Source organism: Cryptomeria japonica, chromosome 1, assembly GCF_030272615.1.
Source record: "Cryptomeria japonica chromosome 1, Sugi_1.0, whole genome shotgun sequence".
Classification (NCBI taxonomy): Eukaryota; Viridiplantae; Streptophyta; class Pinopsida; order Cupressales; family Cupressaceae; genus Cryptomeria; species Cryptomeria japonica.
Genome location: NC_081405.1, coordinates 16,635,731 through 16,879,523, shown reverse-complemented (window position 1 = coordinate 16,879,523; position 243,793 = coordinate 16,635,731). Strand labels below are relative to the sequence as shown.

Below are 243,793 nucleotides of genomic sequence, written 5' to 3'. Positions count from 1 at the left end.
AAGCTTAGCCTCTCTGCATCTATTTTGAAGTGCATAGAGTGCCTTCCAGCCGCCTAGAGTTCTCTTCTTCCTGCAACCTTCCCAACTAAGACTCTTGTTGAAATCAATTCCAAGGTATTTGTAATCTGCAACTTCTTCAAGAATGCTACCTTCAAAGTAAAACTTATGTTGCTCTTGTTTCCTTCTACTTGAGAAAACCATGATTTTCGTCTTGCTAATATTAACTTGCATTCCCACAATATTGCAAAAGCGCTCAAGGGCAAATAAGTGCTCTTGCAAACCAAGGGCGGAATTAGCAAGCAAAATGAGGTCATCAACATAAAGGAGCAGCCTTATCACAAATTCACCCAATTGAATACCATCACCATTCTGCATGTTTAACCATTCTTCAAGTTTGTCAATGTATAAGCCAAACAAGGTAGGGGAAAGAGGACACCCTTGTTTGACACCAATATCACTCCTAAAACTAGTTGAAATGCCATCAGGAGTTCTGATTTTCACTTTAACCTCCTCATAAAGCCTATGAACAACAACCCTAAGATAAGCCGGGATACCAAGCACTTCCATTCTGTGCCACAGTTTGTCACGTGGGACTGTGTCAAAAGCTTTTTTGAAATCAACAAAACAATATCTACACCACCTATCTTCCCATTTCTCTTTGAGTATCATCCATTTCCTAATTTCGCATCTAATTGATATGAGCTCCTGATTTGAGCAATTAGCATTTTTGCCAACCACTTTGAAGAAAGATTAGAGAAACCGAAGTATTCATCGGAAACATCGAAAACCTCATATGAAACCTGAGACGGTAAGAACGATGTAAAGAAAATCAAGAACTTGTAAACCCCGACTTTTCCTTGCTTTTAAATTTATCGTAATGGCGCCAAATTGCGAGACCAGACTTGGACAGGCACAGTGCCATACCCTTCCTGATTTCTGCTAAACCAGAAATGTCTACAGATTTGAAAGACTTTCAGCCTTTATTTGGCGAGGCCAAGGCAGAATTAGAGGCTGCGACGCCCCATGCCCTGTTGCCTTTCCTATATATTATTCAGGCTTTGGACGGCAGCAAGTTGCGTGTTCAAATTACCGACTTCCATTCCAACACATGGGAAACTGTCAAAACAGCAGACCAGCTCGAACAACTTGTCAGTTACTCGTCGCCCTATCATTAAAATTTTAAATTCACGTTGTTAATGGTTTTCTTCAAACTGTATTTGGTCATTGCTCATCAATGGAATGAAATTTATATAAAATTGCTGAGAATTAGATGCGTTTTTGACAAATTAGAATTTTTACATCATATGTGGTAAGAAGTTTACATCGGGATAAATTGTGATTAAAAAGAGTTTGAGTGATCGAAAATGTGGAGAGCTTTTTAATCTGTGTTTTCGCAATTTAACCCGAAGCATCTCATAAATATCGATTGCAGAAGCTTGAAGCTTCCAATCATTTTTGTTATAAATACTTTAATATAATATATGATATGCTATTCGCTTGAAGATGCGAACTGGTATAAAGGCTGCGTTGTATTTTGTTGTCAAAGGAAAATATATAGTGTATGTTTACGGATATATACAGTCGACATGTTTGTATATGTGATGGTGATGGCAACTTTGAGTGTCCTCTAAATTAAACTGGTTTTAAGAGCTATCAAAGTGTATAGAGAAAGTAATGCAATTTCTTCGATTTTGATTGGTAAATTCCCCTTGTGGAGTATCCTTTGGCTTAGATGCCACAATGGTGGGTAACTTACGTCAAATTCACTTGTGCTCACACGATTCACAAAAATAATTCATCTTTAGCCTGGTTGCAAGGTATGTATTTGGAGTTCTCATTGTTTCCAACTTTCGCTATCTTCTTATTCTTCAACTCTTCACAAATATCTGGTAATAAAGTGCCCTCAACAGGACGCAACAAATCATAAACATTTTAATAAAATAATAGATAATTTAAACATGTTAATCTATATAGATGGAGTACGTGAAGAAGCTAGTACGATGCATATACACATGTATCTAAATATATATATATTTAATATCCTCATTACAGCCAAGCTTGCCTTGCTATTAGTAAGCCAGGGCAAAACAAGAAAAAGAAGAAGAGAGGAATTCAGTATTTACTTGAGATAATACAACCAAAGCCTGAAACCATGACAACCTACTTATAGACTCCCAAGCCTATATGAAGGAGTCTAGGATTGGGCCAAGAGCTGCCTCCTCCCCATCTTGAGGAGGAGTTCCACGATAGTCCGTCCTATTGGAGTCCAATCCAAAGCTTTTTTATTTCTAAATAAAGTAACTCAACTCTTGCTTTCTTACCCATCCGTTTCTTAGTTGGAGTGGAGAGAGTATCTAGGGACGGGAGCAGAGAGCCTACACCCTTCACAATCGCAGTGGGGTTCTTCTTAGGAGAAATTTATTTTTTTGGCATTATCCCCTTTCTTAAAACCCTTCATCTTTAGTCGAACCCTTGGAATCTCTATCATGAAGAACCTCCTCCCTTGTTTTGTCAAGATTAAATTTTCGTCCATGTTTTCTATTCGCCCCACAATTTGCTTTTTGGTTAAGGCCCTTTGTTAAATAGTGAGAGTTTCTTTGGAAGTTAAAAAATCAGTGAAGGTTATAAAATCTGATCTAGTAGGAAACTCGAGAAGAATCACTTCGTTTGGGCTAAAGAAAGGGTGCCAAGGGGACAAGAAGATCCACTCCTGCAAAAAAACTAGGGACCTTTTAGGCCAAACAAACTCTCTATCTGCTTGGGACTGAAATTTAACAACAAAGAAGCCTCTAAGGAGTAAAGAAATGGAAGGATCAATAATAGAGGGCTAAGATTCCTTTATCAATTTGTAGATCTCCATTAAAGACAGTATCTTGCCCAGGAAGAGACAAATAAAAGAGTAGCTTCCTAAACGATTCACAATGGATTCAATGTGATGGTTAGTTAGTGTTGTCACAAAAGTTTGCACCCTTGTTGAGCTATCAACTCAGCAACCTCATGAAACATGGAAACAATCCCAAAGTGTGGGACCTTGTGCAATGGGGTTGAATCTCCAGAGAAGGCTGACTTCCTTCTCAATCCAAGTGCAGGCGTTGAACCAAGTCAACACTCCAAATTCTACTTCTAAACCTATCCTAACAGCTTGCAAAGGAAAAGAGAAGAAATAAATGCTGAAATGAAAGGAGGTGATGCACCAACATAAGAGATGTTCCTCTCCCCAACCCGAAATGACACAAAGAATCAACCAAAATACCTTGAAGATGTACAAACTTCAGTTGCATGAATGACCCCAAACACATGTATGGAGGTTAGAATTTGTTAATGTCAAAGGGGGAGAAGGTTTCCCACAAGTCACACTTAGAAACAAGTTAACACAGCATATACGTGAGAGAAAGCCACAAAACATACACTTACAATGAAGGTAAGAAAACATACACAACATGCATAAGGTGAAGGGAGGCAAGAATGATAATTTCAATTCATTCTCAAGCCAATGGCCAAACTTAAAATTGCAGAAATGCAAGAAAATATACAAATCTTCAAGAGAAGTGAAAGAGCAAAGAGTGTTTACCTCACTGGGTAAACAGGAAGAATACAGAAATCGAACAGCAATGCACAATGCAAATACAAAAGAAGTACCAGGATGAGCTTGCCATTAATGTCAAAAGATGTTCATATTATAATCTGTCGTCAATATTACATGTCCTCCAACACCCAGAGGTGGTACAATATATGACAGCCGAAGGGGTGCGACACAACCGTCGCGACTCCAACTACCTACCCGTCGGCTAACTAACTGACTGCCGTAACTCATTATTACTGACGACAACATAAACATAATATACCAACATAACATAATGATTATTCCCGACAACATCATCCCCCCCAAGAAAAGAAGTCGACTCCGACGACTTAATACAAAATAGAGATGAACGGCAGGAACTACTGACGCCAGTCGGGCCCGGATCTTATACACTTGCTGCGTCCTCGCCTGAAAACCTTTTCTGCTACCAGCCGATGCTCAAGTGCGGATTTCACCAATATTGCTTCCTTTGCCATCACAGTCCTCCTGTGCCTAACCCAAACTTGTCTACAAAACACGTTTTTCAGTCTCAGCTTCCACCAACTGCTACTCAAATGATTCTGTCTCCCTAGCCAATTTGTCCTCAATAGCCACCCGTGCTGCTCTCTCGGCATCCAACTCCTGGGTACGCTAAACTAAGTCTCACGCGACTATTGCCTCCAACCTGGTGGTCAGCTCCTCCCGAGCCCTCTGTGCATCCACCACGGCAACCTCACATCCCGCCGAGACATAGTCCGAGTTCCTCAAAGCGTACCAGTCATGCCTGGAGGTGGCCACAATCCGCTGGCACAGATACTAGGAGACACCTGAAATCCTCCATCACACTCCCTAAAGGCTAAAAACTGAACTGAATAACTCCCTGGTGTCATACAACTGTGCGGACCTGCAATGCCTTCCCTCAAACTCTGTTTGTTCGCAACCTCCAAATCCATCTCCCTCTACGGCTTATTTCTTCCCCGCCAATGCTTAGCTGCAGGCTTCTTTCTCACAAGACGGACAACCACAACACTTCCCGTGGTCTTCTGTAGCTCAAAATAAACTGGGGGTCTGGGGGCAACGCCCCCAGTGGGGTCGAGGGGCAGCGCCCCCGCCGCCAACACCAATTTACAACCTTCAGAACCCCACGAAAGTCCATGGCGCGCATCATTTCTGTGATATTTTATGATGTCAAAACCCTTCTTTTACACTCCAATATTTTCAGTGTCCAGGCTCCAGATGTCAGCAAATCATTTTAAATCTGGTCGTCGTCGTTTTTTTTTTTTTTTTTTAAGGGCACTGTAATGTCCCCGATGGCTACCCGGCCATACAACCTCCCTATACGGTCAACAACAGCATTGGCACCTCCGATCGTGCGGCTGCTTGGTCTACCTGTGGCGGTCGGCCCGTGCTTTACCCTTCGCATCACGTGGTGGTGTGCTAGTGCGGTGTTCGGCGTCTTCTTCCCTTTACCCCTTGCTGTGCGGTGATGGCGGTGTGCGGGGTTGTTTTGTTCTTCGTCGCGGTGGTGTTGTGCGGCGTCTTTGATGTTTGGCGGCGTTTTATTCTTTCGCGGGCTGCTTGGTGACCGCCTTCGGTGGCTCCCACCGCACGATGGTGTCACCGTCGGTGGTTCCACCGCACGGTGGTGCCACAGCACGGTGGTGCCACCGTCGGTGCTTCCACCGCACGGTGGTTCCACCGTCGGTGATGCCACCGCACGGTGGTGTCACCTTGTCACCTTGGTCCCACTGTACGGTGGCCATTTTCCCCTTCTTTTTTTTTTTGACCGTACGGTCGCTGTCATACGATCGTGCGGTTTTTTTTTTTTTTTGAAGTTGTCTAGAGAGTCTTCGGCTCGGGTCCCCTGTCTCTGGGATCGCCCTTCATCCTTCTCAGTTTTTCTCGCCCAAAAGTCTCCTGCTTTTGTCCCATGCCTCTCGAGTTGCTTGCCCGGCCTCTTAGGTCCCCTTCCATCCTCTCGGGTCCCCCTTCGGGCTCTCGGGTGTCCGTCCGGCCTCTCGGGTCCCCTGCGCGCTTCGCGTGGTAGGGTTTCAATTTGGGCCCGTTGGTGGCAAGTCTATTTTCAATGGCCATCGGAAGACCTGGAACCACAAATTCTATAGGGACCACGACCTCCTTCCCGTACATAAGAAGAAGAAGGATAATAAAGATTTTGAAGACTGCGGTCTTCCATACAGGGTTCCAATCGTTGCCGATACTCTTCGGATTATTTATGCCGCTAGGGTTTGGGGCGTCTCCCTTCCAATATTCTCTCTTCCAATATTCTCTGTATTCCGGCAGGTACACCTCTGTTGGTTGCTCTGGTTCCTCTACTTCGAGCCTGTAGCTTTGGAACATTTCGTAATCCTCCATTTGCCAGTGGAAGAGCCCGTTAGTCGAGCATACCTCATCTTCAGAACATCCCTCCAATTCTAGCACCCCTTCATTGTTCGACTCCATCGCGTTCTTGCCCTTACTTTCATCGGGACCCCCTTCCCCTTTATTAGAGTCCTCCGAGTCGGAAGAGGCGAGCTCTTCGCCGACATTTTGGGTGTGTAGGTCAATGGTATATTTTCGCCCTCCCTTCTCCATGGAAAGTGTATTTTTCTTCCAGTTGTGGTTTACCCTTGCGTTGATCAACCACACTCTCCCCAGGATGGCGTCATAGCCTTTCTTCTTCGAGGGAATAACCACGAAATCTAACAAGAATGGTTGCGTACCAATTGTCACTTGCTGGGCCATCAACAGGCCGAGTGGCTTAATGCCGTGTTGGTCCGCTCCCACCAGGTTGAATGTGGGTGGCCACAGGGTGGGCTTCCCCAGCCGCTTCCATGTTTCTTCTGGTAGTACATTCACCCCAGATCCTCCGTCCACAATGGTGTCCTTCAAAATGGTCCCACGGATACGCATTTCTACCACAGCTGGGTGTCTACCACTGCTCACGACTAGTAACATCGGGTCAGTCGAAGGGCTGACGGAAACCTCCACCTATGGTGTACTCTTCGTAGCGGTGGCGGGAACCCCTACCTGTGGTGCACTCGACGATGCGGTGCTTTGCACATTGGTGAGGATGGCAGTCCTCAATTGTGGCATAGAGTCTAGAAGGTCTTTTACCTTTATCGGCACCTCTATCTGCAAGATTTGCTCAATGATGTTATTTTCCGCTTTCGTACGGAATGATGTACTCGCCACCTCGTTGTCCCGTCGTTCGGTCGTCATCTCACGTTCAATATTGGCCTTTGCCTCCCGTAATCGCTCCTTCTCCGTACGGGGGTCGGGATAAGTGGTTTTTTCGTCTGGGCGCGGGTGATCGCTAGTACTTCTTTCTCACCAGTCTTCTCAGCCTTCTCAATGTTGAGGAGATTAACCCCTGCCTGCGGGCAATTTGCGTCCTCATGGTCGCCTGGCCCACACCAACGGCAGAGGTGCTGAGGGGTGGCTTCCTTCGTGCAATCACGGGCGAAGTGCCCCCACTGATTACAGGCCCTACATTGGATAATCGGGCGTCCCTTCGCATCGTATTGGACCCTGTTTCTAGTGGAATTATTATTATTCCCCCGTCCGCCTTGTCGGTTTCCTCGGTAGCCTTCGGAAGATGCATTATTGTTTGAATCCGATGTGGAGGGCTGCTCCTGGGCAAAGAGCACTTGCTGGTTACGTGCCTTCAGATTGTATGGGCATTCCTTCGTAGAATGTCCCATGATCTGGCAGATGTCACAGAATGCCTTCTTGGGACAGACACCCTTTGTGTGGCCGCTCTCCTTACAATCCGTGCACCACAATTCATCATCCTTGCCTGTGGTCCCCTTCATTGTCTTAAACTCTTTTAACATTCGTTCCATATCCTTCTGAAGGGCCGTGACTTTCTTCTTCGGCTTCTCATCACTGCTACTCTCTTCTTCCCACGTATCATCTTCAGAGGATGACGAAGATCTATTCTTCTTCTTTTTGGCCGTCTTATTTTCACTTTCCAAGTCCATGGCCCGATTGTATGCATCATCGTAGGATGTCGGAGGCACAATTTTCATCTTTCGTCGTAGCTTAGGGTTCAGACCCTCGACAAACCACCACTTCTTCAAGCCATCAGCCGGTTGGCTTTCCATCTTTCCGACTAATTCCTTCAACCGGCGGCCATATGCCTGTACGGTCTCCTCCTTTCCTTGCTTTGTTCCATAGATTTCCGAGACTATCTCATTATCATCTCGGAGAAGCCGAATTTCCTTCTCGAATGCTTTCTTCAATTCATCCCACGTAGTTACCCCGGTTTTATCCAAGTCTGAATACCAGTCAATAGCCACTCCTCTCAGTGTGGCGGGGAACTGCTTCATCCATTCATCCTGGTCAGTCACCCCGTTGGCTGTCCAGATGGTTTCGCAGGTACGGCAATGCCGTGCGGGATCATCTTTGCTATCCCCGTTGAATTTGGGCAACTTCTGTTTGGTCGCCATTGATGGAAGTCGTCCACTTGGAGGTGGTTGTGGCCGTGTCTACCCTTCGGCGCTGCTCCCTCCGATGCCGCTGATGTCTTTAGTGGTGGTGACCAAAGGTACGGTGTTCTGCCTTGTACCTACCGTGCGGTTAGCTTCCCCTTCGCCGTCGTCACCCGTGCCCGGCTCCCTTCGGTGATCCTCCCTTTGTGGCGTGAGAGCGACTACCGTGCGGTTAGCTTCCCCTTCGCCGTCACCCGTGCCCGGCTCCCTTCGGTGATCCTCCCTTTGTGGCGTGAGAGATAAGTTTTTGAACCGATCTCGAGTCTCTTCAACTAGTTCTCTCCGTAACCTAGTTTCCTCCATAAACTCTTCGAGGCTTCTCGCTCTACAGTAGTCTGGCGACGCGTAGAAATTCCCCTCGGCTTCTGCACCTTCCGTGACACCTCCTTGGTTCCCTTCGGGCAACCCTTCGGCAGGTCGTCCTTCGGCAAGTTGCCTTAGCCTCCGTCTACGTTCTACACGTTGTTCCAGAATCAAAGCCTTCTGCGCAGCCTCCCACTCGTCGGTTTCTAATTTCTTATTTCTGTCTTTATTCAATAAATTGGGCATTAATTGTGGTACAATTTCATGTTTCACAACACATAAACCAAAACACAACACGTCTTTATTAATTCATTCTTTTGTATACAATCAACATAATTCTTCTGCTTCTAACAGTGTTCTTTATTTCTCTCCCTTCACAATTTAAGGATTATTTGTCCTTCGTCGGTCTTCCCTACGTCCGTCATCCTGGCGCTCATGAAATTCTCGTAAGATTTGCTGTCGTCGGTTCTCATGGTAGGTGTCTTCTCCTACGTAGAGTTCTGTTTGGGCATCGTCGACTTCTGGGTTTATTTCAGCAACGGGTAGGCCCATTGGGTCTGTGCGCCATCCATGTCTTCCGTTTCGAGTTCGTCTAGGCAGCGGTGCCAAATGTTTACCTCACTGGGTAAACAGGAAGAATACAGAAATCGAACAACAATGCACAATGCAAATACAAAAGAAGTACCAGGATGAGCTTGCCATTAATGTCAAAAGATGTTCATATCATAATCTGTCGTCAATATTACATGTCCTCCAACACCCAGAGGTGGTACAATATATGACAGCCGAAGGGGTGCGACACAACCGTCGCGACTCCAACTACCTACCTGTCGGCTAACTAACTGACCGCCGTAACTCATTATTACTGACGACAACATAAACATAATATACCAACATAACATAATGATTATTCCCGACAACAAAGAGTAGCTCAAGCTAGTTGGGAGAGAACCCTTTACAATGAGGCTTAACAACCTATATATAGCAAACTGGTTGCGGAGAAGAGACCAATGGTCAAAGAGGGGAAACTTTGACCTGGCGAACACAGGAGAATGTCCGTCCAGGAAGATAGGGAAGTGCACAGGTCTGACATTGCTGTGCGTGCAAGACAGCCATCCATACCCTAACAAGGCAATCCCAAGAGAGAAATCACTTCTAGAAGGTAGATTGCCTGACATTCCAAAGTTAGAGCATGCAAACCTGACATGAAGGCCATCAAGTAACTATAAATAAGCATGGCATTGGATTCCACTTGATGGCGATCCTGCAAAAAACATTAAATGCGCTTCTATAGCTCCATGAATGAAAGTAGACAAGTCACAGGGGTTGGTGGAGTATTAAGAGCCTTGATTGTTGATTACATCATTCAGAAGTGTCGCAAGTCGTCGGAAGTCAAATGTTGGGCCCTCAAGAAAACACTGCAAGGGGAGAGGTTTTGGGATTCTGGGGGCTAGAAGGAAAGGAGGAAAGGGAGGAAAGGAGATATGGAAACCCAAGGTTTGAGGATTCTAGAGTCTAGAAATATGGGGGTTTTGGGATTTCAGGGTTCGGAAGTGAAAGAGGAAAGGGAGGAAAGGAGTTCTGGAAAGAAAGGAGGAAAGGGAGGAAAGGAGGTTCGGAAATCTGGGTTTGGAAGGAAAGGTCTGAAGCCGCCTCTTGACAAGATAACACTTAACATTTCATGATTCCATTGGTTTTGTCCTTGATCAATTGGGGCAGTGCTGGTCCATGGAACATATCTCTGATTGGTTCTCGATGATGGACCAAGGGTGTCATAAAATGACAACAGTTAGCAAGGCAAAGATCTGGGATGGGCTGAGAGAAAGCACTAGGTGTATCCCTAAAGAGGAAAGAGTCATCTAGCCTTTCAAGTATCAAACCTCAAACAAAAGAATGATTTTGTTCGGCATTACAAGAGGGCAAATCTTAGGCAGGGTGGCAACCTCTTTGACTAGTCCCTCACAATCAATTGCCATGGAAGCAAAGGGCCCCTACTTCAATGGTAATTTGACAAGATGGGAAACAAATGAGTGTTTGTCTTCAACAATTGAGATTTGTAGACACCACAAGTGTGGAAATTGTTTGTGGCATTCTTACAACCCTGGAAAATCTCCCTTACAACCAACCTAGGCTCTTTTTGTAATGTTCCCTTATGTCATTGCTTAGAAATTTAGGGAATAACTGTTTTGCAAATCAATTGCAAGTGACTTCTTTCCACAAAGTCTCTAATAACACTTTAACTGAAAATGATTGAAGTAAGAATAACAGTCTATGATACCACTTCTATAAGATTTGTCCTTATTTTATTCAATTGATATCATTTATAATCTGACGATATATGATATGTGAGAACAATACCACTGCTTTCTCTGATTCAACACTTAGGTATATGCAAGATGATTTTGATCACTATATCTGCACTTAGTGCAATGCAACAATATTAAGATTATCTCTGCTGTCTCTGATATGACTGATAACAACTATGCAAGGATGATCTTTAATCTGAATTGTCTTCCCAGTCCCTTATACGATGGTTGAGATGCTAATCCTGATTTATCGATATAAGCTTACAAATGTCTTCAATATTGGTATTGCAGTATCTGATCTTGGTCCTTAAATATGTGCAATTATCTGTCAACTATCGCTTACAGTGATAGGATGATCTGCTGCTCCGGATATATCGTTATGGATATGCACGTATGGTCCCACTTTTAGCGGTATAGTGCTGTTCCTGATTTGTCTTGATATTTGTGCAACAATGGTGCTCTTCCTTATATTGGTCCTGATAATTTATGCAACCGGTTTGACACAAGGCCAATTGCTCAACTGAGCTATCCAAATAGGATATATAAACGATTTGATGATGATTGGTAGAATGAATTCTATCTTCCTTATGCATCTTGCACGATGGAACGGTTGCATTAAGAGACATGTTTCTTCCTAATCATGTCCCTCCGTGAGCAGATCACATCTCCTCATAACAATCGGTTTATGACAAACATCATGCTTAATGATTATTTGTTTAAGCCTTGACTAACTAATGTTTGTATTTATCTTACTGTCTCAATCGCAGCACTTCATAGTTTATACAAATTGCACCTTATCAATTGTTATTGGTTATTTCTATCTAACTGATATTCATTGATCTCTTCATAAACAATAATAAGTGATGATTGCTGCCATTATGGGTAATCACTGATTGACTTTGCTTGGGTAGTGATTACCGGTTTCCCTTATGTTTGATGACATTCTCCTTTGGTCGACATGATCAACCTTCGATGATTGATATGCTTGATATTACTTGATTGATATCTATTGGATAACTGATTAGTAGATCCTTGATTGACCCTTACTCGATACTCCTTATGCAACGCTAATATGAACGGTACAAAGTGATATTGATTAATGGCTATGATAACTTCCTTTATCTGATAGAAATGTCTTCATATATGATCAGTTTATATAGGAGTTCTCCATGGATAGATGCTACTATGTGCATGCTCTTACCGTCTTCATTCCTTGATGAGAATGGGGAAGAGCATATCAAATCTCGTCTTCATTACATCTTATCTTCTATGCTTTGCTTGGAGGCTAGATAGGAAAATCGTGAAGTCTTATGTAATAAGATGATTTTCGACAATGTCTCTATGCTACGATTGTTATAAAATACAACTAACTATATGTACAAATTGTTATCTTCTAACTTCTAGCTAATTGAGGATGCTTTCAAGGCTGCCACCTTTGATCACATAATTGCTTATCATTACTAGGTCATAGATGGGGACATCACATTTTTGTCATAACATCTCCAACAATGATGTTTGTCTTGTGAGTCTCATTCTTCTAACTCTAGGTTGATTCGACAATTCATCTAGTAGGAAGAAGAAAAATTTTCTGGAGAGGGGTGGCAGTGGGAGAAGCAGTTGAATGGACAAAAGCAGCTGCTTGTGCCTTTTTACCATCTGCCACTGAGTTGCCATCTCCATTTGCTTTTGAATCTGCTGTATCCTGCTATAGCTCACCATCTGATTAGCTTTATTTATTCAATATATAGAATATAGGTTTACAAGAGGAAGTGTTAAATCCTCTTGTTAAATTTCACACATCAAATAGGCATGTTGGATAGGATAGGGCCATATTCACATACATAAATATGTGCATTAAATATACAAGCGCATGGCACTACATGCTTCTTTGTTCATGGGCAAAAAATTGGCCAAATTCTATTTTTGAACGTTGGACACTTGTAAGCGATTTATTTGTAGCTCTTTATTTGCCTTTTTTGTGGTTGATAAATTGTGGCCTTGGGGGGCCACTCCCTTCAAGTAAAGCTTGAATTTTTTTTTTGTTTGTGCATCAACCCTGTAAATAGGGGTGCAAAAGAGTAACAACAAATCTCAACCCACAAAAAGTGGGAAGACCTATATCTAAAACAACCATACTCAGGAAGCCATAAAATACATCTAGTAACACTAAAAAAGGTTTTGCCTAAGGGCCTCACTTTCCCATCTTAACATGGGATGGCAGAGTTAGCATACACTTGCTACTTCTAGTTTTGCTTAGCGCTTTCTTTTTCCACTTGATGGTAGTCCATTGATTTGTGTTTTCCCCTAGAAGACTGTCAGTTTCAAGCATGTTGCATAGCATAGGAATTGTCTCCAAAGAAGGTATCTTATTATATTATAATCAATCCCAGTTGCTGTTTTAAGGGGGGATTCTTCATTATGACGAATTATGCTGCTTTGAGGAGAGACCTGAGACTGAGTTCTTTTGGAATTATAAGAAGCAACATCTTTAGCACAATCCCTTACAAAAGGAAAAATATGCTAACAGCTCAGATCTGCCCCTTTCCCCTAGGTTGCTTGCTTGAGGGGTTTTTCCTTTATAGCTGAACAAGACAGTTCTGGACAATTATCTGCCTTTTTTCCAATTGCATATCATCATCTACACCTGAATGCTATTCCTTCATAGTCTACTGGTTTTTCTGATATTTTGGTACCAACCTTTATTCTGTTTTTTTTTTTGTAAAGGTTTGGAAAGGTTCATTTCCACTAGGATGTGAGCAAATATGAAAGAAGAATGAAGAGTGAAAGAGAATTGGGATTTTGAAGAAGTTGACCCTGAAATGAATCTCCCAATGGAGTTGCGAATTGAAGATAGCTAAGTGGAGCCCTAGAAATCATAGTTGAACTACTCACCAAAAGCAAAAACTCGCCAATGCCTGAAAATAAAACTCGGCAACTTAAAAATTTGCTTAAATTTAATTAGAAATGCATTTTTTTTCCAAAATTCAATGAGGAGATGCATCCAATGAGTCAATAAATGAGTACATAAAAGAAACAAGTTGAGTCTAGATATATTTGATTGATTTAAATGCAAATTGGGTACAAAATGGCATCCTCATGTGGAATCTTGATGGCTGATAGTCTGAAACAAAATGAAATAGCAAATTATTTTTGTAAAACTAAAAGTAAATACTATATCAAAACATTTTACATCTTCCTCTTTTTAGCTCTAGTGAAAACTAAGGGAGAGGTAGAACTAGAGGGTCTAGTCCTAGGTGCCTCCTCCACCTCGCCAAAACGAGGTTGAGGGTAGCATCCCTCGTGGGGGTTCTAGGGTGAGAGAGAGAGGGGTAGAGAGATAGGTCTAGATCTTGGGGGAGAGAGGAGAGAGTGAGATAGAGAGTGGTAGAGAGAGGGGAAATAGAGGAAGAGTGATAGGGAGATAGATCGGTCTAGAATTCGGGGCAAATAAAGTGAGTGAGATAGAGAGAGTGAGAGAATGCTGATAGGAGCCTACCGATTACTGAAATTTGAGTAAGTCTGAAATTTAAAAGATCTTCTAAAACCTAAAATTTGCATTATAACTCCTAGAGATCTGAAACCACTCTCAAACATCCTGCCAATATATACATGAAATATAATAGAACAAGATTTTTTGACTAGTTTGGGCCTCTTTTTTTTATTCATCCGAGTTTTTTGCCAGAGACTTGCCTAGTTTTTGTGAAAAACTCGGCAATTTTCTCCCAAAAATTTGCGAGTTTTTGCATAAATACTCGCAGAGCAGAGCCGAGTCTTCTGTGAGTCTTCCATCTATGCTAGAAATTCAATGACACATTGGGTAATCTTACCCAAATTGGAATAGCAGTAAATATCTTTGTGAAGGGGTTGAATTTAGGGAACCATGGTTTCATGCATAGGTAGTATTTGTCCTAGGCTCAAGCACCAAGGGGACATATTTAGAGGGAATTCATCCTCAAAAATAAGAAAACTCTTTGGAAACTTCTTGTGTGTTGATAACATTCTTTAAGAAAAGAGACACCAAGGGACATATGTAATGTTCCCTACTAGGAGTCTGCCTCTCTAATTAACATACATCATTATGCCTTAAATTAGGACACTAAACTAGAGGACAATTAGCATTCATAATATAGTTAATAGTTACTATACTGAAGCCCCAATCCTTACTTCTTTCCTAATCATCAACCCTAACGGAGGATGGGGAATTACTTGTTAGGGCGTCAGGAAAACATTCTCCACAAATAGGCCCAAGGGTTTTAGGAACACCCGTCCATACCACCTCTTGGACTCCCTAAGGGTTTCAGGAACACCTGTCCATACCACCTATTGGACTCCCTAAGGGTTTTAGGAACACCCATCCATACCACCTCCTGGACTTTCTAAGGGTTTCAGGAACACTTGTCCATACCATCTCTTGGGACTCACCTATTTTGGGAGGTATTACAACTGCCTTTCCCTAACAAATCCAACCTATCCTCATGAGGGGCAATAGAGAGTGATTAAGGATTAGGCTATGAGTATACTATTCTCTCATGTATTATGATTATATATGTAAACAAATGAAATCAAGCATAATTGTTATATAAATCTGATTAACAAATATAAACCAAAAGAAAATCTTCTTTAAAACCCTCATAGAACAGGAGAAGGATGTCTACTTTTGTACCCCCCAAATCCAATAGAGAAGCCAAAAAATGGGAGGGGTTTTCGGAATTCACCCTGTAATGGTTGGACAAAATAAGGAACTCACGCCCAAGCACCATTGGAATTGCTTCATTGGTAAGTAGGCTAGTCAAATTGATATATTCCCATCCTTTGAAACTAATTGTATAAGAATTTTGCTTCCTAGAAAGCAGCTGTCTTTCTTTCTAGAATATTGTCCTTCGCAGCATAAAGAGGCCGGAAGTCGGGACCAGACATCAGAAATTTCTTCCAATACAAACTAGAAAGACGGGTTGGTCTTTCTTGAAACCTTCCAAACAGATGAAGATAATCCAATAAAGGATTGTCTATTGTTATATCTTTGATATGCTTGAATCGATTGCTGTGAATAAAACTAAAACGCTAGGTCCTAGAATCACAAACTATAGGAGTTTCCTCTTCTTCTCCGTAGGAATTTCTTAATTCTTTAGATAAAACGATTTTATCTAGTATAGGGAGCTTACTAACGAAATGAAGATGCAAGTTTGAGACAAACCCCAAGAAAGCCATCTGCCATTTATTGCAGTGAAGATGAATAGGGGTGTCCATCGCCATAGGTAGAGAAAGGTTGGTAGTGTAAGATACTAGAGCTTGCCTATATAATGGAAGCCACCACCCCTCCCATGCAGGAGTAATTATCTTTGCATTTATCACCATTAAAACCACTATCCCAAACAACTCCAATGAGCTGCCATGCATACTTGGAAATCCAAAAGTACCACTAAAAGGACATTTGAAATGTGTTTTAAATGCCCATTCCCTTAATGGCAATGATTGAGGAGAGAATACCTTCAAGCAATTAATCTTGGCTTTAGGAGGTCACGATTGCCAAAACCAAAGATTCAGTTGGAAGCTAAAAATCCGTGGAGCAAAAATTGAGGGGAAAGTGTTGTGACATTTTCACACATCGGCCCATTGCAAATGGGGACCCCTACTTTTTGCTTTCTAGGATTAGCCCTCTTAGCTTAGTTGTTAGTTGTGTTAGAGTCTTTGCTAGTAATCTTTGCATTGAAGGGATAGAGTTTCTTAAATAGCCAGAGGGTTCATCAAGTCAGGTTGGTCTCTTGAGGATAGAGTGAAGACAATTAGTTGTCGAGGCTTTCGGAACGAATGACTTGTCTCTTGTTTGCTGAGCGAAATTTATCATAGGGCCTGTTGCTCCCAATTTGGAGCGAAATTATTCTTAAGACCTTTAAAGGTTTATTTGACATGTTTCACATTGGAGTGGTTGAAGGACTTGAGGTTTGAACAAATAAAGCAAAGTCAAGTGAAAGGGTTGAGTGAAGAGTCTTCCCTAAGGTCATGTACTTGGCTCCTTAATTGGAGCGAAATTTGCCTTAGACCTTGTACCTTACCCCATATTTGGAGTGAATTTGCTAAGACCCTATCCCTTGCTCAAGAATCCAAGCGAATTTCTTCCATAGGTACTCTTAAGGGTCAAATTGGTGATGCTTTCATGTGGAAAAATTTGAAAACTTAAGGCTAAAATCAATAAGGTAAGAGAAGGATAACAAATTGAACTAAGGGGCAACATCAAGGTCATGTACCTCACCCCAAAGTCTAAGCGAAATTTGCTCAAGGTCATGTACCTTGCTCACAAATTAGAGCGAATTCTCAGCAAGGACATGTACCTTGCTCCCGAATGGGAGCGAATTTCTTCCTTGAGCCTTCTTTAAGGATAAATCTGATAAGACTCATATTTAGATGGTTGGAATACCTAGATATGATTCAACAAAGAGAAAGAAAGTTTGGGAATTAAGTTTAAAATTTGCAATGGTACCGTACCTTACCCCAAATTTTGAGCGAAATCCTCATTGAGACCATGTACCTTACCCCAAACTTGGAGCGAAATTCCCTAAAGGCATGTAGTTTGCTCGCCAAATTGAGCGAATTCACCTTAAGGACATGTACCTTATTAATTGGAGCAAAGTTGCTATGAAACCCCGTACCTTGCTAAGGACATAGACCCCATACCTTGCTAAGGACATGTACCTTATTGATTGGAGCGAATTTTCATTAAAGGGCATGTACCTCACTCACAAGTTAAGGCGAAACTTATCCTTGAAGCCATGTACCTTGCCTCATATTTGGAGTGAAGTTTGTCAAAGTCGTGTACCCTGTCCAAGGTAAAGAGCGAAATTGGTGAAATCATGTACCTTGCTCCCGATTTTGAGCGAATTCCTCAAATTCAAGTATTTTGGCACCAAAATTAATTCAAAATTCGAATTGCAAGGGAGATGAAGAATTTGTATTAAGTTGGCCTTATTGGGAAAAGCAACTTAAAATTTTATTTAATCCACGTCAAGTCGGCCTTATGGAAAGCACCTATGAAGGAAAGGTCAAAATGAATCATTTGATCATCAATTCAAACCGAATTTCCCTCTCCTAGTGCGAATTTGAGCAGGTCAGTAGCAAGGCAGCGAATTTTATCAGCATATTGAGTGAATTTTATCAATGCAAGAGCAAAATGAGTCAGCATTTAAGCGAATTTAGATATTGAAGATGCAGATCTAGTCATCAAGGGGAGCGAATTTCACCACTAAGTAGCCCAGATTCGTCATATAAGCAGCGAATTCATCTTCTATACAGCAAACTCCCTTCAACTGCAACAAGCTCATTGAATGATATTAGCCTCCTCTTGATCAGATTTAGTGAAAAATCACATAAAATCAGAGTGAGAGATCAAGTCAAAATCGGAGTATGAAAAGGTTATAAATCATGCGTGTTTGATGCTCAATTGTTTATTTTGCAGGAGGTTAGGAAAGAGATCAAAAGGACCAGGTTGGAGGAAGATTGTAACAGGTATCTCAAGGAGAAAATTTCAACAACAAGATCAAGACACAAGGAAGATGTCTTCAAGAATCTTTATTAGCATCAAGAACACCTCAAGTGCATTAAGAAGACTCAAAATGCTACTAGGTTGAAAGACTTCAAATGTTCAATAGCTGCAAGCAATAGAGCGGGATATCTTCAAGGTTCTCATTCTATCACATTGACATGGAGAGATCACAGGATTGCAAAGGAGAGATCATACAATCACCATAAGGCAAGATATACAAGCAAGGATGGAGGGATGACTCGACCATGACAAATACTTCCTATCACCACTATGCAAGTTCAAGAAGAAGCTTCATCAAACACAAGGGTATTTAGAAAGGACGAATCTCATTAGAAAGGACGAATCTCAAGACTCCCATCACATCCTGACGACATGAGGAGATCAAAAGTTGCAAAGAAGAGATCATCCAACTACCTCAAGGCACTAGAGCATAAAGGAAGGATAACCTACATGATGGAAGAATGTTTTACAATCTTGAATTCTCTTCAGGAATCCAAGAATCGAAGTCAGTATAATGAAGAGCTACATTCAACCAATTGCATCATTCATCAAGTATGTCAAAAACGGAGGATCAACCAAAGTCATCACAAGACCTACATCGAACATGATTGAAGAAGCAAATAGTTTCAGAAGAGTTAATCAAAGTCCGCTTCTCGTCATCACTACATTGAGCAAATTGGATAATGTTGAGTATCAAGAGATATTGCTCAACACTCTTTCAAGATGAATAATCTGATCAAGTTTATAAGTGCAGGATTGAGGTGGCATCCCAGTCGCTACTCCACCATTCAGAGAGGTCCACATCAGTGCGTTTAGATTTAATGAACCAGACCTATCCATGAATGCACAAACTCCGATGTACTTACCCTCAATATCTATTGGTCGAATATTCTAAGGATAACATGTGTTCAAATATTGTAATTTTCTCATTGGATAAAGTGAGTTTGTTGTAACAAACCCTACTTAGGGTTTCATTGTAAAATCTTGGCCGTTGATGGAGATTCAATCTTGGTCGTTCATTGTAAATGGGCTCTCTATATAAAGCTCATAATCTTCATTTGTAAAGGTTAATAGTTAATAGAGAAAATAGATAGTGAATAGAGAGAGAATAGAAGAATAGAATAGCAATTAGAGTAGAGTAGGAGGAGAAGGCAAAAATTGTTGCCTAAGTTGTAAATGAACTCCATTTTCATTGAAGTTACGGTGAAGTGTGTTGTTTCTTTACAATGTGCATGGTTTCTTGTTGGATCTTCATGTTAGATGACAAATAATTAGATTGAATGGAAGAATTTGTTGAATGCATTTGCGTGGAATCTGTTAGTCCATACCACTAGCCTCTTGCTAATTGTAAGTGTGCCTTGTGTGGTCAACTGGCATTGAATGAGCTTGACTTCAATCATTATACGTACATTGCTTATGCATTAATTTGAATGGTGATCAATGTTTGATGATAATGATTTGAACATCTTTGAATCACTCCTTAGAAGATTGCATTGAGCTTGTGTCAAATTGTCCAGGCTGACGGTGAGACCTTGCCCAGTAAGATTCCATCTAGTCATTCACTCATCTTCTTACATTCTAGGCTTTAGGAGTAGCGTAGACTTCTCAAACCCCATCTCTTTTGTTCTTTTTTATCTTCCAACTGAGTAGATATGACCTAAGTTCCAGCAAATCAAGCATTCAAACGTAAGTCCCCTTGTGATTCCAGCATAATCACATCAACCAACAAAGCATATCCATAAGTCAAGACCTGACATACAAGAACCTTGGAGTTGTCTCAAGTGATCCTTAAGCCAATCTTCAACATTTCAGAAGCTTTGTTCAAGAGAGGATAAGATACTTTTGGGTATTTTATTTTGTGTTCGCATGTGCGTAAAAAACACATCAACAAAAAGTCCCATCAATACAGAAGATGCACCATCAGACAGTTCAAATTGTCCGGATGGATGCCACCTCATTGCCAAAGATACTGCACTCCACACCATCAACCTTGTCATTTGCTAGTTTGTCTGTCTCCAAATTAGCTCCTCTGTATATATGATTGAATACCACTGAATCAAAATAACTCAACAATTCTTGGGCTTTCTTCAATAAGGCATAGAGCTTCTAGTTAGCCATTGTTCCCATACACATGGTAGTGATAGTGAGAGCCCTTCTACTTCTAGCAGCTTTTCCTTGATGTCCCTGTAAAGCGTGAGGCCATGAATAAGAGCAAGAAATTTGGCTTCATTGTTGGAGCCATCTAGAAGAGGCATAGACGAGTTGAACAGGGTAGAGCCATCCCACTTTCTTAGAGTACATCCCGTACTCAACCTTCCTGGGTTCCCCATCGAAGCCCTGCCAAAATTTAATTTGAGCCAACCATTATTTGGGGGAGCCAACACTACATGTTCCCTCATTGAAGTAGAGCTTGATCCACCTTGACCAATCCACGAAGGAACCTTCAACCTAGCCCAATTGAATCTGATTTTTGCATCCCATTTGAAAAGGATAGGGTTTTTGGAGTGAGCGAAGACAGTCTATTGTTAACTAGTTCCACAATGATTGCTTCCATCTTGCTTTGTAGGGAGGAGAGGCACATTTCTTTATCCTGAAACAATCTCTTGTTCCGTTCTTTCCATAATTCGCACACTAGAATGGATGGACAAACCACCCATAAACAATCAAACTTCACTTTCCTTTTGAGCACGGGCCAAGATTGGAAAAGACTTTTGATATCATTTGGCAATGCCTCAGACCATCCTAATTTCACGCATAGCCATTGCTAGAAAGCTTGGGAATATGGGCACCCAAGAAAGAGGATGTCAACAAATTCTTCATTTGATTTGTATAGCCCACACTTGGAGGGCCTAGACACCCCATCCTCTGAAACTAATCGACAATTAACATTTTCTTTTGTAGGGCGGCTTATGTAAATGTCCTTGCCTTAGGAAGACAAATTTGTCCCAGCATAATTGTAAAGGAAGATCCAAGGAATTCAATTCTTGATCCACGATAAACGAAGATATCCCTCCTTTGTATTGTATGCCCCTGTTTTTGAGCTTCCCAATATTAATTTGTCTTCACCTTGTCTAAAAACAACCTTCCTCTTAGCAAGCACCTTGGTTAGTAGGTTGATTTCCTCGCCCGGGAGATTCAAAATAGAGGGATCTTTCCATTTCCAACCAAGAATTCGATCCCTCTCTAAAAAAGAAACATAATCCCTTATAGAGAAACCCATAGACGTGTTGATGTGGCTAAAATCGCGGAACTACAACTTCATCCGGCCAACACATAATAGAATGCTAAGTATCCTATCCTCTCTTGAGATAAGGAAATCCCTAATGCTGTTTTAAATTGATCAATGGGGGATGACCTCAAGGTTTCGGTTGTCAGCTCTTGATTGTAGGATAGCTCAGCAGTTGATGTGTTTTGCTGGAAACACAAAGGGGACTTACGGTTAGACGGAAATGGTTTCGCACAGGTTCCCTAAAATCTTACAGGCCTATTTCATCTGATTTGCTTTTAATTTGAGGCTACTTCAGCTTGACTTGTGGGTTTCTTTTTAATAAAAAAGGGAAAAAGGGGGAATAAGGATAAAGAGTAATAAGAACAACTAGCTTAACTAAACTAAGACAACATATTTGAACACATAGACGGAAATCTTAAAATAACCAGAAATTTCTTTGCTAGCTAATTAGCACAACTAGGTAAAAACCAGTGCAATCATCTAGGAACTTTGAATTTTCAAGCTGCTAAATACAAATGCTGGATTGTTACACCCATTCATTCAAATCTAACAACCGAACTTAGCACAAAATTGGGCTCAGACTAACCATGCAGAGGGAATAATAATCAATTATTTCCTAATGGTATGAACCAAGATTTCCATCAAATACATGCATAAACAAACTGTTTGAAAAGTAAATACAGTTGCAGAAATATAAAATAGATGGAGAAGAGGACCATGCACTCACAGTAAAAAAGAGACAGCTTTAACATCCATTAAAATCTGTATATATTTTGCCAGAGTTTTTGTAACAATCTTTAACTTTCTACCTAAAATAAAGGTGAAACTAACTCCTTTATATAGAGTTCTCAAAATGGATGAATGGCCAAGATTAAACTTAGACAAGTGGGCCAGATTCATCCTCTAATCAAAACTGCCCATACCCATAAATGGGAAGCAAAATATCAACAACAATCAAAAGGGGAATCAATAACTACCAAAAAGGTAATCAATAACTACCAAATATAAAGCTGCTCCAAAAAGTGCACATGCACGGAGCTCGAAATTTACAATAACTTTGGTAGTTAAGAAAGAAACTTTATGTCTGAAAAGTGCACTTTAAGATTTAAAAGGAACATAAACTTTTAGGAAAGCACTTTTCCCTTCCCCAAGGTAGACTCTTTTTCCACAAATTCGACCTCGTTGTGCAAGTATTCTCCCCAGATATCCCGATCCACTCCACGTTCTACCCGAACGTAGTCCTGGAATCTTAGGCACAACTCGAACAGTTCGGTTGCTGGAGGCACAGGAGGATTAAACATTTTATACTGAATACCCTCTAGGAGGCTATCTACATTCTCCAACTCTTCTCTCTAGTATAATTTATGATCCTCAAAACACAATATATCTGCTTGTAGCCCACTAGCAAATTCCAGGTCCTCCATGGAGTAGGTGACTTTGGTTTTCAGCCTGTCCTCCCACTGTGGTTGTACCTCATTATCTATCATACTACTCTTCCAGCCAGGGACCATTGATCTGAGGATCTTTTCACCAAGATCCTTCACGTTTGACAAAGTGTCATCGAACTTATCTTGCATTTTGTTGATATTATCCTTCATGTCGTTCTTCATGCTGAGAATCCAATACCATTCTTTGAAGGTATTGACATCATAGGGATCTAGGATAATATCAAGTGTGGGGATTTGAGTGCAGGTCCAAAATAGAGCCCTTATGAGGGGTAATGCCTTGGCAATCGCCTCATGAGCGTTATAACATTTTTTCCTCGGCTTACACATTTTGATAAGAGTGGATTCCCTATGGAGAGCCATTTCTTGCACATCTTTGAAGATTTGCTCTCTCTTTTCCTTAATGCCTTGAATCCATTCCCTGACGGCCTTGGTGGTATCACGCACTCCGTCAAATTCAGCTGTGGTCTTTTGTGCTAACGCTAATGGGGGAACATGGGATTCAGTGGCATGTTGCAATGGCCTCAACAGGTGATCTATGATCTATGTACCCTTCAGCTTGCTCAGCAGGAGCCTAGTACATATCTCTCTCAGTCGTCATTTCGTCGAGCTGTTTGAGCATATTCTGCACGGAATCTCTGAATTCTTCCTTCTCCTGCTCCTTGGTGGCTCGCCCTATTGGGATGGTCGCAACATTGTAATCAGCCAATGCAATCTGATTTGCTGGCTTGTCTGCAAGTGGGGTGGCAATATGAATCGTGTGGTTCCTTTGCTCATCTTTAGTGATCTTGGAGTAAGTCTTTGGCTTTTTCTTGCCTTTAGATTTTATTTCTCCTATTCGAGAGAAGATATCCTCTAGGTTAATTGGTGGCTTGATGGCTGCCTTTTGCTGCGCACGAGCAATTAGCCAGTCTTGAGGGATGGTCTGTCCAAATGTAATTGCCAGATTCCCACTCTGTCCTTTGGAGGCTTCAGCTCACTCACTGCCTACCTGCAATTGATCGGTCATAGAAGGAACAGATGCAGTATCCAATCCCTTACTCATGGCACAGTTCTCTCCTACCTCGCTGAACAATTGTCGGGTATCCTCCTGTAATGGTTGCTCTTCAGTTCTGCTGGGCTTTTGAGTCTCATCCCCTTTTGTTCCCCTTCAACAGTGGTGTCATCCTTGCCGCCGCTATTTAATTGCAATTCATGCCTACTTCCCTGTGTGAGCTCATGCTTACCAGTTTCTTGATCAGGTGCAATCTCTCTCTCTTCAACCTGATTTCCATGTTCATCAGGGCCAACGACCCTTACCTCTGCATTTTGCTCACTTTGTGTTTGAGGATTATTTGCCTCGAATGCATCAAGATCACTCTGTGAAGGCGGAGCGGGTATGTAGTTAAGTTCAACCACATCATCCCTTGAACTGGGGTCCCTGGATGATGAACTAACCTCCGGCCTCTTGATGGGGATCTTTTCTCTCCTTTTTCTTTTTGATGTTCGAGTCCCTCTATTGGCCCTTGCTTTCTTTCTCTTCTTTTTAGGTTTCTCAACCTCTTCCTTTGGCGCACTTGAGGTTCCTTCATCTTCCGAAGACTGGGAATCGAGACTACCCATCAGATTGTATGCGAATTGGGTCCCTTTATGCGTCGGTCTCTCAATTTGTTAGGATAGCCAGTAATCGGTATACCTCCTTGGAGCTTCCATAACTGCCTCAAAATCTGTGATTGGGTCCTGAGTCCAATCAATGCCTGGCAAGAGGTTCTTGACTGCCTCAAATTCTTGGACTTGCAAGCAATTTCCATAGTCCGTCACTTGATATGGGACCTGGCGGTACTCATAAAGCCGCATTTGCTGAACACTTAGCCTAGAATATTCACGTCGATGGACCTCAAAGTCATTGGAACAATTGCTCCAATAGTCCTCAATTGACGCCTTGGCCCTGTAGTGCTTGCCATAGGCTCTCTTTGCCAAATTATCATGATCGAAGCATTTCCTAGGGAAATGTTCCTGGAAGCCATATGATGCCAATTCAGCAAATGACTCCTCAGCTTGCACCGAATTTTTGAAATGCGCATCAAGGGTACCCAAAATCATGGGGAAGGTAAACCTGAATTGCTTCTTATCTCTGAGTAGACTACCTGCCGGGTGTGCCTGTCTTGCAACTTCCACGAGGACTATTTTATCTAACAGATAGCGTGGAAGCCAGAATGGTGTTCCCTCAAAGCTTGCTATTCTGATGTAAGTGAACCTAGGAAACTGGATAAACCATGCACCATATTTCCGGATCAAAGTGATAGCCTGTTCTGAGAGCCTTATATGCAATCCTCCTTGCATTAATCTGACCAGGCGCATTGTCAAGGCATCATTGACACACTCATATTGACCAATTGCGTAGGCGATGTTATTCTTTTCTCTTTGAGCAATGTCATAATAATGCAGCTGAGGGTAGCATTCGTACACCTTCACCTGATTTGGCCCATTCCCGATGTCACCTTTCTTGATTAACCCCGTCAGCGGCTGGTGTCGGGCAAATATGTAGACCAAGTAGGAAGTCATGGTAAAGTACTTCTTTTCTTCAAGCTCAATCAGTTGTGTATGGATATTGTCACTGATGATCTGAGCCCAGTCAAACTTAGACTTCCTAGCGAAGACCTGCTTAGTAAAGTAGAACATCCATTCCTCAAAAGGATTAGATTGAGGGAGTCCCATGACCCGGCTGAGTAAGGTAACCATATCACCATACTCGTTATGAAAATCACTTCTGGGGTTCTTTTTCCAAATTCTAATGCTTGGGGGTCTTCTTTCTTTGTACCATTTTTTGTTTATCAATGTTTTGCATTTAGCAGGATTCATGTCATAAGCGACCTGCGCCTCATCAATAGTTGTAGCAATAGGATTATCTAGAAATGGGATATCAAATGCCTCCCCAAGGGCTTCAGGTGTGAAATCAGCTAGCACCATCCCCTCTAGCACCACTAATTTGGTTTTTGGCTGATAATGTCTAGCAGCCTCAACCACTAATTCATAATTCTGCACGGCTAAAGGGAAACTAGCTGCCTGAGCAATACCACTCTCCATCATCCGTCTAGGCCTGCCATAGGCGTTTGGAGAGTACACCCTGTTCTTGAAATCTTGGATATCTATGTGGTCCAAGTCCATGTCTCTTATGTTCTCCCATACACTCTGGACCTTCGACTCCCTAACTCCTCCCCTTTAGTATTGGTACTTCATTCTCTCGACTTGGTGGGGAATGTCAGACTTGGAAACCCGAGACGTTCCAGTTGTGCCATGTGTCTTTGAGGATTCAACCGCCGATCTAGGCATCTATCTTGCACAATCGGACATGGATTATGAGACGAGATAAAACAACAAAACGGGCTAGCCAAAACAAAGGATGACGTTAGCGCTTAAAATTAACGATCAACGGGAAAATCGAAATTTGAAAAAGCATGACATTTCAATAAACAGAGCCTGATTATCTGGAAACTAAATGCTATTTGAAGCAGAAAATTAAGTTGGTTTCGTTTAAATTTCGTTGGTTAGAGTGGGTTTCAAAAATGCTACTTCCGATCGATTACGGCGAAAAGAGCAAATGTTCTAGCTTGCGACTCAGGGTTCGAATGTTTTGATGATGGCCAATCTTTAATGCACTTGGACAAGAGTTTTGTTCAAGTTCAGGCTTAAATTTCCAAAATTCCTCTAAGTCTGAAATTATATTCTAACGGTTGATTTCCCTAGTTGGTTATTGTTGCATGCTATGCTTGATGTTTTCTAAAATTATAACCCACAAAGCTTCACTTTCTCACCCTTGTTTAACTATCATGACCAATTTTGCACAAATTAATGACTTAAAGAAGAGAATCAAACTTACTTGGCGGATTGCCCAATGTAGAATGATCTTCGGCCAAATGCCAATGTTTGCAATTTTGAAACTCCGGGCGCCCTGGCGAATAAATGTTTGACGCCGCGACTATGGAGATTTAGGCCAAGAACGGCCCTTTGCAAATTGCGTAGCAAAAATGCCCCCCTCTTTGTATGATTTCTTGAAACTTTGGAGACTTAGGCGATTTTGCAAAGACTTGAAGTTTCCTGGGAAATGATGATTCGCAGCCTTTGAGGACTCGAAATGTTCACTGCGCAATTCGATGACTTGAATATTTTCAGGTTATACTTCTATATTGCACGATATTACCTAATGTTCTGCAATTTCGGCCCGGTTCATACTTTTGCAAGATTTCACTTTCGGGTTCCTTTCCTTTCTATGTGATTTTCGGGCTGAAAGGCCCTTTTGCCAAGTTACGAAGTTAAAACACCCTCCCTTATACTTCCACGAATTGTTTGTTTTTGGCCTTAAAAGGCTTTTTTGCAAAGGCTTTAAGTTTAATACCTCTCTGCTGCGCGATATCGAACTGAGGAGGACTTTCGCAAAACTCGAAAGTTTAACGCTTTACTTCATCCCTCACGCGATTTCCATTTTCGGAGGGCGTTCGTAAATTTCGAAAGTTTAATGCCTTCTTCAAATCTCAAGCGACTTCGGCCTGAGAAGGGTTTTTTGCAAACTCGAATTTAAAACTGCCTTACTTCACGTGATTTCGAGGTAGAAGAAACTTTTGCAAAGTTTATAAAACGCCTTACTTCACGCGATTTCGGGTTGTGAAAGGCTTTTGAAAATGTTTAAAGTTAAAAGCTTTACCTTTATCTTCGAAATTTCGGCCTAAAGAGGCCTTTTGCAAACTTTATGAAGATTACCTTTCACTTACTCTCAATTTTCGGGTTGAAAGGCCCTTTTGAAAAGTTTTTAAATTTAAAACGCCTTACTTTCTTATTTTTGGGCTAAGGGGAACTTTTGCAAAGTTCAAAAGAACAACGCCCTTTTTAAAAAAAAAAATCACGCGACTTCCTATTTTCGGGTCAAGAGGCCATTTTGAATAGTTTTTAAGTTTAACGCTTTACCTCATTACTTTCGCGACTTCCATTTTCGGGCTTAGGGAGGATTTTGAAAAGTTTATAATACGCCTTACTTCATTTTTGGGTTGAGAGGCCATTTTACAAAGTTATAAAGTTAAACGTTTTACTTTATTTCGCATTTTCGGCTCAAGGAAGGTTTTTTGAAAATTTGACGCCTTTCTTTATCATTTTGTAGTATCTCAAACTTAGGCTCTAGGCGTTTATTTTGCAATTTTTAAAAAAGTTAAATTCGGCTGAAAAGGCCTTTTTGCAAAACTCATGAATAGTTGACATTTTTGCCTATTTAGCCGATTTTTCAAACTCATGCGAAAATTAGTCTCCTTTTCTACATTCGCCCTTCGCCCTGCAACCCTAATTAACAAATGCCCCATCTCTTTGTATGATTCACGATTCAACCCTCTCATCACGGACGGGATCATGCCTGACATTTGATATGAACTCCTCAGGACTTAAGGAAGCGGGCGGGCTCACTCTCTTGCAGGATCATTTCCTCATACTACTACTTGTTGCATCTCCATGGCGAATAAAAAATCAAAATGCCACACCGGGGGCGAGACGAAAACTAAAAAAGAAAGGGTGGGACCTTGTCGGCGACGAGGAGTGTGTGCAAGGCACGACAAGACACTTCAAAGTATCCCTTTTTCGAGCAATATTTAGTTGGCTATCCAGACTAGTAAGCCCAACCCAATAATCTTCCCAGAGAGGTGATGCAGGAGCATCAGTCAACATTTTGCTTTTATTAAACTTTTTTGTTCAGTTTTATGTTTTGTTCACAATTTTGGTTTACTGAGTAAGAAGCTTGGAGTTCCTGTTGCCACATGGGCAAAAAGTTGGGTAAATCGATATAGTTGCCTTCGGCAGGAGGACCTGAACGATTAAATATTAATGAGCAATTTTTGAGGAAAATAGAATGGGTTAAAAGAATTAGTTATGATTTGTTGTGAAACTGTCAGGAAAGGAAGGGTGAAAACGAAAGGCCAAGGGGAGAATAAAAGGAGGACGTCATGGGCAGGTGCTGGACAGAGGTGGTGGCCGGTGAGAGTAACGGGAAGAGGCCAGATAGGCCGAATAGAAGAAAGGCCGAAGCATCGAAAGAGGCATAACAGTGAGGATTGGCTAAAGGAAGAGATTATTGTTGTGAAGGCTTGGGTATCTCATAGTTGTAGCATGGAAGTTCTTTATTTGTAAATGGAGGGCTTCGTGGCTGTGGAAAGTAGCTTTCAAAGTCCAATGTTTAGGATGTGTGATAGATAAATAAGGGAATGAACCGTGTAGAGAACCTTCAATTGGAAGAAATGGAGGAACATACCGACCTGTTGAAGAACAATTGGGTCTGTCATGGGGAAGTTTGAATTCCCAAAAGGTTGATTAAGTATTATAACTCGTGTTGCATAAATAAGGGAAAGATCAAATTCTTATCTTGAAATTTGTAATTGGTTCCTTGTTATTAACTGTGAGTTTAGCTTATTGTTCAAATGCTCTGTTATTTACTGTGTTTCTTTGAGTTCCTATTGCCAATATGTTTTGTTACAGAATTCAATTATTTACTGTTTAGGTTTTTGACACTATCGTGATAGGAAGCATGTAGAAACTTGTTATCACTTGAAATCATAGCATAAGTGTGAGGGTGTGAGCCATCCTATGATGTTCATGTGTAGATGTGTGAGGGTTTGCCATCAAGTGGTATCAGAGCTTAAAAGGTCTTCGAAGAAGTTGAGAGTCCCAAAGGTTTGGGTAAAGAAGTTAGTTATTTTCACAGTTTTTTTGTAAAGATATGTGTGCTGCAGATTGACAGGTCTATAAAAAGAAACTGGGTACCAAAAGACTGGGCAGAGGTAAAGGAGAGAAGCCCTATGTGAGGTATCAAGAAGTCAAGAAAAGAAAATTGAAAGATACAACAACATTTTGAAAGAGAGTTTCAAGAAGAGAGACAAGATAAAAGAAAATATGAAAAAGAAAGATGCAGATTTTGACAGAGAAATGGCAGAGTTAAGCAAAGATGTAGAGAGGTGTAAGATCGTGGTTAAGCAGTGGCTTGAAGAAAGAAGCCAAGAATATGTTTGGTGTTGGCCAATGAGTAAGAAGGTCAAGTGGCCTATAAAGTTGATTGTGAAGAAGCAAAGAAGGCAAGATAAGAATGCCTTGAAGAGAGAAGATGAAAGAGATTGGAACAGCAGGTTGTTGCCAAGTGAGCAACGTGCATCAGAAGAGGTGAAAGAAGTTCTTATCGTGGAGAACATGAGAAAAGATAAGAAGACATGTAGAAAAGAAGTGTAGAAAGTAGCACTAGAAGAGAAGAGTAAAGAAGAGAGGAAAGTGTCCACAAAAGAGGCACTCATGGAGGAATTTTGGTCTCTTTTTTTATTATCTAATGTTTTGGGTGAGCATGTTGGTGCAGGAGCACCTAGCTTTTAATTAGTTTGTTGATGCATTTTTAAATTTTGGAGTGATTGTCCTTATTTTGGATCAATGTTTGAATAATGGATTGCTTAGAGGTCCACATGTGTGTTTGATAGTCATTTGAAGGGTGATTGTTACCAAGGTTGTTTGTTTTCTCAGATTTGGCCAATGAGTCCTTGTAAGCCTCAAATGACATTATTTTGCATTATGATGTAAAGCGTCTTGTAAAGCCTCATTAGGCATTTGGTCATGTCATTTTGATGTTAGGGAATCATCCTAGTAGGTTATGAATAGAAATGCATAAAAGGCAAAAATGCAAAATTGAGCAAAAGTTGTCATTGTTGCTTGACAACTTTTTGCAACTTTTTAAGCAACTGTGCATTTTTGAGCAAATCGGTGGTTAGGCAACTGATGCGGAGTTGGTTATGACCAAGAAGGCAAATAAAATGCTCTTTGAATGATTGTACACAGGTTGGAATATCCAAAAGCAAGTTGAATAGAATTTGTAGACAATTTCCAGATTTTTGCCTTATATTTTGTCATTTTGGTAGTAGCAGTCCATGCAAAATGGATTGATCTTGTTACTGTTATTTCATGGTATTTTAGCGGATGATATTGTGTTGCTCAGGAAATGGTTGTATCTTCTCTTAGTGCAGATTTGAAGTGTATTTATAATTTGTCTCTTATTGCACTGCTCTCGGTCTGAGCAAGGGTTCAAGAAGCCCAATCATGGTTCCAACTTGAAATCCCTTTGAGTTTGCTCAATGACCCTTGGGATTCAAGTAATGGAACCCTTGTACAGTGTACATACTTGTTGGAATGGCCTGGAAGTTGTCGGGAAGCAACTTGCTATCATTTCCTAGGCGAGCTCTGCCATAGCCCGGCTAGGAATATGATTGACAATTTTGTCTTTACTTGTAGGATTAAATAAATGTGAATGTGCCAATTGTTTGGCATGGAAGTATGATGCATAGTAGAGTCTCAAAGAAGAGATGGAGGACTGACAGGGTGTAGAAACCTATAAACCCCTTTGGTGAAGACTGCTAACTCTTAAACCCTCATAAGTGCCATTTTTGGGATCCGTACCAGTACAGACAAACTAGACAACCTACCCTAGTGGATCCAAAAGTTTGTCCAAAAGGGTACTCGGATCACCAAAGGTGTTGGGGGGTTCTTTGAGTGTTTTTTGAGTAATTGCCCAAAAACCGGCAAGGTAGGGCTAATTGGGGCTCTAGGGCTACTAGGCCTAGAAAATAGGAAGAAGAGGGAGCGATGGGAAAATGGTGAGAAACCAAATGAAGAACTACTTGAATGGAGTTGTGTTGTGACCATTTCACACATCGCTCCATCAGGATGGGGACCCCCTCTTTTTTCTTGGGTTTTGCTTTCCCTTAGCTAGGTTTTTTTTTTCTGCTTGCTAGGTGTTTTGAGCGAGTTAGTGGTTGCCTGAGTTGGGTAGTTCAGGGTTTCTTTCAAAGCTAAATGTAACTTGGACTTGGGGAAGTTGTTTGTTGTCTGCTTTGAACCCTTGGGTTATCTTAGAGGGATCTTACCTTTCAGGAGATTGAAGATGGATAAATTGTGCAAAAGAGATAAAAGTCTCAAGTCAGGGTAGGTCAGGATTGTTTGTTTTCATGTCAAAGTCTTGTCTTCCGTCAAGTCGGAGTCGAGTAGGCAGAGCTAGTGGCAAAGGGAAGATTTAGGAGGTGATTATAGGAATTGTTGAGCGAATTGGCAAGGATATGGAAGGAAATGCATCAAAAGGTTGAGTCTAAGGCGAAGTCAAGACATTTTCAAGGTGAATTAAGCGTAGATTAGGAAAATCGCTCCTGACCCTTCCAAAGGGTCCAGAGCGAATTCCTCCATAAGACATTCTACCTTGACCCAAGCTAGGAGCTAACCCATGTCTTCGGAATTATTGAAGGCAATTCACTTGTTCGGATGAAGAAATGTGGGAGATGAATTCAAAATTTGAGCCTAAGGGTGAATTTTGCTCCTGACCCTTCCAAAGGGTCTAGAGCGAAATTCTTGTAAAACCCTATTTTCTTCACAAAGTTTCCAAATGAATTCCAAGTTGAGCTTGATCAAGATCAAAGGAGGCCTCAGAAGTTATGTCCAAAGCAACGAAGGGAGGAAAAAGGTGAAAATGAGCCTAGAAGGAAAATTTCGCTCCTGACCCTTCCAAAGGGTCCAGAGCGAAATTCATTTTATCTCCATTTTGCTCTTTAACTTGACCAAGTTTGGAACTTCTAGGGAATGCTTTGAAGGACTTGGATGCATATTTGCCTTGGAGAGAAGGTTTGAAGCAATAAAATGATGGAAATCAACCTGGAAGGAGAATTTCGCTCCTGACCCTTCCAAAGGGTCCATAGCGAAATCCTCCATTTGACCTTCTTTTTTGCCTTAAGCCCTAGGTTGGCCTTGTTTGGAGCTAGTTTGATGGTGGATTGCCTTGATTGGGATGGAAGGAAGTTGAATTGTTTGAGGAAGAATTGGATGAAGGAAGTGGAAAATCAAGCCAAGAATGAGGATTTCGCTCTTGACCCTTCCAAAGGGTCCAGAGCGAAAATCCCCATAACTCTCATTTTCTTACTTGTTATGGCCAAGTTTTTGACTTCTAAGGCATGGTTGGAGAGGATTGATGTGTTCTTGCCTTTGAAAATTGGATTGAGGCGCTGGAGTAGTCAAAATCAACCCAAAATAAGAATTTCGCTCTTGACCCTTCCAAAGGGTCCAGAGCGAAATCCTCAACTTAACCCTCTATTTTGCCTAAGACATTGAAAGGACATTGTTTTGAGCTAAGTGGATGGCAAATTCACTTGATTATGGTGAGGAGAGATGGGTTTGATCAAGTTTGAGGAAGGATTGGATGAATGAAGTGCAAAATCAACTTGGAAAGAGGATTTCGCTCCTGACCCTTCCAAAGGGTCCAGAGCGAAAATCCTTATAACTCTCATTTCATTCCTTGTTTTGGATAGGCGTTGGTTTCTAAGGCATGTTAGAAGGTGGATTGGTATGTTCTTGCCTTGAAAGGTGGTTGGACGCATTGAAAGATCAAGATTTTGCTTAAAAGATGAATTTCGCTCCTGACCCTTCCAAAGGGTCCAGAGCGAAATTCTTTATTAATCTCATTTGCTTCCAGGCTTAAGCCACAAACCTTGTTCCTTGGGCGAAGAGTGATGTATTCTTGCCTTGCAAAGAAGATTGGAATTGAAAAGATGAAGAGATAGGCTTAGAATGGGAATTTCGCTCCTGACCCTTCTAAAGGGTCCAGAGCGAAATTCCCCAAAACCTCTCTTTTCTCTCAATTTTATGCCAAGACAAGTACGGGACAGGATGAATTGAGAGTGGGGATATCCTTAGGCATGTCTTTGAGTTGCTAGGAATCAACAAATTTGGAGGAATTGAGCAAAATCTAGAATTTCGCTCTTGACCCTTCCAAAGGGTCCAGAGCGAAATTCCTAAGATCACCTATTTCCCCTTCAAAACAAGTCAAACTTTTGGTTTTTATGGCCTAGGAAGGAATGGAGTAGCATTTCTTTGACCTTTGAGGTAAATTGAAGTGGAGGAATTAAGGAATGAGCCCAAGAACAAGGATTTCGCTCCTGACCCTTTCAAAGGGTCCAGAGCGAAAATCCTAAAACCTATTCTATCCTCCAAAATTTGTGTCAAGTCAAGCCTAGACCAAGGTGAGAGCAGTTGGGAGATGCCCCTAGGATTGTCCTGGAATGGGTTTTGGCCATAAAAAATGAAGATTTTAGGCTAGGACAAGAATTTCGCTCCTGACCCTTTCAAAGGGTCTAGGGCGAAATCCTAAATAGGTCCTGTCCCTGGCCATAATTTTTAGCGAAATTCTCCTTTCTAGCCATTTTGAGGGTCAAGCAAGTGTTGCATGTATGGGAGAGGGCTCCAAACAAGAGAGTCCAAGTATAGAGAGTGAAAAGGATAGACCTTGGTGAAGGAAAACAAGCAAGTCAAGAATTTCGCTCCTGACCCTTACAAAGGGTCCAGAGCGAAATTCCCCAAATCACCTAGTTTACCCATGATTTAGATTAAGAGATGGATTCCTAGGCCTTGGTGGAGAGAAGGCTAGCATGTGCTTGTCTTAGGATGTATTTTGGAGTAGAAAAATGATAGAATTTGAGCCTAATCAAGAATTTCACTGCTGACCCTTCCAAAGGGTCCAGAGCGGAATCCTTAAAAAACTCTATTTTGCTCCAATTTTTGCATCAAACCTAGTTTTGATTGAGATTAGAAACATCTCTAGGCATGCATTTGAACAAGTTGTGGTCACAAAATGTGAAGATTTTGTCCTAGAATGCAAATTTCGCTCCTGACCCTTCCAAAGGATCCAAAGCGAAATTCCCTATAGGTCTTGTCCTTGGCCATGGTCCAAAGCGAAATCCTCTTTTTTGGTCTTTTTGGGGGTCAAATCAACGATGTCTTCAGGAGAAAGCGATTCAAAGGTCAAGAGAAGTTCAAGGCAAGGAGATGATGAAATTTGAGCTAAAATGCAAATTTTGCTCGACCCTTCCAAAGGGTCTAGAGCGAAATTCTTATAGGGCCTGTCCCTGGGGTGGATCTTGAGCGAATTTCATTCTAATGCCTTTTTGTTGATGAATTAAGGTAGAAAATGCTATGTGAGATAAATATATCAGGTGTACTTAATCATCTTTTGGTTTGTTTTGCAAGTGGAAGAAAATCAGGCCATGACAAGGACGACCTATTTTAAGCTCATCACCATCAAGGACATCCTAGATGCATAAAGGATGACTCAAGGTGTTTTGAAGCGTTGGAAGACTTCAAGTGTTTGAGGAGTTGCAAGCTAGCCTCAAGATCTCATTCTACCACATGATGACAAAGAAAGGCTTTGCCAACACTTCAGGGTGGGATATGCTACTGGAGAAGGAAGACTTGACAATAAGGAAGCCTCATCAAGCAAAGGAAGTACATCATTCATCACGTCAGAGACAGAAAAGGATCAACCAAGTCACAAGCGTTAGATAAGGTGGCATCCTAGTCATCATTCCTCCAGTCGGATTTGTCCACCTCAGCATAACCAGATTCAATGTACCTAATTTATCGGAGGCGGCACAAACTTCGGTGTACCTACCCCTGCTTCCTATTGGTCCTCGCTTCGAGAATGTAATTTTCTAATTGGCTAAGGAAGTTTGTTGTAACAAACCCTAATTAGGGTTTCTATCTTGTAATCCTAGCCATTGGTTCTAAGTCAATCAGAGCCGTCTGTTTGTAAAGGGTTCTCTATATAAAGCCTTGGCTCCTCATTTGTAAAGGTTAATAGTGAATGGTCAGAGAGTAGGAAATAGTTAGAGTAGAGTAGAAAGAGAAGGCTGAAAGATCCCAAATGGATCCTTTTGCTGTTGCTGCTGTAAATTCTTAATTAAACATACTTTATTTTTGTAATTTTCTGGTGATCTTATAGAATAGACAGAAGTTGCAGAAAGGGATTGTTTCTTTTTGGGTTTTGATGTTATTAGTAAAGTAATTGATAAATAGCAACAACTGTGAAATAAAACAGTAAACAATGTTCATATGTAAGAACACTTAAGGAATCTGAAAATACTGCAAATCATACCAGACAAATAACCTAGTTTTGTATTCAACAAGAATCCATACATTTATTTGGAGCTGTTCTCAATCTGGATTGATGCCAAATGGAGGAATATTACTGGCAACGAACAAGGAAGACCAAATAAGCTGAATACAAGCCTTCAAGCCAACATACAAACAAGGCGTGGTTGCAAAGGAGGCGTGGAAGCTGCTGCAAATCACGTGCCAGCTGAAATAGACTAGCCACCCTTTTGAAAACCCCAATATGCACACTGAATCTTCAGGACAAGAAGATGTGTCTTCTACCTCTGACAATCTCTGTGCAATCCTGGATAAATCCATTGTCAACTCCTGCTGAGGGCTACGTCCCAGCAAGCTCAGACCTGGGTTTGCGTCCCAGACCAAAATCACTCTTCCAAAGCAATTCCCAAATTCGCAAGTTTCAAAATGATCAAAGATGCTATCAATTAGGTTTTCATCTCCTTATAACTCCTTTCCCTTTGCAAGTCGAACCCTAAAGAATAATAAAGCTTGCGCTTTATAATTAAAGTGACACTTTCCCAATTATGGCATCAAACTATAGAAAAATATCACTTTATTGCGAATAAAAGCTTCAAGCATCCAAAAAGACTCCGGGAGGTGAGAATCATGTAGCAAAGTTTAAGACCTTTCCAACGAGCTATAACACATAGGCATATCAAACCAGATGAAGCCAAAAACCCCTTATTACTCCGAAATGGCTATATACATAGCCTTATAGCCTTATTTTAATTTATTTAATCGCTAACTTGGAAATATTTAAATATATTAAAATATTTCCATAGATCCAATAATAGCCCAAAATAACCAACCAAACATGAATCTGACTTTGTCACCTGTCTGTGACTGATGCCGGACAAGATGGGCCAACTGGCAGTCCCATCCCTAAAATCTAGGGATACTCCTAGAAACTAGGAAACACACCCAATCTTCCTGAAACTGAAACCATGGTATGGTCCCGTGGAACCTCAAATATGGAAACTGCCACAACCTCCTAAAAAGTAGGGAATCGCCCTAAAAAGTAGGAACCTCTCTCCAAACACCTGTAATTGCTCAAAAGGATCCTGCTCTACTCCTTGGTCCCCCAGGTGGTCATTCAGTCAACTGCCAGTTCTCCCTAAAAAATAGGAACTGTCGTTTGAAGGTCCAAAATGACTCACAGAGCCCCTGCAAAGCTCCATGACCCTCAGAATGAGTCCCCAACCATGTCATTGACCTACGGGAACTCGAATAGTAGGTCAACCCCTGCTCATCTCATGTCACCTAGAAAAAGGGACATTACAAAGGCAAAGATTGTTTCCAAGATATTGTTGCAAAAGACTTGTAAACTTCATTGAAGAAATGGTGAATTCTATGGGTCGATTCAACAATTTTCATGGTCTCTATACTTCTCATATTTGATTTCATGTTATTAGATGAATGGAAGAAATTTGTATGATCAACGATGAAATTCGTATATCCATACTACTAGCGGTTTGTTGATTGCAGACTTGCCTTGCGTAGTCAATTGGAATCATTCAGCTTAAGCTTAACTTCAATTATCGCTTCTTCATTGATATGCATCAACCTGATGGTGTCCATGTTTGTAGCGGTGATCTAAACATCATAAAGCTTTCCTCAAAAGATCGCACTAATCTTGTGGAGATGATCCTAGGATGTCAAAGCAAGACTTAGTTAGAATTTCATCAAAGGTCATTCATTGCTCTTACGTTCTTAGTGTTAGAAATAGATCCCGTTCCAACCCTTATCCTTTTTCCTTTTTTCAAAATCAAGGGCCGGTGAAATTCCATGTTCCAGTATCCAAAGCAAATCAGACGTTTGGGTCGTCGAAAGGAAGTCCCCTTGTGATTCCAGCAAAATCACATCGTACCGCAAAGAGCTTATCCACACGTAGAGAGCCTACATATCAGAACCTTGGAGTTACTCCGACTGATCCTTCGGCGAGATTTTCAGCTGTCAGGAAACTTTGTTCAAGAGAGGATAAGGTACCTTTAGGTATTTTATTCTGTGTTTGGTCGTGTACAAAAGACACATCAACAAAATTGGCGCTAGAAGGAGGGTCCGCCTACTTTTCTATACAAAAATTTGATCATCAAGAGGAACAGTACTATCTTGAAAATCTTACCAAAAGAAAGACTTTCAGCAAAATTTGAGATGAACATGTATCACTATGGTGTTGCCACACAGAGGATTGAACGAGGTAGTACAACCCAATTTGGAGATAGGCAACATTCAAGAAGACATTATTTCAGGATTGAATGACCTGGCGTGGAACCTGAGGAGAAGTGAAGCTGAGTATACTAGAGTTAGAATTATTTTGGAGGAAGAAGCAGACAAAGCTGCCGCCAGGGAACTTCGTAATCAAAGGAACCTGCAGTAATCCTCAGAAGCAAGATCTTCACGCTGGATCGTATTGGTTCTTTGTCATCCGAAAAGCACGAAAGGATATTGAGGTCTACACCAGGCACAAAAATCTGACTGAACTTCAGTTCACTTCAAGATCGAAGTGGGCTAAGAGAGAAAATACTTCAAGAGAACCTGAATCAAGATTAGAAGGTACTTTTGATTTATTACAAGCTCCATCTCTTCAAGAACAAGTACAAGTTGTAATTCAGGCAAGTATTCAGGCGGTTTCTCAACCAATAAGCCAGGTCAGTTCATCAAGTTCTCAACCAAGTTTCAAACCTTCGGGAAGCACGATGGCTCACAATGCTCCTCCTCCTCCTCCTCCTGTTCCTCCTGCTGCTTATGCACTTAACGACGCTACATGGATGATTGATAATCCATCACCTTTAGAATTTGCAGTATATAATGATATGCCTAAGAATCCGGAGAATTTCTGTCCTAAGTTCAACGCCAATGATTTCAATCGTACAACAGAAGATCATATCAAAATGTTCGAAGACCTTCTTTGCAACAGGCGAGTTGAATACGGAGACGTAGCTTGTAGACTTTTTCCCTATTCATTAGGAGAAGAAGCATACTTCTGGTTCATTCATCTACCAACAGGGTCAATCAGAACATGGGATGCAATGAAAGACACATTTATTGCAAAGTTTGGTATTCCAACCATGCCTGCTGAGTTATATAGGCAATTTGTTGAAATCAGAAGGAGAGAGCATGACCCTATCACTTCTTTCAATAATAGGTTCCATAGAGCTTACACGATGTTGCGACATCCATATGTCATTGCTGACCCAAGGGAGATTTATTATGGAGCCTTAGATCATCTCACTGCCAGGTTTGTGAGGGCCTATCCTATCCCGAATGATTCAAACACAGCGTATGCAAAAGCTATTGAAGTCAGTAAGCACATGGGGCAAAATATCACTGGGCCACTACTTCGTATGGGACCTACTGCAACACCGAACCAAATTCAAGCAGTTTGTCTAGCTTTGGCACATCAAACCCCAGTCATGAATCCAATTCCGCAAGCAACATATACTAGCATACAACCGTCAAACCAGTTGGTGCTTCATCCTGGAGTTGCACTTTCACAAGCCCCACCAACACAACTTGTGTACCTGCAAAATGCAACAAACTCTTCAAGAACACAGGAAGAAAAGGATGAAATGAAATAATTGATTGAACAAGTCAAGAAGTTATCAACTGAGGTGACCCACTTGAGGAATCAAAATAACCAACTGCAAAACATGCAAAGAATTAATCAGGGACAACAAGTGAACAATTAGAACTTTCAAGGAAACAATAATCAAGGTTTCAGAAACAACAATCAAGGCTTCCAAAGGAGAACATGGAATACGGCTCCTAATAACGGAAATGTGGTGATGCCACTAGACAACCCATCAAGTTCACAAAATCAAGAAAATCATCCTACTAGTAAAGTGTTTCTAGCAGAGGCAACCTTATCCAGTTGGTGTAGACTTCACAGTACAAACCAACATTCTGAATTGCAGTGTCCTAATTTCAAGACTGTAGCTGACATATTTTAGCAGGAGATGTGTAGCAACGATGCACCCGAAAACCCTCCTACAACAGTATATGAAATGGTCCCGACCACTCGGTATGACCAAGCCATGGTTGTGGAAAGTTACAACCATTCACCGAAAGGAGAGAACGACCAGGCTCAAAATGGAAGATTTCCGCCGGAATCAGCCAATGGACCGATGGTACCTCTGGTTCCCAGTTCCCACCTGCTTCAGCAAATGAACCTATTGAAGACTCAGAATATTATTTCCCGCCCTTGAATAATAGCGTCTTGGTTGAAGGGATAAAAGAAGTATTCCACCAGTCCTCAGGAGGCATAGGTCCGAGGGTATACCAAAGAAATCAGAGAAATCAGGAACCTTTGACAACATCCATTCCTCCAAACAATTTCTCTACTCTCCGAATTATCCGCAAGATACACGAGTATAGACAAAGGAATGCTCCTCCTCCTCCTCCAAGGGATGAAATAAAAAGACTTGCTATGTTTTTGCTGGAAGAACTCAAAAGGTTTAAGATTAGCTTGCCGCTCTATGAGTTGCTAAAAGTGTCAGAAATTAAAGACACCGTGATCAATAGCCTGAATGACACAAGCACAGTGAGGCCAAATAGTCAGAATACTTCCAAAGAAGCGGTCAACAATACTCAAGCCACCGTCAATGTGATTTAAGATGAAGTTGATAACAAGTAGCAGTCAGAGGAGAACGAATGTATGGTCCAGACCGTATCCTTTCCAGCCAAAAAGGAGGATATGTTAGAAGGAAAAGTATTACTTAAAAGAGGCGATGTTAAGAAAATCCAACCCACCGTCAAAGAAAGCCTCACTTCAAGCCAGACCCTTCCCGAAAAATGGGTTGCTACTAAGAAGGATGCCATAAAGAAAGGGAAGTCTTCAAAGAAAGCGGAAAATTCAAACGAAGACACTTCAGAAAGGAATGGCAATCCAAAGGTCAATGAAATAAAGACTCAAGAACATGATGAGGACTCCTCAATTCTTTGTCAAGGAAAAGATGAGCCAACCCCATTCCTGCTATCAGTTAGAATCTTTGGAAAATTATTGCACAATTGTCTATATGATTCAGGAGCTTCTAGTAATGTAATGCCCCTGGCCGTCTGTTAGAAATTAGGTATAACTCCTACACCCACTAGAAGGAAGGTCACTCAGTTGGACAAGACAGAGGTTCCATTCATGGGAGAATTGAACAATATCCACATGTAGTTAGCAGCTGACCAAAGGGTCCAAAATTTCATAGACATATCAGTCGTGGATATACCTGACACATATGGTATGCTTCTGAGTAGAGATTGGTCGCGAAATTTGAATGGATATGTATCAACGGACTTTGCACATATGTGGCTACCCTAGAGAGGAGTTCCAAACCAGATCAAAATCAACAATACTCCAAGATTGAGACTCATGATAACCGAGTATGGAGAAGATAATGAGGTCCTATTCTTAGAAACTGATCTGGGGACATACAAACCTAAGGTAGAAAAGGTCTTGATGATACAGGATCTCCAAGAGAGAGGTAGTAAACAAGAGGTGATTGAATCTACAGAAGTTATCGTGGAAAGTGATCAAGGATCTGACCAAGATGACGATGGAATGTTTGAAAATTTTAGAAAATTTGTCCACAAGAACGTGCAACAAAGTATGCAACTTGGCAACTTAGCATTTGTTCGAGATCTGCTCCTCCCCAACTGGTGCAGGATACATAATGCCGTCCATTTAAAATTATCTTGTGCTATGTGCAAGACTGCATTAGAACAAGTATACAAGAGGGTCCCACAGACATTGATTATAGAAGAAATTGAAGCCCCGGAAGTTGACAATTCCTCAGAAGAAGAAACTCTATCAAACGTGTCAGAAGAAAGCCAAGAGGTCCAAGAGTCAGAAGACCAGGGGAATCTAATGTGGACGCTAAGGTTTGATGGGTCTAAGTCCAAACAAGGATCGGGAGCTGGCTTTGAATTGATCAGTCCGTCAGGAGAAACCTACCTCGCCGCCCATAGACTACAATTCCCATGCACTAACAATGTTGCCGAATATGAATCCTTGATTCATGGGTTATTGCTAGCCATTAGAAATAAGGCTAAAATATTGCAGGATATGGAGACTCAGAAATAGTAATAAGGCAAATCAGGAGGCAGTATGTGTGCCATGACAAAAGGATGACTAGGTATTTGGGATCTCATTGAAAGTTTTGATGCCTTCAATATTAAGTCCATATACAGACATCAAAATCAAGTGGCTAATTCTCTCGCTCAGGCCGCCAGCTCTTTGGTTCCACTGGCTATGGAAGGACTGAAGAAGTTCACAGTAGAGTTGACCCCAGTACCTTCAGTCCCTGATAACATGACCAACTTTCAGGTCTTTGAAGACGACAAGCACATATTGGATTTCTTGACTAACACAGATGTCTTCTTAGCCCAAATCATCGATGAAGAGGAAGTGGAAGGAGCAGAACTGGATGCAGAAGGAGTCTTGAATTTAAAAACAAACACTATCCCAAAGGGAATGGTGGAATTAGAGAGAATCTTTGATCTCGACAAAATCAAGGGCCGGTGAAATTCCACGTTCCAGTAATATCCAAAGCAAATCAGATGTTCAGGTCGTCGAAAGTAAGTCCCCTTGTGATTCTAGCAAAATCACATCGTATCGCAAAGAGCTTATCCACACATAGAGAACCTACATATCAGAACCTTGGAGTTACTCCGATTGATCCTTCGGCGAGATCTTCAACAATCGGGAAACTTTGTTCAAGAGAGGATAAGTTACCTTTAGGTATTTTATTCTTTGTTTGGTCGTGTACAAAAGACACATCAACAAGTTGAAACACCTACAAAAGACCCCCTAAGACCCCTTCAAGTATATGTTGGAGGTTTGGACAATCTAAAGGTTGGATTTACTCCTGTGAATCTCAGCCATGTTTGAGAGCAACTACAGAAAACAAATTGATAGGGAGCACTGCAAGAGAGTTTGATTGTTTGGCTTGTTAATGGACAAGTGTAGAGTGATGAAAGCCCACTAAAACATCCTTACCCTACCTATTGAGCAAGGTGTAACTCTCTTGTGAGAACCTCTCCCCATCACATGTGTATGCAAGTATGAAGAGCTTTATAAGGAAGGTTAAGAATAAGACCTTGGAATTGATAAGAGAAAGGCCAAGTGAAGCTAAATCGACAATGATGAAGATGAGAGGAGACTAGTTGCAGCAGTGCGTCAAGAATAGTTTCTAGCAGAGAAACATAGCAAATAATTTAAGAATAAAAATGAGGATGGTTCTGAAGATTTCTGGTATGATAATGAAGATAAAGAAGAAACTCCAGAGTTTCAGGATGCCTTGGAAGATGTTGCAGATGCAGGACAAGATGTCTACGAAGAGGAAAAGTTGGAAAACAAAGAAGCAAATGGTGAGAGCAAATTGGGACAGAAGGTAAAAGGATGTCACAATGCTGATTTTGGTTATGTAAGTGAAAATGAAAATGTTAGTTTTGATTGTATAAGTAGAAGTAAGAATGTGGATAAGCAAGTTGATAAGGAGAGAAGGAAATTGTGGAATCATGGGTATATAGTTGGAAGTTGGCAGAATAAATCAGTCGTTAAGTGACAGCAGAGAAAGTGTAAAGAAGAGGGTGTTGATAATGGAGTTTCAAGTAGCAATCAAGTACAAAATATGAGAGATATGAAAGGGTTAAAGTGGAAACAAGAATACAAGGTAAGTAATAAAGAGTGGAAGCCTAGAGAAGGTGTTTATAGGCAGGAAAAATATCATGAATTGAGGAGAATAAGTGCAGCAATAAATAGACACCAACTCAAAATTATGGGAAACAAAGTGTGGATAGCTAAGTATGGGACAATAGAAAATGTGTGGTGTTGCAAGGCATGGTGAAAGGAAACAATTCACTAGAATAGAAGATGTGAAGAAATGGCAAAGATCATTGAGCAAAGGGTCAAGTTGAAGTCAGTAAAGGATGAAGAGATGATGTTGCAGGAGGGTAGACAACAAGCTGAAACTTATGAAGAATAATCCAAGAAAGGAGAAGAGGCATTGTCACACCATGAAGATGATATGGCAGCAGAAAATGGAAAGAGAGATGGTGGTCAAGAGCATGCAGGAGATTCTGGGGCAGTTGAAGAGAAGATTATGGAAGACAACTACAAAGAAAAAGGTGAGCAAGTTGATCTAGTTGGTATAAATGATGATACTTTGCATGAAATTGTGGATGAGAGAAATTTCAAAGAAGAAAATGGAGAGAATGCATAAATGAATAGTGTAGATGATATGTATGCATGTGAGGTGGAGCTTTGGAAGCTTGTAGATGAAAAAGAGGTGAGAAGGAGCAGATACAAGAAAAAGAAGGAAAATAAACATAGGCAGGTCGAAAAGAATAGAAGGCACAAATACAAGTTTGCAATGGATATGAAGAAGGGGTTAGATAAGAGCAACAAAACACAAGAATATACAGCAGACACAAGGGATGATAAGGGATTAAAAAGCGAAAGACAAAAAGAAGATGCACAAGCAGAACTAGAAGCAGACTAAAGGACAGTAGTAGAAGACAAAGAAATTCGTGACGAAGAGATCGCAAAAAGGGAATTGAAAGCAAAAAGTAAAGAAGCAGATGATGGAGCAGCAGAAGTTAAGAAGAACAAGGGCAAGCAAAGATATGATGAAGCTTTTGCAGAGATGACATTAAAAAGTGGAGAGCAGACAATTGCAGTGAAGATGATCCATGGACACAATTTGCAGCAATAGATCGAGAGTGGAAGACAAAGCTTGAAGATATGAAGAGAATGAAAGAGGCAGAAAGAAAGATTGCAGCCTATGATGAAGAGGTTATTGCAGAGCTACAGGAAGAGGTAAATCACTTGGTCCTACATAAGGCCATTGTTTGGGATTCATTTGTTGTGTTGAAAGGGAAAAAGGTATGAAGTAATATGTGAGGATTTCAGTGGATAGGTTGTGAGTTATGATGTGAATAGTAAAGATGCAAACGATTTTGTTTGCCCTCTCGGGTGAATAACTTAAAACATAAAGCACGTAATGCAGAATAATAATGCCATAGATATCAGACAAGTATAAGAGATGTTATTCCATACATAATTGTGTGTTACAAGTTACATTCCGAAGTATATAAATATACCGAGGGGGTGCGAGCGCCAACTGTCGCACCGCAACGACCACCCCTCGGTTGCCAACTGACCCAAAACAATTACACATAATTAACTAGTCTTATTGTTTGTGTACGATAATGCCGCTAACATCATCCCCCCCAAAAAAGAAAAGTCGTCTCCAGGCGACTAACAAAAAAAACGGAGACAATGCAACCTATACAATATATACATTAGAAAAAACTAAGGAGGGGGCTGGGTAAGCGTCCCTGAAGTAGAAGGCTGAGACGCCGATGTCTAGGCCACCAAGCGGGCGCGGAGCTCATACACCTGTTGAGTACGAGCAGTCACATCCCGCTTCGCTACCAAGACCTTCTCCAAAGTCGTCTTCACCATATGCGTGGCTTCCAGCAGCTCCTTCTCTTTGGTATCCACTGTCGCTGTCATATCGACCAACCGAGTCTGCAATAGGCTCCTCTCGGTAATGACTGCCTCTAACTCCCACTGCATGAGGCTCCTCGCACTCTGCTCTGCCGTCAGGCAAGTCTCTACCTCCGCCTTCTCTGCGCGGGTCATCTCTAGCTGAGTCAACAACTGGACCTTCTCTGCTGCCCAGGAGGCCTGCTAAGTGGCCACATCCCTCTCCAACGCGACTCTAGCAGCCTCGCAGACCTCCGACTCGTGCTGGGCACGCCTTAGGGCATAGTAGGTGTCACGGTAGACCTGCTCCATCTCGCGGACAACTGTTGTCACCCGACTCTCCACACTGGGCTGACGCACACTCCAAGCCTGGAGCATCTCCGTCTTAGTAGTCGGCCAACCCTGAGACTCAAAGCATGTAGTAAAGGCTGCGGGACAACCCACCTGCATAAACCGTAGGGCCCTCTCCAACTCCACCACCACCTGTTGCAATGCTTGCGTTTGAGCAGTGGCCACTACCTGCCTACCCCTCATCACCATGTCTGCTAGATAGGCCTCAATATCCTCCCCCTCCTGCTCTGAAGGCTGCGAAGTCTCCGGCGGAGCTGACACAACCGCATCCTGCTGTGAAGGCACCTCCTCTGCCACCAATGGTGTAACCTCCCCTGGCGTCTGGATGGCAGAGACGACCTCTCTTGCCACGTGCCCAACTGCTGGCACATGTGTCTCGCTAGAGGAATCGTCCAAGTTGACTACCTCTGCTCTAGTCTCTCGACACGGTGAGAATACAACGGCTCCCTCCGGCTGTGCCAATGTCATTTGAAACCACTGTGTGGGCCAGCTCTCCATAGCCACGACCGACGGATCGACACGCATCTCTACGACCGGGGGATGGGCGCTGTCATCGGCTCCTCCAACAAAGACGCCGAAATAGTCACCACGACCTCAGTCCCTACAACGTCCAATTATACTTGAGGCTCCGTATCCACTACCTCCCTCAGCCCCTGCTCCTCGGCGACTACTACCCGATGCGGTGACTCCTCTGTCCTTGACTCTGCCATGTCCTTCGTAAGTGCTGCCGTGGTTGGGCCCGGTGATGCTACCCGTTGCTGTAGGGGGCCAACTGTAACTGGCGTGCGGCTCTGCTCGAAGGCCGAAATAAAGGTGCCGCCCACTCCAGATGATGGCAACGGCGTGCCCATCGGTAGCAGGGGTGGGGCAAACAGGACCCGCTCCTCCGTTGCCCTGCTGCTATCATCCTCCTCTTCCGCTTCTGATTCCTCTGTGCTACTGGAATCCCTCCCGCTGTCAGGCTCCCCTAAAGTCGAGGCTATATCTACCGCCCGTTTCCGCTTCGCGGAAGAGTGCCCAATGTCCAAGTGCCTCCAATACATTATTGGAGGCTCACCTGCTGCCAACGGTCCCTGTGGCCGTACCTCCAACTCTACCTCTTGCACTGCTTCCTGCGTGGCCTCCAAGAACAACCCTATAGCATAGTGCGGCATATAGAATGTGCGATGCTGCATTGTGAAAAACTCATACATGCGCTCTGTGAGTAACGTGGCCCAATCATACACGATGCCATTCATCAACCCGTTCATAAGCATAATTTGAGGGAAGGCGATGTTCGACGCCCTACCCAACCCTGTCAATCTGCTCTTGATGACATCCATAATGCATCGCCAGTGGCCCTCTGCAACAAAGGTCTTACGGATTCCTCGACCCTTCGTGGCATTAGGCACGCTGTCCAGCTCCGCTGTCGTCAAGTTCCTGGAAATTAGTTTAATCCACATCTTTTTAGCCTTCAATTCTATTTTCTTGCCTTGTCTGCCTGGGATGCCGAATACCCTCGTGAAGTCCCCTGCTTTGAAGGATATGGTAACATCCCTCCCGAGGTATTCAAAAGTGTCGGTGCATGTGTGCCTGTCGAAGGTGTCCACCATGAACCATAGGGCACCCTCATACTCGCAGATAGGAAACACGGGCATCCGAATAGCCCACTCCACTTCCGCCTTACGGAGGTTTTGCTTCACTAGATCATTGTTGGGAGTGTCCTGCCACCATTTCCGGCATTCCGACCCATTCAAGTTTTCAAAGGTGATGTTCTGGTGTGTTAATGTATTTTCGCACGTATGGCAGCCTGTGGTGCTGTCTGCTTTTGCTTCTGTCGGGCGCTAGCATCCATGGTGCTGCCTGCAACACGTACGCCTGATGATAAAACCCTGGTATTGCTATCCCTCTGGCTGCTATTGGAGGAAACCTGTAGCTGTTTTTTCCAATTTCGTTTCCCTGCTGAATCCATTAATCTTTGGTATAACTGAATTCCGGTTAAAAATCGTACGGTCGTTGGACACCTTCGTAACGACCTTCTCCTTCTTTTTCCTTGTGTGGGCTGCGTGGTCTACTTGTGTGCGTGGTGGTCCCCCCCTTTTTTTTTTCCTTGCGTGGCTGTGTGGTTTACTTCTGGCGTGTCTTTCTTTTTATTTATTTCTTGTTTTAATGTTGCGCGGGGGTTTATATGTGCGGCGTGCGGGTGTCCACCGCACGGTGGCATCCACTGCCGGTGGCCCCACCGTCGGTGTGACCACCTTCCGTGGTTCCACCGCCGGTGTGGTCACCGTACGATGGCCCCACGTCTCTTTCTTTTTCTTTTTTTTTGTACGGTACGGTAGTCGTACGTACCGTACTTTCTTCTTCCTTTTGACCGTACGATCGCCTGTCGTACGACCGTACGAGTTTTTTTTAAAAATTATTTCTTCTAGAGGGTCCGGGATTGGGCGCTTGTTCATGGTACTGTTTTAATTTCGATCCATTGACGGCGTCTGTCACCTCCTTCCCGTCCAGCGTCCACAACTTAATCGCCCCATTGGTATGACCTCGCGTACCTTGAAAGGCCCCAGCCATCGCACTTTAAACTTTCCTGGTTTGATTTCGTTCCTCCCATTGAATTTCAACACTAGCTGTCCAGGAGTAAACTTCATTCGTCGAAGGTGCTTGTCGTGCCAGACCTTTCGTCTTTGCTAGGCTGCCTCTGTGGCCCATTGTGCCAGCATTCTTTTTTCGTCCAACTTACCTAAGGCATACAGTCTCTCCCTCAAGCTCTCCATATCCCCGAGTCTGTTCTCTATTGCAATGCGAAGGCTTGGCACCATGAATTCTGCTGGCACCACCGCTTCCTGCCCGTACATGAGTTGGAACGGAGTTTGACCCGTGGTCACTTTGTAAGTCGTTCTGTAGGCCCATAGTACAGAGGGTAACCTCTCCTCCCAATCTTCCTTTTCTACCCCGCAGGACTTGTAAATTACCAATACCAATATTTTGTTTGTGGCCTCCGCCTGGGCATTGGCACGTGGGTAGTACGGGCTCGATAATGAGTGAAAAATCTTGAACTCTGAGGTCAACAACCGTATGACATGGTTCACAAAGTGGCCCCCCCGATCACTGGTCAACTGGATAGGTATGCCATATCGCGTAATGATTTGCTCATAGATAAATTTCGCTGTGCTTACTACAGAGTTATTTGGGAGAGCCCTCGCCTCCACCCACTTAGTCAAGTATTCCGTTGCAACCACAATGTATCGACACTGTCGTGTGCAACTAGCCTTGAGAGGCCCTACAAAGTCGAGTCCACATTGTTCGAAGAGTTCTTGTGCGTGTGACGGGTTGAGGGGCATGAAGTCCCGCTTTAGAGGTTTGCCCGCCCATTGGCAAGTGTTGCACCCCACGACCCACTCCCTGGCGTCGTGATGTACGGTTGGCCACCACAGTCCTGCCAGAAGCACCTTGCGGGTTGTAGTGTCTGGGCCCATATGTCCACCTGCGGGTCCTTCGTGTGCCTCCCTTAATACACTCGGGACTTCTTCTTCCATGACACAACGCCTTAATACCTAGCCTGGCCCCATTTTGTAGAGTAACCCATTGATGAGCGAAAAAGTCCTGCTCCTTAATACGAGCTTTCTTCGTTCTCCTGGAGGCATCCCCTCCGGAAATCGGGACTTCGACAAGACTCTCCAATCTTCCTGTACCACGAAGGGGGTACGGCTATTTGGAACAAGTGCGCATCCGGAAAATCATCATTTACTCCCTCTGGAGGTTCCCCCGACTTAATCCGGGACAGCTGGTCGGCTATGACATGGCTTCTCACCGGTCTTACCACAATTAAAAATGTGAACTCCTGTAGTAACAATAGCCAACGGCTTATCCTCCCTTGGATAATAGGCTTGTTTACCAAGTACATGAGTGCCTGGTGGTCTACGTAAAATGTGAATGGTGTGGCCAGGAGGTAATGACGGAATTTCTGTACGGCATAGACCATACCGAGGGCTTCACATTCTGTGGTACTGTAGTTCTTTTCCGCCTTCGAGAGCAACCTGCTGGCGAAATAAACGGGGTGGTCCAACCCGTGTCCTACCTGGGCTAATGTAGCCCCGATGGCATAGTTTGAGGCATCCACGTGAACATGGAATTCCTTATCCCAATTTGGGTATGCCAATATGGGTGCTCCCATCAACCTTGTCTTCAGCTCTTCAAAGGCCTTGCTCTGTGGCTCTATCCAGATGTATGGTTCCCCTTTCCGTGTCAACTTATCCAATGGGTGGGACACCTTAGCGAAGTGCTTGATGAACCTCCTGTAGTACCCCACATGACCAAGGAAGGACTTTATCCCCGTGACGTCCGTAGGAGGTTCCATTTCTACTATTACCCGAATCTTGTCCGGGTCTGTTTTCAATCCTTCTTTACACACAATGTGTCCTAGTAATCTTCCCTGTGGTACCATGAATCTACATTTCTTCGGGTTGAGGGCCAACCATGCCCTCCGACATCTCTCTAGGCACTCCCCGAGGGTTTTTAAGTGGATGTCCTGTCCGCTGTAAATAGACCAATCATCCAGGAAGGCTTTGAAGTTTCCCACCGACATCTTGTCGAAGATGTGCAAGATGATGTGCTGAAAGGTGGCAGGTGCATTGCATAGACCGAAGGGCATTCGGTTGTATGCATACACACCGTCCTCCACCACGAAGGTTGTTTTCAATTTATCTTCCTCCGCGATGGATATCTGGTTGTACCCAGAGAACCGTCCATGAAGGAATAGATTTCATGTCCAGCTACTTCCTCCAAGATGCTGTCGGTGAAGGGTATGGGAAACAGGTCTTTAATAGTGACAGCGTTCAAGCACCGGAAGTCTACATAGATCCGGATCTGATTGGCCTCTTTCTTGAGGGAAATCACAATGGGAGACACTCATTCACTTGTCTGCACTTTGAAGATTTTGCTTGCTTCCAACATCCGCTCAATTTCGTCGTTCACCCGTGTAGCATAATTTTTGTTCATTCGGTAAGGCCGCTTCCTCACCGGCTGGGCTCCTGGTACCAATGTTATTCGGTGTACACATAACTCTGGGGGCACGCCGTTCAAGTCCTTGTATGTCCATGCAAAGACATCCTTGTATTCAATGAAAATTTTGAAGGCTGCGGCCTTCAACACTGGATTCTAGTTATCTCCGACAAGGATTATCTTGGGGTCACTCGTCCCCCCAAGATTTGTCTCCTTTAAATTGGCTTCCCGATATTTAATGGGCTCCCCCTTTGGGAATTGGTGTGCCGACATCTCATTCACCAAGGCCTCCCCTTCCTTGTACTCACCATATTCTTGGGGAAATATATCTGGTTCTTCCTCGATGCTCAATACATTGCATGAGGGTGTAAATAATTCATAATCTCCCATTTGCCAATGGAAGAGGCCATTCAAGGATTCCTTGTCGTCCCCTGAGCATGCCTCCAGTTCTAAAACCCCTTCGTCTCTAGGTTCCATGCAGCGTCCGTCTCCACCCTCCGCCAATTGATCTCCCTTAGATTCCGAGTCGGAGGAGGATGCCAACTCCTCACTCACCATCTGCGTACGGAGGTCGATCACATACTTCCTCCCCATGTTTTCCAAGGACAGAGTATTACGCTTCCAGTTATGGTTCGTTTTTGCTGCAATGAGCCACCGACGCCCGAGGATGGCGTCATACCCTTTCTGCTTCAGGGGAATTACTACAAAATCCAGCACGAAGGGCTGCGTGCCAATCATCACTTGCTGGCCCATGAGGGTACCAAGGGGTTTAATCCCATGTTGATCTGCCCCTAGTAGGTTGAGCGTGGGGGGCCACAATGTAGGCTTTCCTAGTTTTTTCCATGTCGCCTTTGGGAGCACATTTACTCCCGACCCTTCATCCACAATAGTGTCTGTCAAGGTAGTCCCCAGTATGCCCATTTCTACTATTGCCGGTTGGCGTCCGTTGTTGACTACCAACAACATGGGGTCGACCGTGGGGCTTAGGACCTCCCTTAACGTAGAGTTGGCTGTGGGGCTCACGACCTCCCTCATTTTCACCTGTGAAGGTACAGAGTTTAAGATAGCCGTTTTTAGCTGCGGCATGGTCTCCAGGAGGTCTTGAATTCTCACGGGTACCTCCATCTGCAATATTTGCCGTAAGATTTCCTCTTCTCCCCTCGTCCGTAGCGGACTTGCATTCTGGTGGCTGTTCTGCCTTTGTGCGGCCATTTCCTTTGTGATCTCGTCTCTTGCTTCCCGCACTCTTGCTGTCTCCGTGTGGGGATTTGGGTATGCGCCCTGTTTGGCCTGCGCCCTTGTGATTGCCAACACTTCTGCTTTCGTGGGTTCTATGTTTAGGAGGTTTACACCAGGTTTTGGGCAATTTGCGTCCTCATGGTCGCCTGGCCCGCACCATCAGCAAAGGTGCTGAGGGTTGGCTTCCTTTGTGCAATCGCGGGCGAAGTGTCCCCACTGATTGCAGGTCCTACACTGGATCATTGGCCGGCCCTTGGCGTCATATCCGGTTTCTGTTATTGTTATTGTTATTATTTCTTCCGCCACCGCATCTGTTGTCTCGGTATCCTCCAGATGATGTCGTTGTATTCATTTGTTGGCCCGTACCCGCTGGTGCGGACGTTGTGGTCTGCTCCGTGAACAACACCTGGTTCATCTGTGTATTCCAGGTTTTCATGTTGTATGGGCACTCCTTGGTGGAGTGTCCCATCACTTGGCAAATCTCGCAGAATGCCTTCTTTGGGCAAGTACCCTTTGTGTGCCCCTCCTCTTTGCACTCAGTGCACCATATCTCCCCTTCGGTCCGACCGGTGCTTCTCATTGTTTTGAATTCCCTCCTCATTCGCTCCATGTCTTTTTGGAGCGCTTGCACCCATTTGCTAGCCTCGCTGTCGCTGCTGCTTTCCTGTGACGAGTCATCCTCCTCGGACGAGCTATCCTTCTTCTTTTTCTTCGATGTCTTGGTCTCGCTCTCGAGATCCATCGCTCTATTGTATGCGTCTTCGTACGATGTAGGTGGAACGATTTTCATTTTCTTTCAAAGGGAATGCTTTAGTCCCTCCACGAACCATCACTTTTTCAACCCATCTGCTGGTTGACTCTCCATTTTTCCTAGTAGTTGCTTCAGCCGCCAACTATAAGCTCGCATTGTCTCGTTCTTATTCTGCTTCATTCCATAGATCTCGGCGACTATTTCGTTGTCATCTCTCAGGAGGTAGAACTCTATCCCAAACTCCTTCAGATCGGGCCATGTGCCGACTTTGGCCTTGTCCATATTTGAGTACCAGTCTATGGCCACTCCCCTCAAGGTTGCTGGGAATTATGTTACCCATTCATCTTGATCGGTAACACCGTTTGCTGACCATATGGTTTCGCACGTTCGACAATGGTGCACAGGATCTTCCTTCCCGTTGCTGTTGAACTTCGGTAGTTTCTGTTTGCTCGCCATTGATGGGGGTTGTCTCCCCTGAGGTGGCTGTTGCTATGTCTGAGCCCCTGCGCCGCTCCCTCCAGCGCTCATGGTGTGTCCTGCGTGGGTGACTGGGGGTACGGTGTTCTGCCTGCCGTGCGTCGCACCTACAGCCGTACGGTTGCCCTCCCCGTCGTTCTCACCCGCGCCCAGTCCTTGCTCTCCTTGGTGATCCTCACTCCGTGGTGTAAGGGATAAGTTTCTAAACTGATCTCGAGTCTCCTCGACTAGATTTTGCCGTAACCTTGTTTCCTCCAGAAACTCTTTGTGGCTCCGCACCCTACAGTGTTCTGGCGACGCGTAGAAATTTCCCTCGGCTTCTGCACCCTCTGTGACACCTCTGTGGTTCCCTTCGAGCCACCCTTCGGCAGGTCGTCCTTCTGCAAGTTGCCTCAGCCTTCGTCTTCGTTCTACTCGCTGCTCCAGAATCAAGGCCCTCTGCGCAGCCTCCCACTCGTCTGTTTCTGCTTTTTTATTTCTATCTTTATTCAATAGGTTGGGCATTAATTGCCGCACATTTCCATAACTCACAATACATAAATCAAAACACGTCTTTATTAATTCATTTCTTCAAATACAACTCGTGTCAATGACACTTTTATTTGAATATAGAAGATTCAAGGTTCAATTCCTTCTTGGTTTGGCACCATCTCGTTTTGCTTCCCGTCGGCTGCTATCTTTGTACTGCTGAAGGATCTGTTGGCGTCGCTCTTCCTAGGCACTCTCCTCCAGGCGTGCTTGTTGTGCCAGCGATGCCTGTGCAAGCAACTGGGGAAGATGGTTCATCAACCAGTTTACTGCCGGGCTCACCTCCAATGCTGTCCACACGACACTTGGTGGGATTTCTGCCTCTGTCGCCTCTCGTCGGACGTAGGTCTGGATGGCTACCTGGAGCAGAATTGAAAATTCTCTTGTTGCGGTGTCTTCCCCTGTGTAAAGTTCTGTTCGCGCGTCGTCGGCCTCTCAGTTTACCTCACCAACGGATAGGCCCATCGTGTCTGTGCGCCATCCGCGTCTTCCGTTCCCGAGTACGTCTAGGCAGCGGGGCCAAATGTTTGCCCTCTCGGGTGAATAACTTAACACATAAAGCATGTAATGCAGAATAATAACGCCATAGCTATCAGACAAGTATAAGAGATGTTATTCCATACATAATTGTGTGTTACAAGTTACATTCCGAAGTATATAAAGATACCGAGGGGGTGCGAGCGCCAACGGTCGCACCGCAACGACCACCCCTCGGTTGCCAACTGACCCAAAACAATTACACATAATTAACTAGTCTTATGTTTGTGTACAATAATGCCGCTAACAGATTTGTTGTTGAAGAAGATGGCTAGCGGAGAAGCATGGTTGCAACCAATAATAGGTGAAATTGTAGAATGGAAAAATGAAATGGTAAATGCAGATTTTTATTAGAATGTGAATGATTTTGTTGAAGTTGAGAGATAAATGGAAAATGTGAATGAGTTCGAAGACATGAAGCTCTTCAATATTGTTTATATTGAATTTTGTGCAGATGAAGGGGTAAGGAGAGTTTTGAGGGGAATACTACATAGTGAATATGACTTTTGTCAAGGAAACATGATAGCTGTTCTAGAAAAAATGTGGAAGAAGCGAAAGAAAAGAACATAGTGGAATAATCTGTGTAATGGCCACATGTGCAGGAGCACATGCTTTCTTTAGTCTCATGGGGAGCTTGATGAGGAGCATCGATCAACATTTTGTTTTTATTACCAATTTTGTTTAGTTTTATGTTTTGTTTACAATTTTGGTTTGCTGAGTAAGAAGCTTGGAGCGATTAAATATTAATTAGCAATTCTGGAGGAAAATAGAACGGGTTAAAAGAATTAGTTATGATTGGTTGGGAAACTATCAAGAAAGGAAGGGTGAAAACGAAAGGCAAACAGGAGAATAAAAGGAGGACGTCGTGGGTAGGCGTTGGACGGAAATGGTGGCGGGTGAGAGTAACGGGAAGAGGCCAGATAGGCCGAAGCATCTGAAGAGGTATAACAGTGAGGATTGGCTAAAGGAAGAGATTATTGTTGTGAAGGCTTGGGTATCGCATAGTTGTAGCATGGAAGTTCACTATTTGTAAATGGAAGGCTTTGTGGCTGTGGAAGGTAGAATTCAGAGTCCTGTGTTTAGGATGCATGACGAATAAATAATGTAATGAATTGTGTAAAGAACCTTCAATCGGAAGAAATGGAGGAACAGACCGAACTGTTGAAGAACAGTTGGGTTTGTCATGGGGAAGTTTGAATTCCCAAAAGTTCGATTAAGTATTATAACTCGTGTTGCATAAATAAGAGAAAGATTAAATTCTTATCTTCAAATTTGTAATTGGTTGCTTGTTATTAACTATGAGCTTAACTAATTGTTCAAATGCTCAGTTATTTACAGTTTCTTTGAGTTCCCCATCGCTAATATGTTCTGTTACAGAATTCAATTATTTATTGTTCAAGTTCCTGACACTATTGTGACAAGAAGCTTGTAGAAACTTGTTATCATTTGAAATCATAGCATATGTGTGAGGGTGTGAGCCATTTTGTGATGTTCGTGTGTAGGTGTGTGAGGGGTTTGCCATCAACAGGGCCTTTTTGCCATCGTGGATATCCCAAGTAAGGTAGCTTGTGATGACAGGTTTACAAATTTGCATAAAATTCCGAAGCCTTGAGACTTTTGCTAGGTTCATCACCATCTTGATATTTCTTTTGAAGCACTTTAGCCCATTTTCAGTGAGGTTCTTTGGCTATCCTCCAAATCAACTTAGCCCCAAGAGCCTAATTTTGCAAGGAAATGTTTTTAATGCCTAGTCCTCCTTCCTCCTTTGATTTGCAGATTCTATCCTAGGGTATGCAGGCAATTTTATCTTTGTCTTCCGTTCCTTTCTAAAAGAAGTTTCTCATGTATTGTCTAAGATTTTGGTTCACTTGAGCTGGTAATGCTAAGTAGGGCAGAAAGTAAGTTGGTATGGCCAAGACCACAACTTTCTCCATTAAAACTCTACCAACCCATGATAGCCATTTCCCTTTCTAAGGTGAGAGCTTGACGTCCATTTTCTGGCTCAAAGGTTACCATTCCTAAGTCCTTTAGCTAGTGGATGGCCCAAATAAGAGCAAGATAGAGAGCTTTGTTTGAATTTTAGAATTCTTAATATCTCTTGTTCTTTCGGAGCTGGGGTATGTACAAAGAAAATTTTAAACTTTTGTTTATTCACCTGTTGCCCAGATGCCCTTGAATACGTATTCAAAATAGTGTTGAAAATGAGGGCCTCCTTTCTCGTAGACCTTCCAAACAACATAGTGTCATTTGCGAATTGCTAATGTGATAATGCTTGGAAGCCATTCGTTATTTCCACTCCTTCCACCTTTCCAAAGACAAATTCCTTGTTTAGAGTTCACCCCTTCGCCTTTGCCATAATGATGAATAAAATGGGTGAGAGCTGGTCTCCTTGCCTGAGTCCCCTAGAAGTTTCAAAGAAACCTTCAAGGGAACCATTGATGAGCATTGAGATACGAGGCATGGATTTGTAGCCATAGATCCAATTGAGCCATTTCGTATTAAAGCCAAAGGCTTCCATTATTTTCAAAAGAAACCTCTAGTTAACCATGTCATAAGCCTTCTTGATATTTAATTTAATAATTTTCCCTTGCTTATTCACATGTTCTATTGTGTGCAACGCTTCTTTTGCTACTATCACCCCATTCAGAATGGATTTGCCTAGGACAAAGCCATTCTACTCATCTAAGGTGATGTTAGGCAAGGTTTCTAGAACCTTTTTGCCAAAGCTTTGGTCATCACTTTGTAGATAGTGTTGCATAGCGATACTAGACGTAAATTATCTAGCGAACTGTTACCCTCCTTCTTTGGGACCAATGCCACAAAGTTGTTTACTTCTCTTTGAAGGTTGCCTGAATTCCACAATGCATCAATAGCTTCTATAAGTTCCTTGCCCACCATGCACCAACACTTCTGAAAAAAAGTTGCAGGGAAACCGTCTGGCCGGGAGCCTTATTTGGGTGCAATTGGAATAGAGGAGGTTTGATCTCCTGTGTAGATAGTTTTTCCTTCAACATTCTACTTTGTGCTTCCAAGACCAAGCAAGGAATAGTCTCTAAGAGTTTCTTTTGTTCCACAAGGTTAGAACCCTCAACGTTGTGAAAGAATTGCATTGTTTCTCTACTAATGACTTTTGGATCTTTCATCATGGTCCCGTTTGGAAGCTTTAAAGAAGCAATTCTATTTATTGACTTTCTTTGTTTAATTGCATTGTGAAAATATTTTGTGTTCCTGTCACTAGCCTCAATCCAGGTTTCTTTGGATTTTTGACGCCAAAAAATCTCTTCTTTAGATAAGATATCCTCATATGCTTGCATTGGCTCCTTTTCCTTTGTAAAGGACGATTGGTCCATCCCATTTTTGAGCACCTCTTCTTCCAAGCAAAGCAAATCAGATTCAATCTGGTTTTTGGTTTCAAAAATGTTCTTAAAGTGATTATGGTTCTAGTACTTGATTGATTGCTTTAGCAGTTTCAACTTAGAGATGAAGCAGAACAACTTGGAGCAAAAAGGGCTAGCCTCATGCCACCATTCATCCACAAGCCTGAGGAACTCTTGATCCTTTAGCCACATATTCTCAAAGTTGAAGGGGTTTCTTATCGGACTCATCTCCCCAATAATATCTAACTGAATGGGGAAATGATCCAAATAAGAGCAAGGGACAATAGAGCTTGATAGGGTGAAAGGTAAGGAGCTGAGGTCACCAACAAACAAAAATCTATCCAATTTCTTTGCAATGTTGCACAAGCCGAATCTTCTATTTGTCCAATTGTAAAGCCCATTTGCCCTCTCTATGTCTGCCAATTGATTCCTTTCAACCCAATTCATAAAGTCTTTCCTGGATTGAATTGCCCCTATGACACCTCCTCGCTTATCACTATCCCTCAAGATAGCTTGAATTCACCAGCAAAGATATGCCACTGATCGGGATTAAGGCTTAGAAATGCATCCAATTCAGCCCACACTTCTCTCTTCCTAATGCATGAGATTGGGAAATATACGTTGACCATAATGGAATGCAAATTTGATATAATGCTCCTTACTCTGAGACCCAACCAATTAGAACGCTTCGCCAATTTCTCCAAACTAACCTATTGAGGTTTCCAAAATGTAGCCACTCACCCAGAAGCATCAGTAGCCAGCAACATACTAGTTTTTCACTTTCCTTCTAAACATGTCTAGGTCAACATTGGTTAGTTTTGTTTCTTGGATGAGAGTGATATTTGCCTTAGTATTCTCCATCCTGTGCTTGACCAAGTGCTTTTAGGGGCATTCAAGTCCCTAACATTCCATGATAAGAGCCTCATGGCTCCTTGTGAAGGGGGCTTCCCTTCCTTTCTCTCATCAACATCGCAGTAAGCTTGGCTTGACCTTTTGCATCTTCATCTAGAGCCCTCAACTCTTTTAGAGATCTCGTGCCCTATTTTCCTTTCCCACAATCTGGTTTCTTTTTCTTAGCTTGTTTCCGAGAAACCCCAAGTTTATCGAGTTTCTTGATTGAGTCTTTCAATGGTTCTGGGCTCTTGAGGTCTCCGGCAGCAACTCCCGCTCCTTATCCGAGAGCTCCTCTTCACTTTCTTTTGCCTTCTCCAGGAACTCCTCCTTTTCTCTTGCCTTCTTATTCCCTTGTTTGCCTTCAAGGCTATAGATTGTGGGGGGGATTTGGACCCTCACATGTTGTATTCATAAATTGGGAGTTGATATTTGTTGCCTCATTCAAAATCTCCTCAAGGTCTTTTGCTTTTTGCTCTGAGGGAACCTCTTTCTGAAGGCTTACTGAAGTGTCCTCGTTTTGTCCCATCTTGATCCACCTTCTGTGCCCTGTTCTCCTCAATTTCGCCGTTCAGATCCTTTTGACTCTCCCCTATTGTTAATAGGTTGATATGAGGGTATTCTGTTTGAATTTGGTGTCCTCTGTCCATTATTGGAGAGCATAAAAGGCTTATGATACCTTCATTTTGTTGTGGTAAACAAAGGGATAATTTCCCTTTTTTTGAGATTTCCTCCACACCAAAATCTGCCATAGGGGCTTTGCCCTTCGGATCCCCTTGCTTGCCTGAGGTCTCTATGCTCTCTTTTCTTATCTTTGGGCTCTTCATGGGCTTTGATGCAGAAATGATGGCCTGATGACGCGCCTTGAAAATGTTGGGGCTTCTTATCTCTTGTGCCGAGCTGCTAGTCTGAAAGCCTTTTCCTAAAATGCATTTGCCTCCCAAAGGGCTCGGATCAATTTCTACCTTCTAGATCCACCTGCCCTTCTTTGTGATTATTTCAAAATTGGCTAGGGTTTTCAAGTCCTCATCTAGATCCACATAGATTTTTTTTTCTGAGCTTTCTCTGTCGAAGAGGAAATCCTCCTCCACTCCTATGAATGCACCCAACTCTTCCCCAATTTTACCAAGGGCTTCCATACTCCAGTATTCAGATGGCAGATCCCTCAACCTAACCCACCTAGTGAATTTTCTCATGACATGTTTGGACGGGTTGAAGTTTGGCTTCCAATCTAGATAATAAAAACTAAAAGCTTCGAAAAAACTGCTTCCCAAAGAGGATTTCCCTTTTGAGAAATTCATCCACGCAATTGATGATAAAGAAGTCCTGAGAAATGGATCTGATACCTACCTAACTGTTGAAGCTGCCGATCCACCATTCCACAATTCAATCAGTAGGGAAACTCATACCACACCATTTTGCAAAGAAAGCACAGCTGCTGAGGTGAGCCCAGGCCGGATCTAAGATCTTTGATGAGATTACAAAGGTCTACTTCGAGAAGAGTTTGTCTCTTCCTGATTTGCCTTCTATTCCTGGAACCTCCCAGACCTAAAGCCCTTTTGTTGCTTTTTGAGTCCAAACTGTTTTCCAGTCCTATTATTCTGTATGCCACGATCTGCCTTCCAGCTCCTCTCCAACGGTTGACGGGGTCACCATGTGTTCTTCTGATTGCCATGTTCTGTATTCCGTCCAAGCGGAATCCTATTCGCCTTCATGGCGAAAAGTGGAATGTTCGAAAAAAAACTGCGATTAATCTTGCAGTATTCTCCGCCTGTTGCTAGCATGCGAGCCACAGTTGTAATCGATTTCTGCCACAATTATTATATATTGGTATATAACTTTTGATTCATGTGTTTCTGTTCAGTATATATTTATGCTGCATCATTAAAATAGATATGTGGGACTTAAGAGGACATAAAGAAAATATTATAGGAGATGTGTGAGAATGAAATAATGAATAATTTGGTAATGTATTGGAGAATCCAAAATATTCAGAGCTACTCTGCCTGATAGTGTTTTTTGGATAAACTGCTGAGTTGATATGATAGATATATGAGTCAGGAAAAATATATGTTATTCAGTTCTGTGTTTGACTTGAACAAGAGTATTCTGTTACGAGTACCCTCTTCAATTTAATAATGATTATTTTAGATTAGTGAGTGGCTTTCTTTGCTTGAGGATTTATTTTGACTGCTGGTAATATCCCAATAACAAATAAACGATATTGCCGTCTAAGTACCAATTAACAGCTGACGAGCCCCTGTGAATATAATATCTGGTACATAACATGGTTCTTGATTCACACCATGCTTTTTTCTCAAGCAATAGTTGTGATTTGGTAATACTTTTCCGTTTGATCAAGTTTGCAAAAGTCTCATCTCTATTAAGCATAACATGGTTCTTGATTCACACCATGCTTTTTTCTCAAGCAATAGTTGTGATTTGGTAATACTTTTCCGTTTGATCAAGTTTGCAAAAGTCTCATCTCTATTAAGGCTTATCAGGATAGTGCTGTATAAGCTTTTAATTTGAAATGTTTTTCTCATTTCTTACGTGTGTTACACTAATTCCTCCTTGAGGTTATAACTGCCTTGGTATGTGATCTTGATGATTTACATTATTTAAACTCTAAAGCTTTCCTCAAAGTTCCCTTATTATCAGCGTTGGTCACTATTAGTCAGTCCAAGAAAATAAGAATGCTCTGGTTCATCAGTGGGATGAGTAGAGATTTATTGTTCATGATAAAGGACTTACATTGAAGCAAATATTTCTTGCAAGGCTGCATAGCTTGGGAATCATAACGTGTACTTTGATATTTATTGTCTTCCAAAGTTTTTGTGCTGGATCAATATTTTCTACTTCATTTGTTCCATCTGCAAGAGTTTCATTTGATTCATGTTCGTTACACTCAGATTCAATGAATAGATGTGCTATATTTATGTTTATCTTTAAAGCTCATCCACATTTGTGTTCCTTGTATGATCCTCATACCATTTGGAACTTCCATTTTCAAATTGTGAGCAAGCTATTGTTCCTTTACTATACTTTTCTTCTATTAAATCATAGCTTCAGAGGAAGTCAAGTTCTTTGAAGATTGTATCACTGCGGTGGATAAATATTTCCTTGCTTTTTTTATGTGGTTCCATGTTTCAATTAGCTTTTGACTTTCTTTCAACAATTTGTAAGTATGTTTACTCTACTTATCTATGTTTTGGCTGCTAACTCTCATTTAGCTTTATTCTTCTTGCTCAATATTTAGCAGTCTATCTGAAAATGCTGTGTGGTAAAGCTATCGTTAATTTTTCATTGTTGCTGTTTCTTGTCTGGAATATTAAACCTATCTTTCTTATTCACTGTAGAGAGATGAAGTTGGCATTGGCGGATCATGGCATGACTTTCTAAGCTATCTTGGCGCTGCATTTTCATCAGACAATGTCAAGCTTATTCTTGGGGGGCCCACCAGCTCTGTTGGTGGTTATGGTACCTTCTTACCAATGCTTGATGTTAATCAATAAAAGCATATTTTTGCCTAGCTTGTTGAATAAGAGCAATGTTTATTACTTATTAGAACAAAAAATTCAAATAGTCCTGAAAGCTTAGTTAATTCCAGAAGATGAAGCTAATATTAATTTTAGCTGAGTTTATATCATTATATGGTAAAAATAAAAAATCTTTAACACCTGGTTATATGCTATCTTTCTACGCTAGATGATATAATTATATTGCAGATAAAATAATCACATTGTAACCTGATTCTGGTATAATTGCCATCTAAACTATTTGTTAAGAGTAAATTCATATCAAACACATGACAAACTTCAAGTACTTAACTACCTTAACCTTAAAATTTTATTTTCACAACTCTCAGTCTTGTTAGTTCTTGAAATGTTGGCTGTATAGAGACATCCAGACTGATCATGGACTAGCAGTGGTTATTCATACAGTACTATTGATTTAAATATGATGTTGCATTACCCTGATTTGACACATGATATATCATTAGTTCTTTTGCTATGCTCCCTCAGTAATAAAGTAAAACTTATTGTATGGTTAATATATAATTTTTATATTGCAAATCAAGGTGGCTAATCTTTTAGTTTTAGTGAATTATTGAGTTTCATGGTAAAAAATGAATATCAAAGGGGAGGATTAAATTTACTTATTAGATTAGAATCTAGTGACAATAAGAAGAGGTGTTTAAATATTCTAAATTTCAGGAGGAAATTATCATATGTCTAATCAATTGTTGATAATTGTAGGTGCCACTTTTGCAAAGTTTACGGCCCAAAAGTCAAAGGGCATGCCCAGGGTTTCAATATATCTGAAAAAACTTGCAGATCCATTAGCTAGCGATGCAATGGGAAATATTTCTGTAGAGATCTTCAGGGCTTTCAAACAAAAATCTGATGCTTTAGTAATGGGTTCGTTTCCTTTTCTCACTGATTCCAATTTGAATTTGACAGATAATTTTGCAAACTTATATTAATCATTTTAGACTTTTATTAATAATAGGGCTTAGTGGCAATATTGCATGGGTAGACTGTTAAAACTTAAGGTTAAATGCATTTACCGTTGTATAAATAATTTTGGTTCTATCAGATATTCTGCTCACCAGACTTACCAGTCTTCCATTGCTTTTAGGGATATGACTTATAATTGCAACTATATTGTTATTGTTTAATTCTTATATTTAATTGATTATAGGTGGTTCCAAAAATCATTGTATTCAGCACACTCAGTTCATAATGCTTTTCTTCTTAACTCAGCAAATGTATGTTCTACCCATTTTTTGCACATCAATTTTAGCTAGGCATACAGCAAATTGAATGCCAAGTACAGGAATGAAATCTTAGTAATCACTATCAGATAGTCCAACTAAAATGTTGATGATACAGGGTATTGATAAGTACTGAACTGTATCAGCATAGTTTTCTGTAAAGGATTCTCATGTTAAATGTAAAAGAAAAATAGAATCCTTTCCAAAAGCAGACGTTGTTGGCTCTGAATTTTTTGTTTCAAATTTGAGTGATAGTTTGGGGTTCTAAACTTCAAAGCCCTTCACTTTTTGATAAGCAAAAAATGGAAGTTTTTGATTAGCTTGATGACATCTACAAGTAACTGATGATTATTCCAAGAGGAAAAACTGGCATATGTTGTTAATTCATGCCAAAAGCTAGTACAAGTGAGTCCTTGACAAACCAAAAATTTATTCTGGATCTCTTAAATTCAAAAAATAAATGGGGAGCAGAGTCACAAGATCTGTCAGATCACAGTTTTTACGGACCTCTTTTACTGTCCTTTGAAACGTAAATAGAATACAAAATGATGTATCTGGTATAAATTCCAAATTTGTTTTTCCAACTTTTAATAAATACAAAAGAGAATTAAAAGTAGCTATGGTGATTTCCACTGCTTTTTCCTCATTCATAGAAGACTATTTCGTAGTGACTTGGCAGCTGATGTGCTCTTCAAGCCATGTCATGTCCACCTTTTAGAATTGAAGGAATTAGTTGAAGACTCGTAGCCTATTTTAATTTCCCATAGGCTAAGGGATAAAATGAGGGAAATGATAATAATATTTTAATTTGGGCCCAATTACTTTGTTTGAGAACAGCTTAAATATTATTATAGGGCTTTTGTAATTCAAAAATGCTATTTTAATTTAAAATATATTTTTAAATAATTGGAGGGAAAAAAGTAAATTCAATTAGAGGGCTTTAAAGACAACAATAAAAGAAAATCATTTGCTCAAAGAAAATTATTCGAATTTGTCATTTCATTATTCCTTCCATTGTGGAGATTAAAACATTCAAGGAGGAAAAGCTTCTTTGTGGGAGATCTGGTGGATGAAAACTCTTTTGGTTACCATATTTGGATTTGAGGATAGAAATCCTCTTATTCATTAGAGGTGATTCCACTTGGGGATCACAATTGTGCTGATTTGTGAAGATTGATTGAGGATTTGAAGTTATTTTCAGTTGCTACAATGCACTATAGTGGCCTTACTATGGTGCTACAATGGCATAATAGTGCTGCTACAATGGTGCTATAGTGCTGTTACAGTGTGAAAGGGTTATATTTGTTGATTTTGAAGGTCTGAAGTGTGTTTCCAATTTGCAGTTAGTGTGGTGTTATTTCAGCTTGTTTATAGTATTTTAGTTCTTCGTTTGATTGTGGGTATTAGGGTTTCAATGGTAGTGATCCTAGCAAATGTGTTTAATCTTCTAAGACATAACAACAACAGTTTGTGATAGTTTGGGTATTTATTATTATTGTTGTTTGTAGCAAAAAGACAATAATTTGTTTGTAATTAGTGAATCCATAGAGGTTATGTGCTTTATTCCTACATATTTGTGGTGCTACTGGTTCAACTGTAATTCCCGAAGCCACACACCTAGGACATTAACCAAGTGTGCATATTTTTTGTTGAAAGAATCTCACAAGAACAACTCTATCGTTCATGGTATGACAAAGACATGCATTCTGCATACTAATGTGCACGTGTCATGTCCATCACAATGACCTAGTGAAACAACAATATGAACGACCTCATTATTGCTATGAGCAAAGTGGCACAAGCAGAAGACTTACCTATCATGGAACAAAACCGCCATGGTGCACCTATGAGAGGGTGGAACGACACCATAATGATGATGGAGTATCAACTTGTGATTGCATTCTTTGACAAACACAACACAAGGGTAGGATGAGGGAATCATTTGCCTCAAATTCAACTCCCTACACTCTCAAGGAAACACATATAATCCCAAGGGAAAGTTACACAAGTAGTGTGACAACTAGGAAGTGCCATAATTCAACTAGTGGGAACAACCATTAGTTTCTTGAACAAAGTGGAGGATGAGGGTGACAACTACCTCCAATCCACTTCATGACAACCCAAACAACATGCAAACATAAGGGACAACCTTCACTAGTGTTTGCATTACTAGGAGGTACAAGCCCCAACGGGAGTGACCACAAATTGTTTTAATGCAAAGGCATGATTCTCAATGCAAATGATGGAATAAATCTCAATTAGGGATACCTATCAATCAAGTTTCAATATGAGAATACTCACAAGACCAAGGGTAATAACTGTCCCTTGAAAGTGGGCGAAGATAATTGATTGTTCAATGAAACAATTGACAATAGAACATCAAAGGACACTAGTGCCCAAGAAGGACATCAATACACTAGGATGACACTAGTGCAATTGCCCAAATTTAAATGTGCTCTAAGTTTGTTTTACCAACAACCATCTAGCCAAAATGGAGAATGCATTGCAAACCACAATGCCCATTCAAAACCAATGTCAAGATGGGCTAAATTCAATAGTAGGATCCTCGCCACCTATGTGGGCAAAATATGATCCAACACTAACATATCCATAAACACTATTGAAAACGTTTAATGTATTGAAGCTAAAATTGCCAATTAGCATTATAACAATATACTAAACATTTTAATTAAAAACAACATACTAAACATACCAACACCCTTCCAAAATGAGGTGTGGAGAAGTACAAGATGACATCAATAAATTATTACATTCAATGTGTCTCATCCTAAACATGGATGGATCATAACACACATCAATAGTTGATCAAATATATTATCATGATATTATATAATGATCTCAAAGACCCACTTTACAATATTTAAGCACAATGAAAGGGATATACAATTGCAAAAGTACCATGAGAATCCATCACACTCTCCGAGAAGAATCCTCCAAGTCCATTGATAACCAATAGTGGTTGAGCGCTACCCAACCATGTAGTACACGTAGGCCCACCCCATTGTGCTAGGAGATAGTCACTTAGGCACAAGTACACATACGCATGCAATTTAAGGGAGTATGGCTCACAAATGTGCCAATCAATATGAACAACTGCCATAACAAACATGCCAACAAGATACGGTAACTCATCATAGACTACACACCAACAAGTATTATCAATGTATCATAGAATAACATGCTCAAGGGGAATCTGTTGTGTCTTGCACACACCCCCCATCGTCGACAAGGTTCCCCCTTTCGTTGTCTTGCCTCGTTGAGGTCCCGAGTAGGAGTTTTGTGAGTTCTCAGAGAAGAGTTGCTGCAGTGAGGAAGTTGAGCTAGGGAAGATGATTAGACCTAAAAAATTGAGCTAGCTTGAGTCCCAAGTCCTAGAGAGTTTGCACCTTGAATGATTGCAATTCCTTTTGCAAGGGAAAACTAAGGCAAAATGCCTAAGGCAAAATGCCTAAGGCAAAATCGCGAATATTGTCAAGTCAAAATCGCTCAAAAACAGGGCTCTGCAAGTTTCAAAACTTGAAGCCAAAATGCCTAAGGTAAACCCAAAGTTGCTCTTTTTTGGGTGAATTGGCCAAAGTTTAAAGTTTGCTAGGTGGATACAAAATCACATCGAATGACCAAAAGACCCTTAATAAGAGGAACAACATAAAATCGCACATTTTAAGTAAAATGAGCGAATTTTTACCAAAGTGAAAAGGTATGAGGAGACCATGCCAAAATAGCACTTTTTAACCAAAAAGCTCGAAATTCCAAAACCCAAGCGATTAAAAAAAAAGTCGCACAAATGGGATAAAATGCGCGAAGTTTGCAAGAAAGGGTGCTTTAAGTGTTGTCAAAATCTCGCAAAATGGCCAAAATGAGCGAATTTTAAAATCAAAACATTCCTACCCCAAACAAAATCGCACCAAGTGACTAAAGTGCGCGAATTTGAGAGGAGGAACAAAGGAAATTTGTCACAACGCCTAAATCACCAGAAATTTAAAAAGAAGGATGTTATGACTTTGAAATAAAATCTCTCAAATCTTGCATTTCGCCCAAATGGCCCGAACTTCTAAACTCATGGTAAAAAGGAGCATTCATGAAAAGGAAATCGCATAAAGGAGTTGAAAATGTGAAATCGAACATAGCGTTTTAATTCATGAAAAGAAAGTTGCACAAAGGCACTAAATTGCTCGAATTGTTGAAAGGCAAAGTCATTTTAAGTTAAGGCTCGAGTTTTGAAACTAAAATGAGGGTGGCATTAGAAAGTAAATAGGAAAAGAAACTTCGCACAGAAAGGGCGAATTACTTGAAGTTTGATGCTGGAGATAGGGCATCTAAGAAGTTTCAACAATAGAGCCAAATTGTGCGAATAACCTTCAAGAGCCGAATTTCCTTAGCCAAACGAAATCGCACAGTTCATGAAAGTCGCCAAGTTTTGTGAAAAGAGAGTGAAATAGATTGAATAGAGTCATGCATTTTTTTTCAGACCAAGGTGAGTTTAAAGCAAAGAGACTCAAATCGCTCAATCATTTGAGAGTACCTGAGGGAAATAACGCCCAGTTTTGTTGCATGGAAGGAAGGCGTCAGGGGTTTAAACAAAGCAAATTCGCATAGTTCGAAGGAGGAAGGCGAATTTTGTTGCTATGGGCATAAAGCATTTAGGGTTAAGGCAAGAAATTGCACAGTTCAAAGAGAGTGATTTATATTTTGCAAAAGAGGGCGTTCTCTTATTCCAATACATCAGGCCGAAATTGCAAAGACTCTTCAAACGCGGGGTTTCATTCAATATTTGCAGTCAATAAACTTCTTCAATACGCTGCTAGGTAAGTTTAAAAACACCCTTAAATGGTTTTAAAATCTTACATTTGATGAGTATGATCATATTGGTCAACCTACGGTCAGTATGTAGAAAGAATTCAAGCAAATCTTAAATTTAAACCCCAAGCAACAACCATTGGCTGTCAAATTCAGCCTCCAGCCAAAAAACAAAAAACAAACAAAAAAAAAAAGGCAAATTTTAGGGATTTTGGCCTAAGCAGCAAAACGTAAAATCATCTTTTCCAAACGCACACTTAGAACGTTCAAAGCAAACAAGCTGAAAATGACGCACACTTAAAACAGAAAGTGTTTGCAACTTTTAGAACATCAACAACGTAGGGAGCAATAAAACTTTAAAACTTGCTCAAAATCAACAAACTAACTAACCATAGTTTTCAAATCCAAATTGCATTCAATCTCCATCCGCAGAATTCAAAGTGTTCAAATAGCGTGTTTTTACGTATTTTCAAATTTTGAATTATCTCGCTGTTTAACGATTTTAGTGCTAACTCCGTCTTCTGGCATAGCTAACTTGCATTTTTCACCTTAAACTTGTCTCGTAATTTGTGTTCGGGTGTGCAAGATAGATGCCTAATCAGGTGGCAGGATCTTCCAAGGCACCTGACGCACCAGGGACATCGTAGATGTCCAAAGCTGAGATTCCCCGCAAGCTTGAAAAGATGAAATATCAGTATCAGGGAGTGATAAAGGAGTCCAGAGTCCTGAGTAATTGAGAAAATGTAAGTGATACAAACGTCGGGCATGTAGACATTCAAAACTTCAGAGAGAGGGTATATGCTCGAAATGCATACGGAAAGCCCAAACGGATGCTAGAAAACGGCATTGCACAGGTTATAGGTTTCCCACCGAGAATTCAAAATTATGAGCTTGTGGTCAAGGCCGCAAAGCACTATCAGCCAGAGAGCAGGGTGGTAGTTGCAAATGGAATGGTGATGGCTGATTTCACTCCAGAGGCCATTGGAGAAGCATTTGACATCCCTCTTCCTAAGAGCGCTAGCGCGGTAACCGTAGATGAGGCCCAACTCGCTTTTGATATGAATCCCAATAAGTGCAAGGTGATAGTAAACAAAGAATGGTCCAAAGTAAGGAGAGCCCCGAGCACTAGGACATGGTCACACTCCTTAGCCGAGTCATGGGGCTCCCCCAGTCTAACCTATTTGAGGAGTGGATGTTTAATTTCACAGAACAGGTTTTCAATGGAAAGGCTAAGTTTGATTGGGCTCAGATCATAAGCGACAACATCCATACACAACTGGTCGAGCTCGCAGAGAAGAAATACTTCACCATGACTTCCTACTTGGTTTACATGTTTGTTAGACATTAGTAGCTGCCAGGGTTGATCCAAACAGGAGAAATTGGGAATGGACCAAATCAGGTGAAGCCTTGAAGGTATATGACTGTTACCCTCAGCTGCATTATTACAACATAGCTCAGAGGGAGAAAAACAACATTGCTTATGCAATCGGCCAATATGAGCGCATGAATGATGCATTCGTGATGCGCATGGTCCGAGTGATGTAAGGAGGATTGCATATAAGGTTGTCAAAGCAGGCTAATGCACTGATATGGAAGTATGGAACATGGTTCATTCAGTTCCCTCGTTTCTCCTATATCAGAATTTCAGGCTTCGAGGGATCTCCATTTTGATTTCCCCATTATCCGTCAGATAGAATGGTTCTCTTAGAAGTTGCTAGACAGGCGCACCCAGCTAAACACATACTCAGAGAAGAGGCAATCACGATTCACATTCCTAATGGTCATAGGGAAAAATGATGTGTACTTCAAAAACTCAGTGCATGCCAAGGAATCCTTCGACGAGCTAGCATCATATTGCCTACAACAACACCTCCCCAGGAAATGCTTCGACCCTGCTGGATTAGAGAAGAAGGTTTATGGTAGACATTACAAAGATAAAACATCCATAGAGGACTACTGGACTAACTGCCTAGATGATTTTGAGGTCCGCCAGCGAGAATACTCAAGGTTAAGTATTCAATATATGAGAATTTTCGAGTACCGCCGGGTCCTGAATCAGATAGTTGATTATGGGGATTGCTTGTAGACCCAAGACTATGAGGCAGTCAAAGACCTCCCACCATCCATTAACTGGGCCCTTCGATCACATATTTGGAAGCCATAATGGAAGGTCCTAAGAGATAAACAGATAGCTGGCTATACCAACAGATAGAGGCTAACCCATGAGGGGATCCAGTTCACATATAATCTGATGGGTGGCCTTGAGTCCCAGTCTTCAGAAGACGAGGAAACGTCAAGTGCGCCAAGGGAGGAAGAAGTTGAAAAGCCTGAGAAGAAAAGAAAGAAAGCAAAGGCTAGCAAGGGAATCCGAACATCAAAGAGGACAAAGAGGAACCCTAGTCAATCACCCGAAGCCCATGTGTGGGAAAAGATCCCAATAAGAAGGCCAAAGGTCGCCACTTCATCTAAGGAACCCAACTTAAACAATGAAGTAGTTAAGCTTGATCATCTACCTACCCCTCCTCCGCAGAATGATCCACTTGCCACAGAGGCAAATGAGCCACAAGAGACAGATGATCCGCAACAACCCAATGAGAAAGAAACAGAGACGCAGATCATTAATTTGGATAGGCCTGAAAATTAGGTTGAGGGAGAAATTATGCCAAATGAGAAAACTATTAGGCAAGAGCACACGCAAGAAAGCAGACATGAGGCGTAGCAAAAAGGTGATACAAGAGATAACACTACAGTTGAAGGAGAAAGAGAAGAGGATAAAACCGAAGAGCCCCACGGGAATGAGGAGCAACCGGCACTAGAAGCTACTCAATAGTTGCTCAGTGAGGTCGGTGAAAATTCAACTGAGTAAAGGATAGGACACAATGCCCAATCCCCCTTCTTCCACATCCGGTCAGCGACAGATAGGCAATTGTGATGTCCCCATCCTACTCGGTGTTTTAGAGTTGATAAGTTAGCTTATTTTCTGGACCCTCGTAGGATAACAGGGTATGGACAGAGGGTCATGGGGACAGTGGATGGAGGATGATGTTCTTCAGTTCAGGGTTGGGTTCAGTTCAGGCTTCGTCTAAGCAGTTTCTGACTCCATTTGAGGGATTTGCTATTTATTACATTTGGGCTATTTAGAGATGGGAAGTTGGTTATTTTTAGACAGGCCCCTAGTCACATGGGTTTTGGGAGCTTTATCTCCAACTTTTGACGGTTCATCTTTTGGAGTCATATTGAGAGAGATATTAATTTTTTAGTGAATTACAGGCAATATTTAATTAATGACGTTTATTATAAAGTCACATTGACTTTTTAATAAAATATTTCACTTAAATTTATTTAAGTGACTTATTATTTTTCTCCATAGTTGGGCACCCCTATTAAAAGTGTTTTAACACTTAATGATATTTTTCTTTAACCCTAAAAGCAACCCTAAATAAAAATCGTGGGTTTTTGCATAATAAAGCCGCCCCCTTGAGAAATCAAACTCATTAATTTGTTGATTATTTGATATCTTATTCCTCTCTGGGTTTAGGAGCTTGAGGGTTTCAGACCGGATTCTTTGTTGGAGAACATCTATTCTTCAGCGCATGGTAATGGTGAGACTGTGAAAGATCAGTTGAATTGTTGCAGCTGTGGTTGGCTTCATTCATAAGTCAAATTGGTGATGATTGCAGGCAGATTTGGCTTCTTACAGGGCAGATTTGTTGTAGGTTTTCTTATTTGCTGTTATTGTTGTTAATTTTCTGTGGTTTGGAAGCCTCTTTTCCCAAACACACAGCTTGTTCATTAATTGGCGCCATCTTTTTATTGTTTGGGCTTCTTATTATTAAATAAGAACAAATCTAGATTGTATCCCGAATAAAAATCAGAACTTTGTAAGTTGCTGATTTAATCTTTTCATTTTAATAGATTGGCTAAGGACCTACGCGTATGCTTCTAAATTCTCCAATTTATTGTTTCAGCTGATTATTTCATGTTTTATTTCAATGTGTTGAAGATTAAAGAAACCCCTTTTGCAACTTCTGTCTATTTCTTAAAGACCATCTTAATAATCAAAAAATACAAAAAGAATTACAAATTACAGCAGGTTGAAGAATTGAACCAGCAAGGGTTCATCGCAGTGGTATCAGAGCTCTGATCTTGCCATCCTAGAGGGTTTAGGGGATTTTATATGCATCATCAACAGTTTGGGCATCATAGGTTTTATTCCTGCAGGAGATTCGGTTCTCAGGGAAACCAATTTCATTTTGGTTAGAACCAAATTGAAAATATGGGTGACAGGAATGAAGAAGCCACTAGAAACACTACACAGAATGATGACAACGAGGCAACGAAGGTCATGAGAGGTATAGCATCTAGACAACAATAGGTAGCAACAGTGTTGCAACAACTGAATACCACCATACAACAACTTTCAATACCTAAAGGTAATGATCAGGATCAAGAAGAGACTGGTAGTATTGTTGGTCATTCTAGAGCTTGCGTGACTAACACACGCACTTATGATAGACCCACACACCCCACTTTTGTCAGAGCTGAACCTGAAGATGAGGTTGATTCCGAAGCTGGAGATGACATAGTTTTTGGTGACAATATCATGGCAATGCATGATGAGTGGGATAGATTACCACAGAGAGTTAAGGATCACCTTAACTTTGACTGGTATATTAGTCCGAAGAGTGATCATAACTAGAATTGGAATAATCAGAAACCTTGAAACAAAACTAATGATCTCAAAATGCAATCAACAAGGTCACACTTTCTACTTTTGATGGCAGCGGTAGAGTTACAGCCAGAGCTTGGATTAGCAAGTTGGATACCTTCTTGACCCTACGTCCTATGTCAGAAGAATATGCTATTAAGTTTGCAGCTTTGCATTTGGATGGGGTAGCCCATGATTGGTGGCACCATGGGATGGTGACTTTGCATCATGACCTTATTACTACATACCAAGAATTCACTGACAGATTGGTTGAGTGTTTTGATAAAAGAGATCTAGAGTTGTATTTTAGGGATCTAGCCCAGCTGAAACAAATGGGCAGCTTGGAATCTCACATTAGTGAATTTCAGAAGCTTTCAGTTATGGTAACTAACATCTCAGAGAGAAGGCTGGTCATTCTTTTTGTTGAAGGTCTTTATGAGCCTATGAAGGGTTGGATTAAGGCTTTTGATCCCCCTACCTTGCAAGAAGCCATGAGGAAGGCACGTAGCATGGAATTTACCGCTCCTCGTAGTAAGTTCACTCCAAACAACTCCAATCCATCCTCATCATTTAATGACAGCAAGTCTGATCCAAAAAAATCAGAGAATGTGGATCAAGGGAAGAAGTTTGCAGCACCTTTGGACAGGGAAACACTTAATGATTTGTGTAGAAGGAAGCTGCGTTTTCATTGTAAGGCCCATTATGATTAAAACCATGATTCTCCCCTCAAGCCTAAGGGTCAAAATAGGAATATGGAGTGGTTTTATGAGGGAGAAAACATGACTGATAACACCGGCCAGAAAGCTGATCAAGATGATTCAGAGACTGAAAATTCAAATAAGGGAGTTGAAAATGAAGTAGAATTTTATCTACGGGAAGCTCATATGTCTAGCGTGCAAGGAGAAGGTTCTTTTAAGTTGTGTGGACTCTTGGCTGGTCAAAGAGTCATCTCTATACTTGATACAGGTGCAACTCATAACTTCATAGATGCACGGTTGGTGGAGAAACGTGGGATTCAAACTCAAGAGTTTGAAGGCATAAGGGTGAAAGTTGTTGATGGTAATGTGTTGACTTGTGATAGAATGATTTTAGACTTACCCATGAAACTCAATAATTATGAATTCTAAGCTGAATTTCATGTGGTTAACATGGGAAACATGGATGTGGTCCTTGGCATGACGTGGCTTCATGCAATAGGTGAATTTACACTCAACCTTACAGATATGGAGATGAAATTCAAGGTTGATGGGACTAATCATGTTCTTAAAGCTATCAAGGCCAGCAACTTAAAATTAATCACTCTTAAAAGAATGGAGAGACTTATTAGACATGACATGGTGGATTGGGCAGCAAAGTGTAAACTAATGCCTACTTATGAAGAGCAGCATAAAACACCCTACCATTCCGATATTCAGGAGCTTAGAGTTAAGCATACAAAGGTGTTTAGTGACATGCCTCTTGGTAGGTCTCCTGATAGAGGCATAGAGCACATTATTGAGCTTGAAGAGGGCACCAAACCCATCATGATTACACCTTCCCGACACCCCAAGCGGTTGAAAGATGAAATTGAGAAAACCATCAAAGAACTTCTAGCAATGGGACACACAAGGCCGAGTAAGTCTCCTTTCGCTTCAGCAATTGTTTTGGTGAAGAAGAAAGATGGCACACTTAGAATGTGCATTGATTACCATATGCTGAATAGAAGGACTATAACGAACATGTATCCCATTCCTCGCATCGATGAGTTGTTAGATGAGCTTCATGGAGCTTGTTATTTCTCTAAGATTGACTTGAGGACAAGTTATTATCAGATTAGTGTCAGGGAGCAGGATATTGAGAAGATTGCATTCAGATGTCATTGTGGACACTAGAGTTTTTGGTTATGCCTTTTGGGTTAACCAATGCACCAGCCACCTTTCAGTCCACTATGGACAGGGTCTTCCAGTCTCAGTTGAGGAGATTTGTTCTGGTGTTCTTTGATGACATTTTGGTTTACGGTAGAACTTGGGAGGAGCACCTGGTTCACTTGGATACTGTTTTAGGCATACTTGATAGGGAGTCCTTTTACGCCAAGGAGTCCAAGTGTGCATTGGGAATGGCAAAACTTTTGTATCTGGGTCACATAATCAATAGAGAGGGAGTTCGCATGGATCCTGATAAGGTTCGTGCCATTGTTGATTCGCCTATGCCTGAGACCTTGACTCAACTCAGGGGATTTGTTGGTTTATGTGCCTTCTACCATTGGTTTGTTAGTGGTTTTTCACGGCATGCCGCACCACTTACTGATTTGACAAAGAAGGGTGCATTTGTTTGGACACCTCTAGCACAAGAGTGTTTTGAGAAGTTCAAGCAATTGATGACTACATGTCCAGTTCTTGCTTTACCTGATTTCACCAAACCTTTTGAGCTTCATTGTGATGCATGTGGAGAGGGTGTTGGTGCAGTGATTATGCATGATCGTCATCCATAGCTTATCAGAGCAGGAAGCTTAGTGATCTGGAGAGGAGCTATAGTATTTATGATAAGAAAATGTTGGCCATCATGCATGCAATGGCTAAGTTTAGGCAATATTTAGTTAGCAGCAAGTTTTGTGTCAAAACTGATCATAATAGCTTGAAGCATTTCCTTGGACAGCGGGATCTAAATGAGCGTCAACAGAAGTGGGTCAACAAGTTACAGTCTTATGATTTTGACATCTCATATGTCAAAGGGACTCAAAACATTGTTGCTGATGCCTTATCTCGTTGTCCCCATTTGAGCTCCTTGCCAGTTGTTTTCGAGGATTAGAAACACTCGATTATAGCAAAGTATGCCAAGAGTCCATGGGCCTCTGGTATTATTGATGGGACAGTACAAGACAACAGGTACTCTCTTGCGAATGATCTCATCATTTACAAAGAGAGGATATTTCTAGTCCCAGGTTTTGAGGTGAAGTGCATAGTATTGAGGACTTTCCATGATTCACCTATGGCTGGACATCCTGGTTACTTTAAGACCTATAGGCAGGTATGGGAGAGATTCTCTTGGAAGGGTCTCAAGTTTGATGTTCTTCGGTACGTCAGAGAGTGTTTCGTTTGCCAGCAGAACAAGCAAGAGCACAACTTTCCTGCAAGGTTACTTCAGCCGCTTCCTATTCCTGACAGGAAGTGGGAATGCTTGTCTATGGACTTCATCACGGGCTTGCCTAAAGCCCAGGGTAGTGACAACATTTATGTGGTGGTTGATCGGTTGACTATGTATGCACTTTTCTTCCTGATCACGACTACTTATTCAGCTGCTCAGGTGACCGATATTTTCTTTCGTGAGGTATTTAGATTGCATGGTTTACCTTGGAGTATTGTCAGTGATAGGGACAACAGGTTCATGGGTCACTTTTGGCAGGAGTTATTTAGACTTTGTAGGACAGAGCTCACTCCGAGTACCAGTTACCACCCCCAGACTGATGGACAGACAAAGATTGTCAACAAATGGGTGGAAGGATACGTGCGGAACTACATTTCAGGGCAACAAAAGGCTTGGGTGAAGTGGTTACACTTGTGCGAGTATTGTTATAATTCCACTCACCACATGTCTATTTAGATGACACCTTTTAGAGCTTTGTATGGTTATGATGCATCGAGTTTCCTGGATTTATTGTTGAGCGATTGCAAAGTGCCTAGTGCCGGGGATTTGTTACAAGAGAACCAAGACATTATGAGAGCTCTTGGCGAGAACATCCAGAAAGCTCAGAATCAACAGAAACAATATGCTGATCAAAAGAGGGTTGAACGAGCATTCGACATTGGTGATATGGTATATCTGATGCTTCAGCCCTACAGGTAGTCCACTTTGAGGCAGAAGGGTGCAGAGAAACTCAATCCATGCTACTATGGACCATTCATGATTGTCAAGTGTGTTGGTGAGGTGGCATTTGAGTTAGATTTACCGACAGATAGTAAGGTTCATAATGTGTTCCATGTGTCACGCCTTAAGAAGGCATTGGGACAACATATAGTTCCTTCAGCAGTTCTACCACCCCTAGATGATGAGGGGAAGTTAGTGCTAATACCTGAGGCTATTTAGGAGTTTAGAGAGCGTCATTTGCAGAGAAGTGTCATCAGGGAATTTTTGATTAAATGGAAGGATCTGCCGATAGAGGATGCTACTTGGGAGAATGATAGCATTTTACAACATCCAGCATTGAGTTTGCTTGAGGACAAGCAAATTCAGGGAGGGGGGATTATGATGTCCCCATCCTAGTCAGGGTTTTAGAGTTGATGAGTTAGCTTATTTTTTGGAACCTCGTAGGCTAACAGGGTATGGATAGAGGGTCATGGGGACAGTGGATGGAGGATGATGTTCTTCAGTTCAGGCTTCATTTGAGCAGTTTCTGACTCCATTTGAGGGATTTGCTATTTATAGATGGGAATTTGGTTATTTTTATACAGGCCCCTAGTCACATGGGTTTTGGGAGCTTTATCTCCAGCTTCTAACGGTTCATCTTTTGGAGTCATATTGAGAGAGATATTAATTTTTCAGTGAATTACAGGCAATATTTAATTAATGACATTTATTATAAAGTCACATTGACTTTTTAATAAAATATTTCACTTAAATTTATTTAAGTGACTTATTATTTTTCTCCATAGTTGGGCGCCCCTATTTAAAGTGTTTTAATACTTAATGATATTTTTCTTTAACCCTAAAAGCAACCCTAAATAAAAATTGTGGGTTTTTGCATAAAACCGCCCCCCTTGAGAAATCAAACTCGTTAATTTGTTGATTATTTGATATCTTATTCCTCTCTGGGCTTTGGAGCTTGAGGGTTTTAGACTGGATTCTTCGTTGGAGAACGTCTATTCTTCAGTGCATGGTAATGGTGAGTCGGTGAAAGATCAGTTGAATTGTTGCAGCTGTGGTTGGCTTCATTCAGAAGTCAAATTGGTGATGATTCCAAGCAGATTTGGCTTCTTACAAGGCAAATTTGTTGTAGGTTTTCTTATTTGCTGTTATTGCTGTTAATTTTTTGTGGTTTGGAAGCCTCTTTTCCCAAACACATAGCTTGCTCATTAATTGGCGACATCTTCTTACTGTTTGGGCTTCTTATTATTAAATAAGAGCAAATCTGGATTGTATCCAGAATAAAAATCAGAACTTTGTAAGTTGCTGATTTAATCTTTTCATTTCAATAAATTGGCTAAGGACCTACGTGTATGCTTCTAAATTCTCCAATTTATTGTTTCAGCTGATTATTTCATGTTTTATTTCAATATGTGTTGAAGATTAAAGAAACCCCTTCTGCAACTTCTGTCCATTTCTGAAAGACCATCTTAATAATAAAAAAAATAGAAAAAGAATTACAAATTATAGTAGGTTGAAGAATTGAACCAGCAAGGGTTCATCACAACAGTGAGTCCATTGAGGCGTCCAGAGAACAAGGTGGGGAGTTGGTAGTCACATCAGGACAAACCATCCCTCACGAATGGTTAATAGCCCGAGCCCAGCAGAAGGCAGCTATTAAGCTGTCAATCAGTCTGGAAGATATATTTTCTCGGATGGGAGAATCTCAGGCCAAAGGAAAGAAGTCGTCGAGAACCTATTCCAAGATCACCAAAGATGAGCAAACAAATCGATCGATCCATATTTCTGTTTCGCCTAAGGATAAAGCAGTAGAATCGGTCGCCTTGGCTGATTATAGCATCACATCTATCCCGTTGGGGAAGGTGACCAAGGAACATGAAAGAGAAGAGTTCAAGGACTCTGTACAAAACATTCTTAGGCAGCTGGATGAGATGACCGCTAAACATGATATGTATCGGGCTTGTGTCGAGTAGGTTAAGGGATACATAGACCACTTGCTAAGGCTGCTGCAACATACTGCTGAATCTCATGTTCCTCCATTGGCATTGGCGCAAAAAACTACAACTGAGTTTTAGGGAGTGCGCGACACAGCTAAGGTAGCTAGAGAATGGATCAAGAACGTCAAGGCAAGTTATCAAGGATGCAGTCAACATGGCAATGGACCTACAATGAACTCGAGTGAAGATGCTGGAGGTCAAGAAAGAATATGTCAAATCCCAGGAAACGATTGGTATGGCTCTACCCATCATGAGAGCCTTATTTTGGACTCACGCCCGGATTCCCATGTTGCAAGCAATCCTGGATCCCCATAGTATTAGCACTTTTAAAGAATGGTACTTGATTATTGGCACAAAGAATGACATGGTAAGCACCATCATCAAAATGCAGGAGGAAAGCGAGGAAGCCTTGTCTGATGTCAGGAGTTTTGGCGAGGGTGTCGTCAAGGCGTTGGTCACCGACTAGAATGATAACATGGAGTTGAGCGATATGATATCGCGTTGGAATGGCAGGGTAAAAATTGATAAAATCACATACTCCATAGCTGACATAGAATTCGTTAGCAGGCTGCAAGCGGAGGTGCTGTGTTTTGAAACTTATCAGGTAGAATGGTACGAGCAACTGAGAGTTGTGGACAGCCATCGAGAGGGCATCCAGTTCAAAATGCATAATCCTCCTATTCCTCCTAGTAAGGAATTGTTTCCTGTGTGCATAAAGTTTCAAGAATATGTTTAGGTGGAGTGCACAACAAACCGACATCTGGAAAGATCATTTGGATGGAGAAAATGACTTCATGGAGAAAGAATCAACCTTGGGATCATAAAAGGCACTTTTCCATAAATAGTTATTTCTTCCCACCACTAAAGTGTTTTTGTAAATTTTGAGCTCCGTGTAGGTGCATTTTTTGGGGGGGCAGCTTATGAAAGGTAGTTATTAGTTAGTTGGTAGTTGATAAGGAGATATTTTTCCTATTAAATAGGTATGGGTAGCCATTCCTTGGGGGATGAATCCGGGCCACTTGTTTCATTAAATCTGGGGCATTCATCCAATTTTGGAAACCTATATAAAGGGATTGGAGTTCCCTTGTTTTTATAAGAAGTTCTAGAATTGTTGTTGAAACTCTTCCCAAATTTATATAGAATTAATGGAAGTTAAAGCTATTATAATTTTATGTTAGTGCATGGTCTCCTTCTTCACCATTTGATTTTATGCTATGTATTTTGTTTTTAGATAGTGTATTCAGGTTAATATTTGATAGAAGTCTTTAAGTTCATACCATTAAGGACTGGTTGATTGCCATTCCCTCTGTATGGTATTAGATGTTGAATGGATGGATGTAAAAGTTCTGTATTCATTTTTAATAGCTTGAAAATCTAGTTTTCCTTGAAGATTGCATCAGATTTTACATAGTTGCGCTATATTAGCTGTCAAAGTTAAATCTGTTTTTTCAAAGGTTTTCGTCTATTCACATGAACATGTTGTTTTAGATAAATTAGTTAGTTTCTTTTTTCCTTTCTCTTCCCTTTTTTTTTCTTTTTTTTAATCATCTAAAGTTGAGGTCCAAAAAAGCATCAGATTAAAGAACAATTTGATGAAGTCAAGACCCTAGAGTCTTAGGGAACTTGTGCAACTAGAAGCTGATTTTATCTAACCACGTAAGTCCCCTTGTGTTTCCAGCGAAACACATTAAATCAGTGAGCTATCCCGCAGTCATGACCTGACGATTGGAACCTTTAGGTTGTCCCCATTGATCAATTAGAACAACATTAGGGATTCCTTATTCAAGAGGGGATAGAACATTCAACAAGAACATTCTATTCTATGTTGATCGGAAGGAGTTGGTTATCCGACTTTAGCCACGTCAACAGAATCCATCACCAACAATAAGCATAAGAAATATCCACGTCACGTAGCATACACATGCCAATCATAAGCATACAACAAAGTTATTAGCACAAATATAATCCAAGTCTCATCTGATCACACATATATGGCTAGAGACAAGTCTCACGTCGGATGTACAATGAAATAGCATCAAAGACAAGGATGTTAGAGGAAGGCAAGGAGTGTGATTGCAATAGCACGAAGCGAGTATGTATGCCCGTCACCATGCGAAGGGAGCATCTAGTGACATCCACCACCCTACCTTGGGGGTGGCATGATTGAATGGTCATATTGAGCCTATGCAAGTGCTCTAAGTATATCACCAACTTAATCTTGGTTCATTAATTGCCCAATGTTATTTTTTAACTTGCACTCAATTAATAACTCTATGCCCAATGTAGCTTTGAAGTCACTTCCAAACTTGGGACAATATTTAGAGCCACTTCTTATCCCTGCATCTCAAATCCTAGGTTCCTCATGCTCCAAATAGCCATCTGGGTGTGGCATGGAAAGAAATGCACAAAAGTGGAATAAAATGTTGAACATTGTAATGTCTCTTTTTGCATTATCTTTAATCTTGCCCTAAAATCACAAGTTCAATTAAAATAAGAAATGTAATATAGTTAGAATTATATCTTTACTAATAAAATGTCTTTGGCAGGATAAATCTTGGTTTAGGTCCTGCAATTATGCTAGACAATATTTGAAATATAAAGACCAATTGTTTCTATTAGGGTTAGGGATCCAACAACATATGTGTATATATATCAATAATTATCTTAATCTATTTAGATAAATTAATAATTATGCAATAGCTTTTTAGAAACCAAGCATCGATAGTTCCATTTCCCATAATCAACCATAATAGGGGTTGGAGAAGAAGCACGATAAGGCACTCGAAATTTGCAACAACTAAGCCCAAGGGCACAAAGCATCCAACTTAGATAACTCGACCCCTTGGCCCCAAGTGGCAGGAGCTCTTGTCCATTCAACATGAGGTGGGCTCCGTAGAAGGGGAACTCGTATTTGCTCTCCTGATTGTGGCTCCACAATAAGGCGTCTGGAGTGTTCACTACAACTAAACCCGAGAGCGCAAAGTATCCAACTAAGACAGTCGACCCCTTGGCCCCAAGTGGCAGGAACTTTAGTCCACCCAACATGTGGTGGGCTACTTAGAAGGGAACCTCGTATCCACTCTCCCTATTGAGGTTCCTCTCTAATCCTTACATGATGGCTTTTGAATTGAATAAATAAATTATTATATAGATTAACTACTTTCAAAATATTGAAAGATTATATAGCAAATATCATCATTATATTGCATACTATAAAGATGATTAGGACACAAGACTGTTGTAATATCAGATTATTGTATTATGAATACTGGTGCCTATCTCGGACTGATCTCTTTAGTGAGTGCACATAATGATTTCAGATCTGATTGATGTCCTTTTTAATATTGAATGCTTATTTTATTCCTATTTCAGTCAGGTCTGATTCTCTGATTGTAGATTTAATGTTTCCTCTTCTTATTTCCCATTTCATTTGATTTATTGATATGTCTGCCTTTCTACTTCATACATCTCTATGTGTATATATGTTTTGTCCCTTTTAATTCTCCCCTTGTCCTCCTTATATACCTTGTCTTCTTAGGAGACACAACCTTTCGTATGCTGGTTGTCCATTCTTAACAGCTTGATTTTAATTTAATTCCAGGTTTATGCAATATTAATTATCTTCCTTTGGGCACTTCCTTAGACTTGTTCTAAACCTCTCCAAAGCTAGTAGATTGAACAGTTTTCAAAGAATGACTTGATTTTTTCTTCGCAGCCCGCCCTACATAATATTGTCTTGCAATTTCTTTTGAAATATGGATGTGTTGTGACGTTTTCACACCTCACCCCATTGCAAATGGGACCCCCCCCCCTTGTTTTTGCTTTTTAGGGTAGTGTTTTGGCGTCTTGGGTTTTGTCTTCGGTCTCTCGCCTTTGCAAATGAGTCAAATTTTTCAGAAATTCGGAGGAGTCAATAAATCAATAAGGAGAAAGAATGATAGAAAGAACGTTCTGATGCTACGGATGTGCTTAGACAAGTCGAAGTAGTATAAACGCAATTTTCCAGGATCAATTCTGACAACTTAATATTTTTTAGGAAATTTACTTTTTTTTTTGCTTTTTCTAAATATTGTTTTTTTTAATTTTTGGCATTTTGGGGCCAATCCGGGAGCTTTCTTTTTCGTTCTTCTTTTTTTCTAAAAATAGAAAGTTTCTTTTTTTGCTTTTTTGGGACTGTAGGTAGTTTTTGAGTTAGAGGAAATGTCGGGCCAGTTCATTGTCAGGAATGCTAATGGAAGATCATAGGAAAAATGGCTAAGTATGAAGTTTAGGAATGAAAAAATTACTTGAAAAAATTCCTAAATTCCCTGGAAAAATTTCTTGTTTCCATGGAAGAATTCCAACTTTTCATGGAAAATTCCTTGTTGCACATGAAGTTTGCCTTGCAAGAATGATGAAAATTCCTTGTCCAATGGTGAAGTTCGCTTAGGAATGCTTGGGAAATTCCTTGTTTAACCATGAAGTTTGTCCCAAGCATGATGGAATTCCTTGATTTGTTGGAATGGTGAAGAATTTATAGAACTCACACAAAGTCCGCCCTAGGAAGGAAGATAATTCCTTTTTTCAATGTCAAGTCCACCTTCATAGAAGGAAATTTCTTGTTTCTATACCAAGTCCGCCCAATCCTTAGTGAAAATTCCTTGGTGGCATGTGAAGTCTGCCTTAGGAAGGAGGAAAAATCCTTGCTATCATGCAAATTCCGCACCCCCCCCTTGGTGAAGAATCCACAAACAAGTGTGAAGTTTGCTCAAGCACATGAAAATTCCTTGTTTGCACACCAAGTCCGCCAAGGAATGGTGAAGAATTTCTCATTTCAAGCATCAAGTTCGCCCTTCCAAAATAGACCAATTCCAAGATTGCAAGCCAAGTTCGCCCTCCAAGCACAAGAATCCTCAAGTTGACATGAAGTCCGCCCAGGGAAAGGAAGAAATCCCTTGCTTGTACACGAAGTTCGCCTCGGGAATTAAGGAAAAATCCTTAACCAAGTAGAATGTCCGCTTGTTGATGTGTCTTTTGTACATGACCAAACACAGAATAAAATACCTAAAGGTACCTTATCTTCTCTTGAATAAAGCTTCCCCGAATGCTGAAGATCTCGCAGAAGGATCAATTGGAGTAGCTCCAAGGTTTTGATTGTAGGTTCTCTACGTATGGATAAGCTCTTGCGGTATGATGTGATTTTGCTGGAATCACAAGGGGACTTACATTCGATGACCTAAGCGTCCGATTTGCTTTGGATATCACTGGAACGTGGGTCTTTACCGATCCTTGATTTTTAAAAAAGGGAAAAGGATAAGGGTTGGAGAAGGATCTAATTCTAACACTAAGAATGTAGGAACAATGGATGACCTTTGATGAAACTTTAACTAAGTCTTGCTTTGACATGCTAGGATCATCTCCACAAGGTTAGTGCGATCTTCTAAGGAAAGCTTTATGATGTTCAGATCACCGCTACAAGCATAGACACCATCAGGTTGATGCATATCAATGAAGAAGCGATAATTGAAGTTAAGCTTAAGCTGAATGATTCCAGTTGACTACGCAAGGCAAGTTTGCAATCAACAAACCGCTAGTAGTATGGATATACAAATTTCACCATTGATCATACAAATTCCTTCCATTCATCTAATAACATGAAATTAAATTTGAGAAGTATAGAGACCATGCAAATTGTCGAATCAACACATAGAATTCACCATTTCTTCAATGAAGTTTACATGTCTTTTGCAACAATGTCTTGACAACAATCTTTGCCTTCTCTTTCTACTCTACCCTAAAATGCTATCTACTATTGAGCTACTAATTATTGACTATCTCTCTTTTGCCAACTCCTAACTATTAACTAATCTCTGACTATTAACCCTTACAAATGAGGAGCCAAGGCTTTATATAGAGAGCCCTTTACAAATTGATGACTTTGATTGACTTAGAATCAATGGCTAGGATTAAAGGATAGAAACCCTAATTAGGGTTTGTTACAACAAACTTCCTTAGCCAATTAGAAAATTACATTCCAGGAGTGAGGACCAATAGGAAGCGGGTGTAGGTACACCGAAGTTTGTGCCGTCTTCGATGAGTCAGGTGGAGGAATGTTGACTGGGATGCCACCTTGTTTGACCTCTGTGTCTTGGTTGACCTCTTTTCTGTCTTTTGACGCGATGAATGATGTACCTCCTTGACTCCCATATGCTTGATGAGGCTTCCTCATTATCAAGTCTTTCCTTCTTCTCTTGTAGCTCATTACTTTGAATAGCCTGTAAGGTCCTACTTTGTCATCATATGATTCCTTTGTGTAGTAGAATGAGGTCTTGAGGCTAGCTTGCAACTCCTTGAACACTTGAAGTCTTCCAACGCTTTAGAAGCACCTTGAGTCCTCCTTTATGGATCTGGAACATCCTTGATGGTGATGGGCTTAGAATAGGTCGTCCTTGTCCTGGCCTAATTTTCTTCCACCTGCAAAACAAACCAAAAGATGATTAAGTACACATGATACATTTATCTCACATAGCATTTTCTACCTTAAATCATCAACAAAAAGGTATTAGAATGAAATTCGCTCAAGATCCTCCCCAGAGACAGGTCTTATAAGAATTTCGCTCTGGACCCTTTGGAAGGGTCAGGAGCGAAATTTGCATTTTAGCTCAAATTTCATCATCTCCTTGCCTTGAACTTCTCTTGACCTTTGAATCGCTTTCTCCTGAAGACATCATTGATTTGACCTCCAAAAAGACCATAAAAGAGGATTTCGCTTTGGACCTTGGCCAAGGACAAGACCCATAAGGAATTTCGCTCTGGACCCTTTGGAAGGGTCAGGAGCGAAATTTGCATTTTAGGACAAAATCTTCACATTTTGTGACCACAACTTGCTGAAATGCATATCTAAGGATGCCTTTAATCTCAATCAACACTAGGTTTGATGCAAAATTGGAGCAAAATAGAGGTTTTAAGAATTTCGCTTTGGACCCTTTGGAAGGGTCAGGAGCAAAATTCTTGATTAGGCTCAAATTCTATCATTTTTCTACTCCAAAATACCTCCTAAGACAAGCACATGCTAGTCTTCTCTCCACCAAGGCCTAGGAATCCATCTCTTAATCTAAATCATGGGTAAACTAGGTGATTTTGGGAATTTCGCTCTGGACCCTTTGGAAGGGTCAACAGCGAAATTCTTGATTTGCTTGATTTCTCTCACTTAGCTTCATTCTTCACATCTTGTTTTCCTTTGACTCTCCCTTTTGGATCCCCCTCTAACGAAGACAACACTTGCTTGACCCTCAAAATGGCCAGAAAGGAGAATTTCGCTAAAAATCATGGCCAAGGACAAGACCTATTTAGGATTTCGCTCTGGACCCTTTGGAAGGGTCAGGAGCGAAATCCTAGTTTAAGCTCAAAATCTTGATCATTGGTGGTCACAATCAATTCAAGGCATGCCTAGGGGTCCTTCCAAGATCAATCTACCTTGATCCACACTTAGCTTGACACAAAAATGGAAGGAAAAGAGGGATTTTGGGAATTTCGCTCTAGACCCTTTGGAAGGGTCAAGAGTGAAATTCTAGTTTTGAGAACATTTCTTCATTCTTTCAACTCCAAACCACCTCAAAAGGCAAGGACACGTTACGCCACACCTATCTATGCCATAAAAACCAAAGATTTGACCATCTCCAAGGGAAAATAGGTGTCCTTGAAGAATTTCGCTCTGGACCCTTTCGAAGGGTCAGGAACGAAATTCTAGTTTTAGCTCAATTCCTTCACGTTTGGTGATCATAAGCAACTCAAAACCATGTCTAAGGACATCTTCAATCTTGATCCATACTTGGCTTGACACAAAATTGAGAGAAAAGGGTAGATTTTGGGAATTTCGCTTTGGACCCTTTGGAAGGGTTAGGAGCGAAATTCTAGTTTTAGGCTAAAATCCTTCACTTCTTCACATTCCATCACTTCAAAAGGCAAAGACATGTCATTTCCCTTCCAAATACTCCCAAGGAACAAGGTTGGTAGTCTAAACAAGGAAGCAAATGAGGCTTATGAAGAATTTCGCTCTGGACCCTTTGGAAGGATCAGGAGCGAAATTATTATTCTAGGTTCAATTCACCTTTAAACTGACTTGACTTTGTCTTAGACTTGATCCTAGATCCATTTCCTTCCATATCCTTGCAAATTTGCTCAACCATTCAATGATTTAGGTGAAGAATTTAGGTCCTTTGTGAAATTTCGTTCTGGACCCTTTGGAAGGGTCAGGAGTGAAATTTGACATTTTAGCCTCTCCGCCAGGATTCATATATGGTTTAAGTATAAGTGACATTTCCTTATATCTTTCTTCTTTCTTATACTTTAAGTTATATTCCATATATATTGTCAGGATGTTTGAGAGTGGTTTCGGACCTCTAGGAGTTATAATGCAAAATCTAGTTTTTGGAGGATTCTTCAATTTTCCAAACTTAGTCAAATTTCAGGATTAGGATGACATTCCAGACTTAGCCAAATTTCAGGACATTTGAAGATCAGGATGACATTCTAGACTTCATCACTCACCAATTTGACCTAACTCAGACCTTCAAAGAGGATATTCACTCACCAAGCTTCATTGACCTCCTCAAACTCAAACAAGACACAATTAGCAACAAGAGCAAAACTTTGTTCTAAGGAAGACTTTCAAAGATGACCCTAACCCGGAGCATCCACTGACTCACCTTTAGCTAAAACAGAGTCTCCTATCTTAGTGATCCCTCTAGCAACACTCAACATGCAAAGGCTAATAGACAAAACCTTAAAAGACCTAGAAACAAACCCCAGAAAGCAAAAAAGTAGGGGTCCCCATTTGCAATGGGCCGATGTGTGAATACGTCACAACACCGCTCAAGGAAGATGAAGAAAATTTGACCAAGTGTTGAAAAAGCTAAGTGTTGAAAAAATTTAAATCTCGATAAACTTTGACATAAAGAGAAGGTCAAAGTTGGAGCGATTCCTTAAAGCAATTTAAGGAATTTCATCGAAATTCTCAAGGTTTACTAAATTTTGAAGACAAATTTTCATTTGAAATTCCAAGTTTCCTTCTGACTTTCAGTCTGAATTTCTAATTTTCCAGACCTGCAAGAGAATTTTCACTTCGGATTCTTCAAATTTTACTCAAAACCATCTTGCTTTTTACGCTTTTATGCAAATTTGGAGGCAAAAAATTTCACAATCAGACTTAATTTCAAATTTCCAAAATTTCAATGTCTAATTTTTTTTACAATTTCGAGAATTTCATGTTAAATCAGAATTATCCTTTGAAATTCCATCAAACTTTGCACTCTAGTTGGTAACAAACATCAAACCCCCTTTTTTTAACTTAGGAAGTTTTCATGTTTTTCAAGTGGTAGATGCCAGTTCAAAGAGGGATTTCCAGAAAGACACAGATGAAGTTCAACAACAAAGGACCACAATTGGAGTCCAAGATTGTGACAAAGTGGAAGAAGGTTGGAAATACCAACCTTGGCCATGTGGACCTCGAAGACTTCAAGAAAAGAAGAAGGCAAGGAAATGTTCCTAAAGATTATGAACCAATGACAGTGGACTCAAGTCTTGCTACAAAGGAACATGAAGTCCAGGACATCAAGGAAAGGCTAAGGAAAGAGGAAGAAAAGAAGAAACAATCAAAGTAGTCCGAGACAAGGACATGGATGTAGAGAATGTGAAAGGCCAAAGTTCAAAGCAACTTTTTTCACTTCCACAAATCCAATCCAGAAGCAACATTTTAGCAAGGCATCCTCATTTTTGTTCATTGAGGATGGTTTTCGAAAACTGGTCACTTTTGCCACATGTCAAGATGAGATGGACTTGATGGAATAAAAGAATGACATTTTGCCAAGTGTCCCAATGGAAGAGCTTTACCCCATAGTGACCAGGTTCATTGAATGCGCTGCCAAAGAAAAGGATAAGGGAAGCCCACTTCTTGAAGAAAGCTAGAGTTAGTAGTTGTTGATTTCTCATTGGTACGTTTGGATAACTATTGTAGCTTGCCCTAATTAGTATTTAACGTTTTAATCTGGGCCATTGATCTTAAATCAATTTGGGCCATTGCTTTGTAATGGGGTGCCTGTATAAACCCTCCTCTTTTCATTTGTTAGGGAGAGATTTCAAAGAAGTTTTTGTAGTGACACTTCTTAAGTAATAGACATAATTCATTGTTCAATATGTTGGTGAATCTCTGTCCACTTTTGCAAGTTAGCATGGTTTCTCGGTTCTCATTAGAATAGATTTGATTTCCAAGTTGATAGATTGAATGAAGGATTTGATAAAATTGCTTAATGTGGAGTTGATGTGTTCATACTTTTTATAATTGGACGATTTTCAATTATTTTGCAAAGTTAGCCTAAACCAGTAAATGAAAACTTAAATTCTATTGCAATATTCATTGTTCAAAATGTTGGTGAATATGAGTGATATGAGAATCTCTTGAATCCCTTAGAAGATAGCACCTTTCCTGTGTAGTTGTTAAATTTGGCTAAACAGGAATTGGTTTAAATTCCACTTTTGCAATTTCTATCTCCGGAGTTCATAAAGTTATATTAGGATTAGAATTATCTTCCTAAAACCCTCATCCTTTCGCCATTTGTTTTCCAAGTCTTAATAGAAGCAGGACTGAATAAAACTTATTGCAAAATCATTCCAAAAAAAAAGAAAGTTAGGAATCAGCGAAATCCTTAAATTGGTTTACTCCTAGAACAATTACATAATTCCCCCTTGAGATTACCAGCAAATCACAACGAACCAACTGAGACTATCCGTATGAATTTGCGAACCTTGGAGTCGTCTCTGTGATCACACAGTTCAGCTGTTTAGCACATAGAAAGATTTTAACCAAGAGAGAATAGGATATCTCTAGGTATTTTATTCTGAGTTGAGCATGCATAAAAACCACACCAACAGGACAACATACTAGTGCGGCTACCTTAGAGATAAGATATGCAAAAAACTCCAGGAAAAGTGGTGACTAATATCAATACATAAGATCACAAATAATTATGATAAATTCAAATCTTTGATTGAGTCCTCTAAGAGACCCAAACTCCTTTAAATATTCAAACAGCTCCAATGGTTGGCAGCAGATATAAGATCGATTAGCATGAGTTATTTCCTTATATTGAGAAATGGAAGACTTGGATGGATGCGACCAATTAAGACTAAGACTCCGCAATTCTTAGGATTCCACATAAGCTCCTTTATTATTCATATATATGTGGTAGAAAGAATATCATTGTAGCACTTCCTTCAGCTTAGGATAATAATTATATGCATGTAAAAACTGCCTTGCATATGATGAAGTGGTCCATCTATGATCATAAACTTGCCTATTGGTTACAAATGTTTCCCTCACATTGTTAGCAATGGAACGCCTTAATTTCTAGGTGGGGCATTATATTCCGCCCTTCCCAAGATTGCTTGCCCTCAAGCAATTTTAAAGTGGAATGATTATGGAGAGAGTGTTCAAAAATGGTCCTCAATAGGAAAGGGCTCATGCAAGAATTTCTTATAATATTCCTTACGGAATGCAAGACATGAAAGTACTTTTTTTCTGAAGTAACCAGGATCCAAATCGATCTTAGACTCTTTGTTGCTAGGTTTGGTTGATGTGGTTCCTTAACAACTATATCTTTGTTGTATTCAAATATGCTTGCTTGGTTATCCATATTGCCTTGCAAGACTCTTTGAGTCATATCTAACTCTGCTAATAGCTTGGTATTTGCAACTTCTTTCTTGGGAATTGTATTTTATGAAGATCTATTTTACAACTCAACTTCCGCGCGCTACTCTAATATTAATACAAGTCGCAAAACTTGAACAAAGATATGTTTTCACCTTTACTTCAAAAGTGAGTTATCTCAAGAGTTGGAAATTTGCAAGGTCCGTAATTTATGATAAGTTTTCTCTCATCCTTCAGAGGTACTAAGTAAAGGAAACTTAATTCAAAATTAATCCTCTCCCTCTTTGGCTTATTTCTTTGAGTCAATGTAGGAAATTTGGAACCTTCCATATATTAAGATGAGAATTAGAAGCATGACACACATCTATGACCTTAATTGGTGATGTTCTGAAATGTATTTATATTTTCTTTTGGTCTATTTTTGTTATTTTCACATTCTGTAACTATTCCAATCAGAGAGTTTCCAAAATTCTTCTCTTTCATATGGTATTAGCTTTTGGCCTAAAAAATATATGAAGATTGTCTTAATCATATTTGGCTAAAAAATTTTGATCAGCCTTTGTCTTCCTTGATTCAATGGTATATATCTTTGAGTTATGCCTAACAATTGTGTTAGTTAACACCTTTGTTTGATTCAGTCACAAGTTAGTTTGAAGGGTATTTGGTGATTCCCTGGGGTTTCATATGATTAATAATTTACTCAAACCTAACTCATGGATTGTGAAATACTAAAGACCACATGGCTGACTGTATAGGGTTTAAGTTTTAGTAGTTAATATGTTTCAGAACTTAGGCTCCTATTGATGGAAAGTAGTGCCTTGCTATTGTTTGTCACGAATTTATTGTGAATGTTTCAACATGTTTCCTTTTACATTATATAGACAAACTTACTATACTCATCAAGTTCTTACGTCATCACTTTATGGTGTTTGAGAATCTATTTTCTCACACCCTCTTCCTTCCCATCCTATGGCAACACCTTATAGATTTTCATGACATTGCTATGTTCAACAATCCCTATGTTGTTTTTAGTAGTGTCTTACCAATGTTATTTGCAGAAAGAAGTGTCTTGATAACATGTACCCTGTTTTAATTTGAATGCATGAATATAACTCTTGAAACATTTATAAGTACTCATAAAACACTTATGGAATAAACTTGTATGAAAACATATGAAGCATATTCAAGACATATGGCATACATTTGGAAGGTACATACACACATGAAGTAACCATGCTGAAAACACATTAGGCATGAATCAAACACATAAAGAATGAAGTATACACATGAATATACATAAGGCATGAATCATACACACAAATACATGTAAGGCGTAAAGCATGAAGTGTACACATGAATACACGTAAGGCATGAAGCATCCATGTAAAGCATGAAGTATACACATGAATATACGTAAGTCATGAATTATACAGATAAATACACATAAGGCATGAAGTATCCAAATAATTACACGTAAGGTATGAAGCAAAGATGAAAAACTCTTACTCGACAATAACTCTTTTGGCCCAAAATTTTTAAAAACTCAAGACTCGGGGAAAAATCAGCAAATTTATTGAACATTTGAAAATATATCTTAAAATATCTTAAAAAAACACACATATACACTAAATTTATAGAACATAATAACATATTAGTGGTTTCCATCATAAATAAATCAAAGTTTGAGTTAAATATATATCATATACCAAAAAACAAAGGCAACCTCTGAATTGTAAATTGTGAAATTGTATACTGGAATTGCATTGCTAAGTGAAATCTCTCCTTATGCATGAATTTTCTTGGTGAAATTTCAACTCGGGCTTGGATTTTTCAAGTATGAATTTCATAATGCATGTATTCTTAGTTGGGCATTTGACTTGTGCATGCATAAATTGATCCTAATGCAAAGCGGGGGTTTCAGTTGTGCATTCACAAAGTGTTGAGCGAATTTCATGTATTCATGATCAAAATTGCAAGGGATTCATGCATTGTTGAAATCGGGGTTATAGCTATTCATGTATCCAAGCCGGAGATCCATGTTGTTCATGTATTGCTGGACAAAAAATCAACCTATACATGGAATTTTGTTCAAACCCTCTCCTCACTTGAGCATTTTCAAAATTTCACCCTCTTGACAACTTGACTTGACAACATTTTTGACTTGTGAAATCTCTCGCAATTTCGTCCTCTACTCCTAATCTTGTAGTTCACTCATGGATTTTCTTGACTTGGAGTTACAACTTGATCACACCTTCAAGGACAAACCTCGCACTCAGAGACCAAAACTGCTGCCAAACCAAACTAAACCTAAGAAAAACAACTAAACTACCAAGCAAAAGAGGGGGTCTCCATTTGCAATGGGGGGATGTTTGAGAAGGTCACAACAGCACCTTTCTTAAATCGTGCCTTCACATTAAAACTGATTTGCTTTGTAAACTAATTAATATCTGTCATTTGTTTATGTGTCTATTATTTTATACAATTGCTTATTGAATCGATGCCTTCATTGTCCTTTGTCAACGCTGATAAATATAGGCGCTGCCTTCTTAGTCGCTGCTGTTTGCTTGATCTTTGTTTATAGACATTGTCATTAACCTACCTTAAAATAATCGTTGTGAGTTTAGTTTTATTTATACAACATTATCTCATCAATTCTTTGGCTATGCGTCTAGTTTCCAACACTGTCAAGTCTTAATAACAAAGTGCTTCTTTAATACATTGCTGATTATATTCCCTTGAATTGTTGCCATCAAAATACTCTGAAGTCACCATCTTAAACATAAAATTTGCTACTCTTTAGTCTGTAAATGTTATTGCAATTTCCAATTTAATGAACAAGTTATATGCAAGATGGTGTATTTAAGATTTTGGTATTACGACTATGACAATAATATTGTTGTCTTTCTTTTGCTGCAGGTATGGAGGATGAACATGTATCAATTTCAATGTCATCCCCTTTCTTTTGAATGATGCATATATAGTAAGGTAGTCACAATCAAGTGGCACCTTGATCGGACATGTCTTTTAGACATGTCCGACCAAGATGTCACTTGGTCGTGACTCTTACAAATGTCAACCGATCCACTCGGTTCTATGATAACTAATCAGTGCCATTGTAAATGATAACAGATCGATATAAACACACCCGATAATGAATCGGTATGAAAGCAAACAAGCCCGATAACTAATAGCATTACATATGCTATCGGGTTAATACCCCGATAGTATATTAATGCCGATTCATAAATGAATCGACATTAATATGCTATCGGGTTACTAGCTCGATAGCATTTAGATCAACGCTTAACTATGTTAAGTAAGTCGTCGATCTAATCCATCTTTATCCAATGTCAATATCATAATCATGATCAATGTTACAGTCTGATAAACATATTCAGTTCGGAAAGCATAAATCAGATAATCTAATAGCATAGATGAGTAAACCAAAACAGAATAGAGGAGATTAATGGTTTAGGAAAGTCTTATCTTGCAGAAGCTACTAATGCATTAACACTCCCTCTTAGCTTTGGAAGATAGATAAAGTAACCTGCATCACATTTCTTTTCCATAATGTCAGTCTCCAAGAATATATATCATCTATACATATGATATGAAGTACCATCAGGACATAAGATACAAATATAAAACATCACTCTAAGTATGTGACATAGAGTATCACCTAACCATGTGATATAAAAGATTCATCATTTCATTATGATAAGATATCACCCGAACACGTGATATCAGTATTGCCTAAACACGCAATACTAAGGATAAACATATGAGGATGGTTAGATTCTCATCTTATCCAGGTTGTGATATGTGCACAAACATTTTATACAAATGTTTTATCACAACACCATCATGGCACATCCATGACATACCAGAGATCCAACATGATAACTGGTTTAGAGAATCATAAGATCGTCACCTTATGATGTTTGCATACAAGTGTTCATAATTTGAGAGATCGTCACCTCTTAGATATGAACACAGGGGGTGAAACCCAGAATGTCTCAACATGACAAAAGAAGTTTACACATTAAACATCTTATTTACAAAGCAGATTACCTTTCTATCATACCTAAACCTTTTCTGAAGTGATCAAACCTTCACTCTGGAAAGTGGTTTGGTCAGAATATTTGCAGTCTGATCTTCTGTACTAACATATTCCAATTTGATCACATTTTTGTCTACCATGTCTCGTACATAATGGTATGGAATCTCAATATGCTTAGATCTGTCATGAAATACTGGATTTATAGAAAGCTTTATGCAGCTCTGGTTGTCACAGTGGATGACAATGGGTTTCATGGGTTCACCAAATAGTCCCACAAGCAACTTCCTAAGCCATATTGCCTCTCGAGCAGCCATGGAAGCTGCAATGTACTCGGCCTCGGTGGAACTTTGTGCTACAAAAGACTGTTTTCTGCTGATCCAAGAAATCATGGCTGATCCTAAACTAAAGCAACACCTTGAAGTGCTTTTCCTGTTAGTCACACTCCCAGCCCAATCTGAGTCTGTAAATCCGTGTAGGTCTAGATCGACTTTCTCATATTTGAGACCAAGGTTTAGAGTACCTTGTAAGTATCTCATAATGTGTTTCACTGCAATCAAGTGGATTTCCCTAGGCTCACACATAAATTGACTTAAGGCATTGACCGCATAACAGATATCTGGCCTTGTATTCACCGGATACATCAGGGACCCAATCATTTGTCTGTAGAGAGTAGGGTCAGTGGATTGTGACTCTGCTGATGCTTCCTTAAGTTTATGTAAATTTGTTTCCATGGGAGAGGTCATAGGTCTGCAGTTATGCATTCCGAATCTCTTCAAAATGTCCAAGGTATACTTTCCTTGGTTTAGTATAATATTTTCAGAATTTTGCCATATTTCCAAACCTAGGAAGTAATAAAGGAGTCCCAAGTCCTTCATATCAAATTCTTTAGATAAATCTTTCTTACATTGATCTATGAGGTGATTTTCTCCTGTGATTAGTAAGTCATCAACATATAGAATCAATATTAACATATCACCTTTATTTTGTTTGTAGTAGAGATTTGGATCTGCATCATTTTTAGAGAAGCCTAGTTTAGAGAGATAGGTGTCAATTCTTTCATACCAGGCCTTGGGGGCCTGTTTAAGCCCATAGAGAGCTTTCTTGAGTCTGCACACATGAGACTTAGCACCCCGAATTTCAAATCCTTCAGGTTGCTCTAGGTAGACTTCTTCTGAGATCTCACCATTAAGAAATGCTGTCTTAACATCCATCTGGTGCACCTTCCACCCTTTTGCTGCTGCAATGGCTAGTACTGTTCTTATTGAGGTATATTAGGCTATAGGTGCAAAGGTTTCTTCATAATCTATTCCTTCCCTTTGAGAGAACCCTCTAGCTACAAATCTGGCCTTGTGCTTTTCAATATTGCCATTTGCAACATGTTTGATTTTAAAAAGCCATTTAGATGAAACAACAGATTTCTTAGTAGGCCTAGGAATGATCTCCCAAACATCATTCTTCATAATGGACTGATACTCTTCAGACATGGCATCCTTCCATACTTGATGTTTAAGTGCATCTGATACATTGTTTGGTTTAGCTTTAGAGAGATCATTCATAAGAGCAACATAGCTAGTGAATTTATTAGGTCTTTTGCTTTCCTTGAAGGTTTTTGAAGGAGCAGCAAACTTCTGAGCTTCTGCTACAGTCTTGGTGGCCCATAGAGGTCTTTTCTTGAGGTTTTCTCTAGGTAGGATTGGAGTTTCACCTATAGTTTCCTCAAGATTCTCCCTCTGAAGCTCAGGAGTAGGATCTTCTTCTATGTTAGGAGTGGGGATATAGATTTCAGGCTCTATTGTACTTAGGGCTCTTTTGAATGCTAAATTTTCTTCAAAGATTACATCCCTACTAAGTTCAATATTTCTCTGACCATGTATATATATTCTATAGGCCTTGGATGTTTCACTATATCCTACAAGTATTCCCCTTTTTCCAGAAGGTTCTAGTTTTAGTCTTTTCTCTTTAGGTACATGTATATAGACAGGACACCCAAATATCCTAAGGTGGCTGATATCTGGCTTTAGTTTGGTAAATACTTCTTCAGGAGTTTTATCTTCAGGATGTGAGTGAGGACATCTGTTTTGTATATACACAACAGTGTTGGTTGCTTCTGCCCAAAGATTGATATTTAGATTTTGATCAAGAATCATGGCTTTGGCAGCTTCTACAATTGTCCTATTTTTCCTCTCAGCTACCCCATTTTGTTGAGGATTATAAGGTATTGTTAGCTCCCTCTTAATCCCTGAGTTTTTACAAATTTTTTAAAATTATTCTGATGTGTATTCCCCCCCATTATCAATCCTTAGGATTTTAATTTTATTTCCTGAGTAGTTCTTCATTAGTGATTTAAACTCATTAAACCTACTAAGGATCTCTTCTGATTCTTTACACTTCAGAAAGCAGATCCAAGTTTTCCTAGAGTAGTCATCAACAAATATTACATAATACAAACATCCTCCTAGAGAGGGAACGTACATTGGTTCACATACATCTGAATGAACTAACTCTAAAACTTTGCTTGTCTTCCTAGTACTATTATGGAAGGCACCCTTGATATTTTTACCTAGGGCATATCCCTTGCATGCCTCTGAATGATATTGCTGCAACTTAGGTAAACCTGTGACAAGGTTTCCCATAGATGATAAAGCTCTATAATTCAGGTGGCCTAGTTTTCTATGCCAGACCTCATTTGCATTTGTTGCTTCATGAATTAGGGCTAGGTTGGGCTCTGTGCACAGTTCATACAAATAGCCTTGTCTTTGACCAATGACTTTAGCTTTCTTGATGGAAGAATTTCTTGGCCAAGCCAACACCTTGTTCTCCATGAAGGTTACTCTGTATCCGTTATCTTCTAGGGCTGATATGGAGACTAGATTTCTCTTGATGTCGGGGACATATAGTACTCCTTCGAGTTGCAATGATATGCCTGTCTTTAGTTTGATGGTGCAGGAACCAATTCCTTTAACTGGATGTGAGGAATCATCTCCGATGGTTACTTCCTCATCATTATCCCCTGTCATGGAGTCTAGCACTTCTCTAAACCCTGTAATGTGTCTGGATGAGCCACTGTCGATCACCCAGGAGTTAGACTTATTTGATGCATGGCTTGTAAGTGCTGAGTAGAGGACATAGTTTTGGGATTCTTCTCTTTTAGATTTTCTTGCTCTGGCAAATGTGGCTTGTTTTGCTCTCTCTGGACATTTTGCAACAAAGTGCCCGAACTTATCGCACCTATAGCATTGAATATGTGATAGGTCTCTCTTTGAAGTGCTCTTGCCTTGATGACCCTTCCTCTTCCTAAATTGCTTCTTGGTTGTCTTATTTGTGTTAGTATTTAGAACTTGAAGGTCTTCGTCTATGTTCTTTTGTTTTATTCCCATATTGTTCAATCTTGATTCTTCTTGGAGACAATCGTCCCTTAATCTTTCAAACTTAGGATACTTGGACCTTGCATTGATGCCTTGGACGAATGTACTCCATCCACTAGGCAACCCATCTAGAGCAATGAGTGTTAACTCTTTGCTTTGGATCCCCTAATCCAAAGTTGCTAGTTCATCTCTTAGAATTGATATCCGCATAAAGTAGGCGTTGATTGTCTCCCCCTTGTTCATGGTGATATGATTTATTTCTCGTTTTAATGCCAGAGTTTGACTTGCATTTGATATCTCAAATGTGCTTTCAAGTGCTTTGAACATTTTATAGGCTGTCTGATGTTTTCTTATGAAGGGCATTATGTTGTTTCTCACCCCATCAACTATTATTTTTATGGCCTTTTCCTTTCCCTCAATCCATGCTGTTTTGTCAGGTTCATTTTCAGGTTGGTCATTTTTAGTTTGAACAAATGAATCCACTTTGTTCTCCTTTAAGATCATTTGGATTCTGAACTTCCAGGCTGAAAAATCATCGCCACCTCCGAGTCTGTCTTCGAATCTGATAACGCCATTGGAGAAATGTGATGTAATATATAACCTTGTTCTTAAATTATTCACAAAATTGAATAGCCTCAAGTTCGATCAACGTGGCTCTGATACCATGTAAATGTTATTGCAATTTCCAATTTAATGAACAAGTTATATGCAAGATGGTGTGTTTAAGATTTTGGTATTATAACTATGACAATAATATTGTTGTCTTTCTTTTGCAGCAGGTATGGAGGATGAACATGTATCGATTTCAATGTCATCCCCTTTCTTTTGAATGATGCATATATAGTAAGGTAGTCACAATCAAGTGGCACCTTGATTGGACATGTCTTTTAGACATGTTCGACCAAGATGTCACTTGGTCGTGTGTAATGTCCCCAACTCCGCAATCTGCGTCCTTTGCTGCTTTCCCTTGACGCTATCCCTTCGTATTCTCCCGTGTGTCTTCCTTCCTCTCGGCTTGCACTTTAAATACCGGCGGGGGGAAGTGTTTGAGTGGATGCCTCCAGGGGACGTGGCTGCTGCGGTGAGTGGTGGTGACTGTTGGAGTCACCGCTCCCTGCTCCAGCCGCACTAACTCTTGGCGCTTTAGTTAAAAGTCACCATCGTTTCATCTAATGCGTCTACTTAAGGTAATACGCCCCTTTTATGGTATGCGTTTAATAAAATTTGTTAGTAAATACTTTAGATTGCATGCGATAGAGTTCTAATAATATTGTATGGTGTTTAGGGTATTATTCCATAATAATTATAAAGTATTTCTTGGATGATTTATATTGTCTATTAATATCATATTTTTATGTTTATTTTATAATATATTATATGATAAATATAATGTTATATTATGTATCAATATAATAATTTATATTGTATATCAATATTGCATGGTATGATAAATATAATATTATATTATATTATGTATCAATATATTATGATAAAGCTCATTTAACAGTTAACATTAATAATTAAAAATATGATCAATATATATTAAAAATAAAACAAGGAGTCATCACCAATTAGGTTACAATAATAATGGAGGGTGGAAAAAGTTTTATTATAAAATGTGGGATTATGACAGTCCTCCCCACTCAAAATTGCTTGTCCTCAAGGAATCTGGGATTGAGATGATTAATGGTCTCATCCCCCTCCCATGTGGCATCTTCCCTAGGAAGGTTCTTCCATTTGACTAAGTACTCTGTTATGGTCCTCCTTCTTAATTCTCTTTCTCGCTTGTCAAGGATGAGCTCAGGTTCTAAAATCAACTTCCCCTCATTATCAATTGGTGGTAGCTCGGTACAAGGAGAAATGTGTAGACCCAAAACCCTTTTCAGTCAGGATACGTGAAATACGTTGTGTATTTTACTGTGATCTGGTAGCTCCAATTCATAGGCCACTTCACCTATCCTTCTCAAAATTTTATAAGGACCATAGAATCGTGGTTTCAATTTCTCATCTCCACTGATTTTAATGGATGACTGCTTATAAGGTTGGAGTCTTAAAAATACCAAGTCTCCTACTTCAAAAGATCTCTCAATTCTTTTTTTGTCCGCATACAGTTTCTGTTGGTTTTGTGCTTGGTGAAGATTATCTTTAAGGGCATTTGTGATATCTATGTTTTGCTGGAGGAAATCCTTTGCACCTGGTACATGACTTTCTGAGCGGATGAGATCCCCAAAGGATGTTGCTTCATACCCATAGAGAGCCTTAAAGGGACTCATTCTAATTGACATATGATGGATTGTGTTGTAACAATACTCTCCAAGATGAAGCCATTTTACCCAAGCATTCTGCTGACCTGAAACATAATTCCTTAGATAACCTTCTATCCATTTGTTTACGATTTCAGTTTGCCCATCGGTCTGTGGATGATAACTGGTACTTGGTGTTAACTCTGTCCCGGCTAGTTTGAATAGTTCTTGCCAAAATATGCTAAGAAATCGTCTATCTCTGTCACTCACAATATTCTTGGGTAAGCCGTGTAGCTTGAAGATTTCCTTAAAGAAGACGTCGGCCACTTGTGATGCTCCGAAACTTGAAGGAATGGCCATAAAATGTGCATATTTCGTTAATCTGTCCACTACTACAAAAATGCAATCTTTATTCTGTACCTTTGGGAGTCCTGTTATGAAGTCCATGGATATACTCTCCCATTTTTGATTTGGGATGGGTAGTGGTTGGAGTAATCCTGAGGGAAAAGTGTGTTCTTCTTTATTTCTTTGACACACCATGCATTCTTGGGTGTGCCTCAGTACATCTTCCTTTAGCCCCTTCCATGAAAATCTTTCTCTGATCTGCTTGTAGGTCTTATAATACCCTTGATGACCTGCTAAAGGAAGGTCATGATAAGTCCTTATAATGTCTACTTTCATATTTGATCCTGATGGAATATAGATTCTATTTTTGTAGAGGATGAGGTCATCAATTACCCAGTAATTTTCATCTGTTTCTTTCCCATCTAGAATGTTGCTAGAGAATGTCTTTGGCATTTTCGGTACTTAGAGCTGCCTTCCAATCTGTAGATAGGACTGATAAAGACCCCAAGTAGGGCTTCCTTGAGAGGGCATCTGCCACAACATTATACTTCCCTTTCATATATTCTATGTCGAAATTATATGCCTGAAGTTTACTCACCCATTTCTGTTGTCTATCATTTAAATCTTTTTGATTGAGAAAGAACTTCAAGCTATTATGATTAGTTTTAACTATAAACTTCCCACTGATCAGGTATTGTCTGAACTTCTCTAATGCATGCATAATAGCTAGCATTTCTTTATCGTAAACGGAATAGGTTCTTTCTGTGTCTCTAAGTTTCCTGCTTTCAAAGGCTATGGGATGTTTCTTTTGCATTAAGACAGCTCCGATGCCTTCACCTGAGGCATCACAATAAAGCTCAAAAGGTGCTGAGAAGTCTGGTATTGCTAAGACGGGGCAAGAACTCATCACCTCTTTAAGCTTTTCAAATGCGGATTGTGCTTCATCTGACCATAAAAATGCTCCCTTCTTAGTTAAATTGGTTAAGGGAGAAGTTAACTTCGAAAACCCTTTAACAAATCTTCTATAGTAACTGCATAAACCTAGGAAACCTCTGAGATGAGTGAGGGTTCGGGGCGTTGGCCAGTTTTTGATGGCTTCAATTTTTTCTTCGTCCACCTTAACTCCATGGGTATTGATCTTATGTCCAAGATACAAAATTTCTTCCATCCCAAACTCACATTTTGACATTTTGGCAAAAAGAGAATGTTGTTCAAGTAGGCCCAATATTTCATCTATATGTCTCAAGTGCGCTTCCCAAGTTTTGCTGTAAATCAATAAATCATCAAAAAATACTAACAGGAACTTCCTTAACTGTCCCCTGAAAATGTGGTTCATGCATGACTGGAAGGTGGCAGGGGCATTTGTAAGGCCAAATGGAAGGACCAAAAACTCAAAGTGGCCATAATGGCATCGGAAAGCTGTTTTGGGAACATCTTCCTTCCTTAATCTTATTTGATGGTATCCTGATCTCTAATCTATTTTTGAGAAGTATACTGCTCCATGTAATTCATCTATAAGTTCATCCACCCTAGGGATGGGGTATCGGTTTTTTATAGTCTTCTTATTGAGTGCTCTATAATCAATGCACATCCGCATGGTCCCATCCTTCTTTTTTACCAATACAACGGAGGAGGCGAAAGGACTGGAGCTAGGTTGAATGTGCCCCATTTCTTGAAGCTCTTTGATAGCTTTCTCAATTTCTTCCTTATAGCCCTTTGGGTGGCGGTAAGGGGTGGAGATTATTGGTTTTGCACCTTCTTCAAGTTCAATAGTGTGTTCAAACCCTCTCTTGGGTGGCAGTCCTTTTGGGATGTCTTCAAACACCCTTTTATGTTTTCTAATAATGGGTTTAATATCAATATGAGTGGCTTCCCCTTGGTTTGAATTTTGGTCTAGTACCATGCATTGGGCAGCCCACTCTCCTTGACTACGTCTAAAAATCCTTTCCATTCTTTTGGAGGTTACCATTCTGGTTGTGCCATCATGCAACCCTTTGATTAGTACTTCCTGTCCATTTTGAGTGAAACATAATTCCAATTTGGGGTGATTGAGGTAGAATCTTCCCAAGGAATGTATCCAAGGGATTCCCAGGATTACATCTGAATCCCCTAACTCGACCACATAGAAATCTTCTTTGGTAGGGTATTTCCCTAATGTTATGCTTAATTGAAGGATTTTTTTGCTACATGAGGGAGTGGATCCATCGGCAAGGGCTACTTGGAAACCCTTAAACTCTTGTGTTGTCAGTTTCAATCTCTTAACCAAGCTTTTATCAATAAAGTTGTGGGTAGCCCTGCTATCCAGTAGTGCAATTACTCTTTGCCCTTTGATCATACTTTTGATTCTAAAGGGATGGTGTTTTGAGGCTACGGAAATTGTTGCTAATGATACTTGCACATCTTTGGTAAGTTTTTTCCTTTTGCTTGGGGGTTCATTGAGTTCTTCTTCTTCATCGCTAGATAAACCTTCCAAGTTGTGTGCTTGGCTCTTCCTCCCACATATGTGACCCGGTTGCCACTTTTCTTTGCACTTAAAACACAGATTTTTTCTTCTAAGCATCTCTCTTTCATTTCCTTCTTTGCAAATGTGACCACGTTCCCATTTCTCATGACAATGGTAACATACGTTCTTTCTCTTAAGTTCTTCTTTTTCTTTAGAGGTGTTTCCCTTCTTAGGCCATTCTTTAGTATGTATATCTTTAGTGAATGTTTTGGATGGTTTCTCCCAAGTCGAAGTGTCTTCTAGGCCCAAAGCTTTATCTATGGCATCGTCTAGGGTAGGGGGTTTCAATGCTCTCATCAATCCTTTAATGGAGTCTTTGAGTCCCTCCACAAAAAGATAGGTGAGCTTGTCCTCATCCACTCCTAAGACCCTTACGGAAATTTTTTGAAATTCAGTGATGTATTCTTCCACTATTCCCCTTTGTCTTAAGAGAGTTAATTCTTTGAAATCTTTTTGTGCGTGTTTCCTCTCAAATCTCTTAATGAGTTTCTGAGTGAACTCATCATATGTTGTTATACCATCATGACCTTGTGTGAGGGTGCCATGATATCACCATTCATGGGCTAAACCTTCTAGGTGTAAAATGGCAAATTGGACTGCATCGTCTTCTGTCATGGGGCTGAGATTTAAATATGTATTAAGTTTTTGGATCCATGCTTGGGCTGATATTTTTCCGGAGCCATCAAAGTTAGGTATTGATAGTTTATTAACTTTGTGTTTTAGATCCCTGCTGAATGGTTTTCTCCTAGGGGTCTCATTTTTGTTTGCTTCACAAAATTCCCTAAAAGATACAACCTCTCTTACTTCTGGCCCTAATCCAGCGTAGGCCACGGCCATTTCTTCTGTGTTATTCATGGAGGAGTTATTTGTTTCTTCCCTATTATTTCCCTCTCTAGGTAGGAAATTGGGTTTTTGGATCCTGGAGCTAGAGGATGTATTATGAGTGTTTTCAGAATGATTAGAGTTTTCTTCTCTGCCATTGGAATGATTCCTAAGAGTATTCATGGTGGTATTCATATCTTGTAAGGCTTGAAGCAAAGCTTGACTTGTTTTTTCATTTTGCTCTATTAGAGCTTGAGTTTTTCTATCATTGTTTTCCATGAATGTTCTAAGTTCATTTTCCAATGGCTCACCCATTTGGTTACTACTTCCTCTAGTTCTCCTTTGATAAGTTTGCATTAACAACCCTTAACAGGATGGCAGAATCAGGCTCTGATACCAATTGTAATGTCCCCAACTCCGCAATCTGCGTCCTTTGCTGCTTTCCCTTGATGCTATCCCTTCGTATTCTCCCGTGTGTCTTCTTTCCTCTCGGCTTGCACTTTAAATACCGGCGGGGGGAAGTGTTTGAGCGGATGCCTCCAGGGGACGTGGCTGCTGCGGTGAGTGGTGGTGACTGTTGGAGTCACCGCTCCCTGCTCCAGCCGCACTAACTCTTGGCGCTTTAGTTAAAAGTCACCATCGTTTCATCTAATGCGTCTACTTAAGGTAATACGCCCCTTTTATGTTATGCGTTTAATAAAATTTGTTAGTAAATACTTTAGATTGTATGCGATAGAGTTCTAATAATATCGTATGGTGTTTAGGGTATTATTCCATAATAATTATAAAGTATTTCTTGGATGATTTATATTGTCTATTAATATCATATTTTTATGTTTATTTTATAATATGTTATATGATAAATATAATGTTATATTATGTATCAATATAATAATTTATATTGTATATCTATATTGCATGGTATGATAAATATAATATTATATTATATTATGTATCAATATATTATGATAAAGCTCATTTAACAGTTAACATTAATAATTAAAAAAGATGATCAATATATATTAAAAATAAAACAAGGAGTCATCACCAATTAGGTTACAATAATAATGGAGGGTGGAAAAAGTTTTATTACAAAATGTGGGATTATGACATCGTGACTCTTACAAATGTCAACCGATCCACTCGGTTCTATGATAACTAATCGGTGCCATCGTAAATGATAACAGATCAATATAAACACACCCGATAATGAATCGGTATGAAAGCAAACAAGCCCGATAACTAATAGCATTACATATGCTATCGGGTTAATACCCCAATAGTATATTAATGCCGATTCATAAATGAATCGACATTAATATGCTATCGGGTTACTAGCCCGATAGCATTTAGATCGACGCTTAACTATGTTAAGTAAGTCGTCGATCTAATCCATCTTTATCCAATGTCAATATCATAATCATGATCAATGTTACAGTCTGATAAACATATTCAGTTCGGAAAGCATAAATCAGATAATCTAATAGCATAGATGAGTAAACCAAAACAGAATAGAGGAGATTAACGGGTTAGGAAAGTCTTATCTTGCAGAAGCTACTAATGCATTGACATAGTCAACCAAATTGCTGCATACTAGAATGGTATACTACATCTTGTGGTATCAAACAAGGTCGCCATCTTGTGATAACCTTTAGACAAGGAAATTGTATTGTCCTGTTTTATCAACACTTGTATATTTCATTTTGTTTGTTCTAAACAACAAAACCTTTGTTAATATATTTGTTGCTCCTCTGACCATAATCGATGCATCATGAACTTGGTTGCTATTATATATCAGATATCATGTAATCATTGTCATATATCATAGGCTTATTCACTGCTCCTTATTCACATCATTCAATAAGATAATACAAGGATCTTTCTCACAACATAACTGTTTGCTTGTTTGGTTTTACGGATTGGATGGGGACATCACATGTTGCGGCCCCACCTCAACTACCACCGCATCAAATAAAGTTAATAGCTCTTGTGCTGATTTTTCTCTTAGAAATGTAGTGCCAAGCTTTGATGCAACAAGGAAACTGATGAGAGTATGGTTCCTCCCACTCGTCCACACATCTAACATTATCATGCAACTTTCTAGTCTACTCCTTGGGATAATCCGCAAGGATAGTGCTCAAATCCTTAACTACATATGTCAAACTGTTTATTTTCAAAATATTGCATGAGTGGGCTTTGAACCCATGATTTGCAACTGCTGTGACTTCCACCATAGACTGCTAGTGTGGATACCTTCCAATATGGAACAAAAAGCTAGAATAATACCAAAAATTAGCAATGGCCTTTTTGGCTTGCTAATGCAAAATCTTCTTCCACCTCATACTCTCTGAAGTTTTCTATGTTCAAGGTGCAGTACATGGTGCAAAGAAGGCCTTAATGTTCTCCCTTTCTGTTAGGTCTTTATGATCTGGAAGAACAGATTTTTTTTTCTATCTAATGCAATCTGTTGTGATTGCTGATCAACTTCGGCCTCAAAAGAAGTTGACCCAATTCTTCCACCCATCCTTGCCTTCTTTGCTCTATTGTCTGAAAGGGCTTCAAGAACTTGTTTTTCCTGGCGGGTGATATCATGAGGGAATTTAATGCAAGCATTCACATCATTGCTTTACTCCTTTGCTAGATGCCATTTGAAATGAGAAATCCCTCCATTGCACATAAGGATGTGTTGACGTGTCTGAAATCGCATTGCTGCAAACTCCATATGGCCAACGCAGAATAGAATAACCAGCTGAGTATCCTATCCTCTCTTGAGATAAGGAAGTCCCTAATGCTATTTTGTTTTTGTGTTTGATCAAAGGGGACGACCTCAAGGTTTCTTTTGTCAGGTCTTGACTGCAGGATTTTTCAGTGGCTTGATGTGTTTATGCTGGAAACACAAGGGGGATTTACGTTGAATGGGTAATTTATAGATAAGTTCCCTGGATAGAGAGAGAGAGAGACATGAAATGTAAATTCTAACTAAGATAGCAAATTCAGTCAAGCAGACAGACACCTCCAAGAAACTAGATTAAACATCACCAGCTACTTAAGCACAATGTTTGCATAAATCCAGTGCAATCTTCAAAGGAGAAACAAGATTTTCATGTTATCAAGTACAGTATTAGAACTTTTACATTCATAGTATGTGTTTGATAACCGAACTAAGCATGAAAGGTCCAGATTAACCATGCAGAAAGAAAGGCAACTAGCCGTTCCATAATGGTGTGGACTGCAAGGATTCTATCAGATGCTTGCTTGTAAATGCTATGCAAAAGAAATAAACATAACTAAAAGATTTCTAAATCAAGTGAAGAAGGAGACCATGCACTCACAAGGAAACTTGAAAATAGTCTTAATTCTTTGCATTAATTCCTGTAAATTTCGCCAGCTTTTGCAACAATCCAAGAACTTCTTACAAAAAAGAGGGAAAACCAGTCCCTTAAATAGACTCCAAAAAGAATGAATGGCCTAGATTTAATCTAAACAAGTGGCCCAGATTCATCCATAAAGCATGGCTGCCCATACCCATAAATGGGATGCAAATATCAACAACCACCCCAAAATGGGCAAAACTACCCAAAAAGGGATAATTACAACAATTTGAAATAATCCCAAAAGGTGCATCAATAAAGTTTTACATTTGTTGACCAAAAGTCAAATGTCACTTTTTGGGGCAAAAGTGCACTTTTAAGATTTAGAGGGGAAAAAGCACTTTTGAGAAATTACTTTCTCTATTTCAGTCTCACACTCCTTTTCTAGAAATTGATCTTCGCCATGCAAGTATTCCCACCATAAATCACGACCTGCTGCCTGTTCCTTGCAAACGTATTCCTGGAACCTAATACATAACTGGAAGAGCAGACTGAATGGAGGCATGGGAGGATGGCGAATTTTGTATTGCATGCCTTTGAGATACTGGTCCACGTGCTTTAAACCGTCCTTCCAGCTGGAGCGATTACGCTCAAAGCATAATATGTCTGAATGGAACTGACCAGCAAAACTCAAGTCTTTAGTGGAATAGGTAATCCTATCCGTTCCCAATCTTTCTTCCCAGTCCGGCTGGATTGCATTATCGGACAAGTCGTTTATCCATCCCGAAACCATTGATTGGAGGATGGTTTTACCTAGTTCTTGCATGTTTCCCAGAATCACTTCACATGCATCACTCTCCTTGTCAATAATTTCTTTGGTGTTGTTCTTCATGGTGATAGTCTAGTACCATTCCTTAAGAACACTGATGCTATGAGGATCTAGGATGGCGGACAATGTAGGAATTTGCGCGTGTCCAAAAAAAAGCTCTCATGAGGGGAAGGGTAGTGGCTGCCACCTCGTACATGTGAAGGGATTCCCTCTTTACCTCTAATAACTTGACTAGAGTGAGCTCTCGATGGAGGGCCATTTCTTTTACTTCCTTAAGGATTCGCTAGCCCCTTTTCTTGATGTCTTGTATCCATTCCCTGACGGCCTTTGCGGTGTCCCATACTCCTTCAAATTATGTTGTGGTCCTTTGCGCCAATGCCGTCGGGGGAATATGGGATTTGGAGGCATTGTGTAGTGGCCTTAGGAGTTGATCGATGTATCCCTCGGCTTGCTCAGCACGAGCCCGATACATGTCGTTTTCAGTTGTTATCTCTTCGAGCTGCCTGAGTATATTCTGCATTGAATCCTTAAATTCTTCTTTTTCTTGCTCTTTAGTGGTTCGTTCGATGGGGACAGTTGTGATGCTATAATTTGCCAGTGTAATCTGATCTGCTGGCTTGTCTACAGGCGGGGTGGCAATGGGGAGAGTGCGGTTCCTTTGCTCGTCTTTGATCACTCTGGAATATGCCTTGGGCTTTTTCTTCCCCTTAGCTTTTGCTTGGTCCATGCGCGAGAAGATATCCTCTAGATCAATAGGTGGTTTGGTGGCGGCTTTACGCTGGGCTCTGGCAATCAACCATTCTTGAGGCACTGTTTGGGCTGATAATAAGGTTAAGTCTACATTATGTTCTCTGATGTTCTCAGTCGACTCACCACAGATTCGCAGCTGCTCTGCTACCGGAGGAGTGAAAGAGGTGTGAAGCTCTTTGCTTGCAGCTGAATTCTCCCCTATTTTGCTGAACAACTGCCTGACATCTTCATGTGATGGTTGTTCTTCAGCTCTTTCGAGCTTATGAGTCTCATCTATCCTTTGCTCTCCTTCGACGGTGGAGTCATCTTTGGCTGTATTGTGGAGCAGCAACTCGTGACGGTTCTATTGAGTAGGTTCATGCACTTTGACCCCCTGGGTGGATGGAATCTCTCCTTCCTCTATTTGGTTGCCTAGTTCGGTCAATTCGAGGGCTCTTAGTTCAGTGTCTAGCACATCGGGCGCAGGAGGATCGTTGGCTTCAAATGCATCGATGTCGCTCTGGGAAGGCGGAGCAGGTATACAATCCAATTCTACTACATCATCGGACGAACTGGGGTCTTTTGAAGATGAAGTGACCTCTGGTCTCTTTATAGGAATCTTTTCCCTTCTTGTTCTTTTGGACGTCCGAGTCCCTCTGCAAGCTTTAGCCTTCTTTCTTTTCACTGGTTTCTGAGTTTCTTCCTGGGGTGCACTAGACGTTCCTTCATCTTCTGAAGACTGAGAATCGAGGCTGCCCATTAAGTGGTAAGTGAACTAGACTCCCTCATGGATTAGCCTTTCGATTTGCTGATGTAACCATTGATCTGTGTACCTTGTTGGGGCTGCCATGACTGCCTCAAAATCAGTGATTGGGTTCGAGGACCAATCGACGCCTGGCAAGAGATGCCTTACTGCTTCAAATTCCTGGACCTGGAGGCAATTCCCTGAATTTGTGAGCTGATGTGGGACCCGACGGTATTCAAAGAGTCGCATTTGGTGCACACTTAGTTTAGAATAATCCCGCCTCTTGACCTCGTAGTCATCAGAGCAATTCTTCCAATAGTCTTCAACTGATTCCTTTGCTCTATACCGCCTACCATAGGCTCTTTTCGCCAGATTATCATGATCGAAATATTTTCTTGGAAAATGGTCCTGTAGGCCATAAGAGGCCAACTCTGCAAGGGACTCCTCTGCTAGGGTAGGGGTCTTCAAGTGGACATCATGGTTGCCTATGATCATGGGGAATGTGAATCCAGCCTGCTTGCTTTCTCGGAGTAAGATGCCGGCCGGGTGTGACTGCCTTGCAACCTCCATAAGAATTACTTTGTCGGTTGGGTACCGTGGGAGTCGGAGAGGGGCACCATCAAAGCCAGCTATTCAGATGTAGGAGAACCTTGGGAATTGAATGAACCAGGCTCCATACCTCTGTACTAGAGTAGTAGCTTGCTCTGAGAGCCTTATGTATAATCCTCCCTGCATTAGCCTGACCAGGCGCATTGTGAAGGCGTCATTGAGGCGCTCATACTGGCCAACTACATAAGCTGGGTTGCTCTTTTCCCTTTGAGCTATATCTTGGTAGTGCAGTTGCGGGTAACAATCATAGACCTTCACCTGACCAGGCCCATTCCCGATTTCACCTTTCATTATCAATCCTGGCAGTGGCTGGTTCTTAGCGAACATATAGACCAAATAAGAGGTCATGGTGAAGTATTTCTTTGTTTCAAGCTTTATCAGCTAGGTGTGAATGTTGTCGCTTATGATCTGGGCCTAGTCGAATTTAGACTTCCCAGCGAAGACTTGCTCTGTGAAATAGAACATCCACTCTTCAAAGTAGTTGGATTTAGGGAGTCCCATAACTCGGTTGAGTAATGTGACCATATCCCCATGTTCATTATGAAAATCACTCCTGGGGGTCTTTTTCACAATTCTGGCGCTTGAAGGCCTTTTCTCCTTGTACCACTCTTCGTTGATCAGTGCTTTGCATCGGGTTGGATTCATATCATATGCCCCTTGTGCTTCATCTATGGTTGTAGCTGTGGGATTGTTTGGAAAGGGGATGTCAAATGCATCGCCAATGGCTTCGGGAGTGAAGTTGGCGATGGTCATGTTCTCGAGGAGCACCAATCTGGAATTTGGCTCATAATGCCGGGCAACCTCTACCACTAGCTCATAGTTCTGTACTACTGGAGGAAATCCTGCCGCTTGGGTGATGCCACTTTCCACCATTTGTCTAGGCTTGCCATATGCGTTAGGTGAGAAGACCCGATTCCTGAAGTCTTGAATGTCAATATGGCCAAGGTCGGTATCACTGACATTGTCCCAGACGCTCTGCACTTTTGACTCCCTCAATCCTCCCCTCTGATATTGATACTTCATCCTTTCTACCTTGCGTGGGATATCTGATTTGGATGCTTGCGATGTCTCGGCTGTAGCGGGCATTTTTGATGATTCTACCGCCGATTTAGGCATTTATCTTGCATAGTCGGACGCAGATTACGAGGTGATACAAAAGATGTAAGGCAGGTTAGATAGAAAATATTCCAGCATGCTAGGGTTAATTTAAAATTTAGATTGGACATGGAGCGACATTTCTAGCTAAAAGGGCGTAATCAATTTGAACCACAACATTCATGAAGATTTTTGATTGCAAATTTATACTTAATGCTTTCTGGACTTTGAATTAATTTTCAACAGAGACAAAGCATGAAAAGTTCTCCTAAGTTTGAAAATGCAATTTCTGGTTAAACCTTAGGAGTGAATTCTAAATTTTGATTACTTTGAACAACGTTTTACAAGCGAAAGAGATGCAGATTTCAAAAATTCAAGCATTTTGATCAAATTCCACGCATTTGTCTATTCGATTTATAAGTATTTCAGATGTTCATACGAGACAAAGTGTACTTACTCGATGAGAGTGGATGGCGAGAGATTGCCTGACTTTGCTGCGTGAAGACGAATGGACGATTCTGCAAAGTTTTGAATTCCAACGGTTATCTCTTTGATTTAAATTTTTTTTTTTTTTTGGTTATTGGACGAAGGAGAATTTATCATTTTAAATGGTTTTACCTTGGGTAATTGGCAATCTGAATTTGAATGCCTTGGAATAGATTATACAACGTTTTACCTTGAATTACCTTGGATTGCGCGAAATGAGCCTCCTTTGCCTTACAAAATCGGACGTGGTCTCCTTTATGTGAAAAGCGACATCGTGGAGGGGGGGGTTTATCAGATTTGAATGGCGTTTATCATCTTACTTTCGGACCTTGGAGAGTTTTGGAGGCCCCTTGAAATTTGAATTTTGCCTTTACCCAGCCCGCATGAACCTCAGAGCTTCAACGTCCCTTGCGAGCTTGGAGATTTCCAACCCTTTGGCGAATTTCGGAGGTCCTGGGGTTTTCGAACTGGAGACCTTTGGAGCACTTAGCATGCTTCGCGAATTTTCAAAACTTCGGACCTAAACGCCTATATTTGCATGCTATCGCCCCTTCGAACTTCGGAGCTTTAACACCTTCTATGATTTGGAGAGTTCGCGATTTTTTAACCTGCTGTAGCGTTGGGCATTTTGAAGTGTATTTCGTCATTTTGAGACAAACTTCGGAGTTCTCAGCGTCTTGCATTTATCGAAATTTCGGACCTAGGGAATGTTTTTGCAAATCTCGGGGCTATCGGATGTTTTCGCTAATTTCATCGCCTTTCACTTTCGGCTCCAGGGTTTGATTTTTAGGATTTAATGTGAATTTCGGACCAAAAGACGTATTATGCAAAATTGATGCTCTTTGAAATTTCGGAGCAAGGGTCCGAATTTGGGGTTATAAAGCGAACTTCGGACCTCAACGCGTTTTTTGCAACTTTCGACGCTTTTCATACTTTTCATATTTCGCCTTGTTGCTGGGAATAATCATTATGTTATGTTGTTATATTATGTTTATGTTGTCGTCGGTAATAATGAGTTACGGCGGTCAGTTAGTTAGCCAACGGGTAGGTAGTTGGAGTCGCGACGGTTGTGTCGCACCCCTTTGGGTATTATATATTGTGTACCTTTTCTTCGAAGTATGATCATGTTAGTCGTGTCAGATGTAATGTTATAAGCACTTATTGTACATGGACTGTGGAATTAATACAGAGGCTGGTTATTTAATATATTTCCATTATGTTCTGTGCATTTACTTTCTGCATTTAACCGTTTACCCGAGAGGGCAAACATTTGGTGCCGTTGCCTAGACGAACTCGGGAACGGAAGACACGGATGGCGCATGGACACAACGGGCCTACCTGTCGGTGAGATTTACCCAGAGGCCGATGACGCGCAAAGGGAACAATCGTTGTGGGACGGAGAGCGTGATGGAAAGAGGCGAAGGGGAAATTGAACCTTGTAATAATCTCGACACACTGGTGATATAAATATTGGCCGAAAGGCAAAATAAAAATAAAAATAATAAATTTTTTTTTGTGTACATGGCGTGTGTTTGCTGTGTATGGAAGTGACTTATGCCCAATAGACTAAATAAGGACAAAAATAAAAAGATACAGAGTGACGAATGGGAAGTGGCACAAACCGTGTTGAATCTCAGATAGCAGATAGAACGAAGGCGTAGGCTAAGGCAGCTTGCCGAGGGATGACCGGCCGAGGGGTTGCCTGAAGGGAACCCAGGAGGTGTCACGGAGGTTGCGGAGGTAGAGATAGATAGAGAGAATTACACTGTCGTAGGGTTGCCCAAAGGGAAAGGAGAAGGTGTCACGGAGGGTGCAGAGGCCGACAGAAATTTCTACGCGTCGCCAGATCATCGTAGGACACTCAGCCACGAAGAATTTTTAGAAGAAACAAGGTTACGGCGAAATCTAGTCGAGGAGACTCGGGATCAGTTTAGAAACTTATCCCTTACGCCACGGAGTGAAGATCACCAACGGGAAGCGAGAGTGGGCACGTGTGAGAGCGAAGGGGAGGGCAACCGTACGGGTGTAAGTGCCACACAGGACGGGCAAAACACCGTACCTCCAGTTGTCCACGCAGGACACACCACCAACGCCACCAGAGGAAGCAGCACAGGGCCATAGACACAGACACAACCGCCCCCAGGAAGATGACTAGGGATGGCGAGTAAACAAAAATTACCAAAGTTCACAGGGGACGACAAGGAAGACCCCTTACGGCACTGCCGTACATGTGAAACCATTTGGTCTGCCAACGGGGTGACAGACCAGAATGACTGGGTACAGTAGTTCCTAGCCACGTTACGTGGAGTTGCCATAGATTGGTACTCCGATATAGATAAGCAAAAAGTGGCAACGTGGGCCAACCTACAGAAGGAATTCACGGAGGAGTTTTGGTTGCTCCGTGATGACAATGAAATTGTAACGGAGATATACAGTACCAAACAAGGTACCAGGGAGACAGTACGGGCATACAGTCGGAGGCTAAAAGACCTCTTGGGTAAAATGGAAAGCCAACCCGCAGATGGATTGAAGAAACGATGGTTTGTTGAAGGGTTGAAATCCTCCCTACGGAGGAAGATGAAAATTGTACCCCCGACATCATATGACAACGCTTATAAAAGGGCGATGGACCTGGAGAGCGAACACAAAACATCAAAGAAGAAGAAAAGTAATAAATCTGCATCCGAGGACGATGACTCTTCACAGGAAAGTAGCAGCGACGATGAGGCTGGCAAATGGGTGCAAGCGCTATAGAAAGACATGGAGCGAATGAGAAAAGAATTCAAAATAATGAGAAGCACTGGTCAGAACGAAGGGGACATATGGTGCACTGAGTGCAAAGAGGAAGGGCACACAAAGGGTACTTGCCAAAAGAAGGCATTCTGCGAGATTTGCCAAGTGATGGGACACTCCACCAAGGAGTGCCCATACAACATGAAAACCTGAAGTATGCAAATGAACCAGGTGCTGTTCACGGAGCATGCCACAACATCCGCACCAGCAGGTACCGGCCAACATACTAACACAACGGCATCATCTGGAGGATATCGGGACAACAGACGTGGCAGCGGAAAGAATAGCAACAATAACAATAACGGAAGCCGTATCCAGTATGACGCCAAGGGTTGGCCAATTATCCAATGTAGGGCCTATAATCAGTGGGGGCACTTCGCCCGTGATTGCACGAAGGGAGCCGCCCCTCAGCACCTCTGCCGTTGGTGTGGGCCAGGCGACCATGAGGACGCAAATTGCCGGCAAGCAGGGGTTAATCTCTTCAACATTGAGAAGGCTGAGAAGACTGGTGAGAAAGAAGTACTGGCAATCACCCGCGCCCAGACGAAAAAAGCCACTTATCCCGACCCCTGTACGGAGGAGAGATTACGGGAGGCAAAGGCCAATATTGAACGTGAGATGACGACCGAACGACGGGACAACGAGGTGGCGAGTACATCATCCCGTACAGAAATGGAAAATAACATCATTGGGCAAATCTTGCAGATAGAGGTGCCGATAAAGGTAAAAGACCTTCTAGACTCTATGCCACAATTGAGGACTGCCATCCTTACCAATGTGCAAAGCACCGCATTGTCGAGTGCACGACAGGTAGGGGTTCCCGCCACCGCATTATCGAGTGCACCACAGTTAGGGGTTTCCGCCACCGCATCGTCGAGTGCACCACAGGTAGGGGTTCCCACCACCGCTTCGAAGAGTACACCATAGGTGGAGGTTTCCGTCAGCCCTTTGACTGACCCGATGTTACTAGCCTTGAGCAGTGGTAGACACCCAGCTGTGGTAGAAATGGGTATCCGTGGGACCATTCTGAAGGACACCATTGTAGACGGGGGATCTGGGGTGAATGTACTACCAGAAGAAACATGGAAGCGGTTGGGGAAGCCCAACCTGTGGCCACCCACATTCAACCTGGTGGGAGCGGACCAACACGACATTAAACCACTCGGCCTGTTGATGGCCTAGCAAGTGACAATTGGTACACAACCATTCTTGTTAGACTTCGTGGTTATTCCCTCGAAGAAGAAAGGCTATGACGCCATCCTGGGGAGAGTGTGGTTGATCAACGTGAGGGTAAACCACAACTGGAAGAAAAATACACTTTCCATGGAGAAGGGAGGGCGGAAATATACCATTGACCTACACACCCAAGATGTCGGCGAAGAGCTTGCCTCTTCCGACTCGGACTCAGAGGACTCTAATAAAGGGGAAGGGGGTCCCGATGAAAGCAAGGGTAAGAACACGATGGAGCCGAACAGTGAAGGGGTGCTCGAATTGGAGGGATGTTCTGAAGATGAGGTATGCTCACTTAACGGGCTCTTCCACTGGCAAATGGAGGATTACGAAATGTTCCAAAGCTACAGGCTCGAAGTAGAGGAACCAGAGCAACCAACAGAGGTGTACCTGCCGGAATACAAAGAATATTGGAAGGGAGACGCCCCAAACCCTGGCGACGTAGATAATCCGAAGAGTGTTGGCAACGATTGGAACCCTGTGTGGAAGACCGCAGTCTTCAAAATCTTTATTATTCTTCTTCTTCTTATGTACGGGAAGGAGACTGTGGTCCCTATAGAATTTGTGTTTCCAGGTCTTCGGATGGACATTGAAAATAGATTGGCCACCAACGGGTACAAATTGAAACCCTACCACGCAAAGCGCGCAGGGGACCCGAGAGGCCGGACGGACACCCGAGAGCCCGAAGGGGGACCCGAGAGGATCGAAGGGGGACCCGAGAGGATCGAAGGGGGACCCGAGAGGATGGAAGGGGACCCGAGAGGCCGGGCAGGCGACTCGAGAGGCACGGGACAAAAGCAGGAGACTTTTGGGCGAGGAAAACTGAGAAGGATGAAGGGCGATCCCAGAGACAGGGGACCCGAGCCGAAGACTCTCTAGACAACTTAAAAAAAACCAAAAAAAAAACCGTACGGTCGTACGAGACAGTTAGCTGTACGGCTGAAAAAAATTGTGAAAAAACCACCGTACGGGGCCGTACGATAGATGACCGTACGGCTGAAAAAAAGAAAAAAGAAAAAGAAAGACGTTAGGCCATCGGCTCCACCGAAGGTGGGACCACTGTGCGGTGGAACCATCGAAGGTGGTCACACCGGTGGGGACTACCGACGGTGGAACCATCGAAGGTGGTCACACCGGTGGGGACTACCGACGGTGGATGCCATCGTGCGGTGGTCAACCGCACACCCAGCATAAACCCTTGCACAGCAGCATACGCTGCACACAAAGCGGCACAAAGCCGCGCAGCCGCTCTGTCGTCATGGTTCGCTGTACGGTGGAGGGGTGTAGGCCGCACGATCGGAGGTGCCAGTGCTGTTGTTGACTGTACAGGGAGGTTGTATGGCCGGGGTGCCATCGGGGACATTATAGTGCCGAAAAGAAAAAGAAAAAAACAAAAAAAAAAAACGACGACGACCAGATTTAAAATGATTCGTTGGAGTTTGAAGCTAGGACACTGGAAATTCAAAGTGGAAAAGAAGGGTTTTTGGCATCTTAAAATATCATAGAAATGTTGTGCACCATGGACTTTCGTATGGTTCTGAGGGTTGCAAATTGGTGTTGGCGGCGGAGGCGCTGCCCCAGGACCCCGCGAGGGGCGCTGCCCCTCGACCGCATTGGGGCGCTGCCCTAGACCCCGCGAGGGGCAGCGCCCCTCGACCCTGCTGGGGGCGTTGCCCCCAGACCCCCAGTTTATTTTTGAGCTACAGAATAGCACGGGAAGTGTTGGGGTTGTCCGTACTGTGAGAAAGAAGCCTGCAGCTAAGCATTGGCGGGGAAGCCATAAGCCGTAGAGGGAGACGGATTTGGAGGTTGGGAACAAACAAAGTTTGAGGGAAGGCATTGCAGGTCCGCACAGTTGTATGACACCAGGGAGTTATTCAGTTCAGTTTTTAGCCTTTGGGTAGTGTGATGGAGGATTTGAGGTGTCTCCTAGCATTTGTGCCAGTGGATTGTGGCCACCTCCAGGCATGACTGGTACGCTTTGAGGAACTCAGAGTATGTCTCGGCTGGACGTGAGGTTGCCTTGGTGGATGCACAGAGGGCTCGGGAGGAGCTGACCACCAGGTTGGAGGCAATAGTCGCGTGAGACTTAGTTCAGCGTACCCAGGAGTTGGATGTCAGGAGAGCAGCACGGGTGGCTATCGAGGACAAATTGGCTAGGGAGATAGTATCATTTGAGTAGCAGTTGGTGGAAGCTGAGACTAAAAAACGTGTTTTGCAGACAAGTTTGGGTTAGGCACAGGAGGACTATGATGGCAAAGGAAGCAATATTGGTGAAATCCGCACTTGAGCATTGGATGGTAGCAGAAAAGGGTTTTCAGGCGAGGACGCAGCTAGTGTATAAGATCCGGGCCCGACTGGCATCAGTAGTTCCTGCCGTTCATCTCTATTTTGTAGTAAGTCGTCGGAGTCGACTTCTTTTCTTGGGGGGGATGATGTTGCCGGGAATAATCATTATGTTATGTTGTTATATTATGTTTATGTTGTCGTTGGTAATAATGAGTTACGGCGGTCAGTTAGTTAGCCGACGGGTAGGTAGTTGGAGTCGCGACGGTTGTGTCGCACCCCTTCGGGTATTATATATTGTGTACCTTTTCTTCGAAGTATGATCATGTTAGTCATGTCAGATGTAATGTTATAAGCACTTATTGTACATGGACTGTGGAATTAATACAGAGGCTGGTTATTTAATATATTTCCATTATGTTCTGTGCATTTACTTTCTGCATTTAATCGTTTACTCGAGAGGGCAAACACGCCCCAGGGTCCGAAAATGAGGACTTTAAGTGATTTCGGACCTTTTAACATTTTTGGCAAATTTTAAAAGGAACTTCGGACCTAAACGCGTTTTTTCAAACTCAATAGACTTTCCCATTTATCCCTCAGGGTCCGAAAATGGATGCTTAAGGCAAATTTCGGACCTTGACCATCCTTTTGCAAACTTCGGAGCTCTCGACATCTTTTGCGATTTGTCATTATTTTGAAATTTCGGAGCTAGGGTCCGAAAATGGGCGTCTAGAACAAATTTCGGACCTGGAGGAGCTTTTTGCAATTTTCGCCTTATTTCACATTCTCCAGTTTTCGTTCCAAGGTCCGAATTTGAGCATTTCAAGTGAATTTCGGACCAAGTAATAGATTTTGAATTTTGAAATTTTCGCCCTAGGGTCTGAAATTCGGCCCCCTGGGCGATTTTAGCAACCTTTTAAACCTTGTGAAATTTTAACTTTTGGCCTCTGGGTCTGAAATTCAGTCCATAAGGCGATTTTGGGAACTTAAGCAAAATTTCAGACTCCAGACCAATTTTCGCCAGGTCTACAAACTTGGATTTCGGAGGCTTCAGAATTTCAAGGCATTTGGGCAGGTTTCGCAGCCTTGGCATTTTAGTTAGGAAATTCGATCCTTCATCAGCAGGTGAAAATCATCCTTTACTCCAATCCCACAAACATCGCGGAGACAAACCTTACGCAATCTACTTCATAGCTCTTCGTGCGAAAAAAAACAGCGACTTTGGTCCTCGTGCGACCTTTAGACATACTGCTCTTGCTTGGCGGGCCTCGCCAATTTCCATCACCTTACGCCTATCCAAGGCGATTTTCAAAATTTCGAACAAACTCTCGGCATTCGTGCCCGAGGGCTAGACTAGCCGGATGGATTCATCGGCTCATTTCCTTGACATCATCACTTTACGAACCAGTCGCAGACTCGCTCGAAAAGACGCGAGACACTCTACGCGAAACTCAGCAGGGCAAAGACAAAAGGCTCAAAACAGGAAGGGGGACCCTGTCGGCGACAGGGAGCGTGTGCAACGCACAACAGGATGCAAAAAATTGCACTTAGTAATTTTTTTGCATATTTTATTTGAAAATGAATACAGCAATAAGAAAACAAATTAATAACATTTAAAATTTAAAAAATCCTTACTTAGATTTCAAATATTAGTGCGTTGATTTCGAAGGTGGTTTCAATCTACATCCAAATTATCAGAATATCTATTGATCTATACGGACTCAATCAAGGTGACTTCTTAGAATGGATTGTTTAAGTGATGAACTCCCTTGCATTACAGGAAGATTTCACAAAGAATTGCTTGCTTTGAGACTTTTTTTCTTTGTTGCTTTACTATTGGGCTTTCTACCATCTTATTACCAAACATTGGTTGGTTGAAATATGGTAGGTTAGTTTTGAAATGGAAACCAAAATGCAGGAACAGTATTTCATTTTCACAACTTGCAGTTCAGAACACTAGAAGATATAAAGTACTAGTAACATGTAGGTTTGCAACATACAATCATATGCTCACGTATGCATACAACATACATCTATGATCTATCTGTAAATACATGCTCATGGAGAAGCTACAGTGGAAATCTATTTATATCATTATTTTTGAAAGATGAGCACATAGTGGGTCATTTTCTCTCTCTGCATAGACCCAAGGATGGAGAGAATGTGGAGACAGTTGATAGTGAGTGAGTCTATAAATTCCTCCATGAGAACTATTGCAAACAACATAAAAACAGTGTCTTGTTTTTATTTTCTTAAAATGGTAAAAGAAAAAGACAATCAAAAGTACTTATTATGGGTTTACCGTTTATGTAATGTTGAATTTAGAAATCCATAGTTTGATACATTTGACAACAAATGTGAAGTTTCATCATTATCAAGAGAGGTGTGTAACATTGATCAATATGGTACTGTTTCTTCTCCTGCTGTCTTCGCTGCGGGTTATTACACTACTCTATATGCAATGAGCTCTGTCTCTATAGGTTATGGATATGGATTCACCTATCAGACTAGAGATGATCCAACTCAAAATTGGTGAACTGGATCTGGATCTGCTGGCATGCATGGTTCTTGATAGTTAAATATTGATTTAAATTGACATTACAAAAAGAGATAAATGTTTGCATCTGTTTTGATACGTTCAGACATGTGTAGACATGGATGTCTCTGTTTGTTTGTGCAGGCACAGGGGATTTAACAAATTGATACATTTCACTACTAGACATCCTTTTACTGAATTGAACCATCTCTCCATTTGTGATTGTTTAGACTTGAAATATGCTTCCCAAGAAATTTATTTACAAGATTATCTGCAGTATGACTTGTTCATATATTAATCAGTAGCTAATGCCATTTTAAACTATTTATAGCTCACTTCTTGTTTATGTTTGCTTAATGTAAACAGAAAACTTGAGCGTACAACATGTCTCAAATAGAAATGAGTATTTGTAAATCCGTTTAAATGAATTTGGTAAACATAGATCATTGTCAATATTTCTTACCTTCACCATGTTTTCTCTTTAAAATGGTAGATGTGGTGAGATTATAATTTGTTGTAACTAGTTTGGAATTGGTTTATTTTCTTATAACTATGCTATCTGTGATTTCTTTTTGCATTAGAAGTTTCCTAAAGATTTGTTATACTGGCTGGGATTCTCCTTTATTTTTATTTTCATTTTTGTGCACCTGGAACAGCGGAAGGACACCTATCCCAGATGTCGGTCATTATGGCTTCAGAAAAGGTACATTAAACTCCATATTGTACTGCTTATTGATAAATCCCAATCTGTGCTTTTGTTAAAAATATTGCAATTTGTGAGTTTTCTCCAAGTGGTAATGTGTGTGTTTTTTCTATCATTGGTAAAAATTGTATGTAAGTTTGCAATGAGAATGCTTGTAGTGATATATATATGCATCCAAGTTCTCATCTACTCATCTATTGATCCTCTGATCTAATTTTGTTAAGTGATAGAACACACCATGGTAAAATCCTTCTTATGCAGAAGTATAAAACTTTCAAAGTTGACATTAATATCTTGAAGTTAATTTCATGCCACAGAAGAACTTTGGTATGCCTATTACCACTTATGAGTTTGTATTTTTAAACTCATCAAACATAAATTTGAAATAAAAGTTTCCACTACAAATAAGCTATAAAAGTTGACATTAAGCTCTCCTCTCCATATATTCTGCTGCTGTATCAAGATAAAGGTTGAAAAAACTTGTAAGAGATCCCAAATCAAAATATGACCACTTCCAAAAAAATAAATTTCTTCTTACTTTAGGTTGGAATTTTGATTTTTATTATTATCGCCAAGGCCAAAAAGTAATATAATTCAATGGAGGTGGCCAAGGGCGGCAAGAAGGGTGCACTGATGGATTAGAGTGCTAATGTGAATGTTGGGTACAAGAATAGCAAGGCAGGATTTGAGAGTGTGGGAAGGTTTAGGTAGAATTTTTTTGGTTTGCTTTGTTTCTGCTGAATCAATTCTAGGGATAGATGGCTAAGGTATTTTCGTTGGCATTAGAGGTGGTGGTTTGGAAGGTTAGGCATTGAGTATGGTAAGGGGTTGTGAGGAACCAGATAATGATAGAGCAACAAAGCAAAGACAAGACAAGATTAAAGTTATGAGTGATCAGTGATTCTGACCAAGAAAAATGTAAAGCCAATTGAATGTTGTATACTTCTGGATTAAACCATGTGAGTTTTTTTTTTTAATAAAATAAAAAAATCTTGCAATTTAATCCAGAACATAAGGCCAAGTGAATGTTGTATGCTTCTGGATTAAACAGTGTCATTTGTTAAAAAAAAAACACAAAACAAAAAATCTCATAGTTTAATCCAGAAGCATACAACATTCACTAATAAGAACGGGGAAATATTATGTCTCTGATAAGGCCAGTTGAAGCATTGTGGAAAGATATGATGCAGATGTCCAAAGAGTTTATCTTGTTTAAATCTTTAAAGAAGAATGAAGAAGAAAAAGAAAGAAGTTTAGTGTTCAACTCACAAGACAGAAGGTCATAATGATTTAATCTAGGAATGCATTTCTTGTATATGTCAGTGGTGGACATTCACTGAAAGAATGCCCTTCGAATTGAGATGGAAATAATCACTTTGACCCGAGGTAAGACTGTACAGGGAGCTATCAATTAAGCCTATAAGAATTGAATGTATGAAGTTAACAAGCAGCACCAAAATCAACATGCTGTCTGAAACAGGATGTTGTATTATCTTAGTGGCAGGAGATTTAGGTATGGTCTCATTTAAGGGTTAAATTCTGTAAATTTGGGAGTTCTGAAAAATGTCCAGTTCCAAAAAGAAAATTAAAAAATAAATCTATACTCTTTCAAAGTGTTGTCCTGAATTTGCCCTGAACTTGCCTTTTTTAATTACACTTTTATATTTTTATGGAGTTTATTCTCTTACGTAATTATAATAAAGAAGTTCTGTTCTGGATCTGAATGATTCTGTTCATCTCAAAAACATTCTGACAGGACTGAATCCAGACCAGGGTTGTGTGGATTTGGTAAATATGGTAGAAAGTGCAATTAGTGGGCTTACTTTATTTGTAAATCCCATTCTCAAGGGTATCATTGGATTTTGTCTTTGTTTATTATTTGTATCCATATTTGGATCTGCTCAATTGAGCATTTGCCTTCGGTGTCAAATAGGTTGCATAGTTCAAACTCAAAGGATAAATCAGAGATAGCACCACACATTGCATATTTCCCAAGTCATAATCGGAAACAGCAATCATCCTTCATTGTTATAGGTGATTGGAGAAGAATATTAGTATATTGTTATTGCCATATCAGAGACAACATTTTATAGCATTATTGCTATCATCAAGAAGGAGTCTTGTAGCATATATCCCACATTGACACATCAGGAAGAGCAGAGATCTCTCTATACTTCTGCAGATTGGAACATCCAGACCTTGCACAATTCCTCAAGTCATATCAGACGCAGCAGCGATCTACCATCCAATCCACATTATTATTTGCAGATTATACATATTACTTATATTATCAGATACTTCAGAATTGATCCATTATCATTCTATAAGTATTTGTTATCAGCATTATCAATATTTCATAAGGATATAGAGTTTTTTTTATAAGAAGAAGTCTCTTGCAATTGATTTACAAGTCAATTGTTCCCTTCTTCCTGAGTTCTAATATAAGGGGACATTGCATCTCTGGTACTAGAGATGTGCCTCCATCTCCTAGACGCATCTCATGGGGTGGGAGATGGGTCTCCAGGGTACCATGTTCAGCACATATCAAATCTATATTAAGTTGGATTTGTGCTAATCTTGCCCCCACTTTTAGATGAGCATGTTGCATGGTCATGCTAATGATGTGTACATTTATGTTCTTATTCTTGTTATTTCTGTCTATTGAGTGTGTGCTGTTGGAATGATAAATTGATTGGGAGCAATCTATGAGTTAGAGGTTAAATAGCCATGAATCTTGTGTATCAATGGCTTGATATATCTGATTTCCAAGGATCCAGGCTACAACCAAAGTTTACTAGACTTGGTCTTTGATTTTCTTCCTTTTAAAAAATGCATCATTTTTTCGGTTGAATTCTTAATCTGTATTAGAATGTAAAGTTGTCTTTCTGTCTGTTTTTCTTAATCATAACTAATGAAAGTGGTACATGACAATGCAAAGAAGGAAATATTAGAAGCATGGGGAAGCCATGTCAAGTACTAACTAGATTTTGTTTTCACTCTTTACTGCAAATGAATTATGTAGGCTGATAGAGATTTATTTTTTCAAAAAAATCTGTATTTCTCATGTTATAATGGAATTGAAATTGATGAGTCGTGTGTGATTCTTCCTATCTTGAAAGGAGAAAACAGAACAACTTCAGAAACAGCTTGAAACATATGGTTTTTCAAACAAGAAAAGAGGACGGAAGGTGGCTTCATCTCAATCTATTTATCCCCCAATGAGGGATACATCACTTCAAAGTGAAATTGATGCAACACCATTGCAGACACAAACCCCCCCTGGTGAGTTTTTTTGGACAAATTAGAAGTACAATAATTTTTCATGGTCCTGAATACAATGGCAGTCTTCCTACTTGTGAATTTGAAGTGTGAATCAATTTCTGTTTTGGAAAATGGGTGTTCAGAAATTTGGAATTTTTTTTTTTGGGAAAAAATAAATTTACATCTCTAAAAGTGTCCAAATATTTCAGCTGGTCCTTGAAGGACATTTATATTTCATCTAAGCTGCTGGATCAGAATCGGGTTATGGTATGGATTTGTCTGTATGGTATGCTGGTATGGGACATTTTTATGAGGAGCTGGGTATATTCTAGGTGTGTGCGTACAAAAAAAGGAAAAAGAAATCATATATAAATTTGTAGCCTACAAAAGGAATTAGGTTCAGAATACCACATATCATGCATGTGCTAAATAATAAAATTACCATAAATATTACAAATTTCAAATACACTTTACAAAATTCGTAAACTCGAATGTTTTGATAAATATTCATTATTCTTAAATATTATGAATAAACAAACATTTATTTATTTATCAAAATAAAATAAAATTTTGGAATTCAAAACAAAAAACTTAAAAAAAAAAATCAAACAAAAGTAAAACTAAAAAAGACAAAGCAAAAAGAAGAATGAAATAAAATATTCAGTGCCTTTCTAATGGAATTTAAAACTGAAAGCCATAAAAAGAAAGGTTAGTGAAATAAATTATAACCCTAAGTTTGATTTCATAAGGTTAATTAAATAAATAATAAGTTAATAACCCTAAGTTTGATTTTACTGGATGTTAGAGGGTCCTGATTGGGGGTTTGAGCTTTGTTATTATTTGCTAACTGGTTATTGCTGTGATTTTGATTGCTAATTCTCTTTGCAGTAACTTGTTCCCTGTTTGTTGTTGTTGAGAACTTGAGAGTTGTTAGACGCACAAAATGCCTGTTTATTATCGCAGCACATGTTTGCTATTGTTGTCAATCATTAAACACACAAAATGCACAATGTACTGGTTCTTTAGTGTTTGGGAATGGTTGTTAAGGGTTTTGTCAGTTAAAAAGCAAAAAACATTGCCTTAGAAAATTTTTCTGATGTTGAAATTCATCTGGAATTGGTTTGGAACCACCATATCCACCATGGAATCATTGGGTATGCCTTGCATTGGTTTCACACAATTCCAACCACTCAAATTTGAACCTTCACGATTTTGTCATGTCCACTTTTCAAAATTAAAATACTTTGAAGACCTGTGGCCTATTTCTTTATTTCCTGTAGGTTAAGGGATAAAGTTAGGGAAACAATTTAATAATAATATTTAAGTTGGTTCAGTAACTTTATTTCAGAACATTGTAAAAGAAAAAAATATTATTATTGTTTTAATAAAGTGGTCATCTAAATGGGACACTATAGGCCTTATGTAATATTTTATTAAAAAGTGTTTATAAACACTTTTGGTGGGAATTTTTAGAGGGACAAAAATTCAAATGAAAGGGACTAAAATGAAGTTATAAAAGGAAGAGAAATGTTTAAAGGAAATCATCCATTGTTTAATGAAATCAAACCCTTTTTCAGAGATTGAAAACTTGTGTTCATCTTCTCATCCAAGGATGAAAACCCTTGGAGTGTAGGAATTTGGAGGATGAAGACCCTCTTGGTTTTCAATCTGGATTGGACAACAAAAATCCTTTTGTCTTTTGGAGGTAGTTTCATTTGGGAGTAGCATTTGTGCTGAAAGTTCCCAATTCATTTCTAGTTTCAGTTTGCTACAATGCCACCACTACAGTGCTGCTACAATACTGCTACAGTACCCTGTCATTCTGAGGAGTATTTAGAACAACAGTTTGCATTAGTGATCATTTGTACCAGCCAGTCTATTCTGCCCTGACCATTGCTATTATGGTCCTGTGAGTTGGAACTTGCTGTTACTTGTTTATCTATGTAATTTTGAATTACAAATGGATAATGGTTGGCTGTATGCAGCTATTTGCATCAGTATCTAGTTAATATCAGTTTTCTGTTTTGTACGTGAGTTGCCCATTGCAATATTAATATCAACTGTTATGCAATAAGTTTGATCATTGATATTAATATTAACATGTTAGTGGTTAGTATTGCAATATTTCCTTGGTATTGACTAGGAAGGAAATACAGTAAAAATTAGAGTTTATAAAAAATATCAGAAAGGGACATTACAGATTCTAGCTTTATTATTAGTTTTTCCATCTGAATAATTGTTGAGATTTTCTGCATGTCAAAGGAACCGTTTGAGAAAAGCAACTTGGTTTTTCTTTTGTATTTTCCTGAATTATGTTTCTATTTTAAGAATCATCATCATTTCTAAACAACTTGTTATTTTAAAGTTGCTAGCTTTCATTGTGGAAATAAAAGATGGTTTTATGGTCTCTTCCAGCTCCCTTGTAGACTCTCTATCTCTTCAATATCCTTTTGTTTGTGTATGTTTCTCTTGTTTATTCCCTGGCTTCATCTAACAGTCTAACTTGTGAATAAACAATTATGGAGCACTTCATCTTGGTTGTTACCAACCTCCTGCAGATGAAGCACTGACAGTTTGAAACTAATGAACCTCACATGGTACCTTCCCCAAAATTAGCTTCATCTACACCTATAATCATCAACCTGTATGAGCAATTAAAATGAAAAGAAGAACACTCAATTTTATTCTGTTATGAATATTTTTATAGAATGTGTAGATAGGCTCTATGCTGAGAGTTAGAGGTAAGTACACAACTTTCTAAGTAATGCAATTTATTAACTGTCTAGTGATTCTCAGTAGGAATGCGGCAGTTATGCTCAAACAAGGTTAACAACTGACTCTTCTCAGAATAAATTTCCTCCGCTCTCAAATTCTTTAATCCTCGTGTTATATCAATAGCCTTTCATAAATTTATTCGTGTTAGCCAAATTCAGTCATGTACTTGTTCTTTGGTTAATCTCTGCTATCTGGAAGTTTTGGATAAGCACACTTTTGATGTATAGACTGCAGATCTAAGAAAAGGTTCAGGGGGAATGACCAACTTCCTCATCACTTAAGAACATTTTAGGATATGCATTACTGACACGATCGTTGTATTCAGTTTTCTTAGTATAAACATGCCTGGGATGGGACTGCTAGATTTTGTATCTAAAGTCTGGTTTCATTTGCTTTTTGGATTTTTAAAGATTGTTATCTTGGAGTTTCTAGTATAAAATATAAGACAATTCATTAATTCATATTAATCCCAAATAAAAAGAACGAAATTTCTCACAGGTTTCTCCACTAACAAGTACAAAAGACATTTGATAAAAAGCCATTCTTTGATTTACGCAATGTCTTTAAATGAAACACCATTCTTCTCTTTTACTTGGAACAGTTGAAGCAAAAACTCATATTACAGATGGTTGCGCACATTTAGAGTTTAATTAATTTTGTTCATATTTGGCATAGTTCAAAAGCGGCATCTTAATTTTAGTCAGAGAAATGATTCTTCAATCTTTTTCGTGGCATTAAAAAAATATCTTAATTCATTTGAGTTGTATACATACCTCTATTTTATACTTTTCTGTTTAAGGATTTATATTGGAGAGGAAACTGATTAACGATATTGGAATATAGACATAATCTTAGGAGTTTTGATTGTGACTTGACTTTCGCATGTTTCATTGAAATAAGTAATCACATATTTGCATAGAACTCTTAGATTTTTTGGTCTTATAATTCTTCACTTCTGGTGAAAGACTTCGATTGTTTGCTCAGAGGTAACATCATATTTTTCTATCGTTTTGAACATCTAGATGTCTGACTTTGAACTCTAATGTTGAATATTTTATAAATTTGCTACTTCATAATTTTTGGTAAATAAGAGATTTATTTTTCACAGATTTGTATTTTTTAGAAATCTCCAGTCATGAAATTCAGCCTCAGAACATTGGAAATTTTGGAGTAGAACTTTTAGTTTACAAGTGAATTTTTTAAAGATGTAACTTCACTCATCTACTTCATTTCCTGGTATCACATTTAGATTTCTTTGTTTGAGTTACAGAAACTTCACAACCTCTTGTTTTGGGTAAGCCACCAACTGTTAAAAGTAAAGCTCGTGCAGCTCCAGCATCACGTAGGTAAGAGTTATTCTCATTTGAAATCTTGTGGGATTTGCTGAAACTGATTCTTTTTCACAATATTCACTTTTGTTGCACTTGTGTAGGGCAAAGCAAAGAGGTGTCCATTTAGCAGATAATGATGACTAGCTAAGCAAAGGAGATTTGGCTATAGCTTGTATTGAGCCAATGTTCAAGTGTAGGCATCAGTTAATTCTGTAATTGTTGCTTCCATAAATAAAATTAGATTCATAGAATAATTGAGAAAACTATTTCTGAATTTTAGAACAAAAGAAAGAAATTATTATATTAATCACAAATGACTAAAGCAGGTCAATAGGACTGTGAATTATCTTCAGTCTAAGATACCGGATTCTTCTGTTTTAGCCCGGATCCTGGTACTGGTACTGTTTGGGTATGGGTACTGTTCGGGTACGGCTTGGGTGCGTTTTGGGTTCTTCTTGGGTGCCTAGGTTCTCTGTGGGTCCTTTTGTGAAGAATCCACAGAGAACCCATGCACCGAGGAAGTACCAAGGGCTGTACCCAGGCATATTTTCATAAATTAAAATCTCAATTTCACTCGCAACTTTGTGACGGCCTTTTTTACCAAAATATGCGAGCAAGCAGGCAATTAAATATCATTTCAGTTGCATTTGTGAGCTATACCTATTAAAACAGGCTTAGTAAACTTTATATCAGCATTACTGAGACTAATTTCAGTTGATTTACATTATGCATATGTAGCGGCTGTTTGCTTATGTATTGTGAAATCACTTTCCTTGTGTTGTTAATGATTTGGCATTTTGTCAAATGTTTGAAAAATGAAATTGAACCAACTTCTGCACTTGACACAGCTAGAGGTAGTGGCATTCCAATTGATTGTGGTTCAAATGAAATTGAACCAACTTTTGATATTGACCTTGATGCTTTTGATAAAGAACGTCGATATTAAAATAGATTTATAATTTGAATTTTCATTGTGTAATGACATTTTGAGACTTGAGTAATTTCATTTTTGCAAATTATGAATGAGGTATCAAAATATTATTCTATTTTTCGATATTTATTGGCATATATATATATATATATATATATATATAGAGTTATCCGGGGACGCATCCCCGACCTGAAAACCCCCGTCCCCGTCTCGGGGACGTTTCGGGGACTTGGGGACGGCCAGGGGATGTTTCCCCCCGTCCCCAAATTGCCCTATATTTTTAGGGGACGTCCCCGAAACGGGGGGGACGTCCGTACGTCCCGGGGACCGCTGGGGACGGCTGGGACGTCCCCAATCCGTCCCGGGGACGGCTAGACGTCCCCCTTATCTAAGGCCATTAATAAATATTAAAAAACTAAAAAAAGTTGTATTTTCAATTTTTTTTTAAATTTTTCTAATATAGGCCCCTTATTAATTCAAATTGTTAGTAAAAATAAAAAAATTAAAAGATAACATTAATTTAATTCATAATTTTGACAATGAAACTATATGGCAGCAGTGTAGCCTTTGGGCATTTTGACACAAAGATTAGAAAATCGCCCAAAAATCGCCAAACTCGGCGAGTTAATAGAAAAATAACACTCAACACCTTTATGAAAGAATAAGTTTTTTTGGCCTCGCGGGGCGCTGCCCCTCGACCCCGCCCTGTATCGCGACAGGGAGCGCGCAAGGGGCGCTGCCCCTTGACCCCGCAAGGGGCGATGCCCCTTGACCCCACCTTGGGGGTGCTGCCCCCAAACCCCCGTTGAAAAATATGGGGGGAAACCGCGTCGATAGAAGTAGGGAAAATTTAACCTCTTTGTTTTGACATTTTGTATGTTATTTCTTTAATATCTATTATGATATGCATATTGACAATGTGAATGAATTGAAATTCTGATTTATGAATGCATAATTGCATATTGTCTATTGAGTATTAACAATGTTGTATGTTCAGAATTTACATTCTAAAATGTCTTCAACTTTTCATAGTATCATACACATGCCATTTCCATGTTTTATTGTTTTCATATGAATATAATGTATGTATGCATGCTTTATCCATGTTTTCATATGAACATTTAGAATTTTGAAAATTTCCTATATATTTTAAATATTTCCTATATTTTAATAGCCGTCCCCTTTGCCGTCCCCCGCCGTCCCCAAATTTGGCAAAAAAATTTGCCGTCCCGGAAACGCGTCCCGCCGTCCCCTGCCGTCCCCGTCCCGGAAACTCGGGGTAACTTTGTATATATATATATGGACGTACCTATACTCGTACCCAAAGGAAAAAAAATTGCTGTACTCACATCCGTATTCGTTCCTGTACCTGAATTGGTAACTTAGCTTTCAGTTACATTAGAAACTTGGTAGGGCTCTAGGTTTCTAGGATCTAAAGCTGTTTGGACTTGGAGAAACCATGCAGTCTCCTCAGAAATTTGGTATGTCCAGAAACATGTTCATGACTGAATTTATTGTTGTCTTGGTATTGTAGTGCAGAATGCGAAAACCAAGGTGTATCAGTAAGTTGTAGATCATAATTATAGAAAATGATTGGAAACTTCTCAAAGCAAGCTGTGAAATCATTATCTAGTATCCCAATTTTAGTAGCTTGTAAATATGTGGGGCAGTTTTCCAATCTTCCTTAGCACCATTTATGAATTTCATTTGATTTGTCACTTCAATTGCACAAGTTATTATTTGGTGGACTATATAGTGCTTTCAGCGACATAAAAAACATGAGCGAGTACAAATATTCCTAGGATCTGAAAATAGTTTGGCCTTCAAGAAAGTGTAGGTATGTCTTGAGACATATTGATGCAGGAGCATCCTCGGTTCATGGCAATCTTGCATCAACAAAAAAAACAAAGCATTTTCTTTTGTTGTTTTGCTTCCTGTTTACAATTTCAGTGTTTCTTTCTGTGTACTAGTTTTGGCTCACTGGAATGATTCTACTCGAAGACTTGATCATCTTTCTTGCTTCCAAACCACATCGCATTTAGATCACTTTCCGGCAAGATATCGCTACTGGTTCTCATGACAATTTTTTGCTACCGGTTGCTCTTTTGTTACCGGTTACCTAAGACCTATTTTGGTGATCTATTGGAACCCATTCCGAAGCTTGTAGAGCCTTGGACGTTGATCTCGATGTTTCTTGGCGTGTGGCCGACCTTCCATGTTTCATCCTTTGGATTTTCCAGAAGTCTCTTGGTGGAGGCCGACCTTGTTGGTTGTACACGTTAGGTTTTGTTCTTCGGGCTTTGATCCTTTGGGCCGACCTGTTTTCCTTGGATTGTGTATATATATCAGTGTAATTGAGCATTAGGGGGACAACACACGACATATAGCGAATAGTAGAAGATAGAAGATGGAACTTAGAAGATAAATCTCTTGAGTCAAGGTCCCGGTTGTGACCTAGTCTGTATGTTCTTGCAGGCCTGTGTGTCGATCCATGTAACCCAAATAATTACCGGTTGATTGTATTAACAATTCATGATATAATTCCATTAGTTCTGCATTGTCTCCATCATATCTCTGTGTTTCCGTTGTGTTTACTCTTGCTGACCGGTAGGACAAATCTCTTTGAGGTTTCTCCTTGCCGGTGGCTGCATCAAGTGGTATCAGAGTGAAGTTTCGTTCCGGAGGTTGTGTGTCCTGAATTTTGTTGTAGGGTGGCGGATTGTGGATCCGATCTGCAATTGCAGAGGACTAGCGTGAATCGATGGTGCAAAGAGGAACTAGGAATGGTGGAGCGCATGAGAATGCAAACCCAACAGTGATGGAAATGTTGCGAGGTATAGCAGCCCGATTGGAAGCCATGGAGACAACACAAAGAAGAGGTCGACATATTGAGGATCTAAGTGAAGATGAGGCAGAAGAAGCCCCGACGGAACAAGCAAACCCACCAATGGTTGATCCGAATGAGGAAAGGTTTTTGAGGGTTTTGAGTAGGGCTAATACTAAACCCCATTTTACCCCACCAGAATATGATGGAAAGCTGGATTCCGATGAATTGATGGATTGGATCTCAGAAATGGAGAAGTATTTTGATTTTGAAAACACTAGAGAGGAAAGGAAGGTGAAATATGCCTGTACCCGGTTGAAAGGTCATGCATCTCTTTGGTGGGAGCATTTGCAAGTTCATAGACAGAGGATAGGTAAAGAGAAAATTAAGACTTGGGATCGGATGGTTGCAAAGTTGAAATCAAAGTTTATACTGGTTGATTATCAAATAAACCTGTTTCGGAAGTTGCAGAATTTGAGACAGAAGGAGTCTAGTGTGAAGGAGTACGCCGAAGCCTTTTATAAGTTGAATATTAGATCCGGACATGTAGATGATGAAGTTGAACAAGTTGCTAGATATTTGAATGGATTGTGGATGTCTATATAAGATGAACTCAGTTTGATCAAATTGGAGAGTGTTGAAGAAGCTTACCAATATGCCTTAAAAGCAGAAGAGAAGTTAAATAAGAGACATGAGCAGACGTAGAGAGGTAGAGGTGGAAGGTTTACTGGAAGTAGATTTCAAAGAGGAAGAACCTGTACAGATCAGAGCAAGGATAAAGAAGTAAGCAGGGAAGGTAATTCATACAGGAAAGATGGTTCATACTGGAAGGATGATAGAAATTTCTACCAGAGAAGAGAACCGGATGGCTACTGGAATGAGAATTTTGGAAAAGATGACAGAAGACAAGATAAGAGAGCATTTAGAGGAACTTGTTTTAAGTGTGGAAGAGAAGGACATCGTGCATTTGAATGCAAGAAGACGAAGAGTACCAGAAGAACAACAGTGGTGGAAGAAAGCCCCACCGGATCAGCTAACAAACCAAAAGATGGAGAACTGTTGATGATGAGGAGAGTTTTTTGTCATACCGAAGAAGATGAGGAACCCTTGTAGAGGAGAAATTTGTTCAAGACAAGATGTAAGGTATCCGATAAATGTTGTAAAGTTGTTATTGATAGTGGCAGTTCAAACAATCTTGTTTCAGAAGAGATGGTGAATAAGTTGAATTTGGAAAGGTTGAAACACCCTAAACCTTATCAGATAGCATGGATTCAGGATGAACACAAGGCGTTGGTAAGTGAACAATGTTTGGTGAAATTGAAAATTGGGAATTATCATGATGAAGTCTTGTGTGATATTATGCCTATGGATATTTGTCACCTTTTGTTGGGTAGACTTTGGCAGTTTGATAGACAGGCAATACATGATGGAAGGAAGAACATATACACCATTGTGGCAAATGGGATGAAACAAACCTTGTAACCTTTGGAGGACCCTTTGAAGATTGAAGTCTGTACGAATGCTAGGATTTGTTTGGTGGATGGAAGGAAGTTCCTAGATGGAATGAGACATGAGCATGTGTGTTTTGCCATGATTCCTAGGAAAATTGAGAGACCAGAACTGGAATATATATATACATATATATGTACATATACACACACATATGTATACATATGCATATGTATATATCTATACATATACATATGTATACATATATGTATGTATATATATACATATACATATGTGTGTATATATGAACATGTGTGTGTGTGTGTGTGTGTGTGTGTGTGTCTATATATATATATATATATATATATATATATATATATATATATATATATATATATATATATATATATATATATATATATATATATATATGGAAATGCTTATTGTTCGTAGAAAAAGTTTACAAGGCAAAAATTACAATTGTTATGTGAATAAATTCCATGTTATGGATGCATTGAATTACAAAATTAAGCATGATCAGTACTACGATGATGTTGTCATAGATTTTGATGCAGAAAATTTATTACCAGAAACAACCATTGATATATCATATTTGTTGTATAATTTAGAACAAAATCTCGACCATACAACTATGCTAGCAACTAAAGAAAATGTGGTCATTGATACTGAGTCTAAAATGGAGACTGCATCGTCGTTTATTCCTAAGCTCCCATGTTCAATACACGAACTTGATGTCATTAAAAAAATGGTGCACCTAGATAATGATGGCAACAATATAATAGCTTGGCCTGAAATAACTTCGTCACTAATTAATCAATACAACACTAAAGGCTTGTTTAGTATGGCTTTTCCAATATTATTTCCAAATGGATGTGCATTGCCCCTTCAACCACGAACAAAACATGTTCATTGACATGAATATACTTTACATTTAATTAGATACAATGACCAAAGATCTGGACAACATGTAAGATTTAGGTATTATCTTTACAATCTCATAACGAGGCACCAATCGCAACAAACAGTTGCTGCCTTCATAAGAACTAATTTGGAAGATTCTTCTCCAACCAGTTTGCGAGCTTTGCGGCAACGTTTACAAGACACACCCATTGATCAATTGCCAAACCAGTTAATGCGGTTTGTAGGGTCCTTACGCAGCACACAGGCATATTGGAATAATCTCGTAGAGACCTCACTACGATGATCCACCAATTGGGAACGCCCACATTGTTTTTCACATTGAGTTCTGCTGATACTAAATGGTTGAACCTGCATAAATTGTTCTCAAATAATGACGGCCCACTGTTACAACCAAACAAGAAAATAGTTTGTTGAAAATATTGTTCACAATCCACATATTACAATATTATACTTACATTATATATTTACAATATTTCGTGAAGAAGTTATTCAAAAGCTTCTAAATTCAAAGGACCATTGGTATAGGTATGAATGGCAACATCGTGGTTCAACACAAATTCTTGGATTTTTATGGCTGCCTGGTGCACCTAATGTGGACAAGATATACTGGAATAACAATGATGAAGTCTATTCAGTAAAATTATTTTTTGATAAATATGTTACAGCTTGGAATCCCCAAAGCGTAGCTGAGCGAGCAAATAGCATATATTGCCCTTCCATGTCTGACCTATGACTAGCTAATACAACCCAGATTTTATCTACGGATCCCGCGTTAGATTACGAAGAGCTAGTAAATGTTGTCCAACGACATACGAAATGTACTGAATATACTTGCTTAAGAAAAAAGGGGACCATGTTGTAATGCCACTACAAAGCACCATGCCCTTAACAACAATCATCAACATTGATGCTTGATAATGGCCACAACCCGTGTTATCAATCAGCAAGAAATGACAACCGTCTAAATATTCACAGTCTTGTTATGCTTGCCCTATGGCAGGCAAATGTTGATTGCCAACCTGTTTGTTCAAAAAAAGTTGTCTCTTAATACAACTCCAAATATGCTTCTAAGTCATAAAGGAAATCAGAAAGCTATTGTGACATGCTAAAAAAGATACTTGTTGGAACTAACACTGAAGATACCATTTTATTGGCATATAATTTTTTTATGATGGGGATAATTGTTGATCGCGGCATTAGTGCACAAGAGACTTGCCATATGTTGTAAAAGCTACCATTAATAAGTTGTAGCCACAACTTTATTTCGCTAAATGTTGGTAAGAAGGTTTTGCAACGTGTTGCAAATTCAAGTGATGATAGTGAACTTTCTCTCATACATTTCACCTTACACAGAAAGACCTATTGAAATGGAACAAATATCCCTAATAGAATCAACACAATTTTTTTTTTCAATAGGCACCGTAAGAAAGACAAGTGGCAAAAACACACAATTGTGAATGTCTACCTGCAGTTCAAATTGTTGCAAAATGAAGATGACGAAGATTTTGAAACATATTGTTGGAATGAGTTGCTTCTATATAAACACTTTCGTGACATCTCTACAGATATAGGAACATCAAGGGAACAAATAATTACAAATTGGAAATTATTTAAGGTCAATGCTTACTTATGATGGTATATTAATGGACTCAATGAACATTCCACAACTCAAAGTAATGAAGACACTGACCATGATGACTCTAAAAGAACAAATAATGTTGACTTGTATGAATGGGAGTACCTTTCACAAATGGGCGCATCAAATAACTTCAACAAAAATGACCTTGAAATGTTGGGAAGGCATGCTTATGATATTCACCACAATTGGAACAAGATTGTTGTTAATGAGCAGCTTGATAATGTTGCTGCCAACTTTATTGCCACAAAAAAACTAGAATGTCGGCCCACCCTTCACGAAACATCATGTTTGTTGAATGCTACATACCAATTGGTAGCAAAGAAACAACTTGCACTTGACATTATTGTTCTTCATCATACAACTTCTGATAGCATAGTACCTTTACGAATGATTATATAGGGAACGACAGGAATTGGCAAATTGTTTCTAATAGATTACATTAGAAAAAAAATAAACATTGCTCCACATGTCAATGACAATCCATTGCTTGTGCTAGCTCCAACTGGTGTTGCTGCATATGATATACAAGCAACCACAATCCATGCAGGCCTTCGAATCCCTACTAAAGACATGCGTCCTCTAACAGGGCATTTTTTGTTGTCGTTTCAAGAACAATATAAACATTTAAAATACGTTCTAATAGATGAAATGAGTTTTTTGGGTCCTAAATTGATTTTAAAAATAGATACCAGATTACGCCAAGCATTCCCTCATAAACAACATGAGCCATTTGGAGGTATCTCTATAATTATTGTTGGTGATCTTGATTAGCTCCCCCCTGTAATGGACAAACCTTATTGTATGCTTCTCATTCAACAATTCTTACTCTATGGTGTTCTTTCACAACAATTGTCACTTTAGATATAGCTTTCCACCAATAAGGCACATCTGGAACTCAACAAATATTTCGTAATGTGCTTCATTATATTAGAAATGCATTTCCATTTGAATTTGATTGGAAAATTCTTATGACTCGAGCAACCACATAATTAAGTATTGAAGAGAATAAAGAATTTGACAAATTAGTACATCTTTTTGCAACCAATGCATCAACTAAGTTGCACAATAATAAAATATTTAAACAATTAAAATTGCCAGTTGCTAGAAGCCTTGCTCAAATTTCAAAGCAACCTAATATTGAGTTTGAAAACGATGAACAAATCCCATATGAGATCCTCCTTTGTATAAATCAACAAGTAATGTTAATTGCCAATTTATGGATAGAAGTTGGTCTTGTAATTGGCTCATTATGCCGTATCAAATCAATTGTTTATGAATTGAATTCAAAACCTCCAGATTTAAAAAAATATGTTGTAGTGTTTTAAAATTACACTGGCCCACCCTTGATGTTGATAATCCAAAAGTTATTCCCATTTCTCCAGTAACACGAGAAAGTCATACACAACTGCCCTTCACAATGCCTTGGGCTATTACTATTCACAAATCTCAAGGACTGACATTGAATAGAACAACAATAGACATTGGGAAAACTAAAAAACAAGGACTCAAATTCATAGCTTTTTCCACGCATTGAACCTGCTTTTCCTTTTGAAAGGAATTCAAAATTGGGAAACAATGCTTATACCGCTCTAAGGAAAAAAGAGGAGGCCAGGTTGCAAGTACTCTCAGATCAAACACTCAACTACCACCTATGAAACATGCTCATGCTGGTAAAAAGTATAAATTCATTATCAAACTTTTCGCTGTGGTTCATTTTTATTACTTACTTCATTTCTGACTACAATTCTTTTCTCTGTAATGCATAATATACACAGATACCTTCACATCAATTGAACATGTAGTCGGGTATGTTTCAGTTTTTCAATTGATGATTGTTTGTATCAATATTTTTTGCTACGATTTTAATAGCTTTTTCACACTTATTACTTTTTGTCCATATGAAAACATAAACCACAATTGAAGAAACTATATTGATGCTTGTTTACATTCCAATCTTCCTCAATTTACAAGGAAATTTGTTATTTATATATTACTTAGTGCATGTTATTTGTTGCACATGCTAGATAATTACATTTCATGACAATTTATCTTTATTGCTTCTTAATTGAAATAATTATTATTGTCCACATCACATTATTTTGTATTGCCACTTTTCAACATTATACTTGATTCAATGATTGCAACATCAATCACCCATTCCTCACTTTCTATCACCCATTCCTCACTTTCTACCTTATGTTTATAACTTTTCAATTTTTTTTATTTTCACAATCAATACCATGATTGTCTACAATAAACACCTTCAACAATCATCGGTAGTCTTGCTATTCAAACAACAACTTCAAAGTTAGAAATGTCGTACTTGTTATTATTCAGAAAGTAAATTAATTATAAGAACAAGTACCCATTTTTCAGTTCAAGATAGCTTCTATTTTATACACTTTCAATATACTCTTTAATTCAACTTTCATAACAACATGACATATATGTTTCCTCTTCAGCAGTGAAGCACATTTCTGTTATACAATCAACTGCTTTGAACTTAAAAGTGTGGTACGCATTCTTATTCTAATCTTGTTTTATCAATTGTTCTCTTACCAGTAAAAACAACCCAAACAAATAGTTAACACTTTGCATGACCTTTGTGCAGGAACATGTCTATTCAATGCAAGCAAAAACAATCTTGTTTTAGCAACCATCAATGCTCAAAGCAACACATTGACTTTCTTATTTGGACTCCCACTATCAACATTATGTATATATACAAATATGTGTGTGTGTGTGTGTGTGTGTGTGTGTGTGTGTGTGTCCCTCTATGTCTCTATCATATGAACCTTGTAAGCAATATAATCATTCACATGAAATCTTGTCCTTGTGCTTCATTCATTTTTCTCTGAACTACACAGTTGGCCCATATGTGCATTCCATCAAACTTTATGTCAATATACATGATGTTTCCTTGTTCAATCAATGGAGGAGGGAGAACCATTGGATGGGAATTGGGGTTCTATGGATTGAACGAAATTCCAAATATCTAAAACATTTAAAAAACATATACCACTCAGATTAGCACCAAATATATAGATGCATATATGTATGCATTAATATATAGCTTTGTATATATATATATATATATATATATATATATATCTGTGTGTGTGTGTGTGTGTGCGCCTATCTATAGATGTGCATCTATGCCTCTGTCATATGAACCTTGCAGCCAATTTCATTTTCTGCATTGAATCTTCTACTTATCCTCTGTCCATTCTTCTCTGGAATACACATTTGGTCGATTTGTGATTTCCATTGAGTTGACCATCAACATGTATGATGCTTCCTTGCTCAATCGGCGGTGGAGGGTGGAGAACCATTGGCTGGGAATTGGGGTTCTACCAATTGTAGAAGCATACAAAGATCCAAAAACAAAACTCACATTCCCTTCAAATCATCACCAATATTTATCGAGCCTTTCTATTTTCCTTCTGTACTTTTAACATTTCTTTGCAGGTTTCACACATACGCTACTACAAAACGTTGTATACATCAACTTTAATGTCTACAACCTCCCTCCAGGTATACACACCCTTGCCTGCATTCCATTATCATTTAATTGTTTGTACCACATTTTTATATTTCTTCTAAATATAATCATTTGTTGTTGTTTGAAAACATTGATTTACTAACCTTCCTATTGTTCCATTGCAAGATACGTTATTTCAACTCTCCAATTTATTTCCTTCAGTCGAAGCAACACTTCCTGTGCTAGGGCAATGCCATCAATTCTATCTACAAAACATTTGTGTCCAAGTTTTAATTGTCTCCTTCTAAACAAATATCATTTCAACTTTGACTAACGTTGCAAATTAGATTTCTATTGTCTAAATACATGTATATGATGTCTCAATTAAATATTTCAATCACACTTGTGACACTTAAATTCCATTACAAATAAATTTATTTCTTCTCATATGTCCATTAATTATTGTTTGCATGCATTTAATTGTTTCCATTCAAGTATTTCATTTTATATCCTCGCTCTTTATTATTATAAATCCTGGCTTTATACATGGTCACTTTATAATACTTTTCCTCAAATGAAAGTTAATGTAAAATTTAAGATACAAACACAAAAGCTAGAGATTTTAAATACACTTATATGCCATTCGAATAACTTGTTCATCCTAAATTAAGTCAACTTGAATTCTTTTTAAGTCGAAATAAATTAATATTCTACTCAATATATATTTTTTTTCCCTTTAAAATTAAATTGTCTTCATTATTGTTTGCATCCATTTAAATGTTGACATTCAAATGTGACTTAATACATAATACTTTACAATACTTTTTTCTCAAATACAAGATGATGTTGACCTTTGATCTATTATACATTAATCTTCTACTTATTGTTTCCATCCATTTAAAATGTTGTCATTCAAATGTCACTTAATACATGTCACTTTATAATAGTTTTTCCTCAATTGAAAGATAATGTTAATGTTAACATACACATGCTCTCTCTCTCTCTCTCTCTCTCTCTCTCTCTCTCTCTCTCTCTATATATATATATATATATATATATATATCTGTGTGTGTGTGTGTGTGTGTGTGTGTGTGTGTGTGTGTGTGTTACCCCATACTTTTGCACTCATTAATTTTTCTTACATTGGTATATTTGTGCAGAGATAATGTGTGTTTAATTCAGCATAATTAATTCTCTTAAGTTGTCATCTTTCTGCTTTAAGTCTTTCTCAGCCAATGTGTCTTTATGCAGTGTTTAATTCAACATAATTAATTCTCTTAAGTTGTCATCTTTCTACTTTAAGTCTTTTTCAGCCAATGTGTCTTTATGCCTAAGTGTTTGCGTCTTTGAACCTAGAGTTTAGTTCAAGAGTTCATCGGTTCATTGACTCTTTGTGTATTATGCCTTAGTTGCAACAAGTCTAACTTGTGCAGAAAAGTTCGTGCGAAGAATGAATTTGAACCTTTGAACCTTCTTTGGTTCAAGGTTCAAAAGTTCAACGCGCAATAGAATGTAAAAACAAGTGATTAATGAAACATACTGTGGGCGAAATCTGTAATTTTGAACCTTCTGATTGAACCTCGTTGTTCAAGGTTCAAGGTTCAAAGGTTAAACGCGCAGGAGAATGCAAAGGAAAAGTGATTAATGAAGCATATTGTGGCCAAAATCTGTAATTTTGAACCTTCTGATTGAACCCCGCGGTTCGAGGTTCAAGGTTCAAGGTTCAATGAGACGGTTTGACAGTCCAATTCTGCACATATATCCGCAAACCAAAAAATACAGCCAAAAAAAAGTTGCAAATTTTCAAAATCTAAAGACAACCCACCCACCTAATATTTTGGTTTTAAATGCTCCCAGATTTAATTTTGTGACCATACGAGCTCATATCACTAATACATTTGGCCTAAAATTCCAACGGAGAAGGTATATTGTGACCAAATTTGATTTTTTTTTTGAAAAAATGCCTGCATTCGTCGGAATTCCGATGACAATTCAACATTTGGTTTTGATGGAGAAGGAATTGGCAATGAAATTTGTCTTTTTTGAAAAAAAGTGCCCACGTTTGTCGAAATTCCGACGACCGCGGACATTACTAAAAAAAAAAAGAAGACCAAGTCATTTGATAAACATTAATCTCGCCTCTTCATCCCGTCGACCTCTGCCATCACAAAAAAATTGGGCATTATGAGGGAAATGGTTCTGGATTGGGGTGCCGCCAAGATCCGGTTGAAGAAAAAAGGTAGGGTAATCAACCAATTCATTCACAGGATGTTTTCTTGAAGAAAAAATCGTTATATTTGTGACAATGTGTCGAATTTGCTTGATGTAGTGATAAAATTGTTTGAATTTTACATAGGAGGTTGCATTTGTCTTGGTTGATGATCAAGTTGTATCCTTCTTATAATGAATTTTACTGCTCATAATTTTTTTTTTCCTTAGCTCATATTCATTGTCTAGTAGAAAAAGAGATAAATAAGATTGAATTGGATGGTTGATCAAATGAAATGATCAATTATGCTCTTTATAGGCATAACCTCTTAGGGCAGACCCTAATTAAGCAGCAGGATGACCTAAACCTACGTGATCAAATAGGGAAGAACCAGAGATTGTGCCACTCTTGTATCCGACATCCGCTGGAAGTGGCCTAAACGTAGGCTCTAGCTGAGGAGCTTACCTTGGGTATGGATGCTGGTATATATGGCTGTGACAGAAACTCCCTGCTGTAGGACCGTGAAACCATTGTGTAGTGATCAAGTGTCATTTTTTGTCGGTGTTTTGGAAGGGAGGATAAGTGTACTGTGATAGGAAGGTGGTATAAAATGGAAGCTGAGAGGTATAAGGTTATGAGGTGTGGGTTAGGATAAGATAGGGAGGTAAGTGATGAAGGATGTAATGGTGAAAGAGTAAGTTAGGATATATTAGGGGTTTGGAAGGTAGGAAAGTGAATGGGGGGAGATAAAAGGATGTGAAGGATGGAATGGGGTTAGGTAGGTGAAGTAAAAGTAAATGTGTATGAGGTTAAGGTTTAGGATAGGATGTAGGAAAGTGAAGGAGGTTAAGAGAGGGGATATGAAAGATAGATGGAAGGTAATAATGATAGGAAGTGAGGTAAAGGTTATGAGGTGTGGGTTAGAAAATAGGGTGTAGGAAATGGAAGGAAGGGTCATCCATGTCGTAGTGCTTCAAGAGGAGCACATTCACATGAGGGACAAGAAGAGTCATATCACTTTGAGAGTTTTCACCAAGATGAGTAGCCCGAGTATGGACCTCAAATCTTACAAGCCTTATAGAATTTGATAGGTGTGATACAGGATAGGTTTTCACCCACAACAGAGACACCTCATGAGGATCCACTTGTAGTAGAGGAGCATATACTTGCATCTTGGGAGCTTATTAGGAGTTCGCCTTTAATTTGGGAAATACACATAGAGGAGATAGAAGATTGATCAATACACATTACCTAGCCTCATCATGCATAAATACAAGAGGTATAGACTATAGAAAGCACATATCATGAGCCAAAGGATCATATTCAAGAGTTGCTTCATCTCCAATCCTCTACATTTTTAAGATCCACAAATGGGGTTGAGGCTAAGTCTTGGTTACTTAGCTTGGACTTATGCTTTGGGTTGCATCTATATGTGAGCAACCTAAAGGCATAATTTGCAATGCAATTTTTGAGAGGACTTGCTTCCACCTTGTGGTACTGGGAGGATAAAATGCACCAACTCACATTGGAAACCCTGTCATGGGATACCATTTTGGAGTGCTTCAAAGTGTGTTCTATTTCAAAATATTTTAGACAAAGATGTATAGATGAATTTCACAATTTACATAATGAGGTTTCGTAGTGGCTCAACATGAGAGTTAGTTTTTGGAGTTCTTGTAGTTTGTAGATTACATTCAAGACAAGTTACTTGTCAATTATTTCATTAGGGGTGGAAAGCCCAAAATTTTAGTTTTCCTATACATGGCCAATCCAAATGACTTTAGGGTTGCTATGGAAAAGTCTCTTATGGAAAAGGAGGTACATGGGAGGACACGAGGCATGAGAGAAGTTTGTAACCTTGATCAAGGGACTAAAGTGTCCGTAGGCCTCCCCATCCTTCAAAGGAGAATTTAGACTTACTATAGGATTTCAAAGAAAAACCCAATAGTATCAATATTAGGGACAAAGGTCTAGAGCATAGTAGGGGCCATAGGGTAGTCACATGTGACCATCATCGACACAAGGATATTTTAGGTATGAGAGACTATAGGGCTATCAAGCTAGGCCTTCTATGACCCAATAACCTTTTGGGGGAGAATCTAGTGTTTTTAGTAGTTAGGATCTTCTAATTATGGTGGCGCCTAGCCAACATAGGGTTATATGAGAGGCGTTATGTATATGTTAGTATCAGACAGAGAGTGCCCACAATGTTTTAGAGTAGGTGGACACCATCCTAGGATGTCAAAGTAGATAGTTGATATGTGGGTCTTTACCCTCCCAACCACTCAACATATACCACCATGGGTCTTTACCCTCCCAAACACCCAAAGGTCAAAGGAAGATTCACTGCTGCAACACTCACTTTTTGTGACAGTCTCAAGCACTTAGGACATTCACTCCTTTCATGGCCATTCTTCTTCACACAAAACTCTCTAACATTAATTATGATGATAGTGTACCTCCTTAAACCTTCCACCAACACCAAACTCAATACCAAAATCTTTCCCAATCTCGCTAATGGACTAACTTAACTCACTGTCAAATTGTGACAGTCAATGTAAGGTTTAGGACAGTAGTTAGGATCTTCTAATTATGGTGGGGCCTAGCCAACATAGGGTTATATGAGACAGGGGTAAGTTTAACAGTGCTGTGTATTAGATTGTTATCAAAGTTTCCTGTTAGTGTTACTTTGTATCAACATTAACCACTTATTGTCATTTCATTATAATCAGTTTGTTATTCCTTATAAGAATTTGTAGTATTACCATAATTTGCATAACCTGAATCTGATTGTATTATGTATTCTTGAGATTATGTGAATATATATATATTTATATGTTATGTCTCGCAGTAACGTTATGTTATGTTAATTATGTTTGAATAAATAGATAAAATTTACATTCTTAACTTAATATGATATTAACTGTCATTGACTTGATTAAGAACATCTTAATTTATATTCAATGATGCACAAATCTGAATTTAAATATGTATATCATACTTGCTGATATATACTCTAATGCTAACTCAGGAAATTCATGCTTATACGTACTTGACACTGAACTTACCCTTGTCTTTATCCATGCTGGTAGACTATCATTATTCATCTTCTATGCTCTCTAAACTTGGGCATTAAGGTTGTCCTATGCATTATCACATGACTATTTTTTCTTGTTCTTAGGGTTGCCTATTGCTCTAAACATGATTAGGATTTTTCACTATGTTGACTACCACCTTTAATGGACTTCCATCATGAAGACTTATTACTATTTCCCTCTTTGACTGTCACAAGATGACTAAAATGTTTGCATAGGTGACTAGATCTATTCATGTGAGTTCTCTTCATAATATTGGTAATTGTCATACTTTGATCGTAAGGATACCACCTTACCTCTTTATGTCTTGACATGATTCTTTGTTCACATAGTTATATTTTTGTCATAAAACCTTGTTGCCTCATACCATTTGGATGATTAAAAAACTTCTACAAGTTCCAATGCCTTTGTCCTTGAACTGTCTTGGACTACTTAACTACCAACTCGGCATTGTTCCCATATGCTTGTGGTGAATTTCTTTGTTATCCTTGGACATACTTGCTATGATTTGTATTATTGATCTTTGTTTTTCATTTATATTAAACTTCTTTTGATTGGCTCCACTTTCTCCTAAATCTCAACTGTCACCGTTTGATAATTTCTTTGCCAAAAAGAGATCTCAAAATCTATCATTGGACTATCTTTTGATGTTGTGACTACTCTGAGATTCATGCTTATATTCTTGTGTTCCTAAGAATATCATATTCTCCATTATTGGTTCTTTATACAAACCTATATCTTTTTATCATTGGTAATGGTTTGCATGCATTCATAGGATTCAAGGCCAAGAACAAATCTCTACTCCTTGGTGTCAATGAAATCCCTCTAAGCATGTTTTTTCTTCATCTCTAAAACTTTTCTTTCCACCCTTGTTGTTTGTAGAACTTCAGACCTATCCATTAGGCATGAGATTTTAATCTCTATGTTTGGTTGCTATAAAACTTCTATTTGGATTGTAACATTTGCTGCTCCATCTATTTTTGATCATCTTCCCATTGTTCTACTCACTCTCTTCTACCTAATGGCTGACATCTATGTGGTTTCTATGAATATTAACCCTTGGGGGTTGTCATCATATCTTTGCAAACATCTTATTTTGGCCCTCCTTATGTAATATTCACAAATTACGATCTCTCCTAAGTAATTGATAACGATTATATATTTATCAATAAACAATCTAAATTGAATGCAAATACTTTTTCCTTTGCAATGTAAGGTGTTGGCTTTGGGTTGAAATCCTACCTCAATCTATGATCTTGGTTGAAAACTCTTCTTAACTTGCTCTTTGAATGCTCGTTAAATCTTTGGGGCTGCCCTTCATATGCATGATTCTTCACGTGGTTTAGATTATTGCCATTTTTGTGGCTTCTTTGGTGGTGCAGTAGGTGCATAAGGGTTTACACACAACTTTTATTTAGTAGTTAAACTCATTTTCACAATGAAGGAGCCCAAACAGGAAGAAAAGTTGACATGAACACAAAGATACCCTGAATGCCACATGAAATGATGATGATGATGGATTTTAATAACGTCCACGAGGCCAAAGCAACCCATGGGACCCACAGACAACACACACCCTTTAAAATCAGGGCATTATACCTCTTCTCAAGATCTGCTCTTCTTCAGTGAATTTTAATTAGCAAACTTATCATTTTTTTAGTTTTGTTTCCTCAAAAAGCGTGTTTAAATTATTTATTTTCAAAATGTCTTCGTAAATGGCACAAATGTCACTATATGTCGAGCATTTCATGACAAAATGTCGCTCCGTCTCTACTGCTCCAGTGTTACAAAATAGGCACATTCTTTTATCCCATTGTTCTTTAGGCACATAAGGGATATAAATGATGGAAGAAGGAGATACGTGGGGGAAAAAGAGGTTTAGGATGTGGGCGGTAGAAGGAGTTGGAGTTAGGATATGTTGAGGAATAAAGTGGAGTGAGAGGTATAAGGGGGTAATGAAAGGGTAAAGGGGATGTAGGTTATAATGGGAGTTATAAGGGGCAAGGAAAAAGGGTAAGGGGGTAGGGTGGTAGGCTAGGATAGGGATAGGATATGGGTAGGCTAGGATGGGGGTAGGTGATAAGATGGAAAGGGTAGGTTAATAGCTGTGTGGTAGAGGTAAGCTTAGGGAAATAAAGGAAGTAAGACTTATGGGATGTGGGTTATAATAGGTGATTTTAGGGGAATAAAGGGGTAAAGAGGTAGGTACTGTGGAGGAGAGTGTGAGATATAAGGTATGAGGGGAAGGGAGATGCTAGGATAGAATAGGGGTAGGGGTAAGGTGGAAAGGAAGTTAGTGGAGGGAGGTGAGGGTGTAAGATGGAAGGGTAGGTTTAAGTTAAGATGTGAAGGAGGTTAAGGCATGGGGTATGAAAGGTGGTTAAAGGATAGAGGATAGGAAGGTAGGTGGGTTAGAAGGTATGGTAAATGGAAGTGAAGAGTGTTACGGGAGGTATAAATGGGAGTGATTGGGTTTGGGCACCCACTAACAAGATTGACAGAAGTGGAAGGGATTATGCCTTGGCTGGGCAAAGGGAATGTTAAACCTCACTTCATTTCAAAGAGAGACTTGGCCAGCTCCTGAGCAACTAAGAACAAAAGCTTAACAACAAAGACTTGACAACAACCAACCAAGCTAAGACAACTAACCTAAAAAGAAAGAAAGTGTGTTTTGGTGAAGATTGTGAATAGTGTGTTTTGGTGAAGAAACATGATGTGAGAAGTTTGATGCAGAGGCAAGGGTAGAACTCAATATTTCATATTAGGACAACAACCACATTGATTAGGCAAGTCAAATAAGGTCTCTCCAATGTTTAGGATACACAAGGGCAACATTAGTCATGTAAGTATGCATGAGCATGGGAATGGATAGTTACTTTCCTTTTAGAATAAGTTGTGTCTATGACTCTCTATAACTTGGGTCTATGACTCTCAATGGGCATATCACCTACTCTTAATTGCCAAAAAGCCATTAGATATGTTTTGAGATGAAAAAGAAGAGAAATGGTTTTGGTTCAATTTGCATAATTTCTATGCTCAAGTAATTTAATTTGGTATATTATACTGAAACATGATTTCATAACTAACATTTCAACTTCTATATAACTAGTCTATAGCCCGATTTTTTTGTCTGTGAAGAAAGACCATGTCAGACAATATCAACGAACAACAAACTAAGGAGACAATCGCTAGATTGTGGTCTAACTTGAAAAGAAAAGGTGATGGAAAATGTTATTGTCCCTGCAAAATTTGTAAGGGATTAAAGACTAGAAGACTTCTAATCAAAACAACTAAGAAACATTGTAGGATGCATGGTCACATTGAAGGTGGACATGATTATCATCCATTGGTAAGTTTTTCATTATATCGTTTTAATAATTTATATACATAAGAAATCACTTGATGATGAGATCATGATCATGGTTTATTTATGTTTATCAATTTTATATAGGTCGAGCACCCCAGAGCACATGATATGGATCAACACAGCCGGAAGAATATGGTTTTTGAAGTGGAAGAACATGGAGGTGTGAATATCGAAGCTGAAGATAATGATCCCATGGAAGATGACGATCATTAGCCACAAAACATAATTGAAGATGATGGTACAAATACATTGATCCATGACACATTTAGTATTGGCGCAACTGATCATGATGATAAAAATGACCTTGATGTTGTTCATGATGTCCCTCTACTTGAGAAGGCATCTGAGGCCCTTTATGAAGGCTCCCAGACAACTCTTCTCTCCGTTGTATTGTTGTTGGTGAACTTGAAGGTTATGAATAGTTTATCCAACATAACAATCTCACGTATGTTAAGGTATGTCATATATATCATAATAAATGGTGAATCATGTTGTACCATTAATATTCTTTATATTAACAAATTATATTTTTTTGTTGTAGATTGATAGGTGAGTTTTTGTTACCACCATCAAATATTCTACCTCGCTCATACCGAGAATTATCTGCCATTATGAAAGATCTTGGAATGGAGTATCAAACAATAGATGCTTGTCCCAATGATCATATTATATATCACAAACAACATGAATTTCGAACCGAATGCCCTGAATATCATATCAGTAGATATCGAATAAATCAAATAACAAAAAGGGTTCCTCGCAAGGTTCTTCGCTATATTCCCATTATTCCACGTATGCAATGATTATTCAAGTGCACTAGCTTGGCACAATTTATGGATTACCATGCATGCAATAGAAGTCGAGATGACATTATTCGAATGCCTGTGGATGGTTCGACATTTATGGACATAGAGGAAAATTGGCCACACTTTAAAGAAGAGCCTCGTAATCTCAGACTTTCATTGGCAGCAGACGGTGTCAATCCATTTGGAGAGCTGAGATCCGTTTACTCAGTGTGGCCTATTTTTGTTATCAACAATAACATTCCTGGCCATGGATGTCAATAAAGAGGGAGCACATAATGTTGGCAATGATTGTTCTAGGCATTTTATCATTTAAATATAGTTATCTACATTTAATTATAAATATTGCAGTAAAATGGTCATAATAATTATGTAATGTTTTTGTTCATTCGATTAGGTAAGTACCAAGTTAAAGATATGAATGTATATATTGAATCTCTTATCGACGAGTTGCTGGAGTTATGGAATGGTGTCACTATGTATGACACCTCTAGACCAATAGGACAAAGACAATTTCAATTCCATGCGATGCTTGTATGGACAATACACGATGCCCCAGGGCTAACACATTTTTGTGGTATGTTATAGTGTTCAAGTTGCGCATGATAATTATAATTAAAAAAATTAACATATTTAATCCAATTATACATTATCTTGTAGGTCTTCAAACAAAGGGAAAATTTGCATGTCCAGTTTGTGGTCCAAAGATGAAATCTCGTCATTCAAAAAATTTAAGAAAGCAGGTGTTTGATGAGTATAGGCACTTTCTCCACAAAAATCATAAGTATCAAAATACTGAAAAACATCTTTTCAATGGGAACTAAGAGAATACATCAAAGCCACGAAGAATGACACTTCACTTGTGGAAGTTGCAATATAATAGAATTAATCGTCAAGGTAATGCCATTCCATCTAATGGTTTATGTCATAAAACATCTTTTCTATTGTGTTTTGTTTACTGATGATGTGATTGATGATCGTGAAGTTCATCAAGGCATAAATGACCACCTTCCCAAGGGATTAAAAAGTTATCCCCGACAATTTAGTAGGTTGCCCTACTATGAGCAGTTACAAATTGTGCATTTGTTTGATACTATGCATATTGGAAAGAATATAATAGAGACATTATGAAAAATATTGGATGGAAGGCGTGACAAAGAAAAAATTGTCAAAATTTGTGGTGACATTCAGGATTCCAATCATGCAATGAAAAATGTCATTCAATCAAATAGTGACGGAGACCAGATTAATATAAGTGAGCTTCCTTGGTTATTAACGAACTAGCAAAGCAATGATATAAAAAAAGTCATACAAAAAATTCGATTTCCAAGAGGATTTGTTGCGAACATAAACAATCTCATATCAAAGAAAAGTGAATTGGGCCAGGGATGAAAACGTATGATTGACATACCTTCATTAAGGTAATCCATGTTCTTGTGTTTTTACTATATATTTGTATACTGTGCATGTACTTTTCATTGCATTATGTTAGAAAAAAATGAAAGGATAATTTTATAATTGTTGCAGTACGTTCTACCTCTATCTCTCTCAGACGACTTCAACAATAATGTCAAGCAAGTCATATATGATCTTAGAAAATACATGAAGTAAGTAGTGATATTTGTTCAATTCGTTGTATAGATATTATATTTGCGATTTGTTTTACTTATTATGTAATATATTTTTTTGCGTCTTGAATATCTTGTAGGTGGTTGTCATGTAAAGAAATCCATAAAGAAGATATAAAGTATTGGAAGAGAAAAATTCCTCATCTAATGTGTGAAATGCAAAAGTGTCTACCTTTAGCTTTTTTCAATGCACAAGAACACTACCTCATACACCAAGTTGAGGAGATTGAATTGTGTGGACCTGTACATACTAGGTCAATGTGGATGGTTGAGAGACACTTGAAATTTTTGAAGGCTTTGGTTCGACAAAGAGCACATCCTAAGGGTTCTATGGTGGAGGGATATATGGTATACGAGACTATGGTGTACATTTATGAATATCTTCCTAAGTTTGCAACAAAGATCCACATTGATCGCATTTGGGATCCCAACCCCATTAACATATTCAAAGGGGAGTACTTGACGGGGAAAGGTAGATTGAGGAAAGTGAGAGGTAATTATAAGATGTTATTGTAGTTAATTAATTCTTAATCTTCAAAATAAATCAGTTGTAAGACGTCTATTTATTTTTTGTACAGTTGGTCGAGAGTGGGATGCACTACATTTGTATATTGCAAACAATCTTGATTGGATGATGGTATGGATTGAACGTTGTCAACATTTTGGTCACACATTAACATGGGAAGGTGTGGCTTCATTAGTTAAAGAAGCTCATCGTAATGGAGATTCCAATGTTATGCAAAGGGAAATTGACTTAGCATATGGTTTAAGAGATAAACAAGTATGTATAAATTTATTAATCACCCATATATTTATCAACTCACGATGTAATAATTTTTATATGTTTGACATATCACAGGTCAAACACCACAACACTATGTACTACAATGATCATAAATTTCGCATCAAAAAGTTGGATGACACGAAGAAGAATTGTGATTCTAGGATAACTATAGTCTTTGAGGTGACAAATATTTCATCGAGAAATGACATACATCCTCAAGACTCTCAAAATAAATACTATGGCATTTAGGATGATATACTTGAGTACGAATTTAATTCCTTCAAATTAGTTTTGTTCGTCTTCAAATGGTACAGGCTACGATTGAATAAAAATGATCCTGATAGAACTATTATTGAACATGATAATGGTTTTATAATCGTTAATACAAGGTCATTTGAACCAGTTGGGGATGAGCCCTATGTTCTTCCAAGCCAATGTGAGCATGTATTTTACTCAGAGGTTCCACATAAACCGGGTTGGTCATTTGTTGTTAGCCATGATCCAAGAGGAAGGTCGATAAAGTATAATGTGATGGAAGAAGAAGATGCCAAAGAAGTAGAAGATGAAGTAGATAATGATCATGATCGACAGTTACTCAATGATGATGAAGAAGAAGAAGTTGATGATGATGATGATGATGATGGGGATGATGATGGTGATGGTGATGGTGATGGTGATGGTGGTGGTGATGATGGTGATGACGATGACGAAGACGATGATGGTGGTGGTGATGATGATGATGATGATGATGATGATGATGATGATGATGGCAATGATGATCATGATTGTTATGATGGTCATAATGATGAATAAAATGTATGAGGTATGTGATTGGTATATTATCTATTTAATATTAATTTCTTGATAGAATTTTTTTTGACTTATATGGTTACATAATTAATTCATTATGTTTTGAATTCTAATGCCATTACATAATTAATTCATGATGCACCTTTTAATGTTTTTAATTCATGTTCCATGACCTCTAGCAGGTCCTTATAGTAGAACTATGCCACCTTGAGGAGATGGAGATGGGGAGAGTGACTATTTATGTGACATTTTTTAAATTTGTGTTTATTTATGGAATTTGGATTGTTTAATAGCTATGTGATGGATGTTGATTTAAAATACATATGTGATGGATTACATGTTTATGATGATACATGTGACATTTTGTGTTTATTTATAGAATGTAGATTGTTTATTACCTATGTGATGGATGGTGATTTATGATACATATGTGATGGATTACATGTTTATGATGACACATATGTGATGCTAATTATGATTCTCAATTACATATATGTTGATACATCATGTGATGCTTATGATACTTATGTATTTATTGTTTATCAACTTACAAATGTAATGCTTATGATGCTCAATTGATGGTGTTGATTTCATGTATAGTCCCTATGTGATGTTGTCACCCTTGGTGAGAACATGTCATTGACTACAGACATTGTCGACCATTTAGTTGAGGATCCCACATAGTCTACATAAAGTAAAGGTAAGGAATTAAAAAATTTACAATGATTATGATGACAACATCTTTTTTTTATTTAATACTCTTTTTGTCTACAAAGTTCATGGTGTTCATGTTGTGTACTATGTAATTTTTAGCTAACATAAGGTAATTGAATTACATGTGTAGGAACTTGAACCCCTTTGACGAGGATCTTGCACAGTCTCATGGATCGACAGGTATAACTAGTCAATACACCCTATAGAAACAATTTATTTTTTTAAAATTACTTGGAAAACAAACTTCCTCAGTTTTTTAAACCTCGACATTAGCAACAAATCTAATACGGTTATCAACACTTGAGGCCCTAGTTGGACTTATTCAAATTTTTATCTCAACATCAACTTTAGGGCCGACTTCTTCATCAACATTACCCTCATTTGCAAAATATCTCTCACATTACCAACTAACTCTCTCATTTGATGGAGTGCAGGTACCACCAAATATGTATTTGTCAGATGTGTCATCCTTGAGTGATGGCAATGTAGGAATAGAAAATGAAAGTGAGACATGTAGTAGGTCTACAATAGGGAGATCAACTAGAGGTCAAAAGATTAGAAGAAAATTCAATAAACACATGAAATTTTCCCTTGCTCAAGGGGGTCATGTTCTTATGATGATGAGATCAAAGGTGACATTGAGGTGCCCTTGAGGTACAAACATCTATAGAAACAATGGGTACCCAAGGAACTTCCACCAATAAACACCGATTTTGGTGTTAACGATAGGATATATTGCGTAGCACCTTCGTCGTTACATGGTTAGGGCCTATTTTCCATGGACGACATAAATGTCTGTTATAACAAAGTTGCTGAATTGATGGAGTTTGTCAGACCTTGTTACAATTACAATAATTGGATGCAGATTGTTTGATATAAAAAAAGTATGCGTAGGTATGCACTGTCAACAAATTATGTACAACAAAAAGATAATTATCAAAGTAAACGAGTGGTTGTATACATTGATGGAAGGCCAAAAGCAACAGAGAATATTGCAAGTTTTATAAATAGCACGCAACTTGGGTCAACTAATAAGCAACCCAATTGCATATTTGAGGTGCGCGAGGGAAATCATGTATTCGTATGTGCGATAAAATCAATAAGTGCAGGGGAAGAGCTTCTAATCGATTACAATTTGAATCGTATAGATACAAACAAAGTTACTATCATTGGGGTGGTACGTACTATATACCATTTAAATTAACCAACCTCCAATTAATGACTCCAATATACTATTTTATTATGACGTTTTTTTGCTAAGTCTATTGGTTTAATTTCGCTAACGTTTTTATATTTTTTCTTTGTCATAAGGTGACATGGATCCATCACATAGCGCAGGCAGGGATGTAGGTCGTGACACTTCTACCGAGCGGGTAAACCTCATTGTAATTGTACAAATTAGATAGAAGTAAACTGTTACATTATTATGTTCTTTTTTTGAGTGTTTTAGACTAATTTTGTAATTGTTAATGATATTGTTGACACAAACGGATGTTCGGGGAAACGGAAAGGGAGCTGCAGTACCTGAGCACCTCTCTAGGGATGTGGACTCAATAGGATTAAGCGATGATGACACTGAAAATTTCACAAACCCTATGGAATTGATTAAAAAGTCTCTTAGAAAAATTAGTAGAGAGATTGTTTCTTTGGCATCCGTGGAGCCTTAGATTGATGAGATACGAGAGAGGGTGCAAGTATTGATGCGGACAACACAAAAATTGCAAGTAAGCAGTAATAAAAGCTTTAATTATAACAAAAGTTCAATAATGGTTTATATTTTATTCACTTTTATGTCATTAACTAAAATATGTACGTGTTGTTTTTACAACAATTTATGCGTCCTCATGAAATTGGTGGCCGTGATTAGGGTGTTGCAAGTACTTCTGGTGATGACGATTTTCTTGGCTTATCACTTTGAGTACCCAAAATACATCATACTTGATACTGTCAAAGTTCATAATAAAGGTTCATCCTTGTTTACTATTCTTGTACTTTTCATATATTTAATGTATTATATTTCGAGTGTTGTCAATGTTCCTGTGCAAATGCCATCGACGCCTCATTAGAGGTTAGCCCCACCTATATTATCGACTGCAATGTTGGTAACACGTAGCATGTAGACATCCTCTACTGCACATCATATTGGCCCGCCCACTATTGATAGATCCCTCTTTTGCTCTATCTTCTATTATGTGTTTATTTCCCTTCAAGCGTTCTTTCTTGGGGGCATTTCATAGTGGATTCATTTTCTGTAGCAGGAGATGCACATGAGGATGCGCCAGAGGCGACTACTGCTGATAACATACCATCATTTCTTGGATCTTCTCGTATTGCTAGTATGAGAACGTTGTAGGCCGCATTAGTGGTGAGCGATGAAGAAATGATTCTCTTAAAGATATAGAAGGTTCCAGGAACTTTAAAATTATTATATATATAGTCTATTTGTAATTTACTTTCTGATCACTTGTTTTGGACTAATGATCCCATGAATTTTTTGTAGGAAATAATATTTTTTATAAAAATCTTAGTGACATTGCATTGCAAATATTTGGGTCCACCATACATAAAAGGTGGTATATCATATGTGAACTAACCCTAATCCACTATTTTGATTTCATATCATTGCTAGAATAGTTTTCCTTTGATCCATTTTTTGAACTATAATAAATGTAGCTTCAGTTCTTTTCTAAATCTGACAGATTTGTTTTTGCTTTAAAAGGTGGAATGAGCAAGAAAAAAGGTTAAAAGATGAATTGACAAACCATATGGTCGAGTGGTTTGGAAATGACACCTTTGACAAAACTAAGCTCCTTGAAAAAGATGGCACATATATAAAGTATGTGAGGGACCAATACAAGACCCATTTAGAGAAGAACCTAAAGTACGAGCCTCCCCCCATGATTCCAGAGAGGGAGTGGAAGGACCTGATTTTGGATGCCAAGGAGAGAATTGAAAGGAAAAAAGGAAATACACCACCAAACGCCAAAAGAAGGTACAAGATACTATTAAGAATGTAATTATGTACTAATTAATTACTCTTTATATTTATATAATCTAACATATTTCAAACTTTTCATAGGCTGAGTGACACGTCAAAGGCAACCAAGGCAAGACAAGAAAAACACGGACAACACAAACTTGGCTTTGGTGGTTATATGAAACTTGCCGCACGAGCTGTAAGTATTTGTAAATGAAATATTGCATCAAAATATTTATAAATTGCAAACGATTTTTTTTTCTCAAACAATGCAAGCAAAATTCACGATACCAAGAAAAAATGCAGGACTCTGAATTCAATAGAGTGCCCACAGAAGATGACAAGAGAATTACCTACCAGCAAGGCTATACAGTTGTGGCTGATCGACTATGAGAATTGAGTGGGCAAACACAATATTCTGGTGCATCCATCACACAGATAAATATGCTAAATGAAAATTGTTTCAAATTGAATACTTTACCAATTTAGTCTAATTTATGTTGAGTTCCAACATAAAGTGACTATATTTGTTTTAAACATGCAAGCAATGATAACAATGTGCATGACATTGGAATGTAGCCTGCTAATCATGAAACACCACCTGCACATGAAGGTCTAGATGTGCATCCGAGTAGTGGAGGTATTCATTTGCTATTCAAATTTATTTATGTAATTATTAATACAATTAAACATCTTAATTTGTAATTAGATTAGTAATTAATGTAACCTTTTTTGTTAATATTTCAGAGCATGTAGTCGGTGGTGACCAAGTGGAGCATGATCCAGGTACACAACATCAAGAATGTGATGTTCCCCAATCAGGTAAAGAGGACCACTGTTATTCCTTTAAACAAATATAATTGCAATTGGTGTTCAACATTAATGTAACCTTTAGTATTTCAACTCCAGATGATCTAGAGGGTGTTCAACATGTTGAGGTTTAGGCTAGACAAAATGATGTGGCCCCATCAGGTAAGGAGCGCAACAATTTTGTTCTCTAAATTAATGAAATACTTGTAACAATAATAAAAAATATTTTGAATTTAACCCATTTCTTTGTTATTGCAGAGGACCCCCCTTCACTTCAGTGTCCTCGTCCTCAGTATAGGACTAGGCATACATCGAGATCACAAGCAGAGGGCGGAACAACTGAAGAGGGGGAAAATGATGAAGAAACCGATGTTCCACTTAGTCTTTTCATAGCTTCAAAGAAAAAACAAAAAAAATAAATGATTGTAATCTACCTTATTTGATAATGACTTATTTTTATGTGTCAATGAATATAATTATGTGCTAATGAATGGTTATGAATGATATGTGTTAAAAATAATTGATGAATGTTGCATTTTAATTAATGTTAATCAATGTTATGTGTTAATGAACGTATGTGATATTAATGAATGAATGCTATATTTTATTAATGGTAGAAAGAATGAATGAATGAATGTTAGATGTTAATGGGGAATTTAGAGTGATGTTGGGGGGGGGGAGGTGCCAAATGAGCTTCCACCTTCACGTGGTTGGCCCTGTTAAGTAGAGAATATTAAACTATTCTCGAAACCAAGAGAAGCTCAATAAGATAACACACTTTTCAATATTTCATTATGTTGCACAGTTAATCTTAATGAATAATGTATATTGAATCTTAATTGCAGGGTCCAACAAAGCCAACATGAACAACAACACCACAAGTTACTGGGTATAATGAGCGCCCATATTGTCTTGTATGTACACTAACAGTATGAGTTGCTTCTAGTGTTGATATCCATGGCGGGACTGCAAAAGTTATGAATATGCCTCATCCTTGTAAGTTTTTTAATTACTTGTCATTTTCTTTAGTGTTATGTTACTTCATGAATGAGATTTTTTCAGATGTCTATTCCATGAATACCTCTTTCTTGTATGCTTCATGATTGATGTGTCTTCAACATCTCCACTCCATGAGAACCTTTCTCATATATGCTTGTACCTTATGTGCATTTATGTATTACTTCATGGTTTACATGTATGATTCATGCCTTGCATGTATTCATATGTATGGTTTGTGCTTTACATAGCTCCTTCATGCCTTATGAGAATTACTTCATGCCTTGCAGTCTTCTCAAAATATTGCAAAGTCATTCAACAAGAAAAAGAGTAGTAGAGGCTACATACCAAAATAAATTAGATCTCCCTCTTTATTTCCTCACTTTCTTCCCTATTTTCTTCCTCCTTTCTTTATCACTTCCCTTTTTCTTTATTTTTCCTTGATATAACTAACCTTTTCTCCTTAATGTTCTTCATGAATCCAAAGACTCCTTTACACTCCCCAATTTGCATCCATGGCAACTACCTCCATAACTTCACTTAGTGTGAAGTAAATATTCTCTTCTACCATGGCCTTCATATATCCTTCATACATCCTTTCAAATATTACCATCCATATATATATCAACCTCATTCTAAGACTTTGAATCTGCTCTACCCAATTCTGCTTCACATTTCTCTTATGTGACAACAAAATGTGAGGATTTAAGAGAAGCTTCAAATCATAATAGCCCTTAGCATTGGTTCAGAAAAAGTCTCATATTATGCCTCCTAGATTGGATGGCTCTGATCCTCATCACACTATTCAGCTTTGTCCTCCTCACTGGATTGTTTGCACTTGTGATGACATAATTGTGAAGATTATATTTCAACAATTTTTCTTTTTTTTTTCTCGCTTCTGATTCAACGAGAATCAGTTAAGATATCCTTTTGGTGAAATATTTTTGTCCACCTTTGGTCAATGAAAAGAAATGTATTGCCATGTATAAAAGAGAGGATAGATGGTGGGCACGTAGTCCCACAAAGAGACATTTAATACAATATATATTAAGACGTACAGTCTAAAAAAGTCCAAAATATATATTAAACTACCATATGAAATTGAAGAGTAGCAAGTCAATCTTTCCTATCCCTAGTTTATTGTGCCTTGTTACACAATATGAATAGAACCTTAGCATCATTGATCATACTCACCACTTTTTATTTTAAAATTTAAAATCAACATCCGCCTCATTTCTAATGTTGGTAAGGTTCGCTATTTTTAAAAGAGTATTACATAAAAGATTTGATGGAACAAAATAGACAGAGGAAAAGAATAACAACATTATATTTTAGATGTTAAATGTTTTTTAATATATATTTTCTATATGATAATTAATATTTTGGGAGTAGTTAAGGATAAGGATATCATTCTTCTATTTGATAGTCTATAATCATCCTTATGTTATATTGTACTTTTGTTCTAGGAAAGATTTTGATCTTTTGCAATTAGTGTGGGTTTTTTTAGGTGACTCTTTATATGTCCTAAAATTGTATGAGTTTAATAGCTTCCACTCTTGTTGATAGTTTGGTGGCTCTGAACAATGGCTCCTTCGAAGAAGCGTGATCCTTGTAATTTTGGCCTTCCATGATGTGAAAAGAGCTTATGTTATGAATAATGGTCCAAATGATTTAGTTATTTCTTATTATGTTGAGTATGAGTAAATTTGGGCTTCCTTGGCTATGGTCACTATTTTCTACTAACTATTATGATTTAGTGTGATTTGAGCATGGACTTCAAGTAATCAAGAGGGTGGAAACAATCTTCAAGTGGTAGGGGGTACACGACATTGACCAAGGGATGAAAGTATCGGGAAAGTATAAGTGATTCATGTGTAGATCAATGTATCATTCACCTATTAATTCTTAGCAATATTCTCAAATAAACAAGCAAAGAGGTATGTTGAGTGCATATATACATTTTATGTTGCCATGATATAAGTAAGATATCAAACATGTAACTTAGATTGATTTGCAATTTCATTCATAAATATTAGATCTTCCTTGTGGATTTTTGAATGCATAATGTCTTGTTGATTTCAATATCTTTATTGCAAGTACTCTTTTTTCAGCATGAAACTCCACTCATTGAGGTCTCTTACTAAATGCAAGTCAGTTATCCTATCAATGATGATACGTTTTGGATGCATTTTATGGGGAATTTTTATTAATATCAATGGTTGGGTTGTTCATTGTTTTGTGAAAATATATACAAGTAGATTGGGACATTAGAGTTATAAACACCGTAAAATGTGTTTGAGATCATTGTCCTAATTGTAATAGTCAATCACCATTGGCCCAAGGCCACACCAACACCGTTGTGACACCAAGGTTTGTGCATACTGGTGTAAGGGCTACTATTAGGGACATTTCATTACCATTACATATCCACACCTAGGGTTTCCAAACACAACTTGTTTGAGTAGGCAGTATCACTAGTAAAATTGTGATTGTCACAATTGGTACCCTTAGGAAAATCATTAATATTTGGTCTATGAAACTTTTATGGCTTCTAAATGATTCTATGGGGTGTGCAAGGGTGCCACACATCTCTTCCAACATTCCATCCAAGGCACTTCACTCTCACCTATCTTATATTCCACTTTCTCTATGCTGCTATCCCAGAGGTCCGATACATGATGAATATCAGACCAATCAATCAAATCTAGTGCGTGCCTTAGAGGTTTTGGAGACCCACAATAAAGAGAAATGAAAATACATATTTACAAGATCCTTTCCAACCAGTGGTGTGAGTTTTTAACGGTAAAAAGGCCAAAAATACATTTTTTTCCCACTCATTGGAAACCCTAGTGAGTGTTTTGATAGTGTTTGGAAAAATAGTGATATCTTCTTCAAATTTCAATGGATCTCAATGCTACAAAAGATGAAAAGAATGTAATTCACTTCTCTACCATATCCAATCGACTTCTAATGAAAATATGATGAATTTCACAATTAAAAATAATGAGAATTAGGCTGAAATGTTTTTGTATGAACAAAAATCTCCAACTTCATTTAGTAAAAATTTCAAAATTCAACAAGGCAAACTTGGGTGGTGTGACAAAGGCCTATTTATGCCCATCCAAGTGGGTTACAATCTCAAACTGCCAAAAACCAACCTCCCAACCAAATTTTAAAAAGTTGTCATGACAATAATGACAACTTTTTACAATTTTTGCCCAATGGACCTCAAACTTTCCCAATTAGGTCCAAATACATCATAATGGCCTCAAATGGCCTTATTTACATGAAATAACACACAAAAAAACAAAAATCTCAAATTTTGACCATTTTTTTCCAAACCTAGGTCCCTAGGGTGCTCCTGCACCATCAAACCATATGAATTAGCAAAAACAAATGTTTTTTGGAAGTTTTAATGAGAGAAGCTATAAAGATTTATACCTTTCAATAAAGAAAAAAATACCACAAATATCATTATTGATAAGAAAGTGTTCAGTGATTCATAGAGTTCCCCCAAACCCTTCAACAAATAAATTTAACAATCTCCCCATTGGCCTATCGTCAAGTGACAAACATAATAGACAAGTTGAGAAACCATTCTATTGTGAAATCAAAATGCATACCTTTTGCATCGGTGAGATGTGAAATTGGGCTTGTAAAATGTTTTGCAAAACCATCCCATGTTTTCACCTTTATTTATTTTGTGAATTGAAGCTTGGTCTAGGAGGTTAGACAAGTTGTCTTGTAGGTTGTAGCAGTAATAAAGTGCTAGAGGAATTTAGAGTAAAGTATTCTTGTAACCCATTTGAAGGAATAACAAAAGCATTGTTCTCTTTGGTGTGGTTTTTTTCTCACAAGGGTTTCACCATGCCAATCACATTTTCTTGAAAGATTCTAAAGCCTTTTTAACAAACCCATCCTATGCTTATCTTGCAATCGTAACGTTTCATGAGGTGACAACCACTATGAGTTTTAATGGATGCTTTCATTAAAGGATTTGCTGCATATACTTCCTCAATTGTGTAAACTACTTTATGTAAAACTCCATTGAATTTATATGTTAAGTCTGAAATCTAAAGTTAATTATTATTATAATGACATCAAGCAAACAATAAGGTAAAGAAAAATCGAAGCCAAGAAAAACCTTAGACAAAAGACCTTTTGTGATTAGAAGTGAAATAAATAATTGAAATATTACAAACAACCATTTAACCTATGATATGGGATGATTATCAATGGAATCCACTACCATTTAACCTGTGCAGTGGATTCCATCGATAATCATCCCATATCATAGGTTAAATGGTTGTTTGTAATATTTCAATTATTTCTTTCACTTCTAATCACCAAATGTCTTTTGTCTAAGGTTTTTCTTGGCTTTGATTTCTCTTTAGCTTATTGTTTGCTTGATGTCATTATAATAATAATTAAGTTTAGATTCCAGTCTTAAGATATAAATCCAATGAAGTTTTACATAAAGTGGTTTACACAATTGAGGAAGGATATGCAACAACTCCTTTAATGAAAGCATCCATATACCCTTGTCTATATCTTCCCACTAATTATAGTGATCATGGGGCAAAGATCTAGACAATGGAGTGTAGGCCATGGTTCAATAGTTGAGCAAACTTCGTCACTTTTGTCTACCCATTGATAGAAAGCCCTTTCAAGGGTTCCTTAGGGACCAATTAATTTTGCATAGATTGATTATATGTAGAAACCGTGGAATTGGCAAGCGATCGTGTTTGTCGCATGATCCTTGTACTCATGTTAGCATGCTCGCTGGTATATATATATTGAGATAAACTAATAGAGCTAACAAATAGAAATTGAAGATAGTTGAGAGACATGATAGACAAAGAAAATAACTTTCAAGACATTATTGTAAGTTTGTAAGTATGATAGTAGTTCTTTATAAATTTAACATTCTTCTACTATTTTGTTAATTGTTATTTAATTTTAGTCTACCTATAGTATTGTTGGTGTGTAGATATGTCGCACTCTAATACTTGATCAAGCACAATAATCTTGTGATTATGAGAACTAAGTATAAGATCTTCAATAGGTCCTTTGCATTCACTTTTCTAGGGAGAAGCAAAATAAACAAATATGCTTAAGAAGATATAGAAATGAACTTCATATAATGAAATGGCCAAAAGGTCATTCACTGGATAACAATAATCAACAAATCCATAACATAAGAATTCACAAATTAAAAATTCACAAGTGTTTCAATTCACAATGCCAATGGTTTCATATCCCATCCTTTATGGGTACCCTTGGACACACCTTTTGGCCACTAGACTTTGATCACCCTTTCAAGGCTTGATCCAACATTACAAGGCAATATAAACATCATGGTAAACTAGTCTTGGGCTTGTGACATCATAACAAGTGCAAATTAGTGGATCTCAACAATGCCACACATACTATCATTGATGGTTACTAGTCCTTTGCAATTAGGACTGTCAATGTTGATGGCCAAAGGCCAAATCAACACATCTATTCCTTTAAAAAAAAACCCTTGAAACTGACTTGTAGAACGTACACAAGAACTAGGACCAGTCTCTTGGAATTCCAACCTCCCAAACCCTCCAACAAGACTCTGTTTTGCAGCAATGACACTAGTAATTTCAATTTGTCACAGTCTGTCCTTCTAGGACAGTCAATAGTGCTTGTGTTCTTCCTTTACAATATGATCTCCAACCTTGTTGACCGGATGCACAAGGCCCCCACACATCTCTCTATCACCAAACACAAGGTGAATTAATCTATATTCATTTAACATGGTGTATATTCAATCTTGTTGTCCTTAAATGTCTGATACATGGAGATATCAAACCCTCAATCCTTCACCACAAATACAATGTGAGAAAGAGAGAGTGAGATTAGCATAGAAATTCTTCCATGAAGAAATGAGAGAAGCACCTCAAATATATAAAGGTGAGAGTGGAGTTGCAAATGTAACTCCCAAGTCTAAGCATGCCATCTAACATCCTATGTGTGCAAAGTGCCACAATCCTCATACAGAGAAAATATAATATTCCACATATTTGAAATAAATAAAATAACATGAGACAACTCAAATAAGACAAAGGACTTGTAGGGATTCCTTAGGAATATTCCTACAAGTAACAAGTAAAAGGAAATTAACTTTACCAAGTAAAGGTTAATTCCCAACAATAACAAATGATACAAAAAGTAAAATAGAAGATTAGAGTTAGTTATCAAGAGAGATAAGTAAATAATTAAGAAGCAAAAAATCACAAGAGCTTATAATAACATGAATACAAAATAAGCTAGAGGAGTGGATACATATATTGGAAGGAAGGGAGACAAAACCAATCAATGAGAAAAATAGCTCTAACTACCAAAAAATAGTGAGATTTACACTCATAAAATATGCCACCTACCATAATATTCGTCTATGGTCAATTTGACCCACTCACTTATAAATAATCCAACTAAACTGAATGTGTAGGAAAATAAAATACATCCAACTAAAAATGAATTAGAAACCTAGAATTTAACACCATCCTTATGTGTAGACTAGGTGGGTGAAATGATGGGTCCTAGCAATTGAATCTTTATGAGATATATATGTACAAATAGATTCCCCTCAAGAGAAGAAACCCCTTCACAAAGAGAGATGAAACCCATCCCATAAATAATGGAAAAAAAACCACCCAAGTAGAGAGAAATGAAGGGCTAAGTATACCTTAAAGAAGTAACCTCTTACATCTCTAGAAAATATCATATATGAAAAAACTTATTGTAAAGTGTTTTGTGAAGGTGTTGACATCTATTTGGAATTTAGGAGGTGTTGGATATGAACAATTGGTCTGTGAATAAGCTCTTGATTCTAGTGAATGTGAACCTCTATGTGACTGGTGCTATGAAATTTTTATGGTACTAGAGTTTTTATAGAATATGATAAATGGTCATTCGAGCTAGATACCAAACTTGGGGAGAATATGTTGAAGGCAAATGGATTTTTCTACTAAGATAGAGTTGTACCATTCCCATTAGGTTGATAACCTAGAATGGAAACCTGATGGGGGGCAATGTTGAAAACATGCAAGGGAGTCAAAGGCTACAAGCTTAAGAAAAACATTCAAAGTAGGTTTCAAGTAGATAAAGTCATTTCATCTCCCTGATTAGGTTGCTCTTCTTCCATTGGTGTTGTCCCTTCCTTTTCCAGAAAATTGGCTTTAAAGGCTCTTGTATTTGGGTTAGCTAATTCCCTATCAGTACTAGAGTTGTTCCCTTTGATCTCATTTTTAATAGGTTTGCCAGTACTCAGTGGTTCATACAATCCTCTTAGGAGTTGGACCATCTCAACCATGGTCCACCTCATATTAGCTTGAAACCTATGCCCCCTATTGATAGCTGACAGGGATAGAATACCATTTGTTGTACATATCAATGAGGTGTGCTTTACGTCTAGATAATAATCAATTTTTATTTTATTTTTTTAAATAAATAGCTGTTGGAATTCTGACGGCAACTAAAATTTGCACTGATGGCCAAACCGTCGGACCAACAACATTCTCGTTGGTGCAAAGTTTCTGGTTGCCGTTAGAATTCTGACGCCAACTAAAGAAACATCCGACAAGGATGTTGTATGTTTGACGGAACTTCCTTGTCAAACGGTCGTCAATGCATATTACTGTGGGAGCACCAAAATTCCGACAGCCATCCGACAACATTTTTGGTCCGAGGATCAATCATGGTCATTGTCGGAAGAGTTCATAATGTCGTCGAAATTCTGATGGTCAATGGCATCGTCGGGAAGTCTGACAACGAGTTTTCGACGACTTCATTTGTTGGCAATTCGATGAAAAGTGGTCGAAATTCCGACAATAGGCCGTCGAAAATTAGCCCCGAATGTACTAGTGTATGATGTATTATTTTAATATTTTCTCAGTGCAACAATATGGTTGGCAGGGTCAATTTACAAAGGAAGTATCCTGATTTGGCGAGCTGTACAAAAATGGTTAAAAGCCCATTTAAAATTTTAAATATCATAACTTCTCACAAATTTTCATGGCTCTAGGATGTCTGGTTAATCTGGGGTTAATTTAGTAAAAAGTGGTTGCAAGAAAAATTAAACTTTCTTACTTATTTATGTATAATATTTTAAAACATTTTAAGATGTTTTAAAATATGTTTGAGAGCAACAATTTCAGGGGAATGTAAATTTTATTCCCTTTATCAAGAATCAATTATTGATAACTGAAAGTCTCTTAAACAAAGGAGGCTATATATATGCAATAAAAAGAAAGGGCAAGGATTCTTTATTTTCTTTTTCTGTTGTAAAAAGAAAGTGGGCTGCATAGTTTTCTGGACTACACAATTTTATTTTACAGTGGTGTGGAGTTTGTGAGCCCACATTTTGACATTGATGAAATAAAGAAGATTTTGTTGATCTGTGCATCTGTCAATATTTTCTCTTGATTACCACGAGCTTTGTTTCTCTTGTAATTACCTTTCATTGCCTTTTCTATTACATCAAACTGTGTATATGCATTTGATTCTGAAACTTTGATTTCATAAATAACTTATAAATTGGATAGAAATTTGTTGTTAGCTCTTTGCCTAGGTATTCTGACCCCCCTTGTCCTTTGAGGCATGAGAGAGACTCGATTAGAGTCCAGGGCATTTCAATTCTATTGGAAAGGGTATTTATGTGGGTGTGGGTAATTAAATTGTGTTTTACTTATCTTCATTCACTTCATTTTAAATCAGTTTTTCACATCTACCTTCATGGTTATGGGTAATGTTAGTTTGCCTTTATTGCTTTCTGGTTAAAAGCATACTTAGAAAACATACATTTTATCCAACGAAGGGAGATGTGCCTTCATATCAAAATTCAGAGAGCACTTGCACTCACTATTGCAAGTGACTCAACTGTCAGTTCTTTTTTGTCTTTCAATTTGGGCATTTGTGAGTCATTTTTTAAAGGTATTTAAGAAGGACAAATCTGTTAACCAACAAATTTTTGGCGACTCTACTGGGGATTCGAAATCAAAAGATCAGTCCTTTTTTTCCTCATGTTTAAAATACATCTCTATGTGAAAGGATATTGGCGACTATGTTTATGTCTGGTTGAAGAATTCCAGTCTGAAATCATGGCTTTGGTTGTAACACAGTCACGGGGAACTCATTTTGGTCCATTTGCTCTACCACAATATTCAACCCTGCCTAAAAGATCAAGTGAATGCTTTCCAAAGTTTGTTGGAGATAAGATTCAAGATCTAGATGATCATATTAAAGCAATTATTATTGCCTGTGGAATTCTTGGAGTGCAAGAAGAAGATGTGTTTGTGAGATTGTTTGTTGAAAGACTCATCGGAAATGCTGCAGAATGGTTTCAAAATTTAAAATATGGATGCATTACCAACTGGAATGATTTAAAGGTAAAATTTCTTGAAAGATTCAAAACTGTGATTGATACATATGATTTGTTGCTTAATTTCTTTCACATACAAAAGAAAGAAGATGAGCCCATTAGAAGTTTCATTGAAAGATTTAATTAGTGTGTTGGAAAGATTCCTCATGGCTATGAACTGACTAAAAATAATCAATTATGTGTATTTATTGTTGCATTACATCCTGAGATTAAGTTTTTATTGAAACGTAAGAAGGTGCAAAATCTAGAGATGCACAGAAGAAAGTTGTTGAGATAGAGGATGATATGATTTTGAGTGGAATGAAATGCATGAGTAAATCTATTGTGAAAGTTTTAGAATCTGAAATTTACTTTCATAATCAAAATTTTTACCCAAGAAATAAGCCTTCGCAAAAGAATCTTTTCATGAAAGAAACAAAGCCAACATCATCTATTTCTTGTTGTCAAAACTTGACAGTTTTAATGAAAAGGATTTTCGAGCATCTTCTGAGACCAAGAATGGCACTTCTAACATTGCAAGAGTTTATTATTTTCAGGCTGATGGATTTGATTCTTCTAGAGATGTAGATGATCATGTCATTCAACTAAAAGAATTGGCAACTTGCCCAACCACACCTGCTATTAAACAAACTTTTGATGATATGAATAATGAAGAATTAAGAAAAAGTTTTCTAGAAAATATTTCCTCTTTTGATTTTGAATCTTTCACATTTAAAATTTCTGATGTAGTTTTAGCAAATGGTCAAGCAAGCATAAAGGACCAGCATGAGAAAGAAAGAAATAGTTGTGGGCAACTGGATTATGATTCTTTTCAATTCATTTGTAGCTATGGTGAAGGGCACTTGCAGACCGAGTGTTTGAGAAATTATGAGTGTCAGAAAACAAGTGGAAGACAATGAATTGTCTACTACTGATACAATATCTAATATGCAACTAGACTTCAAAACATTCAGATTTGGTGATGAGAGTTTTGAAAATAGATTGTGCCTAGAAGAGTCAAGCAGTTACCCGATGTTGGAGTCTTTTTATTTTTAGAATGATGTCATATCAGCTCTGTCTAAGAAACTAGCACATGAGGATGAGTGTTGCTTTCAAAATATTTATAGAGGTTGCCTAATTCAAAGTCTGGTTAATTATTTAGACAATTTGGCACAACATTCAGATGCAAATTTAAATCAGCATGTACAACATAATTTCAAGACATCTGAGTTGGCCTCCGAAATCTATAATGTAGAGTGGCTTTTTGGACCCAATATATTATTTGAAAATCTTTTACAATACATTGTTGTTGGGTCTCTTGTCATGGTGGTTGTAGGCTAGCAGTTGGGAATGATTCTTCTTTCTTACCGACCACTTTTTCGCATCGGCTCATATTTCTCCCAGCCAATTAATGGTTTTACATGAGCAACTTAGATTTTTCTTGAGGTAAAGGGGTTTTTTCCACCCCTGTACATATTTGCAAGTAATTTTTTTGGTTTTCTATAGGCTTTAGTGGTTTTGGCTTGTTAGTTTTCAGTGCCTTGTTCCCCTCCACCCCTTTGTAAAGCAACGCCCTTCTATTCTTGCAATTTCTTTGACTCTGTTGCCCAATGGATAAAGCTCTGGTCTGACCTAGATATGTTTTGGATTCTCTTCATCCTTGTAGTCCTCATCCCCTAGTCAGAGCCAATTGTTACCCCATACTTTTACACTCATTAATTTTTCTTACATTGGTATATTTGTGTCGAGATAATGTGTGTTTAATTCAACATAACTAATTCTCTTAAATTGTCATCTTTCTGCATTAAGTTTATCTCAGCCAATGCGTCTTTATGACTAAGTATTCACGTCTTTGAAACTTTTGTTTCAAATTGAAGTTTAGTTCAAGAGTTCATCAGTTCATTGACTCTTTGTGTGTATTATGTCTTAGTTGTAGCAAGTCTAACTTGTGCAAAAAAGTTTGTGCGGAGAATGAACTTGAACCTTTGAACCTTCTTTGGTTCAAGATTCAAGGTTCAAAGGTTCAACGCGCAATAGAATGTAAAGAAAAATGATTAATGAAACATACTGTGAGCGAAGTCTGTAATTTTGAACCTTTTGATTGAACCTCGCAGTTCAAGGTTCAAGGTTCAACGCGCAGAAGAATGCAAAGGAAAAGTGATTAATGAAGCATACTATGGGCAAAATCTATAATTTTGGACCTTCTGATTGAACCCCACGGTTCAAGGTTCAAGGTTCAACGGTCCAATCTGACAGTCCAATTCTGCACATATACCCACCAACCAAAAAATATAGCCAAAAAAAAGTTGCAAATTTTCAAAATCTAAAGACAACCCACCTACCTAATATTTTGGTTTTAAATGCTCCAAGATTTAATTTTGTGACCATACAAGCTCATATAATGTATTATTTTAATATCTTCTCAATGCAACAATATGGCTGGAAGGGTCAATTTACAAAGGAAGTACCTTGATTTGGCGAGCTATACAAAAATGGTTAAAAACCCATTTGTAATTTTAAATATCACAACTTCTCGCAAATATCCATGACTCCAGGATGTCCGGTTAATCTAGAGTTAATTTAGTAAAAAGTGGCTGCAAGAAAAACTAAACTCTTACTTATTTATGTATAATATTTTAAAATATTTTAAGATGTTTTAAAATATGTTTGAGAGCAACAATTTCACAGGAATGTGAATTTTATTCCCTTTATCAAGATTCAGTTATTGATAACTAAAAGTGTTAAAAAAATGAGGCTATATATATGTAATAAAAAGAAAGGGCAAGGATTTTTTCTTTTCTTTTTCTGTTGTAAAAAGAAAGAGGGCAGCATAGTTTTCTGAACTACACAATTTTATTTTACAGTGGTGTGGAGTTTGTGGGCCCACATTTTGGCATTGATGAAATAAAGAAGATTTTGCTGATCTGTGCATCTGTCAATATTTTCTCTTGATTACCATGAGCTTTGTTTCTCTTGTGATTACCTTTCATTGTCTTTTCTATTACATCAAACTGTGTATATGCATTTGATTCTGAAACTTTGATTTTAGAAATAACTTGTAAATTGGAAAAAAATATGTTGTTATCTCTTTGCCTGGGTATTCTGATCCCCCTTGTCCTTTGAGGCATGAGAGAGACTCGATTAGAGTCCAAGACATTTTGATTCTATTGGAAAGGGTATTTATGTGGGTGTGCGTAATTAAATTGTGTTTTACTTATCTTCATTCACTTCATTTTAAATTAGTTTTTCACATCTACTTTCATGGTTATGGGTATATGTTAGTTTGCCTTTATTGCTTTCTGGTTAAAAGCATATTCAAAAAACTTACATTTTATCCAAATTCAGAGAACACCTGCACTCACTATTGCAAGTGACTCAACTTTTGGTTCCTTTTGTCTTTCAATTTGAACATTTGTGACTCATTTTTGAAAGGTATTTAAGAAAGAAAAATCCACACACACACACACACACACACACACACACACATAGATGTGTTTGTGTGTGAAAGTAGAAGAAAGATATTATAAAATTTAAGATACAAACACAAAATTTGGACTTTTTAAATACACTTATATGTCATTCAAATTACTTGTTCATTTTGAATCAAGTCAACTTCAATTCTTTTTAAGCCGAAATACATTAATATTCTGCTCAATATATTCTTTTTTTTCTTTCAAATTTAATTGTCTTCATTATTGTTTACATCCATTTAAATGTTGTCATTCAAAAGTGACTTAATACACGTTGCTTTATAATACTTTTTCTCAAATAAAAGATGATGTTAACCTTTGATCTATTATACATTCATCTTCTTCTTATTGTTTGCATCCATTTACAATGTTGCCATTCGAATGTCACTTAATACATGTCACTTTATAATAGTTTTTCTCAAATGAAAGATGATGTTCAGGCTAACATACACATGCTCTAATTATATTACTTAAATACTTATGTATATCATTGTATATATAAATATATGTATATATACATATATATGTGTGTGTGTGTGTGTGTGCGTACATATATATGTATATGTATATATAAGCAAATATATAGAAATAAATATATGTATATATGGATAAGTATATATATGTTTGTATATATATCCAAAAAAAATCCGCACACACATACAAAGGCATTTATAAAAAACAAATAAAATTAGTTTGATTTTCATTCTTCTATGAATCTCACATCCTCCCCCCTTAACAATCTTTTATTGATGTCGCATTTCTCTTTTCCTTCTCTCACCCGCAGTTCCACTTCCAATTTTTTTTGAAAAAACCACCTATAGGCTCCCACACGCTTCATGTGCAACTGCTAGTGTTAAAAGGTAACAAAATTATCTCACGGGTAGCTTGAACTGGTAATGCTACAGGCATAAGGAAAATTTTTAATTTATAATATTTGTTTTATTACGTCGAAGGAAAAAACATATGGTAATACCGTAATTCTATAAAAACCTTCAATTCCATGATAAGGTTATAATGGGCGCGAAGTGATTTTATCACGAATTATTGGGGATAGAGTGTAATGTTGTTGAGTTGGAATAAGTAAATGGTGAAATCCAAGCTATTGCAACAATACTGCTTGCCTTGTAAAGGGCTAAGTAAATGATGAAATCCAAGCTACTGCAACAATACTGCTTACCCTGTAAAAATTGCAACTAAAACTATGTACTATAAATTTAAGGCTTCCATAGTGTTTATTTATTTAACAACATGTTAGAGTTAGATTAGGATCTCTAAGAACAGAAGTGTGACTTGGAAACTATCTGCATTTTGTAATACTCAAAAGTTATGTAGCTCAATCATGATCTCCCATCTATTAGATCACTCTTTATTCTCTCCCTCTTTATCTTCATGTATGTCTCTCCCTTTTTTTTTATTTCCTTATATCTCGATCACTCTCTCTCTCTCTCTCTCCCCTCTACTCTCCTTCGTTTCCCTCACCCCTCTCTCTCTAGACCTCTAAATTTCTTTGTCTCTCTATCTCTATCTCTCAAAATTTCTTCTCCCACTTCTCCCTCTATATCTATCTCGTTATCTTTCCATCTCTTTTTACCCCTATATATCACTACCTATCTCTATCTTTATATCTCCATGTCTCTCATTTTGTCCCTCCCTCTCCCTAGATTACGTATTTATCTCTTCTAGATCTACCTATTCCTTTGTCCCCTCTATTTATCTATGCCTACCCTTTTATCCATATCGATATCATTTTTCATCTCCATCTCCATCTATATCTTCATCTCCTATCTCTATCTCCTTACCCCCTCTATCTCTCCATCTTTCTATTCTTACGCTTAGTAGAGTGTTTTGAGGGTTTGACTTTGGTACAAATTGGATTTCATTGATGGGTTACAATCAACCAACGGTTGATATTGCATTGTAATTTGTTGTAATGATCTCTATAACAATCTATGATGATCTCTTATGATTTGAATTATAAATTCATGATGTAATTAGGGTTTTGTGGCCGACCTAGTTGAGATGGCTATTTAATATGACACAGTTGATGTTTATTGTGTCGGTGGTCTTAGAGAATGTGTTAAGACGTCCAAGTGAAGTGTGATATCTACCTGAAAGTTACAGAGTGTTGTGTATAACTGGATATTATCAAGCAAGCAGAGAAGTGCAAGTAATAGATCATTCTTTCATTGTTGTTCCCTAACAGTTGCAACTGGTTAAATCCCTTAACCGGGTAGGTCCTAATAGGCCTTAAACATTGAAGTCCCCTAACAGGGTAGCTCTCAAAAGAGTGTTAAATACTCTCGCGAGGTTGATCCTAATAGATCATCAAGCTCCTAACCGGATTGCAAGGCAAATCCCTTAACCGGGTGACTCCTAACAGGGTCTGCTCCTAACGAGGCGTATTTCAAAAGAGTACAAATATTTGTGGGTGCCAACTCCCACCTATTTGGGTTTCCAGGCCAAAAACGTATGGTATTCATGTGTGGAATGTTTTTCATGTGATGTTCTTGTTTATGTTTCATTTCATGCATTATTTCTGAGACAAAGGTTATGATGTTTTATCAGAAGTTTATCAGAGGTTATCGGTACTTATAAGGAGTTGTTTGTGAAAGTATTTGATATAATTGATAAGGTTAATGACTCGGTAAATGATCAAGTTTATATGATTTCTTTGGTGGTCAAAGTATTGATATTTGTGGTAAATGATTTGATTAATGTGTCAAGCAAATCTGATAAAGAGGTTGTTAGATCTGATTAAAAAAGTTGAGATATTTTTTAAATGGTTTCAGATCTGAGATAAGTTTATTTTAGATTTAAAGTTTCAATTGTTCTTAATACTGATTCACTCCCCCTCTCAGTATTAACTAGATCCTCATTGGATTAACAACGCATTTGTCTAGTTTAATTGTGCATTTATTGCTTTTGATCACACATTTAAATAGTTTTAGTGCATATGCATTGTAGGATCACGCATACACTACGCAAAGTCACACATTCATTCAATTAGGTAGCGCATTTACAATATTTGGTCGTGCATCTGTTCGTTAGCGCATTCACTCAGATAGCCTGCAAAATTTTAAATTTTTCACAATCTGTTAACTCATTTTTTTTGCAGATTCAATCATCGAAGACCAAAAATTTTCAAAACTGCTAACTTGTGCTCTTGCAGGTTGTTTTTCATGCATTTCTCATATTTAGTTTAACTAGGGTTTTTGTAACTTACCATCTCTTGCTCCACCTAGTTTAACTAAGAAGGTCAATTAACAACATGCAAACTTGCATCTTTGTGTCTTCTTTAAATTAGTTGCACATAGATTTAATCAGGGGGTAAATGAACCTTTGTTTACTGTGCTTGTCAAAGTGGTAGGTTTTATGCTCTTACCAAGTAACCAGGTGATTAAAAAACCAAACCCACTTTCTAGAATGTGTAATCTTTAGAGGGTCTACCTCCCAAGTAGCCCTTAAGGCTCAGTGAGAGGGGACAACCCAAGTGGAAACGGGCTAATGCCAAGCTCTTTTGATCCACTATAAATAAATCATATTTGTAACGAAAGTTACAAGCAATGAGTGTTGGTTAATTCATATGGACGTTATGACTCCCCTTAAACCCTATAGAGTGCAACCTCTATAGGCTGGGAGTCCTTCGTTAACGGAGTGTAACACTTTGCATGTATGGCCACTTGACTGGATGCCTTGACTAAAAACTCTTTTATGTAGAAGCCCAAATCCTTCTAGTTGTTGGCATCGGAGGTCGAACCTCTGAAGTGGCTCACATACATACAATTTTTAGCAGAGACAAAGTTTACCATGAGAAGTTTTAATGGGAACTGGTGCTTGGCTGCCCCAGAGAAGTGAGTGTTGAGAGTGGAGCCAGTGGGGTCAAGCATCTAAGTATCCTCTTTGAATAGTGTAGCCTCGGGGAAACCCATGTGAGATTCAACAACTACTGTCCTAGCCTACCATAGGAATTGTATTTGCCTATGCATTTTGCTTTCAAAACATTGTGTTTGCTATGTTTGCATTATGTTCTCAATCAAAAACAAAAAAATAATCATCTTGGTGAAAAACTCAAAACTTGTTGGAAAATAAACAAAGTCACGCATTCACGGCGTAGAGTCGTGCTTTTACAAACTTTGACAATACATTTACACGACAAAACAACACATTTGAACAACAGAGTCATGCATATACACTACCTGACAACACATTTATCACAAAGCAATGCTTTTGCAATATTTGGTCACGCATTCACAACGTAGAGCATCACATTTGCATAATAGTGCAATGCATTTGCACAATAGTGCAACACATTTGTCGCCTCTAACAACGCATATACACATTTTAGTCATCCATTTCTTTTAGCACATTCATAACAGAGGGCACTTCCCGCCATCAACTCAAAATTTTGAAAACAGTTCTGGATACCCATTTTCGAGAAGAATCCATTTCAACTTTCACAGATTTTGTAGCTGGTCAAACAAATAGGTTTCTTGAGCAATTCACCCAAAACAATAGATCACACCTAATGTTATCACAAATTTTCATCTTTAACAAGTCTTAGATCCATATCTCAAGTGCACAAAACACTTTTTATTGATAAATTTGATCTTTCAAACATAGTTTCTCAATAGGATACATCATCCTTCATCATGAAACTTTAAGATCAGATTAACCTTCTTTATTGACTTGGATATATCATTCCACCTTGAACTTGGTATTATCAAAATTTCACAAAACTTGCACTCACATTGGGATCAAAAAAACTTATCAACCATTACATGCGTGTATGACCATTTCGTGTCGTCTCAAGAAGAGGAAACTTAGTTATAAAACACTCTTGAAAAAGAGAAGGTTTATATACGTAAACCGCAAAATTTTGTTGAAACGTTGGATCTTCATACACCATTTTCGTAACTATCTACGTGGTTGTGGAATAGAGTTTGACGAAGAAACCTTACAAGCACGCGCTTTTCAATAAAGAGATGCTTTATCCCAACGTACCAATATAGGTGGTAGAATCAACTTAGCTTGTTTTCCTAAATAATTGATCACCTATTGAGTTACATCTAGAAAGTCAAAACTTGGGAAGTTTCAAATCGATCATATGTTAGTTTGGACTAGAGCTCAACACAAGCGATTAAGAAAACAACAAAAACAAATGGAAGAAGAAAATCCAATGTTCCATGAGTTTGGACATATAGATATTGATGAAGAAGCAATCAATAATACCATTAGAGACCTTCAACAAGATTCCAGATTTGAAAAATTAATGGAAAGAATCTTTGAAAAAGAAAAGAAAAAATATTTCCTAATGTTGGCAAATTCAAGAGCGAAATTGCCACAAAGTTTTAACATGGAAATTTTGGACTAGAGCTCAACACAAGCGATTGAGAAAACAACAAAAACAAATGGAAGAAGAAAATCCAATGTTCCATGAGTTTGGACATACATATGTTGATGAAGAAGCAATCAATAATACCATTAGAGACCTTCAACAAGATTCCAGATTTGAAAAATTAATGGAAAGAATCTTTGAAAAAGAAAAGAAAAAATATTTCCTAATGTTGGCAAATTCAGGAGCAAAATTGCCACAAGGTTTTAACATGGAAAGTTTGGACTAGAGCTCAACACAAGCGATTGAGAAAACAACAAAAACAAATGGAAGAAGAAAATCCAATGTTCCATGAGTTTGGACATACATATGTTGATGAAGAAGCAATAAATAATACCATTAGAGACCTTCAACAAGATTCCAGATTTGACAAATTAATGGAAAGAATCTTTGAAAAAGAAAAGCAAAAATGTTGGCAAATTTAGGAGCAAAATTGCCACAAGGATTTAACATGGAAAGTTTGAAGCAAAATGATGAAACAAGTTAAAATTAAAACATGGATGACCACTACAATGATGACTTGAATTGAGTAAACCACAGATAAACAAGGAGAGATAGAGAAGAAACAAGAGGAGATAAAACAAGAAGAGACCAAGATGATACCACAAAAAACCAAGATGAAACAAGAAGGGATTGTGGTGATAGAAGAACTCATGAGGATACAAGGAAAACTCATGTTGATAATCCTCTATTAACTCTCACTCAACAAATGCAAACTTTGCAACAACAGATACATGACATGCAAAATGGAACAAGTTCCAAGAAATATTCATTGGAGGACATCTGTCCATATCCTTTTGATAGGAGTTTGAACATGATACCATTCCCACAACATTGTGAAATCCCAAAATATGATAAATATGATGGGAAATCTGATCCTCAAGACCATATCAGAGAATTTTTCACTATGAGTATGGAATTTGCACACAATGAAACCTATCTGATGTGTTTATTTCCTAGAAGTTTAAGTGGGAAATCAATGGAATGGTTCTCCAAATTTCCATTTGGGATTAAATATTTTGAAGAACTTGTGAACAAATTCATATCACAATACTCCTACAACATAAAAAAAGAGATAACAATGGTAGATCTATGTAACATCAAACAAAAGAATGGTGAACCTTTCATGGTCTTTCTACAATGATGGAGACGATTGTTTAATAGGTACCCTAGAGATGTACTAGATCAGGAGAAAATTGACATCTCATAATAATCTTACTATTGAGATGAGTTATAGACTCAATTTACAATGTCCTCCAAGTTTTGCAAAAATGATTGAAAATGGTTTAGAAATAGAGGACGCTATGGTCAAGAAAGGATAATTAAAACTCTACAATTCCTCTAACTACAACAACAACAACAATGACAATAATAGAAGCAACGATAAACCAAAATTTTGGACAAAGAACAAAAATGTTACCAATGAGGGATTATCTCATAACAATGATGCTAAACCACAACAACCCATTTTCAATCTATCAAGTTGAACACCAGTAAACAATCAAGAGAATGCTAAACCAAAATCCTTTTATACCAACCCCCATAGAAAATTTACAAACATTGGGGAACCATTGGAATCAGATCTAAAAACACTTCTTTCAAACAATTTAATCATATTAACAAAAGCAAGAGATTTCGAGCCTAAGGTCAAACCAAGTTGGGGGAATTGTGATTTTCATAGAAACAAAGGACACCAAACGAATGATTGCCAAATACTAAAACATCTCATTTAGGACTTGATTGATAATGAGGTTATCACAGTGGATGGTCATAAAATGAATGAATTACACTTGGCATTTAAAACTCCACTCCCCAATTATGAAAAGGGTGGACCATCCAATCCACCAGATGCCAAGGGCAAATCAAAGGTAAACTATACCTACACATATGACAATGTAGTGAATGTCATCATTGTTAAAGACAAATTACCTACAAAACCAATGAATGCAATTACTTGAAGTAAGGAAAAGGTAAAATTTACGGGTGTAACAAATTATATAACATCCACTTCAAGATAGTACAACTTAGTGGACCAATTACATAAAATACCCATGCAAATATCAATCTTGGAGCTCCTTAAGATCTCACTAATGCGTTAGGAAATATTGGAAAAATCTCTAGTGGAAACAACAATTTTTAAGGACTTGGATGTTGATCAATTTCAAAACATGGTGGGACATCTCATAGCCCCTCAGTGCTTATCATTCATAAAAAATGATGGTGTATCATTACAATATCCCCATAATGCTCCACTAGACATTGAACTCACTATTCATGCAACCCACGTCAAACGTGTTCTTATAGATGGAGGAGTTGGCTTAAAAATCTGTGCATTAATTTTGATAAAAGGTTTGGGATATTCAGAAAATGTAGTGGATCGTAAAAAGAAAATAACAATCAAGGCCTATGACGAAGAAGAACGCTCTTCTAAGGGAACAATGGTTTTACAACTCAAGATAGGACCAGTTGAGAGAGACAGTTTGTCAAGTCTTGGACTTGAATTTATCTTACAACATTCTTCTGGGTAGACCATGGATTCATGATATGCAAGCAGTTCCCTTGACATATCATCAATGTGTCAAATTTCCTCATAATGGACAAGAAATAACCATATCAACATATTCTAGTCAATATTGTAGCAATTTGAAACCAACTCAAGATGTAAGGGTTCCTCATAACAGAGAAGCATTATCTCTTGCCAAAGCATCTTAAGAGACATTATATACATCCACTTTGGAAATTTTTGAGAAAAAGCTAAAATAAAATGATGTGGGAATGGGAAAGTATTATTTGCAAACTTTACCACTTTCTCCAAAATCATGTGGAAAACCAACAAATGCAAAACACAAATCCAACAAAAACCTATTGAAATATTTGATGGAAAATTTGTTAGCTGGAACATCATTTGAAGAAACTGAATAAAAGGACATCATTGATTGGTTATACAAAGATGGAGAAGAAATCAGAGCAACAAATTTAGATATCACTATCCCCACATAGTAGTATGGCAATGGATTCAGGATAATGGAGAGAACGAGATACCAAGGAAAAGGCCCTATTGGCAAGCATTAAGAAGGCATCATAAAACCAATCACACCTCTCTCAACATGTTAAAGATAAATCTGAACTTGGGTATGACGAGCATACTCAATCTATACAAAATCAAGATCATCATCAAAATCCCCAATGGATAAGAAAAGGAGCACATAAAGAGGAATCATGGCAAGAAGTGATACAACAAGCAACTAAAAAGGCAAACAAAAAACAAAAGGAAGAGGAATATGAGAAACAACAAGAAGAACTCGTCATTCAAAGAGAGGAGGCTTCCTATAAATAGATGCATCAAGTGCAAGCAAGTACAGAACTTGATCAAGCCAGTACAAAATCGGCAACAGAAGAAGCAGTTAGAAAACAAAGGGAAGAAGAATATGAGCAACAACTAGAAGAACTTTCCATTCAAAGGGAGGAGTCTTCTTATAAACAAATCCAAAGAGTGCAAGCAAGTGCGGAACCTGAATTAGAACAAGCAACAATACTTGTATCAATTATCAACAAACTTTTCTCGACATATAACATCCCTGTCAGATATAGTGGTGTAGTCCTAGAAAGTGATTCTGAAATAGACTCAAATGAGTATGAGTGGGATCCAATCTCACCATCTGATGAAGATACAACATGCGTAAGGAACAAACAATCTATTAAAGAGAAGGAGACATCTTCCACTAAACAACAAGATGAGCATGCTAGAAAACAAGAGGAAAATAAGAGAAAACAAAAAGAAGTGACATAAGCAATCAATAATAAAAAACAAAATGGTACAAAACCTACACCAATCCCCAGTCAACAAGTACCAAACATGGGAAGAAATCAAGAGGAACTGATAGCAAGTCAAACAAAAGAAATAATCAGTCCAGAGGAAGCAAAGTATGAGAGAAGACAAGAAATGGCAAGGAGAGTAGCAAAAGCTACTCAAATATGTCAAATACAAGCAAGCAATGAAACTAATTCAAATATCGAGACAGTTTCTGAAAAGGTGTGTTATCTAAAAGATATACAAGTCGATATTATCCATTTGTTTGAGGGACAAATGTCAGCAAATAGACCACTTGAGGGTGAATCACAATTTACTCATTCTAACTTTGTTAGAGCTAATTGGAGAGTGATCGGGAGAGTATATCTCAAAGAGAGTGGTATCCTTAACTCGACTAATATACTTGAAGACTTTGACAACTATGTGATGACCATTCAGACCTTTGAGATGTATCAAGTAGACGATTTACGCTTAATCCATCAAGAACTCATTGAATGGGATGATATTGAACTCATTGAAATTGATACCTTCCCAAATGACCATGCCAAATCTGTATACCTTAACACTGTTCAACCCGTAATACCAAAGAGAGCTTCCATCAATGAATCAAATATAATGCTTCTTGTAGTTAGGAGGGTGCCAAATATTCGAGTCGCAAAAGTGAAGTAATAAAACCAAGAAGAAGGTCTAATGTTGAAAACCTTTTTATGGCAACATTAGATCAATAAAAAGACAAAATAAAGGATGTATATGATGGTGAAAACCTCCTTGAGGCACCAAAAGATGGAAGATTTGAAATTGTTTACGGTGAAATGGATACAACAATAACAATATTGGAAGACTAAATGAATTCAACTACAAAAACCCTAGCCTAACAACAACAAAGATCCACCATAACATATGAAGATTACCTAAGACAATGCAAATCAAATGAAATCACAAAGATTATACCATCACATGTCCCATAGGGTTTGAATCTCCATTCTTCCTATCTCCATTGATCTTGCTTGATATATTTGCTCTCAAATTTTATGTGCACAAGAGCTCAACAAAGAACGGAATGTGGTTCAAGTAGGATCGCATATGAAAAGCGTAGTGTAGTCAAGTAGTCGGGTAGTTAGTTAGTTAGGGTTGATAATGAAGGAAGCATCTCCTTATATAGAAGACACCATATGAAATGAAGGGCTAAGATTGAGAGGTGTAAAAGGAGGTCGGCTATGATTAGAGGGTAGGTAGAGAAAATAATAAAATAATGAAAGGGGGTAGGTAGTGTAGGAATTAAGAGATGAATGACATGTGTCATGGGTAGAAAAGGCTAATGAATTAATTAAATAAATAAAGATTGATTTAATTAATAGAGGAAGTGGGATCAATTAAATAAATAAAATATTTATTTAATTTAGGAAAATGATAATTTAAATAAATAAAAGTATTTATTTAAATGAGAAATAAAGCTAGAAGAGGATAAATGAATTAATTAAATAAATAAAGATTTATTTAATTAATAGGAGAATTAGGCTAAAGTAATTAAATAAATAAAATATTTATTTAATTAGACATGACAATTTTAGGTGTCTACATTTTGCCCCTCTTTGAGACAACGCAGCTTGTCGCATTGTTTCAAAGAAGATAAGATGAACTGATACAAAGTTGCCCCAAGATGGGAATGATATGCCCCCCTCGAGAGATTGGATGAAAAAATGTCTGGAAAGATCATAGACAATCTCTTGATAAGAAAGAATGGCTAGAATAGACTGACCAGATAAAGTGACAGAGTCACGAGATAATGAAGACTGACTTGGGAAATGAGGGCTAGGGTAGGCTATAAAATAGACCACGAGGGGAAAACAACCTCATTGTCATCTACACCTTCAAGAGATCAGAGTACAGAGCGAGATAGAGCAGCAGCAGTCAGTAGCGATGGCAATGATTCATAGATTCGACCGCGTTCGCCGATTCTAGAGGCCAGCAGATGCAGGAGAGCCAGTAAGTACCACAAAACCTCCCTGTACTTTGTTGCATTTATTGTTGTCATTAATGCATTCTAGATAGAGTAATAAATGCGCTCTAGGATAGGGTCCAAAAAATGTCAAAAATGTCCAGGCCCGTCTGTGTTGGTGCCAGGTGCGTCTATGCTCACTAGGCGCGTCTGCGTTGGTGCTAGGTGTGTCTATGTATGAAAAAGTGTTTGTGCAGAATGCAGTCGCGTCTATGTCATGCAGGCGCGTCTGTGAAATTCAAGCACGTCTGTGTAAGGTAGGTGCATCTATGCAGAGTATAGGCACATCTATGTTTTTCAGGCGCGTCTGTGTTTTTCAGGCACGTCTGTGTTTTTCAGGCACGTTTGTGCAGTCTATAAGCGCGTTTATGTCATGAAAGCATGTTTGTGTCTAAAAATGAATTTGTGTCTGCTAGGTCAAATCGACAGTTCTATGATGAACATACGTTGTCAATTGGATAAGCTGCTAAGAGGATACACTCAAGCAGGTCCTCTAAAGAAGACTAGGATAGGTCGAGGCACTTTGTGATGAACAGTGAGTACCAAGACATAGTACTTTGTGATGAACAGGGAGTACCTAATGCGAGCAGCACTTTGTGATGAACATGGAGTGCAAAACACGTACTTTATGATGAACAGGGAGTACCACTAGGATAAAAAGCAACACTTTGTGATGAATAGTGAGTGTCACTAGGATAGAGTACCATATGTATGTAGATAAAAAATAGCATTTTGTGATGAACAGTGAATGCCACTATGAATGACATGATTGATTTGCTTGACTGCAGGAGTATCTGCCTATGCTAGAGTCACGGGAGAGATTTCCATTGACTCAGAGGTTGTGACCTGAGTTGACATTCGAGGACTGAGTTGCGATTGAGGCTATGGGATTGAGACATATTCTGTATGTGCCTGAGTTTCAGGCGAACATGGGATTGTTGACTGCACTGGCTGAGAGATGGCACTTTGAGACTTGCACGTTCCATTTGCCGATGGGTGAGATGACAGTCACCCTGGAGGATGTATACAAGATTCTACAGATACCGATCGATGGGGATTTGATTCCGTACGATCGAGACGGAGATAGGGATGCCCTAAGATGAGTGTTCCAAGATCCGGCATTGGAGATGAGGGCTGGACATGTTGCTTGGGATACCATGGCAGCAACAGGGTTAGCGCTACCAGCAGTATTGGGAGGAGTGATTAGTGGGTTCTTGTGTCCGGACAGAGCGACACGAGGGTTGGCTGTGGGTTGGGGAGGTGCACTAGAGACACTAGTTACTCAGCACACCAGATATGCCTAGGGACCGTGTGTGCTGGCACATTTATATTATGAACTACATTAGTTTGTGTACCATAGATCAGTGGGATTGGGCTGCGGAGTGACATTGCTACAGGTGTGGGCATATGAGCATCTGCCAGTGACACGACCGATACACTTCAGGGGTAGGGGCCATGGATGCAGTTTTGTACATTTGTATGATATGATCACCTCGCAACCACGGATTGGCAGGTTGGAGTACTGGTGGCGGGCTATTGATGATATTGATACGGTGATATGGAGGCCATACCTGGGATGCGAGCAGTGGGAGGATGATGCAGTAGAGCTACCCTACACCTTTCGGAGTAGGTATCTGATTGGGCAGACGCCCTATGTACTGGAGAGGTAGCTAGTTGATAGGGTGGGCAGGTAGTTTGGCAGGATCCAGCGGATGCCACGGGGTTCTGGTATGTACGCGCGGACGGTCAGGGATTAGGCACACTTTGGTCCATTACTATCGTATGATCAGGTTGTTACATAGCTAGTGGAGATGATGCCCTTACCCTGGGATATGTGGCCAGAGATCGAGGATGCCAACATGGATGCAGAGTACACAACGTATTGGGTCAAGCATCCATTCCCATGCTTGACAGATCCAGGAGAGCCGCTAGATGGAGATGGTGGTGGGGATGGTGATGATGATGGAGATGATGGGGGTAGAGGTCGACTGATGAGGCAGGGTGTAGTTGGAGAGAGGAGGGTGGCACTGCGGAGGGAGGGTGGAGAGGACAGATAGGCTCAGATTGTGAGGGGTCGCAGTGGATTGCCGCTACAGGTGCCAGCAGCATAGGGTCCCAGACGGGTGCAAGGACAGGGACAGAGGCAGGTATAGGTACAGCCACCGGTACAGGCACAGGCACAAGGGGAGCCATAGGCAGAGGCATAGGGGGCCGAGGTGGAGGAGGATGAGCTGGTTGAGCTCAGGGAGATATGCTAGGGACAGGCAGATGAGATCCAGGAGTTGGAGAGGGAGAGGGATCGACTGAGGAGACAGCTTAGAGATACTGAGCACGAGTAGGACCAAGCCATTCAGCGCTACACAGAGGCTGAGACAACACGGAGGGCTGGGAGGCAGGCGGTAGAGGACACAGGGGCTGGTTATTCCTATGTCCTTTGGGAAGGAGAGGAGATAAGCTACTGGTGGGATCTATATTATGGTGCAGTGCCACCAAATCAGCGGGCGAGGAGCTTCCGCAGACCATCGTGGACAACGACAGCTACGGGAGGGAGCCAGAGGCAACAGGCGTCCAACGGTGGGGTTATGGGTCCTCCACCACCACCAGATAGAGGGGACAGGAGAGATGATCCTGAGGCGGGTCCTTCTAGGGCTTAGATTTCGTCGAGGCCAGGCAGCTCCGAGGGAGGGAGTTCATCATAGCCGTAGAGGGCTCCCTATGTATCAGTATTGTACCATTTTTGTATGATGATGTAGACACCTTCGGGTGATTGTAGCCATATGATTTTGACATCATTGTATCATGACACTTTATATATATATATATGAGATGATTCATCTTTGTGGCATCTATATGCATGTGTATCTATGTGATGAGATGTTTTAATGATGTATGTTTTATGTGATGCTTATGATATGGATGCAAATATATACATGATGAAATACAATATTTTTGTTCTTTTATGTTTTAAATATTATGCAAATGTGAATGTGAATGTATGAAATGCAAATGAATATGATAATGCAAAAGAACTATTTACATGATAAAAATGTAAGATTGCTAACATGTGTTGTGTGCAAGATGTGATGTAATTGTGATATCTATATGTATGTATGAAATGTTTATATGTGGTAATGCAAGTGCAGCTACATGAAATGCAGATACTTTTGGTGTGTCATTATACTCAGTCACGTGATAGCGGGTTATGCGGACTCAAGAAGGATGATGGAAGTCAATCAAGAAAGGGAGATGGAAGATAGAAGATATGAAAATGAAAAGAGCTTCTTGTGCGTTATCATCATTGAGCTTTATTATGGCAAGTAGGTTATGACAATCGAGGTATATGTTCGACCCAGAAAGTCATTGTTCCTGTTTGCATGGAGATAAGTCAGTCACAAACAAGGAATGCCCTAGTTCATACTAGACTCACAGTGTCCTCATATCCTTGAACAAGTCATAGCATTACTAAGAGACAATCCACATATAGTAAAGAAAAATAGGTGACGATACCCCATCCTCGCCTTTCTAGTCAAAGACATCCTAGAGATAAAAATCTCTAGTCAGAGACATCCTGGAAAAGCTAAAAGACATGTCACCAAAAAGATAAAATCAAAAGAAAACCAAGACTCGACACCAACATTCACTGTAGTCCTCAAGTTTAGTGTCTCTTGTCACTTGTATAAGTCTTATTTGATTGTGGTCACAATTTTTACTTTCACAAAAAGGATAGATCGCATTGAACCATAATGTTATCTGAGTCTGTTGAAAGATTTGATTTGTTGAAGCCCATTGTTGCTGCTATGTCTCATCTGAAACTGACTGAATCCATGCAACTGATACCGTATTGCGGAGAAGACGAAACTTTATTGCAGATTGGCAATGCAGATGTTTCTTTATTGCGGATTGTACGTGGATAGACTGAAGAAAAGTGGAAGAAACTGTACTCCTCGAAACATGTGATGCTCTCAGTTCCACACCCATCACGAGATGTAGGATTTGCCTTAGCCACAGATAGGATCTGATTCATTATGGATGGAAAGAGGTGAAAAGGAATGATTATTATGAATGGCTAACCAATCTTGGGTAGATCAATAACAAGCCATGATGGGGAATGAGTAAGTTTATTATGAACAAATAGGTTGTGAGTGTGTGCAAAGTGAAAGGATGAAAGTGAATCCTGAAGGAGGGAGGAGCAATGTCTCTACGCATTGCGCTGGTGACCCAGTTTTCACCATGGTACTTGCCCAGGGCACCACCGAAGTGGTTTTCACCGTTGGATGAAATTATTTCTCTTTACTTTTGCGATTTTTCAATGTTTTTTGTGTCACAAGGCACCTGTTTGCTAGGTTTTCACCAAGTAACGATTTTTTGTTTTATGATTTTTTTTGTATTTTTGAAATTTTTGATTTTTTGTATTTTTGAATTAGGATATTCCAAAGAGCTATATGTAGAACTTGCGAAGGTGCATGTTGTTGATAGGATCCTCCAAAGGTTCGCCCTCTGTGGTTGAAAGTTGATATGCACCAGATCCATATGCTGTTGTGATGATGTAAGGACCAAGCCAGTTTGGTTTGAATTTGCCCTTCTTCTCTTTGTCTTGCTAATTTTTGGGGTTTTCTCTGAGAACCAAATCACCTACCTCAAATGTGTGAGGCTTGACTTTGTGATTGTAGCTACGACTCATTCATTGTTGATAAGCCTTGAGATGATTAAAAACAGTTTGTCTTTGTTTATCCAATAGTTCAAGTTCTTGTAAGCGAGAGACCCTGTATTCTTCATCACTGATAATGTTTTGCAAAGAGACATAAAGAGGGTAGCTCGACCTCAATAGGCAAGATAGCTTTAGCATCATAGACAAGTGAATAGGGTGTAGCTTCTATAGGTGTGCAGACACTTGTGCGGTAGGCCCAAAGTGCGGGATTAAGTTGGATATGCCAATTATGGTCAGCGTCGTTGACTATCTTTTTTAAGATTTAAGGATTGTTTTATTAGACGCCTCAGCTTGACCGTTACCTTGGGGGTAATATGGTGTGAAGAAACGATGGGTAATATGGAAACGGTCACAGAGATCATGAACATCTTGATTTTTGAAGGGACGCCCGTTATTGGTGATAATGGAAATAGGAATACCATATCGACAAATAATATAGTTGAGAATGAACGTAGCAATTTGTTTTCTAGTGACTTGCATGAGAGGCATGGCTTCGATCCATTTTGTGAAATACTCTATGGTAGTGATAATGAATTTATGACCGTTGGAGGATGGAGGGTGAATCTTGCCTATGAGATCGAGTCCCCACTGACAAAAAGGCCAAGGAGTCGCAATCGGTTGAAGTTCTTGTGCTGGCGCATGAATGAGGTCTACATGAAGTTGACACTGCTTACATTTCTTGACAAACTAATATGAGTCTTTTTCCATATTGGGCCAGTAATATCCAGTCCTGATGAGTTTCTTGGCTAAGGTAGGACCACTGGAATGTGGACCACATATCCCTTCATGTACTACACGTAACGCAATCTGAGCTTCGTCACTTTCTAAACATCTAAGAAGAGTGTCATCTAGACCTCGATGGTATAGGACATCGGCTAAAATGATGTATCGAGAAGATTGGCAAATGAAAGTGAGACGTTGGTTATTGGATAGATCAGGAGGAAGGGTATTATCGCGAAGGTATGTGAAAATGGAACCATATAACTGGGACTCAGGACCAATGACACATATCATCTCAGTAGGAGTGATTTCATATGAGGGAACCAAAAGGTTATCCACCAAGAACTCATAGTGGGTCTCATTCGAAGGTAGATTGATCAATGAAGCAATTGTAGCCATGGCATCTACGGCTCGATTATGCTCTCTTGATATATGCTCAAAGTCTATCTTTGTGAAATGTTGTTTCAGGTCATCCACTATTCTTTTGTATGGCATTAATTTCTCATCCTTTGTTTGGTAATCATCAATTGCTTGATGAATTACTAGTTGAGAATCCCCCAAAACACGAAGTTCCTGGATCTTCCACTGAACTGCAATCCGTAATCCAGTTGTTAATGCCTCATATTCTGCTATGTTATTAGTGCAAGGAAATGATAATCGATATGATTTTGGTATAGAATCCCATTGAGGAGTTATAAAGAGGATGCCAGCTCCTGCCCCATGCTATGTGTGTGAGCCGTCAAAGTATAATTGCCATGGTTTTGCATGTGACACTGTTAAAATGGATTCATCTGGAAATTATGAAATTAGAGGAACATCATCTATCATGGGAGCATCCGCTAATTGATCTGCGATAGCTTGTCCTTTTATTGCTTTTCTGTCCACATACTTGATGTCGAATTCACTCAGGAGCATCACCCATTTGGCTAGTCGCCCAGTAAGTGTTGCTTTATTGAGAAGGTATTTCAACGAATCGATCCTTGCAACCAACTTAGTCTTATGACTTAGCATGTAATGTCGTAATTTCTGCGAAGCAAAGACCATAGCAAGACATGTGCACTCAATTGGTGTGTAGTTTAGCTCATATCCCACCAATGTGCGACTGATGTAATATACTGCCTTTTCTTTGCCCTCAGCAACTTGTTGTGCTAAGAGTGCCCCCGGTGTTGTTGAAGTAGCTGATATGTATAGTAATAAAGGCTGATCTGGAATTGCTGGCATCAAAACTGGTGGATTCAGAAGATAATCTTTGAGTTCCTGGAAAGCTTGTTGACAATTATCATCCCATTTGAATTTAATGTTTTTATGTAGCAAGTGCTGAAAAGGATTGCACTTATCTGCAAGTTGTGCTATGAATCTTTGTATGGATTGAAGTCTCCCTTGCAAAGATCGAAGTTGACAGATGTTTTGTGGTGGTTGCATCTCTAGGATGGCCTTGAATTTTGCTGGATCTGCTTTGATTCCTCTTTTTGAGACAATGAATCCCAAGAGCTTCCCGGAGGTTACTCCAAAGACACATTTCTTGGGGTTTAATCTTACTTTATATTTTTCCAACCGATCAAAGAATACTGAAAGTATGTCCAAATGTGTATCTCTGTCTATTGATTTGCCCAAGAGGTCATCAACATAATCTTCCACAGTAACATGCATGAGGTCATGAAAGATAGTAGTCATGGCTCTTTGATATGTAGCGCCTGCATTTTTTAGCCCGAAGGGCATGACATTCCAGTAGAAGGTTCCCCAAGGACAAGTGAATGTTGTTTTGTGCTGGTCTTCGGATGTAATTTTTATTTGATTGTAACCAGAGAATCCATCCATCAAGGATAACATCGCATGACCTATTGTGAGATCGACAATCAGGTCAATATTTGGTAACGGAAAATCATCCTTCAGACAAGCTTTGTTGATGTCTCTGAAATCTGTACATATTCTGATGCTACGGTCTGGTTTACTAACAAGCACTAAGTTGGAGATCCATTCAGGATAATCAATCGGGCGTATGTATCCTACATCCAATAATTTCTCAAGTTCTGCTTTGACTAGTAATGCCACTTGTGGATGCATCTTTCTTAATTTCTGTTTCACTGGTTTTGCCCCCGATTTAACTGTCAAATGATGCATTACCAAATCTGGATCCAATCCACGCATATCAGCGTATGACCATGCAAAGTTGATTTGTCGTTCTTTGAAGAAACTTATGAATTTTGACCTTTCTGACTCCGTCAAAGATTGGGCCAGGAATATGTTGTGTGGAACCTCTTCCATACCAATATTTGTTTTAATAGTCCCTTCTACCAACATGGATGACTTTTCCTCATATGATGCTGGGAGAATGTCGAGCCTTCCATCTTCAGGTGCCTCAGAGAAGTTTTTTCCCTCAGATACATCCTTTCTTTTTACTTTTTTGGGATCAAACAACGCCACAGTGTGGTTTTCGCCATAAGACCCTTGATTTGTTCTTATTTTCACATTTTTGCGACTAGAAGGCCCGACACCCTCACCGAAATATGCCACACTATTGACTTCTATAGTGTATCCCACTTTATGGTCCCTAGGGGGAAGATCATCTCGTATGCCAAGATAGTCAATAAAAGCTTCATCATTTTGGAATGTGTCAAGCTGTGTAGGTCCTTCATGATCCCATTCAATGAGTTGGTGATGAACGAGAGGAAGGCCTTTAATGTCTTTGAAGTTAGCGGGGCTAAGAGTGAAGATGCAGTTATATTCAGATATGTCAAGGTAATTATCAAGGTCATCGTTGGCACTCTCCTCATTAGTCTCGATCGTGAATGAATCCAAATTATCATCACTAGTAGCGCATTCTGGGACAGGTGTTTTCATTCTATGTGATTTCAACCTAGAACCTAGAGACAAAGACTGTATGGGTTCCTCTGGAGTTGTTTCTTGACCAACTTTGAATTTTTCATAAAATTCCTCTTCTTTTGTGGGTTCATCTGGCTCTCTGAATGTCTGGGTGAGCTCATAGTCACTAGAGGATTTGTCTGAACCCCATTCCCATTCATTGGAGTCTGTGGAATAATGATTCTCTTGTTGAATTTTGTCATCTTTGATTTGTAATGCTTCTTCTATCTTTTGAGTATGAACCTTAGAAGTCATGAAACCAAGTCCTTTGGAGCATTCCTTTTTGAATGTCAATTCAGGTTGTAAAGGTTCAATGATGCCTTCCTTTCTTAACCCAAGAGGACTTTTGCCATCATACCCAAGTTTTTGTAGAATCTTGAACCCTTTGCATACTTCTCACATGGTAAACTGATGTGATCTTGTGTATCATTTGCAAGGTCTTTGTAAAGCATTTTGTATAAGTCTTCTTCTTCCAGTTCACCCCATCTTTGGAATATTGTAGGATCCCATTCAAGTGTAATGATGGACACCTGCTTAGTAGGATATGGTCGTCCATATTCTTTTGGTGAATTCATGACTTGTTGTAAGTACATGGTCTGATTCAAAGTGTATTCACCGATGCCTTTGTCCTGGAATTTGCCCTTAAGTTCACCTTGTTTTGATGTCGAAGGTTTTAATGACTCAGGATCAATGTACGCAGAAGAAGGAACAGCTTCGCGATTACTGGGAATGATGGTCTCAGTTTTTGTTCTCAAGTTATTGCAATATATGAATGGATTAGGATCTCCATTAACTGTTATTTCAACTCCATTGTGAGGAAACTTGATGCATTGGTGATATGTAGATGGGACGGCCCTCATTTCATGAATCCAGGGACGTCTTAGCTATATGTTGTATGTGAGATCAAGATCTAGGACTTGACAAACCACATCCTTCGTAACTGGCCCAACTTTGAGAGGTAAGGTGATTGTGCCTTTGGATGAACTCTCTTCATCATCATATGCTTTGATGGTGATTTTTTTTGTAGAATTCACAGCTTTGTCAGAATATCCCAATTGTTTAATAGTAATCAATGTACAAATGTTTAGACCTGCTCCTCCATCTATCAGGACTCATTTTATGCGATGCTTGTGTATGAAGGCTTCAATGTGTAATGGTGCATTATGTGGCTGACTTACGAAGGCGTCATTAGCTTCTGTGAATGTAAGAGAGTGTGGAATGGAAAGGTATCCCACCATGGCTTGAAACTGGTCCACGTTCAGATCAGTAGGAATGACAGCTTCTCTCAAGATTTTGTCAAGAATGGATTTATGTGTGGGGGATATGCGTAAAAGCTCAAGGATGGAAATAAGCGCGGGTGTTTTTCCTGACTGTTCTACAAGGTCATACTCAGGCTTGGTTGATGAAGAAGCAGTGTTTTTAGCTGGAGCACCTTGCAAAGTGAATTTACCTCGACGGGTTGTAACATGACATTCAGAGGTAGGTTCAGAAGAAGATCCAGTGCCTTTCAAAACAATCTTGGGTCTCTGGGTAGAATTCTCAGGGGTTTTGTCCTTGATGATAATGGTAGAGACATAATTGTCCATTGAGATGTGATTGATAGTTGAATCATAGTTATAAGATGCTCTGGTATAGTTGGTTTGGTCATTTGTGGCTTTAGCTTTTCCCTTGTCATGCTTTGGGAATGGTTCCTTAAACATCTCATGTTCTTGATTGGATGAGTTTCCTTCAATCTCAATGTCACCTCTATCAATGAGATCTTGTATGATGTTCTTCAGTCGATGACAATTTCCTGTCTTATGACCCTTGCTCTTATGAAATTCACAATAATCATCATCATTCCACCAATTTGGTTTCACCTTTGGCTCATATGGAGGAAAATCTGGAATTGTGATTACCTTGTTCGCCACTAGCTTCTTGAAAACTGACTCAAGTGGTTCTCCCAATGGAGTATACTTCCTATGTGATTTAGAAGTTGTTTGAGTATTCACTTGATTGTTTGTAGAACTTGATCCTAAAAAAATGAATTTAGGTTGCACTATATTGGCATCAACAACACCATCATTGACTGTGTTCTTGTTTTTGTTCCAAAATCTTGGCTTATCTTTTCCTTTAAAGTCATCTTTGTTTTCTTTGAATATTTTGATGACTCCTTGTTCAATTAGGACCTTTTCTGTTGCTAAGCCTTTTTCAATGACGTCCTTAAAGGTGGAAAAACAAGCTTTTCTTAGATCATAGCCAATGTCTTTGTTAACATTCTGAGTGAACATTTCTACCATTTGTTTTTGTGGGATTTCACAAGAGCATCTGCTGGCTAGATTCCTCCATCTTTGTAAAAATGATGCAAAAGACTCTCCCTCTTTTTGCTTTGTGTTGCACAAAGTAGTGACTGATATGTCTGTCTCTATGTTGTATGAGAAATGTTGGATAAATGCCTCTGCTAAGTCACCCCATGACTTAATACCATGTGGAAGTTGGGAGAACCATTCCATAGCTTGATCACCTAGGCTTTGTGGGAATAATCTCATCAAATATGTCTCTTCTGTTGCTACTTCAATGCAAGCTATAAAAAATTGGCTTATGTGTGCCTTAGGATCCCCTTTTCCTCTATATTTATCAAACTTAGGCATCACAAAGTGTGTAGGAAAAGGAGGCATTGGAATGCTCTTGTCAAATGGATAAGGACATATGTCTCTCATTGTGTATGTTGGCTTTGGTGTATTTATGTCCTCCATTTTCTTTTGTAAGTCCCTGATTTGTTGTTCCAAATTGCTCTTAGGTGGAGATTGACTTCTTGGACCATACCCCATGCTTGAGGCACTAATTGGAGGAGGAGCATGTTGCATAGATGGATGATATTGATCATACACATGTTCATATGGAGGAGGTCTATAATGATGCTACGTATATGGACCACTTGGTATAGATTCATGTTGAGGAATGAAATGTCTTCTTTGTCCATGTATACCATACTCTACAGGCATGTCATGAGTTTGTTCTAGTGTGTTGTCCCCAAATTTGACATGGGGTTTCCTTGTGTCCAAATTTTGAGCATGCCTTTGAATATCCAATTGCTTTGGTGGTTGATCCTTAGCATTGGTATGTGATTGAGCATATTTTTCTGCATAAGACTTCCATAATGGTCTGCGAAGGTGAGTATCATATGCTTGGCCATGTGTGTATGGGACCTATGGTTTTTGAAATAAAGATGATGGTAATTTAGGCACCATATGTGGTCCTCTATTGCCTCCACTATTAGGTCTCCTTTGATCCATGGTGGAGTGAGTTTGTTGCAAAGGTCTATTTTCCATTATTTGAGACATGTCAAAATCATGAGGTATCTTGGCTCCACTTTGTGCCATCATTTGTAAGAAGTATTGTCTATCTCTCCTCAATATTTCCTCAATCAATCGATTGAAATGGGGATCCATAATGGATTCTTCCACATCTGCCGAATGTATGGAGAATTTGTCCATATTGTAATTGTGTGTATCATTGTTGTTTGTAGTGTCCATGTTCTCAACATTTGGAATGCTTGTATAGGCATCCATGTCAAGTAATGTAGTATGATCAGAATTGAAAAAGATATCATTGTCATACTCATAGGAACTCATGTTTGTGGACTCTTGAGCCTCTTTAGTTTCTCTCCTAGATTTTTGGGAACGGGTTTCAACCATGAACTAGGTATTGACCAAGATGTTTGAGACTAGATGAAAATGAAAAGAGTATGGAAGACCAAGAGTTTGGATGGAATGTAAATGAATCTGAGGTGTACTTGCAATGTCCAAAATGTGAGACCAAGTATGTATGTAGTAGAGTAGGTGTGGCTTCCAAAGAGAGGATAGTTACTCTTGATGAGGTAAGTTGACCTTGACTCTAAGTAAGACCAAATGAGACCCAAAGGTGATAGACCTTGATGAGGGACCACTTAGCAAAATGTTGTTGTATGTAGTGTGTTGACAAAGCAAGATGAGGACAAGCAAGTGACCTTTTGACTCAAGTTTAGACAAATGTGAATGTAATGTGAGGTGTAAAGCAATGATGGACTTTGTGAGACCCAAAGACAGGTTGAATGCTAGGTGAAAACCTGAAGAGATAACCTAGGAAGCTCAAGAATTTTGAAACTAACTGTGTTTGTTTGTTGGACTATAAAAGTTTTTCAATTTTGAACACAGAAACGCCTGTATACTGCACATACGCGATTTCCTGATGCAGACGTGGTTCTGTTAAACACAGACGCGTTTCTAAGATTTTGTCCATGCAATGTTGATTCTGGGAACATAGATGCATTTTTGCCCTTCACAGACGCGGTTATACAACACAGACGCGGTTATATCAAACACAGACACGTTTCTGCAAAATTTGTGCAATTTTTTTCAATTTGTGAAGTTGTTTTGTGACCAAATCTGAAAGTTTGACTATTTTTTTCGTGACAAGAGGACACAGTATTGATGAGGACTCAATGTTTACAAGTGTCTAGACAAAATGACTCAAAGTGTGTTGTTCGATGTAAAATTGTTTTGCATACACTTGAAGACACAAAAGACACAATGTTTTGCTGTTTGGTCTTGAATGTTTGAATGTTTAAAATAAGTCAAGCACAATTCTTATGGCTGGCCAAGACAATAGTTGTTGATCCCACATGGGGTTTTACCCCCGAGGCTATGATATTCAGAGCGGATACTTAGATGCTTGACCTCACTGGCTCCACCCTCGACACTCACTTCTTGGGTCGGCCAAGCATTAGTCCCCACGAAAACTCCCCGTGGCGAACTTTGTATCTCTACTAAGAACCGTATTTGTGTGGGCCGCTACCAGAAGTCTGACCTCCTGCCCCAACAACTAGAAGGATTTTGGCTTCTAAAACAAAAAGGTGCTAGTAAGGGCATCCGCTCATGTGGCCATACATGCAGCACTTTTAGCTCTGTAAATACAGAAGGCTCCCAGCCGGTAGGGGCTATGCCCTACAAATGATCAAATAAATTTGATCAAACGGGTTTATGGGGAGACATAGTGTCGGTATGAACCAATCATCACACATTATTCATAGTTTTCACCATGAATACAGTTATTTATAGTGGTTTGGAAGAAGATGGCTTTTCTTTTGCTACCACTTGGGTCTTTCTCTCCTCACTAGTAGTCCTAATGACCACATGGGAAGACAGGCCCTCTAAAGATTTAAACAAAAAGAGCCTATTGCTCAAAACACAAAAGACAATGGTTCAATTTTAGTGCACCAATTGAAGTGTTTGCTAATCTATGAAAAACAAGGCACACAATAAAAAAAATCCAAAAACCCTTGCCAAGGTCTTGCAACAAAGATTTGTTAGTAGTTTGGATTGTTTGAAATAATCACCCCTTCCTGCAAGCACACAAGTTAGGTAAATTTTATTTCCAAAAGACTTTGTGAAAATAGGGGCCTTCAACAAAATGATTTTGCTTTCAAGGCAAGTTGTACCAATTTCATTAGCTAGATTTGCAAATGTTAGCTCAAAATAAACCAGATCTAAAAATAAAACCGAACGACTAAAAACTTGAATCAATAAAAAAAAATCCAAAATGCAAATAAGTGTACACAGACGCGGTTACCCCAAACACAGATGTGGTTCTTTGATGCAGATGTGCTTCTGTGAAACACAGATGTGGTTTCAGAATGCAGACGCGGCTTCTAAACACAGACGCGCCTAAAAACACCATAGACGCGACTAAAGAACATAGACATGGTTTTTGGAATATGCAAAAATAAAATACTGTCCAGGATGTAGACGCGATCCAAGATGTCGCAAACGCGGCAGAAAATCCTAAACGCGATCCGAAAGTACGCAGATGTGATAATACCAAAATGTCGTCGAAAATGTCAGATCTGCAACTTCAAAATACAATATTTGCAACAAGGATGTTAAATGCAAAAGGGACAAGAGTCCCACCGGGCGTGCCAAAATGTATATGGTGAAATGGATACAAAAATAACAATATTGGAAGACTAAATGAATTCAACCACAAAAACCCTAGCCTAACAACAACAAAGATCCACCATAACATATGAAGATTACCAAAGACAATGCAAATCAAATGAAATCACAAAAATTATACCATCACATGTCCCATAGGGTTTGAATCTCCATTCTTCCTATCTCCATTGATCTTGCTTGATATATTTGCTCTTAGATTTTATGTGCACAAGACCTCAACAAAGAACGAAATGTGGTTCAAGTAGGATTGCATATGAAAAGCGTAGTATAGTCAAGTAGTCAGGTAGTTAGTTAGTTAGGGTTGATAATGAAGGAAACATCTCCTTATATAGAAGACACCATATGAAATGAAGGGCTAAGATTGAGAGGTGTAAAAGGAGGTCGGCTATGATTAGAGGGTATGTAGAGAAAATAATAAAATAATGAAAGGGGGTAGGTAGTGTAGGAATTAAGAGATGAATGACATGTGTCATGGGTAGAAAAGGCTAATGAATTAATTAAATAAATAAAGATTGATTTAATTAATAGAGGAAGTGGGATCAATTAAATAAATAAAATATTTATTTAATTTAGGAAAATGATAATTTAAATAAATAAAAGTATTTATTTAAATGAGAAATAAAGCTAGAAGAGGATAAATGAATTAATTAAATAAATAAAGATTTATTTAATTAATAGAAGAATTAGGCTAAAGTAATTAAATAAATAAAATATTTATTTAATTAGACATGACAATTTTAGGTGTCTACAGAAACTACCAAAATATTTTCAAGAGAGATCAGCTATTCTAATAGAACCCACAGAGGTAGTTAATATTGGTACTCAAGAGAATCCTAAGATTCTTCATCCTGCAACATCTTTATCAGAACATGAAAGACAAGACTTTATCGATTTTTTCAAGAAGAGGCAAATTAACTTTTCCTGGTCATATGCTGATATGCCAGGACTTGATCTAGATCTCATTATGCATCATCTCAACATCACTTCGGGAGCCAAACCAGTTAAACAGAAACTTAGAAAGATGCATCCTCATATTTCTCTTCTTATTAAAGTAGAATTGAAGAAATTATTGGATGTAGGGTTTATAAGACCAGTCGCATATCTAGAATGGGTATCAACTATTGTGCCTGTACCAAAACCAGACAAAAGTATCAGAGTGTGCACAGATTTCAGGAACCTAAATAAAGCATACCCAAAGGATGACTTTTCATTAACAAACATTGATATCATTGTATATCTATCTGTAGGACATGAAATGTTCTCTTTAATGGATGGTTTCTCAAGGTATAACCAAATCAAGATAGCTCTGGAAGATCAAGAGAAAACAACTTTCACATGCCCTTGGGGTACTTTTGTTGGAACTGATGCAGGAGCATCCCCGATTCATGGCATCAACCAAAAATATTTCCTTTCTGTTTTGCTTCCTGTTTGCAGTTTCAGCAATTATTTCTATATTTCCCAAATTTGGCTCACCAGAACTTGTGGAGTTGGATTTTGCTTGAAGACTTGATCATCTCCGTTATTCCAAAACCATTGAGCATTTGGATCATTTTCCGGCAAGTTATCGCTACCATTTTTTGAGACAGTTTTATATTACCGATTGCCTGGACCTATTCGCATTGGTGGTCTATCAGATCCTTTGGTCTATCAGATCCTTTCTGTAGCTTGTGGATCCCTGAGCATTGATTTCATTGTTCCTTGGCATGTGGCCAACCTTCCCTTTGATTCTCACTTCATCCTTTGGATTTTCCATAGGATTTTCTTTGTCGGAGGCCGACCTTGTTGGTTTTTATATGTTAGGTCTTGTTCTTTAGGTTTTGATCCCTTTCTATATCGACCGGATCCCCTTGGATCATATAAATCATTGTAATAGAGAATTAGAATGTATCGAAGAACTTAGACAAAACATAGAAGCGAAATCTTAAGTTTGAGGTCCCAGTTGTGACCTGTTCTATATTTTGAGCATGTTTTAGCAAGCCTGTGAGCCGGTTACTGTAACCCGATTGTTACTAGATGGTTGTATTCAGTTTTCATGATATAATTTAGTTTGTTTTTCATTTCCTCCATCATCTCCTTGTGTTTTCATTGTGTTTACTCTTTTTGACTAGTCTGGACTGATCTCTTTGAGGTCCCTCCTAACCAATGACTGTACCAAGTGGTATCAGAATGAGCTTTCATTTTGGAGATTGCGTTGTCCTGAGAAATTTTTTTTGTAGGGTGGCGGACTGTGGATCCGACCTGCAGCTGCAAAGGACTGGCGTAAAGATGGCGCGAAGAGGATATAAGAATGGTGGAGTGCATGGGAATGCAAACCCTGCTATGATGGAAATGTTGCAAGGAATAGCATCCCGGTTGGAAGTCGTTGAGACAACCTAGAGAAGAGACCGACATATTGAAGACGTAAGTGAAGATGAAGGAGAAGAAGCCCCGACAGAACAAGTAAACCCACCGACGATTGATCCGGATGAAGAAAGGTTTTTGAGGGTTTTGAGTAGGGCGAATACTAAACCTCATTTTACCGCACCCAAATATGATGGAAAGTTGGATTCAGATGAATTGATGGATTGGATTTTGGAGATGGAGAAATATTTTAATTTTGAAAACACTGCAGAAGAAAGGAAGGTGAAATATGCCTGTACCTGGTTGAAGGGTCATGCATCTTTTTGGTGGGAGCATTTGTAGGTTGATAGACAAAGAAGAGGTAAAGAGAAGATTAATACATGGGATTGGATGGTTGTTAAGTTGAAATCAAAATTTATGCCAGCCGATTATAAAGTAAATATGTTCCAGAAGTTACAAAATTTGAGACAGAAGGAATCTAGTGTGAAGGAGTACACCGAGGCATTTTACAAGTTGAATATCAGATCCACACATGTTGATGATGAAGTTAAAGAAGTTGCAAGGTATTTGAATGGATTGTAGGTGTCTATACAAGATGAACTCATTTTGATCAAATTGCAGAGTGTTGAAGAATCTTACCAGTATGCCCTGAAAGCAGAAGAGAAGCTAAACAAAAGACATGTGCAAAGGTAGAGAGGCAGAGGTAGAAGGTTTTCCGGAGGAAGATTTTGGGGAGGAAGAGGATATACCAGAGGTAGAGGAACTTGTACAGATCAAAACACAGATCAGAACAAAGACAGGGAAGTGAGAAAAGAAGGTAGTTCATACCGAAAAGATGATAAAAATTTCTACCGGAGGAGAGAACCGAATGGCTACCGAAATGAGAATTTTAGAAAAGATGACAGAAGACAAGACAAGAGAGTGTTTAGAGGAAATTTCTATAAATGTGGAGGAGAAGGACATTGTACTTTTGAGTGTAAGAAGACAGAGAATACTGGAAGAACAACAGTGGTGGAAGAAAACCCCACCAGATCAACTAATAAACCATAAGATGGAGAATTGTTGATGATGAGGACAGCATTGTATCATACCGGGAGAGATGGAGAGCCCTTGTAGAGGAAGAATTTGTTCAAGACCAGATGTAAAGGTATCTGGTAAATGCTGTAAAGTTGTCATTTATAGTGGTAGTTCAGATAATCTTGTTTCAAAAGAGATGGTGAATAAGTTGAATTTGGAAAGATTGAAACACCCTAAGCCTTATCAGATAGCATGGATTCAGAATGAACATAAGTTGTTAGTAAGTGAGAAATGTTTGATGAAATTGAAAATTAGGAATTATCATGATCAAGTCTTGTGTGATATTATGCCTATGGATATTTGTCACCTTTTGTTGGGTAGACCATGGCAGTTTGATAGATAGGCAATACATGATGGGAGGAATAATACATACACTATTATGGCCAATGGGATGAAGCAAACCTTGTTGCCCTTGGAGGATCCTTTGAAGAGTGAAGTCTGTATGAATGCTAGAATCTATTTGGTGGATGGAATGATACATGAGAATGTGTGTTTTTCCCTAGTTCTTAAGAAGACTAAGAATCTACAACATGAAGAAGAAGAACCAGAATAGATAAAAGATTTGTTGATAGAGTATGAAGACATCATTTCAGATAAAGTGCCTGATGGATTGCCACTCATGAAAAGTATCAGTCATTGCATGAACCTGGCCCCCGGAGCTAGTTTTCTTAACAAAGTTGCACACCGGATGACACCGGTAGAGAATGAAGAGTTGAATAGACAAGTGGAGGATTTGTTGAAGAAAGGTTTGATCAGAGAAAGTCTGAGCCCTTGTGTAGTACCAACAGTATTAGCACCTAAGAAGAATGGAGAATGGAGGATGTGTATTGATTCCAGAGCAATAAACATCACAGTGAAATATTGGTTTCCTTTGCCTATGATGGATGACATAATGGACTGTTTGAGCGGAGCCAAATACTTTACAAAGATAGACTTGAAGAGTGGATATCATCAGGTCAGGATCAGAAAAGGAGATGAGTAGAAGACAACATTAAGGACAAATGAAGGATTGTATGAATGGTTGGTGATGCCTTTTGGGTTAACTAATGCACCGAGTACTTTCATGAGGCTAATGAATGGGGTATTGAAGAAATTCATGGGTAAGTTTGTTATTGTATATTTGAATGATATTTTGATTTTCAATAAAATAAAAGAGGAGCATTTGTTGCACTTAAGACAAGCTTTGTAGAGGTTGAGAGAAGAAAACTTGTTGATAAATCTTAAGAAGTGTACTTTCATGAAGGAAGAATTAGTCTATTTGGGATTTGTGATATCTGAGGATGGTTTGAAGATGGACCCTGAGAAATTAAAAGCAATTGTTGAGTGGCCTACACCGGAAAGCATTGGAGAAGTAAGATCATTTCATGGATTGGCTAGTTTCTACCAGAAGTTCATCAGCAATTTTAGTTCAATTTGTAACCTTATGATTGAGACAATGAGGGGAAATCAGAAGGAATTCAAGTGGACCATCAGAGAAAACAAAAGTTTTGAACTGTTGAAGCAGAAAGTGACTGACCAGCCTGTGTTAGCTTTACTGGATTTCAATGAAGTATTTCAAGTGGATTGTGATGCAAGTGGAATAGCAGTAGGAGCAATCTTGAGTCAGGAAGGGAGAGCAGTAGCTTATTTTAGTGAGAAATTGAATGATGCCCGAAGGAGATATTTAGTATATATTCAAGAATTTTATGCAATAGTTCAAGCCTTGAAGAAGTGGAGACATTACCTGTTGCCTAAGGAGTTTGTGTTGTATATGGATCATCAAGCTTTGCAGTATTTTAACAATCAGAGTAAGTTGAATCAGAGACATATGATATGGGTAGAATTTTTGTAGAGTTACACCTTTGTGTTGAAGCATAAAAGTGGGAAATCTAACAAATTTGTTGATGCATTGAGTAGGAGAAGGAATTTGCTGACAGAGATGAGAGTAACAGTATTAGGATTTGAGAAATTGAAGACCTTGTATGATGATGACCCGGATTTTGCAGAACCTTGGAGAGCATGTAGAAAACCGGTTGCGGTAGATAGAAGTAAGTGGTTGGATTACTTCATTCAGCATGGGATGTTATTTAGATGAATACAATTGTGCATACCTAAGAGTTCTATGAGAGAGAATCTGATAAAGGAGAAACATAGTGGAGGATTATCCAGACACTTTGGTGTTGATAAAACATTAGCATTGGTGAGTGAGCATTACTTTTGGCCCTAGATTCATAAGGATGTTAGGAAATATGTGAAAAGTTGTAGAGTTTGTCAAGTTGCAAAGGGTAGTAGTCAGAATGTGGGATTGTATAAATCTTTGACGGTACCGGTAAGACCTTGGGAGGATATAAGCATGGATTTCATATTAGGATTTCCTAAAACGCGGAGAGGGAATGATTTTATATTTGTGGTAGTGGATAGATTCTTGAAGATGGCTCATTTCATACCTTGTAAGAAGACATCATATGCATTACATGCAACAAACCTATTTTTCAAGGAAGTAGTGAGATTGCATTGATTACCTAAGAGCATAGTTTCAGACAGGGACACTAAGTTTGTTGGTTATTTTTGGAGAACACTTTGGAAGAAGATGAAGACAGATTTGAAGTTCAATTCTACTTTTCACCCACAGACTGATGGACAGACAGAAGTAGTTAACTGGAGCTTGAGAAATTTGTTGAGATGTTTAGTTGGAGACAAAACCAGAAGTTGGGATTTGATTCTTGCACAAGCAGAGTTTGCCTACAATAATTCAGTAAACAGGAGTATCAGAAGGACACCTTTTGAGATTGTTACGGGAGCACATCCTAGAGGTATATCAGAATTAAGAGATATTAGCAATGAAGACCGGAGAAGTTCAGAAGCATAAGAATTTGCAAATCACATGAAGGACTTACATATTCAAGTTAAGTAACATTTGGAGGACATGAACAACAAGTATAAGGAGATAGCAGATGAGAAGAGGAGACATAAGGAATTTGAAGTTGGTGATGAAGTGATGGTGTATCTGAGAAAAGAAAGATTCTCGATTGGAACTTATAACAAGTTGCAGATGAGAGATTTTGGACCTTGCAATATTTTGAGAAAGTTCAGTTCTCGAAATGCATATGAAGTAGAGTTACCGGATAGTCTGAGTATTTCACATGTATTTAACATTGTAGATCTTCATCAGTATCATGAACCAGAATTCAGTGGGGACAGTATTGCAGACTTGAAGAAACAGTTGCCCCGAAGGAACCAAATTGGATTGAAGACATTTTGGCTAGTTGGATTGGGCATAGTACCCAGAACAATCAGTATACACAGTATCTTGTGAAGTGGAAAGACAGACCAGTTTAAGATTCATCTTGGATTTCTCAAGCAAAGGTAGACCACCTTGGTTTTCCTCTAACCCCAGCAAAGTGAGAGAGTCACTTTTTTCAACAACCCCAGATGTTTGATGCAGGAGCATCCCTGGTTCATGGCAATCTTGCATCAACCAAAAATATTTCCTTTTTGCTTTGCTTCTTGTTTGTAGTTTCAACAATTCATTCTGTGTTTCCTAGATTTGGCTTAGCGGAACCTATGGAATTGGATTTTGCTTGAATACTTGATCATCTTCCTTATTCCCAAACCACAGAGCATTTTGATCATTTTTCGGCAAGTTATTGTTATCGGTTTCTGAGACAGTTTTATGTTACCGGTTGCCTGGACCTATTTGCATTGGTGATCTATCAGATCCTTTCCATAGCTTGCAGAGCTCTGAGCATTGATTCCATTGTTCCTTGGCATGTGGCCGACCTTCCCTTTGATTCTCACTTCGTCCTTTGGATATTCTGGAGAATTTTCTTTGTCGAAGGTCGACCTTGTTGGTTTTTACACATTATGTCTTGTTCTTCGGGTTTTGATCCCTTTATACACCGACCGGATCCCCTTGGATCATATAAACCATTGTAATAGAGAATTAGAATGTATCAAAGGAGTTAGATAGAACATAGAAGTGAAATCTTACGTTTGAGGTCCCAGTTGTGACATGCTCCGTATTTTGAGCATGTTTTGGCAGGCCTATGAGCCCGTCACTGTAACCCGGTTGTTATTGGTTGGTTGTAATCAGTTTTCATGGTATTATTTAGTCTGTTCTACATTGCCTCCATCATGTCCTTGTGTTTCTGTTGTGTTTACTCTTGCTAATCGGTCTGGACTGATCTCTTTGAGGTCCCTCCTAACTGATGATTGCATCAAGAACGTTATGCCATTTGGGCTCAAGAATGCTTGAGCTACATATCAAAGAGATATGACAACCATTTTTCATGATATGATGCATACTTTCATGCAGGATTATGTGGATGATATACTGGCAAAATCACATACAAGATAAGAGCACTTGGAAATCTTAAACGAGATTTTTGATAGACTAGAACAATACAAATTGAGGTTGAATCCAAAGAAGTATGCTTTCGGGGTTACATCAAGTAAAATCCTAGGTTATATCATATCAGCTCGTGGAATAGAAGTGGATCTAGAGAAAGTAAAATCTATCATGGAGATGGAATCTCCAAAGAATATTAGCCAGTTGTGTTCTCTACAAGGGAGATTGCAGTCAATTAGAAGGTTCATAGCTCAGTTAGTTGATCGATGGCATCCATTTACTCACTTGTTACACAATAATGTTCCATTCAAATGGGATGAAAATGTGAGGAAGCTTTCACGCAAATAAAACAATATCTAGTAAATCCACTAGTGCTAGCAACACCAATCAAAGGAAAACCATTATTGCTATACACCTCGGCAACAGATGTATCATTAGGGGATCTTCTAGCATAAAATGACACCTAAGGAAAGGAAAGAGCAATATATTATATCAGCAGAACCTTGGTCAGTTATGAGTTGAACTACACAGCAGTGGAAAAGACATGTCTAGCAGTGGTATTCACAACTCAAAAATTGCGACATTGCATGCTTACCCACTTTTTTAAGCTTAATTACAAAGATTGATCCATTGAAGTATTTACTTAGCAAGGAAACATTAACATGACGACTAGCTAAATGGGTCATGGTATTAAGTGAATTCTATATTGAGTATGTTGATCAAAAGGCTATCAAAGGACAAGTAATTGTAGATCAACTGGTTGAAGTACCCCTGTGTGATGATGCACATTTACACATTGAGTTCCCTAATGCAAATGTTCTCACTATCAGCACAAAGGCTTGGGATTTATTCTTTGATGGCTTCTACACACAACATGGATCAGGTGCAGGAATTTTATTCATAACACCTTGGGGTCACACCATTCCTAAATCATATAAACTTTTCTTCCCATGTACAAATAGTACTGCAAATTATGAGACGCTATTCATTGGGATCAAAATGGCTATTGAATGGAATGTCAAGGAGTTACATGTCTATGGAGATTCATGGCTAATAATCAATCAGATCAATGATGAATATCAAGCCAAGGATGATAAATTGATGCCCTATAAGAATCTGGTTTCAGATATTTTAAAGAATACTTTATCGAAATCACATTTACTCAGATCCCAAGGAATGAGAATAAAGAAGCAAATTCCATGGCAATGATAGCATCTCTCTTGAAAACTCAAGAAAATAAAGAGCGTTACGAGTTCCTGGTGGAAGAAATATTTTATCCAACTATTGATTCCCCAAATATCCAAATCGTCTGCAACATATCTGGAACTGATGCCTCCCTATACAACTAAACCTATATGTACCTAAAAGATAATATCCTTCCCCCAAACTTTTCCTGAAATCAGAAGTGAAATTTTATTCGTCAATCAGCCCGTTATACCATTATTGTTGATATCCTATATAGGCAAGGTTTGGATGGCACTCTCTTAAGATGTCTCAAACGTGAGGAATCTGAGAAATCTCTAAATGAAGTCCATGAAGGTATTTGTGGCACACACTCGAGTGGTCTTATGCTGGCCAAGAAACTCATTTGATTGGGGTATTATTGGCCCACTATGGAAAGAGATTCCTTCACATATGCTAAGAAGTGTAAACAATGTCAGATTCATGGGAATCTCATTCATGCACCGGTGCAAGAACTGCATCCTCTAGCAGGATCATGGTCATTCTCTCAGTGGGAACTAGATCTAGTTGGAAAGATAAATCCTTCAACTTATAATTGACAAAAAATCATTTTGACTGAAACTAAGTACTTTATTAAATGGATTGAAGCAGTTCCTTTGACAACAGTGACAGGAAAATAGATCTCATCATTTATATTGAACTACATAATCTGTTGCTATGGTGTTCCTATGACCATTATCACTAATAATGGATGACCTTTTAAAAATCAAGATATGAAAGAACTATGTGAATGATTCCAGATCCAGCATAGGTTCTCAACACCATATTATCTAAAAGGAAATATTCAAGTCGAGGCATCAAATAAAACAATCCTCAAGATTCTTAAGAAGACAGTCAATGAGGTTGGTAGGGACTGGCACATTCAGTTGAATCGTGCTCTATGGGCTATCACACTATCATTCATACACCAATGGGGGCAACCCTGTATTGCCTTGTGTATGGATTAGAAGCAATCTTACGAGTGTCATTGAAGGGACTTATCCCAAAAGAAGAACAAAGATTCTCTAGGCTACAAGAATTACAACTGATACAAGAACATCGCCAAAATGCTTCAGATCACTTGAAGGCATATCAACATAGAATGGAAAGAAGCTACAATCACAAAGTGAATCCAAGAGTACTTCAGATGCGAGATCTCGTTCTAAGAGAAAATCCACGCAACCAGCAGGACAGAGAGAAAAAGGGCAAATTTGAGCCAAACTAGTTGGGTCCTTTTGTCGTGGTAGCAACATATGGATCAGGAGCATACAAATTGTCTACACTAGAGGGTGAATGGTTAGATGAACCTATCAACACCATGTATCTCAAGAAGTTCTATGCCTAAAATATCAGCAAAATACCATAAAAAGTATAAAAGTAGCAAAATCCAAAAAAACAATACAAAAGAAAAAATCCCTAAAAAGCAAAAAAGTGAAAAATAACAAAAACAGTGAAAACAACGAAAATAATGAAAAAAAATCAAATATATGGACAAATGCAATAAATTTAGATGGTGAAAACTTGGCAATGAGTGCTATCAAACAATTGGCTCTTCTATCTATGAGTTCGCCTTTTTCTTTCGCATCCATTTGATCTAAGCCATCAGTAGAAATCTGTAGCTCACAAAGCTTATCAAATATGGACATACTTAGTGTAGTCAATGTCCTTTCTTATTTGAACAATTATCTGCATCATATCCCATCATGGTTTTGATTATCATTGTACATCCATAATAAAGTTTGTTTCTAAGCTGGGGGAAAAATCTTGAACTTAGTTGGGGGCAACATGTTGGCCATTTGGAGGAATTGATTATGTGTTGCATTGATGTTTTGTCATTGATGTCAACACTAGTTGTTTTGGATGCTTTATTGGCACCCTTCTGGTCCCAGTAGGTTGAGTGGTTTCTAGTTGGTTTGGATCCAACATGATCTAGTAATGCTCCGGTATGATTTGGTTATGGAATTGGCTTACTCATGTTCATACTCAGTCAGTTGGTTTTGGTCTGGTGATCGGATGCTATACTGCTTACTTGGAACCTTGGTTTGTGATTTCGGTGAGGGTTTTATTGGCAGAGCTTTTGATGATATGCATAAGTGGTGTTGGTGCAGCTTCTAGTATGAATTCAGGATGTTGATGGTGATCATGTTCAAGACTTGGTGGATTGGGATCATTGCTTTAGTGTGTGGACCTATATTGGGTCCCAATTGATCTAGGTTATGGATCGGCTTAATGTAATGTGTGGATTGGACCTCTCGATGTATTTCCGGGATGTCTTATGAGTTGGATATTATTTATTTGGTATAAGGCCAACATGTTTTGTAATTATGTAATTGTTTTATTGTCTGATGGTCGACCTGATTGTTTATGGTCAAGGGTTTGTATATATGATGTAAGATCTCATTGAAGATCATGGTCATGGTATGGGATATGGATATGTAATGTGTGAATAATGTAATATCATTCAGCCAGAGGATTTAGTTGATCATTGGAGATCCAATTGGGTTTATGTAAGAGGATTTAGTCCTCCGGTATTGAGCTTAACTAGAACTATACTCAGGCATAGGAGATGTTATCTTTGCAATTCATTCATTCTTCTGGATTGTAGTCTGGATTTCTATGTAGTCAATGAGACTCCTTTTGTGATGAGCAGTGCGCTCTAGGCTGTTGGCCTTCCTGCAAGTATAGGCCCCTCAATTGTAATTCGCATACTTACTGCAGAAGTATTATCTGATTGTGGGTAGGCTTCCAACCATGGTTTTTCCCTTTACCAAGTTTTCCATGTATAAATCTTGGTGTCTGTGACAACTGATTCACCCCCCACCCCCCCTCTCAGTTGTCTTCTGGTTATTTAAACTGTCTAACACAACATGTTTTAAATCTAGAAAATCCAAAAAAATATCAGAAAACTTAGAAAAATAAAAAAACAATAGGATTTTGAAACAGATGACAAGTGGTAAGGCAACAAGGCTTAAACAAAATCAAGACATATCAAACAAAGTGAATCGTGAAACTCAAAATTCAGAGATTCAACAAGCAAGTGACAATACATATCAACAATCATTTGATCAGGATGATTATATCTGTTTTGACTAAAAGAACGTATATGTGACATGCATGATTCAATGTTTGTATCTTGATTTTTTCTAATCATGTACCCTATGCAACTCAATGATGTCCAAGACTAAAGGAGCTATGATGGGGCATGGTTATTTTTCTTTGTTTTTTGTTTGTAGTTTATCCCTTCGTAATGTATGTACTTGTCTAAGTACATGATCGGCAAAAGATCATTGAGGATGTTTCGAGTCATTTATGGAAGGGGATAATCCTTGTTTGTTATGCAATAAATACTCAGGTCATCTTGGTTTTCTTGTACCTAGATGCTTGTATTAGCTTGCTATATCAAAATCCATGTAAGAAATACTCAGGCCATCTTGAATCCTTATATCAAGGTGCTTGTATTTTCTTACAACATTTTAAAATCTCAATGATGAAATCAAGCACTACTCCAAAATGCTGAAAAGATGGCAATATCATTTAGGTCTTTGCACTTCCATTGCATTTTCATTTTCATTATAAGCATTCATCAACATTCGAGATAAATGGTTGAAATAATGATGGAGTATACTTGGATAAATAAAAACATTTGCATTTTGTGTTTAATCTTATTAGGATCATTTGCATTCATTCATTTAGGTGCATTAATCCATTAGGTTCATTTGCATTTAAATTAATTTACATTTGCAACATTTCATCATATCATCATTATAAGCATTTAGTATCATGTTTGTCATTTTATGAATACCATTTTCATTAAATCAATACCATTTCATTTATAAGAATCATATCATCTATACAAGTCATCTACATCATCATATGTATATACATAATCAATAGGAATCACATGTAAATCATCTCATCATACCATTTCATTATAAGCATCTCATAAATCAAATCATATCATAAAAACATGTCAACATCATCAATGCATACATCAGAAAAGAAAATTAAGTATGGAAGCATCATCATAATTAAAATCATCAAAACATCATCTCAATAGTTTGCATCGTAAATCAAGGCATCATCATATAGAGTTCATGTCTGCATATCATCACAAATCATAAATTGTCCAAGTATACAATGATATCAAAAAAAATAATCAATAATGTATAATGTCTCGTGATACAACTAGAGAAAATCAAGTGTAAAGATACATCATGTGGCACTGCCACTAGAATCAATATGTCTTTGTCAAGAGGGTTGTGCACTACCAAATGGTCCTTCTCCAGGATCTCAGTTTCAGCGAGGTGGCCCCATAACTCCACCACTCTCAGTCTACAGTCTAGAAGGTTGTTGTGTGGAGACATAGTTGCCTTCTCTCTGACTGGGAGGAACCACACTCTCATATAGACTGCACCAATGAATGATCTCCTTCCCAGCATGAACCATCTCCCTCGCTATCTCTATAGTAAGACCTCAAGTGTCAACCTATTGTATATGTTGGAGCATGCTCTTTGCCTGTCCATATCACTCAATAGTGATATCTCTCTCATGTCTGGTAGTATCCCTCTCTAGAGTGAATTCTTGGACATGTGTTGTGAGTTGTGCAACTTGTGCTCACAAATCACCTATATCATCTTATGCCTCTGGCACATCTTGTTGCATCAACTCATCATCTCCATCCCCACCCACTTGTCCCTTTGTTGTGTGTCCACCTACTGGGGCATCAACTTGTTGTATCTGAGTACATGTCTAATCAATGGCACATCATCCTCTGAATCCTCGAAGTCCTCATCAAATCCACCATGTACAGCTAAAACACCTGGATCGGGACCAATCTGAACAAAATCAAACGATGCACCTCTACCCTATCTCCTACCTCCCCGGCCTCCATCTCCTCCACTATCCTGACCACTGTCTCTTCCCAGACCATGTAATAATGGTCCACCTCGCCCTCTAACCCTTCCTGCATCCCTGCCTCTAACAGGTGGTGGAAGACCTCTCCCAATCCATCCAAAAGGTCCTCATTGAACTCTAGCCCATCCTTCTCTCCTCCCTCCTTAGTCATCATCCCCCTCATCTCCATCCCCACCTACTCCCAGAGCTTCCCTTTCTCACCTCCGTCTTGTCCTCCTCACTATAGGGTCATCAGAGTCCTCATCCTCATCTCCTGAGCTAGGTGGAGGATCTACAAGATCTGTACTACGAGGAAAAAGATGTGCTACCAGGTATCTTGCATACTCGTCTATCATCCTGTCATCTAGAACATGTGGTCTCAAATCAAAAGGAACAAGGGGCATGGCTAAGAACTATGTGTATGTTGCATAAAAAGAAAGAGAAGGCCCCCAATCTCGCATGTCCTTGTATGATCGAGCATACAAGGTGACACCCTACAACATACCCTGTGGCCTGCCAAACTGCCTGTATATCCTCTGAATAAGTTGCCTCTCAACAATAAATGGGGTATGAACAATCAAATACCTTCTCTGCATGATCACAGGTAATGATCGAGCTTCATTAAACCATGGCTTGCAGTCAACATATGATTGCCAAATCATTGAATCCATCATATCTAAAACCCATCTCCAGTACTCAAGCTTACCCATCTTGTGTTGGGTAATCATGCCACAGTATAGGTAAACCTATGGCTGACCATCTCCTCGAACTCGATCATGAACTGGCCAAGTGATGGCTATGTGCTCCTAGCACCATACCTGTAAAAAAGTGCAACCGTAAGACAAACTCGTAGCTCCGTCATACACAACCTGATGAAGATCATGATACAAATGAGCAAGCATGCAGACTCCCCAATCAAATCTTGTCTAATGCTCCATCATGCTCTGCATAACCCTACCCCAACCAACTGCCAATCCGTGAGATCTCCTATTTGGGTAGATCAACGCACCAACTAATCCAGCCAAAACGCAAGGGAGAGTGTTGTAATGCATCAACATGTCCTCCCATTTGACCTTTGGACCATCAATAGACTCATCACCAAAACCGGTCCTCAATGCTGCAGTACCTCCCATCTCATGATAATCATACTAGACGAGCTCACCAACAATTGAAATATGGAGAATCCTATAAACATCCTCAAGGGTAACACTAATCTTGTCGGTCGGAAGATAAAAAGTGTTGTGGTCACTGTGCCACCTCTATGCCAAAGTTGTCAATAAACCCCTGTTATTCCTAATATCAGGTATGTACAAGAAACGTCGTAGACCACACACTTCTATATGTCTGATCTATGCTATAGTCAACTCGGGTAATAAATGATGCATGGCTGGGAATTTCTCTAGACACTGGAGGACATTTAACTTCTCTTGTTTAATCAGAGAAGCTTGTCTAAGTCAATCATCTATCAAATAACCTATCAACAATTCAAGTTATCAATGTACGATCAAAATGGATTGATCAATCTATCAGCTCTTCATCGGAGACTAAATCGGCCTCTTAGAGCTCCTATCTAATCTAAAACCATCCATTGTGATTCTCTATCATCAAATGCAATCAAATCCATCTATCTATATCAACATCGAATCAAAATCATCAAATCATCATCAATCAAATTGACTTTGACATCACAAAACATAAAAAATTCCCTAATATCAACATATGCACTAGCAAAACATGAATGTGCGACCACATTTAAGAAAGCGCTAAAACAGGGTAAAGGTGCTACCAAAATGCACAAAAGTGCAACCAAACATAGCAAATGCGCAATAACATGTGAATGCATGACCAAAAAGGACAAAAGCATGAAAACTTTAAACAAAAGTGCTAAACAACCATATGTGCGACCCAACATAGCATAAGCATGACAATTCAATGCATATGCGTGAACATGAATGTGCTAACAAAACAGGTAAATGCGCTAAAAAAAAAGAGTTCAAAATCAAAAAAATTCAAAATTGATCTAAAACATGTGAAAATCATGGGAAAAATTGTACGACAAGGCAAAATAGGAGTACCTACCAGGGGTCCATACACTACGGGTCTCTGATACCTGCGAACTCTCTCGAATCAATGTTTCTCGTAAGGGATCACCATCCTGCTAGCTCAGCACTCCAAGTCAACTCTCCTCAAATCTCTCCAAAAGACAAATGGCAAATGAAGTCAAAATAGGCCCAAGGTGAATTATCTAATTACCTTTTTTATTTATTGGAAGGGCAATTAATTTTTATAAAAAGAGGAGAGTGGTAAGTTTATTTTTTCAAAATAAATTTATTTGTAGGGGCTTTGTTTAACCAAATCTTTTCATAATTTTATCGTGAGATTCATTGCTCAACCCAAAAAAAATCAACGTTTCACGATCAATCTCCCAAGGGGGCACACAATCGGCATTTCATCATCGAAAGGGGCACGCAATCGACATTTCATCACTAACAGGGGCAATATCAAGACTTGATTTTATTTTTTTAAATAATGTTGTCTCAACATCATTTCAAAGAGGGGCAAAATGTATACACTCAAAATTGGCTATGAATAATTAAATAAATATTTATTATTTATTTAATGTTAATTTCCTCTATTAAATAATTAAAGTGACAAGTTTAATTATTTAATTCATTTTAATGTATATTCTTCTTTTAAATAATTAATTTGAAAAGGTTAATTGCTTTAATTCACTTTCATTCTTATTCTTCTATTAATTAATTAAATTGAAACATTGTATTAATTAATTCATTACCCCTTTCTGTTGGCATTGAAGTTGTTATTGATGTCAACATGTGTGTGTGCAAGGCTGATTTGGTGGAGTTGCAGAAGAGTGTCATTGATGCCATTGATGTGAACCAGACAAGTCATCTTTCAGGTTGCAGATTTAGTAGAAGAGTTGTTGAGATTAGGTCGATTGATGTCATAAGTTGCAAAGAGACATGCAGAACACCCACTGGATGGAGAGACAAAGAGATGAAAAGGCATGAAGAGACATCGGGATGGCAAGTTCAATGATTCAGCAATTATGAACATCTCAGAGGAAGATCAGAGTAGTTGATATAGTGTTGTATCTGGGTAGCAGAGTTGTGTTGTTTAAATCAGTATACATGGAGGTTGATAAAGGTGGATAGAGGACCAAGGGCACAATTACTACTGCAGCATCATATAACACACCATGTTATACACACAAGGAGATACAAAAAGCAAGCCTTCAATGTTCTAAGAGGAGAAGTAATTGGATGAAGAAGATAAAGGGCAATGAAGTGGTGAAGGCATCAAGCAAACCGGTTTGAATCAAGAAAGGTGTAACTGTAGATGTCAATAACATGTGACTGAGTTGTCAATAATATGCAGGTTATTGCTATTTCTATGACCAAATGACAGTTGTGTACTATGATAGGAAGTGTCAATAACACGATGGTTATGTGTCTGCAAGTGTCAATAACACGATGGTTATGTGTCTGCAAGTGTCAATAACACGATGGTTATGTGTCTGCAAGTGCCAATAACACAATGGTTATGTGTCTGCAAGTGTCAATAACACAATGGTTATGTGTATGCAAGTGTCAATAACATGATGGTTATATGACTGGGGTTGTCAATAACACAATTGGTTGGTCATGTTGGTCTCGTGGTAGAGGATGTCAATAATGCACAGGTTATGTGATCCTTGCTATCCTACAACATGTGCGATTGAAGGTGTATGACCCTGCGGGATAACAATTATGTGGTGCACATAATGTTTCCTCTTATCCCGTAGCATGTTGGTCGAGTGTTGAATGCCTCGCGGGATAAGAAAGTCAAAGAGGTCAAAGTGGAGAGATGTCCCCCTTATCCCACTGTGCCAAAGATGAACAACAAACATTGCACGGGATAAGAATGGAAAAGGATTTTCAAAGAAACCTTATCCTGCACAAAGTAAGAGACTATGTTAATGTGGCACGGGATAACAAATATAAAGGAGCCTCCTTATCCTAGATGAAACTTGGAGACAAATGGCCTTGCGAGATAAGATATCAAAAGGATTTTGCCTGAAGATGCTTATCCCGCACGAGACAAGGATAACGTCAGTGAGCCTATGGGATAAGAAAACAAAAGGAATCAAAGGGTTCACTTATCCCGCGTAACCAAGATGGGTTATGAAGATGCCCACGTGATAAGGAAATGCATAGACAAAAGAGGTGTTGGCAATTTGGAGGAATTGATTATGTGTTGCATTGATGTCAACACTAGTTGTTTTGTTGTCTACTGACTTCCGGTAGAGTGGTTGGATTATCATGTTGATCTGGAGATTTGTCTTTGGGTTTTGTTTGGCTATTGGAATTGGTTTGGATTGGTTATTCATGTGTTCCTGATGTGTATTACATTGAGTTGGTTCAAGATTTTATGATCTGGATGCTATCATATGTTCTAGTAAGCCTTTTGGTTACTGGTAAGGGTTCTACCGATAGTGATTTGTTGAAGATCTTTTGGTGCATCAGATAAGTGGTGTTGGTGCGGCTTCTAGAAGGTTATCAGGATGCTGATGGTTATCATGTTCATGTTCCAGTTGATCACGGTGTTTCATTTGTCTTATGGCAACCTATTTTGGGTTCGGTGTTATTCTGCTAGGTTATGGACTGGTTTATGTAACGTGTTGGTTGATGCTCCCGATGTGTCACCAGTTGGATTTATTTTTTGTTTCGGTCTTAGGCTGACTTGGTTTATCATTGGTTTGTGGTATTATGTCACAAATTTATTGTATTATCTTTTAGGTGGCTGACCTAATTGTTTAGGTCCCAAGTTGGTATAAATATGATGTAAAATCTCTTTGTAGATCATGGTATGTGGATTATAGGACTATCTGCGTGTGAATAAAGTTGTAATCATATGCAGAGGTTTTGGTCGATCATAGGTGATCAAATTGGGTTTGTAAAAGAGGTTTAAGACCTCTGGTATTGAGCTTAACTAGAACTATACTCAAGCATAGGATATGCTACTCTTGCAGTTTATTTATCTTTCCAGATTGTAGTCTGGATTTCTTTGTAGTCGGCGAGGCTCCTTTTGTGATGAGCAGTGCACTCTAGGTTGTTGGCCTTCCTACAAGTGCAGGACCCTCTTATTATAATCACATACTTGTTGTAGAAGTATTATCTAACTGTGGGTAGGCTTCCCACCGTGGTTTTTCCCTTTACCAGGTTTTCCACATATAAATCATGGTGTTATGTGTTATGGATGGTTGGTAATTGTTCTGTGATTTATGTTTGTGCTTAATTGTTATATCTCCTATTTCGGTATTTGGTTTATGCATTCCAGTAAAAGGTTTTGTGTGCTTAAAGTTTTATAATCTGTTGACAACTGATTCAACCCCCCCTCTCAATTGTCCATCGGTTATCCTAATAAGAGGAAGACCTTATCCCGTGTAGGTTAAGAGGCACTCAAAATGTTGTGTGGGCTAATGTAGAAGAAGACACTTGTCAAAGGATGACAAAGGCTTATCCCATGTAGGCTTATACCACACGGGTTTCTTGGACATGCAGATGGTCTTGCGAGGTGTATAAAATGAAGATCAACCATAGTATGAAGAGCCTGATGGTCCACCTAGGCTTTGACCAAGTTTGATCCAACGACGTGGCGTGTACGAAGCGAATCAGAGGACACCTATTGGAAAGATGAAAGGGTATTTTGCCAACAAAGTTGAATATTGTGATCGACATTGCAACCATGTCTGCAAGTCCATAGACTCAGAGGTCCACGTGGGCGGCGATTGACCAGGATTGACCAAGTTATTTGGACAACACGTTTGCAAGCTGATAGACTCAGTAATCCATATGGCGGTCAATGAAGTATGACCAGAAATGTTGAATGACAAATTTGATGCCACAGATATATGTTGATAGATGCAGAGGCTTGTGTGGCAGTTGACCAACATTGACCAAGTGATGTGGATGTAGAAAATGAAGACAAGTGGCCCCCAAGTAGTCCAAAATAAATCCGATATGTAGAGATCGGTGCTTACAAAGATGACGGTCGATTTAATGAGGTGGATGTCAATCTCCTCAAGGCAGGTCGATAGAGGATAGAGGTGCATTAATGGTGACCGAGTTGGAGGCTGGTTGTTGGGCTCGAAAGCAGAAGTTGAATCCAATCTGTGGGAAAGATTGAGTTTGCCAATTATAGAAAACCAGGTACAGTGAACAGTGTGTGAATAGAGGAGATGTGTTCAGTGTAGGTAATCCAATAGGATATAATGGAGATCATCAGCAACTCAGTACAGATTCATTCAATGCAGGTGTTCAATTCAAGAAGGGAAATCAAATCTTATTCATGCTAGAACTCTGAGGACAAGAATGAATTAATTTTTAAATTCCATTTGGAGGGAAATCTTGTAGATACAGAGTTGACTAAATGGAGAGGCATTTGATACGATTTGACAGGATTAGTTGAGGCAGCTAAGATGGGAGAGTTGTGTGCACAAGTGGCAGAGCAGGCAGAGTAGAACACAGGGATGATGTAGCGTGTGGAAGCGCCACGATGACGTTATGATCAAGTCCTCCTAGTTGAATCTAGCATATCCATGGCTCAGATTCAAAGTTGATCATGAACACAGGTTAGCTTTTTTGTGTCTAGGAACTCATATTACCAACTGGACCGATTGAATGAATGATCTCCATATGCATAAGAAATCGTACAGAGCATGTGGCATGACAACGAGGAAGAACAACGGTTGTCTTGCGTGTGATGAGTTATGATCTGACCAAATTCTTGGAAGTGGATGTTGAATGAAAAAGATAGACTTGTCGGCATAGTGTGTGGAGAAAAAAAAAAGGTTGGATAAGTGTGTGATGTTGTGCGGAAGAAAAGAAGCTAAAGAGATAACAGAGATAAGTGTGTTGTGGTTGTAGGGTGAATAAGCAGAGAGCAGAAAAGAGAGAAAGCAACAAAGACCAAGTGAAAGAGCAGCAGAACCAGAGTGTGTAGAGCCAAGGCAGAAAGGTAGAAGTGGAGAAGTGATCCGAGCAGAAGACAAATAGCAAAGAGCAGAGATCAAGTGTAGAGACAGATAGAGAGAGCAAAGAGCATAGAAGAAGAGATAAAAAAAGAGAGCAAATCAATAAGGTGTTGCAAAACCTCATTTGCAACAAGGTGTATAACAAGTATTTGTAATTAAATTCATTTTAATCTCTGAGTGGGTTCTCAGAGTAGGGGTAGGTGTTTCTTTGAGTAGAAGCTCATAAACTATAGGGGTTGGTGCTCCTTTGGGTTGGTGCCCATAAAAGTTGTAACCAGTGTTTTCATTGTGAGGTTGGATTGGAGCAGTAGACTCCAACAACATTTCTCACTTAGGTTTTTCCCACATTGGGTTTTCCTCGTATATCTTGTGTTATGGGTTTTCCTCTTATGTGTGTGTGTTGATTAGTTTAATATCTTTGCTCTTAGTCTTGTGTTTAAAGTTATAAATGCTTAGATCTTTAGAGGCTTAAAGTTTTTTATTGATTACCATTGATTCACCCCGCCTCCCAGTGGTCCATTATGTTTCTTCACTTTCTTCTAAACTAATTCAATTAAATATCTAATATTTAATCATTCCCTATCCAATTCTTCTATAGTCTCATCAATTAAATAATTTCTTAATTATTTAATCTCCAAATCCATCTCATCTCATCTCCACATCACTTCCTATTTTTCCAACTCATCAATTATGTGGCTAAAGATATTAATATTTTTTAAATATTAATAGATCACTTATCTTTAACTTCCAATTCATAAATAAAAGAATGTGTAGGTACACACATTTCTCAACCAATCCTATATTTTCTCCAACCTTCCTACATCTTGGGAGGGAGTTGAGTCCACTTGTCCTCATATCCCTAAATCTTCTCCAACCATCATATATTCCCTCGAGTCTTCAACTCCAGTCAAGGTGAGCCTTCTGACACTTGGCTTCTCCTTCCATCTTTTCCTCCATCCTACGAGTGTAGGAGGAACATTTTCCACTTTTATCTCTCACATTCCAACCAATCTTTTCATATCCATCCAATCTACATTTTCTATCTCAACCGTTGATCTCTTCCACATGGGATTTTTGCTCATGAAAATCTATAAAAAGGAATTGCCTAAGCATTTTTAGAGCTAATAGTCATCTAATAGATATCTTGCATCCGTGAGTTTTAGCATTTTGAGTATCTAAGCATTTTAGGAGTCTTTTAGCATTATCATGTTATTATCTTGCATCATAACTTAAATCATTTTAGCATAATCATATCCAACTATCAGTTATCTGTCCATTCCACACTTGCCATCTTGGAAGCCACATAGTGCATTTCTAAGAGCAATTATCTGCAACCAAGAACAATGGGGATATGACACGATGAGATAGGAGGGTAATATAATTTTGTATGTTTTCATGTATTGTTCCTTTACTTTGTTTCATTGGTTGATATTTGGAGTTTTCCTGTACCTTTCACTATCAATATTTGTTGAAAACTAACAAGTTGTAGGTATATTCTGAAGTAAAATTCCAGGTTGACACACATAATATATAAAAGGTGAGAATACATAAAATTAGTTTTGTAAAATTAGAAGTAAGCCATAAACACTTTGTATAAGTTCATTTTGGTTTGTGTATAGACAATATTTTTAAAATTTCCTACTAGTACACAAATTCTATAAGGTTGGGATTGTAAGGCTTAACCACCATGAATTCTTTTTTAAGTGCAGATTAACCAAGAGACCTGCAATCAAATTGAAGTATAATGTTAAGGCTCTCTTGTAAGGAGAATGTCATATCATGTTCAATTTATTAGTTGAACCTTCTTGATTTGAACCAGGGGAAGAAATACAACAATAATAAAACAATGTAGGTTTCATTTATGACTTTATTTTTGGTTTTCCTTACAATTATTGTATGCCAGGATTTGTGTAATCAAAATATGAAAATTAAGACTAAAAGCTAACATACCAATGAAACTTTTGATTATAAAGACTAAGTAATCTTAAACTAACTTAAACAAGTTAATCCCTGAGATGTGTCTCATTGTTCTCTATCTCATAGGATCCCTCAAGTCAATGGTTGCTCTCATATGCAACTGACTTAGGAATAACAACTCCAAGAACAAGTGATAAAAATGATCTATGTGCAAGAATGCATCTAAGATCTATAGAATATGATGATTAAGATTAAGATGTGATACTAAGAAATGATGAAGATGAAGCTATGATAAAGATATTAACAAACTATGCTAACATGATTCATGATTTAAAATGATACACTATATGATCCTAAAAGATTAAAATGCTATGATAACCAAAGAGAAGCAAAGTGCTTGATAGAAGTAGACTATAGTGTAGATGCATGAAAATTTGGATATGAATAATGAAGGAAATGAGTCCTATTTATAGAAGAAATGTGGAAATGGATGGTTAAGATTCAATAATCTTAACAAAGGCTAGGATTGAAAGCTATTCAATCCATGTTTACAATTTTCACCAATGAAATGGTGACAATTGTCAACAAGAGGTGGCTTGAGAGGGGATGTAAGAGGCATTAAATGCTTGAGAAGACATGAGGGTCGCCCTAGGAGGGTGTGGTTAGGGTTAGGTTAGGGTTAACCAATGGATAAATATTTTACACAAAGGGTAAACTCTTGTGCAAGGGTTAATAAGATATCTAGGTTCAAAGCAATGAGTGCTTGATGAGACCCCTGGGTTAGATGAGGGTTAAGTTAGAGAGGAAGTCTCTAACCATGGGTTGAGGTTGGATTAACCATTAATGGTTAGGAAGACTTTGAGGGTTAACTTGTTGAGGACATAAAGCCTTTGCTGCATTTCAAATACTTTGAGGGATTTTTGAGAAGTGACTTCTCTTCAGGAATGTGCAAATGTTTAAGAGATGGATTAGGTTAATTAGGGTGATTAGAAGAATCTAGAAGATAATTAGTCATGCAAGTGGATTTGTTAGGAGAATGCAAGTGGGAGAATATTTTCGATTTTTAATTTTGAAATAAAGTGATTCATTTCACAAATGTGGATGACAACTTGCATTGGAGGAATATTTAAATAAAAATGATTTATTCAAATGGAAGAGAGATTTTAATTAAATGTAAATTTAATTAAATGGAAAAGGAGAAATTTAATTTAATAAAGTTGATTTATTTAATTAAAAGGTAGGATGTGGCTAGATGGATTAATTTAAATAAATTGAAAAATTTATTTAATTAATAGAAGAATGTGGGGGGGGATTAATTAAATACAATTTAATTAATAGAGGAATTTTAATGGATTAAATAAACATTAAATATTTATTTAATCAAATGGTCAAATTTATATGTCTACAATTATGATAGCTTGTCATAATGATATCATACATAAAGGTATTCTCTAGCGTAAGTATTTGTAATATTAAATCTATGTCGCACTATTCAAAGATCATGAGAAAGCATGTAGCTCAGTTTCTAATAATGCCTTCTCTTTAACTATTGGGTGAAGAGAGCATAATGCTTTTGAGCTAGGTTAGAGGTAGTTAGGAAATGAACTTCCAAAGGGATCGTGCTAAACATTTTGAGCATGAATAGAGTAGAAATAGGAAAGATTCTATTGATGTAATTTTTTGTGGTTTAACTCAAAAGGACTATATCTTTCCAAATCATATTATATAACCTATGTATTTCTTGAAATGAAGCATTTCTATTATTTCATTTTAAAAACTTGAGAAATGCATATATTTTGCTAAGATATTTTAGTTTCAAAACAAATATTTTCTATTAACAAAAAAAAATGAAAAAATTGAAATACTAGAACTAGAAATTATTTTTAGGAATTTAATAATAGAATAATAAATAGGATATACATAAGAAACTATACCTTAAATCTAGAACTCGCTCATCAAAACAATAACTTGAAAAAATATTCAACTTGCTCTTGTAAAACTATGAACAATAGGAAAAATCTAAGTTACAAAATACATGTTTAAAAGATCAAATACAAAAAATGTTCTTTTTTGATGTATAAAACTAAAATGACAAAGGAGAGGAAAGTGATACAAAAACTACGTGGAATTGATCTTTTTAATAAATCCATTAGGTAGACAAAGAGAAGAGGTGTTTGTGATACATAAGAGCTTTCTAAGAGTGGCCTTCAAAGCTCATATTTTAGTCTTAGACAAGCTATAATATTGTATAGATTTATGCTATAGTACAATCTATGGTCAGTTGAAGCCACATGTCTATAAATAATTCTTGTTTGATATCACTATATTGTGAAATTACTAGTTACATTTAACAACAATGCATATTTAAGTTTCCTATGCTATTTACTATTTGAAATTTAATTTTGCAATGGCAAATAAAATTACAATCCAAGAAGACTAAGTAGTAAAAAATAAGTCAAGAAGCTTACCTTCTACTAGGGTATTTGACAATTTGAAACACTTGTATGATATGTGAACTATTGCCTCTATTTGTGTGCTTGTCTCTATCTGCAAAAGCAACTACAATAGAATGAAATTTCTAGAAGCAATGCAAATTAAAAAAATTGTCACTATATTTACAAGGTTTATCTATTTCAATCAATGAATGTGTATTATTTGAATTTTTCCATAAAGATGCAAATGACTCTAAGTATATTAGTTTGCTTAAATGTAACTGTTTATTTTTTATGTGCTATATTAGGTACATTCTATGACAAATTCCTTATGTAGTGTCAAATTTCAAGTAATACATGAATTAATAGAACAACAACAAATTTTATTAATTTCAGCGATGTACTGAGAAGGATAAAAATGTGCAATTTTTCAAAATTTAAACGAGAATGGAACCACAATTAATGCAAAAAGACCAACGCCCAATCCATATTTTTCCATACTTGCAGAGATTCATACCCCCATTTCATTAGAGGAAGTAATTTTTTAATTTATTTTCAACATGTACAAAAAGTCATGTTTTAAATGAAAAATTTAAAATAAATAAATGAAAATAATTCTGAGTTTGATTAATCCATGCAAAGAGAAATTTCAAAGGTGAGAGGTAAAAATGTGTCAAATTCTCATGTACAGGCATGTTTATCTTTTGATTAAATTCAAAGTAACTAAAACAAATGTAGAAGATTAGAATGACCCTAGTTTGGCCTAGAATAGCCGAGGTGCCCAAGAAGGATGTAGGAGATCACAACAAAAATAGTTTGACTTGTGTCTTTGAAATACCTCTTTGATATTGTGCTCTTATTTAATATAAAAATCCATATATATGTTCAAGTAGTTCAAGCAATTGCTTAAAATAGATATTATGCATGAATGTTAAAGGAGATTATCAAGAGAAATATTTTGGAAAAAAGTAATTAACTAAAGTAGGAAAGAATAAACAAAATTAAACTATGTATGTTGTAAATCCATAGTGCCAAAAGACAACAATCATAGGCAGAAACACATATGAGAGTGCAGAAATTTGAAAACAACAACATATGTCACACTCAATTGGTCTATCGTGCTATCTTACTATTAAACTCATTGAACAACAAAATAAATGCTATCTAGAAAGCTAATTTGTGGATTGAAACTTAAAACAAAATGATTAGTGAAAAAGAGTACTTTCAGGAAAAAAAAATTCAGAATAAGCATTATTTTTCTAAGGTAAGATAAACTTCCCATAGTGATCATTCTATCATTTTAACATGTAGGGTTTTAGCCCTAACCAAAACAAAGCAAAAATGCTCACATTAAGTAAATGAAATATATGCAATAAATTAATCAATTTTGACAATGAATGGGTTTGGAAATGGATGGAAGCAAGCCATGAAAGCTTCAAATGTAAAATAAGCTTTACCATATATTGTTAGACCGTTGACCACATATTTTGAACTTAGTAAGAGTCTCCACAGTAATGAATTTGTAATTTGAAGAGAGAAAAAGGGAATCGATTAAATGAAGTCTAGATGTGCTAGGGCAGTTAAGCAAAATTATTGATATTTTTGGTATTGATATTTTTGGTAGATTATGGAGTGGAAATAAATTTGCAAGGACATGACATTAATCACTTTATTGTATCAAAAGAAAAAAACAAAATATTTGTTGTAAATAATCATCCATATGAATGTGTATGTTGATATACCCTTAAGAGATATGAAGATAAAGGGGGAGATGAAGAGAGAGAGAAATAGATAGAGAGAGGTAGAGGGAGAGTTAAAGATAAAATTAGAGAGATCTAGATAAGAAGATTGATAGATAAAGAGAAAGAGGTAGAGGGAGAGATAAAGGTAGAGAGAGATAAGTATATAGGGATAAGGGGAGAGAGAGAGAGGGGGGATAAGTAGAGATATATGTGGCACTATCATAGAGTGATAGAGAGGTAGAGATAAGTATATAATATAGGGGGTAGAAAAAGATATAGAGAGATAGATAGATAAAGTTAAAGAGACAGGGATAGAAAGAGATAGAGAGAGGAGAGAGGGATATATAGATATAAAGCAAGAGAGATGGAGTGAATAAATGAGAGGTAGAGATAATGAGACATAAATAGAAAATGGAGAGGTAGGGAGATAAAGATAAAGGGGGCAAGAGAGAAATAAGGTGATAGAGAGAAGTAATAGAGAGAGGTATGAAGAGATAGAGAGGGAGAAAATAGAGATAGAGATAGAGACAAGGGGAGACAATATAGAAAGAGATAGGTGATAGAAACAAGTAATGGAGAGAAGCATGAAAATATAGATAGACATAGAGGGGGAAATATGAAGAGAGATGCATAAAGAAAAAGATATGGAAGTACAAATAGGGAGAGAGAGAGAGAGAGAGAGAGAGAGAGAGAGATGAAGATAGATGGGGAGAGGAAGAGGGAGATATAAAAATAGAGAGATAGAGATAAAAAGATAGACATATAGAGAGGAAGAGGTAGAGAGATAGATAAATATAGAGAGTGATAGAGAGAAAGTGATCAAAAGATGTATAAGTACATATAAGGTGAAGGAGAGATAGAGAGGAAGAGATATATATATATATATATATATATATATATATATATATAGAGAGAGAGAGAGAGAGAGAGAGAGATGTGACACTGTGATAGAGCAATAGAGACATAGAGATATAAGAAGATGGAGAGGGGGGAGAGGTAGAGTGAGAGATATGTAGAGAGAGAGGAGGGGAGAGGAGAGAGATAGGTAGAGAGGGAGAGAGAAAATAGGGGGAAGCTCAATATATAGAGAGGGAGAGAGAAAATAGGAGGAGAGAACTCAATATATAGAGAGGGAGAGGAAGAGGGAAATATATACCTAGAGGGCAATATAGAGAGATAGATAGAGTGATATATATTTAGTATTACATAATAATATATATACACATAGCAATACATATTTGATATTTCTATATATTTAACATTTAATTTTTATATATTCACTATATATATAGTTAAGTAAATATTATATTCATAACTTGTAATTATTCATTTGTTCCTTGATTTAATATTAAATTTATATTATATGTATGTTAATATATTAGATATTTATATTATTATAACTAATATTAATTATATAATATAAATAACTATTATTAATTATATAAAAATAATAATTTTTTTATTTTAAAAATAATTTGCAAATCTACTATATAAAAATAAATAAAATATTATGCAGTTGTTTTTAAGAACACAAAGGAAAAATTTCAAAAGATCGTGTTTTGCAGTATATTTCTTGTTGTATATTATAGTCAAAAGATAAACCTGATATTAAAATATATTTTTTTTATAAAATTGAACATAACATTTAAAAATAATAATCAAATGAAATTAAAAAATTAAATGTATTTCTATTTTTTTTTTGAGTCATACTTAAATTATTAAATTTAATATTTTAACTTTTATATGAAAAATATAAATAAAACCAAATTTTAACCTAAATGTAATTTTATTAAAAACTAAAAATTAATTCATTTTAAAATAATATTGATTTGATTTAATTTAATATAAACTTTATTAAAAATAAATTTTACGTGATTTAATTTGGAGCATGTCAAACATTGAATTTTGAATATTAGTGATATTAATTAAAATATTTAGATAAAAATGAATCTATATACTTTTGGCAAAAGAAAATGTTTGTTATATACACTTTGTTATTTTGAAAGAAAATATATCCTATAATAAGTTTAAGATGTAAATTTTCTGGTTTTAAAGAATACAAAAATCTTTGTGTTTACATCCTATTTTAAAATAACATTTATTTATATAAATTGCATCCAAACATAATAATTTAATATAATTATTATTTATTTAGCATAATATAAAATTATTACAATTTTTTACCAATATTAACATATTTTTATATTAATTAAAATTTACTATTTTCTCACTATCTATATGGATGTGCTCCTGGATTCTGCTATGGTTAGGGCACTTTTTGATGCATACTTCCACTCCTATTTCTACATTGTTGATGATTTGGATAGTGCATTATATTTTTATCATTTTGAATTTGGTAATTTTGAGTATGGTGGTTTCCTATCTCGTTCTCAGTTATTATCTTCTGGCTGGCACGGGGAACTTCTTTTAATTATGAGAAATGGCTTGATTTCTAATCTATATGATGATACTTTGTTTGCTATGGTAGCTCTATTAGATCATGTATCACCAGATTGTTTGGCTGCAGCTGTAAATATATTTTCAGGTATTCACTTTATCCTAGACTCGATGCACATTGTACTGTCTTCGCCAACTTCAGTTTTGCCTATTCAGATGGTGCCTCCTACAGTTCTCGTTGATGTTTATACCCCCCCTTCTTCTCCTCCATTGGAAAGCACTAGTTTGTGGTATATGAATTCTTAAATGTAACTTTTTCAGACAAAGAATTTTTTGTACTCATTACATGGGGTTGGGTTTTTTTGGCCAACGTGGCAATTATGTATTCTTGGGTGGGCCTCTATCTGGTTTTGAGGTATGAGCTAGACCAGAGGTTTTCTTTGCTTGGTTCTTTCCTACCGGTGCTCTTTGAACCAGGTTGTAAAAAATTATAATATTAATAAAATTTAGTGGTTTACCACTTTTATTATAAAAAAAAAAAAAATTACCATTCTACTCAGATTCTTGATTAAAAAAACTAATTTAAAAAATATAATATTAAAATATATCTTAGCTATGTCTCATTTTTGAATAGTAATTTTTATTTTTCAAACCCCATAAACATTATTAAATTGGTATCTATTTGTATACCTCCCAAGATAATAGTTTAATATTATCAAATAAGTTAATGGGGAACTCGAACGGGTCAAATATTAGTTTAATATTATCACATAAGTTAATGGGAAATATACCGATCCTAATACCAAATTATAGTTAAACAAAGTGACTGACTCCTAAAGTACTTTCAATAGACTTCAATTACCATAGGATAAAAACAGAAGAAAAAAAAAATCATCGTCATGTACATGACAATAATGGCATTTAATTCCTGCACATGGGATGACACGCTTAAATAAACCCAAGAGAAGAACAAGTGATGCAAGCATGGGGTCATTGTACCAGGTTAAAGTTTCCAGTAAAAATGTGTATTTTTTTTTTAAATTAAATTTTGCACCCACTATTGTGTATATAAACCAATAAGGAGTAAGAAAAATGAGAATTTTATTATCATTTAAAGTAAAAATTAAACAAACACTATAGAGTTTTTGTTTAAAAATTTTAATTATGTGTAATGATTGGTTAGATTAATAGGAAAATTGAATTCAATGAATGCATAAATATCCTGTCTTGGCAGGAACTGATAAGTGCGTGGGGGCGAAGTAGGGGAAAAGAGCCAGTAGTGGACATAGGACCAATAACCGTCATCTTTTTATTAACCTCACCCACTGTTAGTAGTGTTAGAATCAGTGAACATTGAGAGGGGGGGTTGAATCAGTGTTTTATAATTTGCAAACTTATCAAGTTGATTCTTAAACCACCAGATGCAAGAGAAAGTAATCAAAGTGCAGAAATATAAAGTAACCAACCACACAACCATAACGCCATGGTGGGACTTGAACCCACAATATTATTATACTATGGCCAGTAGTAGAACAATATTACAAAAGGGGAATGCACTTGTATTTAGGCACTCTGCCTAGATCTCACTGCTCAATTACATAACAGGGTTGCAACCCCGGAGGACTCACTGTCCTACAAATGAAATATAAAATCAATTACAAAGTTTGAACTAGAATACAACATCTACAAATGCCAGAAATCAATTCCAGTTAAGCTCAAAATGATTCACTGACATTGATCTGAAAAAACTGCTTTGTTCTGCTCTACTGCCAAATACCAGATCAACAAAAATCAAGATGCACATGTGAAACTCTACTCAATCGCACCCAAAATAATTTTGCACCCATATATTCGCACCCAAATTATCACCCAAGTCTATCTTATATATCCACACCACCAAAATAGATCTCCAACAAGCCAGCTTCACAAAACTGCAAAATATGAAATGTGTAGTCTCATGTCGGCTCAATCCATCACAAATCCATATATCGGATCTAAAATATATGATCTCAAGCTTCGCACGCAATGGAACAAGCTCCTAGAACACAACACCAATCACCAAAATCATCCCTACAGTTCTGCAACACATGTTACCCAACTTGTCCACACAATAGCTCTGCTCTTCCGAAATCATCGAATACCGGACCAAGAATCAAGCACTAGAATCGACACCAGAGGCTAGAATTGCAAAGTGATATGCCTTGAACAACCAAAGGACTATCCTAATCACCGCAACCAAAGGTACATCATCGAAAATGAGTTGTGCTCACTGAACCTGTACACTATGTTTACACTCTATCGGACTTATGCCTAAAGTCAATATGACTTCCGGTAGATCAAATCTACAAGTACTAGATGTTTACCCTCTCGGGTGAATAACTTAAAGCACACAGATAAAATATGTAATGCAGAATAATAATGACATAGATATCAGATGCAATATATCAGATGTTATTCCATTCATAAGTCATTTCCTTTACAAGTTACATTCCGAAGTATATAAAGATACAGAGGGGGTGTGAGCGCCAACCAGCGCACCGCAACGACCACCCCTCGGTTGCCAACTAACCAAAACAATTACACATAATTAACTAGTCTTATGTTTGTGTACAATAATGCCGCTAACATCATCCCCCCAAAAGAAAAGAAGCCATCTCCAGATAACTTAATACAAAATAGAGATGACATTAAACAGAACTGCTGATGCCAGTCGAGCCTGGAACCCACACACCTATTGCATCCTCGCCTGAAAACCCTTGGCTGCTACCATCCGATGCTCAAGTGCTTCTTTCACATCACAGTTCTCCTGTGCCTAAACCAAACTTGTCTGCAAAACATGCTTTTCAGTCTCAACCTCCACCAACTACTACTCAAATGATATTGTCTCCCTAGCCAATTTGTCCTCGATAGCCACCCGCGCTGCCCTCTCGACATCCAACTCCTAGGTACGTTGGGCTATGTCTCACGCTAGTACTACCTCCAACCTGGTGGTCAGCTCCTCCCGGGCCCTCTCTGCATCCACCAAGGCAACCTCACATCCATCTGAGACATACTCCAAGTTCCTCAAAGCATACCATTCCTGGCTGGAGGTGGCCACAACCCATTGGCACAAAGGCTAGGAGACACCTCAAATCCTCCATCACACTCCCCAAAGGTTGCTAACTGAACTGAATAACTCTCTGCTGTCATACAATTGCACAGACCTGCAATGCCTTCCCTCAAACCCTGTTTGTTCCCAACCTCCAAATCCGTCTCCCTCTACGGCTTATGGCTTCCCCGCCAATGCTTAGTTGTAGGCTTCTTTCTCACAGTACGAACAACCACAACACTTACCGTGACATCTCCAATGCCCTCCGTCCAACTCCAACAAGTGTATTGTAGCTCAAAAATAAACTGGGGTCTGGGGGTAGTGCCCCCAGTGGGGTCGAGGGGCAACATTACTGTTATTCTACATGATATTGGGAAATGCTTGTTGTGTAGTGTTGTCACATTGTTGATAGAATATAGTATTCAAAGTAACAACTATAGTAAAAGTGTGCCACAAAGGAAGAGCAACATAGTATGATGTATAAATAGGTTTATCCATGACTGGTGACAATTGGCCAAGATCTCCAACAAGGATAAGAGAAACACCACCAAATGAGTGTTCTTGTTTGTGTGGGTATGCTTGTTAAAGGCAAGAATCAATTTTAAGGAGAAGTTTTGAACCCAAAAAACTCATTTCATCTATCAAGATATATTTGACATGTTTAAACTCTTCTTGGAAAACTGTTAATGATTGTTGTTGCAAAGGATTCATTTCCTTCATAGACCTATACGTAGATAAGAATGTATTATCATTGCATGAATGTTGTAAGCAGCAACACCAGTAAAATGAGAGAGAATTCATAAATATTTGATGATACTCAAGGATGTGTAAAATGAACACATTGAATACTTTTAAATACAAGGACACCAACGTATCACACAAATTTGTGTCTAGACAATCTTAGGTAGGAAGGGTATAAACACGAGTTGAGAAATTTTGAATTTAACATTTTAAATTTGAAAATGTGAAGTTTTCAATTACAAGGTAGACCCTATAACCACATAAAGACCTTAGACACGAAATGGGATCAAATCAATATGAATAATGTGTACATATAAATATGTGCATGCATTGAGTGAAATAAAATGTGGATATAAGCAAATGATTGAGAATGTATGAATATATACATGAAATATGAGACGAGCATTAATATGAATAATGGATAAATAAATAGCATAAAATAAGAGACCTAATATTGTTCAAAATATGTTGTTTGTCAAGATTATATAAATAAACTCCCCTCAAAATAAACTCAAATATAAAGTAACATTAACAACAAAACTTCATAACTTTGATACTATAAAATGATAAGAAAAATATAAAATAATGTTAACAACAGAACTTCACAACTTTGATACTATGAAAAGATAAGAAACTATATCATTTTAATGAAAAAAAAAATTAAAAATCAAATTGAACACTCTCAAATGTGTTAAAAAATTCTTCTAAGCTCACTATCAACCACATCTTATAGAGTCAAATTCCTTAGAGGATATGTTCTCCTGGCTAAGGTTTCTTTTCTTTCACATTATTGAATGTGAGGTCATTAAGATATTGATTTTCATTTTCTCAAACCTCAACTCAAAGTGGGGTCACGAACATTCAAGCCCTTATAAAATAATAATATAATATAATTAAAAAAACTATATCCGTTCAAATGTCATATAAAAATGTTTTCCTATAAAAACTATGTTGTTTGGGAAGCTTTCGTCGTACTAAAAGATAAAAGATAAATTAAATACCAATTGTCTTTATGAATATTGTGGGGAGACAATAACAACAAGAATATGAAGACGTACAAGTTCACATTATTGACTACCCATGACTAGGGGAAAGGAGTCAGTAATGGACATAGCTAACTTCGCACATCTTAAGCTCCTAAACGGTTCATCCGATTTCGATGTTTTTTTTTGGTTCTCTCCGTATGCGACTTAACTGCTTAAAGCTATTCTTTTGGCTTGTGGGTAGTAACTATGCACGCTGTGGAATTCATTATGTGCACAAAGGTCAAAAAGTGGTCATTTCAAAGTGTGGTCCAATACATAATCACCTTTGCGCCAATAGTAGATAACTCAAAATAGCCAGTAGTAGTGGACAAATGCCCCAATAGTTATGCACACATGTCCTAGTAGTGGTGCACAAATTTCCCAGTAATGGGCTAATTGTGGTCAAAAAAGCTAAACAATTATCCACTATTGGTACATGTGATATTTATTAATGAACCTTCCATTTCCATTTTTTTGGCTCCTACTATGTCTACTTGTTGGCAAGAGACACAACTTTGGGAAAAGATGTACCGACATATCTTAAGGGCGTAGAAGTACATGCATACATGTTTAGTGCCTTTATCAATGTTTTGAATTATTTCCTGAGAGGATGGAATGAGTATCTGAAGTCCTTGAAGGTAACCTATGCAAATATTTTCAAGTTTATGTAGCTCACTATACACATTCTTAGGTATATAAGTTTTGGCGGATTCATATCTTTGCCATTGATATCAAAGGGTGAGAGAGAGTAGTGAAAAATGGTGCACATTCTTAGGGGGATTCAGTTGAGTGTACAAATTTTTGGATTGATTGCAATTTTGGAATTTTGGAGCACTTGTCATTTTTCACAGTGTTGCCATCAATGCCAAAGGAGGAGATTGTTGGAAAGAGACACTATTTTGGTGATGTTAGATGCATGGAGATTATTTAGGGGTTGTCATTGATGGCAACTTAGCCTAGTAATCCTATCTAGTGTTAGCGGCATTATTGTACACAAACATAAGACTAGTTAATTATCTGTAATTGTTTTGGTTAGTTGGCAACCGAGGGGTGGTCATTGCAGTGCGACGGTTGGCGCTCACACCCCCTCAGTATCTTTATATACTTTGGAATGTAACTTGTAAAGGAAATAACTTATGAATGGAATAACTTCTGATATATTGCATCTGATATCTATGGCATTATTATTCTGCATTACGTGTTTTATCTGTGTGCTTTAAGTTATTCACCCAAGAGGGTAAACATTTGGATGGTGCACGGACGTGATGGGCCTACCCATCGGTGAGATGAACCGAAAGGTCGACGACGCTCACACGAAACAATCGGTGAAGGAGAAATTGAACCCTGTAATAATCTCGGCATAATGTTGAGATAAATTGTGGCCGAAAGGAAAAATAATAAGTTTTTTTTTTGTACATGGCGTGTGCTTGCTATGTATGGAAGTGATTTATACCCAATATATTAAATAAAGATAGAAATAAAAAAGCAGAAATGGACAAGTGGGAGGCTGCGCAGAGGGCCTTGATTTTGGAGCAACAAGTAGAACGTAGACGGAGGCTGAGGCAACTTGCTGAAGGACGACCTGCCGAAGGGTGGCTCGAGGGGAACCAAGGAGGTGTCACGGAGGGTGTTGAAGCCGATGAAAATTTCTACGCATCGCCAGAACACCGTAGGGTGTGGAGCCACGAAGAGTTTCTGGAGGAAACAAGGTTAAGGAGAGATCTAGTCGAAGAGACCCGGGATCGGTTCAGAAACTTATCCCTTACACCACAAAGTGAGGATCACCAAAGGGAGCCAGGAGTGGGCGCAAGTGACAACGAAGGGGAGGATAACCATATAGTAGGTGCCACACTCGGCAAGCAAAACACCGTACCTCCAGTCACCCACGCAGGACACACCATATGGTCAGCGAACGGTGTTACCGACCAAAACGAATGGGTAACATAGTTCCCAGCAACTTTAAGGGGAGTGGCCATAGACTGGTACTCAGACATGGATAAGGCCAAAGTCGGCACATAGCTCGACCTAAAGAAGGAGTTTGGGATAGAGTTCTGCCTCCTGAGAGATGACAATGAAATAGTCGTCGAGATCTATGGAACGAAGCAGAACAAGAATGAGATTGTCTGAGCCTATAGTCGGCGGCTAAAGGAACTATTGGGAAAAATGGAGAATCAATCAGCAGATGGGTTGAAAAAGTGATGGTTCGTGGAGGGACTAAAGCATTCCCTCCAAAAGAAGATGAAAATCGTTCCACCTACATCGTACAAAGACGCATACAATAGAGTGATGGATCTCGAGAGTGAGACCAAGACATTGAAGAAAAAGAAGAAGGATAGCTCATCCGAGGAGGATGACTCGTCATAGGAAAGCAACAACGACAGCAAGGCTGGAAAATGGGTGCAAGTGCTCTAGAAAGACATGGAGCGAATGAGGAGGGAATTCAAAACAATGAGAAGCACCAGTCAGACCGAAGGGGACATATGGTGCACTGAGTGCAAAGAGGAGGGGCACACAAAGGGTACTTGCTCGAAGAAGACATTCTGCGAGATTTGCCAAGTGATGGGACACTCCACCAAGGAGTGCCCATACAACATGAAAACCTGAAGTATGCAAATGAGCCAAGTGTTGTTCACGGAGCAGGCCACAACATCCGCACTAGCGGGTACGGCCCAGCAAACCAACACAACGACATCATCTAGAGGTTACCGGGACAACAGACGCGGCGGCGAAAGGAATAGCAACAATAACATTAACGGAAGCCGTATCCAGTATGACACCAAGGGCTGACCAATTATCCAATGTAGGGCCTGTAATCAATGGGGGCACTTCACCTATGATTGCACAAAGGAAGCCACCCCTTAGCACCTCTGCCGATGGTGTGGGCAAGGATGCAAATTGCCCACAAGTAGGGGTTAATCTCCTCAACATTGAGAAGGCTGAGAAGACTGGTGAGAAAGAAGTACTAGCGATCACCCGCGCCCAGACGAAAACAGCCACTTATCTCGACCCCTATATGGAGAAGGAGAGATTACGGGAGATAAAGGCCAATATTGAACGTGAGATGACGACCGAACGATGGGACAACGAGGTGGCAAGTACATCATCTCATATGGAAGCGGAAAATAACATCATTAGGCAAGTACTGCAGATGGAAGTACCTATAAGGGTAAAGGACCTTCTAGAAACAATGCCACAGTTAAGAACCACCATTTTTAGTTCCATACAAACCACTGCGCAGGCACCTTTGTGTGCCACACGGCCAAAAGTTCCAGTCAGCCCCTCGGCTGACCCAATGTTGTTGGCCTTAAATAGTGGTCAGCATCCTGCTCTAGTAGAGATGGGAATTCTCAGGGCTATCCTCAAAGACACCATCATGGGCGGAGGTTCGGGGGTGAATGTTCTGCCAGAGGATACGTGGAAGAAGCTGGGGAAGCCAAAACTATGGCCACCCACGTTCAACTTGGTAGTTGCAGACCAACACGGCATCAAGCCACTCGGCACCCTGATGGCCCAGCCGGTCACCATCGGCACACAACCTTTCATACTAGATTTTTTGGTAATCCCACTCAAGAAGAAGGGGTATGACGCCATCTTAGGCAGAGGGTGGCTGGGTACAGCAAAGGTGAACCACAACTGGAAAAAGAACACCCTTTCTATGGAGAAAGGGGGGTGGAAGTACACCATTGATCTGAGGACCCAGGTTGTTGACGAGGAACTGGCATCATCTTCGGAATCAGAGGATGAAGGAAAAGGCGACCCGAGGGACGAAGGACGGGGCTGCAGGGAGCCCAACGACGAAGGGATTCTCAAACTAGGGGAGTGCTCCGAGGATGAGACAGGGTCATTGAACAGGCTCTTCCATTGGCAAATGGAGGATTATGAAATGTTCCAGAGCTACAGGCTTGAAGTAGAGGAACCAGAGAAAGCAATAGAGGAGGTGTACCTGCCAGAATACAGAGAGTATTGGAAGGGAGACACCCCAAACCTCGATGACGTAGATAATCCTAAGATTATTGGCAACGATTGGAACCCTGTGTGGAAGGCCGCAGCCTTCAAAATCTTTATTATTCTTCTTCTTATGTATGGGAAGGAGACCGTGGTCCCTATAGAATTTGTGGTTCCATGTCTTGGGATGGCCACTGAAAATAGACTTGCCACCAACGGGTCCAAATTGAAACCCTACCAGGCAAAGCGCACAGGGTACCCGAGAGGCCGGACGGACACCCGAAAGCCCGGAGGGGGACCCGAGAGAATGGAAGGGGACTCGAGAGGCCGAGCAGGCGACTCAAGAGGCACAGGACCACAACAGGAGACTCTTGGGGGAGGAAAACCGAGAAGGATGAAGGGCAATCCCAGAGGCATGGGACCCGAGCCAAAGACTCTCAACAATTAGATTATTTAAATAAATAAAAAAACCGTACGGCCATACGGCAGTTGACCGTATAGCTAAAAAAAAAAATTAAAAAAATAAATAAATAAATAAATAAAATGGCAAAGTGCACCGTACGGTGGGGCCACACATCCACCATGTGGTGACACCGCGTGGTCACCGTGTGGTGGCACCACGGGTCCACTTGGCACCGCGGGTCCACTATGCGCTGGCATCGCAGGGTCACTGTACGATGGCACCGCGGGGTCACCGTGCGGTGGCACCATGGGTGCACCGTGCGGTGGCACTGCGGGTGCACCGTGCAGTGGTACCGTGTGCCAACTGTACAGTGGCAACGTGTGTCCACCGCGCGGTGGCACCACGGGGTCACAGTGCAGTGGCTATTTTAACCCGCACAATCGAAGAGGCGAACAGACGAAAATAAATAAAGAAGCAAAACAACGCAGAGGAAGGAGATTGCACACACCCGCACGCCAGGTACACCGCGCAAACAAACACAGCCGTACGGTGGAGGGATATTGACCGCATGGGAAGTTGTCCGTATGCTGGAGGTGTTTCCATATGGTAAGGAGGTTGTTGACCGTACAGGGAGGTTGTGTGTCTGGGGTGCCATTGGGGACATTATAGAGGAAAAAAAAATGACGATGACCAGATTGAAAAACTATTCGATGACATCTGGAGCTTGGACATTGAAAATATTGGAGTGTAGAAGAAGGGTTTTAACATCATAAAATATCACAGAAATGATGCGCGCCATGGACAAAAGACTCTCAAAGAAGAAGGACAAAACCTCAAAGAGGAAAAAGTACCCCCCCCCCCCCCCCAATAAGAGATGGATGTGATGCTCCCTATAATGATCAAATCATCAACATAAAGAACAAGTATCAAGTGAGAGTCATCCTGTCACAAAATGTAGACATTCAGATCGGAATGACACCTAGTGAACCCTGCAGAGAGAAGAAAGGAATCCATCTTGGTGTACCAAGCCCTGGGGGCCTACTTAAGGCCATAGAGAGATTTCCTTAGTCGGCAAACCAAGGAAGTATCCTGGATGAAACCCTGTGGTTGCTCCATATATATCTCCTCATCAAGATCACCATTAAGAAAAGCACTCTCCACATCCATCTGATGTATAGCCCAACCATGAGCTGCGACAATAGCAAGTGTCAAGCGAATGGAGTTCATCTTGGCTACGGGCGCAAAGGTCTCAGTATAGTCAACACCTGGAACGTGAGAGAAACCTTTCGCAACAAGCTGAGCCTTATACTTATCCACACTACCATCTGCTGCAAACTTGGTTTGATAATCCACTTACATCGAACCATCTTTCTCCCCTTAGGGAGATGGACTAAATCCCATGTGGTGTTCCTCATCAAGGAACTATACTCTTCCTCCATAGCTTGGTCCCATTCAGGAACCCCTGATGCTTCTCGAAATGTCTGTGGATCGGAAATGGTAGCAATGAATGCATGTGGAAGATCTTGATGTTGTGATCGAGTCCTCCGTGTATCTGAAGGATCCCCAACAAGAGAACCCGCTGACTCAAGTGTCTGTCGAGCCCAACAAGGTCTAGGTGGAGGTGGAGAACAAGGCTCCTCAACTGCAAGTGGACCTTGTGGAGGTGTAACCTCGCAGAGTTGAAGGAGTCTCATCATCTGAATCACTAGCATCACTATCCACAATGGAGGAAGGTGGAGGAGGTAGAGAAGCTAAGTTAGGAGATCTTTCCTCAAAGTGAACACTCCTCTCAATAAACACCTCATGTGTCTCAGGATCCATCAATCTATATGCCTTAACACCCTCAGGATATCCAACAAATATGCAAGGCCGACTCTGAGGTTCCAATGCCTTGCGTTTCTGTGGAGGTATGTGAGCCCATGCTGGACACCCAAAGACTCTGAAATGTCTCACAATCGGTTTCCTACCAGCCCAAGCCTCAAAAGGAGTAATACCTTGCAAAGCTTTGTGAGGAACCCGATTTTGGATGTGTGTGGCACAATTGATAGCCTCTACCCAAAAGGCGGGATCAAGAGAATGTGCATGTATCATATAGCTAGTCATTTCTTTGAGAGTTCTATTCTTGCGTTCTGCAACTCCATTCTACTATGGAGTGTATGCAACAGAATGTTGAAGATCAATCCCCTAAAATGTACAAAAATCCTCAAGTCTTTTGTTCACATATTTCCTTCCATTATCTATACGAAGAATCTTGACCACTTTCCCAGATTGCTTCTCCACACGAGTCTTGAAGTCCTGAAATCTATCAAATACTTCACTCTTATGAATGAGAAAGTAGACCCAAGTGAAGCGGGAGTAGTCATCAATGAAGGTGAGGACATAGCGGGCCTTGCTAAATGAAGGTACTGGAAATGGACTTGCTACATCATTGTGAACAAGTTGAAGAACTTCCAAAGCTCTCCAAGCTTTCCCCTTATCAAACTTCTCCTCGGGATGATTGCCCATGGAACAACCTGAGCATACACCTTCTGAAAAACTGATTCGAGGTAGACCTATGACCATGTCTTTAGTGTTGAGCTGTTGAAGATAGCGGTAGTTGAGGTGACCAAACTGCTCATGCCATAGTTTACTTTCTGAATTTGAATGAGTAAGCAAGGCCCTAGAAGGAGAACTTGGCACAAAGTGGGAGAATGAATAAAGCCTTGAGTTGTCATTGACTTGTCCCACTGCTACCAAGGCATCATCATCAAGTTCCTTTACCACAACTGAATCAGGTGTAAACTCAACCTTTTTGCCATTCCCATAGTGAGTGATTTGGTAGATGGAGAGAAGGTTGGTAGACAAGTTAGGAACATGAAGAACATTCTCAAATGTTCCATCATCCATGTCAACTGAACCTTTCCCTTCAAACTCTACTTGTGTATCATCACCTATGTAAAGGTGAGGTACCTTAGATGGCTCTAATGAAGAAAACTGCTCCTTTGTAGAACCCATGTGATAAGAGGCACCCGAGTCAAGTATCCACTGTTGTGAAGAACCTGTTGCAGCCACAAATGCTTGCCCTTTTCCCTTAGACTGTGAGGAAGAGGAAGGAGATGAATCCTTATTTGTGTAGGCGGATGGCAAGTTGATGTTGTTTTTCTTAAGAAGATTTGTCAACTCATCAACTTGCTTGGTGTGGCATCGATGCTCATCATGACCATACTTCTTGCAATATGCACAAGTTGGTTTATCCTTCTTAGGTGGAGTCCCCTTTTTGAAAGAGGATGAAAAATCGCCTTGTGATGGAGAGGATGATTGTCCTTCTTCCTGTTGTGGCTTTGACTTAGATTACTTCTTGTTGCTGTTGGAATCTTTGCCTTGACCTCCTTGATTCCCTTGATTAGCCACCAAAGCCTTGGACTTCGAAGACTTGAGAAGCCCCATGTTCAACAACTTAGATTGTTCCAATATCAACATTTCTGTGAAAGCATCAAATGAAGGCATAATGTAGGAACTCCCCACTATCAAACGATGAGTTTGAAGCTAGACACAAATGCTGCATATTCTGGTGCAAGCTTGTCCAACAAGTTGAATATCAACTGAGCATCCTTTTTGTCAATTCCACAATCCTTAAGCTTTGCTCTTAGCTCATTTGCTTTGGTGACATAAGCTTGGATTGTATCAAAACTCTTGGGATCCAAGTTGGTGAGCTCATTGTCAATCTTGTAACCTATGATTTCATCAACTTGACCATACAATTTCTGAAACATATCCCAAGCCTCTTTGATTGTTGTACACTTATGAATGTGAAAAATGAGGTCATCTGATACATACTTACGCAAAGTTCCAAGAGCCATACAATTCTTAGTGAGCCATTCTAATTGAGCATTAGGATCAGCCTTAGGATCAGGTGGTGCTGCTATATTTCCATCTATGTAATGCGTGAGACCTTTTTCCATTAATTTGCTCCATACTTTAATTTTCGACGATGCATAATTATGTGGAGTTAAAGGTGGAAATTTATGAGGACTCATGGCAACAAAAAATGAAAGAGTACAAGGAAAGAGAGGCACAATCACACAAGACACCCCCCCAAATTCACTGAATCAAAGAACCCCCCCCCCGAAAAAAAAAAAATGATGATTTGGCACTTTACACTTAATGCATGTACGTACAATGGGCCACTTGCAAAAAATGGCAAAGTGAACTTCTGATTTCAACTTTACAACTGCCTTAATAAGGCCAAAGAAGACTCAAACTAATAATGCAAGAGATCTAAACTAAGATCCAAGCAAATTATAAGTACCAAGTGGGCCAAATAAGACCAATATCTGAAAGTACAATTTCCACTCAAAATCTCTGAAATCTGATCATAGATTATGAAAGTAGACAAAAAAATATGCACTTTCAAAAAAAATGGCACCTGAAAAGGAGGTCGTATGAGCTCAAATGAATCCTTTGAAGTTGCAAAATTGAGGATTGGACAGGTACAATTGAGAAAATCTGAAACTTCCAAAAAACTTGTGCACCAAAATTAGAAAATAATCACACCACTGCAAAGAGCACGAAAAAGTAGCCCAAATAAAAAAAAAAATGCACCCAAAAAGGAGCAAAATTGAGCAAGTTATGAGCCTCCAAAGTTGACCCAAAAATCCAAATTGCTCAACGGAGAGGGGTCAAATTTTTTTTCAAAAAATGCTAACTGGGCACTGACTAAGCGGTTGATTGTGTGCTGCTGACTGGTCGCCGACTGTGCGTTGCTGACTAAGCAAAAGGTATGGACCCGCAAAAAAAATATTATTTTTTTATTTTTTTCAAAAAAATCTTTCAAAACTGGAAAAAAAAAATCAAATTTTTTTTTTCTTTGAGATCCGAAAATTCCATACCGTACCGCCCAAATTGGGCAAAAAATTCCTCCAACACCCAAAATTCGATTTTCGCCAAAATAGGTCGAGTTTATACTTGATTTTTATGGAAACGACCTCCTGGACGCAATGGTGAGGCCGAAAATGCTCTAAGATGCCTCCAAAAAACGTTGTCCCTCATATCCAAAAATAGAAACCTTCCAAGATGTCTTCAAAAACTAATCAATTGAAGCCCCAATGACTCTGATACCATGTGAGATTTTGCCAAGATCAAGGGCACAATGAAAAGTATAAAAGAGAGACAAAAGAATGACAAGAGAAAATTGTATTCTCATCAATATGCAAATGATCAACTGGATTCACCAATACAATGAATATAGGCCTGCTTATATAGGCAAGGCCATATGGATATATGAGCACACAATCATGACATGTGGGTCAATGAGAAACAAGGGTAGGTAAGAAATACTAGGGGTAGGTAGGAGAAATAATATAATATTCCACAAGAGGTGGATGACCCACCGAATGTGGAGTGTAACAGCAAAATAAGACCACAAAAAGTGGAATTTCTCCTACAAGCTATATCCCTATGTGCACACTTCCCTAAGTGTCTCAAATCCAAACTACGAAGAGATGCATTACCCTAAGTTAACTTAAGTAAAGTGTAATAATATCTATGATGAATATTTATTTACACCAACACTTCTAAAATCTACATTGCCTGCATACACTGCAACACTTCAATCAACAAATAAGGTAATCTTCCTCCTTATTCTTTTCCATTTTCCTGGCACAAAGCTTACTATGCTAAATCAAGCTACATTCTTGTGTAGCCTTTTCTTTGTAGATTTCTTTTGCTTTTCTAATTATTGTTGATTTTTGCGAGTATTCCATTATTTTCTTTGTGACTACATAATTTTCCCAACTTGCAACCATTGTGTGCACAATTTTCCGTAGAACACAAGGTGTTGGCATTGTGATTGTCATTGATGTCAACTAGTATAGGATGGTTACCGGTATAAGAAATGTTTGTGCAGTATTGTTATTGTTGCATACTTAATGAGATGTCTTTGATATTCACCGGTAAGTGAGGAAATATCTTTCAGCACAAAGACCTTTGGAGTCATTGGTACACAAGTTAGTGTTGACTTGTGCAAGGACTGCAGACCGGTATAGGATATGCTGGCAGTGCATTGTTTCCAACTGACAAGTGAGTTAGTGTCAACCGACAACCGATATGATGAAGTATGTTTGGATAAGAAACAACAGGACTCCCACCGGATAAAGAAGCAGTCACCATAAGAAGTAGCTAACATGATGATGCGGTCACAGGAGTTGACTCAAACTGAAGTTTAGTAGTCTTATGCATTACCGGAGCTCTCTAGACGGACAAGTGATCAGTCTACTTAGTGATCAGTGACCGGTGGCAGAAGATAATAGAGTTACACTGGTGATACAGGTTGAAGGATGATATCCATTGGGAATCTCGAAGCAGTGACCGGTAAGCTGGATGTGATGACCAAAGGGGAGTCAGTCATGGTGAGATATCATCAAACAAATGGATAGTGAACTCTACAACACTTAACAACCAGTTAAGGTGAGATCTGTGCGGATTTTCCGGTTCGCATTAAAAAGACAGAACACGACCCAGAGGTTGGTGAAATTATGAATTGCAGAGGCAATCAAGGATGAGTTGCTGGTGAGATTGATGGAGAGCACGCAGAGAGAGTGCGGGAAGATTTGAATTTCAAATCTACCAAGTTTTAGGTGTAAACTGATTGAGGAATCAACAGGTATGTGTTGGCGAAATATGGTATAAAGTTTTTTTACAAAAACCAAAATGATTGATCAAAAAATTTGCTAAGTGTGAATCCTGTGAGAGGCGATCCAACATGCAAAGTGAAGAGTGAGGAAGTGCTAAGTGATTTAGCAGAGCAAAGTGTGAGTGAAGTAGACCGACAGAGTGCAGAGTCAAGGGTATGAGCAGAGGACCGACAGAGTGCAGAGCCGAGGGTATGAGCAGAGAACCGGTATAGTGCAAAGCATACACAACCGGTGCATACAGAGTATGAGATTCATTGTGATCTAATCAAGCTATCAGTAGCTATTGCAACAGATCAACTTCTTGTTGCTTTCTAACCATTGCAACTCAAAGTCCCTTAACCGAGTGGACTTTAATAGGTCCCTTTGTAAAATCCCTTAACCAGGTGACATCTTAATTGATGATCCTAAGTCCTTTAACAAGGCTACCTCTAACAGGGTAAAGGCACTAACGGGCCTTAAAGAAAATCCCTTAACCGAGTGACACTTAACAGTGTCTTTGTAATCTCCTAACAAGGATGGCTCCTCACTAGGTGTACTCCAGAAGACTGCAAATTTTGTGAGTTTCTACTCACACCGTGGTTTTCTCCAATTTGGGTTTCCATGAGATTAATCTTGGTGTTATTGTGTATCTTTTCATGCATGCATGTTCTCCTACAATAATTGTTTGTATTGATGAATATTAAGTTAGTGCAAACTTGAATAAAAAGGTTTTTATTCTGTAAAACCGGTAACTGTTGATTCACCCCTCCCCTCTTAGCACCGATTGGGACTAACACAAGGTACATCCATCGCCCATTGTTGTGTTTATTTCTTGCACTTGCACACCCAATTTTCTAGTTGTTGAAGATAAGTTACTCTCTTCTTGTGCAGGAACCACATTTACACCCTTCCCGTCTTGTTGTTCAATATGCTTCTCCAATAGTATTTCTTATATACATATCTGCACATTCTTATGTATTTTTTTGTATACAAATATATTTGTATATATATATATACATATACATATATATGTATACATATACATATATGTATACATATACATATATGTATACATATATATATATATATATATCTATATATATATATATATATATTTTCAAAACAAAAGCACATTGCCACTCTACTACAAATCTATTAGGAAAAACACACACACACACACACACACACACACACACACACACACACACACACACACACATGTATATATACATACATATATGTACATATATATGTGTGTATATATATACATATATGTGTGTGTTTGTCTCTCTCTCTCTCTCTCTCTCTCTCTCTCTCTCTCTCTCTCTCTCTCTCTCTCTCTCTCTCTCTCTCTCCATATATGCACATGTATATATATACATATATATCTGTGAGTGGGTATATGGTATATCTGTGTGTGTGTGTGTAGTTTTTCAAACTCTGCAATGCCTGCAGAGTAATGAAAATCCATAATCGAATATACCATGCCATTTGCAATGATAAAACTAACTGGTAAGTATGGCCAAGTTTTGTGCCCCAATTAATGCAATCTCTTCATATCAACACTTTCCTCGTTAAATTACGATAATTTACTTTCAATATCTTTAGATAGATAACTAAGATATAAGATCTTGTCTTTAAATGATATCTTAGGCTCTAAATTTGAATATTTTAAAATATAAATCAATGTATAATAATTTGATTTAGAAAATTAACTAACTTAAAATAAACAACAAACAAATTCAATTTTGTCCATTAAATTGAATGACAAATACATATAACTCAAAATAATTCTATACCACTAAAACTTTTTTAATAACTAAATGTGAATAATTTTCAACATTTTGTCAATTTTGTTTGTGAAGTAGGTCCCATTAAATATTGGAAAAGAGCATACACTGTAAAACCCAAAATAAATATAAAACAAATAGGAAAAAGGCCAAACATGGAGTAGTCAAATGTGAACCCGTATATCTTCATATTCTTATCGCTATAGTCCCTCCCATGCCCATAATATATTTAAGGTAATTAATTATTATTATTATATATATACGGCTAAAGCTTCCCAAACATCAAACATATATGGACATTTTTATATTATAGTTTTTATTATTATTATATTAAACGGTCGTGAATGTCTGTGACCCTACTTTGAATTGAGGTTTGAGAAAGTGAGAGTAGTGTCTTAATAACCTCACATTCAACAATATGAAAGAAAATAAACAATATCCAAGAGAACATACTCATCATGAACAATATCCATTTCAACCTATGATGTACAATGTTATCCTCTTGGAATTTGATTCTATTCGGTGGGGTTGGTGTGATTGATAGTGAGCTCAATAGAAATTTTGATCATTTTTTGAGACTATTTAATTTGATTTCTGATTTGATTTTCATTAAAATAATATAGTACATTTTATCGTTTTAGGGTATTATAGTCGT

General features: G+C 38.7%; 1 protein-coding gene across 1 annotated transcript; it reads left to right on the top strand.

The window, feature by feature from the left end:
• Positions 1-669: 669 nt before the first annotated feature.
• LOC131068204 (uncharacterized) lies at positions 670-129,302 on the top strand. Its single transcript, XM_058003384.2, has 7 exons — positions 670-1,148; positions 61,813-61,933; positions 62,713-62,874; positions 120,920-120,966; positions 124,086-124,248; positions 128,273-128,348; positions 128,435-129,302. Exons 1-7 carry the CDS (start codon positions 951-953, stop codon positions 128,475-128,477), a joined length of 810 nt encoding a protein of 269 aa, XP_057859367.2. The 5' UTR covers positions 670-950; the 3' UTR covers positions 128,478-129,302.
• Positions 129,303-243,793: the final 114,491 nt, after the last annotated feature.

Bases quoted from the DNA above. Each gene is read 5' to 3' on its own strand.
- LOC131068204 (XM_058003384.2), top strand. From the start codon at position 951: ATGTCTACAGATTTGAAAGACTTTCAGCCTTTATTTGGCGAGGCCAAG. The intron at 1,149-61,812 runs GTCAGTTACTCG...TATTCACTGTAG, and splicing joins CAGACCAGCTCGAACAACTT to AGAGATGAAGTTGGCATTGG. The intron at 62,875-120,919 runs GTTCGTTTCCTT...CACCTGGAACAG, and splicing joins ATCTGATGCTTTAGTAATGG to CGGAAGGACACCTATCCCAG.